This window comes from Dendrobates tinctorius, unplaced genomic scaffold (assembly GCF_039654945.1).
Source record: "Dendrobates tinctorius isolate UK_male_01 unplaced genomic scaffold, ASM3965494v1 ptg000011l, whole genome shotgun sequence".
Taxonomy (NCBI): domain Eukaryota; kingdom Metazoa; phylum Chordata; class Amphibia; order Anura; family Dendrobatidae; genus Dendrobates; species Dendrobates tinctorius.
In genome coordinates this window covers 8,502,286-8,790,643 of record NW_027361679.1, presented here as the reverse complement: position 1 = coordinate 8,790,643, position 288,358 = coordinate 8,502,286, and the positions used below count along the sequence as shown (strand labels likewise).

Sequence of the window (288,358 nt, the reverse complement as noted above, 5' to 3'; positions counted from 1 at the left end):
AGGGCCGGGCAGTCCGGTGCCTAGTGGACACGGGGTCACAAGTGACAACTATGCCTGTAACTTATTTCCGGCAAAATTTTCCCAAAGCAGCGAGACACCAGTGGGGACCCATGATCAGACTGGTAGCCGCCAATCAACTATCGGTCCCTGTTGCCGGGGTGGTGTGGGTACAAGTGACGCTGTGCTGTAAATTCCTCGGCCGCAGAGGAGTGGTTCTGACCCACAGAGAAACTGATAAACAGCACCCAGTCATTCTGGGTATGAACATACTGCGGGAGTTTGGCAACCTACTCCTCAATGATCCCACACATGAGACCTTGAAACAGTGGGGTTCCCGCACGGCCCAAGGACAGGTATTCCAGCAGTTGGTGCGGGAAGCACGAGTCCTCCAGGACTGCCAGGAGGGCGAGGCCCTGGGCAAAGTCATCGCGCCAGCAGCTCCCCTACTTGTACTGCCCCCTGGACAGACAGTGGTGGCCCTGCCCATCTGAGCCCCGATACCATTGGAAGGCATGGAGATGCAGGTGGAGCCATTACCCCCTGGCATACTGGTGGCTCGCTCCCTGACCACAGTGCAGAAGGGGACTGTACTGGTGCGCTGCATCAACCTTGAAGACCAAGACATCGTCCTGAAGCCCCGGACAGAACTGGCCAAGCTAGTAAGGCCTTTTGAAGAAGTGATACCGGCCCCTGCGGTTCAATTGAGAGTGCAGTCCAAGGACCCTTGGGCAGTAACTATCCGGACTCTACAGGCTACCGAAATTTCAACTCAGGAAAAGGGTCGAAACATCCTGGAACAAGTGCGGGCCGAGCTCTCTGGACTAACTGCAGCCCAGCTCTCTCAGATAAAAACACTGCTCGGACAGTCCAAAGAGGTATTTGCTAGTCATGAGGAAGATTTTGGATTTACCACCGCCATCACCCATGGAATTCCCATGGCATGAGCAGCCCCCATCCGTGAACGATACCGACAGATTCCTCCACAACTCTACCAAGAGGTGTAAACTTTGCTGGCCAAAATGCTACGAAAGGGAGTGATTCGAGAAAGCCAAAGCCCCTCGGCAGCTCCCATTATGTTGGTCTGCAAAAAGGATGGTACCTTACGATTCTGCGTTGGCTATCGAAAGCTGAATGCTTGAACCATCAAAGACTCGTATCCACTGCCCCGAATAGAAGAATCCTTGTCCAACTTGGGGAAGGCGACGTACTTTTCTACTGAGGACCAGCCAGTGGGTACTGGCAGGTGCCCATGTCAGAAGAAGACAGGGCTAAGACGGCGTTCATACTTCCCATGGGACTACTTGAGTTCAATCGAATGCCGTTTGGGCTAGCCAACGCCCCGGGGACCTTTCAGCAGTTGATGGAACGGTGTCTGGGAGATCTCAATTTTGAGGCCACGTTGATATACCTGGATGATAGCATCATCTATGCTGCAACGTTTGAGGACCACCTGAAGCGGTTGGGGCAGGTACTCGGCCGGCTGCAAAAGTACGGGTTGAAGGTAAAGCCCCAAAAATGCCACCTATTTTGCAGCCAGATCGAATATCTGGGCCATGTCATGTCGGTGGACTCAGGAAAAGGTTGCTGTCATTCAGGGATGGCCTACCCCGAGACAATAAAAGACGTGCAGGCCTTCCTGGGGTTGGCCGGATACTACCGTCGTTTCATAGAGAATTTTGCATGCCGGGCTCGAGCCCTGCACGACCTGCTGAAGGGGGCTCCCACTGGGCCGAATGGACTAAAAATCCAGTGGCTGCAACCTCAAGAAGAGGCCTTCCAAGACCTTAAGGCTGCGCTCTCGGATGCTCCGGTGTTAGCTTATGCGGATTTCATCCTGCACACTGACGGGAGTCTTCACGGGCTGGGTGCTGTGTTGCCACAAGTTCAAGACGGCCGGGAGAGAGTGATCGCGTGTGGAAGCCGCTCACTCCATGATTCCAAGCGCAACCCTGACAATTACAGCTCCTTTAAGCTCGAGCTCCTCACAGTCGTGTGGGCCATGACGGAGCGGTTCGCAGAGTACCTGGCGGGCTCCGAAGTAGTGGTGCGGACTGACAGTAACCTGCTGGCCCATTTGGAAAGCGCCAAACTGGGAGCTCTGGAACAAAGATGGGTGGCCCGAATGGCCAAATTCAACTATAAAATTATCTATAAAAGAGGGGCCGAGAATGTACACGCTGACGCTCTCTCCAGGATTCGACATACAACCACAGGGAAGTGTTGAGACGACAAACTAGAAGGGGAAGAGATACCGTTCACCCTCACCGCTGCCGTGCTTACAGCTGCCACCCAGGAAGTACCTCCCACGGAGTCCCTAAGGGGCATGCTGGAACAATCCCGGGATAAGTGGATCCAACAACAGCAAGAAGACGAAGAAATTGGGCTTCTCCGGAAATGGGTAACCGCTGGCAAACTGCCCACTGACTCTCAAAGACAGACTTAGACTCAGGACATGTCGCTGATGTTACGACAATGGGAGAGACTGGTTATCCGGAAGGGACTATTATATTGTAAAATGACATCACAAACAACTTCCATGACGATTTGGCAGGTAGTTACGCCCGGAGCCCAACTTAACGAACTGGCTCGAGAAGCCCACGAAAAAGGGGCTCATTTTGGAGCTCAAAAGACCTTGCAATAGTTACAACAGAAAATTTGCCATCCACGCTTGCATGCTGTTGTGGACGAGACTTGCCGGACCTGTCACCTATGCGAATTAGCTAAACCGCCCACACAGCGAGCCTCAGTACAAACAATTGTGACCTCAGCGCCCCTCGAGCTTCTGACGCTTGATTACCTGACCATTGGTCCCGCATTCCAGGGGTATGAACACTGCCTTGTCATGGTAGACCATTTCACGAAGTTCGCTGTGGTCACCCCCACTCGAGACTAGACCGCGGAGTCGGCCGCCTCCGCAATTTGTAGAAACTTTATACAAGTTTACGGCTGCCCTCAGCAGATACATTCTGATCAAGGAGCATTTTTTTGGGGCAAAATAAAGGAGGAACTACATCGGCTCTACGGTATTGACAAATCCCAGACCACACCATACCACCCGCGGGGAAACGGGGCCTGCGAACGATTTAATCGGACATTAATCCAAATGTTGCATACGCTGGAGAGTGACAAGAAGGCCCGTTGGCCTGAATATGTCCCTGAATTAGTATGGGTCTATAACAACATCGACTTACTGGCTATACCCCCTACTCCCTTTTGTTCGGACGCGAGGGCAAAGGGATCACGGAGGTAGAGTTGGACCCAGAGGAATCTCAGTCTTGGACTGGGGTATCATCATGGGTCCGAAATCACCGGCACAGGCTGCAAACTCTTCATCGAATCGTACATGCCAAACTTCAAGACTTAGAACACCCATCGTAATATGCTACGCCCCTGTATGTCTACCGACCCAAAACAACCTGAACCTGCTCCTCAGGTCTCTGAACCATTGCCCGTGTTCTGGGACCCGGACGATGAAGAAGACTTCCCCACAATAACCAGGGGTTCTCTACTCAATGATAAACCAACTGACACAATTAGCCTGCCTGAACCAGCTAGCCCACAACAGACCACCACCCCAGAAGACTCCAACCTAGTCGAACTAAGACACTCTGAGCGGTCAACAGCCAACAAACCCCCCCGAACGATACGAACTGCACCAGTTCATATGGCAACAAAAACTGACACCTCCGCACATCAACTCAAGCATACTGAGGCCCTCTCCCGAGGACTGGTGAGCTTACAGGGTGGGGGAGTGTAGGGAGGAAGACCCCCGCAGAGTGTCCGGGCCGGAACCAAGGGGACCACCATCTGAGTTCCTAAGGAAACAGTACCCGGGGAGCAGAGGAGGAGAGTGGACTGCTGAGAGTGACAGGACAGCAAGGGGAGGGGTGAGTATAAAAGGGGCAGGGAGCGTGCAGGGGAGTCAGTTGGTGATACATCAGACACGGAGCAGGAGGCGGAGGGGGCGTGATCGAACGAGGAGGACACAGTTCAGAGAGGAGACCAGCAGCAGAGGGTAGATATGCAGTGGCCCTCCGGAGAGCGGCGCTGAGCTTACCGACAGGGGACTGCCTCTTCACCCCAATCCTGGATCACGATCTATCCCCGGTTGTCCTCTGCCATTACCGCTGAGCCCGAACCCGCCGCGGCCTGTCCGTTGCCCCTCCCGGCCACTGCCGTCCCACTTCAGCCCGCGGTTGCGGCCTGCCTGCTGCTACCCGCGGACTCTGCCATGTAATTTCAGCCCGTGGTTGCGGCCTGTATATCTCCGCTCACAGCCGTTTACCCCACTGCAGTCGGCAGTTGGGGCCTGCTCCTCGTCAACAGAGACACTCTGCACACAGCCTCAGGCTGTGCGCGTGGCCAGTAAACCGCCACTCTTAAAGACTTTGACACAACCCTGCTTGTTTACAAGAGTCCCATTGAACTCGCTAACAAGCGCAACCCCGCTGTTACTACAGGGGGTTACTTCATCGCAAGACTCCATCAGGGCCTGTTGTGCCCCAACTCCTCCTGGGCGCTGGGGCACCCGAAGACTACTCCGAATCTTCAGCGGCTGGGCCCAGCGGCTGTGTCGCCAAAGCAGCCTCACCAAATACGCCAAAGCAGCCTCACCAAAGATGTCAAAGCAGCTTCATCCACAATGCAGCTCCAACAGAGCTGCCAAGGGACGTCAGGACGGATAATTGACATTATAAAGTATAAGGACCCGTAGACGGCCATACCGTGGCCCCATAGTCACCAGCCTTGGCTGGGTTAGTCGTGTTCTTTTCAAGTAGTGTTTGGTTGTACTGAATGCCTGTGAGGACAACTTTGTTATCCCTTTTTGGTTGCTAAGTATAGTCCTAGCGGCTTCAATTTATAAAAGTTTGCTTTCCAAAGTTCAACCAGTCTCACGTCTCATCAATGCATCCTGCGAACCTGCTGTTACCTACAAGTATCCCATGTCAGGGCCCCACCTTAGCAACTGTACGGTATATACTCTTTGGCGCCATCGCTCCCATTCTTTAAGTTCCCCTTGTTCACATCAGGCAGCTGTCAATTTGCCGCCAACACTTTTCCTTTCACTTTTGCCCCATTATGTAGATAGGGGCAAAATTGTTTGGTGAATTGGAATGCGCAGGGTTAAAATTTTGCCTCACAACATAGCCTATGACGCTCTCAGGGTCCAGACGTGTGACTGTGCAAAATTTTGTGGCTGTAGCTGCGACGGTGCGGATGCCAATCCCGGACATACATACACACCCACATTGAGCTTTATATATTAGATAAACAGTAGTTTTATTGTGGTATATTCAGAAGTCGCGGTGTCTTCTATGTGATGTATTTACATCAGCCAAAGTGTCTCTTATGTGATGTATGCATCATAATATAGTATATAGTATAATGCTGTCTTAATTATTAAATAGAGTTGTGTATATATAGTGTAGAGATGTTTATATAGTATGGTGCTGTGTATATAGTATATAATGTGAAATCCACACTATATACACTGGCACTTCTCTACATTATATAGTATATTCACTACTCCGCTCTATAATCCTTACAACGGTATAAATATGGAGCTGTGTATATAATTGATTAGCTGTGTATACTGTACTTCTGTATACATAGTGTAATTCTCAGTATCTGCTCTTACTATGTGTGTGTATGTATATACATATATATGCAACACTTCGATTAATAAAAAAAAAAGTGGCAGACTCTTTATTAGCCCATGTTGCAAAGTTTCGGATCCATAAGAAAACATTTCTTTTGTTATGCAAATAAAAAGTCCACTGCTTAACATTTAGTGCTGCACAATTATGAGATACAGGTGCTTCTCTCAAAATTAGAATATCATAAAGTTAATTTATTTCCATTCTTCAACTCAAAAAGTGAAACTCGCATATTCTATAGTCATTACAAAGAGAGTGATCTATTTCAAGTGTTTATTTCTGCTAATGTTGATGATTATGGCTTACAGCCAATGAAAACCCAAAAGTCATTATCTCAGTAAATTAGAATAACAAAAAACAAATGCAAAGAATTCCTAACTTCCTAAGCGTTTAAAAAGGTCGCTTAGCCTGTTTCAGTAGGCTCCACAATCATGGGAAAGACTGCTGACTTGACAGATGTCCAGAAGGCAGTCATTGAAACACACCCACAAGGCGGTTAAGCCACAAAAGATCATTGCTAAAGACGCTGGCTGTTCAGAGTGCTGTATCCAAACATATTAATGGAAAGTTGAGTGGAAGGAAAAAGTGTGGTAAAAAAAAGTGCACAAGCAACTGGGATAACCACAGCCTTGAAAGGATTGTTAAAAAAAAGCCATTCAAAAATTTGGGGGAGATTCACAAGGAGTGGACTGCTGCTGGAGTCATTGCTTCAAGAGCCACCACACACACAGATGTATCCAGGATATGGGCTACAAGTGTCACATACCTTGTGTCAAGCCACTCATGACCAATAGACGATGCCAGAAGTGTTTTACCTGGGCCAAGGAGAAAAATGACTGGACTGTTGCTCAGTGGTCCAAGGTGTTGTTTTCAGATGAAAGTAAATTTTGCATTTCATTTGGAAATCAAGGTCCCAGAGTCTGAAGGAAGAGTGGAGAGGCCACAACCCAAGCTGCTTGAGGCCTAGTTTGAAGCTTCCACAATCAGTGATGGTTTGGGGAGCCATGTCTTCTGCTGGTTTAGGTCCACTGTGTTTTATCAAAACAAAAGTCAGTGCAGCCATCTACCAGGAAATTTTAGAACACGTCATGCTTCCCTCTGCCGACAAGCTTTTTGGAGATGGAAATTTCATTCTCCAGCAGGACTTGGTACCTGTCCACACTGGCAAAAGTACCAATACCTGGTTTAAAAACAACAGTATCACTGTGCTTGATTGGCCAGCAAACTCGCCTGACCTTAAGGGTATTGTCAAGAGGAAGATGAGACACCAGACCCAACAATGCAGATGAGCTGAAGGCTGCTATCAAATCAACCTGGGCTTCCATAGCACCTCAGCATTGCCACAGGCTCATTGCCTTCATGCCACACCGCATTGATGCAGTAATTGATGCTAAAGAAGCCCTAAGTATTCAGTGCATTTGACATGGAGTAGAATAAATTGACCATTGGATCAAAAAGTATACTGCACAGTATGTTTTTCACTTACCCAGCTCCATGGAATAGCATAGTCTACCAGGTGCTGTCCTTGTGGAAGTCGCCTGCGGCAGAGCGTTAGCTCTCCACACAGTTTAATAGGTCACGTGTTCATCATAGTTTGGCAGACACAGAAGAGCTTGGCTTTATCCTGCTTTGACTTGTCTTTAGAATTTTACAAATAAACATTTTTATGAATTCTATTTCCCAGCTTCAATTAAAATATTAATCCCGTTTATGCAGAAAGCGTTAGAAGTTGTTTTGTCTTCTCTTTGTATTGTAGCTCTGCTTGTGCCTAGAAGGCATGTACAAATTATATGGATGACAGGCAGAGCACGAACATCTGACGGTGGAAATATACAAACAACTGATTGCAGAAAATCAGCAAAACAATGCAGAGGCTTGTGCAATGGAACTGCATGAGAAAACATGGAGACACACAGGGAAGACTTACCAAATCTATATTTTTGAGACTTGTAACTACACCCGAGGCACCATTCATTTTTGTCTTCTAAAAGAGGTCTCTTATGGCTGTGATTTGTTCCGACACTGACAGAAGTTTTCCAGTTTTGTAAAAATAATACTTACATTTCTCAAATTCTTCGATCAGGAGCGCACCGTTCCTCCTGCTTGCCCTCTTGATGATTGACAGTTCAGTACACCAGGATGGACGTGCCTCTGACCTGTATTGTGCACTCTCTCCTGCAGCAAGGAGAGGCAGCTCTGCCGCAGCAGCATGTGAGGAACACATGGAGACTCCGATGCTTGCAAGCAAGTGCACTCTTCTGCTTAGGAAACCGGCCACCTCCGATAACCTAGGCAACGAGCAGTAAACTATGCAATTAACAATCCTTCCACTCCCGAGAATGGAAATGATTTCTACTAAGAGGTAATTTTTAAAGTTAATTGTTTTTACAAGCACGTTGCAAATTTAATCATTTAACAAACTGACTGAACCCCTTTAATTGCTTTATAAATTAAAACTTATACTTCTTTCTAATAGTTTACTTCAATTCATCATCATTTTCAACACATTTGTTTTCAGTGCATGAGAACACACTTTTTATATTCACAAGCAACAACCCCACCCTACATACATTACCAACTCCGCTTTTTGTTCGTGAAGTGTATGCAATTTTGTGCTGTAATGAAAATGCTCTGTGAGCTAACCAGCCTGATGTGTGCAATTCCTGCTGTTGTGTTTACATATTACAGAACCAAGAACCCTGATCCCAGTGGCGTGTCACTGGGCTGCTGTTGTAGTTTTCATAGGATCAATATTTTATCTGCTGAAACTCTTGCAGACCTCTCAATGATGGGCTGAGTATACTAGCACATACACCATTGACACTGAGTATAGGCCGAAGTCTGACATCAGTAGTGTGGGGTTGGGGATAGCCAAAGCCTATATATCGTAGACTTGTTGGAATATGTTTGGTGCAACAACTCCATTCCTATCTATGAGTGTTTAGTTGCTGGATTTGTATGCTGTTCATAAAGTTAGAACAAACAAAACTCCCAGAGCCTCACACAGGGAGAGCATGTGACTGTATTTCCTGTTTTCCTGTGTCTGTGTATAAGAGAAGAAATAGCCTGCTATTAAGATTATCAGATATTGTTCCTGAATAAAGAAGCTCTGTTGTCACACGCTTGAATAATTCTCTGTCAACAGGTTATGGGCCCAGAGTGACAAAGAACCCCAGAGTAACACAGCAACAGAAGCCCAAAGCAAAAGCAGCACAGAGCAACAGAGATGATGTCCACTAGCAGCAATCCTGTCACGTTCTCAGTGCCAAGCCTCACTAACCAGAACTACCAGTCCTGGAAATTCAAGGTGAAGATGCTGCTCATAAGAGAGGGTACATGGAAATATACTCAGGATCAAGTGCTTCATCCATTACCAGATTGCCTAGAGATGGATCAGAATGCACAAAGCACGATCTCCCTCAGTGTAGATGATAATCAGATATATGCATATATGCAAATGTACAACTGCAAAGGAAATGTGGGATGAGTTACAGAAAGTGCATGAAAGATTAATTCTCAGCAATAAGCTTTATCTCATGAGAAAGCTGTATCAGTCTAAGCTAAGTGATGGACAGAATATGCAGGACTATATAAGAAACGCAGTAGAGATTGTGGAATGTCTCAGGGGTATTGGAGAAGAAATTTAAAATTTTCATGTTGCTGCACTTAATTGGTCTCCCAGAAAGTTATGACACACTTGTGACAGCACTAGATGCACAGCCAGATGATGAGTTGACACTAGAATATGTTAAAGGCAAACTTGTGGATGAATTCAAGAGAAAAACGCAGCATGTAAGAAGCAGTAATGAATCCAGAGCAGAAACAGCATTAGAGACACAGAATTTCCCTAAATATAAGGGCAATCTAAGAGAAACTCGTGAATGTTTTGTCTGTAAAAAGCCTGGTCACCTTAAAGCAGACTGCAGAATTTGGAAAGCAAGAATGGGTCAGCTTAAAAAGCAGAACAGTCATCAAAGGGTTAAAACAGCTGTAAAGGAAGATTCTGCATGTATTGAAGCTGCATTTAATGCCAGTACAGGCCCATCTACAAAGCAAATATGGTGTATAGATTCTGGTGCAAGCAGCCATATGACAAATAAGGATTTCTTCACTGACCTTGATGAAAAGGTCATCTTAGCTAATGGTCACTATATGACTTCAGAAGAAGTAGGAGACTGCTACCTCCACTGTCCAGTTTCCTCAGCACAAAGCAGAAAGATCCCAATAAAGGATGTTCTCTATGTTTCCAGCCTTGAAAGCAATCTTCTGTCAATAAAGAAGCTCACGCAAAAGGGAATGTAGTTACTTTTAAAGATAACAGCTGCATCATCTTAAAGAAGGGTCACACTCTTGCAGGATGAAAAATCCAAGATGAACTTTATCAGCTAAAATGCAAAGAAAGCATGTACAGTGCTAGACAAGATCTACATAAAATCTGTATCCATGTATGCCACAGAGACCCAGAAGCAGTATGGAAGCTAACTCAACTTGCAACTAGTATTGAAATCAACCAGTGTAGTCAAATGACGAAGTGCACTAGTTGTCTTAAAGGGAAATTGTCCAGAAAATCCTTTCCTAAAATAAGTACCACTGGATCTGATACATACAGATGTATGCGGTCCAATGAGTATTCAAACTCCTTGCAAGAAGAGATATTTTCTCACATTTATTGATGAATGCTCCATATGTACAGTTGCCTACCTGCTTCTCAGTAAGGATGAAGTTCCATAGAAACTTGAAGAATATCTTGCTGTGGTGTTTATTAAATTTGGAAGAATGCAGGGTCATATATGGTAAGACTCGGGAGGGCAGAGCGCTAATTTCCAATAACGCTCCGTCCTCCTGAGTTTCGCTGTATGACTAAGCAATTGTTAGGTGTCGGGTTCCTGTCGCTGCACAGCAGGAATCCCGATCTTTGCCTTCGGCGGTCTCCCATTCCTCTCCGGCCACAGTGGAGCCTGCTCAGCAGACTCGTCGATCCCAGTGCTCTGCTCACACCAACATTGTAGGCTTGGTTGCTGCTGCCACCTCTGGTCCAGCTATAGCAACGCATGCTAGCCAGCAGCGAACGACTCCAGGGACGAAGTCCTCCCTTTGGTCCACTGAGCATGCCTGTGGGATGATCTCTCATTGGAGATCGGAGGTCACATGTTCAGGTCCTTCTCCAGCTCAGATTGTACCATCAGGGGGGTCCCGGAAGGATGCGGCTATAAAAGGTTCGCATAGCCGCCCCACCATGCGCTATGATAGACTCTTATGCTATAACGCTTAGTGTGTGTGAGATGACGGATGTATGAGACTGGTGACTGACTCATTAAGATTCCCCCTCCTCTGATACGTATGAGTTAGGGTTCAGGAATCAGAGTAGCACCATAGTTCTAGCACTGCTTAGTGCCACAGTCTAGTCTCTCACCATTCTCTAGCACCTTGGGGCGTCGGCAAATACAGGCCTTACGTACCGCTGCTAACACTGTGTGTGCCAGAGCAGCGCCGTGCTCTGTGCGTGCCCTTACCTGCACAGTTGTTAGACTAGTTGGTGGTTATCACCACAACAGACATGTAGCAGTGGCCTGTGACATTAACAGGTCTCGCTTACACGCCGGCTGGTGTGGACTCCGTGGAGTAGCAAAGTCCGCCTCTGCAAGCACCGGGTCAGGGGTTACCCGCCGGTGTCCAGCTTTCTCATACTTTATATCTCTCCTCATTGCTTAGCTGCAGGTTATCACCTCTGCACGGTGGACATCTGGCTGCGAACACACCCCAAATCCTATTACCATCTTTATTATTGGGTGCGTTCCGCCAGCCCTTAACAGCAATACTGTTTCAGCAGAAACTGTGGGACAAATTTAAGTGCCATTTTTACCAATTTTTTTAGTTTAAAAATGTAAAATCTGGGGCTAAGACAAAATTTTGGCGGTAAAAATGTAATATTTTTTTTCTTCATTGCCAAATGGTATAAAATTCTGTGACTCACCTGTGGTGTCAATATTGATGACCACTGAACCCCTAGGTGAATTAATTTTAGTTTGTAAAATCAGGTCTCTTATGTGGGGTTCTCCTGTTCTAGCACATCAGGAGCTCTGCCAATGTGACATGGTACACTCATACCAGACCAGCAAAATGTGAATTCCAAAATGGCACTTCTTCCCTTCTAAGCTTTGCACTGTGCCTCAAAAGTAGTTTTCGACCACATATGGGGAATCGGCATACTCAGGAGAAATTGCACAACAAATTTGGGGGTCCATTTTCTTCTGATATCCTTGTGAAAATAAAAAAAATGGGGCTAAAATAACATTTTGTGCTCAAAATGTGATTTTTTATTTTTTTATTTTCACAACTCTACATTATAAACTTCTGTGAAGCAGCAGGGGGTTCAAGGTGCTCACCACACATCTAGATACATTCCTTAAGGGGTCTAGCTTCCAAAATGGTGTCACCTGTGAGGGTTTTCCACTCTTCAGGCACATCAGGGGCTCTCGAAAGAAGACATGACACCAGCAGACCATTCCATCAAAGTCTGCATTCCAAAAGTCACTCCTTTTGTGAGCCCCTCCATGAGCCCAAACAGAAGTTTACCCCCACACATGGGGTATCTGCATACTGAGGAGAAATTGCACAACAAATTTTGGGGTCGATTTTTTTTTCCTGCTATCCTTGTGAAAATAAAAAAAAATTCGGGCTAAAATAACATTTATGTGGGAAAAATGTGATTTTCTTTTTAATTTTTACACAACTGTTTAGGCACATCAGGGGCTCTGAAAACGCGACATGGCATTCACTAATTATTTTGCATTCAAAAAGCCAAAAAGGGCTCCTTCCCTTCCAAGCCCTGCTGTGCACCCAAACAGTAGTTTTCCCCTATATAAAAACATTTTTGAGGGAAAAATGTGATTTTTGCTTTATTTTCAGGGTTCAATATTATAAACTTCTGTGAAGCACCTGGGGTTAAATTCAAGGTGCTCACCACACATCTAGATAAGTTCCCTGAGGGGTCTAGTTTCCAAAATGGTGTCACTTGTGTGTTTTTTGTTTTTTGTTTTTTTTTTACTGTTTAGACACATCAGGAGCTCTCCAACTGCAACATAATGTCTGCTAATTATCCAGCAAATTTTATATTCAAAAAGTTAAATGGGGCACCTTCCCTTTCAAGCCCTGCTGTGTACCCAAACAGTGGTTTTCCCACACATATGGGGTATCGGCATGCTCAGGAGAAATAGCAAAAGAGATTTTGTGGTCCACTTGTTTCCTGTTACCCTTGCAAAAAATAAAAAAAAGTAAAATTTTGTGAATAAAAGTTAAATGTTATTTATCAACTATTTTGTGTGTTATAACCCAATAACTGAGTTAAGGGCATACAAATTAACAGTTTGAAAATTGCAAAATTTTCACCAAATTTCCATTTTTCTTCCACAAATGCATATTATATCGAATAAATTTTACCACTAACATAAAGTACAATATGTCACAAAAAAAACAGTCAGTGGGATCCGCTGACGTGTTCCAGAGTTATTACCACATAATGTGATTGTGGTCAGATTTGTAAAATGTGGCCTGGTCATGAAGGTGCAAACAGCCTTTGAGGGTAAAGGGATTCCATAATCTGTACAAGTCCAAATCAATTGAGAAACAAACTGATATCATGTTGAGGAATTATATAAAAATAACAAAACTAGAATAATGTGGTTGCATAAGTGTGAAACCCTCTTTTAATGGGGGATGGGTTGTGTTCATAAATAGGCAATTTCATTTAAGCTCATATTAAACAGTAGTTAAAGCACAGCTGCAATCATTTACAGTTTTTCTGATAACACTTTTGCTGTTCTAGATTTTCCTCACATTTTCTTAGTTGCATATTACGGCGAAAGCAATAACTAGTGATGAGCGAGTATACTCGTTGCTCAGGTTTTCCTGTGCGTGCTCGGGTGCTCTCCGAGTATTTTGGCGTGCTCGGAGATTTAGTTTCTGTAGACGCAGCTGCATGATTTGCGGCTGCTGGACAGGCTGAATACATGTGGAGATGCTCTAACAAACAGAATCTCCAGGATTCTTCATATGTCTAGCCTGTGTGTCATGCTCTCCATGTCTGTCATGTCCGCCATGTCTGTTTTGCCTCATGACCCCTGGAGCGGTGTGCATGCGTATCTCATGTCTGCTATCCTGCATGTTCTCTAGAGCAGTGTGCACCCTCACCTCATGACTGTTGGGCTGCAAGATGCCTGCGTTTCTGCTCTGCCTTCTGTGATCATCTCTGTGTTCCAAGAACCCCTGATCATGTGTCCTTCCTAGGTTCCAGCACTGGCTGGTTCTGCAATCATCTCTGCATGTCTCGAATCCCTGATCATGTGACTGCTCTCTGTGATCCTGGAGGATCTGAACTGCAAGTTCTCCCCTGGTTCTGACCCGGAAGTGGAGGTGCAAATGCCCTATATCAGACTGCCTCTCCCTATGGTCAGGGCCTGATTATTGTGCTGCTTCCCTGCATGGCTGCTTGGTCTGCTCGGTCGCTCCCTGTATTCTGTGCCCCTGCACTCTGCTCTGTAGTGCGTCTCTGCACACGCTCTGTGCTTGTACTCTGTCTCTTGTCTTGTGCCATGTCTTGTGTTGTCTCTCGTGCCATGTTTGTCCTTGCCTTGCTTTGCCTTGTGGTACTTCCGCTGTTCTCTGCCTTAGCCTGTTTTGCTATGTCTCGCCTTAGCTATTCTTTGACTTGTAGTCCTTCCTCTGTTTTCTGCCTTGCCTGTTTTGCCATGTCTGGCCTTTGCTATTCTGAGCCTTGTAGTACTTCCGCCGTTCTCTGCCTTAGCCTGTTTTGCTATGTCTTGCCTCCGTTTTTCGTGCGCTCTTGCACTTCTCGTACTAGGCTTTGCCGTGCTGTCTCGCACGCGTCGCTGTCCTGTACCTTTGCCTAGCCCTGCCTTGTGGCTGTGTGCCTTCTTGCACGCGCCTGGTCGCTCCGTGCCCGCCTGTTGTGCCTCAGCCGTGCCGCCCCTAGTCGTGCCCGCCTGTGTGCTTCAGCCGTGCTCGCCGTCCAGTGCTATTGTGGTTTCCGCCTGTCTGTGCCTCAGCCGTGCCGCCTCTAGTCATGCCCGCCTGCCTGTGCCTCCAGCCGGTACCGCCTGCCGGTGCCCCAGTCGTGGTTTCCGTGCTCCCTTGCACTCATGCTGTTTCTCGCACTGTGCGTTTTCATGCTACTCTTGCACAAGTCTTTCGCTTTCCTTGCTCTGTCCTGAACCTTGTCTCCCTGGCGTGTCCCTCTACATGCTCAGGCCTCCGTCCTTGTACCTGCCCCTGGCGTGTCCTCTGCACACGCAGGCCTCCGTCCCTGTACCTGTCCCTGGCGTGTCCCTCTACACGCGCAGGCCTCCATCCCTGTACCTGTCCCTGGCGTGTCCCTCTACACGCGCAGGCCGCCGCCCCTGTACCTGTCCCTGACGTGTCCTCTGCACGCGCAGGCCTCCGTCCCTGTACCTGGCGTGTCCCTCTACACACGCAGACCTCCGTCCCTGTACCTGTCCCTGGCGTGTCCTTCTACACGCGCAGCCCTCCGTCCCTGTACCTGTCCCTGGTGTGTCCTCTGCACGTGCAGGCCTCTGTCCCTGTACCTGCCCCTGGCATGTCCTCTGCATGTGCAGGCCTCCGTTATTGTACCTGACCCTGGCATGCCTCTCTGCATGCGCAGGACGCTGCCTTGAACCTGACCCTGGCGTGTTTTCCTTAACACGCATCATGTCTCTAACTTGTCTTGTCTTCTTGCATGGAACCTTGGTTTGCTTACCAGATGCCCGGACCCTGCTGATCGCCATCAGAGCTACAGAACCTGATGTCCCGGTTGATCGTAGCTTGCTGTCCGGAGTCTGACCGTGCCTCTGCCTACCATCTTGCACGTACCATGCTTTGGACTTTGGTGTACCCTGCACGCACCTTGTTATGTGTTCCCTGTGTGTTTACGTTTTGCACCTGTTGTTACCCTGAAATGTTCCGTAATGAAGTTATCTTGAACTTATGTCTTGTTTCCCCTTGTCTTGCTTCCGTGAGCCGGTCGTCTGGTTCCAGCTGTCGTGGTGGCTCACCCCCTTGGTCTTGCCCCTGACGCTCCCTGTATAGGGGGTGGTCTCTCACAAGGTCAGCTCGCCCTAGGTGGGTGGGTGCCACGGCCCAGAGGGTCCACTCTCTAAAGAAAAATGACTCAGCGTAAGCTGGGGTTGGGTGGCAAGACAGAAGTAATTTATTGCAAACAAAACATCCAAGCCAGCTTTGTTTCGCCCAAACCTACGTCAAGTCTGACAACTGCTTGTTTGAAAATGTGTTATGATCTAATAAGACCAAGGTTAAACTTTTTGTACATAATTTCAAAAGGAATGTTTGGAGCAAAGCCAACGCTGCGCATCACCAAAATAACTCCTTACCCACATTGAAGCATGGTGGAGGCAGCAATATATTTTGAGCTGTTTTCCCCAGCTGGAACTGGAAATGTCAAAGTGAAGGGAATTACGAATACTTCCAAATATCATTATATTTATAGTGCTTTGAAAAAAGCACTATATTGTAATCAGAACGCTGCTAACTTATTCTTCTTATTATTATTATTATAGTGGTTTGAAAAAACCACTATATTGTAATCCGAACGTTGCTAACTTATTCTTCTTATTATTATTCAGTTGATTTCCGCAATTAATGCGGCCCGAACCGCTACACGCACAGACTCCGTTGAGGTGTCGTTTCGAAGCCAGCGTCCACGAGTGGTGTGCTAAGTAATTTTCGTGTCGATCGGATTTGTAGTTTTTGCGCAATTTGCGTTTGAAATTTTTTTTCCCGTCATTCGAATACATTTCAATGGCAAAATGTTGCCACAGAGAAAACGTGCCCTGAGGCGATTCAAATGGTAGTTAAGCTCATTGATATGCGCAGGCACACCCAGTTACTATGCCAGCACCTACGAACTTCACATGACCCCACAGGACACAGTTTCTGCCAGATAATTTCAGCTCTTAAAGCGAAACTCACAGCACAAATGCAAATCTAGCTTCATCACATGACGCATGCCCCTGAGAGAGAATGTGCGCCAAAGTGGATTTAGAAGCCCAGTGACCCAAACTGGCTCTTGAAGGGCCGACGTGCCAAAGTGATTCTAAAAGGGCCGGTGCACCGAAATGAGTATTAAAGGGCCGGCGCGCCAAATCGAAAGCTGAGTGTCCCCAGGCTCCAAATCGGAGGCTGATTGACCCTGGCCACCAAATCGGACCCTGAGGGGCCCCGCCCACCAAACCAGATCCTGAGGGACCCCGGCAACAAAATCTGACGCTGAGGGGCCCCTGCCACCAAATCGGACCCTGAGGGGCCCCGCCCACCAAATTGGACCTCGAGGTGCCCTGGCCACCAAATCGGACGCTAAGGGGCCCCGCCCACCAAATCGGACCCTTAGGGGCCCCGCCCACCAAATCGGACCCTGAGGGGTCCCGCCCACCAAATCGAACCCTGAGGGACCCTGCCCACCAAATCGGACCCTGAGGGACCCCGCCACCAAATCGGACCCTGAGGGGCCCCGGCCACAAAATCAGACCCTGAGGGGCCCCACCCACAAAATCGGACCCTGAGGGGCCCCGGCCACATAATCGTACCCAGAGTGGCCCCGCCCACCAAATTGGACCCAGAGGGGCTCCACCCACAAAATCAGACCCTAAGGGGGCCCACCCACAAAATCGGACACTGAGGGGCCCTGGCCACAAAATCGTACCCTGAGGGGCCCCAACCACAAAATCAGACCCTGAGGGGACCCTGGCCACAAAATTGGACCCCAAGGGGTCCCACCCACAAAATCGAACCCTGAGGGGCCACTCCCCAAAATCAGACCCAGAGTGGCCCCGCCCACCAAATCGGACCCAGAGTGGCCCAGCCCACAAAATCGGACCCTGAGGGGCCCCGGCCACAAAATCGGACACTGAGGGGCCCCAACCACAAAATCGGACCCTGAGGGGCCCCGCCCACCAAATCGGACCCTGCGGGGCCCCGCCCATCAAATCAGACCGAGAGTGGCCCAGCCCACAAAATTGGACCCTGAAAGGCCCCGCCCACCAAATCAGACCTTGATGCCAAAGTGGCCCCTGAGAGGCACCCACAGTTAAAACGGATCCTGAGTTGAAAGTCTTGCAGGGGCAGCAGGCAAGTCTCTCTTAAAGGGGCAGCCCGGGCACCATTTCAAAGCACTATCTGTACTTCCTTCAGGAAATACACATCTAGTTATTATTATTCAGTTGATTTTCCGCAATTAATGTGGCCCAACCGCTACACGCACAGACTCCGTTGAGGTGTCGTTTCGAATTCAGCGTCCACGAGTAGTGTGTTAAGTAATTTTCGTGTCGATCGGATTTGTAGTTTTTGCGTAATTTGCGTTTGGAAAAACATTTTCCTCAATGTATTTCAATGGGAAAATGTTGCCACAGAGAAAACATGCCCTGAGACGATTCAAATGGCAGTTAAGCTCATTGATATGCGCAGGCACACCCAGTTACTATGCCAACGCCTACGAACTTCACATGACCCCCAGGACACAGTTTCTGGCAGATAATTTCAGCTCTTAAAGCGAAACCCACAGAACAAATGCAAATCTAGCTTCATCACATGACACATGCCCCTGAGAGAGAATGTGCGCCAAAGTGGATTTAGAAGCCCAGTGAGCAAAACTGGCTCTTAAAGGGCCAACGCACCAAAGTGATTCTTAAAGGCCCCGCCCACCAAATCTGACCCAGAGGGGCCCCGCCCACCAAATCTGACCCAGAGGGGCCCCGCCCACCAAATCTGACCCAGAGGGGCCCCGCCCACCAAATCTGACCCAGAGGGGCCCCGCCCACCAAATCTGACCCAGAGGGGCCCCGCCCACCAAATCTGACTCAGAGGGGCCCCGCCCACCAAATCGGACCCTGAGGGGCCCCACCCACAAAATCAGACCCTGAGGGGCCCCACCCACAAAATCAGACCCTAAGGGGCCCCACCCACAAAATCGGACCCTAAGGGGCCCACCCACAAAATCGGACCCTGAGAGGCCCCACCCACAAAATCGGACCCTGAGGGGCCCCGGCCACAAAATCAGATCCTGAGGGGCCCCAACCACAAAATCGGACCCTGAGGGGCCCCGGCCACCTAATCGGACCCTGAGGGGCTCCGCCCATCAAATCGGACCCAGAGTGGCCCAGCCCACAAAATTGGACCCTGAAGGGCCCCCGCCCACCAAATCGGACCCTGAGGGACCCCACCCACCAAATCAGACCTTGATGCCAAAGTGGCCCCTGAGAGGCACCCACAGTTAAAACGGATCCTGAGTTGAAAGTCTTGCAGGGGCAGCAGGCAAGTCTCTCTTACAGGGGCAGCCCGGGCACCATTTCAAAGCACTATCTGTACTTCCTTCAGGAAATACACATCTAGTTATTATTATTCAGTTGATTTTCCGCAATTAATGCGGCCCAACCGCTACACGCACAGACTCCGTTGAGCTGTCGTTTCGAAGCCAGCGTCCACAAGTAGTGTGCTAAGTAATTTTCGTGTCGATCAGATTTGTAGTTTTTGCGCAATTTCAGAAAAGAGCGACCAGAATGGTGACCTGTCTGCAAACCCTATGCAGCAAAAAGCAGCCGACAGCACAGCGGAAAAGTGGATGCAGGTTCAATGGTTCATGGACCCAAATGAACAAATGTCCATATAAAAAAAAGGAACAGCATCCGGTCCAGGTGAAAAATCGTATCAAAGATTTATTCTGCCAGTATAAGTATATACTTGAAAAAGGCCACAATATGGCCGAAACGTATTTTATACTGGCAGAATAAATCTTTGATACGATTTTTCACCTGGACCGGATGCTGTTCCTTTTTCTTATACGGTCTGCAAACCCTGTCTTATGAGGAAAGGTTGCAGGATTTGGGAATGTTTAGCTTGCAGAAGAGAAGACTGAAAGGAGACTTAATAACTGTCTACAAATATCTCAAGGGCTGTCATATTGTAGAAGGATCATCGTTATTCTCATTTGCACAAGGAAAGACTAGACTCAATGGGATGAAACTGAATGGGAGGAGACACAGATTAGATATTCGAAAAAACTTTTTGACAGTTAGCGTGATCAATGAGTGGAACAGGCTGCCATGAGAGGTGGTGAGTTCTCCTTCAATAGAAGTCTTCAAACAGAGGCTGGACAGATATCTGTCTGGGATGATTTAGCGAATCCGGCTTTGAGCAGGGGGTTGGACCAGATGGCCCGGGAGGTCCCTTCTAACTCTACGATTCTATGATTCTATGATTAAATGGCCCACCCTGTACAGTGGGGAAAAAGTATTTTATCAGCCACCAATTTTGCAAGTTCTCCCAGTTAAAAAGATGAGAGAGGTCTGTAATTGACATCATAGGTAGACCACAACTATGAGAGTCAAAATGAAAAAATAAATAAAGAAAATCACCTTGTGTGATGGGGTATACGACAGAGCAAGAAGGGACAACAGGCCAAGGGATGATCCAACAAGATTTATTAAGGCAGGGAGCATACCACATCAAATATCCATAATGTCCTTGGAGTCCATGAGAAGTCCACAATAAGTCCACACAATGGAAACAAATCCGGGCACCTCACGATAGTCCTTGTGCCAGATACGATAACAATAATCCTTGCAATAGTCCACAGGATTCCACACAATCCCACGGACGTCACGAGCTGGCCTCAACTCAGTTCGTGACTCCTTCCACATCCGCACTCAAATCACAACTGATCTTAAAAGAAGAATGTATTGTCAGGGCTCCTGGGATCAGGGGTCACACCTACTATTCAATGGTTTGGTCCATCAGAAGATTCTAGAAATGTAAGGGCTCCACTGAGTCTACAGGATGTGTATTGCAGGTTATCTTCTGCTTAGGAAAACAATAGCCAAAGTTCCACTAGCTGTTGACACAAGCCCAAATTAGATTATGGTCCAGGTACATCACAAGACATTGCAAAGTATTGGGGGAAGGAGACATGGTTAATTTACAGCAAATACAACCAGAGAAAAGTTAAATGACATACTATACAAAATACAGGACAGGGCAAAGCTACAAATCATGACAATCCCTTCCCCTCCCAATTTGTGTACGTACTAGGGACCTCTACAGGTCGCTTGTTAAGCACACACAGGCATGGCTGACCAGACTCAGGGCTCCTCCTGCCTGGACAGTCAATCTGCATTTTGGTGTTGGCTGCCTCTTCTATACTGTATGGTAAAGTTATAGGGCTGTAGAGCCAGGCTCCATCGTAGTAAGCGTTCATTGTCCCCAGAGACTCGGTTCAGCCAGGTGAGGGGATTGTGATCAGTAATGACAGTGAATTCTCGTCCATACAGATACGGCCTTAGTTTCCTAAGGGCTCACACTACAGCCAGACATTCTTTTTCAACAGTTGCATAGGCCACTTCTCGGTCCAGCAGTTTCCTGCTAAGGTAGGCGATGGGGTGTTCGTCCCCAGCTGCATTCACCTGGCTGAGGACAGCTCCCAGTCCATAAGCAGAGGCGTCAGTCTGCACAATGAATCTCCTCTTGTAATCTGGAGCAGCCAGAACAGGGTCGCAGACCAGGGCGTCCTTCAGCCGGTTAAAAGCCTCATCACAGGCTGGAGTCCAGATCACCAGCCGGGGCATCGTTTTCTTGGTCAGGTCGGTAAGAGGCTTGGCCACAGTGCTGAAATGAGAAACAAATTTTCGGTAATAACTGGCAGTGCCCAGAAAAGCCATAACTTGTTTCTTAGTTTAGGGTACAGGCCAGTCTCTAATAGCCTGGATTTTGGCAGGTTCAGGACGGAGCTTCCCTCCTCCTACTCTATGCCCTAGGTACTGGACTTCACCCATCCCCAATTGGCATTTATCGGGTAGAATGGTTAGGCCGGCTGCAAGAATCAGGTCAAGAAAAATGGCTACTTGATTCAGATGTTCATCCCACGTCTGGCTGAAGATGGCAATATCATCCAAGTAGGCACAAGCAAAGTCACCACATCCCCGGAGGATCTGGTCCACCATTCTCTGGAAGGTTGCCGGGGCATTCTTCATTCCAAAAGGCATGCTTAGAAATTCATACAGACCAAAGGGGGTTATAAAAGCGGAATGTTCTCTCCCTCCATGAGAGGGATTTGCCAGTATCCCTTACTGAGATCCAAGGTAGTGACATATCGGGACCCAGCTAGTCAGTCTAGAAGTTCGTCAATACGGGGCATTGGGTAAGGATCGCTGACGGTATGGTCGTTTAGTCGTCGATAGTCCACACAAAATCGTGTACTCCCATCCTTCTTGGGTACTAACACCACAGGAGAGGCCCAAGGGCTATGGGAGGCCTGGATTACCCCAAGCCGTAACATCTCCTCCAGTTCGTGCTGCATGGTGTTTTGAACAGATTCAGGTACCCGGTAAGGAGCCTGTTGTATGGGACGGATACCCTGAGTGTCCACATGATGTTGGGTGACGGTGGTTCGACCTGGTTGGGATGAGAAAGCAGCCCGTCTCTTTTGAAGCACTCCCAGCATCTGGTTTTTCTGCAAGGAATCCAGGGGATCTCCCAGAGGAACCTGTTCCACAGTGGATAGGGCTCTCGCTGCTTCCACGAGATCAGGTAGGGAGTCCTCATCCTCTTGACCGTCTTCTGAAGCTAGCCGACAGCTTGCTATCATTGGAAGGTTCCGCCATGGTACTCCTTAATCATATTCACATGGACAGTATTTTGTCTTAGCCCCTGATCATCTAAAGCAAGAAGATAACTGGTATCATTTAGTTTTCTGAGAACCCGGAAGGGACCCTCCCATGTTGTCTGCAGTTTATTCTGCCGATGGGGAACAATCATTAAGACCTGTTGTCCTTCTACAAACTCCCGATAGCGTGCTTTATGGTCATACCATGTCTTCTGTCTGGTTTGAGCCATACACACATGACTCTGGGCTAAACTAGCGAGTTGAGCCAGGGTTTCTCGCAGCTTTAGGACATAAGGGACAACAGGGGCTCCTGTATCTTCAACTTGTCCCTCTCAATATTCTTTTAGCAGGGTTAAGGGTCCTCGGACCTTTCTTCCATAGAGTAGTTCAAAGGGGAAAACCCGGTGGACTCCTGGGGAACTTCCCGATAGGCAAACAAGAGATGGGGTAGGTACTTCTCCCAGTTTGAATCTCTGTCAGTGAAGGCCCTCAGCATATTCTTCAGAGTGCCATTGAATCGTTCACAAAGTCCATTTGTTTGGGGATGATACGGGGTCATTCGGATCGCTCGTACTCCACAGGTGCGCCACAGAGACTGGACCAGCTCCGACATGAACTGGGAGCCTTGGTCTGACAAGATCTCACTTGGGAATCCTACTCTGGTGAAAATGGTAACCAGGGTCTCGGCCACCTTGGCTGCAGAAATACTTGACAAGGCCACAGCTTCTGGATATCGGGTGGCATAGTCCACAACAGTGAGAATGTACTGCTTTCCCGATTTACTTGGTTTAGCCAGAGGTCCAATGATATCGACAGCTACTCTTTGAAAGGGTTCTTCTATTATAGGGAGAGGTTGCAGGGGTGCCTTTGGGTGATCTCCGGGTCGCCCTCTACGCTGACATATGTCGCAAGTTCTGCAGAAATGCGCTACGGCTTGGGAAATCCCAGGCCAATAGAAAGATTGAGTCAATCGTCTCTCAGTGCGGGTTTTGCCTTGATGGCCAGCAGTAGGAATGTCATGAGCAAGGTGTAATAGGGGAATTCTGTATTTCTGAGGAACAATCAGCTGTTTGCTATAAGTCCAGGGCTTATCTAGGGAGTCAGCATTGTAACCTGATACAGAAGTCCATTTTCTCTGATAATTCTTTCCCCGTTCTCCCCCAACTGCCCTATCTCAGCTCGAGCTCTAAAACTAGCTAGGCTGGGGTCAGTATCTACCTCTTGTCTAAACTGAACTTTATCCCAAGTAACACTCACATTGTCCCCACAAGAAGAATCTCTCACCGGCTGTGACGGCAGTTCTGGTGGCCTCATTTCCATGGATGGGTTGTACACGTCCACATTTGCTGCTCTCTTGGCTTGACTTCTGGTTAACGCACCAACAAAGTGGCAATGAAGATTTCCCACATCATTTCCTAGAAGAACGTCTGCAGGGAGGCCGCTCATCACACCGACCACGCATTGTTTTGCCCCAAAGCCATAATCCAGGGTCACACTCGCTCTTGGAATATATCTCTGGGTACCTCCAGCCAATTCAATGGCAATTCCTGGTCCCTTTTTGAATTGCTTCTGGTTGAATTACTCGGGGATCGGCTATGGTGAGAAAAGCCCCAGTGTCACGGAAGCCAACAACTTTTTGGCCATCCAGCACGACCTCCTGTAGATGTTTGTGCTGAAGATCAGAAGAACAGGTGGCTGGGGCTTGCACCCCATAGACTCCGGGTAGGGGAGCCAGGATATCAGAGTCACTTGGCAAGTCATCAGGGACTGAATCCAGCTCTTCTCCTGGTGAGGGTGTCTGTAGATAATGAAGAGGCAATGGCGGTCTGTAGCTGTCCTGCCTCCGAACACCTGGACATTGGAATTGTAGATGCCCAGGCTGCCCACATCTATAACATCTGCGCTCTGGGATTCTTCCTCCACGTCGTAGTCCCGAAGGTGGAGCAGGAGTAATACGAGGCACAGTCACATGAAGGTCACAATGAGTTGCTGGTCTAGTGGGATGGTAAATATTGGAGGCCGAAGGACCAGGGGCCACCAGCGTTGGGGGGCTGGTAGTTTTATTCTCACTGAGTAGTAGTTTTTTCCACTGAAGCTTGATGGTGAGAGCCTCATCAGCTAGAGCTGCAGCTTCCTCCACAGTGGCTGGTCTCCTTTCACTCACCCATTCCCGGATCTCAGCGGGGCACTTGAAGTAAAACTGCTCTTTTAGGATGACTTGGAGGAAGGTCTCCCAAGTTAAGGCCTCCTCTCCCTCCAGCCAGCGATGACATATTTGTTTGAGTCTGTGAGCATTCATCTTGAAGGACACTTCCTCATCACAGGCTAAAGTACGGAACTGGGTCCTGTAAGTGTCTGGGGTCACAGCATAATGTTCTAGAATAGTCTGTTTAATTTCCGCATACTCACAGTTCCACCGAGGGTCCATAGCTCTATAGGCTGCGGCGGCTCCACCCTCTAAGAGCCCCACCAGATGTCGGACTCACTCCCTTTCCGGGACTTCCATTAATCGACACTGATGCTCAAAGTCCTGGAAGAAGCCCTCAATGTTACCCGAAGCCTCATTAAACGGCTTGAAGTCTTTGCGGGACACTCTGGGGAGTTCCCTCATGGTGGGTGCTGGGGTTACAGTCTGTCTGGAGCTTCTAGCTGCTTCCACAGCGAGCTGCCTCTCCAGCAATGCCCTCTCTTGAGCTCTATGAATGGCCTCCCTCTTATCTTCTATGGTAGCATCTTCTCCCAGCAATGCCAACTCCTCCTCGTACCAGCAAGAAGGGACAACAGGCCGAGGGATGATCCAACAAGATTTATTAAGGCAGGGAGCATACCACATCAAATATCCATAATGTCCTTGGAGTCCATGAGAAGTCCACAATAAGTCCACACAATGGAAACAAATCCGGGCACCTCACCATAGTCCTTGTGCCAGATACGATAACAATAATCCTTGCAATAGTCCACAGAATTCCACACAATCCCACGGACATCACGAGCTGGCCTCAACTCAGTTCGTGACTCCTTCCACATCCGCACTCAAATCACAACTGATCTTAAAAGAATGTATTGTCAGGGCTCCTGGGATCAGCCCATCTGAAGGGGGGTAGGGGTCACACCTACTATTCAATGGTTTGGTCCATCAGAAGATTCTAGAAATGTAAGGGCTCCACTGAGTCTACAGGATGTGTATTGTAGGTTATCTTCTGCTTAGGAAAACAATAGCCAAAGTTCCACTAGCTGTTGACACAAGCCTAAATTAGATTATGGTCCAGGTACATCACAAGACATTGCAAAGTATTGGGGGAAGGAGACATGGTTAATTTACAGCAAATACAACCAGAGAAAAGTTAAATGACATACTATACAAAATACAGGACAGGGCAAAACTACAAATCATGACACCTTGTGTGATTTGACAAGATTTATTTTGTCAAATTATGGTGGAAAATAAGTATTTGTTGATTAACAAAAGTTCATCTCAGTATTTTGTTATATATCCTTTGTTGGCAATGACAGAGGTCAAATGTTTTTTTGTAAGTCTTCACAAGGTTGGCACACACTGTTGGTGGTATGTTGGCCCATTCCTCCATGCAGATCTCCTCTAGAGCAGTGATGTTTTGGGCCTGTCGCTGGGCAGCACGGACTTTCAAATCCCTCCAAAGGTTTTCTATGGGTTGAGATCTGGAGACTGGCTAGCCAATCCAGGACCTTCATATGCTTCTTACAAAGCCACTCCTCCGTAGCCCTGGAGGTGTGCTTGGGATCATTATCATGCTGAAAGACACATCCATGTTTCATCTTCAACGCCCTTGCTGATGGAAGGAGGTTTGCACTCAAAATCTCACAAAACATTCATTTTTTCATGTATGAGGATATGAGGATCAGTCGTCCTGGTCCCTTTGCAGACAAACAGCCCCCCAAAGCATGATGTTGCCACTCCCATGCTTCACAGTAGGCATGATGTTCTTTGGATGCAACTCAGCATTCTGTCCCCTCCAAACATGACAAGTTTTGTTTCTACCAAACAGTTCTACTTTGGTTCATCAGACCATATGACATTCTCCCAATGCACTTCTGGATAATCCAAATGCTCTCTAGCAAACTTCAGACGAGCCCAGACATGTACTGGCTTAAGCAGGGGGACACGTCTGGCACTGCAGGATCTGAGTCCCTGGTGGTGTTGTGTGTTACTGATGGTAGCCTTTGTTACGGTGGTCCCAGCTCTATGCAGGCCATTCACTAGGTTCCCCAATGTGGTTCTAGGATTTTTACTCGCCGTTCTTGTTATCATTTTGAGCCAACTGGGTGAGATCTTGCGTGGAGCCCCAGATCGAAGGAGATTATTAGTAGTCTTGTATGTCTTCCATTTTCTTATTATTGCTCCCACAGGTGATTTCATTACACTAAGCTGCTTGCCTATTGCAGATTCAGTCTTCCCAGCCTGGTGCAGGGCTACAATTTTGTTTCTGGTGTTCTTTGACAACTCTTTGGTCTTCACCATAGTGGAGTTTGGAGTGTGACTGTTTGAGGCTGTGGACAGGTGTCTTTTATACTGATAACAAGTTCAAAGAGGTGCCATTACTACAGGTAATGCATGGAGGACAGAGGAGCCTCTTATAGAAGAAGTTACAGGTCTGTGAGAGCCAGAAATCTTGCATGCTTTTAGGTGATTAAATACTTCTTTTCCACCAATATTTGCAAAATAAATATTGCCAAGTCAGATAAGGCGATTTCCTGGATTTGTTTTTGTATTTTGACTCTCATAGTTGTGGTCTACCTATGATGTCAATTACAGGCCTCTCTCATCTGTTTAAGCTGGAGAACTTGCACGATTGGTGGATGTGTGTGTGTATGTGTATATTTTATATATATATATATATATATATATATATATATATTAGTATTTACACTATAGAATATACTAGTCTCACTACAATATGTCTCACCACATAAAACATATGCGGTGTTCATATTTGCTTTTGAGGCTCTGTCAGATTTACCAAGAAGAATAGTGTACAGTAGTGTTGAGCATTCCGATACCGCAAGTATCGGGTATCGGCCGATATTAGCTGTATCGGAATTCCGATACTTAGTTCCGATACTTTTTTCATATCGAATACCGGAATCGGAAGTTCCCATAATGCTAGGAGCCCGCTCGATTTGATTCAGCAAATGGGGATCCTCAGAAGTGTGGGCACATCCTGTTAGGCATGTAGGCATGTTAACTACTGGCATGGCTGTGATTGGCTGCTGAAATGATGTCATGATGCACTATAAAAACCGCAGCAGCCGCCATTTCTGGTCACTCTGCTGTGACTTCAGTTAGGGACAGGCTGCTGTTGAAGACTGTGAGGGACAGTTAGAAATAGCGATCATCAAACATATCTATTGCTCTACCCAGGCTACATAATCCACCACTGTAGCATTTTTGTAGCCCAGCAGCGCTGTTTTAATAGCTGTCTGCAAGGGCTGTGTGAGTGCAGACCCACGCTGTGTAGTGTGTCCTGCAGGCACGTCTGCTTGTAGGCCGCCCAGCGTGTGTTTCTGCCTCATACACATTTTTCTTTTATTGCTGCTTTTTTTTTTCTCCTGTATAGTGTGCTTCCATACGTATCCATATACGTTGGTTGCAAACACTAAAGGAGTGGACAGCGGAGCCTTTCAGCAGCCTTTCAGTGCTATAGCCCATTTCTCTGCACTGTTTTTGGCTGTCTGATAGGTCTCTCTGTGTGTGAGTGCAGCTCACGTTGCAGTGTGTTCTACAGCCACCGCTAGCTGTAGTCCGCTCAGCGTGCGTCACTGCCTCATACATAGTCCTTTTTTTGCAGCAAATTTAGCCAGATTTTTGCTCCTATATTATTGGGCGTCCATCTGCATCCATTGTCATTGGTTGGTTGCAAACACTATATAGGATTAGATAGAGGAGCCTTTTTGCTGGCTTGTGCCCTTCAGGGCCAGCCAGACTAGTATCACCCTATTTTTTGGAGCCTCATCAATTGCATTGTAGGTTAGCTTCCTGCAATGTAATACTATATCTTTCAAACTTTGGTCACATCCTTTTCTTCCCCCCCCCCAAAAAAAAAGGAAATAAAGTTCACCAAACACTCCACTTTACAGTTGTGAAGGCTACATTAGATCATATTAAAGTGTAGTACACACACTCTTAGCCAAACTAGTGTTTCTTATACTGGTTAGCAGGTGTTCAGGAATAAGAATACTAAGCCACCCCTTTTTTATCCCTTTTTTACTTTTCTGCCTATCTTTATCAGTCTACCAAGATGAAGAAGGCAGGGAGTAAGGCACGTGGTCGTGGCCGTGGAGTTTCAGCAGGGAGAGGACGGGGGGATTCAGCAGGGAGAGGACGTGGGGATTCGGTGTCTGCTGCGGCCACCAGTGACCCGGCATCCCCCACTTTTACCAGGCAACAGTCCTTCATGCGCAGCTTTGTAGGACCTCGCCGTACCCCACTGCTGCGTGACGAACAAATTGAAGCCATTGTCGGATGGATGGCAGCTAACGCATCCACTTCAATGACTTCCGCATCCTCCCAGGGCCAGAGCACTGAAGAGCAACCATCTGTCTCTTCACCACCTGCCAAATTGCCCAGGCAGTCTGAGAGCCCTGGACAGGAGCCATCTCAATTTTTACTTCTGTTCTCAGAATCTGTTGGCTTGGAAAGAGGTGGCCAGCCAAGCAGCAGTCTAGAGCGTGAAGAAGAGGGAGTATGCAGTGATGCGCAACTGCTTTGTCCCTCTGAATCTGAAGAGGCGGGTGGGCCAGTGCCTATTGTCAGCACACCTCAGTGCTCATCTGATGATGATGAGACTCAGTTGCCAATTTCTGGTGCGTACGGTGCTGGCGAGACAACCCAGGACCAGCTGGTGCTTGAAGAGGGGAGTGGAGATGATCAGGTCCTTGACCCATCGTGGCGTCAGCCACAGGAAGGTGGTGGGAGCAGCTCTGAGGAAGAGATTCCCCGAACGGCCAAAAGAGGAGGGAGAGGGCGGGGGCAGACTTGGTTGCCTGTAGCCTCCACTTTGGCACCCGTGAGGAGCAATCCTCTTCCAAAACAGAAAACGGGCGCTCCCAGGACTTGCAGTGCGTGGTCTTTTTTTGACACAGTTGCAGATGACATTTGCTTTGTCAAATGCAAGCTGTGTCATCAGAAAGTGAAACGAGGGAAAAATGTGAGCAACCTCAATACCACAAATATGTGGAAACATGTGCGTATCAAGCACGAGGTGGAGTTACACAGACACACTGAAGATGTAGGCCAACCTTCAGCAGCACCTACCACCTCTTCAGCTCGTGTTGGGGCCTCTTCCTCCAGCTCACACACAGCTGGTTCGGCTTCCTCACTGGAACGCCATGGAAGAACCTCTGCCACTGTTGTCCAGAGACCCAGTGAAATTCCACCCACTGAACCACATTCTCAGTCATCAGCACACTCCCAGGCCACTCACCAGCAATCGGTAGCACAGGCATGGGAGAAAAAGCGGCCATACTCGGCAAACCATCCCCAAGCACTGGCTCTGAATGCCCGCATTGCCAAACTACTGGCCCTTGAGATGCTGTCATTCAGGCTGGTGGAGACTGACACCTTCCGGAACTTGATGTCATTGGCAGTTCCACAATACAATGTGCCCAGCCCCTTTTATTTCAGCAGGCAAGCCGTCCCTAGCCTGCAAAAGCATGTGGAGGGAAAAATTAAGCATGCGCTACTAAACGCCGTCAGTAGCAAGGTCCACCTGACCACCGATGCGTGGACCAGTAGCCATGGACAGGGAGGATACCTTTCCCTCACTGCCCATTGGGTCAATGTTGTGGAGCCGGGTACAGATCTGGAGAGTGGCTCTGTATGTATTCTGCCAACTCCAAGGATTGCAGGAATGCAGTCTGTACATATTGCGTCCTCCTCCTACTCTAGTTCCTCGGAATCAGCACTGCATGAGCCTGTTAGGCCAGATATGAGCACAGGTGTGGCCAAACGTCAACAGGCCGTCCTTAAATTAATTTCTTTGGGGAATCGGAGCCACACAGCACAGGAGCTCTGGAATGCCATCAAGCAGGAGAGCGATGTATGGTTTGTGCCAGCGAATCTCCAGCCAGGTTTGGTAGTGAGTGACAATGGCCGAAATCTAGTGGCAGCTCTGGGCCTAGGCAACCTCACTCACTACCATGTCTGGCACACGTGCTCAATTTGGTCGTGCAGAGCTTTCTGAGGGACTATCCGGATCTTGATGCACTGCTGCACAAGGTTCGCCTAGAGTGTGCTCACTTGCGGCGTTCCAGCATGGCAAGATCGCGCATTGCATCTCTGCAACGCCGATTCCGCCTGCCAGAACATCGCATCATATGTGACCTCCCCACCAGGTGGAATTCAACGTTACATATGTGAGCAGCAGGCAGCAGTAATGGAGTACCAGCTGCATCAGGCGCAAACAAGTCGCACTGTGCGCCGGACACACTTCACCACCACTGAGTGGGTCACTATGAGGGACATCTGCCAAGTTTTGCGTGCCTTCGATGACTCCACGCAGATGGCCAGTGCAGATGATGCACTAGTCAGCATGACTGTCCCCCTTATCTATAAACCTACATAGAAGACGGAGTATGACGCCATGGAGTCAATAACAATAATTGGTTATGATGTCAGAAATTATTCGCTCTTTATTAATACAGGTGCATAAAAAGTGTACATTACAGAATACAATTATATGATCAGATGTCAGATATGACACTACAAAGAGAAGGGGATGGATGCACCGCACATGTATGGTAAATGCAATAGTACAAAAAATAAGTTTTCAAAGCCCCAAGAAAATGCATGAAAACTAGTGCCCACGCAAAAAAGTCTCACACTTAAACATCTAGTGTTGCTATCGGAATAAAGTGCATAGCACAAAGCATGGGGAATTCATACAAATACTTTGCAATAAAGTGCTGTGTGCAAAAAAAGCATGGGGGATTTTGCAGAAAAGTGATCATGCTTACCCATAAAGAAAGTGCATGTGCGTGGCATCCAGCCCCAAAGCTCCTACTCACGTTTCGCGCTAGGCTTCATCGGGGGGCATGTGTGGTACTGCTAGAGGTGCGGGGTATAAATGACTAAAGACCAGGTGTCCAAAATTAGCATCACTGCGGGAGGAAGTGAGCGCATGAGAGGCGGGCCCCGATCGCGGCGCGTCACATCCGGCCGTCATTGCCTGTGGGAGGGACAGGGAGAGATACAACTCTCCTGACGTCATTGTCCCACCCCAGGCAGAGCTGACGCCTTCAGAGACGCCTACTAACCATGGGACCAGCCGCGCATGCGCAACCACGCAGCGGCCATTTTAAGTACTGGCCAGAAGCGAGGGCAGGTGGAAATAAAAGCGCGGAACAAACGCAATATAAAAAAATGAAATCACAAAAATATCTAAGCAAATCTTTTGTATAGATAATGTCTGATAGTGATTATAGCACCCTCTTATTCTTTCAATATAATGTCATCATTAAACTGGGACACAGCCCACTTAAGATTAAACATAATAGCCAGTCTATCATAGATCATAGTATCTAAGGGGTGCAATATATCATGCTATCAAAAATCTCGCTTAGTGTATTATCACACATGCCCCCCGATGAAGCCTAGCGCGAAACGTGCGTAGGGGCTTTGGGGCTGGATGCCACGCACATGCACTTTCTTTATGGCTTCATCCAGCAGCATGGATTACAAGCCATGAAGGACATACAATTATTCCTAAGAAAAGTCTTACTACGCAAACTTCACACGAAATCGGTTGATAGTGCCACCTTATGTTCGTCGGCAGAACAGGAAGCTTTGGGCATATTGGAGGAATTAGAACAGGAGGGATCACTCAACCCTTCAGTGTACAGTCAGTTTGAGCTATTGGATGCTTTATGCGGGGTTACTCTTGACCATATGTCCTCATCAAACTTATCTGGAATGTTGGAGGAAATTGTGGATATTCAATTGCGTGGAACCTCATTTTCTTGCGCAGAAGGATATGTCATTGTTATTTTCCTTGCTCTTTATATAAATTTTGGAATTATACTTCAATATTGTATTTTTTTGATTTTACAAAGTATCTCAGTGTTGTAATCTTCTGTTTAGTTTTATAATACACTAAGCGAGATTTTTGATAGCATGATATATTGCACCCCTTAGATACTATGATCTATGATAGACTGACTATTATGTTTAATCTTAAGTGGGCTGTGTCCCAGTTTAATGATGACATTATATTGAAAGAATAAGAGGGTGCTATAATCACTATCAGACATTATCTATACAAAAGATTTGCTTAGATATTTTTGTGATTTCATTTTTTTATATTGCGTTTGTTCCGCGCTTTTATTTCCACCTGCCCTCGCTTCTGGCCAGTACTTAAAATGGCCGCTGCGTGGTTGCGCATGCGCGGCTGGTCCCATGGTTAGTGGGCATCTCTGAAGGCGTCAGCTCTGCCTGGGGCGGGACAATGACGTCAGGAGAGTTGTATCTCTCCCTGTCCCTCCCACAGGCAATGACGGCCGGATGTGACGCGCCGCGATCGGGGCCCGCCTCTCATGCGCTCACTTCCTCCCGCAGTGATGCTAATTTTGGACACCTGGTCTTTAGTCATTTATACCCCGCACCTCTAGCAGTACCACACATGCCCCCCGATGAAGCCTAGCGCGAAACGTGCGTAGGGGCTTTGGGGCTGGATGCCACGCACATGCACTTTCTTTATGGGTAAGCATGATCACTTTTCTGCAAAATCCCCCATGCTTTTTTTGCACACAGCACTTTATTGCAAAGTATTTGTATGAATTCCCCATGCTTTGTGCTATGCACTTTATTCCGATAGCAACACTAGATGTTTAAGTGTGAGACTTTTTTGCGTGGGCACTAGTTTTCATGCATTTTCTTGGGGCTTTGAAAACTTATTTTTTGTACTATTGCATTTACCATACATGTGCGGTGCATCCATCCCCTTCTCTTTGTAGTGTCATATCCGACATCTGATCATATAATTGTATTCTGTAATGTACACTTTTTATGCACCTGTATTAATAAAGAGCGAATAATTTCTGACATCATAACCAATTATTGTTATTGACTCCATGGCGTCATACTCCGTCTTCTATGTAGGTTTATATATTTCTAAGGGAGTTGCCTTTTTGTTCATTCCATTATGAACGTCCTTTTTTCTAGATAGGAAAAAGTACTATGTTCATTGCTATGTTGGACTATGTTAAACTGTCCCCCTTATCTGTCTGCTTCAAAAAACCTTACAAGCACTAAGTGAGGAGGTTTTTGAAGAGGTCGAGGATGAGGAGTCAGAAATGCCATCTGCTTCTGGTAAGTCTGCGCAACGTGCCTCCACACAAAGGCCCAGGCAGGGGACACTTAGTGAGGAGGATGACGAGGAGTCATTGGAGGAGGAGGAACACATCTCTCCAGAGGAGGGAGGTACACAAGGCTCTAGTAGTCAGTGTGTACAGCGAGGGTGGGGTGATGCTGAGCAGGCTGAGATGCTGCCTCAAGCTGGGGACAGCGTTTCCGGTCCAGTTGGCAGTCTACAGCACATGGTTGATTTCATGCTGCAGTGCTTGTTAAATGACCGCCGCATCGCCAACATTCTCCACACGGCTGATTATTGGGTGTACACCCTCCTAGATCCTCGCTACCGGGACAACTTACAAAGCCTCATACCACAGTTGAACCGGGAGCGAAAAATGCGGGAGTACCAAGAAACACTTGTGCAGGCCATCATGTTCTCCATCCCCCCCGCAAGTGTTGCTGGTAGTGCTTTTCAAAGCAGCCATGTGGGTAGAGGCAGTGGAGGAAACTCTGCACAAAGAGGTAGCAGAGGCAGTGCCGCAGGACAAGGCAAGGCCAGTATGGCCCAAATGTGGAAAAGTTTTGTGGGACCGCCACAAACGGCTACACCATCACAGACGGCTCCAGTCAGCAGGAGGCAAGGTTTCCGTCAGATGGTGACAGACTACTTGTCTTGCCCTGTTAGTGTACTCCCAGACGGCTCTTCCCCGTTCAAGTATTGGGTCTCTAAGCTGGATACATGGCCAGAGCTTAGCCAGTATGCATTGGAGGTGCTGGCTTGCCCTGCTGCCAGTGTATTATCGGAATGTGTCTTTAGTGCTGCAGGTGGTGTGGTAACAGACCGTCGCACACGACTATCCGCCGATAATGTTGACCGGCTTACTTTTCTGAAAATGAACAAGGCCTGGATCTCACCTGAATTTGCCAGTCCTCTTCCAGAATAAATAATTGGCTGGCAACAGGATCCAGGTCTCCTGTTGTGTTCATGTTTCTATGACCTGAACTTTATTTCCTGGGCTACAGCAACGCCCGTTGTTGCTCAGAAGTGCTGTCCACACAGACAAAACACTCGCTCATGTGTAAGTGGGGTTCGGTAACGTCAGCTGATCCCCTTCTGTGTGTATGGCAAAGTGTCCTTCTCCCTCCACAGTCAAACAACCTCAGATTTACACCTGGCTCCAAGTAGGCCTCGGCCTACTACCTGATTTTCCCTGGGCTCCGACACCGCCAGTTGGTGCTCAGAAGTGCTGTCTGCACAGACAAAACGTTCGCTCATGTGTAAGTGGGGTTCGGTAACGTCAGCTGATCCCCTGCTGTGTGTAAGGCAAACTCTCCTGCTGCCTACAACTTCTGACTACCTCTGATTTAATATGTTCTCTGATTTGCCCTCTGTCTCCACTCTGTTTTGAGTATTTCCTCAGGCCTACAACACCGCCTGTTTCTGCTCTCAAGTGCCGTCTGCACAATCCACACTTGTTCCTGTGTTACCTGGGTCCTGTAACATCTGCTCATCTCCAGAGGTGAGTCCGGCAATGTCTCCTGCTTTGTCTACATTCCCACTACTTGTAGTGGAAAAGTGAACAGAGCAGGAGAAATTGCCTGACTCCCCTCTAGGGAGAAGCTGCTGTTACAGAACCCCAGTAACACAGGAACAAGTGTGGGTTGTGCAGACGACATTTCAGAGCAGCAACTGGCGTGGTTGGAAGCCAGAGGAAATACTCGAAACAGAGTGAAGACAGAGGCCTAATTGGGAGTACGTTGACAGTTAGTAGTAGTCTAGAAACAATCGAAAACTGCCACCAAGTAGGCCTCGGCCTACTACCTGATTTTCCCTGGGCTCCGACACTGCCTGTTGGTGCTCAGAAGTGCTGTCCGCACAGACAAAACACTCGCTCATGTGTAACTGGGGTTCGGTAACGTCAGCTGATCCCCTGCTGTGTGTATGGCAAAGTGTCCTGCTCCCTCCACAGTCAAACAACCTCAGATTTACACCTGGCTCCAAGTAGGCCTCGGCCTACTACCTGATTTTCCTTGGGCTCTGACACCGCCAGTTGGTGCTCAGAAGTGCTGTCCGCACAGACAAAACACTCGCTCATGTGTAAGTGGGGTTCGGTAACGTCAGCTGATCCCCTGCTGTGTGTATGGCAAAGTGTCCTGCTCCCTCCACAGTCAAACAACCTCAGATTTACACCTGGCTCCAAGTAGGCCTCGGCCTGCACCCTGATTGTCCCTGGGCTCCAACAACGCCAGTTGGTGCTCGGAAGTGCTGTCCACACAGAAAAAAACACTCGTTCATGTGAAAGTGGGGGTCGGTAACGTCAGCTGATCCCCTGCTGTGTGGAGGGCAAACTGCTGCTGCCTCCAAATTGTAACTACTTCAGATTTAAACATTCTCTGATTTGGCCTCTGTCTCCACTCTGTCTCTAGTAGTTCCCCTGACCTCCAGCACCGCCAGTTCCTGTTCACAGTTGCCGTCCACGCATTCCACACTTGTTCCTGTGTTCCTGGTGTTCTGTTACGTGAGCAGATCCCCCAATGTGTGTCTGCCACTGTCTCCTGCGCTGTCCACCTTCCCACTGCAAGCGGTGGGAAAGTGGACAGAGCAGGAGACAGTGGCAGACACACATCAGGGGCTCTGCTGACATTACAGAACCCCAGTAACACAGAAACACGTGTGGATTGGGCAGACGGCTGCTGTACGCATAAACTGGCGGTGTTGGTGGTCACGTGAAATCCTGGAAGCAGAGTGGAGACAGATGCCTAATTGGAGCACATTGACAGTCTGTTGTAGCCTACAAACAATGTAAAACTGCCACCAAGTAGGCCTCGGCCTGCACCCTGATTGTCCCTGGGCTCCAACAACGCTAGTTGGTGCTCGAAGTGCTGTCCACAGAGAAAAACACACTTGTTCATGTGAAAGTGGGGGTCAGTAACGACAGCTGATCCCCTGCTGTGTGGAGGGCAAAGTGTCCTGCTCCCTCCAAAGTCAAAATACCTCAGCTTTACACCTGGCTCCTAGTAGGCCTCGGCCTGCACCATGATTGTCCCTGGGCTCCAACAACGCTAGTTGGTGCTCGGAAGTGCTGTCCACACAGAAAAACACACTTGTTCATGTGAAAGTGGGGGTCAGTAGCGTCAGCTGATCCCCTGCTGTGTGGAGGGCAAAGTGTCCTGCTCCCTCCAAAGTCAAAATACCTCAGCTTTACACCTGGCTCCTAGTAGGCCTCGGCCTGCACCATGATTGTCCCTGGGCTCCAACAACGCTAGTTGGTGCTCAGAAGTGCTGTCCACACAGAAAAACACACTTGTTCATGTGAAAGTGGGGGTCAGTAACGTCAGCTGATCCCCTGCTGTGAGGAGGGCAAAGTGCTGCTGCCTCCAAATTGTAACTACTTCAGATTTAAACATTCTCTGATTTGGCCTCTGTCTCCACTCTGTCTCTAGTATTTCCCCTGACCTCCAGCACCACCAGTTCCTGCTCACAGTTGCCGTCCGCCATTCCACACGTGTTCCTGTGTTACTGGGGTTCTGTAATGTCAGCAGATCCCACAATGTGTGTCCGCCACTGTCTCCTGCGCTGTCCACCTTCCCACTGCAAGCAGTGGAAATGTGGACAGAGCAGGAGACCGTGGCAGACACACATCAGGGGATCTGCTGACATTACAGAACCCCAGTAACACAGGAACACATGTGGATTGGGCAGACGGCTGCTGTACGCATAAACTGGCGGTGTTGGTGGTCACGTGAAATCCTGGAAACAGAGTGGAGACAGATGCCTAATTGGAGCACGTTGACAGTCTGTTGTAGCCTACAAACAATGTAAAACTGCCACCAAGTAGGCCTCGGCCTGCACCCTGATTGTCCCTGGGCTCCAACAACGCTAGTTGGTGCTCGGAAGTGCTGTCCACACAGAAAAACACACTTGTTCATGTGAAAGTGGGGGTCAGTAATGTCAGCTGATCCCCTGCTGTGTGGAGGGCAAAGTATCCTGCTGCCTCCAAAGTCAAAATACCTCAGCTTTACACCTGGCTCCTAGTAGGCCTCGGCCTGCACCCTGATTGTCCCTGGGCTCCAACAACGCTAGTTGGTGCTCGGAAGTGCTGTCCACACAGAAAAACACACTTGTTCATGTGAAAGTGGGGGTCAGTAACGTCAGCTGATCCCCTGCTGTGTGTACGGCAAACTCTCCTGCTGCCTCCAAATTCAAACAACGTCTTATCTTAAACTGCCTCCAAGTAGGCCTCAGCCTACAAAATGACTATCCCTGGGCTCCAACATCGTCAGTTGTTGTTCGGAAGTGCGTCCACACAGAATAAAACACTTGTTCATGTGAAAGTGGGGGTCGGTAACGTCAGCTGATCCCCTGCTGTGTGGAGGGCAAACTGCTGCTGCCTCCAAATTGTAACTGCTTCAGATTTAAACATTCTCTGATTTGGCCTCTGTCTCCACTCTGTCTCTAGTATTTCCCCTGACCTCCAGCACCGCCAGTTCCTGCTCACAGTTGCCGTCCGCGCATTTCACACGTGTTCCTGTGTTACTGGGGTTCTGTTACGTGAGCTGATCCCCCAATGTGTGTCCGCCACTGTCTCCTGCGCTGTCCACCTTCCCACTGCAAGCGGTGGGAATGTGGACAGAGCAGGAGACATTGGCAGACACACATCAGGGGATCTGCTGACATTACAGAACCCCAGTAACACAGGAACACGTGTGGATTGGGCAGACGGCTACTGTACGCATAAACTGGCAGTGTTGGTGGTCACGTGAAATCCTGGAAACAGAGTGGAGACAGATGCCTAATTGGAGCACGTTGACAGTCTGTTGTAGCCTGCAAACAATCTAAAACTACCACCAAGTAGGCCTCGGCCTTCACCATGATTGTCCCTGGGTTCCAACAATGCCAGTTGGTGCTTGGCAGTGTCTTTGGCACGGGTACTCCCTGCTGCCCAGCCTGGTTCCAGCACGCCAGCTGTTTCCGGGTAGTGTCAAGGTCACTATGCCACCAATCCGTTGTCCTGTCGTTTTGCGGCCGGGTTAGCCGACTCTACGGTGCCTGCAGTTTAGGTGACTCCTATGTGGGCTGCGGGAACTGGCACTGAAGGCTGGATCCATAGTGCCAATGGGACATGGACCCCCTGTAGGACTGTGGGTTTCAGTAACTGCGGCCGGCTTGCGGCCTGGCTACTTTAATTTGGATGGGTACCTTCTGCTACCCACCCGGGTGACAGCACTGTCAGCTGGTTCTCGCCAGAGCCTTTGGCCTAGGTGCCTCCATCTCGGTATCCGAAGGTCCAGCACCATCAGATGGTCCTTGGTAGTGCTTTCTAGCACAGGTACTTCCTGCCTAGTAACCGTGGTCCAGCAACGTCAGCTGTTCCTCGGTAGTGCCATTGGCTCTTGTAGCTTTTGCTACCCATCTGGGTTCCAGCACCGTCAGCTGGTTCTCGGCAGTGTCTTTGGCACGGGTAATCCCTGTTGCCCAGCCTGTTTCCAGCACACCAGCTGTTTCCAGGCACTGTCAGCTGGTTCTCACCAGAGCCTTTGGCCTAGGTGCCTCCATCTCGGTATCCAAGGTGCAGCACCGTCAGCTGGTCCTTGGTAGTGCTTTTTAGCACAGGTACCTTCTGCTTAGTAACCGTGGTCCAGCACCGTCAGTTGGTCCTCGGTAGTGCCATTGGCTCTTGTTCCTTCTGCTACCCATCCGGGTTCCAGCACTGTCTGCTGGTTCTCGCCAGAGCCTTTGGTGTTATGATTGAGTCACCGTAGGAGGCAAAAACAAAAATGCTAGCTAAGTCCAGAAAACCAGAGAGGTTGGCAGCTATCGGATTGCAGACCCCTGATCCTATCAACAACAACTAACAGTAGCCGTGGGGGGTTCCTACGATGCCCTAGACCCCTCGATCACAGCCGGAGAATTAAATAGGCCTAAAGAAAGAAAGGGGAAATCTAAACTGCCCCAGAGCAGACCCCAAAGCAATAGGCAGCCCCCAACATATAATGACGGTGAAGCAAGATGAAAACACTAACACAGACAGAAAGATAGACTGAGCAAAGACGGGGCCCAAGCTAACTAGATAGGAAAGGACAGGAAGGCTGCTGTCTGCAATCCGTGAAAAACCCTATGAAAATAAGAGCCAACAGACTGACAGTGAAAAAGGCCCTGAAGACTCTAGGCTTCAAAAAAGCTATGTCAGTACTCAGGAATATTCTGAAGACAGAGCAACCGACAAAAGGAGATTCAGCTCACCCCAGCAGGGAATGGCAGAATCCAGAAAAGCAAGGAAAACAAAAACAAAACACAAATGCTAACAGGCAAAGCAGAAAACTTAGCGTTAAAGGAGCAGGAATCAGACTGGTGTCCTAGAAGTCCACAGAGAAATCACCCGCAGGGCAGAAGGGCGTCGGCAGCCTTATATCCAGTCCGTGACTCCACTCAGCCAGTCATCCTCATTAGGCTCAGGTGCCTGATGATCAGGCTCATTACCTTCCTTTACCAGAATAGGGAGTTCACCAGACCTCAGTGACGAAGGGGAAAATGAACTCACAACAGTACCTCCCCCTTGAGGAGGGGTCACCGAACCCTCAACCACGCCACCAGGGCGATCAGGGTGAGCCCGATGAAAGGCACGCACCAATCTTTTGGCATGAATATCAGAGGCAGAGACCCAGGAATTATCCTCCTGACCATAACCCTTCCACTTAACCAAATACTTGAGTCTCCGTCTAGCCAGACTGGAATCCAGTATTTTCTCTACCTCATATTCCATGTTACCTTCAACCAATACAGGGTCTGGAGGTGCCACCCCAGGAACAACTGGTTCAACAAACCTCTTCAACAAGGACTTATGGAACACATTATGGATTTTAAATGTGACAGGAAGAGCCAAACGAAAAGTGACCGGATTAATAATCTCCAAAATCTTGTAAGGTCCAATAAATCTAGGCTTAAACTTAGGAGAAGCCACCTTCATAGCAATATTTTTTGATGATAACCACACCATATCACCAATCTTAAACTGGGGACCAATGGTCCTATGTCGATTGGAAAACCGCTGGGCCTTTTCCTGGGAGAGAGATAACTTATCCACCACTTGGTCCCAGATCTGGTGCATTCTCTCCACCACAGTGTCAACACCTGGGCAAGCAGAAGGCTCCACCTGCCCTGAAGAAAATCGAGGATGGAACCCAAAGTTACAAAAAAAAGATGACATCAAAGTGGCAGAACTAGCTCTATTATTTAAAGCAAATTCGGCCAAGGGCAAAAATGAAACCCAATCATCCTGATCAGCGGAAATAAAACATCTCAAATACGACTCCAAGGTCTGGTTTGTTCTCTCTGTCTGCCCATTGGTCTGAGGGTGAAAAGCAGAGGAGAAGGACAACTGAATTCCCAGCTTGGAACAGAAGGTCCTCCAAATTCTAGACACAAACTGAACTCCTCTGTCAGATACAATGTTCTCAGGAATCCCGTGTAAGCGAACCACCTGTTGCAAAAACAGGGGCACCAACTCAGAGGAAGATGGCAACTTAGGGAGTGGTACAAGATGAACCATCTTAGAGAACCTATCACAAATCACCCAAATAACAGTCATTCTTTGAGAGACCGGCATATCAGAGATGAAATCCATTGAAATATGGGTCCATGGCCTCCTGGGGACCGGCAAAGGCATCAACAACCCACTAGAGCGAGAACAAGATTTAGACCGGGAGCAAGTCCCACAGGACTGCACAAAACTCCTGACATCATGAGACAAGGAGGGCCACCAAAAAGAGCGACTCATCAGATCTCTAGTACCAAAAATACCTGGATGACCAGCCAATGCAGAGCAATGAACTTCAGACGTCACTCTCTTCTTCCACTGGTCAGGAACATACAACTTTCCACTGGGACAACGCTCAGGTTTGTCCTCCTCGAACTCTTGCAGAGCAAGTCTCAAATCGGGCGAGATGGCAGAAAGAACTACCCCTTCGCCTAAGACGGTAGCAGGCTTGGTCACCACAGGAGAATCAGCAAAGAAACTCCTAGAGAGGGCGTCTGCCTTGACATTCTTAGTTCCAGGAAGAAAAGAGACCACAAAATCAAAACGTGTAAAAAACAAGGCCCACCTAGCCTGTCTAGGGTTCAAGCGTTTAGCCGACTCTAGGTAAATCAAATTCTTGTGGTCAGTGAGGACCACAACTTGATGTTTAGCTCCCTCCAACCAATGTCTCCACTCCTCAAATGCCCATTTCATGGCCAACAGTTCCCGATTCCCCACATCATAGTTACGTTCAGATGGAGAGAACTTTCGGGAAAAGAAAGCACAGGGATTCATTTTAGATGTTACAGGATCCTTTTGGGACAAAACAGCTCCTGCACCAATCTCAGAAGCATCCACCTCTACCTGGAACGGGAGTGAGACATCAGGTTGCCGCAAAACCGGGGCGGAGGTAAATCTTCGCTTCAGCTCCTGAAAGGAAGCAACAGCTTCTGGAGACCAATTCAACACATCAGCACCCTTCTTAGTCAGATCAGTCAATGGCTTGGCAATACTAGAAAATTTTGCTATAAATTTCCGATAAAAATTAGCAAAACCCAAAAACTTCTGGAGGGCCTTCAAAGAAGTGGGCTGAACCCAATCATAAATGGCCTGTACCTTGACCGGGTCCATTTCAATAGTTGACGGAGACAAAATAAATCCCAAAAATGAAATCCTCTGTACTCCAAAAAGGCATTTCGATCCTTTGACATACAGGGAATTCTCCTTCAAGATCCAGAACACAGTCCGAATATTTTCCACATGAGAATCCCAATCCTTGGAGAAGATCAAAATATCATCCAGATAGATAATCAAAAATTTATCGACAAAGTCTCGGAAAATATCGTTCATGAAGCACTGGAAGACAGAAGGGGCATTAGTGAGCCCAAAAGGCATCACCAGGTACTCAAAATGTCCCTCCGGAGTATTAAACGCCGTCTTCCATTCATCCCCCTGCTAAATGCGGATAAGATTATACGCCCCCCTGAGGTCAAGCTTGGTGAACCAGCGAGCACCTCTAACTCTAGAGAATAGATCCGAAATCAGGGGTAACGGATAGTGATATTTAATAGCAATTTTATTGAGGGTACGATAATCAATACAAGGCCTTAAAGAACCATCCTTTTTGGCCACAAAAAAAAAAACAGCACCTAAGGGTGAAGAGGATGGTCTAATATGACCCTTCTCCAACGCCTCCTTAATATAGGACCGCATAGCCTCGTGCTCGGGTACAGATAAATTGAAGAGCCGACCCTTGGGAAATTTACACCCCGGGCTTAGTTCAATTGCACAGTCATAACTCCTATGAGGAGGCAAGGACGCAGACTCATTCTCACTAAATACATCATAAAAGTCCGCCAAATAGTCAGGAACATCATGCGACTGAGGAGAGGTGGAAAAAAACGGAGCCTCACTAAAGGCACACCGACAACCCCAACTCACCACAGACACAGATTTCCAATCCAAAACTGGATTATGAATTTGCAACCAGGGAAACCCCAGAAGATCGGCATCATGCAGACCATGCAACACCAAAAATCTGCAATTTTCTTGATGGTCTGGGGCAACCCGCATGACCACCTGGGTCCAAAACTGAGGTTTATTTTTAGCCAAAGGAGTAGCATCAATCCCCCTCAAAGGGATAAGCATCTGCAGAGGTGTCATCGGAAATCCACAACGTTTAGCAAAATCCAAGTCCATTAGGTTTAGCGCTGCTCCCGAATCCACAAAAGCCTTGGCGGAAAATGTGGACAGGGAGCAGATCAGAGTAATTGCCAGAAGAAACTTAGGTTGAACACCACCAACAGAAAACGTGTGTGCAAAGCGTTTCTCTCGTTTAGGACAAACAGAAATAATATGCGAGGCATCTCCACAGAAAAAACACAGCTTGTTGCGCCTTAGACAAAACTCTATCACATTGCATAGGTTCAGACGTCTGTTCAACCGGTGGCAACACCTCTCGTGCAATCCTGCGTTCACGTAAACGCCGATCAACCTGAATGGATAATGACATAGAATCGTCCAGACCAGAGGGAACAAGAAATCCCACCATAGAATCTTTTACGGCTTCTGACAAACCCTTCCGAAAGAGAGCAGCCAAGGCATTATCATTCCAGGTAGTAAGGACCGCCCACTTTCGGAACTTTTGACAGTACAACTCTGCAGAATCTCGACCCTGGTTCAATGCCAACAGGGTCTTTTCAGCCTGATCAATAGCATTAGGTTCGTCATACAACAACCCCAAGGCTTGAAAGAATGCGTTCACATTAGTCAGAATAGGATCATCTGGTTTCAAAGAAAACGCCCAATCCTGGGGATCGCCACGCAGCAAAGAGATGACAATTTTAACCTGCTGCGCGGAGCTCCCTGACGAGTTAGGCTTCAAGGCAAAAAATAATTTACAATTATTTTTGAAACTCAAAAATTTAGATCGATCCCCAAAAAATACATCAGGTGTAGGGATCTTTGGTTCAACAGCATTCGAACGAGCAAGGTAGGCGGAAATTCCCCGCACTTCCACAGCGAGCTGCTCCACACGATCAGACAATTGCTTTATCTCCATTGAGAGAGAAAAAAATTCCCCCTACGGCCTCAGAGATATAGAGGAAAGAATATACACACTTTTTTTTTTTTTTTTTTTTTAAACACAATTCTTTCCTGCTATTGAGTACCCTAGGATCTGCGGTATGGCGGGTGATTCTGTTATGATTGAGTCACCGTAGGAGGCAAAAACAAAAATGCTAGCTAAGTCCAGAAAACCAGAGAGGTTGGCAGCTATCGGATTGCAGACCCCTGATCCTATCCACAACAACTAACAGTAGCCGTGGGGGGTTCCTACGATGCCCTAGACCCCTCGATCACAGCCGGAGAATTAAATAGGCCTAAAGAAAGGGGAAATCTAAACTGCCCCAGAGCAGACCCCAAAGCAATAGGCAGCCCCCAACATATAATGACGGTGAAGCAAGATGAAAACACTAACACAGACAGAAAGATAGACTGAACAAAGACGGGGCCCAAGCTAACTAGATAGAAAAGGACAGGAAGGCTGCTGTCTGCAATCCGTGAAAAACCCTATGAAAATAAGAGCCAACAGACTGACAGTGAAAAAGGCCCTGAAGACGCTAGGCTTCAAAAAAGCTATGTCAGTACTCAGGAATATTCTGAAGACAGAGCAACTGGCAAAAGGAGATTCAGCTCACCCCAGCAGGGAATGGCAGAATCCAGAAAAGCAAGGAAAACAAAAACAAAACACAAATGCTAACAGGCAAAGCAGAAAACTTAGCTTTAGAGGAGCAGGAATCAGACTGGTGTCCTAGAAGTCCACAGAGAAATCACCCGCAGGGCAGAAGGGCGTCGGCAGCCTTATATCCAGTCCGTGACTCCACTCAGCCAGTCATCCTCATTAGGCTCAGGTGCCTGATAATCAGGCTCATTACCTTCCTTTACCAGAATAGGGAGTTCACCAGACCTCAGTGACGAAGGGGAAAATGAACTCACAACACTTTGGCCTAGGTGCCTCCATCTCGGTATCCGAGGTCCAGCACCGTCAGCTGGTCCTTGGTAGTGCTTTTTAGCACAGGTACCTTCTGCTTAGTAACCGTGGTCCAGCACCGTCAGTTGGTCCTCGGTAGTGCCATTGGCTCTTGTTCCTTCTGCTACCCATCTGGGTTCCAGCACTGTCTGCTGGTTCTCGCCAGAACCTTTGGCCTAGGTGCCTCCATCTCGGTATCCGAGGTCCAGCACCGTCAGCTGGTCCTTGGTAGTGCTTTTTAGCATAGGTACCTTCTGCTTAGTAACCGTGGTCCAGCACCGTCAGTTGGTTCTCGGTAGTGCCTTTGGCTCTTGTTCCTTCTGCTACCCATCCGGGTTTCAGCATTGTCTGCTGGTTCTCGCCAGAGCCTTTGGCCTAGGTGCCTCCATCTCGGTATCCGAGGTCCAGCAACGTCAGCTGGTCCTTGGTAGTGGTTTCTAGCACAGGTACCTCCTGCATAGTAACCGGGGTCCAGCACCGTCAGCTGTTCCTCAGTAGTGCCATTGGCTATTGTTCCTTCTGCTGCCACTACGGGTTCCAGTACTGTCAGCTGGTTCTCGCCAGTTTCTCAGCCTTCTTGTACCTTCTGCTACATTTCCAAGATCAAGCTTTTTGAAATTGTCTTTGGTAATCCTTATTGATCTCCATGACGACGACCCTGATGACGACAACCCTGAAGACCACACCAAAGAAGACCAGAAATATGACCCTAAATAATAAGACCAAGAGGACAAAGAACATGAAGACAACCACCAAGATACAGAACAAAAGACAGAAGAACAAGAAGCAGAAGAAGCAAAAGCAGAAGAACAGAAAGCAGAAGAACATTAAGCATAAGACTAAAAATCAGCATAGAAGAAATCAAAATTATAAGCAGAAGAAGACTAAGCAGTAAATGGGGGTGAGTCCGTTCCTCCTCATGGTGCCCCTGGAAAATGCCTGCTGCTGCAGGCCAAACTGAACGCGGACAAATCCTGTTGTAAATCTTTTGTGACAGGCAGAACGTAAGGTGTAATCTTATAACTTTTATAGATAAGTACTACAGGAATGCCTGTCACCATAAGAAAATGAAGAAAAAGAAGAATAGGAAGAAGATGAAGAAATAGCATATGAAAATTAATAATAGCTGAATAAGAAGAATATAAAGAATGGAAAAAAAAATTAATGGGAAGAAGGTGAAGAAGAAGAAGATGAATAAGGTGAAGAAAAAGTTGATGAAAAAAATGCTACTGCTGCGGATCATGAAGGAGAAAGTGTGGGAGAAGTACAAAAGAAGGTGAAGAGCATGGAAGTTGTGAAACATACATATCTGACTAAATATAAAAAAGGTTAACATAGTCAATATCTTTTTAACTCCGAACGTCTTGAAAAAAAAAATTGGAATTAATGCTATGCCATGTGATTTGAATAAACCACTATGCCTTTAATGTCTCCTCCACCTCCCACAATACATACTACATGATTCTTATTTGTTTTCAATTATGTAGAATTAGCCAACAAGGAAATAAAGGGCTTTTTTAAATTCCGATACCGGAAGTCCCATTGACTTGAATGGGACTTCCGGTATCGGAATCGGCGATACCCGATATTTTTTTCGTATCGGGCGATACCATCCGATACGATATTTTTGGGTATCGAACAGTATCGCTCAACACTAGTGTACAGTAGAATGCAGATTCTTCCCATGAAAACGATAGAAACCAAAAGATCTGATTACAAACAAATGGGTTGTCCAACACTGAAATATTATTTTTGAAGATATGGATTGTTCTACAACCACAATAGATTGAGGCATATTGACTTTCCTTTCTTATTTCTGCTGCTGAAGCGGTCAGGTGACTGGAAGAGCGTGCCCTCCGATGTTTAGCTAATGACATTTCTAGTCAACTAACCGCTGCAGCTAATCATAGGGGTTACACCAGGACTTCCAAACTGAGCAAACATCACTTCCAGAACTGATGCAGACCTCCATGGCGGTCTGTGTTGGATCTATAGGGCTGCAGGAAGATTAGTATGCCTCCATGGTTTAAAAATTATTTCAAAGTCAGGCAACCACTTTAAGTACATTGCTTCGGGTGGCAATGGTATATGGTACTCTGTTTTGACCCCAAAGCCTCTATCTTCTCAAATTATATACTTTTACCATTTTTTTTATGAAAATACATCAGTCAATGGAAAACAGCACAGGAAATGATTCAGAGGTACGATTATTCAGATCATGGATTACTACTGATATGAAAAAAATGACTGCTTCTATCCTAAACACATGGCAGCCCAGAAAGTGCAGGGATATGCATTAATGTGTGTGTATGTGTCCATATTACAAATCTGCTTTATTGTCTTCGGGACACTAAATAGGTTTTTTACAGCACCTGTCATCAGCAGTGGAGCAGATGCTGTGAAGTTAATGACCCTGCAAGAAAAACACATGGAAGAACTAAGACATTTATCTACATCGTAATGAAGCTTGCAACAAGCGAACAAACAATACAACTCAGGACACACTACATCTGGTCTTTATTGTATAGTTAATTACAACTATTAACAATCCCAGGCTGCACTGATTGCCTGGTCCTTTAAAAACTGTACAGTTGTACTTTCATTGTGTCAAAGTGGTAAAAAACATCCATCGCCCTCAAAGAAGTGAGAACATTCAGAATGACTCACGATAGGATTGAGAAGTGATAAATAACTGTACAGGTTAGATAACTGTATAAAACAGAACAAAAACTCTGGCAGAGCTGAAGCCAAGCACATCCTTCACTCAGCACTAGGTCAGTGGTGCTTGAGTAGCCAGCATTTCTCCAAGGGTATCCTTCACTTCTCATTTTATATGTTCTGTTCATGCACCTTAGTCAAGGGGACTCACGTTATAGTGTAGGATTTTGACATCAAGGCCAAGGAAGGGGAACCTTGTATTTGATTGCCCATGTATCAACTTTGCCACTTCCCCTAGGACCAACAAGGGCTGAGCACCTCTTTCCAAGGGCCCCATAGCAGCTGCACACCTTTCTTCTATGACCTTGTTATAAAATATTAAATATTCTATGCCAACTCTGCTCAGCTTATGAAAACATTCATAAGCATAAGAGACTTTCCACCATTTCCTTCCACTGGCATTTCAGGGTGCCATTAAGTTTTAAGAGAACCTGTCAACGCAAATTTACACTACAAACTAACCAGCTACGTAGGAGATGGAGCAAAAATAAAATTTTCTTTTTTTTAAATTTTACACCTGTTCTTCTATTGCGCCTAAAAACTACTTTATTGTGATATTTAAATGAAGACACTTCATGCACTCTTAGCATGGCTAAATGCCCCAATGCACCACTCCACCCACCTATTTAGATTACTGCCACTCCTATGATGATTGACAGCTGTCTGAAGATAAATCTCCATTATGTGATATTAGTACCTGTACAGGAGAAATCACAAAAATCACTCTCTCCACACAGCTGACATTGTTTTTCTCCTCTGCTATCACTTCAGAGCAGTAGCGAGTGCAGAAATCACTCTCTCCACACAGCTGACGTTGATTTTCTCCTCTACTATCACTTCAGAGCAGGAGCAAGCACAGAAATCACTCTCTTCTCACAACTGACATTGCCTTTCTTCTCTACTATCACTTCAGTGCAGGAATTAGTACAGATATCACTCTCTCCTCACAGCTGACATTGTTTTTGTCTTCTACTATCACTTCAGTGCAGGAGCGAGCGCAGAAATCACTCTCTCCACACAGCTGACATTGCTTTTCTTCTCTACTATCACTTCAGAGCAGGCGTGAGTGCAGAAATCACTCTCTCCACACAGCTGACATTGCTTTTCTTCTCTACTATCACTTCAGAGCAGGCGTGAGTGCAGAAATCACTCTCTCCACACAGCTAACGTTGATTTTCTCCTCTACTATCACTTCAGAGCAGGAGCAAGCACAGAAATCACTCTCTCCTCACAGCTGACATTGCTTTTCTCTTCTATCACTTCAGTGCAGGAGCGAGTGCAGAAATCACTCTCTCCTCACAGCTGACATTGCTTTTCTTCTCTACTATCAATTCAGTGCAGGAATTAGTGCAGAAATCACTCTCTCCACACAGGTGACATTACTTTTCTTCTCTACTATCACTTCAGTGCAGGAATTAGTGCATAAATTACTCTCTACTCGCAGCTGACATTGCTTTTCTCCTCTACAATCACTTCAGAGCAGGCGTGAGTGCAGAAATCACTCTCTCCTCACTGCTGACAATGCTTTTCTCTTCTACTATCACTTCAGTGCAGGAGCGAGTGCAGAAATCACTCTCTCCTCACAGCTGAAATTGCTTTTCTCTTCTACTATCACTTCAGTGCAGGAATTAGTGTAGAAATCACTCTCTCCTCACAGCTGACATTGCTTTTCTTCTCTACTATCACTTCAGTGCAGGAATTAGTGCAGATATCACTCTCTACTCGCAGCTGACATTGCTTTTCTCCTCTACAATCACTTCAGAGCAGGCGTGAGTGCAGAAATCACTCTCTCCTCACTGCTGACATTGCTTTTCTCCTCTACTATCACTTCAGTACAGGAGCAAGCGCAGAAACCACTCTCCTCACTGCTGACATTGCTTCATACCTATTCATTGCTATACCTGAGTGATGTCATCAATGAGAACAGAGAGATTTGAGTGCTCCTTCCAGTACTGAAGTGATATGAGAGGAGACCAGCGATGTCACAAGCAAGGAGGGAGTGATGCTTGTACTTTCTTCTGTACAGGGACAATGAACACATAACAGAGGTTTATCTTCAGGCAGCATTGTCAATAAACTTAAAAGGAGTGACAGTATGGGTAGAGCAGTGCAATGGGGCTTTTCTCGCCATGCCAAGGGTGCAATGAGATCTCTCATTTCACTTCAAACAGTCTTCCTCCTGGTTCTTAGTCGGACATATAACTTTTATGACTTGTGTCAGCCCACAATTAAGCAGACACATATAAGTGGTTATTTTTGGAATTCTCTAAATCAGAATTTAACAACCAATCACAAAGCTGCTTTCATTTCACACTCTGCTCTTAAAATGAATGGTGTGCTGTCACTGGCTCCCATGGGCCATAAAGATAGTTTTTCTGTTAGAAAGTCTCATAACTTTACACCAATGTGTGCATTATTTTAGGCCAAAATAAAGCATCCTCTGTTTGAATTGAGCTAATTGTCAAAATGCAGGGAAATTAAATGGCTTGTCTATAATTAGAAAAACATGGCACCTTTCTTCCAAAAATACCGCATGGACAAGTGTTTTTTGAAAAAAACAAAACCCCCCATGTTTTTCTAATCTTGTACAACATCTATAAATATTGTAGGACAGTGCAAATAGGTCCATTTATCCAGCCCAGGAGGAAATATAAAAAAAAATGTATTTCCCATTGGAACAGGAATACAAAAGAATAATAGGTTATAATAATGTAAAATTAAAAATGTTAACTAAAATATGTTGATGTGTAATGCAGGTTCCGCCCATGCAAAATAAAGGGTTATTCCCATCTCCACATTTCACGGGCAGAAACGGGAATAACGTCTTTTAGGTCCTGGCCATAAGAGGTGGGGTGAAGCAAACAGCAGAACACACTATTTGTGTAACTCCCAGAGAAAAGAAAAGGGGTTTTAGGATCAGCAGGAGCTGCACTGTTGGTGTAACCCTTATACATTTCTATGGGAGTTACACAAACAGCGCAGCACAGGCTCCTTCCATTGTTTTCAGTCCCTCACCTCTGGTGGCCGTTACCTAGAAGCAATTGTTCCTGTCTCCGGAATGAAAGGGACAGATGAGAATAACCCTTTAACGTGGTGCAATCTGCAGCTTTTCTATTCAAAATCTGCCATAGACAGAGTACCGGATTTACGGACTTAAATCTTTCCACATCTCTAAAATACATGCAATCATTTGCGACATCATGTGAACAAGTATTCTGAAAATCCTATTCACTTACATGCGCAATCTTGAGTACAAATTTATTTGAAGGATATAAAATTAAACTCGTGTTTGAAACAAATTGGACCTGGACACTTTTTTTTTGTCTTTGTCACTTTTCTCTTTTGTCTAGTGGCAAATGTTGACGTTTTAAGCACCAAATTTTTCAAAACACAACCACACTGGTGAACAGAAAAATAATGAAAAGAAAAACGAGTAGAAAATAGGCTTCAAAACAGGCGCAACTTGAAAGAAAAATTTGACGCAAGACAAGAATAAGCCTTAAAACAGGAAGACAGAAACAAAAAATAGGTGCAAATGCAAAAATGAATAGAACTCATTGTTTTACTGTATAAAAGGTACGGCTGTATAGTACGATTTGCCAGTGCTGAGAACTCTGTGCTTCTACATTCATATATCCATTGTTATTCCTGGCTAATGTGTCTTCAGAGTTTGATTTCTCAGCGCTGGCACATCAGATTACTACAAAATATACAGTATACCACTAGTATCAGTAGTAAAACCATCTTGACATGTTTCTTTAAAACTCGATGGGTAAAACTGAAGAGGTTTATAGAGTATCCACTATATTTTGTTGAGGTTGCCTAGTTGAGATGAGCAATGTAATTCACGCTGTCCTGGTCCTGCATCCATTGAAGTCGGAGATGGCAGCTGGACCTTACTACTGTGCCCGGCAGCCTGATGCTTCCTAAAGACTAAGCCTTGCATGATGTCATGACATTGTGGGGCCTACTAAATGGCCAGAGGTTTCCAGGATGCTGCGCAAAAGCTGCCGGGTGCAAATGTGAAAACTGGCCGCCACAGGGAGCAGGACTGGACGTCAGACCAGGGCAGCACAAATCGAATTGATCATCTCTGTTGTCTAGCAATAATTAGACATCCAGTATTCATGATATCTGCTGCTTTACTGTGAACACTAGACTGGTCCCAGGAAGCTCTCAACTGCAAAATTGCATCACAAATAGAAGTTTTGTGACATTATCATCTACGGCCTTTGAATAATAAAAGTGAACTTGTCAAGCCCAGAAACGCTATTTACCTGCAGATAAAGGGTTAAATTATGTGCAGCGACTTCTACAAAGTAGATGAATCTGGTCTTTTCCAGTTATCGGGGCTGTACAGGGAGCTGTTAGGGTCACCAGTGAGAGCGGCTGTAATCACTCCCCGAGACATCGATTGACAGCCTGCCCCACACACTTAAGCTATTTACCTGCAGATTGACACTATTTCTGCAGATAATTAGTGATTCTAGTGGCCAGCAGAACTGCAGGAGGATTTAGTGATGCTAAGCAACCTAAAATTAAAAAGTCTTTACGTTTCCTATAAAAATGGTGTTGATCTTTTTCGATTTCGCAACAGAGAACTGGTTCACAGGGCAATACATTTGATATGTCAGATATCAGCATCGAAGGTCTTTGAAGACTGCAGATTACTGCCCGCGTTAATGAGTTCAATGCTTTCCATTTTATTTTCTCTGTCAAACTTTACACCATTGCTCTCAAGTGAGAGAAATACCCCCGAATTAATAACTTATCAAACAGTGATGTGCGTTTTGCCAAAAATTTCTTTCACCCTGTCGATTACAGTTCCAATTCAGTTACTTGTGTGGGTGTGAGTGTGAAGGTCGTAGGACTGGCACAATGATCACAGAAGCCACCGCAGCGTCTTACCACTGGTGAATTGTTACACTGCATAAAACACCATCAAAAGCACAAACAAGTGGTGTGACGGAATCTCTGGCCTAATGGGGTGTATGTTTGCCTCTAGCCGTGATATTACGTGCCTGTATTCTTACTCAGCGAGACTGGGGCCGTAGACTGGAATATGAGAAATAACCTCTGTTGTACTGTAGTATATAGAAGACAGTATCATCATGTAAAACATACCGGGCCGATCACATGTCTGGCCGTTGTGCTATCAATAAAGAAATTATACATCTGCCAGTAGTGTGCGTTCATTGTGTGCTGCATGATGGTGAGGTAATGTTCTTTTCACAAGTATTCTGTAGACCTTATCACATGCAATCAAATAACACGATAAAAATTCCAGGATTGTCCGTGTCCACAATCACTTGTCTGTAAAGGATCTAATGCTTTGTTGCATGGAAAAGATCCGAGCTATTAGCTTGTGCCATTAGTTATGAAGAAAGCCATCAAGGAACCCTCCTACACCGCTCAATAATGGGATGTGAACATTCTTGGCTCTGAACCGCAGTATCGAGCTGCCAGGCTGAGTGTCTACTTCCAGTGTCTTCTACACAGCTTGGTCTCTAGAGGAATAGCTTTACCAACTGGCTCTGACAGCTTCAATGTCGCTTACCAAATTCTGAGCAAGACATATGCCAAATATCTGTGGGGGGAAAGCAGAAATACTTGTATTAAGTGAACATGTGACATATAGTTATTTTATGACATTTATTTATTCACTTATGTATGTAGCACCAACTAACTATAATAGGTTCAGAGGCTGCAGTCGCTCCTGGGCCCTGGAGCCTAGAAGGTCCATCTAGCCAATACGAGAAGACAAATACTATTATAGCTCCATGATAGTTGGGGGCTCTTTTGGACATTCTGCTTTGGGGCCCACAAGTTTTAAGTTACACCACTGAGCGCCAACATATCAACACCAGGAACAATCACTTTGAAGGCACCATTTTTTTGAAAACTGGAAAAATCTTCGAAAGCACATGAAGGGCAGAAAAACTCCATGCAGTGTTGTCCTTGGTTGGATTCACACTCAGAAACCAAATATGCATGGCAACATTGACAACCACTGAGAGCCTGTGCAATATTTATATGAATGATCTCTAAGGTCTGGTTCAAATGTTGTGTTTTAGTCCTCATGCATACATCAACAAGGTACTGGATACGAATATATTACAATGTATTTATCGTTAAGTTTCAGCATGATACTGCCATAATATGTTGTTCACTCTGGGTACTATGATTGTTCTGTGTACTTCTACACAGGAGTAACACTGTAATGGGTAGGACTTGCAGTCCCACTTGGGCCATTGGAGATTTTACATTAGTTCCATCTGCTTAAACTGACCCCACTTCTATAAACTACTTTAGATTAAAACGGTTATTAGCACTATATTGGTACAGTATAGGTTCCCAAAGTATATCTTGCTTCAAAACCTCTCATTCTCAACAGTATTTTAGGTAAATAAAATACTCATACAATTTCAAATACATAATAAGAATGCAAGTACACTGGGCAACCCCACTAATAAGGTATACTGTACTATGGCACTGGATCAAAAACAGGCACCTGTAAACTGTATAGTTAATATATGAAGGCACTGACAACTATAACATGATCACCATACATGAATCCCATCAATATGCCGCACAGAATGCTACAAAAATCACTGACTATAACCTCATGTGCAAAGGTTAGTCTTCAACTCAACTTGTAGGTAACTGCAGCTGCAACTTACCAAGCAATTGACTCAAATTAGCATGAATTGTCTTGCAAGGGGCGTAATGTCCACATCCAGTTCCTAAAAGTGATGACTGTCCCATATTTCATGCATCTCCTCTATTAGTATCCGGTGCATAGAGCACAATCCAGGTAAAGTAAGTCCAGGATAGATCCTGTTGTATGACAGCCGGTGCATGCCTGTCTCCAAGTCTACAAGTGGATTTTACAGAGGTGGAGCCCTGATACAATTGCAGCAGTGGGTATTTAGAGAATGGCAGGAGGGGATTTCAGTCGAGAACAACCGTCCAGGTAATAAAAATTCAATTTCATTGAAGATCCATTATAAGTTAGTTAAAATCAACACCTGACCCGTTTCTGGAGTATATAGCGCCCTTAGTCATAGGATATGACTTTCTCTGTGGGCAACTTTCCGTGTGGTCAATTTTTCTGTGGGCATTTTTCTTTTGAGCATTTTTCTGGTGACAATGGGATACAGGATATTCATCACCGATAGGAACTGGATGTGGACATTAAACCCATTGCAAGACTTCTCATGCTAACTGGATTAGAGAGTGAAGCGGTTGGTAAGCTGCGTCTGCAATTACCTACAAGTGGATTATAACACTAACCTCTGCACATAATAATATGGTTCCATGATTTTTTAGAATTCTGTCTATGTGGCTAATTGATGGGATTTATGTATGGTGTTATTGTGTATGGATTATAATTTCCAATATTTTCAAATCCATTGTTGGGATCAAAAATCCATTTCCAAGAAGAACCCAATGGAATGTGGAATGTTTTATTTTTTCACATGGTGGCATTAAAAATTGTTACAATTGTAACATCTGCAGTGCGTACAGAGACTGCTGCTGCTGGGATTACACAGACATTCACAGCAGCAGAGATTAAGGATTCTCTTGCTGCACTGCCCAGGACTACAACTCCCAGCAGACATTGCTACCTCCTCAGCATCATAGTGGAGGAGCAGCAGAGGAAGGGACTAAATGGCTGAGCAGGTTGGATAAGAAGGGTGGAGATGGAAAGAGAGGGAGACATATGTATGAAATCCTCCATTACAGACACGAGAGTCTGATCCTGGAGAGCAGGGGACATAGGCACAGAGTGAGTGCTAAACGTCCAGCCGCTCAATGTATGAGGGGAGAGGATCATTCTGCAGCTGAACCACATCTGCGGACCAGCCAAGTTCCCTGGCCTAGCTAAGGGAAAAAGTATACAATCCATCCCTTGTGTCTTCAGCATCTGCTTCCTGCAGCCCCAAGTTGGATCCTTGTGTGACCCCAAACCTACAATATCAAGGAGTGATCATCAAATGAGATTGCGGAAGCATATAGCCATAAGATACTACCATTTTATTGAAGTCAATACAAAAAAACACAAACATATATAAGATAAAAGGAGATGAGTATCCAATATAGCACCACAAAGTACGTATGTGTTATGTTAAGATAATACACTCAATGCCAACAACATGTATGGCTATATGCTTCCGCAATCTCATTTGATGATAGCTGTGTTGGAAGAGCCACTTTTCTAGGCCAAAAAATGTTTTTAATTTCTATATCAAGGAGTGAGTAGCTACCGCTGGGACTTGTGATTCCACTGTTGAAAATTTAGTAAGAGAACACTTGTGGGAATTTTGCTCCTATTGTATTACGTGCACCAACAGCTTCAGAAAGCGTGCCAACACCTGTGCCAACTGGGCCCCATCGTTGGACAGTATTAGTGGCATCGCTGTAGCCATTATTTGGTTATTAGCTATGAGTGTGTCTGCCAACACTTAAAGGAGAAGTTTCATTATTAACAATCAGACCTACTGCAAAGCACATTTTGAACCTGTATCATAGATTGTTATTATATGTTTTGCTGTTCCTTGTTATGCCCTCTGAATTTAGCACCATTTATCCCTCTGTAAATAAATTGTTAATAATTCTAATCTCATCTCTTGTGAGTGTGTACGGAGCATGGACAGGCATTTCCTCGAGTCGACCCCTGGCAGAAGAGGAAGACCCTCCTGCATCCCACTACAGCTCCCAGTAAGATTCGGGTGAAGACACTGCACCATATTGAGGCGAGAACTACTGGACACCCTGCCTATAGAATTGGCTTAAACTGGTGTTACAGAATCATACACCAGCTTCCTCAACACAGAGCTATTTCACAATGTATACAGTTTACATTGTAAAATCTGGATATTTGCTTTTATATTGATGGCATATCCTGTCTGCGGCTGGATACCGCCGATCCACCCCCTATTCATTTGAGTAGGGGGTGGATCTGCAGTGCCTGGCTGCGGCCACTATAATTTTGAAGGAGCTGCTGTTTCAGCAGTAATTGAGAACTTCCGTTCGGCACCGTTTACAGCTGGCCTGTCCTAAGGGTATGCCATCAATAACAAAGTAGTAGCAAGCCACTTTAAAGTCCATTTACATTAAATGACTGCAGATCAACTCCTTGTTTGCTGACCAGCAGTCGTTTATTAACCTGTTTACACCGTATGATCATTATTCAGAAGCGCACTGAGCGATCTGCAATAGATTGTTCAGTGAACATAGGCTGCCATTTTTTTCAGCAGCGCAGGTCCTGTTTACTCGGGATGATGTGCTGCCGAGAATGATGGACTTTTGTGCAGCACAAAAGATTCTTTAACATGACGAAAGAGCTTTTTTGTCATTGGTCAGATTCTGGTCAGGACTGCAGGATTATCATGTTTAAGAGCTTTCCTTGGAAGGCTCGTTCATGATAATCTTACAGTGTAAGTGCACCTATAGCCTTTTCCCCCGTGGCATTAAACTATGCCAGGGAGTTGTATCTGCCTCTTTCTACATGCACTCATGGCTTTTCCAATTGTACTTGTTTATGGTGGAGAAATGGCTTTTGGCCAAATGGACAAGCCAAGTGTAGCTCTCAAGTTACGATAGCCTTTCAAGTTAGCCCCTGTTCAGATCGCGAATAAAGATATTTACCTAAAATACTGCCTGTGATCTGCAGGAACTGATATCTAATATTTTGTACCCACCATGAACAGATATTGCCATTTTACCTTTGCACAAGTACCTATCTTATCAATGTGGATTGTGCGCTCATGTGGCATTCCATTGGTAATAAATGATGGATGTCACAGTGTGACTTATTCCAAGCAGAGTAACACGTTGAAGATAAACAGGGGACTGGTGACTAACGCATTTCTTTGCAGCAGTGAGTTTGAAAATCACATACTGCCATGAACAAAGAGAATTTGATGAATAGTATGTGTTATAACACTGGCATTCATCCATGGCCAGCTGCAGCAGACCTGGATCTTCACGTCGCAAAGTTATGTTCCATGGTAAAAGAACATCGGAAAGGCAGTAAACCAAACTGACATTACAAGCGCTGCATAATATCCAGAAGATCTATAAATTCTGATAAATGGTGTGAAGGGCTGAATATGAGACGATGAAGAATGCTAAAAAAGAAGGGCAGCCTATGTACCTGAAAAGCAATGGATAAAATCTGGAAGCACTGGGCGTTAGTGATAAGCGAACGTGCTCGGATAAGGTGTTATTATGCTCGGGTTCTAACCGAGTGTCTTCGGCATGCTCGAAAAATATATTCGAGTCCCTGCAGCTGCATGTCTTGTGGCTGTTAGACAGCCACAACACAAGTGGGGATTGCCTGTTTGTTAGGAAATCCCTGCATGTGTTGCAGCTGTCAAACAGCCCAGAGGCATGCAGCTTCGGGGACTCGAATATATTATTTGAGCATGCTGAAGACACTCGGTTAGGACCTGGGCATGTTCGGATAACGCCTTATCAGATCACGTTCGCACATCATTACTTTGTGCTAATTCATTCTAACTACTATTTACTACATATACTAACGCAGAAATTTAGTGGCTCTTCTGCAGAAAAATTAAAAGCTGAACTTTTAATTTTACAGTATACAGATCAAGGCTAAATTCACATTTTTGTTAGGAATTTCGGATTTTCTGTTGTGTCATAGGAATAGAAAAACAGCAAATAAGGGACCCCATTGACTTCCTACAGTATCAGGGTTACTAATTCCATTTACCTGCAGCAATGCAATGCCTATGAACACACCGGCCACAATGGTTAGATTATCTTGCAACCACTTCTCAAACTGGGGGACACAGCCTTTGGTATGTATGGTTGCTTGCTGGTCAAGTTCCTGCAAGAGACGAAAACTCAATTATAAACTTTTAAGACCCCATTCACATTTTTGGTTTATGAAACTCCCAGCATGGATAGCTCTTAGAATGGATGATCGGGAAGTCCAGAGGGTTAACCCAACAGAGGATCTAGTATATACTAATTTACAGCAAAAAAAATGATTATGGAATAACGTACACTATTCTATTTATTCACGTGATGCTGTAGAAAGCATACGTGTTAAATGGACGCTGTAATAGTCTGCGGTTTACGATGCCACTTTATAGAATGCTGAATACTGGTCTATTGTATTCGACTCCTTGTATCTTTGTGAAATCATTGAAATTAATGTTTGGGTGTCATATATCAATAACTCAGAAGTTAAAACACTATCCAAACTTTTATTTTGTTGTGGCAGCTATTATTGAAAAAGTAACAAGGGGAAGTGCAATAATATATTGACTTCTCAAAGGGGTCGTCCACCTTTGGGGAAAATTTTTTTACTTAGTTATATGCATGCAATTGGGGAAAAAAAATCAATTTTGCAGTTGGGTTTCAATTAAAAATGTTGTACAATTTGCGTCCTATAGCCTCAGCATTACCCTGTCTGTATTATAAGAGCCGTGGAAGCCAGCATATAAGCAGCAGTACTACTTCTCTTGCGACAGTCTACTGTCATGGCCGATAGAATGGGAATGTGAACATTTGATTCAACCCTAATTGTATTCCTTGAGAACATAAAGATTGGCAACTTATTGTCTGGAAAAGAGAACCAGGAGGTCCATTAGATGTCTGGTCACTGTCGCCAGATTCATCTAATATAAACCTGGGCAAAACGCAGTCTATGGGCCACATCTAGTCCTCTCACTGATCCTGTCCGGCTTGTTGTCCTAGATCACCGAAGGGCTAAATACAGTGAACCAGTGGCTGTACCTCCCCCTGCTTGGTGTCCCAATTTCAACGTTATCTGCATCCTCAAGATTCAGATAGCAGTAAATATAAAGTTGGAGAAGAAATCCACCGGCTCCTTGTTCCACCATTCAGCATGTGCGACTGAGGCAGCACAGCCATTGACGTCACTATATCGCATTTGCTTTGTGGAGTGTCAGTGAACACAGCAAGGACTGGATCAGAACGCTGGTGGAATGGGAAGTTGGTGAGTATGTGTTTTTTTTAATGTTTCAATACAGGATATAGGAGCATCATACCATATTGACAACTGTGTGTGGGCTCATACTGTATATAGAGAGCTGTGTGTGGGTTCATACTGTAAAGGAGGGTTGTTGATGGGCTCATACTGCATGTAGTGTGTGTGTGTTCATACTGTAAATAGAGGGACCTGTGAAAACCATCATACTATGTATGAAGACTGTGAAGGCCATTATTATACTGTGTGCGGGGGTCTGTGAGGACTGTCATACCCTGTGTGGGGGCTGTGAGGACCATCATACTGTGTTTGGGGGCTCAGCGGGATCATTATACCATGTGTGGGGGACTGTGAGGACTGTCATACCGTGTCTGGAGGCTTTGAGGACCATCATACTGTTTCTGGGGCTCTATGAGGACCGACATACCATGTGTGAGGCACTATGAGGACCGTCATACCATATGTGAGGGACTGTGAGAACATCATACTATATGAGGGCTGTGGGGAAATTATACTGTGTGGTGGGAGCAGCTGATCAATGTACAAGGGCTGAATAAAAGGAGCTTATGATTTACAAACTTAATAAAAAATAATAAATTATATGGTGTTGCTTAGCTGCTCAAAGATAAGAATATGTTACAATAAGCCCTATCATTAAATGTATTATAAGTAGCAGCGAGTCAATATACATAATTCTGCTCAATAAGAGATATAAATAATTTTAATATAAAACAATAATAATTAGTACTAATATTTATATTGAGCAGAAGTCATTTCAGACGGTTGCTTTGGCCCTCCATAACAGTCACCTTTCATGCGGCCCCTCGGGAAAATTAATTGCCCACCCTTGATCTAATATGTATGTGGCGCTTGACTTCTTTATGTTTTGAGGGAAATTTTATATGGATGTTTATCTTGTGTTTTAATCTGTTACTCTGGTGAAGTGTCTCACTGCTATATCAAATCTCTTTAGATTCCCAAGTGTAAAACATGAAGCCAATTTTCAGAAAAGTAATGACCAATACTTACTGGCTTTTGCCTGACATCATATCCACATTGAGTGTTAATGACATCTTCCTACAAGTGACAAAATTGAACATATCAATATCAGAAATGAAGAAACGCAGAATGTACATTTTCTTTCTTCTGTCCTACTATTGTCAACATTTCTATAATCTGGAAGACCTAGGCATACCCCGATACAATGCTCCGTGTCACATGTCTCAATGCCACAATTTAATTCATGGACATTAAATATTGCTAGGAATGATACCAGTATAATTTATCCCATGTTGACAGATGTATGAAATTATGGTAGAAGCCTTAAGAATATGGGATTAAAAGAAGTAGCGTACAGCAGGGTCTTTCGTGCAGCAGGAGAATGGCACCCCACAGCGCTCCCGACTGGCATTGGCATCAGTGCAGTTGAAGTAAATATTCAGATTCCAATCATCAGCTCCGAATGCCCCACAGCACTGCCACTATGGAGAGAAACAAAGACGACACATCATAGGTCACTATGCTTTTCACCATCGTATCCTCCGTCCCCTAGAACAATGCTGCACCCAACAATTGTTTTCTTTCCATAGCAAAGTACAATCCAATCCAATTAGATTTATTTTAACACCAGCGCCTACATAAAATTAAAGAGGTGCCTAGATATATATTTGTCCTCTTGCACAAGTATTTTATTATTCCATTCAAAGCATTTTGTTACCGCAGAATTGACAGATGTTAGCTGGCAACTATTAATGGGCCACCATTACCCACGAGGAGTGCCACAAAGCTTTACATATACTCCTTCATTCTCGGTAAACTGGGTGGGTGACCAACCATACGGGCAGTGCAATGGCCTCATCACCTAACAACTATTGTTTAGTCACAGCCCCCCGAGGAAGCCCACACAAAACGCGCGTTGGGGCTGTTGCTATCTGCACTCCAAAACACACAGGCTACCATGGGTGAGATATATTTATTCTGACTACTTAATACTATTTGTCTTTTGATTTTCTATGGACTATATTATGCTATTTGTATTCCCACTTATGGGTTATGATAGTCATTTTTCTACATAGATACATTATTCATGACCTTGCCAAGCATTATGTATTTGATATAATTGTCTTATTCCCATGCCTGCTACTTTTATGTGTATGGATGTGCTGGTTTATTGACACCATGTGTCCTTTGCAAAAGCTGGTGTCTAATGTGTAATTTTGCCTTGTACTTTACTCTTAATAAATTTTGTATTTTCATGATACTTTGGTTGATACTCCGAGTCTCTTTTAGGATCTACAACTATTGTTCATGTAGGAAAGCAGAAGAAGAGCTAATAAGAAAGTAGAAGGGCTCATCAGTGACCTACACGTCCATGTATTTTTTAGGGGAGTCTTTATAACCTAATCTGATCAATTTAGTAAGACTTTATAGTAACATTTTTATTGCTGATATCATTAAGACTAAATTCATACCACCTTTTACATTCAGTAGGCAGAATACGCCTGTAACAAAAAAATCCTACCTTGTACAATATCTGTAGACATCTATGGGATAGGATATTAACAGTTGTAAATAAAGGCTCTACTATTTGGCAGGCTGTAGAGTACACCCAACCGAAAAGGTACAGTGAACACTGACTGACGGGGTCGTTATCTCCCCTCTGTAAATATTCTGTTATCCCTTCATTGACGGTCTTCTTTATCAGATCTTGGAAAAAGTGTTTCATCTCCTTTTTGGAAGGTTTCCTTCCTTGTTTTAGAATGTGTAAGTCTGAATGGGATGTGATGCCAACCTTAGGCTAGACTATCAATGTCTTACTGGTGGGGGTCCAAACCCAAGGGTACAGCATTTCAGCCCTCATCAAGTTATATGGGGCTGAGCTGTAGTGCTAGACAGGGCTATACAGACAGGAGAGAAGGTTAGGTATTATGGTGATGGTGTTATGCTGTTCCTATGTTTGGCTCCTTGGGTTGCACCACTAGCAATCACATATTCATGGTCTGTACTAAAAATAGTTGAACAATATTAATGTACCTGAAAATAGATCTATATTTATTACCGTAAGTGAAAAAAAATCCTACATAAACAAACAATATTCAATACTTTACAAAAATTTTAAGGCTGTTTTCCCACGCTGAGAATTTGGTGACTTTTTGATGTTGCAGATTTTCAACTTTATTGACATACTTAGGTGCAGATTCCGCAGCGGAAACGCACTTAAAAAGCATAGGCGTTTTTTACCTGTGGATTTTCTGCATTTAATGCAAGTCTAAGGGGAAAATCTGCATATAAAACTCAGTACATCTGCAAGAGATATTGGCATGTTGTCGATTTAAAATACGCATCTCAGGTCAGATTACACTGAGTAAAAAAAAATAAAACCCATCCACTTTGCTAGAACTGTAAGACGTAGCGTAAAAAAATCACCAAAAAATTAATTGTACTGACCTAAAAGTGTTATCTGGGACTATTTTTTTTTCTTTTATGGGGCTAAAAATTTCCAAGCAGGTAGTTGTTAGCTACCTGCCAGTTGTGCTCAGCGCCGGCTGAGAGCGACCTACAGACTGATTCTGCCCTTTACATTAATAGAGCTGCTCTTCCGGGCTGCTCTATCGACAGGGTGTGACTGGTGATGTCTTGCTGATTGACAGTTATGAAGCGGAGAGCCGCCTGTCAGTTAGCATGCCATCACCAGTCACTCCCGTCACCAGAGCAGAGTGGAAGAGAAGCAGCTTCTCTGTCAATATGAGGTCACCGGAAACTGCAGAATCGCTGGCAGGAGCGACCATGACTGAGCTGGCAGAGATTGGCGCCAGGCAAAAAAAAAATATATATAAAATTGCACCTTTAACCTCAAGGAATTTCATGTTAATAGAGGATTTTTCCATACCAGTGAAAATATTAGAAAAAATATGGTATTTAGATACAAAGCAAAGTGCACAACCAGACGTAGGATGTACAACTCAGCTGATGAGATCAGGAGATGTAATTATGCCCTCAGAAGTAAATCAGGAAGGATGCGTAGCACAGTAATTCACTCGGACCTTTCCTGATAGAACTTTAGCTCAGAGATGTCATGTGCATTAATGACAGGCAGTGATTTACCAGGACAATGCATGAATTAAATAATGTGGATTTCAGCAAAATATTCTATAACTTAGACCCATGGCCAGGATGCACTGACTTAAGCAATATATCTATATGACATTGAAATAAAGTTTATGCCTGGAAAGTTTAAGGAACAGATGGAAATCCAGTTTCCTGACTGATAATGCTCACTGCTTTAGACGATTATGTTACAAGATGATTGATGATCGGAAGTAGCTATCTGAAGCCCCAAATGACTCCTGGCTCTAATTCTCATTCTTAGATAAAACTCTTCTCTTCATCTGTTTCCCTTCTCTGTAGATAGCTGTTGTTACCACAAGATAGGCTCTGCAATTTGGAGGCACCAGTCTTCTCGGGAAGAAATCCAGCAATCAAGAGGAACTCTCCTCTAAACTTTAATCAAAACCAGTGGAGATGCTACAACCATTCAGGACACCCCAGGAATAGAAAAACTGTTCAGACCAAACTTACACTTTTTCTTAAATATGCCTCCTCATAAGTTAACCCCTCCAGGACATGCCCGATTTGGGTCTTCAGAATTAGAAGATTTTTTTCAATTTTAAGATATATTTTTCATTTAACTCTGACACAGTTATATAAATGTAAGGGTTAATCACAGTTAACTGTATTGTTGGAGATCTGTGATGTAATATATGAGCTAGCCAGTAGAGTGCAATGGTGAGAGGCTGGAGTTGGAGTGCGGGGTTTTTTGGTGGTTGGTGGGCAGTTGAAGGAGAATCCAGGTGGAAATGAAGCTGCACTTCCTTGGAGAAAGTCTGGATATGGCAGTGCAACTCTGGATCTGTTGTTGGCGACTCTGGACGCATTGTTCAGCTTGACATGAGTCGACACTGTGAGGACAACCAAGTACAAAGCATCTTGTGCTAGGCCGTGTGAGGCCTTAGCTGTAAGGACTTAGGGAAGCTCTGCGTTGGAGAGATCGGAATTCCCTAAGAGCTTCAAGATGGCGTTTTTATCTCTAAGGACTTAGGGAAGCCCTGCTTTGGAGAAATCAATATTCCCTAAGAGCTTCAAGGCCGTGTTTCTGATTATTCATTACTAGCTCAGCAAGGACCCGTCTACAGGCCCACGGTCTAAAGTTGATGCCCTGAAGATGTACTTTGTTACAGACAGAAATCGAATATCTAGGGCATGTAGTGTTCTCGGGTGGAGTCAGCCCGGCTGGAAGCAAAGTGGAATCTGTAAGGAACTGGCCTCCGCCACGGACTCTTCGAGAGCTGCGAGCCTTCCTGGGACTAACAGGATATTATTGACGTTTCATCTCAATCTTCCCTAAGATAGCTGCGCTTCTTCAAAAGGTAATGAAGGGGACGCCAAAAAACCCAAAGAATCGTTCCCTTGCCTGGGGAGCCTCATAACAACTAGCCCTGGATCAGCTGAAAGCTTTGACCAATGCCCCGGTGTTGGCATGCGCCCAATATGATTGTCCATTCTATATACGGGATGAAAGTTACATGGATTGGAAGCGGTGCTGGCCCAGGAGCAGGGGAATAGTATATTGCAGTCATCATTTGAGAACTCCAAATGAAACCCAGATAACTACAGTTCCTTTAAGCTGGAGTTGTTGGTGATTGTCTGGGCCATGACCGAGAAGTTCGACGAATACCTCACTGGATATTAGTCCGGACTGACAATAATCCATTGGCTCTTCTGCAAAGTGCGAAGCTGCGGGCCCTGGAAAGTAGGTGGGTCGTCTGAATGGGGAAGTTTAATTACTCCAAGTACTGTTATGGCAAAGAGAATGCTAATGCTGATGTATTATCTCAAGTCACCTTTCCTGTTTCCTCCGGAGAGGTGGATGACAAAGAAGAGACTGAGATACCTGACTTAGATTGAATGAAATCCGTGGCCTCCGTAGCCAAGACTAATGAAGTAACAGCAGGCCAGATGGTGTTCCTCAGCAGCAAACTGACCGAATGAGCCCAGACCCAAGATAACAACTCTGATGATCAAGGACTGGCTACTAGAAGGCAAATGGCCTTTAGTTCGGCTCCCGTTCCTCGAATCAAATTGTAGAGACGGTGGCTATGGTCATGTCTAGACACTAGGTTTCTGGATGTCCGAGGGTGATTTACTCTGACCAAGGAGCATGCTTTCAAATAAGTCATTGAAAAGCTCTCAGATATATGGGATTCGGAGGTCATGAAAAACGCCGTATCACCCACAATAAAATGGTGCCTATGAGTGATTTAATCGAACAGCAGATGCTTCAAACCCTGGAGGGAGACAAGAAATTGTGGTAGCCGGATTATTTGCCTGAACTGCTCTGGGCTTACAATAATCGAGTGTATAGCACCGCTGGTTACATTTGATACATGTTACTATTCAGACAGTCAGGAACAGAAGTATCCGAACTTAACTTGAGTACACAAGCTGAAGAAAAACACTGCACTCTTGACTCATGGCTGCAGGAGCACCGAATCAAACTGAAAACTATTCACCAGTTGGTAGGAGACAAGCAACAAAATTAATTACCCTGAGACCGTGGTTCAGTCCAAACTGAACCGATCACACCTAGGGACAGTGCTGGTCCATATAAAGACTGCCATAGGAGAATTGGGTGTTCACTGGGAGTCGGAAACCTACAGTTGATGGGCGGTTGGGAGGAGTTGAAGGAGAGTCCATGTGGAAGTGTGCAGCTGTGGATCCTTGGAGTAAGTATGGGTAGGGCGGTGTGACTCTGAATCTGTTGTTGGTGATTCTAGGTGAGAACAACAAAGTGCACAGCAACTTGGGCTAGGCCATGTGAGGCCTTATTTCTAAGGACTTAGGGAAGCCCCTGCGTTGGAGAGATCGGAATTCTATAAGAGCTTCAAGATGGTATTTCCGATTACTCGGGACTTAGCCCAACAAGGACACTTCTATTTCAGTTTCAGGATGTACTGGTACCAACTTACATGCGCATATATAAATATCCTACTAGCAGTCCAGTTAGTAAAGAGAAAAGGTCTGTAAGGCCTTTTTCACATGTCCATGTCTCCTGTACGTGTGGTGACAGTTTTCACACGCACCGGAGACACGTACACACGTAGACTCGTGTCTATGCAAATGTCAGCGTGTTTTCAAGGACCGTGTGTCTGTGTGCAAAACACGCAGACATGTCCATTTTAACATGGACACATGGCCCGCAACATGTGCTGCACATGTGCAAAAGGAGAACTGTGTAGACTGTCCTCCGTGAGCACGACGGCTGCCGGGGAAGAAGCGGCTACTGTAAGCCGCTGTTCCGCTGCATGTGGTGCTGAACTCGACTGTCATTCTTCCCTTCTCTGCCGGCAACTGCTTGAGCAGGGAAGAATGAATGAAAACAAACCGACGTGGGGTCCCCCTTATTTTTTTCACCAACCCGGCAAAACTATACAGGTGCGGGCTGCGATTCTAAGGCTGGTAATGTGGACCCCCCAGCCTAAAAACAGCAGCTTGCAGCTGCCCAGAAAAGGCGCATCTATTAAATGCACCTATTCTGGAGCTTTGTCAGGTTCTTCCCACTTGCCCTGTAGCGGTGGCAAGTGGGGTAATAAGGGGTTAATGTCAAATTGCTATTGTATGGTGACATTAAGCCTGGCTTAGTAATGGAGAGGTGTCAATAAGACACCTCTCCATTACTAATCCTATAGTAAGTAAAGGGTTAATTAAACACACACACATTAAGAATAAAGTCTTTTAATTAAATAATACAACACACATTTTTCCCATCTTTATTAGACTGCTAATTCCATTTTGAAACCATTGATCACCTGTAAAAAAAATTAAAAAACAAACCAACAATGTAGCATACCTGTACGGCGCTCAGTCAAGTCCCATGGCGTAAATCCATTTCTGGGGGTTAATAAGTTTACAAGCGGAGCAGTGCTAATGCGCCTGCTCGGGCTGTAAACTACTGGGGAATGAATGGGAAGAAGTGCGCACAGGCTCAGTGAGAGCAGTAACATCACTGCAGGGGAACAGCGCTTATTGTAGAGTTACTTCCCCTGTGGCCGTCCGTGTGGTACTGATGTGCCACTCGGATGTGCCACGTGTACACACAGACACGGATATCTCCAGTACCGTTTTTCCTGGTACCGGAAATATCTGGACATGTGAAAGAGGCCTAAGAGAAACTTCCAGAACTGCTTTGAGTAGGCGATTACTAACGTACTGGCATAATACTGTTGCTTTATAGATTTATGCATAGTAAGGGTTAATCGCTTTGTATTTTGCTCACATATAACTTTTAATTCTGTTTAAAGTGAACCTGTCACCAGGTTTTACCGATATGAGATACGGCCACCACCTTTCAAGCCTGATATACAGCATTCTATACATTAATGCTGTATATATGCCCCCAACCTGACCTGCAATTCTGTTCATTCTGTTTAGGTGTACATGCATATACTGTTAGTCGGTGTTATTGAGAGTAAGGCTGGAGTCACACACAACGAATAAAAAATCGGTCCCATTTTAACGGTCCGAAATCGCACAAAGGTATCTTAACCAGTGATGCGTTTTTGATGCGATTTTTCTTCATTGATGCGATTTTAATCGCATGTAAGCATCCTTTTGCAATCCGTCTGGTGAGATTTTCTCGCTGGATAGCAAAATGGACATATAATGGAGCCCAATGACCGGTTTCCCCACACAAACGAATTAATAGATCTAGACACAATATATATATATATATATGTATATATATAAATATATTTTATACATGTCATAGAGACACATTTATACATATATTTGACATTCATACAGTTCATCATAGCAGAATAGCCGCAGAAACATTTGCCGGCTTTTGTATAATTATGCTCCTGCCCGACATGAAATGACACATGGTTTACATATAGTTAACCATTTAATTTCATGTTTTTTTTTATGTATATCACTATTAATTAGAGGAGTGTTTGTGGGTAAAATTATGGAGTTGTAGGGGTTAATTTAAGGGGTTAATTCGTTGTATTAAATTACGGGGACTCCCTGCAGCTTCAGTGACGTCAGCAGGAGTCCCTGCAATTTATTACAACAAATTTTAGCAAAGCCGGCAATTCAGTGCACTATACAGTAAACTCACACTGACAGTTTTAATAAAGAAACGAAAGAATAGATATAGACACATTGAATACATATATATATATATGCATTCTATGTGTCTATAGCTATTCTTTGGTTTCTGTTAGAAACCCTGTCATAGGGCTCCATTATATGTCCATTTTGCAAGCCTGCGAGAAAATCTCACCATACGGATGCCATACGGATTACATACGGATGCTGACATGCGGAAAATACGTGACCACACCTTGATTACGGATGACATACGGAGCACTATTTAGGGGTCATTCATCCGTATTACGCATGTAAAATACTGACCGTGTTTTGCGTTGGTTAGTGTGACCCCGGCCATAGACTCAAACTCGGGATCTGAAGTGTGGAGGACGGAGACCCTAAGGGCTCGCTCACACTGCCGTATATTGTTGCTTGAGAGAATCAGGCCAATTATGCTAATGACATCCGTCTCAAACTCTGTCGGAGTGTGATCCGAGTGTCATCTGAGTGTGTTCCGATTCTCTCGCATGAGAAAATTGCATCACAGGTGCGGAGAAGGAGAATATCGGAGTCACACACTGCATGCTGTGGTTGTTTGCTCATGCCGAATCGGCAAGAGAAAATAATAGCTGATCTACGGTGCCCCCTAACATAACGTTCGTCCAGGTGCTATCCTATAACACATCAGAAAGCCCCGTGTTATACGCTCGTGTCAGGGACCTCTACTGCACTGTTGGGAATGAAAATTCTCTTTGCCTAAAATCTTTAATAACATTTTTCTTTACAAGCATAATGTACTGGATTATATAGGCATACAGTACACTGTATGTCTATGAAGTTACTAGAAAAAAATGAAGTCTAAACTGTGCAGCACCAACATTTCAATAAGCGTCTTATATTACAAACTTGAAACAGCTGTCTCTCCTTTAGGAAAATGCTGTTTTTTTTGCCTTCTTTGGTTGAAAATACAAGAAAATAAATTTCAGCGTAATGCCATTTAAAAACACATGTACTATCTGTATAGGTTAGGCTGGCTTCACTTTAGCGTTTTTGCTCCCCTACGTTTAACCTGGCGGGCACACGTTCATCAGCGTTTTCGTGCGCATGCACTTTTTCCAGGTGTGTGCCCAGACGCGCTAGACGCTACATGCTGCATTTTTTGTTCCGCCCAACCTCGTCAAAAAAATGCATGCGCACGCATACGCACGGAATGCGCCAAAAAAATCACATTACAGTCTATGGGGTCACTGGCATGCCTGTGCTTTTGAGCGCATGCAATTTTTGAGTAAACCATGTCTAGACACTTGTTTAAACCACCCCCTACACAAGAAACATTGTTTAGGGGTTAGTGGAGATAAAAGAAGGTGTTTGCACTGGCAGACCACTATCTACAGAAAGCCTGGAGGAGACAGCAAAGCAGACTGAAATCTTTAGAGAAGCAGCAACTTCAAGAATGTGAGTATTCTAACCGAATGTCTGCCTGTCCTTTTAAAAATGTATTATGTGCTAATGTATTTATTCTTTTATTGCAGCATGTCTTCTGGATCAGAGTATACACCGTCCCGGGGTGAACTGGCCTAAGCAGAGCGTGAAGTGAGCATCTTCCTGCTCTACATTTTGGTAAGTATTGGATGCTGTATCTACACATGAGGCAAATTAATTTTTGTTCTTTCTCAGACATCATCGGACACGGTTTCAGAGGCCGAATTGCAGGAGCAGCCAAGCCAAGTTCCGGTGGGGAGAGGGCATGTAAGTATAGACTGACTGTGAATGTATTTATTTTTTTTGCCCCTGCCTCTTTTTCTGTCCTGTTTTTCATCTTCAATCTTTCTTCTTTTCTGTATCTTTTTCTATCTTTTTCATTTACAAATATTTCCAAGATTATAATGTATTTTTTTTTCTAGGTTCCACAACGGGATGAAGATATCGTTCTGGACGAGGCCTAGCATGGTACACAATTGTGTTATCATGGCCACCAGTGAGTGCATTGACTATTGTATTGCTGTGTGGTGCCGCATTGACTCTTGGGCGTGATGACACAGGTGTGTGTCATGCTAGATATATTCTAGCATGGTACACACTTGTGTTATCATGGCCAACAGTGAGTGCATTGACTATTGTATTGCTGTGTGATGCTGCATTGACTGTTGGCCATGTTCATACAGGTGTGTGTGTGTGTGATGATAGAGATTTTGCCATCAGTGCATTGTCTAATTATTTTTCTTTGTTTTTCCCACAGTGAACAAAGTCAGAACCAGTTGGCGCTCGATGAAGGACCGCTTCAACAGGGATGTTCGTGATGAGGGCCAGGTTCGCAGTGGTTCAGCGGCAAGGACCAGAACAAAATACCGCTATTATCGGGAGTTGGCGTTCCTAAGAACGGTCCTTGCCACCAGAGCGTAAGTATTTTTTTGTATTGTATTGCTTTTTACTCTGTGCTTTTCTATTCCACAGCAGGTGGCGCTTGTAAATGCATGATACTAATGTTTTTCTTTTCTTTTCACAGCACCTGGAGCAGCACCCTGCAACCTGTCCCTGGAGTGGTCCTTCATCGAACGACCTCGGACCCGTCCCAGTCATCCGACAGCAAGGAAGCAGCTTGCAGGTCGGTAACACAGACAACTGGAGACCAGGAAGCTGGTATGTCAGGTCTTCCCCTGTCCCAGGTCTCTGCCACTGGTTTTGCAGGCACTTCCCGCCAGCGGCAGAGGGCCTCGGTCAGGAATGTCATGCCCGAGTTCATGCACTTGAGCACGGCCTTTCAGAACAGCCTCAAGGCGCCGTCCGACAGAGTGAAAGTGGTTTTGCCCTCATGGAACACGGTTTTAACCACATGGACCACCGCTTCCACTCTGTCGACAGTCGCCTTGACCGTCTGGAGGCCGACCTCAACAGAGTTCCCCACCATTTTTTCAGAAAAATTGAACGGGCCATGGCGGAACAACTTAGTCCTGATCAACAGCTGAATGTGATGCAGGCCTGCAACACTGCTTACTTGCAGGCTATGCAGCAGAGTCAGTACGTGCAGCAGTCAGTGGTGTCATTTCCAACTGTGCCACCACTGACTCGCTTCACCACACTACCGACTTCTGCTGCATACCACTGTACGGCCACCTGCATTCCAAGCCAAGCCGGACACCACTACACCACCCCAAGTCCGAGTGCTGCTGGACACTCCCCGGCAACCACCATGGTAAGCACTGTTCCTGTCTGGAGTAAATCAGTCTTGTTGTTTTCGAAGTGTTTCAAGTTTCAACGCTATTTTTCATTTGTTCATTCTTTAGCACAGTAGCCTTATCCAATGTTCTGTATGTGCTTCTTTCACAAATCTGTCGCTTAGGATTTACTTAGGAGTTACCTTAATGTAACTCTTTCCTTGTTCTCTTTTCTGGCTCCAAAAAAAGCTTGTCTTGCTGTAAAGTGCACTTTGGTGCGCACCCTGCTGTGCGATACAACACTCTTCCCAGCTGCACATTTGACAAGCTCAGCGCTCTGCTTTTATGTAATTCCCATGTGCACAGTGTAAAAAGAGAAAAGTCATGTTCAATCTTTCTAAGTTTTTTACTCTGTCTTCCCACTTATCCATTTTTCTCTATCTCACAATAATTCATTGGAAAACATATAATAAAAACTTCATAAATAGAAATGTATTAAATAGGAAAATGAGCACTGAAAAAACCTTCTTTGGAAAATATCTGGCCTTCTGCATTTTATATGGACACAATAAGTCAGACTTATTAGAACAATTTTTATACAGTGTTATCCTGGGCTCCATATACATTTATTATAACCTATAATTACCACATGCCGGAATATTACATACATATTCTTGTGTGAAGTCAATGAGGTTTTGCAGGTCAATATCGTCTCTGTAGGCTTTGATATTGCTGTTGATAAATATATATAGCTGGTCCTTAATCCAGTCTTTAAAGACAAATGCCAGGACTCCAGCTGTGAGCTCCAAGAAAAAAATAATTCCCAAGAAAACAGAGAACTGTAAAGAAAGCAGAAATGGTTATGGCTAACTTTATGGAATACATATAAATATATTGCATCGCATGCAGAATCACAGTGACTTCAAGCGGTCATTGCAAGTTACAAAAACTACAAGGTTTTTAAGCAAAAAGTGTTTCAAGAAATGCTGCTTTTTTGGAGGAATTTTTGGAAGAGCTTTTCTTTTCCCAAGTTGTTTCCTGAAGCAGTTCTGAAAAGTTTTTAAGGTATGCCCATACATTGTTTTTTTTCCAGGTGGTTTTGGAGCAGGTCTGCTCTGATATCCGCTGGAAATAGCAATAAAAAGTGCTCAAAAGAATAGAAATATTTATTTCTATGTAAAAAAAGACTTGATGTGCATATATTCAGGCTTTTAAGTGTCTTAACTGCATCAGGTTTCCACAGACGCCAAGCAGTTAAAAGACGTAATCTGGTGTCTTCCGCTCTGGACACTCCCTATACGTTATAAACACACGCAGCAGCTCCGTTCACGGTGTTTAGATCTGCGCAACAAACAGCTGATTGGTGGGGACGGCGGGTGTTGGACCCCCACTGATCTACTATTGATAACATATTATAGATCGTGAATACGATGTACCTGGACAACCCCTTGAAGTTCAACCCCTAAGTATAGCTCATACAACTCTTTAGAGCGAACCTGTCAGCAGGATTTTGCCAAGTAAACTACAGACACTGTCAAGTTGCAGCTGTTATACTGATTAAAATTTTACCTGGGGTGAAGAAATCCATCTTGTGATTCTTGTGTAATTAGTGATAGAAGCTTTCAGTTAATGAGATGCCCATGCTCCGGAGCGGGACTGTCGACAGAGTCTAATCTTTCTGCTCTAGGCTAGACAAACCAAGGAAAGACCTTCCCACAGGCTGCCCCGAAGCACAAACTTGTTCCTCATCATAAAGACAGAAAGAGGCACAGACTGCTTGTGCTTCAGGGCGGCCTGTAGGCAGGTCTTTTCCTTGGTTTCTCTGACCTAGAGCAGGAAGATAAGATTCTGCCTACAGTCCCACCCAGGCATCTCATTAACTGAAAACTTCTGATTACACAAAAACCACAAAACGGATTTCTTCACCACAGGTATCATTTTAATAAGTGTAACGATTCCAACCTGACAATGCCTGTAGTTTACTTAGAAAAATACCGCTGACAGGTTTGCATTCATGTTCCTATCAAATTAAATTTTTGGTTATCAACTAGGTTTCTGACAAAGAGCCTTTAGGCTTGGCAGATATATCATTGGTGTAACCTGTACAGCTGCACAGGGGCCCAAGAGAAAAGGGGGACAATTTACACCTCTATAGCAGTTGGAATGGTGCATTATGATGAGCTAGTGGACTGCAGAAGGCCCAGAAATAATTTTGGTAAGGGCCCCTCTTCTGTCTGTGTCCATTCCTGTCTTCAGGTGTAGGTAAACTCTCCTAGGAGATGATGACAATGACATTATCACCTCATCAGATAATGTCATTTGGATGTTTTGGGTTGACATTATGATTTAAAAAGAGAAAACACAGTATGACAATAAATGGCTTCACCCAACCACTAACCATGAGTGGAGAAAAAGTTTTGGTGTTCTTATTCATATTCTCTGAAAAAAGGTTGAGAAAGCAAAAATTCTGCCGGGGTATGTAAACTTTTGAGCACAGCTGTACAACTATTAGAGTTTGATATACAGCATCCATGTTTACAATTGTATACTATACTGCTTTGTGCAAAAAAAGAAGTTGTATTGAAAAAGCCACATTAAAATGGCCCCTAGATTTCTCGATATGACTAGTAAAGCTAACAGTTAAGGGGAAAGGCATATTTCATTTTCTGCTTCTAGGGATATATTACCTAACAGCTAATTTCTTAGATATTGTCTGTCTAGAAACCACAATCACCAACTACACAAGTCATTTACTAAGAACCAAACATGCCAAATGGCACACAAAAAGCTGGTGAGTTCGAACAATGTCCCAATGTAGATCATATTTAATTTAAAAAATCATTTTGATGAAAATCCTCATTATGGCTTCTTTCACACTTGCATATCTCGATCTGTATTTGCTTGTTGCCCATTGTGTCTCCTCGCGGCTCCCTACAAAGTTAAAATTCATTCTACTGAAGTGACTTCGCTCCTTGTTGAACAGCTTCCACCCAATGCCATCACTTAGGTCACCGGACTCTTCCTCACAAGTGTCCTGTACTGCAGTCGGTAAAGCCCTGTGGTGTGCACTGACCGATGCAATGACGACAGCGAAGCAGCGCATGCGCCACATCACTGCACAAGGAGAGAAACCACTATATACCCCCTACACAAAGATTGCTGGTCTTGACAGGAAAAAGAAGAATGATCAATCTGTGCTAGCCAGGAAAAAGCTTACACCTGACCGGTTAACTTTCTATACATACTGCCCAAGGGACCGTATGTTTTTCTGATAAATCAATGGACCTTATTGATTTATAAAAAAAAATAATCCCCTCTTTACATTGTGAGAATGCTAAAATAAAAATATGAATGTAAAATATGCAAGTGAGAAATTGCCACAATTAGCATGAAAAGTTACTGACCTAAAAGACATACAGTATATCAAATATGTTCAGCCATTTCCTATTCTGCTGGATGACGATCTGAAGAATAGACATTTTGCAATGTCATGGCAGCTGTCTGATAGACCGGCTGTCTGATACTGGCAGAGATATGTTCTACAGCACAGTGCATGGGGTAATACCGCCATGCAGTTTGCAGCAGTGAGTTCTCCAGTTTCCTTGGTGACCCATACTCTCGTACATTACCATATCATGTCACTACTGATGACCCGGGTTTACAGCTGTAGAGGGCCGACTGTGAGCCTTCTTCTAGGATGAAAGTAATGTCACTTAGGCTACATGACGACACGTGCCGCATGACAGCAACTCGGAAAAAATATCTCTGCACCTTGTCTGTAACTCGCTGTCACATAACTGTTTTGGAGATGAGATTTTGCTGCAAAAAAAGGGCCAAATCACAGATAAGTCTCATGCAAGTCACTGTCGCGTTTGTATGACCATAGGCAAGTCACAAGTCTATGGTTAATGAGACGTGTGAGATTTGCGACCAGAAAATCCAACATATTTGGAAACTGTGGCAACTCTGTGATGCAGTAGTAGCAGTAGGTTGCAGTGTGACACCATAGGAAATCAATAGATCCCATGCTGCCATTTTAGTGCCACTGGACACATGTCGCTGTGTGGCCCCAGCCAAAAGCTGACATTATTGGTGCAAAATATCACAAAGAGACCTAAACCTTAGTGTCACAGTCTACTTAATACCATTTAAATAATATACCGTATGTATCGGGAATTTTTTTTATTTTTAAGTACATTTTGTTGATAAGTGAATGTAGCCCAATTCTCCTTAGGACTTGTTCACACCTTGCATTTTTGCCTTTTTTTTTCTCAACATTTTGGCTGTAGAAAAAACAGCATTTTACAATACCAGGATAATGAACAAGATGTATGAAATCTCATGCACAGGCTGCTTATTTTTTTCGTTTTAAAATCATTTTTATTTCACTTCAAATCTGCAGCCTTAAAATTCTCAGACTCTTTTTTCACTCATTCGAAGGAATGGGGGAAAAACACGAGTAAAAACGCATAAAAAAGGCTGCAAAATGGCAGCAGTTTTCCTGCCAACACTGGTTTTTGCAGTAGAAAAATCTGCTGCAATTACTCGTTGTTTGCACATGCCCTTAGACATAAAAAGTACATCAAAATATCATGTATAGACTGTAGATAATTACAGAACACAGCAATATTCCACTATATACATATATTAGGCAGCAATCCAAAGCTGTTTGTAACCACTGGTTCATGTGGTTCTGTGAAAAGAAGGTCCTTGCATCTCAGTATATTTTTACAGTCCTTCCCTGGCTAAACTAGTGCTTAAAGAAGTGGTCCAAAACTAATATTCATGTTATGCCTAAATGTTAATCTATTTATTGTAATAATCTCTTTTATAATATACTTAAATTAAAACTTCCCTATTATTCTCTCACTATGCTATCTAACTGCATTATGTCTTTTTCCCCTGCTTTGTTTGAGAACTCCCAGTGCATGCTGGGACACGGAAAGGAGACGTCATCTGCAGTCACTGACACAGCCCATGTCCCCACTCTGAAACAAAGTGTAATCAGTTACATTGATTTTATGGGATGGCCTTGTGCCTGCTCTACTTAGCATATGCTCAGTAGGAGCGGCCTTCTCACCATCACACAGTACTAAAGTGATAGTACTTTCACTTTTAATGCACAGTGACAGTGCGCTCCCTTGTCGGCTCTGAAGTGACAAGCAAGCAAGAGAGCGCACTGTCAGTGCGCATTGTAAAACTCTGTCAGCATAGACCAGCCCTATTCTCATTGCACACTGGCAGTCAAATCAATAGTACACATGAAAATAAGAAATTTTGTTATATATCTTATCAGAGAAATCGGCTTCTTTCTCTCCTAGGACTGATCATTCACTCTCAAAATTCTCAATTCACAGGAAAAAACTGCCTTCAGTCAACACAGATTTTAACATGAATGAGATAGTTCAAGGAGGACTTGCATGTCTATGTGTGTCCATAGCTCCGCCCTACATAGAATTTTAAAAGCACCAACGGTCATTTCCTATCTCAGTAATGGTAAAATATGACCGGTAAGAAACTGACAGGTAAGGAACTTTCACTATACTTTTGTGCAACTGAAGAAAAGTTTTGTTCCTCTGAGATTATTTTTAGCTGAAATCACACCCCATGAACCCAAAAATGTACCCACTCAAGTACCACTCAAGTTCTTGAAAAACATACTTACAAATTTTAGAAGGAAAGTGTTTTCCCGTAGAGCTCCAATACAACCAGCAAAACCCAGAATGAACATCACTCCTCCTACCACCAGGAAGAGCCAGACAGGATCAAACCCGCCAAGGTCAGTGATGGAGGAGATGTTGGAGAGCACACCCTGCAGAGCAAAAGACAAAGAGAAGACCCTTTAATGATATACCAGAATCTTAGAAAAAGTCAAGCATAGGTTTTCAAAATGTAAAATTCTCTGATAGCATAGGTAAAATTTAAAGGTACTGTATATTACCTAACTATACTGCTATGCCATATTGGTGGGACCCCACCAGTCTGTAGAATGAAGGGACTGATGCACCAGTGCCCCGTCCACCTGCTGCATACTCACAGCTGTGTACACTAGAGATAACCTGCGATCATTTCTAATCTCTGAAATAAAAACATACTAATAGACTATGGATACCTGTTGGGACATTTTTTTTCTTTAGGTATGTCAATCTCCCAGATTAAAGTAAAAAAAGCATGTTCTGACTTTCTATAGGGGTGTTTTTTTCTATTGAATGATTCTGGCTTCTTTTGATTGGGCATTGTCATACAGGAGAAAAAGTAAACGCCCCAAGAGAAGAGTCTTTGTTAACACCCCTTTGGTTTAAGGGCAAATAAGCACATTAGTCACCCTAAATTTTAGGAACTAATATGTCTGCAACAGAGACAAGAAATAAAAAAAGAAAATTAGGGTTTATTCAGCTTTGATAGAGAAGAGATGGGTTTGGTAAAGTTGGCATGATTAGAAAAGTGACGGACACAGCTATATGTTTCAAACATAAGTGTGTAGTGGGTGAAATCTGCTGATAGATGCCATGTTCCCCACACATTTTCAGAACATCTGAGAACATCACAGAAGAAAATGTGTTTATGGCATGTGCCAGAAAGTTTTGTGTGTAGTGGCTCTGTTCATCCAGGGTGCTTTTGAAAGTCTTACTTGACTTTAAAGCCTTTTTCTAAAAAAAAATTTGAAGGAATGAAAACACTACTTATAATCCAGTTTCTGCACAGACAATTGTTCCAACAGTCATTTTGAATATCAATGAATGGTGGCTAGTGAATGCTGAGTGTGTAAGCTGTTAAGATCCATGTCTTTCACTCACACCTCATTACGTCTGTGCAGTCTAAATTCAGAAAAGTGCAGTCAGCCAAAACTTTATTCACTATTTAATGTTTTAAAAAAAGAGAAGTCTGCAGTTCTGACAGTTCCATAAAAACTTAAACACATGAAGGAGAAAGTGAGGAGGAAAGTATTTTTAGCTTAGAATCGAATTAGTTTACATGAGAGCCTTGCGAAGAGAAGCAAAGCTCAAAGCCTATGCAGAATGAAAAACGAAAAACAAGAGAAAAAAACAAATGTCTAAAAATCCAAAAGTGTAAGATGTAGTCAGTATAACGTAAATGCCAACCATATCTGAACTTTCCAGAGTACAAGACTAGTGAACTAACCAAATTTTATGTACAAGTAATAAATCATTGTTCAGCACAGTTTGTCTTTTTTTAATTACATTTATTTTTAATCAACATTAAATAGATCCTGTCACTTTCTAAAAAAATGATTTAAACACTTTGTAAAAATCTCTGAGCTCTGCTGATTTGCAGTTGTTTTTGGTTTTACACTGCATCACTTCTTTGCAAAGATATTCACATTTGTTGCTTTTGGAGTGCAGTATGTGAAATCTCTGCATGTAATGCAACTCAGCATTTCCTTACAGTTTCTCTGGAGGCAAGTGCTTTCACCCCACTCTTCCTGTTGCTGCCAATAATTGCTAGGAAGCAATCTGGGATGCTATACTGTTAGATCAACTGCAGAGCTGTGATTGGTAGCATCTGGCAGGGAGGAGTGAAAGCACATGCCCCAGGGGAAGATTGGGAAGGATTGCCCAGTTGGAATGCAAAGCAGAGATTTCACATACTATGCTCCGGAAGAAACAAATGTGAATTTCTATGCAATAGAGTGATGATGTGCAAAACAGAAAAGAGTGGCAAAGGAGAAAAAGTAGGAACAGGGAAATAGGCACCGTGGCTCAGTGGTTAGCACTGCAGCCTTGCAGTGCTGGAGTCCTGGGTTCAAATCCCACCAAGGACAGCATCTGCAAGGAGTTTGTATGTTCTCCCCGTGTTTGCGTGGGTTTCTTCCGGGCTCTCCGGTTTACTCCCACATTCCAAAGACGTACTGATAGGGAATTTAGATTGTGAGCCCCATCAGGGATAGTAATGCGTGCAAACTGTAAAGCGCTGCGGAATATCTTAGCACTATATAAAAATAAAGATTATTATTTATTTATTATAGGCACAGGTAGAAAATGAAAGAGATGAGAGGAGAACTATGATGACCAGTAGATTTGACTAAATTGTGAGAAATTCAACAGATGCTGTAAAGACTAAGGCTATCTGCACACGTTGCGGAATTGCCGAGGGAATTCTGCAACTCCCTGCCGCAGGAAATACGCTAGAATTCCACATGTGTAATTCCCGCATTTTAACTAGTGTTTTGCAAGCGTAATTAGCTTGCAGAATACTAGCGTTTTCCAAGCTATCTGTAGCATCACTTGGAAAACTGATTGACAGGTTGGTCACACTCGTCAAACATAATGTTTGACAAGTGTGACCAACTTTTTACTATTGAGGCTGCCTATGCAGCATCAGTAGTAAAAAGATATAAAGTTAAAAATAATTAAAAAAAATAAAAAATGGTGTTTTTCTCACCTTCCGGCGTCCTGCGCAGCGTCCCCCATCCTCGCGATGCTCCCGGCAAGTCCCGTTCCCAGCGATGCCTTGCGAGAATGACCGTTGGTGACGTAGCGGTCTCGCGAGACTGCTACGGTATCGCAAGACCGCGATTTCATCAAAGGTCATTGTCGCAAGGCATTGCTGGAAACGGGAGTTGGCGGGAGCATCGCTGAGGCCTGGGGACGCTGTGCAGGACGCCGGAAGGTGAGAATAACACGATTTTTTATTTTAATTCTCTTTTTAACAGGGATATGGTACCCAGGGCCTGGAGGACAGTCTCCTCTTCTCCAGACCCTGGGTACCATCCGTACATTTTCCACTTACTTTGCGCATGGTGGGCATAGCCACATGCGGAAAGTAAGTGGAACAATGCATTCCTATGTGTGAGGAATTCCCGCGATTCCGCACAAAGAATGAGCATGCTGCGTATTTTTCCGCGATGCGATTCCGCCACAGTTTGTAAGGGAAAAAAATGTCTCCATTTTCTGAAGCCCGTAGCATCTCCATTTTTCAGGCTCTGGGGCTGGGTATGGGCTTAATTTTTGCACACCGAACTGACGTTTTTATCAATAAAATTTTGAGGTAGATATGATGTTTTAATCGTCTGTTACTGCAATGTTGCTACAGCAAAAAAAATTCTGGAGTTTCAATTTTTCCTCATTAAGTAATTTACTTATCAGATTAATTTACTTTCTGACATTTCTGAACGTAGCAATATCGAATATGTGTATTTGTTTTTTAATTTTGAATGGGGCAAAAGGGGGGTGATTTGAACTTTTGTGTTTATTTTTTTAATTAATTTTAAAAACTTATTTTTACTTGTTTCAATAGTCTCCTTAGGAGACTCCAAGCTGCGATCTTCCGATTACCTGTGTTACACATAGCAGGGCTTCATTGGAGGCTCAAAATGACAGGCACAGGGGTCTTCTGCAGACTCCCGGCTGTCATGACAACCCATCTGTGCCCCATGATCACATGACAGGGGCGCTGATGGGGGTGTCTTGTGGCAGATTGATAGCGGCATTTAACATGTTAATAAACGCAATTCTACTCGATGCTGTTAGATGCACATGACAGCTGATTAAATTAGCTATCATGTGCCAGGAAAGATGCGGGTCCAAGGCCAGAACCCGCATCAAAGGCAGGGATACGACTGATAATGTATTGAGACGTCACCGGTCGCGAAGGGGTTAAAGGAATTGACAAGTCCATAATATAATTTATACTAATTCACCAGCTGCTGTCCAGCATAAGGTATAACTTTAAGCTCTTTGGCTCCCAAAGCTTTTTAAAATCTATAATCTAACATGTTTCAGTTACAAACTGTTTATTATGTAGCAGTAGACCTTTGGGGCCCCCTTTGACATCGGACACATTTAAAACTGTAACCCTTGAGTTTCCAGTATCTACCTCTTGGTGGCTATCTGTTCGCAATTCAAAACATACTAAAAAGTGTAACGACATCCTAATATTTTGACCTAACATGTTTTCTTGTGATATGGAAATGAGTCAACATCTGTACATGAATGCTTAATATGTTTCACAGTTTCATGGTTGAAAACAGCACAAGACAACTGAGTTCAACCTACAACCTAACATGTTGATCTAGAGAAATTCACAAACTCCATGAGACAGTTGCTCAATACCCTATCCAAGGATACAAATTTCTTCACAACTCTACATATGGCAGTCACACTAGTTCTCTGTATCTACATATACAGGGTGGGCCACTTATATGGATACACCTAAATAAAATGGGAATGGTTGGTGATATCAACTTTCTGTTTGTGGCACATTAGTATATGGGAGAGGGGAAAGATGGGTGGTGACCATGGCGGCCATTTTGAAGTCAGCCATTTTGGATCCAACTTAATTTTTTCCAATCGGAAGAGGGTCATGTGACACATCAAACTTATTAAGAATTTCACAAGAAAAACAATGGTGTGCTTGGTTTTAAAGTAACTTTATTCTTTCATGAGTTATTTACAAATTTATCACCACTTATAAAATGTGTTCACAGTCCTGCCCATTGTGTTGGATTGTCAATATAACCATCTTCTTCCACTCTTGACACACTGATAAAAACAGAATTTTTGCTTTCTTGGGCTTTTTTCAGAGAATGTGAATGATAACAAAAAACCTTTTTCTCTACTCATGGTTAGTGGTTTGGTGAAGCCTTTTATTGTCAAACTACTGTGTTTTGTCTTTTTAACCCCTTCACCCCCAAGGGTGGTTTGCACGTTCATGACTGGGCCAATTTTTACAATTCTGACCACTGTACCTTTATGAGGTCATAACTCTGGAACGCTTCCATGGATCCCGGTGATTCTGACATTGTTTTCTCGAGACATATTGTACTTCATGTTAGTGGTAAAATTTCATTCAAATAACTTGCGTTTATTTGTGAGAAAAACGGAAATTTGGCAAAAATTTTGAAAATTTCGCAATTTTCCAACTTTGAATTTTTATGCCCTTAAATCACAGAGATACGGCACACAAAAAACTTGATAACTAACATTTCCCACATGTTTACTTTACATCAGCACAATTTTGGAACCAAAATTTTTTTTTGTTAGGAAGTTATAAGGGTTAAAAGTTGACCAGCGATTTCTCATTTTTACAACACCATTTTATTTTTAGGACCACATCACATTTGAAGCCACTTTGAGGGGTCTATATGATAGAAAATACCCAAAAGTGACACCATTCTAAAAACTGCACCCCTTAAGGTGCTCAAAACCACATTCAAGAAGTTTATTAACCCTTTAGGTGCGTCACAGGAATTTTTTTGAATATTTAAAAAAAATGAACATCTAACTTTTTTTCACAAAAACAATACTTCAGGTTCAATTTTTTTTATTTTACCAAGGGTAACAGGAGAAATTGGACTGCAAAAGTTATTGTGCAATTTGTCCTGAGTACGCTGATACCTGATCTGTGGGGGGGAACGACTGTTTCGGCGCATGGCAGAGCTCAGAATGGAAGGAGCGCCGTTTGACTTTTTCAATGCAAAATTGGCTGGAATTCAGATCGGACGCCATGTCACGTTTGGAGAGTCCCTGATGTACCTAAACAGTGGAAACCCCCTACAAGTGACCCCACTTTGGAAACTAGACCCCCCAAGGAACTTATCTAGATATGTGGTGAGAACTTTGAACCAACAAGGGCTTTACAGAAGTTTATAACATACAGCCGTACAATTAAAAAATCATATTTTTTCCACAAAAATGATCTTTTCACCCTCAATTCTTATTTTTCCAAGGGTAACAGGACACTAAAAGTTATTGTACAATTTGTCTTGAGTACGCTGATACCCCACATGTGGGGGTAAACCACTATTTGGGCGCATGGCAGAGCTCGGAAGGGAAGCAGCGCCATTTGACGTTTTTGGCTGGAATTGAGATCGGACACCATGTCGCGATTGGAAAACCCCTGATGTACCTAAACAGTGGAAACCCCCCACAAATGACACCATTTTGGAAACTAGACCCCCTAACCAACTTATCTAGATGTGTGGTGAGAACTTTGAACCCCCAAGGGCTTCACAGAAGTTTATAACATAAAGCCGTACAATTAAAAAATCATATTTTTTCCACAAAAATGATCTTTTCACCCTCAATTCTTATTTTTCCAAGGGTAACAGCACCCTAAAAGTTATTGTGCAATTTGTTCTGAGTACGCTGATACCCCACATGTGGGGGTAAACCACTATTTGGGCGCATGGCAGAGCTCGGAATGGAAGCAGCGCCATTTGACGTTTTTGGCTGGAATTGAGATCGGACACCATGTCGCGATTGGAAAACCCCTGATGTACCTAAACAGTGGAAACCCCCCACAAATGACACCATTTTGTAAACTAGACCCCCCAAGGAACTTATCTAGATGTGTGGTGAGCACTTTGAACCCCCCAGTGCCTCACAGAAGTTTATAACGCCCGGGCGTGAAAATAAAAAATTTGTATTTTTCCACAAACATGATCTTTTAGTCACCATTTTTTTATTTTCCCAAGGGTAACAGGAGAAATTGGACCCCAAAAATTGTTGTCCAATTTGTCCTGAGTATGCTGATACCCCATATGTGGGAGAAAACTACTGTATGGGCACACGTCGGGGCTCGGAAGGGAAGTAGTGACGTTTTGGAATGCCGGCATTGATGGAATGGTCTGCGGGTGTCATGTTGCCTTTGGAGAGCCCCTAATGTACCTAAACAGTGGAAACTCCCCACAAATGACCCCATTTTGAAAACTAGACCCCCTAAGGAACTTATCTAGATGTGAGGTGAGCACTTTGAACCCCCAAGGGCTTCACAGAAGTTTATAATGCCCGGGCATGAAAATAAAAAAGTCGTATTTTTCCACAAACATGATCAATTAGTCCCCAATTTTTTTATTTTCCCAAGGGTAACAGGAGAAATTGAACCCCAAAAGTTGTTGTCCAATTTGTCCTGAGTACGCTGACACCCCTTATGTGGGAGAAAAGTACTGTATGGACACACGTCAGGGCTCGGAAGGGAAGTAGTGACGCTTTGGAATGCAGACTTTGATGGAATGGTCTGCGGGTGTCATGTTGCCTTTGGAGAGCCCCTAATGTACCTAAACAGTGGAAACACCCACAAATGACCCCATTTTGGAAACGAGAACCCCTAAGGAACTTATCTAGATGTGAGGTGAGCACTTTGAACCCCCAAGGGCTTCACAGAAGTTTATAATGCCCGGGCATGAAAATAAAAAAATTGTATTTTTTCCACAAACATGATCAATTAGTCCCCAATTTTTTTATTTTCCCAAAGGGTAACAGGAGAAATTGAACCCCAAAAGTTGTTGTCCAATTTGTCCTGAGTACGCTGACGCCCCATATGTGGGAGAAAACTACTGTATGGACACACGTCGGGGCTCGGAAGGGAAGCAGTGACGTTTTGGAATGCAGACTTTGATGGAATGGTCTGCGGGTGTCATGTGCATTTGGAGAGCCCCTGTTGTACCTAAACTATTGAAACTCCCCACAAGTGACCCTATTTTGGACACTAGACCCCCCACAGAACTTATCTAGATGTGTGGTGACCACTTTGAACCCCCAAGTGCTTCACAGAAGTTTATAACGCTCGGACGTGAAAATAAAAAAATCATTTTTTTCCACAAAAATGATATTTTTGCCCCCAATTTTTTATTTTCCTAAGGGTAACAGGAGAAATTGGACCCCAAAAATTGTTTTGCAATTTGTCCTGAGTAGGCTGATACCCTACATGTGGGGGTAAAACACTGTTTGGGCGCATGGCAGAGCTTGGAAGGGAAGGAGCACCATTTGACTTTTTCAACTCAGAATTGGCTGGAATTGAGATAAGACGCCATGTTGCATTTGGAGAGCCCCTGATGTGCCCAAACAGTGGAAACCCCCAATTCTAACTCCAACCCGAACCCCAACACACCCCTAACCCTAATCTCAGCCCTAACCCTAACCCTAGCCCTAACCCTAACCCTAACCCTAGCCCTAACCCTACCCTAACCCTAACCCTAGCCCTAACCCTAGCCCTAAACCTAACCCTAATGGAAAAATGGAAATAAATAGATTTTTTTTATTTTATTATTTTTCCCTAACTAAGGGGGTGAGAACGGGGGGTTTGATTTACTATTTATGGCGGTTTTTATGTTTGGCAGCTGTCGCACGCTAAAAGACGCTTTTTATTGTAAAAATAGTTTTTGCATCACCACATATTGAGAGCTATAATTTTTCCGTATTTTGACCCACCGAGTCAAGTGAGGTCTTATTTTTTGCGGGACGAGTTGACATTTTTATTGGTACCATTTTCGGGAACGTGACATTTTTTGATCGCTTTTTATTCCGATTTTTGGGACGCAGAATGAACAAAAACCAGTGTTTCATGAATTTCTTTTGGGGGAGTGCATTTACACCGTTCCGCATGCGGTAAAATTGATAAAGCAGTTTTATTCTTCGGGTCAGTACGGTTACAGCGATACCTCATTTAGGTCGTTTTTTTATGTTTTGTCGGTTTTATGCATTGAAAACTATTTTATATAAAAAATAATTATTTTTGCATCGCTTTATTCTGCGAGCTATAACTTTTTTATTTTTTCACTGATGATGCTGTGTGGTGGCTCGTTTTTTGCGGGACAAGATGACGTTTTCAGCGGTACCATGGATATTTATATGCATCTTTTTGATCGCACGTTATTACACTTTTTGTTTGGCAGTATGATAATAAATCATTATTTTTTGCTTCGTTTTTTATTTTCATTTTTTAAGGGGCTCGCTAAAGGGGTTAACTAATGGGACAGTTTTATAGGGCGGGTCGTTACGGACGCGGCGATACCTAATATGTGTACTTTTATTGTTTTTTTTTTATTTCCAAAAAATTGATTTATTTGGGGGAATATTTTTTTTTTCTAATTTATTTGGCGATTTTTAAAAAAATTATTTTAAAACTATTTTTATTTTTTTTTTTAACTTTATTAAATAGTCCCAGGTGGGACATCACTGTCCTGTGACAGATTGCTGATCTGTCACATCACAGATCACTGTGACAGATCAGCGATCTGTCACAGGCAGTGCCGAAGGCTTCCTCATGCCTGCGCTTTGCAGGCACTGAGGAAGCCAGCTTCCTGCAGGCCCCCGAAGGCCCCCGTCGCCATCTTGGATTCAGGGGCCTGCAGGAATGGAGCCCCCCTGCAGCAGCGCTGCACATTGCGCTGCCGTGGGGGTCTCAGGGAAGCACGGAGGGAGCCCCTCCCTGCCGATGCTTCCCTTTAACCCCCGGTACACCGCGATCGTGTTTGATCGCGGTATGCAAGGGGTTAACATGTCGGGGGCGGTCCGTGACCACCCCTGACACATTGTGCCGGGTGTCAGCTGTGATAATCAGCTGACACCCGGCCGCGATCAGCGGCGCTCACCACGTGGGCGCCGCTGATCGCGGTAGACGTACTATCCCGTCCATGGGCATAGGGGCCCGGGTCCCATGGACGGGATAGTACATCTGATGTCAGGAAGGGGTTAAATTATGACAACCCAAACCATCCAAATGATCCTGATCAAAAGTTCACATACCTTGGTGATTTTGGCCTGATAACATGCACAGAAGTTGACACAAATGGGTTTGAATGGCTACTAAAGGTAACATCCTCACCTGTGACCTGTTTGCTTGTAATCAGTATGTGTGCATAAAAGCTGAGTGAGTTTCTGGGATCCAGACAGACTCTTGCATCTTTCATCCAGCCACTGACATTTCTTGATTGTGAGTCATGGGGAAAGCAAAAGAATTGTCAATGGATCTACGGAAAAGGTAGTTGAACTGTATAAAACAGGAACGAGATACAAAAAAGATATCCAAGGAATTGATAATGGCAGTCAGGAGCATTCAAACTCTGATTAACAAATGGAAAATCAGGTGCTTTTGTAAAAACAAAACCATGGTCAGGTAGACCAACAAAAATTTTGGCCACAACTGCCAGGAAAATTGTTCGGGATGCAAAGAAAAACCCACAAATAACATCAGCTGAAATACTGGACTCTTAGAAAACTGGCAGTGTGGCTGTTTCAAGATGCAAAATAAGGAGGCACTTGAAGAAAAATGGGCTGCATGGTTGAGTTGCCAGAAGAAAGCCATTACTGCGCAAATGCCACAAAGTATCTCACCTACAATACACAAAACAGCACAGAGACAAGGATCAAAACTTCTGGAACAAGGTAATATGGAGTGATGAGTCCAAAATTGAACTTTATGGCCACAACTATAAAAGTTACATTTGGAGAGAGGTCAACAAGGCCTATGATGAAAGGAACACCATTCCTACTGTAAAGCACGGAGGTGGATGGCTGATGTTTTGGGGATGTGTGAGCTATAAAGGCACAGGAAACTTTGTTAAGGTTGAAGGAAAGATGAATTCAGCACGTTATCAGCAAATACTGGAGGCAAATTTGAAATCATCAGCCCAGAAGCTGTGCATGGGACGTACTTGGACGTTCCAACATGACAACGATCCAAAACACAAGGCCAACTCGACCTGTCATTGACTACAGGAGAACAAAGTGAAGGTTCTGGAGTGGCCATCTCAGTCTCCTGACCTCAATATCATTGAGCCACTTTGTGGAGATCTCAAGTGCACAGTTCATGCTAGACAGCCCAGGAATTTACAGGAACTGGAGGCTTTTTGCCAAGAAGAGTGGGCAGCTTTACCATCTAAGAAAATAATGAACCTCATCCACACCTACCACAAAAGACTTCAAGCTGTCTTTGATGTTAGAGGGGGCAATATACGGTATTAAGAAATGGGGTATGTGAACGTTTGATCAGAGTCAATTGGAATTTTTGGGTTGTCATTATGAATTAAAAAGAGAAAACACAGTAATTTGACAATAAATGGCGTCACCCAACCACTAACCATGAGTGTAGGAAAACTTTTGGTGTTATCATTCATATTCTCTGAAAAAATGCCAAGAAAGCAAAAATTTTGCTGCGGTATGTAATCTTTTGAGCACAACTGTATGTAGCATTTGTATATTTAAGTATTTGTGCTTATGTATAAGTTTTAATAATAAAAAGGAAATATTTCGTATTTCCACATTTCATAGAATCATAGAATCATAGAGTTGGAAGGGACCTCCTGGGCCATCTGGTCCAACCCCCTGCTCAAAGCAGGATTCGCTAAATCATCCCAGTCAGATGTCTGTCCAGCCTCTGTTTGAAGACTTCCATTGAAGGAGAACTCACCACTTCTCGTGGCAGCCTGTTCCACTCATTGATCACTCTGTCAAAAAGTTTTTTCTAATATCTAATCTGTGTCTCCTCCCATTCAGTTTCATCCCGTTGCTTCTAGTCTTTCCTTGTGCAAATGAGAATAAAGTTGATCCTTCTACAATGTGACAGCCCTTTAGATATTTGTAGACAGCTATTAAGTCTCCTCTCAGTCTTCTCTTTTGCAAACTAAACATTCCCAAATCCTGCAACCTTTCCTCATAAGACAGGGTTTGCAGACCGGTCACCATTCTGGTCGCTCTTTTCTGAACTTGCTCCAGTTTGTTGATGTCTTTTTTAAAATGTGGTGCCCAAAACTGGACACAATATTCCAGATGAGGTCTGACCAAAGAGGAGTAGAGGGAAATAATGACTTCACGTGATCTAGACTGTATGCTTCTGTTAATACATCCTAGAATTGCATTTGCCTTTTTTGCTGCTGCATCACACTGTTGACTCATATTCAGTCTGTTATCTATTAGTATACCCAAGTCTTTTTCACATGTGCTGTCACTTAGCCCTATTCCTCCCATTCTATATATGCTTTTTTCATTTTTATTGCCCAGATGTAGTACTTTGCATTTCTCCCTGTTAAAAACCATTCTGTTAGTTGCTGCCCACTTCTCCAGTTTATTTAAATCTTTTTGAATCCTCTCTCTCTCTTCTCTAGTATTAGCTATCCCTCCTAGCTTTGTGTCATCAGCAAATTTAATCAGTTTACCCTCAATTCCTTCATCTAAATCGTTGATAAAGATGTTGAACAATACAGGGCCCAGGACAGAGCCCTGTGGTACCCCACTTGAGACATTCTTCCAACTGGATGTGCAGCCATTTACGACCACTCTTTGTGTCCGATCACTAAGCCAGTTATGAATCCACCTAACAGTTGCCTTGTCCATTCCATACTTAGTCATTTTTTCAATAAGGATTGTATGAGAGACTTTGTCAAATGCTTTGCTGAAGTCAAGATATACTATATCTACAGCATTTCCTTGATCCACCCAATCAGTGATACCATCATAGAAGGAAATTAAGTTAGTCTGACATGACTTATTAGTTACAAACCCATGCTGACTCTGTTTAATCACTTCATTCTTATCCAGGTATTGACATACATGTTGTTTAATAATTTGTTCAAAGATCTTTCCTGGTATAGAAGTCAGACTCACCGGCCTATAGTTGCCTGGGTCCACCTTCTTCCCCTTTTTGAAGATAGGAACAACATTTGCTCTTCTCCAGTCTTCTGGCACTTCTCCTGTTCTCCAAGAATTTTCAAAGATTATGGAGGGGGGTTCGAAAATTTCTTCTGCTATCTCCTTCAGTACTCCTACTATAAGACTATGTTACTATTTATCCTGCACCATGAAGGTTGTAATATATATATATATACTGTGTATATATATATATATATATATATTATATATATATGTATATATGTATATACAGTATATATGTATATATATATATATATATTTCTATATAGTATATATATGTGTGTGTATATATATATATATATATATATATATATATATACACACCGTGTGTGTGTGTATATATATATTATATATAATTTGACATAATTGTCACAACTAGCCCTGATTGGAGTCGGCTGACTATGCTTTCTTGTCCTTAGTGCAGCTGCAACTCACTACTCTATTTGCAAAAAATAAAAAAATTGTGACAATTAAAAATGGTTTGCAGATCTCTTCATGCAGCATTTAGTGCCTGATTTATACAGCTGAAAAGAAAGATTTAAATATGGGGTTAAGAATGCAAGTTTTAAGTGCTATTACAGGATTATTCTATCCCATTTAATTTTTAATTACGGTATTTTAATTATTAGTCTTAAATAATAAACTGACTAATACCACATTAATCCCTTGCTCCTCCGATGCCACAGTTTTTGGGTTTCTGGCTTCGGCAAGTCCTGCTTCTGCTCACAGCTTCCGCCATGATATTGCACTTTCCCTGAAGAGGAGAGACCACCTACCCTGCCGCCCAGCAGGTTGTGGACATTGGGGGGATTGTATATTATCTATGCTGCAGGTTTCTTGAGTGTGTGGGGCTGTTGTTCAGAACTCTTATAAGAAAAAATACAATTTGGTGGAATATGATTGCGTTACATCCATAGTCTGACAGTTGTGCTATTTTCTTTTATGGTCACTTCTGGTTGGGTGGTAGGAGCTCAAGGTTGGATACGGTAATGACAAGGCTCCCCACTTATATTAGCGTAGAATGAGTTACACTGTTACTGTATTCATCTATTAATCTATAGCATGAGTTGTTGTACTAGTAAAGGACATCTGTTAATATTTTACATGCCCAGAACAAAAATTCCAGTTTCCAGTTTAAAGCTTGGTTGAAGGAAACAGGACCCATTATTTTCTTTTTTTTTCTATCAATTTAATATTACAGTAATGGATTCATCCAGGCTCTTTTTCTCCACTAAATTACTTCTTCTCTCCGCATCACTGGACTGGAAAATTTGTATTGCCAGCAGGGATAACTGTTTTGCACATTACAAGAAAAGAGTCCGCATCAACCACTGAAAATCTGACACTTAAAGAGCATCATCTACACAGGGTGTGCGTGGGAATAAAGCTGTGCAAATAGGCTGTATATTGTATTAAACGTGCAGACAGCTATATGCCACAGCAGACCGGCATCCATGAATTACTGCCCATAGGGGTTGGTAAGTACCACAAAGCAATAGTATACATACACATTGCAAATGCTTTGCGATGCAGCTGTGCCTGTAAACCATTGTATACTCTTCATCCATGAGAGTAGCAGAAACATCCGATCCAATCAGACCTTGACGCTACAGTTAGGATCAAAATTATTCAACCGTATTGCAAACTAGGTTCTTTAGCAAACTTTACAAACTTTCTGCTGTTTACAGTAATTTTGATTTATTGATTTATTGCATTCTCAGAATCATTTAACTCCTTCATGACAAGCGTCTTTAGTACTTAGTAGAGCACCTTCGGCTATTATAACTTGCTGCAAATATGATGCACATCCAATCCAGACACCAACTTCTGCCATTGTTCCTGAGGAATTGTAGCATATTCCACATGCCTAATGGACTTCACTAATATTCCTGGATTTGTGTACTACACCACTTTGTTAAATCTTTTCTATAGTATTCAAGTCAAGAAACCGTGTAATCTAGAAGATTCATGAACCTCTTCTGAAACCAAACCGGTAGACTTTGAGGAACACTTGGGACCATTGTTGAATTGGAAGGTCCAATGAAACCCAATCTTCGGCTTCCTCACAGAGGGCATGATGTTTTCAAATATCATTTCCTGATACTTAATTCAATTCATCTTGCCCTCCCCATGCTGCAGGTTTCCAGTGCCTGAGGAACCAAAGCAGCTCCAGAGTATCGCCGAGACCTGTTGTGCTTCAATGTAGGCATGGTGTTCTTTTCAGCATATATTTAATTCTATTCTTCTGGATATACCACTCATCCATAAGCCCAAATGTTTCCTCTTTTGTTTAATTGTTACATAGAACAGCCTTTAAAAATTTGTGTGGCTTATTTGCATGGTCTTGAATATATTGTAACTGAATATTCTTGTGCTTTTAGGTCTCTAGAGGTGAACGTCTTAGAGACCTTCGGAGTTCAGTATACTCCATAAAGTGTCAACTGAAAGCACAGTGCCTGCTCTCAACAAATCTTGAAGCAGATATTTTGCCTTCACTCGAGGGATTGTCACCACCTGCCTCCTGTGACTCACCTGTCTCGGCTCCAGCACTGAGCTCTGCTTCCTGCTTCCCACGTGACCGTTTCTATATGCACTTGTGCATCTGGCTCGTACCTCCATTTTCACATGCTAAGACCTTATAGGCCGGCTCAGGCAGCAGTGAGTCGCTTGAAATTTCAGGTAGTTCAGTATCCTTATCACTACCGAGTCTGTGGACTTTGTTCTGATTGTCACGTTGGATGGCTTTAAACTTATTCGCGTGGACAGGACAAGGGAGAGCGGTAAGAGTAAAGGCGGAGGGCTGGCGATATTTGTGAATGATAGATGGTGTGACTCTAGGCACATCGTGGTCAAAGAGCAAACATGCTGTAAGGACATTGAGCTATTAGCTGTGGGCATGAGACCTTTTTATTTACCGAGGGAACTATCGCATGTAATCATGATAGCTGCATATGTCCCCCCCTTCTGCGAAAGCTGATGCCACCACTGAGGTCCTACAATCCACAGTGAGCATGATGCAGTCCCTTCACCCCCAAGCACTCCTTCTGGTTTCGGGAGACTTCAATCATGTGTCTCCAGCATCCATACTACCCAGTTGCACACAGTATGTTACCTGCCTCACTAGAGACAACAAAAAATTGGACTTGTTCTTTGCCAATGTGAGAGGGGCATATGCCTCGTCAGCCCTACCGCCCCTTGGAAGATCGGATCACAACCTAGTGCACCTCCAACCCGTGTACAAGCCACTTGTACAGAGAGAACCTGCTGTCACTCGCACAGTGAGGATATGGACTGAGGAGAGTGATGATGCTCTGAGAGACTGCTTTGAAACAACCACTTGGGAAGTGCTGCAAGATTCCTATGGTGATGACATGGATGGTCTCACACACTGTATAACGGACTACATTAATTTCTGTGTAGACAACACGGTACCCACAAAAGTAGTGAGGTGCTTCTCTAACAACAAACCATGGATCAGCCCCGGAATAAAGGCTCTTCTCAAAGAGAAGAAGTTGGCCTTCAGATCAGGTGACAAGTGCAGGCTGAGAGAGGTTCAGAAGGATCTGAAGTATCTAATCAGGCAGGGAAAGGCTAATTTTAAGAGGATTGAACTGAAATTGTCACAGAAAAGGATCCATGAAGTCTGGGAGGGTCTAAAGTCTATATCTGGGCACAGACAGACTGCCTCCAGGATGGTTATAGATAAAGAGGGGCTTAATGAACTTAATCTATTCTTTAACAGATTTAATCACACACCGGCTGCTCCTGCCCCTGCATACCATTCACACCTCTCTGCTACAATAACCTCACCCCCTGCTGCAACTTGTCAACTGAGCCAGGGTCTGTTCTTCACAAGTACCCAGGTTGCAAAAGAACTGAATAAGATCAAAGTTTTGAAGGCTGCAGGTCCTGACGGCATCAGTGCAAGGCTAATCAAAACCTGCGGGCACCAGCTGAGTGAGATCATTACATATCTGTTCAATATGAGCCTGAGAATGGGTATAGTACCACAACTGTGGAAATTATCGTGTGTGGTACCAGTTCCGAAGAAACCTTATCCGAAAGACCTTAATGGCTATAGACCTGTAGCATTGACATCACACCTGATGAAGGTATTAGAGAGATTGGTTCTCTCACGTCTCCGTCCTCTAATGAGCTCGGATATGGACCCTCTCCAGTTTGCCTACAGGCCGGGCATTGGTGTGGATGATGCCATTATCCACCTTCTAGATAGGACTCTCTCTCACCTGGAGAAACCTGGGAACACTGTGAGAATGATGTTCTTCGATTTCTCTAGTGCTTTTAACACCATACAGCCAGGTCTACTGAGAGACAAGCTGGGCCTTGTTGGTGTGGACCTCCAACTCTCCACCTGGGTCCTTAACTACCTCACGAACCAACCTCAGTTTGTAAAGGTTCGGGACAGTGTGTCAGACACAGTGATCTGCAATACAGGGGCACCTCAAGGTACAGTTCTTGCCCCTTTTCTCTTCACACTGTACACTGCGGATTTTAGGTGCAACTCATCTAGCTGCTACTTGCAGAAGTATTCTGATGACTCTGCAATAGTAGGCCTCATCACAGGAGGAGATGAAAGAGAGTACAGAGATACTAACCAAGCTTTTGTGGAGTGGTGTCAGAGGAACCACCCTAGGATTAATTCCGGGAAGACCAAGGAATTGGTGGTGGACCTTCGCAAGGGCAAAAATCCACCAGTAGTGGTGAACATTCAGGGAAATGACATTGAGATAGTCGACACCTATAAGTACCTTGGTGTGATCCTCAATAATAAGCTTGACTGGGCCCATCACTTGGATGCAGTGTACAGGAAGGGCCAAAGCAGGCTTTATCTGCTCAGAAGGCTGAGAGCCTTCGGAGTTAGAGGGGCACTCCTTGCATCCTTCTTCAACTCTGTTGTGGCATCAGTCATCTTCTTTGGTGTGGCGTGCTGGGGTAGTGGCATATCAACCAGGGACAGGAATAGGCTGGACAAACTGATTAGAAGGGCCAGCTGTCCTGGGATGCCCCCTTGACCCAGTTCAGGAAGTAGGCGACAGGAGGATACTGGCCAAGGTGAGCAACATGGTGCAGAATGATTCCCATCCCATGCATGAGACCGTGACAAAGATGTGCAGTACTGTCAGTGACCGGCTACTTCATCCTAAATGTGAGAGGGAGCGCTATCGAAAGACCTTCCTTCCTGCTGCAGTTAGGCTGTATAACCAGCACTGTCCAAAACGGAGAACGACCCAAACAGAGAACTGATAGATCCAAAGTTGTGACAGTCCGGTTACATTTTTTTTTTTTTTTCTTCGTATATGTACCTACCTACTGTCAATGTAATGCCTTTATGCATCTGTATCTGTACTTGTTCCTGCCTTGCTGCTGTAATGCTCTGAATTTCCCCATAGTGGGACGATTAAAGGATTATCTTATCTTATCGTATTACTGCTGGGCTCAGATTCTTATCTCCTAAAGTGAGTCTTCAGACAAATTCACCCCTGCCAGAAAGCATACTCTGCTCTGCTATTCCAAAGTGTTTGTCATCTTACTGAGCTCAGCTATTCTATGATGATAGTTTGCGTACTTGGCTCTACTGTCTGCATATTCATCTCTTCTACAGTTGTGGCCAAAAGTATTGACACCCCTGCAATTCTGTCAGATAATACTCATTTTCTTCCTGAAAATGATTGCAAACACAAATTCTTTGGTATTATTATCTTCATTTAATTTGTCTTAAATGAAAAAACACAAAAAGAATTGTCCTAAAGCCAAATTGGATATAATTCCACACCAAACATAAATAAGAGGGTGGACAAAAGTATTGGCACTGTTCGAAAAATCATGTGATGCTTCTCTAATTTGTGTAATTAACAGCACCTGTAACTTACCTGTGGCACAGGTGTTGGCAATAACTAAATCACACTTGCAGCCAGTTGACATGGGTTAAAGTTGACTCAACCTCTGTGCTGTGTCCTTGTGTGTACCACATTGAGCATGGAGAAAAGAAAGAAGACTAAAGAACTGTCTGAGGACTTGAGAAACCAAATTGTGAGGAAGCATGAGCAATCTCAAAGCTACAAGTCCATCTCCAAAGACCTGAATGTTCCTGTGTCTACCGTGCGCGGTGTCATCAAGAAGTTTAAAGCCCATGGCACTGTGGCTAACTTCCCTAGATGTGGACGGAAAAGAAAAATTGACAAGAGATTTCAACGCAAGATTGTGTGGATGCTGGATAAAGAACCTCGATTAACATCCAAACAAGTTCAAGCTGCCCTGCAGTCCGAGGGTACACAGTGTCAACCCGGCGTCTGAATGAAAAGGGACTGTATGGTAGGAGACCCAGGAAGACCCCACTTCTTACCCCGAGACATAAAAAAGCCAGGCTGGAGTTTGCCAAAACTTACCTGAAAAAGCCTAAAATGTTTTGGAAGAATGTTCTCTGGTCAGATGAGACAAAAGTAGAGCTTTTTGGGCAAAGGCATCAACATAGAGTTTACAGGAGAAAAAAAGAGGCATTCAAAGAAAAGAACACGTCCCTACAGTCAAACATGGCGGAGGTTCCTTGATGTTTTGGGGTTGCTTTGCTGCCTCTGGCACTGGACTGCTTGACCGTGTGCATGGCATTATGAAGCCTGAAGACTACCACCAAATTTTGCAGCATAATGTAGGGCCCAGTGTGAGAAAGCTGTCTTCCAGCAGGACAATGACCCAAAACACACTTCAAAAAGCACTTGAAAATGGTTTGAGAGAAAGCACTGGAGACTTCTAAGGTGGCCAGCAATGAGTCCAGACCTGAATCCCATAGAACACCTGTGGAGAGATCTAAAAATGGCAGTTTGGAGAAGGCACCCTTCAAATATCAGGGACCTGGAGCAGTTTGCCAAAGAAGAATGGTCTAAAATTCCAGCAGAGCATTGTAAGAAACTCATTTATGGTTACCGGAAGCGGTTGGTCGCAGTTATTTTGGCTAAAGGTTGTGCAACCAAGTATAAGGCTGAAGGTGCCAATACTTTTGTCTGGCCCATTTTTGGAGTTTTGTGTGAAATGATCAATGTTTTGCTTTTTGCTTCATGCTCTTTTGTGTTTTTTCATTTAAGACAAATTAGATGAAGATAATAATACCAAAGAATTTGTGTTTGCAATCATTTTCAGGAAGAAACTGAGTATTATCTGACAGAATTGCAGGGGAGTCAATACTTTTGGCCACAACTGTATATCATCTTGTCACCCTGCATAAACAGTTCTGCTGTTGCATGACCAAGATGCCATCCTTCATATCCAACTCTGCCATTCCATAACCAAGGTGCCAAACAGCATATCTAGGTTTGTTTTTCCATATTGCTGTAGGTGCCGTCCATCATATCCAGCATATACCTTCTATTTTAACTTTTTTAAACTCTCTTGATAACCCAAACACTAACTTGACAGGACAAGGGACTTGGTGACAGAGGCTATTGATTTTATGACCCACCAAGTCTCCATGCCTCCAAAGCATGCCCACAATGATATTGAGCTATATTCTAGCATTACAATCATATATTTGATGCCCCATGCTGTTATTCATATGTCTGCCATAACAAATTTTATTGTTGTTGTTCGGCATATTCAAATTACTAGTCAGCTGGAGGGTCACTTCCACAGAAGAGTTCAGTCTATCAGTCTTTAATCTGGCCCCCTGAAGGCATCATTGAACTTATTCACAATATTCATCTCATCTCTTGGACAACTGAAATCTTGCACCCATGCGATGCCTAAATGAAAAAAAAACCAAGACATTTAAAGTCTTTATCAAAATTAGTCCTCTGCTTTAACAATTAAGCACAGTGTGCTGGTGCTAAATTGCATAGTAATGGTGTCAGCTTGGGGGATGGCGCAAAAAGCACCTCATAGGTTATTTTTAACAGTCATCTCTGCACACATATTGACACAGGAATACTTGTGGGCTAACACACAATCTTGGTGGTAAAAAAGGTCATGGTAAATTATTTTTTCTTCACTGCTCAGTAGCATAAAATTCTGTGACACACCTGTGGTGTCAATATAATCACTGCACCCCTAGATGAATTCTTTGAGAGGTTTAGTTTGTAAAATGGGGTCAATTATGGGGGGTTATACTGTTCTGACACCTCACGGGCTCTACCAATATGACATGGCACCCTCCAACCAGTGACGCAAAATCTGCACTGTAGTATGGCGCTCCTTCTCTTCTAAGCTTAGCACTGTGCCTCAAAAGTAGTTTTTCCTCACATATGGGGTATCAACATGCTCAGGAGAAAATGCTCAACAAATTGTATGGTGCAATTTCTCATGTCACCCTTATGAAAATGCAAAGTTTGGAACTAAAAAAAATTTTTGTGGGAAAAATTTGATTTTGCTTTTTACATTTTCACAGCTCAACGTTATAAACTTCTGTGAAGAACCCAAGGGCTCAAGGTGCTCAATACACATCTAGATAAGTTCCCTGAGGGGTCTAGTTTACAAAATGGTGTCACTTGTGGGGGGTTTCCACGGTTTAGGCATGCTAGGGGCTCTCAAAACGTGACACAGCGTCCGCTAATTATTCCAGGATAGTTTACATTCAAAAAGTCAAATGTCGCTCCTTCCATTCCAAGCCCTTCCATGTGCCCAAACAGTGGTTTTCCTCCACATATGGGGTATCAGCATGCTCAGGAGAAATTGCACAACAAATTGTATGGTCCATTTTCTCCTGTTACCCTTAAGAAAGTAAAAAATAATAGGTCTAAAGGAACATTTTTGTGACAGAAACGTTGACCGGCAATTTAAAATTTTTACAACAAAATTTGCAAAACCATCTGTCTCAGAATCAGTGGAATCCATTGAAGTGTTCCTGAGTTATGACCTCATAAAGTGACAGTGGTCAGAATTGAAAAATTGGCCTGGTGAGGACGGTGAAAACAGGTTTCGGAGTGAAGGGGTTAAATGGGTTTTCTCACCTAGCCTGTAGTATTCTCTTTTTTTTGTTTCCACTTGCTGTGTTTTGCACAAATTAAGTTGAATTTTCCTGAAGAAATTGTTCAGCATATCAGTTGGTTTCTTCTACTATATACTGAATGAATTCATTTGAAAAAAGCATCAAAAAATCTTTTAAAAAATAACCAGCCGCTTCTTCAGTGATTTCTACCATAGCTGTAAATTTGGTAATCTTTGCGCTGTGACTAGCTCGTTGTTGGTTGAAGCAATCTTTGAGAACTGGTAAGTCTTATGTGCTTTCATAAGTGGTACAAAGTTACTTTCCAACTTGTGCAGTTTAATTTAGAAAGTACATTTCCCTGATTTCATTACATTTCGCATTCCACAAAAAAACGTTTTTTGTTTTTATATCTCAAAAATCTACTTATTGTTAATGGCTTGGTTAGGTTGATTATCCAAGCCATAGGTCAGACTGAGCAGCACGGACAGGCAGTTGAAATGAACTTGCCGTACAACATGTGGATCAGTGAGGACCAGATGTATAACTAAGGCTAGTTTCACACTAGCGTATGGAGGAGCTGCGGAGGGATGCGGACTTCCTCTGTGACTCTCCGCCCACGGCCGCACCTCCTCCAGTCAGCTCCACCTCCGTCGGCCGCATACCATATCTTTAGTATTAGGTACGCAGGCCGTGCCTGTTATGGGCTGGCGGAACGCACCAAATAAATAAAGATGAAATAATGTAAGAGGTGCGTTCGCAGCCCAGGCCCAGCGTGCAGAGGTGACCAACTGCTGCTAAACAATGAGGGGAAGGCATGTAGGAGAAAAGCCAGACACCGGTAGGTAACCCCTGACCCGGTGCTAGCAGGCACGAACTCCATTGCTTCACGTAGCACGTGCCAGCCGGCGAACAACCGCAACCTGTTTACGTCATAGGTCACGGTAGTGTGAACCACTGCTTATGACGGGTGCAATATCTGCCCTGACGGACGCCACTAACCAGCCTAACAACAGTTCTGGAAAGCGCACACACAGCGCACAGCGTTACTGTGGCGGACGCTGCGGTAGCAGTGTCGAGGAGGCCAGTACTGGCCGACGCCCTAGGCGCTGAAGGTAGATGAGGATAACACTGCGGCGCTGTGCAGTGTCCGAGCTATTGAATTGACTCCAATTCCTAACCGTAACTCATGCATAATATCCAAGGAGGGGGAATTATAATGCGTCAGTCACCAGTCTCATTCATCCATCATCATGCATACACTAAGTACTATAGCCTCAGAGTCTATCATAGTCTACATTTTGCTGTACTGCTACTGTTGTTTGACTTTTTAAGTCCAGTCTCTCACCCTTATCAGCTTTTATAACCCACATGGGTATTACTGTTTAGATAGTGGGTATTTGTTTCTGGTCTTTAAACTATATATTGCAATGTATACCTGGTTCACTTGATTTTTATCTATTGCTGCTTGGAGCTCACTCTGCCTTGTTCTGCACAATTTTGTTTACTTTTGGTGTAATTTTAATATATTTGGATATTAAACTATTTATATTTTAATCTTTGTCTGATACTTCCCTTTTGTTTGGGTTCATCATCTTCTTTTGGAAGTTGACACATTATATTTATGGCCTTTTTTGGATTTTTAAAGTTCTAGATGGTACGAAGAACTTGCCCGGGGGTACATGGGCTTTTAGACACAGGCTCTCACAGAAGCTACCCCATTTTTGTATGCTTCCCGATTCCCAATCAGTCTGGGGGAAGTGAAGATGCAGCCAGGGTAACCCCAATAATACCTCATCCATACCCTCAGAGATAATTAGAAAGGAGATTATCTCCTGATGCTTCGGAGACATGGTGAGGGTAAGGGGCACAGTCCAATGGAAAATGGGGGTTGGCAAAACGGATCCATTAGCTACCCGAAAAGACATCAGCTTAGGTAGCACAGCTAATGGGATAGCGTGCCGTTGGGCGAATGTAGTGGACATAAAATTGCCTTCAGCCCCGGAGTCCACGCAAGCCTGCGCTGTACGAGTAACCGATCCAAATATCAGAGAAACCCCAAAAGCCAACTTGGGTGACACCTCAACAGGAACTAGTGAACCTCTCCCCAAGGCCACTTGAGGCTGTGACTCTTTCTGACGTTTGGTACATTTACTGGCAAAGTGACCGACTTGCCCGAAGGCAAAATAAGTCAGCTGCGGACGTACAGAGCGGGAGATTGGCTCTGCTCGAGAGACGTCCATGGGCTCTACAGGGCCATCAACCTGAGTTGGAGGACACATGGGATTGTCGAAATTCGGAGCCAACTGAACCTGGGGTTTAGTATGGGCTCTCTCCAAACCACACTCAACATGCCGCAGATTGATGCAGGTGGCCACTGATATTAATTCCTCCAGGGTAGTTGGAATCTCCCTAGTGGTCAAATCATCCCTGACATGATTTGCTAATCCCCTCCAGAATATCGGTATTAGGACCATATCAGGCCATTCCAACTCGGTAGCCAGGGTACAAAACTGAATGGCAAACTGGCTAACCAAGGACGAACCCTGAGCTAAAGGCAGGAGTTGGAGTGTGGTATCATGAGTAACGTGTGGCCCCAAAAAAACCTCTTTCAGAGCACCCAGAAAACAAGAGGCGCTAAAGATCAGGTGATCATCTCGTTCCCATAATGGCGTAGCCCACTCCAACGTCCTGCCTGACAAAAGGGAAATATTAAATCCCACCTTGGTACGCTTTGTTGGAAATCGTGAAGTCAGCAACTCCAGGTGCATTGAGCACGGATTCACAAACCCTCTGCAAGCCTTGCTGTCCGCAGAAAATTTTTCGGGCAGCGAAAAACATGGCACTGAGGAAACAGGAACCGCAGCAGTAATCTTAGTAGCAGCTTCGGCGGCTGTTTGTGCTATCAAGGTGGCAAGATCAACAGCTGTAGACTCCCGCTCGAGAGTGGATAACCTGCTCTCTAGCTGCTGGATGTACCACTGAAGGCGCTGATCGTCCGCCATTGTTAACCAGATCCTGGCGCTAGTATACTGCTAGGGTTGACGGAACACACCAAATAAGAAATTATAATATGATGCGTTCGCAACCGGGGTCCACCGAGCGGTGATGGAGAAACCACAGCTAGCACAATGACAGAGCAAGGCTGCAAGAAAACAATTAAAGCACACTGAGTTAAATGTCACTCAGTGTGCACAGAGCGCAAAGTAACAAGCTCTGTTACACCACAGAGTGGTACTATGAAGCAAAGAAAAAAGGACTATACCCTGTTAGACTGCACAGTCGTATAGAAAAATACTAATTGGGGTCCCTATAACTTAACATCCCAGGGAAGACTAAGCTCTGACACGTGGTGTGCTTTAGCACACACGCATGAGGACTACTGGTGCAGATGCTAAGTTCAAGAGGGAGTTCCCACCCTACACTGCCTGTCTAGATCAACACTCGAGGTGCTAATAGCGGCACACACGCACACAGGGTGTTAAAGTAGCCACCAACACACCAAACACACATGATACAAGTGCAGAGGCGTGCTCCATTGAGAGATTTTATACCTTGCTCAAGTACAGACAGACAGAACCTTGCCTGTGGACCAGTCTGAAGCTGCCACATCACTAGAGCACCAGACATCCGGGCACTAATGGGAAGGTACCATATCATGGACATGCTCAGTAGGGTGAAATCTGGACTTATGCTCCAGAGCACAGCGCTGCACGTGTAAACTAGTAGTCACCATAGGCTTAGCTGGAGAGCCAGCAGTAACTACACATGCAGCATGAACCTGGGGAAGGTTCTGGGACCAAAGTCTGTGCTGAGCAGTCATTCCAGTGGCTGAGCCTGAATGGGAGACCACAGCACCAGACAAGGCTTGAGATCCATCCAGTTCAGCAGGAGAATCCTGGCCCTAGCATTTAGTCCCACTAACTTGAATGGAACAACCAGACACACTATGGGCAAAAAGAACTCTGTTTTGAAATAAAACAGACACCTTTTTTTTCGACCTACATTACCCCTTTAAAATAGTCCTAAATGCTGTTATATTAATAGCTGAAATACCTTGACATGGTACTATCCCATGAAAATTATTTCAAACACTGACCTGAGATCTTTTGGCTTTTCAGTATACGAGCAAAGTAAAAGGTAACAGAAAACAAAGGAAGGGTAGTTTAATAGCAAGGACGATAGGATTAAATCATGAAGAAAATATAGCGCAGAGGTCTCAAACTCATCTGGGTAAATGGAAATGAAGGGCTGCATTTTTTGCAGGAGAAGATTTTGTTTTCAGCAATACCATTATTTTTCTATATGGATTTTTGATGGTCTTTTTTTTTGGGGTTGGGTATGTTTTTTATTCTTTTTAATTGTGTTTATCATATGGGCTATGGTACAGGTCTTCTCTTTTACTTCAATTTTTACATAAAGCAGCATTTTTAGTGGTCAAATATTATTCCATTATTTTTTCATTCATTATTTTCCTTTTTTTTAATGTTTTCCTTTTTTTGAACCCCCAATTGGCCCCATACAGTAATATAGTTTTACAATGAGAATCAGATAGTAATTCTGGCTCCCATCCTATAATAAGGTCTCCAATCCTGTTATAATGTCCACTGTCTCGTAATAATGTCCACTGTCTTGTAATTATGACCTTAATCCTGTAATAATTTCCCCAATCCTGTAATAATGTCCCATTTTTTAATCATGTCCTTCAACCTGTAATAATATCCTGAATTCTGTAATAATGTCCCCAATATTATAATAACATCCTCAAGCCTGTAATAATGTCCCCAATGGCTACAGATCTTGTATTAATGTCCCCAATTGGGTAATATCACCAAGCCTGAAATAATGTTCCCTGCCCTGTGTGAGATGTGTGTCGGCTCACCAGAGTGGTATAATTGTGTATACCTGTACCCAACCAGTATCACCTCTGTATCTGTTGTAAATAGATTTGCTTCTCTACAATAAATGTTATTTGGCCACAAGATATTGTTGTTGCCTAAGCATTGCTGAAAGACTGTGAAATGCTTATAAAATGTCAGTAGGTGGGACTACAATGTGACCGATGTGAGATACAGGAAGAGGAAGTGCGGCCATCTTACGTGCAGTCTGCAGCTAATGAGAACAGGGAGCGGATGTGCTGGAGAGGAATCCGACAATATCTTCTCATGGAAGCACCTCACTGAGACTAGATCAGTGGCAGATTGGCGCTGAACTTGTCCATGACCACAACCTGTGCAGACGTGAGATTTCTGCCAGGAACCCTGCTAAGAGACGGAAAATGCCGGGACCTTGAGAGGAGTTGGGCGATACTGAGGAGTTAAGCCACAAGTATCAATGGTACCGCTCACCTGTTGGAGGGGCCCGGCATCCGTCTGTTTACACCGATTGTATACAGACCCAGGTCAGTAAGAAAACTAAGGCCCACTGTGCCGCCACAGTAAGTAACTGTGCACACTCTACACTACATTATGGCGCCAAAAGACTTAAGGCTGAGATAAACCCTATAGTTAGATAGTTGTTCAGGCCAGAATCAGAACTTTCGGATTTGCTGCCATGTTTGCTGTTTGATCCGCAACTAAGAATCCTATACTGCACCTTGGTGCTGACATGGCATGCTATGGACCTCAGACCAAACTTGAACTTCCTTCTGTTTCAGGAGAGAGAGTTTCTGTGGAACATTATAATACGGGGCAGTTGTTCAACTTCGATAGACTTTGTTCACAGCTAATTCACTGATAAAGGTTAATTTTGGAGTATTTTCAATATAATTGAGTATGGACTATTCCTCTTGAGTTCATTGAGATCACATCAGGACAAGAGAGGGATACTTGGTTGGGGAATAGGAGTAATTGTTTGTAAGATTATAAACTGCTCTGCTGAACCGCAGACGAGGCCATACGTTACACTCATATAATTTAAACCAGTCTCCAGGGTGTAAGCTGGTAACGGGCAGCCGGTTTAGACAGGCACGCCAGTAGGTAGATTTATAGAAATTAAAATGAAAACTGGACTCCGTACACGAGCAACGAGTGACGTCACACACTGACTGCTCCTACACACGGCACGAACCACATCTGGTGAATCACCGACCGGGAATCCCTGCTTTGACATGTGCTGGAACGAACTTTTGAGACTTCTTTCCATCAACTCGTGCGAGTATCTTCCCTATACCAGTGGGAATCTGGATGTAAGGTATTTGCCACAAGGATACCTATTTGTGTTACAAGTTTAACACCGTGCTTCATTATTCGCAAGCATCAATGTAAAGCCGCTGACAGATGACTTTTACAGTTCTTGCTGCATAGAATTGACACAAGATTATATGCTACTTTATTTGTCCTGTGGCTAAGGCAACATGAAGATCAAAACTGTAGACGACTATTGAACGGCGTCTGCCAGCTGTGGATAATAACTATTAAAGAATTGTCCCTATAAAGGGTTTAGCTAAAATCAACAAAAATTATTATATGGACAACTCCATTAACCATTGGTCTTAGTGAATAACAAACTGTGCCTGCCAACCATGGTATTCACTTTATCAACTACGGCTATTGGATAACAAATTTTATTGCATGGTGTATGATAACTATATGTGTTTGTTGTTTTGATTATATCCTTTTTTATTGCAATGTGCTATGCATGACTAACAATCCAATTTATAATGTCTTTGCACATGTATCCCTATGCCTAGATGTCCTGTAGGTGTGAGTAGCGAGTGTAACAATATCTAAAGTCTTGTTTCTAGATTTATAGAAAATACAGTAGGTAAAGATTGTTTGGGTGCCGTGCTGTGCAGCACATGGGTTTCAGCCTTCTGGCTAAATGTCTGTATAATGTATTTTTTATGTGTTCTATTGTCTGGTTAAATTACCTTCATAACTAAGTAAAGTAGTTGCGGAGAGTCGACTGTGTTGGAGTTGTTTTTTCTCGCCCATGACTCCGCTGTATTCTGAAGAACAACCCCTTGACTTACACCTGCAATAATGTCCCTCAGACTGTAATAATGTCTCCTGTCCTGTATTAATGTCTCCATCCTGTTCCCATCTTACAGTAATGTCCCCATCCTTGTCCCATCTTTTAGAAATGTTCCCTTCCTTGTAACAATGTCCCCTATTCTGCTGATCTTTACAAACACATAAAAAAATATTTATTTTACTCATTTATATAGCGTTATTAATTCCACAGCGCTTTACAAACATTATCGGCACTGTCCCCATTGGGGCTCACAATCTAGAATCCCTATCAGTAGGTCTTTGGAATATGGGAGGAAACCCAGGGAGAACATACAAACTCCTTGCAGATGTTGTCCTTGGTGGGATTTGAACCCAGGACCCCAGCGCTGCAGTGCTAACCACAGAGCCACCAAACTGCCCACACCTTCTTCTCACCTGTCCACAGCTGGGACGCTTAGCAATGATGTCATGCGCGGCCCCGCCAGTACACTGATGTCAGCTGCTGGCATCTGATCGGCCTACGGCTGGTATTGGTATTCAAATACAGTGAGCTGGTCTCTGCACCGCAATATATTTCAATTGAATGTGCGTCCGAGAATGTCTCGCTGGACGCGTTTGTCTCAGGGGCCCGAGAGCCGCACAATGGAGCAACCGGGACCACATTGTGGCCCATTGACTGTGTGTCTGAGAGACCTGCTCAAGAGAATTGTTGTCAACCTGTGGCTCTCCATGCTTCTAAAGGGAGAATTCAGATCACAGATTTAGACATTGAAACAAGGTTTCAACATACTGGAGAACATGCAACATATACTGTAGTTAAATTTTAAGATGATGTATTATTTAATTGAATTAGCATACTAGTTATGATTTTTAAAAAATAGGTAAAATTTGATTCTAATGTATGGAACTAAGAATAAATGAAAAGTAAGATTTTAATCAATATCTCAATGAACACAAGAAGAATTTCCAAACTTTTGGCATGACTGAACGCCATAGAACATTTTTTAAACCCATAACATGAAAGTAAGGTTAATGATATGACTTTCATCACAAAATCTTCAGCTTTAAATCAAATTAGTTGATGCAAAAATGATTACACCCCACATCAAAAATTACAACATCTAGTATTTTGTATGACCACCAAGATTTTTAATAGCAGCACCAAGACTTCTAGGCATGGAATGGAAAATTCAGTGACATATTGCAACATCTATTATTTTCCATTCTTTAAGAACAATCTCTTTAAGGGGCTGGATTCTGGATAAAGAGTGATGCTATACTTGTCCTCCACCAGTAGGTGTTCGATTGGGTTCAAATCAGGAGACATACTTGTTCATGAATTACTTTGTCTCTGTTCTTTAGAAATGCAAGAGTAGTGTGTTTTGAATCATTGTCATGTTGGAAAAGTGCATGTCAATCAAGGGCACGTAGTGATGGTCTCTTTCAATACAGAGCTGTACAACTGTGAATTCATGATACCAACAATGAAATGTAGTTCCCCAGCAAAAGCAGCATTCATGCAACCCCACATAAGGACTCCACCACGTTTCACTGTAGGTACCATGCGTTTAGATAAAATGTATGTCTACCAGGTGATGACAGCATCTCCTCTTTCAATATGGATTTTTCAAGATTAATTTTTCTAAACGCATGGTGCTGGTGTCAGGGAACTGACTCCAGGATGGCATCCTTCAAAGTATATCCTAATTTATTAATGCACTGTGCACATGGTTAAAGTGACAAATTTAATATATACATAAACATACTGTACATATATTCAAATTCATAGCACACCATCATTAAAGTTGTGACTCATTTGCTTATCGTATACCTCTACTGAAACTTTTTACACAAGAAGGCAGAGAAGTAATCACATTTTCTGTTAAATATATAGTATTTAGAAACCTCACTAATCTCCAAAATTGCAATGTATTTAGTGTAAAACACTAAAGCCCACCTATGCACACAAACATGGAGAGAGAAAAAAAAAAGGCTTCAAATACAGGCTTAGTCTGGCCTACAGGAGAATAGTTGAATCCCCTGGTGGGCCCCCACCACATAATATGGTGGAGCATTAGTGGGCCCCCCACCTCTTAGGCTATGTGCCCACTTATGCAGAAATTTCCTGAGAAAACCCTGACTTCTTCCCAGGAAATCCGCAATTTTTATTCGCATTTTTTTCGCGCTTTTAGGTCGGTTTCACATTTGCGCTTTATAGCACTGCGACGACATGCGCACGGCCGCCGCTAAGCCCCGCCCCCTGCCGGCTCCCTGCCCACCCCATCCGGTCATCGCCGCCTACTGGCGCACATGGACGCTTGCGATCTGCGCACCCTATCTTTAGCATAGGGTGCGCAGATCGTGCGCTGGCCGTGTGCTAGCAGGATTTTGCCGTGCGCTGCGCACTTTTGAAGGTGCGCCGAGCGCACCGAAATGCAACATGCTGCGTTCAGCGCACACGGGCGCACCTTCAAAAGTGCGCAGCGCACGGCAAAATCCTGCTAGCGCACGGCCAGCGCACGATCTGCGCACCCTATGCTAAAAATAGGGTGCGCAGATCGCAAGCGTCCATGTGCGCTAGTAGGTGGTGATGACCGGATGGAGCGGGCAGGGAGCCGTCAGGGGGCGGGGCTTAGCGGCGGCCATGCGCAGGCCGTCGCAGCGCCATAAAGCGCAAATGTGAAACCGGCCTTATTGCTTTTTTTGCGTTTTTTTCCAGAGCTTCCTGATACAATGAAATCTGCAAATTTTCTGCAAAATTAATTAACATGCTGAGTTTTTTATGCAATGCGCTTTTTTGTGGCAAAAAACGCATCATGGGCACAAAAATTGCGGATTTCATTCACAGGATGCTTAATGTATGCATTTTTTAAGTGTTTTTGTCGTGGAAAAACGCTGCAAAAACGCAAAAAAAAAACGTGAAAAATCCTGAATGTGTGAACACAGCCTTAATATGAGCAGTAGTTGGCACAGTACACTTAATTCACTGTGTAGAGACAAAGGCAATGTTCATTTAACAAACTATGCAGTTTATTATTATATGTAAGCATAGGCACATTTGTCAATGAGGGCAATGTAATATATGAATTTAGCTGAATAGTGGCCCCCAGATTACTCACCACTCCAGTCCATTACTGCATGAATACAAATATGCAGGTGATACTCAACTCTCCTGGTCGCACTACATATAACAGGCACAGCTGCCTTATACAGGATTATGACTTGTTAACCAATAGATTCAGCATGCTTTAATTGCAAAGAAACACAAAAAAGCATGTTATATGCTGTAAAATATAATTATAGTATATACCGTATATATTTACTGTATAATATAAATATAGATACATATACAGTTGTGGCCAAAAGTATTGACACCCCTGCAATTCTGTCAGATAATACTTAGTTTCTTCCTGAAAATGATTGCAAACACAAATTCTTTGGTATTATTATCTTCATTTAATTTGTCTTAAATGAAAAAACAAAAAAAGAATTGTCCTAAAGCCAAATTGGATATAATTCCACACCAAACATAAAAAAGAGGGTGGACAAAAATATTGGCACTGTTCGAAAAATCATGTGATGCTTCTCTAATTTGTGTAATTAACAGCACCTGTAACTTACCTGTGGCCCCTAACAGGTGTTGGCAATAACTAAATCACACTTGCAGCCAGTTGATATGGATTAAAGTTGACTCATCCTCTGTCCTGTGTCCTTGTGTGTACCACATTGAGCATGGAGAAAAGAAAGAAGACCAAAGAACTGTCTGAGGACTTGAGAAACCAAATTGTGAGGAAGCATGAGCAATCTCAGGGCTACAAGTCCATCTCCAAAGACCTGAATGCTCTTGTGTCTACCGTGCGCAGTGTCATCAAGAAGTTTAAAGCCCATGGCACTGTGGCTAACCTCCCTAGATGTGGACGGAAAAGAAAAATTGACAAGAGATTTCAACGCAAGATTGTGCGGATGTGGGATAAAGAACCTCGACTAACATCCAAACAAGTTCAAGCTGCCCTGCAGTCCGAGGGTACAACAGTGTCAACCCGTACTACCCGTCGGCGTCTGAAAGAAAAGGGACTGTATGGTAGGAGACCCAGGAAGACCCCACTTCTTACCATGAGACATAAAAAAGCCAGGCTGGAGTTTGCCAAAACTTACATGAAAAAGCCTAAAACGTTTTGGAAGAATGTTCTCTGGTCAGATGAGACAAAAGTATAGCTTTTTGGGCAAAGGCATCAACATAGAGTTTACAGGAGAAAAAAAGAGGCATTCAAAGAAAAGAACACGGTCCCTACAGTCAAACATGGCGGAGGTTCCCTGATGTTTTGGAGTTGCTTTGCTGCCTCTGGCACTGGACTGCTTGACCATGTGCATGGCATTATGAAGTCTGAAGACTACCAACAAATTTTGCAGCATAATGTAGGGTCCAGTGTGAGAATGCTGGGTCTCCCTCGGAGGTCATGGGTCTTCCAGCAGGACAATGACCCAAAACACACTTCAAAAAGCACTAGAAAATGTTTTGAGAGAAAGCACTGGAGACTTCTAAGGTGGCCAGCAATGAGTCCAGACCTGAGTCCCATAGAACACCTGTGGAGAGATCTAAAAACGGCAGTTTGGAGAAGGCACCCTTCAAATATCAGGGACCTGGAGCAGTTTGCCAAAGAAGAATGGTCTGTTTTGCTTTTTGCTTCATTCTCTTTTGTGTTTTTTCATTTAAGCCAAATTAAATGAAGATAATAATACCAAAGAATTTGTGTTTGCAATCATGTTCAGGAAGAAACTGAGTATTATCTGACAGAATTGCAGGGGTGTCAATACTTTTGGCCACAACTGTATATATATATAATACACACATACACGGTGTATGTATATATATATATATATATATATATATATATATAAATACTGTAAAATATAAAAGGTATAATAGAGTACAACTGCATTGATTCCAACTAGCTCGGGTTTGATAGGAAAATTCTGTCCATACTGCAGATACATTTTATTCTATCCCATTGCTGCAGGCTGCTCCTGTGCTAAATGTGATTCATTGCATATACACAACCTTGTGCCAGGCAGACAGTACAGACAGTATGCATTTCATGAAGGCCTTTAATTTTAACTTACTCCATCTTCTAAGGTTTCCGCTAAATACAAAACATAGATTTTTCTTCCCTTTACATTAGTGGTACCTGATCTGAGTAGACTGGAATGGAAATGTAATTTTGCTCTGGCCCGCTTTGCAAGAAAACCATTTGTAAATTCATTGAATGGAGAAATATTCCTGCAATAGGAGCACGCAGGAAAGCGATGACAAAATGGTTAAGAGGGTTTTGTTTCTTTAAAATGTGTCAAAAATGCAAATATATTTTGATGTTCTTTCAGTCAGATTGTACATTTTTTATTTTCCCGTGAGCTGCTCTACCAAAATAAAAATTTTCAAGATAAATATAAAAATACACTTGGGTTATTAATGATGGGTCATTGACTATGATAAGCAATGCCTTTCCCTAAGTTAGTACAAAAAGAATTTGGTGATTCGGCCCTCCTAAGCCGTATGTGTGTGATATTTTGTTGCTGATTAATCTGCTGTCTAAACTAAAAGATAGTTTCCTATTTGTACCTGTCTGTGAAAGAAAAATAATTCAGATAGGAAAGTTTATTATTTTCGGTACAATATAAAAGATCTAAAAGAGTGCAGGGCGGCACGAATGTGTGCGTTATCGGTCTGAGACCAGGAGTGACAGGAGAGGTGCATACATAGCCTTGTCTTTGTGTATTGTAGGTCTATTCTGTCTTCTAAGGGTCCCGTTACATTTAGCGATGCACCAGCTATCCCGACAACGATACGGCCTGGTCAGGATCGCTGGTGCATCGCTAAATGGTCGCTAGTGAGCTGCCAAACAGGCAGATCTCACCAGCGACGCAGCAGCGATAAGCGATCCGTCGGCGGTCGCTTTTACCTGTCACACCGCAGCGATGATGACAACTTCCGCCTGCGTCCATGAGTCGCTAGTCGGCGCCGAACACAGCGATGCATGCTGGCCAGTGGGAAGCCAACGACGAAAAATGGCCCAGGCCATTCGAGCACGATCAGCGATATCCAGCTTGCGGGGGGGCGGTCACAGGTACGTGTCACACAAAGCGAGATCACTGGCGAGTTCGCTGTTGCGTCACAAAATCGGTGACGCTTTAGCGATCTCGCTATGTGTGAAAGGCCCTTAAGCTTCCAACAGAACAATAGCAGGTCAATAAACCCCACCTCTGTTGGTTCTGACCCAGTCTACACAGCAAAGTGTATTGCTCAACATAATGTTGTGCTCATTTGGTCAGGGTAAACTGACTTTCAGGACAAAGTTTTTGTGATACATTCTGTCAGGATCCTGTCAGCGTCGGCAACTGCCACGGCTGAGCAGGGTGACTTACCCACACTGCGGGAGAGCACGGGGCCCTATACAGCAGTGAAGGTTTAAGCAGACAGGACCTGAGGCACGGAAAATAGTAAGAAGTGCCAGGACCTACGATCATGTGACTCCAGGGGGCGGGGCTTAGCGTCCTACTACTGCAGATGATGTAATGTACCTACTGCAGGAATACTGTAGTAGAGGAGAGGAAAACGCAGGTCAGACAAGCAGAGGTCATACACGAGAGGGCGGTGCGGTACAAAAGGGATGAACAGATAATAATCAAGTCACAAGCAGAGAGTCATACACGAGAGGGCGGTGCGGTACAAGAGGGACAGGCAGAACTCGTAACAGGGACAGAACCGGATCAAAACCAAACAAGCAACAAGTTATCAGGCACAAGGCACACGTACACAAGAGGTCAACTAACTCAGGGCAGGAGTATAACTGACACCGGACCTAGGTCCAGTGAGCATTAAATAGCCACCCTCTGCCAGAGAGAGGCAGAAACAATTAACCCCCTGTCTGACCAGCTGACCAGGACGGGCCAAAGCGAAACCCCGTCCTGGATCATGACACATTCATTTAAAGTGGTGGGTCTTGATTAAGACTGTATATATTACTTTTTGGAACATTACCTCGTGACAAACTCTTTCCATCTATAGCTTTAGAGTTGCTTTTGCTAATAATCTGTTTGAGCTTTGCCTATTACTTTGCGGACATATGATTATTACATGTTTTTGCAAGACGATAATACAAGGAGATGTTAGGTAGACTTTCTTGTTTTATAAGCTAGCAAAAGTTCCCATTTCTGATTAAAACAGAATAAAGATTTGGCCTCTCTCCTGTTCATGTTAGTTGCTGCTTAAAATGACTTAGACATCTTAAACAACAAAATCTTTTAGAATTTCCTCCATTTTGTATTTGATGGGGTCTTGTCATCTCAATAATGCTATTTACATGCAGATCTAGGGGTAATATGCAGGTAAATAGTGTTTAAACCATGTCTGGTTGCCTTACTGAATAAATGGCTACAGAGCGGAAAATGAAGTTATATTCTCCCTGCAGCTGTTCTCTGGTGCAGGTAGCTGTGACAGTCCCTGCTCATTTCAAAGCGAGTTCTTGTTTATAACTCCCTGGTACATTGATTGACAGAGTCTGTAGCTTTTGAGCGCAGAACAGGCTATCAAGTAATGTATAGGGGAGTGATTACAGCATGTCTACTTTATAGTAAGCAGTGACTGTAGCAGTTCCCTGCATCGCGCCAATGACTGAAAGTAAGTGGCTACAGGGCTAGTTGGACACACCTCTGTGTCTCAGAATGGACTCAATGTCCATCAATATCTAGTTTCTCCTGTTGCTATTTTCTTATCAGGCTTCTGTGACATGTGTAGTAGTCCCTACGCCTCAACAAACCCATCGTTCGCAGTAAGCATCAAGAACTGACATTTAGAGACTAATCACTATGCTGCATTCATCTTTGCAAACTCCTGTGATTTTTCACAGACTCTCAGACCTACTGGTCAACCATTTGCAAGCTCTTTGCGGGTTAACCCATTTTTGCTGTGAGCATCATAAACTATAGACTGTTCATATTAAAGGGAATCTCTCACCCTTTTTTGGACTATGGGCTGCCGGCATCGACATCAGGGGCTTATCTACAGCATTCTGTAATGCTGTAGATAAGCCCCCGATGTAACCTGAAAGATAAGAAAAAAGAGTTAGATTATACTCCCCCCGGCGTCCGGTCCGATGTGTGTCGCTGTCCAGTCCGGCGCTTCCCATCTTCATGCGATGCCATCCTCTTCTTCCCTTCCTATCGTGGCTCCAGCGCAGGCGCCCTGTTAAGGGCAGAGCAAAATACTGCAGTGCGCAGGCGCCGGACCTCTCCCGGCGCCTGCGCACTGCAGGACTCTGCTCTGCCCTCAACAGGCCAGAGCAGTGTGCCTGCACAGGAGCCACAACAGGTAGCAAAGAAGAGAACGTCACCGTTAGAAGATGGGAGGCGCCGGACCGGACGGCGACACCCATCGGACCGGACGCCTGGGTGAGTATAATCTAACTCTTTTTTTTTATCTTTCAGGTTACATCGGGGGCTTATCTGCAGCATTGCAGAATCATAGTCCAAAAAAAGGGTGACAGATTCCCTTTAAGTTATTCTGCCATCTACATCTGTATCTGCTTCGGACCTACTATTTTCTACTTCAGCTGTTCTCCTCATTCTGTGGCTTCCATCATTTCTTGCCTTGCCTGTTTTCGTGCCACCCAGCATAAGCAGTTGTCTGGGTCCTACTGTTTCACGTGCCTTCCATCCTGCTGTGCCAAATCCCAAGGTGTCCACCCTGACCTGACTCAAGCTCAGCAGCTGAGGCTAGCATTGCTCCGGGATGGCAGACAGGTCTACAGATTTGTCCTATCATATATCTGCAAGTACCTAACTTGTTTCAGCAGATAACAGGTTCTCTTTAAATGTGTTATTTTCCATAAAAGTACAAACAGAGTTCAAGGGAAAAAAAGTAAACTTTATTATACTGTGGTCCGGGGAAGTAATATATATAACCCAACTTTCATACGGTCACTGTTCATTGATTACATGGACTAAGCCATTCATCACCAGTGCAGTGAATAGTGTTAGTGGAGATGAGTCATTACATTGGCAACTACCATGGGGCCATGTGCCATCTGCTCCTTTTGGCCAAATCCATTAACTGCCTGTGGCTTATAGATAAAAGCTGTTCTTTGCTGTCATTTACAATGTCAATGAGGAACAAATGGAGTATAAAGAATAGTTAGGCGAAAGAAAGCAAGCAACGTTACTGAGTCAAAATTGAAGTAGTATTAGAGTAACCCAGTGGTAGTTAAACTCTTACACAACGCTTTTTTACTAAAAATCAGTTAATATCATACAATAAAAACCAGGTCTGAAAAAATCTAACCTCAAATCAAAAATATATATAAAAAATAAAGACATTAACTCATACAGGTTGCAGAAAAACTATGGTAAAGTTGAAAAACCTTTGAACTGTGATTGGGATAACTGGTACCCTCCTCTGCAGGAGCAAAATGTGGAGGACACAACATGGTACACGGTGCTCTTGACCTATATGGTCAGTATTTGAGTACTGGAGATGGAAAAGCCATAAATTCTATTGCAGCCAGGCAGGAGAATGTCAGATGCTGCTGTGGTTGCATGGTGGTCATCAACTATTAATTTTGATAAATATACTGTATTATAGGACAACTATGTCTCCTGCAAAATGAAATTAAAAGCGCTGGCCGGAAGTCAGGAGATATGTCACAAGAGCTCAACGCAAGTCTATGAAGGCCAAAATGAGGCTGTCATAGAGTAGAGCAGTATAGGAGGGTGACCTCTGCGCAGCTCTAAGAAATGCACTCACTGCCGGCTGGTCACTTTTCACCAGAGACCGACGCGAGCGATCCTGAAAACGTATGAAGGCAGCAGAAGGTGAGTATGAGACAGGATCAGGGGAATTACATTTAAAGCACCACTCCAGGAGTTCTGCTTCAATTAGATACTGATGAAACAATGTAAGATGCTTAAATGTCAAAAATAATCAATAAAAATAAGTGATTTTATCATGTAAGTTATTATATGCCTCAAGATTTATATTTTTATTATCAATGGCTTTGCTTCTCTTTAGCCAAAAGAGAATGTAGGTCTTGTGAAGAAGATTGAGGAGTATTAAACCACTGAAGTATTGGCTAGCTGTCCAGATCCAAGGTTTAGAATGGAGAAATATTCTGGTCTTGGGTGGAAAATAGAATGTCATGAGACACAGAGTGAATAATATTAGTTTATAAAAAAGCATTAGAATACATTGAAAACAATGGTCCTGGGGTAACCAAGGGCATTTTCCGATGGCAATTATATGCAGTGGATTTTCTATCTGGACTATCCAGGTGGCAATCTACAGTGGGAGGAAAAAAAAGTATTTAGTCAGCTACCAATTGTGCAAGTTCTCCCACTTGAAAAGATGAGAGAGGCCTGTAATTGACATCATAGATAGACCACAACTATGAGAGTCAAAAAGAGAAACAAATCCAGAAAATCACCTTGTCTTATGTGGCAAGATTTATTTTGCAAATTATGGTGGAAAATAAGTATTTGGTCACCTAAAAATATGCAAGATTGCTGGCTCTCGTAGACCTGTAAATTCTTCTTTTAGAGGCTCCTCTGTCCTCCACTCATTGCCTGTAGTAATGACACCTGTTTGAACTTGTTATCAGTATAAAATACACCTGTCCACAACTTCAAACAGTCACACAAAAAACTCCACTATGGTGAAGACAAACGAGCTGTTGAAGGACACCAGAAACAAAATCGTAGCCCTGCACCAGGCTGGGAAGGTCTGAATCTGCAATAGGCAAGCAGCGTGGTGTGATCAAATCAACTGTGGGAGCAATAATAAGAAAATGGAAGACATACAAGACCACTGATAATCTCCCTCAATCTGGGGCTCCATGCAAGATCTCACCTCATGGCGTCAAAATGATCACAAGAAAGGTGAGCAAAAATCCCAGAACCTAGTGAATGACCTAGGGGACCTAGTGAATGACCTACATAAAGCTGGGATCACCGTAACAAAGGCTACCATCAGTAACACACTACGCCGCCAGGGACTCATATCCTGCAGTGCCAGACGTGTCCCCCTGCTTAAGCCAGTACATGTCCGAGCCCGTCTGAAGTTTGCTAGAGAGCATTTGGATTATCCAGAAGAGTATAGGGAGAATCTCATATCGTCTAATGAAACCAAAGTAGAACTGTTTGGTAGAAACAAAACTCGTTGTGTTTGGAGGAGAAAGAATGCTGAATTGCATCCAAAAAACACCATACCTACTTTGAAGCATAGGGGTGGCAACATCATGCTTTGGGGCTGTTTCCCTGCAAAGGGACCAGGAAGACTGATCTGTGTACATGAAAGAATGAATGCGGCCATGTATTGTGAGATTTTGAGTGCAAACCTCCTTCCATCAGCAAGGGCACTGAAGATGAAATGTGGATGGGTCTTTCAGCATGATAATGACACCAAGCACACCGCCAGAGCAACGAAGTAGTGGCTTTGTAAGATGCATATGAAGGTTCTGGAGTGACCTAGCCAGTCTCCAGTTCTCAACTCCATAGAAAACCTTAGGAGGGATTTGAAAGTGCATGGTGCCCAAAACATCACTGCTTTAGAGGAGATGCAAAGTACTACATCTGGGCAATAAAAATGAAAAAAGCACATACAGAATGGGAGGAACAGGCCTAAGCAACAGCACACTTAAAAATGACTTTTCTATACTAATAGATCATAAACTGAACATGAGTCAACAGTGTGATGCAGCAGCAAAAAAGGCAAATGCAATTCTGGGATGTATTAACATCTAGATCAAGTGAAGTCATTATTGCCCTATACTCCGCTTTGATCAGACCTCATCTGGAATACTGTGTCCAGTTTTGGGCACCACATTTTAAAAAAAGACATCAACAAACTACAGCAAGTGCAGAGAAGAGCGACCAGAATGGTGACTGGTCGGCAAACTATGTCCTATGAAGAACGGATACAGGATTTGGGAATGTTTAGCTTGCAAAAAAGAAGATGTAGAGGAGACTTAATAGCTGTCTACAAATATCTCAAGGGCTGTCACATTGTAGAAGGATCCTCTTTATTCTCATTTGCACAAGGAAAGACTAGAAGCAATGGGATGAAACTGAATGGGAGGAGACACAGATTGGATATTAGAAAAAACTTTTTAACAGTTAGGGGTGATCAATTAGTGGAACAGGCTGCCATGAGGGGTGGTGAGTTCTCCTTCCATGGAAGTCTTCAAACAGAGGCTGGATAGACATCTGTCTGGGATGATTTAGTGAATCCTGCTTTTAGCATGGGGTTGGACCAGATGACCCAGGAGGTCCATTCCAACTCTGCCATTCTATGATTCTATGAGATCTGCATGGAGGATTGGGCCAACATACCACCAACAGTGTGTGCCAACCTTGTGAAGACTTAGAGAAAACGTTTGACCTCTATCATTGCCAACAAAGGGAATAACAAAGTATTGAGATCAACTTTGGTTCATGACTAAATACTTATTTTCCACCATAATTTGCAAAATAAATCTTGACAAATCAGAAAAGATGATTTTCTGAATTTGGTTTCTCATTTTGACTCTCATAGTTGTGGTCTACCTGTGATGTCAATTACAGGCCTCTCTCATCTTTTTAAGTGGGACAACTTGCATAATTGGTGGCTGACTAAATACTTTTTTTCCCACTGTACATGTTCACTAATAAAACCATAGGAAAGATCTTCAGAGTAAATTTACAGGCATTTGTATACTGTGAATTTCAGCCTTGCAATTCAAAGGGGAAATGTGCAGCAAATACTGTACATTTCCACAAATAAATTCATAGCTTTTTTTCGCCACTACAGATTTTATTGGGGATTTGAACATGCAGAAATCCCACAATGGATACGGTAGAAACCATATTCTTCCATGACTTTGGCGATATGAAAACATAATTGATTGGTGTGCTACGCTGATTCCATCCATTCCTTTCAGAGTTATGGAAACAGCGTAACTCAGATGCTCTTGACTTCTTCCATAACTCCACCATCATTGGACGGAGCCTGGAAAGAGTTATTCCCATCTCAGTGATGAAAATAAAAACACACCTAAGAGAGCTGTTGCTGTTGAATGCTTGTTAGTCCATTCTCTCATTAGGGATAGGGAAGTAAGCCGCCTTTAGAAATCTGGAAATATGGAAAATGGTGTATAACCAATTGTACTTGGAAAGTGGTGGCAGTTTGCCATGTTAGTTCTAAGTGCAGCAGTTTAGTCTTTTTGAGCTGTAATATATTTTATCGTGACTAACTATTCCTAAATCTTTCTCTATTGTAGATTTATTCACTTGTGAGCCAATCGGTATAAATAACAAGCAAGTATAAACGTATATAGTACTTATCTACAATGATATTAGTGAATTGAAACTTGTTTCATATTAGTATGAATAAACGAAGGAAGGTACCGCGCTCCAAGTGGAGCGCGGTACCTTCCTTCATTTATTTATTTAACCCTTTCCTGACAGTAGAAGCATAGTTTCTGTCTAGGTACCAACAGCCCGGATTTTCTATTAGTAGAGCCAGTGTATATTCCTTTGTACATCATATTAGTATGTCAAGGTCTTTTGTCATATACAACAGGGTGCAGGAAACACAATACTATTATTTTCAATTTACCTTTTCACTCCATGCCCATAGACCGACTCCAAGAAATGCTATCCCCAAAAACTGAAAAAGATAAAAAAAAAGGCATAAGATACAACTTGTTACACACTGTATATATAACTACATGGCAGTCAAATTTGCCAATCTTGAGCAAGGTCTAGATCCTATACTTTAGCGCCTTTACCCTCAAGGGTGGTTTGCACATTCATGACCGGGCCAATTTTTACAATCTTACCACTGTCCCTTTATGAGGTAATAACTCCGAAACGCTTCCATGGATCCCACTGATTCTGACATTGTTTTCTTGTGACATATTGTTAGTGGTAAAATTTCATTCAAATAACTTGCGTTTATTTGTGAAAAAAATGGAAATTTGGCGAAAACTTTGAAAAATTCACAATATTCCAACTTTGAATTTTTATGCCCTTAAATCACAGAGATATGGCACACAAAAAACTTAAGTAACATTTCACATATGTTTACTTTACATCAGCACAATTTTGGAAGTTATAAGGGTTAAAAGTTGACCAGCGATTTCTCATTTTTGCAACACCATTTTATTTTTACGGACCACATCACATTTGAAGTCACTTTGAAGGGTCTATATGATAGAAAATACCCAAAAGTGATACCATTCTAAAAACTGCACCCCTCAAAAGGTGCTCAAAACCACATTCAAGAAGTTTATTAACCCTTCAGGTGCTTCACAGGAATTTTTAGAATGTTTTAAAAAAAATGAACATTTAACTTTTTTTCACAAAAAAATTAATTCAGGTCCAATTTTTTTTATTTTACCAAGGGTAACAGGAGAAATTGGACTGCAAAAGTTATTGTACAATTTGTCCTGAGTACGCTGATACCTGATATGTGGGGGGGAACCACTGTTTAGGTGCATGGCAGAGCTCAGAAGGGAAGGAGCGCCGTTTGACTTTTTCAATGCAAAATTGGCTGGAATTCAGATCGGACACCATGTCACGTTTGGAGAGCCCCTGATGTGCCTAAACAGTGGAAACCCCCGACAAGTGACACCATTTTGGAAACTAGACCCCCAAGGAACTTATCTAAACATGTGGAGAGAACTTTGAACCCACAAGGGCTTCACAGAAGTTTATAACGTACAGCCGTACAATTAAAAAAATCATATTTTTTCCACAAAAATTATCTGTTCACCCCCAAATTTTATTTTTCCAAGGGTAACAGGACCCAAAAGTTATTGTGCAATTTGTCCTGACTACGCTGATACCCCATATGTGGGGGTAAACCACTATTTGGGCGCATGGCAGAGATCGGAAGGGAAGCAGCGCCATTTGACTTTTTTGGCTGGAATTAGGATTGGACGCCATGCCGCGTTTGGAAAGCTAATGATGTGCCTAAACAGTGGAAACCCCCCACAAATGACACTATTTTGGAAACTTGACCCCCCCGAAAGAACTTATCTAGATGTGTGGTGAGCACATTGAACCCCCAAGGGCTTCACAGAAGTTTATAATGCCCGGGCGTGAAAATAAAAAAATCATATTTTTTTCACAAACATGATCTTTTAGTCCCCAATTTTTTTACTTTCCCAAGGGTAACAGGAGAAAATAGACCCCAAAAGTTGTTGTCCAATTTGTCCTGAGATGGCTGATACCCCATATGTGGGAGAAAACTACTGTATGGGCACACGTTGGGGCTCGGAAGGGAAGTAGTGACGTTTGTGAATGCAGACTTTGATGGAATGGTCTGCGGGTGTCATGTTGCCTTTGGAGAGCCCCTGATGTACCTAAACAGTGGAAACCCCCCACAAGTGACCCCATTTTGGAAACTAGACCCCCTAAGGAACTTATCTAGATGTGTGGTGAGCACTTTAAACCCCCCAGTGCTTCACAGAAGTTTATAACGCCCGGGCGTGAAAATAAAAAAAATCATATTTTTTCCACAAAACATGATCTTTTAGTCCCCAATTTTTTTATTTTCCTAAGGGTAACTGGAGAAATTGGACCCCAAAAGTTGTTGTCCAATTTGTCCTGAGTACGCTGATACCCTATATGTGGGAGAAAACTACTGTATGGGGACACGTCGGGGCTCGGAAGGGAAGTAGTGACATTTTGGAATGCAGACTTTGATGGAATGGTCTGCGGGTGTCATGTCGCGTTTAGAGAGCCTCTGCTGTACCTAAACTGTTGAAACTCCCTACAAGTGACCCCATTTTGGAAACTAGACCCCCCACGGAACTTATCTAGATGTGTGGTGAGCACTTTGAACCCCAAAGTGCTTCACAGAAGTTTATAACGCCCGGGCGTGAAAATAAAAAAATCATATTTTTTTCCACAAAAATTATATTTTTGCCCCCAATTTTTTATTTTCCTAAGGGTAACAGGAGAAATTGGACCCCAAAAGTTGTTTTGCAATTTGTCCTGAGTAAGCTGATACCCCATATGTGGGGGTAAAACACTGTTTGGGCGCATGGCAGAGCTTGGAAGGGAAGGAGCACCATTTGACTTTTTCAACGCAGAATTGGCTGGAATTGAGATCAGACGCCATGTTGCCTTTGGAGAGCACCTGATGTGCCCAAACAGTGGAAACCCCCCAAATCTAACTCTAACCCTAACCCCAACACACCCCTAACCCTAATCTCAGCCCTAACCCTAATGAGAAAATGGAAATAAATACATTTTTTTAATTTTATTATTTTTCCCCTAACTAAGGGGGTGCTAAAGGGGGGTTTGATTTACTATTTATAGCGGGTTTTTATGTTTGGCAGCTGTCGCACGCTAAAAGACGCTTTTTATTGTAAAAATAGTTTTTACATCACCACATTTTGAGAGCTATAATTTTTCCATATTTTGACCCACCGAGTTATATGAGGTCTTATTTTTTGCGGGACTAGTTGATGTTTTTATTGGTACTTTTTTCGGGCAAGTGACATTTTTTGTTCGCCTTTTATTCCGATTTTTGGGACGCAGAATGAACAAAAACTAGCATTTCAAGAATTTCTTTTGGGGGGTGCGTTTACACCGTTCCGCGTGCGGTAAAATTGATAAGGCGGTTTTATTGCTTGGGTCAGTACTAGAGTTAAGCGACTTTGGTCGGATCGTGAAACCTGACTGAACCAAAATTTGAGTCGGATGAAATTGGTCCGACTAGTGCAAAAAAAGTCGGAGTTTCGTCCGAAACCTGACCCCAAAGCAAGTCAATGGGGAATAAAAGTCGGCATTGAGTGGATGAACTCTAGTCAGCACGATTACAGCGATACCTCATTTATGTCTTTTTTATGCTTTGGCGCTTTTATGCAATGAAAACTATTTTATATAAAAAATAATTATTTTTGCATCGCTTTATTCTGCGAGCTATAACTCTTTTATTTTTTCGCTGATGACGCTGTGTGGCAGCTGTTTTTTTGCAGGACAAGATGACGTTTTCAGCGGTACCATGGTTATTTATATCTGTCTTTTTGATCGCGCGTTATTGCACTTTTTGTTCGGCGGTATGATAATAAAGCATTATTTTTTGCTTTGTTTTTTATTTTTATTTTTTAAGGGGTTCACTAAAGGGGTTAACTAATGGGACACTTTTATAGGGCGGGTCGTTACGGACACGGCAATACTAAATGTGTACTTTTATTGTTTTTTTTATTTCCAAAAAATGAATTTATTAGGAAATATTTTTTTAATTTATTTAGCGATTCTTTTATAAATTATTTTTACACTTTTTTTTACTTTATTATACTGTCCCAGGGGGGACATCACTGTCATGTGTGAGATCGCTTATCTGACACATCACAGATCGCTGTGACAGATCAGCGATCTCACACAGGCACTGCAGAAGGCTTCCTCATGCCTGCGCTTTGCAGGCACTGAGGAAGCCAGCTCCCTGCAGGCCCCCGAAGGTCCCCGCCACCATATTGGATCCAGGGATCTGCAGAGAAGGAGGATGTGCTGCGCTGCTCCAGGGGGCTCAGGGAAGCACGGAGGGAGCCCCCTCCCTGCCGATGCTTCCCTAAACCCCCGGTACACTGCGATCGTGTTTGATCGCAGTGTGCCAGGGGTTATCATGTCGGGGGCGGTCCGTGACCACCCCTGACACCTAGTGCCGGGTGTCAGCTGTGATAATCAGCTGACACCCGGCCGCGATCAGCAGCGCTCACCCCGTGAGCGTCGCTGATCGCTATGACGTACTATCCCATCCATGGGCATAGGGGCCCCGGTCCCATGGACGGGATAGTATGTCAGATGGCAGAAAGGGTTTAACATTTCCATTATCAGTCATGTAGACAATGGAAGTGTTCAATTTTTTTTTTGCCAATATTTTTTTTTTGCCAAAGTAACACAAAAGCAGCCCATACATATTAGATGGCTGTTGACTGAACATGCTTTGGTCGATTATTAGGCCGACAGCATCTCAGTTGACTCTCCCACACTCAGGGGCACTCGTACAGCTCTTGTATTCGCTATGAGAAAGCTGCTGGCTGACATGTTGACCAGCAGCTTATTTCTGGGAGAACAATACAATTGTGTAATATAGACCCCGCTAGAATTTGGCTCTACTTGCTGATTCCAACAGTTGTCATGTGGTTGCAAGTATGCGATTTGTACACTTGGGGTCACGAGCCATCTAGAATAGAACATTGAGTAAAGCAGCCGAGATCCTAGTTGGCCTGTGACCACAAGTACGCAAATCACATATTTGTGATCACAAGATAATTAATTAACTCGGCAAGCAGATCAAAATCATAATGGTGCGAGTATATTAAATACCACTAGGATTTAGCAAGCTGCACTACTACTTGCCGAAAATTTACTCGGGGGTGTACAATCCTTTTAATAATCATTTTGATGGCGTTATTCGGTCACTATGTGGTGGTATTATGTAGCGGTATTTTTTAATCTTATGTAACAGAAATATTGGAAATATTGGCCTTGCAGTAAATCTTTATTTCCTCCAGGCCGGGTAATATTTGTGATAGAGACCCAAGTCTATTGAAGGTGGTTGTGGAGCCTTGGTGCTTACCAAATACCGGGCTGGATTTCATTCCCAGTCGGCCCTGAACCCAACTATACGTCGCAGACATACATGTTGCTCATGGAGGACTGTGGATAATACTATACTGTAGAGTGTATGCAGAAATTATCCATTCTGGGGAAATAACCCATATCATCCACTCTTGGTAATATGAAAGGAAAGAGGATTTTCCACACTAGGCTGAAGAGAATTTTCCGTATATTGCAGTTACATTGTATTACCCAGAGCAGAATATTTCACCAGTACAAGGATTATTAATGATAAGAATATGTCAGGCAATCACCTTTCTGAACATTTTTAGAATTTACAAAGGGCACACCCTGCAGCCCTGGGATTTATTCCTCAAATCCATTTCTTTCTTTCTTTATGACAAATTTCTTGGCTTAATTTCGCTTTTAAAATGCTAACAGATCGGATTCTTACTCCAAATGTCATCATTGCATAACTTAAGAATTCACAGGATTGTAATTTCAACATTTCTTTTTCGCAAGTAACTCAAAACACCACATTTGTACTGAAACTTATTCCCAGATGTGCAGACCAGCAATCTACGCTACAGCCCAATTATATGAAATGTTATGTTCCTAAGTCGGATGAGAGGAGAAGAAATTTCATTAGCAAAAGAAATGGTAAATGTGTTTCTTTTTAATCTGGTATATGGAATTCAATATCTACAGAGCAGAAAAGCTTAAAGCTGCAAAAAAGGCAAAAATGCAAAAACTACCAAAAAGCAAAAGCATCAGTTGATTAAATTTATTAAAATAATGCATGTACTCCATGTTCATAATATGTGTAGCTCATTGGACATGCCAAACATATCCACAGAGCTAAAGTAACCCAACTGAGGCCAAAATAGTTTCTTTTTTAGCTTTCAACGGATTGGTGAATACGGTATATTATGCTTTTTTCAGTATAAAATATTGTAATAGACTCAATTATTTCATGTAAAAGTATATAATAAATATGTATACCATGTGACCATGTGTTATACGCTTTTTACAATAGGTGAAATGGCTGACATATTATATACAGTATGCCTATACAGTAGGATATGTCGCAACCTTCCCATGTGAGTTATACTGTACAGCAGGAGGTGGTCTCGATATATATATAAACCCTTGAATGGAGTCTTATTTCAAGAGTAATTACACTTTAGTTTATTTTTCATATATAAACAGTACAAGCAATGACAACAAAAACAACAACTTTGCATTATATTTTTATTAGAAAAAAAAGTTTCTTCTCCCATCTATCAGACACTGATCATTCAACTCTCAGAAAGACAGATTTGTAGACAGATTTGAACAGTTTGGCCGGGGTCACACTCGCAAGTACGATACGAGAAACTCACACGAGTCTCTCGCATCAATACCCGGCACTGCTGCTGGCACTCGGGTCCCAAGCACCGGCGGCAGTGCCGGGTATTGATGCGAGAGACTCGTGCGAGTTTCTCGTATCGTACTCACAAGGTGTGACCCCGGCCAAACTGTTCAAATCTGTCTACAAATCTATCTTAAGGAAGGGAACAAATTAAACCTTAAGCCCATGGAGAGGAGACGGAGGAGAAACAGGGAGACAAGACTAGAGAGAGATATAAAGAATCTGCTGAAGCTTTTACCAGCTATAGTGGCCAACATTTTAGAGGTAAAAATAGAATTTTTCATTCCTGTTATACCATTTTGCATTAATTGCTGAAGAGTTAAACTACCTGACAGCAATTTTGCTATTTTTAAAATGGTATCACTTTTGAGGGGTCTCCAATATATGGGCCCTTCGAAGACACCTCAAAACTGAATAGGTTTGTAAAAAATAAACTTTTGGAAATTTCTTTAATAAAAAAATGCTGCTAATTTTTTAAACCTTCAAACATCCTAATACAATAAAACGACATTTGACAAATGGTGTTGGGTAGAGTTGAGCGAAACGGGTCGAAAAAATTCAAAAGTCGCCGACTTTTGGCAAAGTCGGGTTTCATGAAACGAAACCCGACCCTAGGATGAGGTCGGCCACAAGGTCGGCGACTTACGCGCCAAAGTCGCGTTTCAAAAGTTTGTTTTGCGCTCTTTTTCAGCCAATCAGGATCCACGGACACTGTGGGCAACGTGATGACATAGGCACGGGTCACCACCATCTTTCAGAAGGGCATGCAAGTGATTGGCTTGCTTTGGTGGGCGTCACAGGGGGTATAAAAGGGCGTGCACGCCGACCGCCATCTTACTTCTGCCGATCTTAGCATAGGGAGAGGTTGCTGCTGATTCTGTAGGGAGAGCGTTAGGCAGGGAAGAAGACAAAAAAACTGCTTCTGCTGCTAGTGATATGGCCTGCACAACACACCAGTCACTGTGTGTGCAGTGCAAGGGGAGGCTATATAGTGGTGTATCAGTGGTGTTGGTTGTTGGGCTGCCTTCTAAGGCCTCTTTCACACATCAGTTTTTTGCCTTCAGGCGCGATCCGGCTTTTTTTGGAAAAAACGGATCTGGCAAAATGCAATGCCGGATCCGGTTTTTCCCCATTGACTTGCATTAGCGCCGGATCGTGCCGGATGGCATTGCGTTTCATCCGTTTTTTGCCGGATCCGGCAACTTGTCTCATTCCGGCGTCTTGAAAAAACGTCTACTGTAACGTTTTTTTGTCTCCGGCGAAAAAGCCGGAAGCGCCGGATCCAGCGCTTCCAGCTTTTTGCTACAATGAAAGTCTATGGGCGCCGGAATGCGCCGAATCCAGAAAAAGACGGATCCAGCCACCGGATCCGGTTTTTTTAAGTCTGCGCATGCTCAGATCCAATTGGCCAGCCTCCAGGAACAGAGACGGATCCAGCAAAAAAACGGATCCATTTCTACAGTTCTCCAAAATTTATGCCGGATCCGTTTTTTCTAAAAAAAGCCGGATCATGCCTGACGGCAAAAAACTGATGTGTGAAAGTAGCCTAAGGCTTCCTGACAGGCTGGCATTGCTGTTTACCCACTGCTCCGCAAACTGCTTTTTTAAAAGCAATCCAATCTCCCTTATCCTCTAGTCACTTTGGTCACAGCTGCGCCATCGAGCCTGTCACATAGCACTCAGATATTCATTGGGCCTCAAACTGCTTAAGCAATCCCAATTTTTTTTTTTTGTCCTGCTGAGAAGAAAAAAAAACTGCTTCTGCTGCTGATAGCAATTTGGCCTGCACAACACACCAGTCACTGTGTGTGCAGTGCAAGGGGAGGCTATATAGTGGTGTATCAGTGGTGTTGGTTGTTGGGCTGCCTTTTAAGGCTTCCTGACAGGCTGGCATTGCTGTTTACCCACTGCTCCGCAAACTGCTTTTTTAAAAGCAATCCAATCTCCCTTATCCTCTAGTAACTTTGGTCACAGCTGTGCCATCGAGCCTGTCACATAGCGGTCAGATATTCATTGGGCCTCACACAATCCAAAAGTGTCCAGTGTCCAAAAGTGTGTGCAGATATTCAAAATCTCCCTTATCCTCTAGTCACTTTTGTCACAGCAGTGCCATCGAGCCTGTCACATAGCGCTGAGATATCAGTGGGCCTCACACAATCCAAAAGTGTCCAGTGTCCAAAAGTGTGTGCAGATATTCAAAATCTCCCTTATCCTCTAGTCACTTTTGTCACAGCAGTGCCATCGAGCCTGTCACATAGCGCTGAGATAACAGTGGGCCTCACACAATCCAAAAGTGTCCAGTGTCCAAAAGTGTGTGCAGATATTCAAAATCTCCCTTATCCTCTAGTCACTTTTGTCACAGCAGTGCCATCGAGCCTGTCACATAGCGCTGAGATATCAGTGGGCCTCACACAATCCAAAAGTGTCCAGTGTCCAAAAGTGTGTGCAGATATTCAAAATCTCCCTTATCCTCTAGTCACTTTTGTCACAGCAGTGCCATCGAGCCTGTCACATAGCGCTGAGATATCAGTGGGCCTCACACAGTCCAAAAGTGTCCAGTGTCCAAAAGTGTGTGCAGATATTCAAAATCTCCCTTATCCTCTAGTCACTTTTGTCACAGCAGTGCCATCGAGCCTGTCACATAGCGCTGAGATATCAGTGGGCCTCACACAATCCAAAAGTGTCCAGTGACCAAAAGTGTGTGCAGATATTCAAAATCTCCCTTATCCTCTAGTCACTTTTGTCACAGCAGTGCCATCGAGCCTGTCACATAGCGCTCAGATATCAGTGGGCCTCACACAATCCAAAAGTGTCCAGTGTCCAAAAGTGTGTGCAGATATTCAAAATCTCCCTTATCCTCTAGTCACTTTTGTCACAGCAGTGCCATCGAGCCTGTCACATAGTGCTGAGATATCAGTGGGCCTCACAGAATCCAAAAGTGTCCAGTGTCCAAAAGTGTGTGCAGATATTCAAAATCTCCCTTATCCTCTAGTCACTTTTGTCACAGCAGTGCCATCGAGCCTGTCACATAGCGCTGAGATATCAGTGGGCCTCACACAATCCAAAAGTGTCCAGTGTCCAAAAGTGTGTGCAGATATTCAAAATCTCCCTTATCCTCTAGTCACTTAGGTCACAGCAGTGCCATCGAGCCTGTCACATAGCGCTGAGATAACAGTGGGCCTCACACAATCCAAAAGTGTCCACTGTCCAAAAGTGTGTGCAGATATTCAAAATCTCCCTTATCCTCTAGTCACTTTTGTCACAGCAGTGCCATCGAGCCTGTCACATAGCGCTGAGATATCAGTGGGCCTCACACAATCAAAAAGTGTCCAGTGTCCAAAAGTGTGTGCAGATATTCAAAATCTCCCTTATCCTCTAGTCACTTTTGTCACAGCAGTGCCATCGAGCCTGTCACATAGCGCTGAGATATCAGTGGGCCTCACACAATCCAAAAGTGTCCAGTGTCCAAAAGTGTGTGCAGATATTCAAAATCTCCCTTATCCTCTAGTCACTTAGGTCACAGCAGTGCCATCGAGCCTGTCACATAGCGCTGAGATAACAGTGGGCCTCACACAATCCAAAAGTGTCCAGTGTCCAAAAGTGTGTGCAGATATTCAAAATCTCCCTTATCCTCTAGTCACTTTTGTCACAGCAGTGCCATCGAGCCTGTCACATAGCGCTGAGATATCAGTGGGCCTCACACAATCCAAAAGTGTCCAGTGTCCAAAAGTGTGTGCAGATATTCAAAATCTCCCTTATCCTCTAGTCACTTTTGTCACAGCAGTGCCATCGAGCCTGTCACATAGCGCTGAGATATCAGTGGGCCTCACACAATCCAAAAGTGTCCAGTGTCCAAAAGTGTGTGCAGATATTCAAAATCTCCCTTATCCTCTAGTCACTTTTGTCACAGCAGTGCCATCGAGCCTGTCACATAGCGCTGAGATATCAGTGGGCCTCACACAATCCAAAAGTGTCCAGTGTCCAAAAGTGTGTGCAGATATTCAAAATCTCCCTTATCCTCTAGTCACTTTTGTCACAGCAGTGCCATCGAGCCTGTCACATAGCGCTGAGATATCAGTGGGCCTCACACAATCCAAAAGTGTCCAGTGTCCAAAAGTGTGTGCAGATATTCAAAATCTCCCCTGTCCTATAGACACCTTGTACCTTGTTTTACATTACTATATAGTTTGTTGGATTTTGTCTACATTTCTACCAAAAATGAGGAAGGCTGGTGGAAGAGGCCGTGGAATTGGGCGGGGGTTGGCAGCTGGTAATGATGGTGTTGGTGGTGGATCTGATGGTAGTGGCAAGAGCAAAATAGGACCGAATGCAGGAGGTGCTGACCCTGCGTCATCGTTTGGCTACATAAGGCCTCGAACGCTTAGTTTTCTAGGAGTTGGCAAACCGCTTTTAAAGCCAGAGCATCAGGAAAAAGTTTTGTCTTACATTGCTGACTCAGCCTCCAGCTCTATTGCCTCCTCTTCTTCAGTTGTAAAAAGTAAAAGCACTGAGTCGTCATTGGAGGCTCATGTTCATGAACCACACCTTTCCTTGTGTCCTTCACCCCAACCAAGATTGAAGGATGACGCAGGCCATACTACTGATTACTCCATGGAGCTGTTTTCACATACCATGCCTGGATTATCAAGTGAAATGGTGAATTACCCAGGCCAAGATGAATCTGACATGGAGTGCACTGATGCACAGCCGCTGATGGATGATTCTGCTGGTACATTCACTCAGAGCACTACATTGTCCTCGCAGTGTACAGAGCCAGATTCTGACCCTGATGAGACTCAGGTGCCCCTTCCCGCACACTATACCACCATACACGGTGACACAGAGGAAGGTGCACATGACATAGAAGAGGAGGTGATGGATGACCCAGTTGTTGACCCAGATTGGCATCCATTGGGGGAAGAGGGTGCTGCTTCCAATAGCTCAGATGAGGAGCATCCACAGCAGACATCGACATCGCAACAGCTGTTATCTGGCAGGCCCGGAGCACTCCAAAGACAGGTTCCAAACATCAAAAGAGTTGCTGGACAGCTTGTCCAGAGGGTCAAAAGATCACAGCGTGCTAGGCCGCAAAATGTCTGCCAAAGTAGGAAGAGTGCAGTGTGGCACTTTTTTGAACAAAATCCTCATGATCAGGCCAAGGTTATCTGTAAGAAGTGCGCAAAGACCTTTAGCCGAGGGAAAAATCTGAAAAATTTGAATACCAGTTGCATGCTTAGACATTTAACCAGCATGCACTTGCAAGCGTGGACACAACACCAAACCTCAAGTGCCACATGTGCAACTGATCACAACGAAGGTAGTCAGCAACGCTACATTGTTTCCCCCACTGTAAGCCCACCGGTTAGCACAGCAGCAAATGTTGAGGTGTCGTTGCAAGACCACAGCAGTCAGGGAATCCCACTGTTATATCAACGAAAGACTGATTCTAGGCCATCAGAAAGAACACCAACTCCATCACCATCATCAACCCTCTCTCAGTCCGCCCTGTCCACCGCTACTTCCACCATATGCAGCTCTCAAGTCCAGCTCACCCTCCCAGACACTATGAGTAGGTCAAGAAAGTACTCAGTCTCTCATCCGCGTACACTGGGTTTGAACGCCCACATTGCCAAACTAATCTCGTTTGAGATGATGCCCTTTCGGTTGGTGGAAAGCACAGCTTTCCGCGAACTCATGGCCTATGCAGTACCACGCTATGACCTACCCAGTCGCCACTTCTTCTCTCGCAAAGCCATCCCAGCCCTCCACCATCATGTGAAAGACCGCATTGTCCATGCACTCAAGCAGTCAGTGAGCGGAAAGGTGCACCTCACAACTGATGCATGGTCCAGTCGGCATGGCCAGGGCCGTTACGTGTCCATCACTGCGCACTGGGTTAATGTGGTGGATGCAGGGTCCACAGGGGACAGCGGTGGTGGGACAGTGCTGCCTAGCCCACGGTATAGGAAACAGTTGGCTGTAGGCGTTCGACCCTCCTCCTCCTCCTCCTCCAGAAGCGAAAGCTCGTCCACAGAGCGCAGTCGTACGAGCACTCCATCTGCAGCTGCCACTGTTGCACACGATGTGTCCCCCTATCGAGCAGCTAGTGGAAAGCGTCAGCAGGCTGTGTTGCAGATGATGTGTTTGGGCGACAGACACACCGCCGAGGTGCTGGCCGAGTACTTGAAGCGACAAACTGAGTCATGGCTGGGCAGTGTACATCTTGAGGCAGGCAAGGTAGTTAGTGATAACGGCCGTAATTTTGTGGCAGCCATAGCCCTTTCAAAACTCAGCCACATACCTTGCTTGGCTCACACCTTGAACCTGGTGGTGCAGTGCTTCCTCAAAAATTATCCGGAGTTAACAGCCCTGCTCCATAAGGTGCGAAGACTGTGCGCGCACATCCGCCGGTCGCCTGTACACTCCGTATGCAGAAGCTGCAGCGATTGCTCCACCTTCCCAACCACCGCCTCATTATCGACATTGCAACAAGGTGGAACTCCACCCTGCACATGGTGGAGCGGCTGTGCGAGCAGAGGCAGGCCATAATGCATTTGTGGGAGGATACACGGCCAGGCACTTTGAGAGCAGACATGGAGTTGACAGGTGTGCAGTGGTCGAAGCTGAAAGACCTTTGTAAAGTCCTTCAGTGTTTTGAGGAATGCACACGGCTGGTAAGCGCAGACGACGCCATCCTAAGCATGAGCATCCCACTTATGCGTCTGCTCATGCAAACTTTGACGCACCTTAAGGAGCAGGCGTCTGCAGCCAATGTTGATGAGGAGGAAGAGGAGGAGGGAATCCTTGATGACATTCAGCCATTGTCTGCTCAGGGACCTCTCCTGGACGAGGTGGAGGAAGAAGAGGAGGAGGAAGATGATGATGGGGATGATTACTTAGGGGAGGAGGATGCATCTCGTGGGGCAAGTGAAAATGTTGGCGTGGCAAGGTCTGGTACAGGGTTTGTGCGTGACTGGAGGGATGTGGATTTGCCAGAAAGTGCTCCTCCACCCAGCACTCGCAGTGCATCATTGACACCGGGAACATTGGCCCACATGTCAGATTATGCCTTGCGGATCCTGAAAAGGGACCCCCGCATTGCCAAAATGATGAACGATGACGACTACTGGTTGGCCAGCATCCTGGATCCACGCTATAAAGGCAAATTACAAAACATCATGCCACAGGAGAACCTTGACCTAATATTGGCTAATAAACAAGCAACTCTGGTAAATCGGTTGCTTGAGGCATTCCCAGCACACAGCAGCGGTGATGGTTCTCACACGAGCCGTACGGGCCGGGGGCAGCTTGGCAGAGGTGTTCGTGGTGCACACAGCAGAAGTGGCGTTGGAGACAGGGGTTTCATGACAATGTTGTGGACTGATTTTTCAAATACCGCTCACACAACTGGTAATACTGCATCGATGGAAAGTGACAGGAGACAGCAGTTGTCAACTATGGTTACAAACTACTTTTCCTCCCATATCGATGTTCTCCCACACAGGTCATTCCCCTTTGACTATTGGGCCGCTAAACTGGACACCTGGCCTGAATTGGCCCAATATGCCTTACAGGAGCTCGCTTGCCCAGCTGCAAGTGTGCTATCGGAAAGAGTCTTCAGTGCAGCTGGATCAATCCTGACAGAAAAAAGGACCCGTCTGTCAACCCAAAATGTGGATGATCTAACCTTCATTAAAATGAACCACGCATGGGTTTCCAAGGATTTTGTCCCACCTTCCCCTGATGACACATAGGGTGACAGAAAAATGGCTTGCTTTGGTCCACCTCTTCCTGGTACTTCACCTATTTCGCCTTTTGCATCAGCTGAATGTCCAACATCAACATATGCCACTTTCTAAAACTCCCTAACTGTGCTGCCTCCCCCCCCATGGCCGGGGTCACCACCTAGCGCACGACACCGTGCGAGTGCCGTTGCCCTGGACAGGTGGGTAGGCCGACTCTTGGGCGCGGGCACTGGCACAGGGTCCCTCATAGTGCAATCAAGTGTCTCTGACGGTGGTGGTGCACACCCGCCGTCAGACACACCGCTGTACTATGAGGGGCCCAGTGCCAGTACCGACGCCCACGAGTGGGCCCCCCTTGCTTGGGCAGGGCCCCAGCATTTGCAATCTTTACCTCTCCCTGCTCCTCCGCTGTGTAATCTGGGCCGTCAAATCCATACTGTGCCTGACACCGTCTGAGCCTGCCTCCTGATGTATAGACATATATTTTGAATGTGTACGCTATCCATACATGTTATCCGGGGATACGGTACCCTTTCTAACCTTTGTGCAATCACGTGCAATCCATACTGGGCCTAACACCGTCTGAGCCTGCCTCATGCTGTATAGACATATATTTTGAATGTGTACGCTATCCATACATGTTATCCGGTGATACGGTACCCTTTCTAACCTTTGTGCAATCACGTGCAATCCATACTGGGCCTAACACCGTCTGAGCCTGCCTCCTGAGACATATATTTTGAATGTGTACGTTATCCATACATGTTATCCAGGGATACGGTACCCTTTCTAACCTTTGTGCAATCACGTGCAATCCATACTGGGCCTAACACCGTCTGAGCCTGCCTCCTGAGACATATATTTTGAATGTGTACGCTATCCATACATGTTATCCAGGGATACGGTACCCTTTCTAACCTTTGTGCAATCACGTGCAATCCATACTGGGCCTAACACCGTCTGAGCCTGCCTCATGCTGTATAGACATATATTTTGAATGTGTACGCTATCCATACATGTTATCCGGTGATACGGTACCCTTTCTAACCTTTGTGCAATCACGTGCAATCCATACTGGGCCTAACACCGTCTGAGCCTGTCTCATGCTGTATAGACATATATTTTGAATGTGTACGCTATCCATACATGTTATCCGGTGATACGGTACCCTTTCTAACCTTTGTGCAATCACGTGCAGTCCATACTGGGCCTAACACCGTCTGAGCCTGCCTCCTGAGACATATATTTTGAATGTGTACGCTATCCATACATGTTATCTGGGGATACGGTACCCTTTCTAACCTTTGTGCAATCACGTGCAATCCATACTGGGCCTAACACCGTCTGAGCCTGCCTCATGCTGTATAGACATATATTTTGAATGTGTACGCTATCCATACATGTTATCCGGGGATACGGTACCCTTTCTAACCTTTGTGCAATCACGTGCAATCCATACTGGGCCTAACACCGTCTGAGCCTGCCTCCTGAGACATATATTTTGAATGTGTACGCTATCCATACATGTTATCTGGGGATACGGTACCCTTTCTAACCTTTGTGCAATCACGTGCAATCCATACTGGGCCTAACACCGTCTGAGCCTGCCTCATGCTGTATAGACATATATTTTGAATGTGTACGCTATCCATACATGTTATCCGGGGATACGGTACCCTTTCTAACCTTTGTGCAATCACGTGCAATCCATACTGGGCCTAACACCGTCTGAGCCTGCCTCCTGAGACATATATTTTGAATGTGTACGCTATCCATACATGTTATCTGGGGATACGGTACCCTTTCTAACCTTTGTGCAATCACGTGCAATCCATACTGGGCCTAACTCCGTCTGAGCCTGCCTCATGCTGTATAGACATATATTTTGAATGTGTACGCTATCCATACATGTTATCCGGTGAAACGGTACCCTTTCTAACCTTTGTGCAATCACGTGCAATCCATACTGGGCCTAACACCGTCTGAGCCTGCCTCCTGAGACATATATTTTGAATGTGTACGCTATCCATACATGTTATCTGGGGATACGGTACCCTTTCTCACCTTTGTGCAATCACGTGTAATCCATACTGGGCGTGAGAACGGCTGGCGAGCTGTTAAGCAAGCTACAGCACCTGTCCAGACAAGTACAGGGATTCCCTAGCGAGGAGACTTATTTGATTGTTTTCAATGTTGGGACAGCAATTTTTGGGGAGCACTATACTCTGGAGAATGATAGATGGGGCCCACCATACACTGGAACATTCCAAAGGTGGACATCAGACACTGGAGCAGCATTTACAGGGCCCATTATACACTAGAGCATTAGAAATGGGGCCCATTATGTTTGGAGCATTATTTGGGCCCATAAGACAGTGGAGCTTCATCCATGGGGACCAACATATACTGTAGCATTATGTGGAGCTCATCATATACTGTTTCAAACATTATATGGGACCAATGATTCTGTATGGAGAAATAGATGGGCCTCGTCATGAGATGTAAAAAGTGAGGTATTTTTCATTGGACTATACCGCTATTTCTCTGCCGTATCGGAGCATGATGAGTTGTGGTATGTGTTAAAGGGGCGCTCTTTCGCCCAGGGCACATGAAAACCTGGAGCCAGCCCTCCCCCCCACAGTTTGTAGCCAAATAACCCCCATTTTTCAGTGCGTAACTTGTATTATGAAGTTAATTAAGGTTGACAAGCTTAAGAAAGAAGAATTGATGCTTTTGGCATTCAAATGGGCACTGTAGGTGTGTTTCCTGTCCTCCTCTCACTGCCGACTTTTATTCCCCATTGACTTACATTGGGTTTCGTGTTTCGGGACGACCCCGACTTTTCCCTATAATCGGACGATCTTGCTCGACCCGACTTTTGGAAAAGTCGGGTTTCACGAAACGAAACGCGACCCTAAAAAAACAAAAGTTGCTCAACTCTAGTGTTGGGTAAGGTAGACATAAGAAAAATGCTATTAATAAATTATTTTGTGCGGTCTGACAATCTGGATTAACCCCTTAACAACCAGAGGCGTTTTTGGTTTTGCATTTTCATTTTTTGCTCCCCTTTTTCTCAGAGCCATAACTTTTTTATTTTTCGGTCAATATGGCCATGTGAGGGACAAGTTGTAAATTTGAACGACACCATTTATTTTACCATGCTGTGTAACAGAAAATGGGAAAGAAAATCCAAGTGCGGTGAAATTGTAAAAAAAAAAAAAGTGCAATCCACACTTGTTTTTTGTTTTGTTTTTTTACCATGTTCACTAAATGCTAAAACTGACCTGCCACTATGATTCTCCAGGTCATTACAATTTCATAGACACCAAACATGTCTGGGTTCTTTTTTATCTAAGTGGTGAAAAAAAATTCCTAGCTAAGTTAAGAAAAAATTGTGCCATTTTCTTATACCCGTAGCTTCTCCATTTTTCATGATCTCGGGTTGGGTGAGGGCTTATTTTTTGCGCGCCGAGCTGACATTTTTAATAATACCATTTTGGTGCAGATATGATCTTTTGATCGCCCATTATTGCATTATAATGCAAAGTTGCAGTGACCAAAAAAAAGGTAATTCTGACGTTTTGAATTTTATTCTCAATACGCCATTTAGCGATCAGGTTGATCCTTTTCTTTAATTGATAGATTGGGCGATTCTGAATGCGGCGATACCTAATATGTGTATGTTTGATTTTTTTTTTTTTGAATGGGGCGAAAGGGGGGTGATTTGAATTTTTAACTTTTTAAATTTTTTTATATTTTTAAAAACTTTTTTTTTCACTTTTGAAAAGTCCATAGGAGACTAGAAGCTGCCATAACCCGATCAGCTCTGCTACATACAGGCGATGATCAGATCATCTGTATGAAGCAGAATTGCTGACTTGCTCTGAGCACCGATCACCAGACAGCGATCATGGAAATCCGGCACTGACATCCACAGAGATCTCCAGGAGACCTCTGGTTGTCATGCCAACCCATTGGTGACCCGCGATCATGTGACGGGGGTCGCTGGTGGGCGAATTTCCGGCACAATTGCCGGAAGCGCATGTTAAATTCCGCTGTCAAGAGGTTAAAGGTAGAATCATTCAAAGTTTGAAAGTTGCAATTTTTTACATTTTTTTTAACAAATTTCTGATAACTTTATAAATAATTACAATACATATTGACTTAAATTTACCATTAACATAAAGTTTAATGTGTCACAAAAAAGTTTTAAAATTACTGGGTTATATTGAAACTTTTCAGAGTTATTGCCATGTAAGGTGACATGTCAGATGTGAAAAATTTGCTGAATGTGTCAGGAAAGATGTGGGCTCACCGCCGGAGCCCACAATAAAGGGAGGGAGTCCGACATCAGCATACTATTACGCCCGATGACGGAAAGGGGTTAAAGGTAGAAACAGTCAAAGTTTGAAAGTTGCAATTTTTAAAATAAATTTCTGATAACTTTATAAATAATTACAATACATATCGACTTAAATTTACCATTAACATAAAGTATAATGTGTCACAAAAAGGTTTTAAAATTACTGGGTTATATTGAACTTTTCAGAGTTATTGCCATGTAAGGTGACATGTCTGATGTGAAAACTTTGCCTTGGTCATTAAGGGTTCACATTTCCTTAGCTTCTTTTCTTTTCATCTCTTCACTTTCCACAGTCATTTATATCTTATCAAGCTGTGCCGTATTACTTAGAAGTTGACTACAAAGCATTTTTTTATCATATCCATTTTTCAGCTTGAAACAAGAACAATGATGCAGATACCTTTAAATTTTTATTAGCCAAACATATATCAGAGGAGTGTTCTTTTTGGCATACATTTATTTGGTTTATATTTTCAATCATTCTTAGCGCTTCTAACACACTGAATCCCGGTTCATTAATGCTGACAGCATTGACAAGACAAAGGAGAAAATTGTCTGGAGACTTGAAGAAGATAAGGGTTCATGGAGATTGGTAATTCACTGTTATTAAGTTGGAATGAAGAAGCAAAAGTACTCCAGAAATTCAGTACCAGATGGTTTTGTGACACACTGCCTGGAATGTTCGCTTTTGCCATAAGCTTTCACCTTGTAAATTTTGCTGAGAAAAGTGTAGGATAATTGCCAACACAAGTCCTCAGTGCTGGCAACACCTATGGCATGCCAAGTTGGTTTGACTGTTTTCAGTGGAATGCATAGTTGTCATCCACATAGGGAGCTGCCCCCAAAGCCAGAACACAAAGTTTCATATTGATACTCCTTTTGAGAATCTGTAATCTGGTTTGATGACATATTTTTGTTTATGTCGTTCGCAAACCAAAGATAAGAAGGGCATGAGTCCACCAGTAATGCATGGTCGTGGTAAACTTCTTTGGTGAAGTAATAGCTCTAACTGTTTTAGGGAATATATCAATAACATCATCAATTCCAAAATCTACTGTAAAATTTTGAAAAAGATGGTGCTTTCTCTATACTGAAGCAAGGGCACCCAATTATGGCTGCAATATTCCCTATTAGACCATGGACTATGAGCAAACCCTTTCATGTGTGGGAAGTGTAGCATGCTCTGCCTTCATGTTACCAATGAAACATTTCTTATACCAAGGTCCAGATCTCAGGATATATGATTTATAACTTTGCTATAGAATTGAGAAAACGTACACAGTATGCTGAATTTTAAGATCTTTTCCTAATCATACCGCACCCGCAGATACTAATGATCTCAATGGTATCACTGTCTAGTGATAACTAGATGCCTCTGAATTTGGAATGTGGAACTTTTTATCATTCCTACAATGCTCCATATGATACTTGGCTTTTAGAAAATCTTAAACACGTAAGGTAAACCAAATTTTGCGCTACAAATCTTAAGCCTCTTTCTGTCACTCATCAGTTTTTTGCCATCAGTCACAATCTGTCATTTTGTGAAAAAAACGGATCCTGTGTAGATTGCAAAAAACTGATGCACTGGATCCGTTTTTTTTTATGGATCCGTTGCATCAGCCTGCGGCAGGAATTAAGGAATAGAATTCTGGAGAGAGAGAGAGAGAGAGATTTTTTGATGTGCAAGAATGGAAAATGTAGCTGTGGGGGTTAATTTAAAGGAATAACTTAAAAAAACGGAATCCATCTTTTGATGGACAGCGACAGATCCTGCGCCCATAGGCTTACATTATAGGCAACGACGGACGGCTGTTGTGAATTTCCTTGCTTGGACTTCTGGGCTGGAGCTCCCTCTGGTGGTTACTGGGAGTAGTGTAGCTGGCCAGTCTGATGATGATGATTGGGAATCTGGGATTGCTGGCTGGGAGCACAAAAGTGAGCAGGCTTCCCTTAGTGGTTGCTGGTGATTTCCTCCTTGTGCATTTTGAGCTCTTCAGTCTCCTGCCTGATCTGCATGGTTCAGTTAAGTGATTCTTTTGCTAATCCTTTGCATCTAATTTGGCTGTGAATTTTTTTTGCTTTCTGCTTTGTTGCGAGGGTTCAGCGTACTCCCTGCTGGGGGCAGCGCTGGGCTCCGCACCATATGTTACAGCTTGTGCTAGTTTGTTCAGTCCCCTATTATATTAGTATCTTTTGCTTTGCTTCCAGTTCACACCAGAGTGCTGATCTAGCGGGGGTGAGGTCGTGTGGCCTCAGATTTTTTGCAAATCAGATGTGTTGGATTTTTTTAAGGTTTTTGCATGATTGCAGACACTATCTTTTCTGTCCTGTCCTATCTAGACAGTTTGGGCCCCATCATTTGCTCAGTCTATTTTCTGCCTGTGTTTGTGTTTCATCTTGTCTCATGGACAATATATGTTTGGGGGCTGTCTATTCCTTGGGGGCAGTTTAGATTTCACCTTTCTGGCTTTAAGCTTATTTAGTTCTCTGGCTGTGCCGAGGCGTCTAGGGCATCGTAGGAATGCTCCACGGCTACTGCTAGTTGTGTTGTTAGGATCAGGGGTCTGCAATCCGCTGAGTTACCAACCTCTCTGGTTTCCTGGTGGCTTAGCCTGTTCCTGCCATCCTCCTCGTGACCCATTCATAACAGACGGCGCTGGATCCATCGCGGTCTGACTTTTTGACATTCACAAAAAACATTCCTTTTCCGTCGCCCGACGGACAAAAATTTTCCGACGGATCCTTTGGAAACATGCGGCCATCCGTCGCAATCCGTCGCTAATACAAGTCTATGAGAAAAAAACAGATCCAGCGCTGGATCCGTTTTTTTCAAAAAACGACGGGTTGTCACTGTTGGCAAAAAACTGATGTGTGAAGGAGGCCTTACCCGGGAGGGAGGCAGGGCCGTTTGGACAGTAGGAGGGAGGAGGGGTGACAGGTAGGTGTACCAAAAAATGAATATGAAATGTTACTAGCAGTGAACACCACACAGAGGGATGATAGTGTAATAAGGTTAGTGTCTATTTGTCACAACCAGCAGAGCATCCAGTGGAGAAGGTGGAGAGAAACCATATGCAGGTATGAGTGGTGAGAGGCTGTAGTAGGTCTGTTGGTAACCCCACTGGAAAAATGTCAATATGCAGGTAAAAAAGGCACACGGGTGCTTTAAACTGAGGCTGGAGGAGCTTTTAGCCACACTGATATGGTTGAAAAAATTGTTAACCTTTTCTTTCGTCAGAGTGAAGGCTGCATTCCGATGTGAGGGGCGGGAAGGAGATGACGCTTACTGATATTCCTGTGGAGTAGATGAGGAAGGCAGAGTAGCGGAGCGCAAGAATTCTGGCTCTCACAGAACTGTTACTTGTTCGTTATGAAGCCCTTCTACTCTGGACTAATGAGTCTGTATTAATTGCACCTGCTTGAACTAGATTCCTGTATAAAAGACTCTTGTCCACACACTCAATCAGTCACACTGCAACCTCTCCACCATGGCCAAGACCAAAGAGCTGTCGAAGGACACCAGGGGCAAAATTGTAGACCTGCCCAAGACTGGGATGGGCGACAGGACAATAGGCAATCAGCTTGGTGAGAAGGCAGCAACTCTTGGCACAATTAACGTAAATTAATTATGTAAAAATCATACAAAGTGATTTTCTGCTTTTTTAATTTTAGATTCTGTCTCTCACAGTTGAAGTGCACCTACGATAAAAATTACAGATTTTTCCATTCTTTGTAAGTGGGAATAACTTGCTAAATCGGCAGTGAATCAAATAGTAATTTTCTCCATTGCAAGATAAGCACAATGGCGAGAAAACGCACACAATTCCAGACAATGTGTTTTTGACCTGCATAGTCCTTATTCTGGCTCATTTTTTCATTTATTCGGGCTTAACATAATTTTTGCTATGTGATTTCAATAAATATATTGCACTGTTTGGCTTTTACAGGCTGATTGTTCCCCTGCACATTAAACTTTGATGTGGCATGAGGCCATAAATCTTTTGTGAGCTGTTCTGAAAAAAGCGGATAAAAGAGTCACAAATTCTCCCAATGGATCATCCAAATGAACTCACAGATTCTCTATTACCTCAATTTGCAGCTGGCAATAGGCAGTGCAAAATGGAGGCTATTGAAGGCAAGTGGTGGGTACCATCTAATCTGAGAACAGCAAAATATAGAGACAGGGACCCTGATTCCAACAATGAATCATTTAATGGGCTGCTTAATCATCTTTATTTTTGTATAGCGCTAGCATATTCCGCAGCGCTTTACAGTTTGCACACATTTTCATCACTGTCCCCGATGGCGCTCACAATCTAAATTCCCTATCAGTATGTCTTTGGAGTGTGGGAGGAAACCGGAGTGCCCGGAGGAAACCCACGGAGAACATACAAACTCCTTGCAGATGTTGTACTTGGTGGGATTCGAACCCAGGACTCCAGTGCTGCAAGACTGCAGCGCTAACCACTGAGCCTGCCCAGGATAGTTTTGCTAAAATCACATAATTATGAGCTCTGTGTAACCCCGCCACCACCACTGATTGGCAGCATTCTGTGCACACTCTGCATAGGAAGAAAGCTGCCAATCAGTGGTGTAGTCAGGTTCCACAGTGCTCAGCTTTCAGATAATTGGTAGATCTTCAGCAGATAAAACATGGATTTTATCAAAATGTCAGAAAGCAGCCTAGTAAGTGATATATCGCTGAGATCAGGGTCTCTGCCACTACATCATGCGTGTAGTACCAGAGTTAAAACTGTTGCAGCAGAGAGCAGGGATGTGTCAAGTAAAATATGTAACAGGACCCCAAAATATTTTGTAGCTTAACGGTATGTTGTAAATTAATGATTTCACAATGAGCATGGCCCAGCCTTTCTTGGAAGCAGCGCTCTGTTAGGTGATAAAATTCACCATACCAATTTGGAATCTGTAACAAATGTCTGCAAAAAAAGAGACATTAATAAACATATCACTCAAACCCATTTCCTAAAACATAGGATGGGTAACACTACACATGATCAATCAACATACTGATCCCATAGTTATTAGACTGCAAGCACGATCAAATAGTGTGAGACAAAAAAAAATACTATAAATAGATTTTCATTGCAAAATGACACACAATTCATACAAGAATAGAATTGTACAAGAACAAAAAACATGAAAGTGCATAATGCCAAAGTGCAATAATAACAAAATCATATAAAAAACACCAAAAATTAGTGCACAATTATTAATGGTGTTTGAGGTTAATGTAATTTTACCTTTCTTTATGCATACTATATCACATGTGTATGTTTTGTGATTGTTTTTGGACATATTATAAAACTGTCATATTTTGTTTACACTATTGTGCACTAATTTTTGGTGTTTTTTTATATGATTTTGTTATTATTAGCACTTTGGCACTATGCACTTTCATGTTTTTTGCTTTTCAGAAAACAATTAGTGATGACTACGCTGATGTCAATGTATATGCTGGGTAATGGCCATGAATGGTTTGTCTCTTTCCTGCAGGGGAGGCGACCATCTAGCCTATCCCAGAAAATATACATGTTTATGGCAATGCGGTGTTCTCTGGCCATTTATTTTTGAGAGCTTTTCTATATTATTGAAACTGCTTCTGTTAGGCCATTTTTTGTCGGGCTTTTGCCCATATAATTATTTTTCATTTTTTGTATTAATCTCATTATATATTTATATAGTTTTGTGTTTCATAGATTCATGAAACTGCATACGTGCATATGTGCCAGTCCATTGATGTAATAATTTTTTCAAAAAAAGATGTATCGAGAGGTTATATTTTATTTTTGTGGTCTGGTTTTTCAAGCTGTGGTTAGATTATTACAATGACTTGGGTTTAGTCCTGAGATTTAATTGTGTAGTGTAATTTTGATAAGCTCCCTTTGGCATGGCGGTATTTGCTTTGGTGTGGCCATCTGTGTGAGTGTGAAGTGCATCTGACTCGGTTCGCATGTGCAGTGTGAAACTGATGCATTTCTTTTGCTATATTTGGTGACTTATATATCTTAGTGTGTTATTTGGCTCTTCGCCTTATTAGGGTCAGGTCTGGGGATGCGCAATGCAACGCAATCTATTGGTTGACGCTATGTGGAATTGCCTGCATGTGTAGTTAGAAATTGCTGAGTTCTCTCCATCAACACATGACCATGTGATTGATATTGGATGTGGCTGTATTGAGCTGTACGCATGCGCTGTAGTGATTTGTGCAGTTTCTTTTATCGGCACAGGATGATGTGACCCGTGCTGACAAGTGCTGTATGGGGTTGCCCGCATGCGCTGGATTAAATAGCGTCGCGTGTAGATTTGAATATTAAGCATGTGTCACCTGTGCTCTGACTCAGTTGTCTATGTGAGTGAGAGTCAGATGTTGTGATTGGATTGGGCTGCTCTAACTCCTCCCCCATGCTCTGATTCAGTGGCCCATTGGAATGTGATACAGATGCCGTGATTGGATATGGCTGCTGTAACTCCTCCCTTTTGATATTTGATTGGATAGTCAACGGTATAAGTCCCATGACGCCCGCTCTTAGACACGCTCCCAGGAAGAAGCACCTGTGGTGCGAAACGCGCGTCGGGGTTTGGAGGATCAGCTTGTCACTCGACATTATATTGTACGGGGATTGCCATCTCAGGTATAAGGATTTGAATCGGGCATTTCACTTTGTCCTGGCTACTGAGCTGTACTGAGCACCTTTATTGGCTTTCATTTGGGGCTAGAGACTCATGGCATGCTTCAGATAATCCACTCTGGACATGTGGATGTTATTAGTGCACCTTGAATTATGTATTTGCACTTTGCTACTTATTATTAATATAGCATTTGAATGATAGCATATTGTGTGCAATATATTTAAGATTTTAGTGTACCATGTGTATAAAATGATAAGCCCTGCCTTCTGAGTATTTTGGCTATCAGTATTTGTCCTCCTTTATCTGACTCCTTCATTTTTGTCTGGTTTGAGGCACCAACGAACAATTTTTTTCTTGTATGAATTGTGTGTCATTTTGCAATAAAAAATCTATTTATAGTATTTTTTTATTTCTGACACTATTTGTTCGTGCTTGTAGTCTAATAACTATGGGATCAGTTTGTTTATTAAAAAAAGAGACAGTAGAAAAGCCAACACCTGCTTTGCTTTGCCCTTTACCTACAGTAGGTAGACTAATAAATGTGGGTGTGTGACGTGTGTGTAATGTGTGTGTATACGTGTGTGTGGTAGTATGTGGTGTGATGTGTCTGATGCAATTATTTGTATGCAGTACATAATAAATACACCTAAAGAAGTTGGAAGTTTAGTACTATTCGTTTTTATTATTAGGCCGGAGTCACACTAGAGAGAAATACGGATGAGTGAGGCGTTAAAAAGACACATTGCACACGGACCAATGATTCTCTATGGGGCAGCTCCCATCAGCCATATATTTCTCGCGTATTTATTACGGGCTGAGCCAATCGCAGCATGATGCGATTGTCAGCGTACTACGACCGTAGTACACCAATGCAAGTCTATGGGTGCGCAAAAAAAACGCATTACACAAGGACCAGATGTGTGACTTGCGAGAAATACGCACCCGGTGTCCTTTAGAAAAGCCGGCAATTCAGTGCACGATACAGTAAACTCACACTGACAGGTTTAATAAAGAAACGAAAGAATAGCTACAGTTGTGGCCAAAAGTATTGACACCCCTGGAATTCTGTCAGATAATACTTAGTTTCTTCCTGAAAATGATTGCAAACAGAAATTCTTTGGTATTATTATCTTCATTTAATTTGTCTTAAATGAAAAAACACAAAAGAGAATGACGCAAAAAGCAAAACATTGATCATTACACAGAAAACTCCAAAAATGGGCCAGACAAAAGTATTAGCACCCTCAGCCTAATACTTGGTTGCACAACCTTTAACCAAAATAACTGCGGCCAACCGCTTCCGGTAACCATCAATGAGTTTCTTACAATGCTCTGCTGGAATTTTAGACCATTCTTCTTTGGCAAACTGCTCCAGGTCCCTGATATTTGAAGGGTGCCTTCTCCAAACTGCCATTTTTAGATCTCTCCACAGGTGTTCTATGGGATTCAGGTCTGGACTCATTGCTGGCCACCTTAGAAGTCTCCAGTGCTTTCTCTCAAACCATTTTCTAGTGCTTTTTGAAGTGTGTTTTGGGTCATTGTCCTGCTGGAAGACCCATGACCTCTGAGGGAGACCCAGCTTTCTCACACTGGGCCCTACATTATGCTGCAAAATTTGTTGGTAGTCTTCTGACTTCATAATGCCATGCACAAGGTCAAGCAGTCCAGTGCCAGAGGCAACAACGCAACCCCAAAACATCAGGGAACCTCCGCCATGTTTGACTGTAGGGGCTGTGTTCTTTTCTTTGAATGCCTCTTTTTTTCTCCTGTAAACTCTATGGGTAAGAAGTGGGGTCTTCCTGGGTATCCTACCATACAGTCCCTTTTCATTCAGACGCCGACGGATAGTACGGGTTGACACTGTTGTACCCTCGGACTGCAGGGCAGCTTGAACTTGTTTGGATGTTAGTCGAGGTTCTTTATCCAACATCCGCACAATCTTGCGTTGAAATCTCTTGTCAATTTTTCTTTTCCATCCACATCTAGGGAGGTTAGCCACAGTGCCATGGGCTTTAAACTTCTTGATGACACTGCGCACGGTAGACACAGGAACATTCAGGTCTTTGGAGATGGACTTGTAGCCTTGAGATTGCTCATGCTTCCTCACAATTTGGTTTCTCAAGTCCTCAGACAGTTCTTTGGTCTTCTTTCTTTTCTCCATGCTCAAAGTGGTACACACAAGGACACAGAACAGAGGTCGAGTCAACTTTAATCCATGTCAACTGGCTGCAAGTGTGATTTAGTTATTGCCAACACCTGTTAGGGGCCACAGGTAAGCTACAGGTGCTGTTAATTACACAAACTAGAGAAGCATCACATCACAATACTTTTGTCCACCCTCTTTTTTATGTTTTTTTGGAATTATATCCAATTTGGCTTTAGGATAATTCTTTTTGTGTTTTTTCATTTAAGACAAATTAAATGAAGATAATAATACCAAAGAATTCGTGTTTGCAATCATTTTCAGGAAGAAACTGAGTATTATCTGACAGAATTGCAGTGGTGTCAATACTTTTGGCCACAACTGTATATACACATAGAATGCATATATATATATATGTATTCTATGTGTCTTTATCTATTCTTTTGTTTGTGTTTGAAAACCTGTCATTAATTTTGCAAGCCTGCGAGATATTCTCGGCATACGGATTACATACGGATGCTTACATGGGAAAAATACGCGGTCACACCCTGACAACGGATGACATACGGATCACTATTCAGGGACCATTTATGCGTATTACGGCCGAACAATATGGTCCGTATTTTTCTACGTTGTGTGTGACGCCGGCCTTAAAGGGTATATCCGGGACTTTATGAAAAACAAAGAATATGCCTAAGCACTAACAGGCAGGTAGTTGCTACCTACTTACCTGCCTGATGTGCACAGCGCCGTTCTTCTCCGGCACAGAAAGGTCATAGACCGCTCCTGCCGGGGATTCAGCTGCCTCTGCTGATGAAATGGGGTGTGACTTCAGGCGTCATTCTGATTGACAGCTGACTCAGCCAGCAGGAATCTGGCTATAAATCAAAAGGGCGTCATAGGTCCTGCCCTGTCAACAGAGTAGAGCGGGAAAAAAGCCTCCACACTGTCGACTTGTTGTCAGCAAAGGCTGCAGATTTCCTGGCAGAAGAGTGACCACTATGTGCTGGGGAAAAATGGCGCTGTGCAGAACAGGCAGGTAGGATTTGCCATTCACAATAGGCGAGATCACAGCTCCACCTCCTCCTGCCTCAACAATGACCTTTCCACACACTCATTGTAGGGGTTGTCTGGGACTTTTATACTGATGGCCTATTCTTAGGATAGATCATCAATATCTGATCCGTGGGGGTGTGACACCTGGCATCCCGGCCAATCAGCTGTTCCCAATGCCAGTTGTGGCATAGGGGCCAAAGCCAGCTACTGCCTATTCGCCCCCTACTGATTTGAGAGAAAAGTGAGCTGTCAAAGATGGGAGGTCAGCATTGGGCGGAAAAATGGAGAGATGAAAGGAGAGCCGGAAATGCAGTGTTCGCAACCAACCTGCATTTATGATTAAAACTTCAAACAGGATTTCTCAAAAATACCCCAATGAAACACTACAAGCAAGATATGAATGTAATAAGCATTAAAGGGGCTTTACACTCCTGCCTTTAGTTAGGGTTCGAACACTCTGCTGACAGGTCCTTTTTAGATCTGTGTATTTTATTTACTAAGTGGAAGCGGTGAAAAAAAAACATGAAACCTAGTTGACCCCTTAACGACCGCTGACGTACTATTGCATCAGCGGTCAGGAGCCCCCGCTTTGAGGTTGGCTCCGGCGGTGAGCCCACCTCAAAGCCACGACATGTCAGCTGTTTTCAACAGCTGACATGTGCCTGCAATAGGCGCAGGTGGAATCGCGATCCGCTGGCGCCTATTAACAAGTTAAATCCCGCTGTCAAGCGCTGACAGCGGGCTTTAACTAGAGCTTCCGGCCGCGCGGCCGGAAATGAGCGCATCACCGACCCCCGTCATGTGATCGGGGGTCAGCGATGCATTGCCATAACAACCTGAGGTCTCATACAGACCTCTATGGTTGTTGATGAGGCATTGCTATGAGCGCCACCCAGTGGTCGGTGCACATAACAATGCTGTAATTCTGCTATATAAAGGTGATCTGCTCATCGCCTATATGTAGCAGAGCCGATCGAGTTGTGGATGCTTCTAGCGTCCCACGGAGGCTATTGAAGTACGCCAAAAAATGTAAAAAAATAAGAAAAAAAGAAAAAAAATATAAAAGTTTAAATCACCCCCTTTCGCTCCATTCAAAATAAAACAATTAAAAAAAAAATCACACATACACATATTAGGCATTGCCGTGTTCAGAATCGCCCAATCTATCAATAAAAAAAGGATTAACCTGATCACTAAACGGCGTAGTGGGAAAAAAATTGAAATGCCAGAATTACGTTCTTTTGGTCGCCACGACATTGCATTAAAGTGCAATAACGGGTGATCAAAAAAACGTACCTGCACATAAATGGTATCCTTAAAAACGTCAGCCCGGCATGCAAAAAATAAGCCCTCACCCAACCTCAGATCACGAAAAATAGAGACGCTACGGGTATCGGAAAATGGCGCAAATTTTTATTTTTTTTGTAGAAAAGTTTGGAATTTTTTTCACCACTTAGATAAAAAAGAACCTAGACATGTTTGGTGTCTATGAACTCGTAATGACCTGGAGAATCATAATGGAAGGTCAGTTTTAGCATTTAGTGAACCTAGCAAAAAAGCCAAACAAAAAACCAGTGTGGAATTGCACTTTTTTTCTATTTCACCGCACTTGGAATAGTTTCACGTTTTCGAGTACATGACATGATAAAACCAATGGTGTCGTTCAAAAGTACAACTTGTCCTGCAAAAAATGAGCCCTCATATTACGATATTGACGGAAAAATAAACGAAAAAACGCAAAAGCGAAAAAAGCTCCGGGGGGGGGGTTAAGGGAGTCCGTCAATAGGTTTTTGCTGCATCATCTGGGAGCAGCATAATATAGGAAAAGAGACCCTGATTCCAACAATGTATCACTTAGTTTACTGGGTGCCGCAGTTGTGACACAATCAGAGTTCTAGATGTAGCAGAGCTCAGGAAGCTGACCTCGCCCACACCACAACGTTCTGTGTACATCGTCAGTTGACAGTGAGGTACTTATCAAAGGAGGAGGCGTGGTTGGATCAGTAGACATGGAGGCTGCTGTCGTCCAGGCAGTGATTATCTCTTGGTGATAAAATCTTCAATGTATGTAAACAACAGCACACAGCGTAATAAGTGACAGATCAATGAAATCTGTGTCTCAGCCCCTACCTCGTGCTTTACCCAGATTACATAGCAAAAACCTGCTGACAGATTCTCTTTAATAGCAGTTACGTCTCAAAAAGCTTTATATACAAGAGAGTGTCCAAGCATAAATGTTCTTATCAATATTCAGAGCCAATATACTGCCGCCCCTCACAACATATATGAGCAGCAGTAAGAAGCATTTACATTATGTCATAGATTATTCAGTGCAGTACTCGAGCATTATTGTCCTTATTATTTTCTTCTGCTTGATGAGGAGTAAAGATCCGATCTGGGACCATACATCCAGCTGATGTTCCTGTGGGAAGTTCTGCTCTGCTTGATTTTTTACACTACATCTGTATCAGCCTTAAGATCACTTTGCAAGAGGTAATATCTATGGTTTGGAGAGGATTTGCATCTGGTTATACACTCTGCACAGCTTGATTTATGCTTTTTCATATTTTATCAAGGTCATATAGAGTCAGTTTTCAGCTTGCAGGGAAAAATCCTTTAAAAGTACTTTAAGCTGGCAGCGGGGGAAATAACATTGAGTACAGAAATGTAAAGGTTTTCTACATTTCTTTTTCTGCTTCCGTACTTGTAAGTGAATGTATCTTGTACAGGTATATTTGTACATTTATAGTTCGGAATATAGCAATACAGAAACACAATGTGGCCTGATTATCGGGTTCAGATATTTCAGCCATAATACAACGTGCATGAAAACAAGCCCATGGCCAATCTTCAAAGACAGCACCAGGTTTTTGCTATGTAATATGAGAGCATCCTAATGTAGACCCTGTTCCAGTGATGTATCTCTTGCTGGGCTACTTGCTGTAGTTTTGAATAAAATCACAGACTTACCTGCTGCAGATCTCTAAATGCTGAGCTCTGCATAACCCCGCCCACACCTCTCATTGGCAGGTTTCTTTGTACACTAGGCAGTCAGAAAGCTGCCCATCAGCATCGGTCTTTACTGAGCTCATGAATATGTAGGACTACCTGGCAGCAAGTTTACTAGTCCTCTAATGATAATATCCTGCTGATAAAGCTATCAGCAGGAAATCAAAACAACAGCAAGCTGCCCAGTGAGTGACACATTGATGGAATCAGGGTCTCAGTCACTACATTATGCTACACCCAGGTTGTGTACCAAAAATATGGTGACAATACCCTTTAAAGGGAACCTGGAATTTAATTCATGTCACCCAAAATACAGAAGTATGCTCCTGACAGCTTTTCTCCTCCCCGCTCCCCTAGAATGACAAGTCTCTAACCTCACATACATTTAGGAAGAGACTGAGACTTGTTAATCTAGGGGAGCAGGGTGGGACCAAGTCACGGGGACCTGTCTCTTAGACTAGTCTTCCTAGTTGCTTGGTCCCTGGCTGGTTTTCTCCGAAATGCTGCAATGTTTTCACAGTAAAACATACAATGCTGCATTAATGGAGCCAGTCAGAGTCATGGTCTTGGTTCACGCAGCATGATAAGCTGACAGGTTCCCTCTAATGAAAAGCTCAGAGACTGTAGGTATGAATTCCACCATTGCCACAACTCAGTTTGTTACTTTTCTGATCTGCGAGGTCTGAACCATAACTATAAGGTTTGTTATCTAGAAGTGACAGCATCTCAACCACAAAGTGAGGGACTGCACAGGCTCACTTGGTGGATACAAAGGGAACACCACCTACTGGAAATCATATTCGGATAATATTATGGTGCCGTCTTTCAGGTCTGGGCTAGCCTCTATATTTTTTTATGTGGGGTAATATTAATTATTCAGCATAAAAAGGCATTTTAAACAATTGTATGCTTCTAATTTAATGGCAAAGATTTGGGGATGGTCCCTTTTCCAATTGTAGCATAACTGTGGTGCAGCGGTGGGACCTGATGGATTGCTCCCTGACATTCAACGGTTAAATGCATTTGATGTTCATTTATGTGATAAATAAATAATACCTACTGGGGCTGCAGATGGCGGAGACAGGGTTAACTGTAGTGACCGGCCCAGGTTGGGAGGGGGAACTGAGAGCTGGCAGCAGGTTCAGGAAGTGACAGGGACAGTTAGTGTGTGAACAGCAGTGAGTGAAGTAGCAGGCCTAGGGCTGCTAGGGACAGTGTGGGCCTAATACTTGGGGCAGAGGATTGACGAAATAATCTTCCATGTGATTCCATCTAAATGGCCTGGGGTAACCTCAATATGGACTTCGGCACCTGGGGCACACTCAGCTTGTGAGCTACAGAGACAGATGAACTCAGACTATATGGGGCGCAAGGTATTGCAATCCGGATATACTGCTAGTGGTGAAGAAGACTCCCTAGGGCTGGGAAAGCCAGTGAGCGGGAAATGCCACCTATACCGAGAGCCAGGGCTGAAGTTGTACCCTGTACCTGTGGGAAAGATGACAGCCCGTTGGGCCTTATCCTCTATATCTGCCTGTAAATACTGCTATTCACCAAGTAAACGTTTGGTGGATTTTATGAACCTCGTGTCTCCTGGATTATTTGCTGCCCTGGTACCAGAAGAGGGATTCCTGGACTCAGAAGAAGAGGCTTGCAGCCCCAAAGTAAGTGTGATGCCCCTCACACATAGCAGCACATCGGGACTGGGACCTGAGGTGTCTACAGGATGCCAAAGTGAGTGGGGACTGAAGCTCACCCATCACTACCTTGCTTGGACATCTTACAACTGTGACCATGTGCATCAAGAGAGATCCATACAGACACTGACAAGTTTGACTCCAGGGTTTTCCCAAAGGATGATCCGATTCTATGTTTTCAGAATTGGATTGTCAGGAGTCCACATACTTTAGGCAGATGTACCTTCCACAGTACGTACGATCAGGGCAGACCAATTTGGAGTACTTTGTTTGCAAGGGACAAAATAAATAACACCTTTAGGTACATTCTATATAATGGTGTTTTTTACTATATATTTAGAAGAAATAAATCTTTTATATGTACGGAATAACTGTCATCACAAACTTCCAAGATGCAGATCCTAAAATGTCATGACCTAACTTCACTGAAGGTAGGATTATTACTTGCATGTCTGACACTGGTAATCTGCATCTGTAAAGGGTGGCTTGGTTTGATGAGTTTAATTTACTGTTTATCTCATTACATTGGCAATGGGGATTCCAGAAATAGAAACTGCAATTTCAGGTGCCTTCAGGCATCAAGCAAGAATGTGTAATTATTTCATCGTGATGCATGCGGATAGATAAAAAGTGGAATTGAATAGTGTGTCACAATTAACAGAGGGCACAAGAGACTTGTCTTACAAGCCCCTTAGGCCTGTTTCACACGTCAGTTTTTGTCCATCAGTCAAGATCCGCCGTTTTGCAAAAAAAACCGGACCCGCCATTTTGCTTAGCAGATCCGTTTTTTTCCCATTGAGTTGCATTATCGGCGGATCTTGGCGGATGGCCATCCGTTGGATCCGTTTTTTTGCGGATCTCTCTCTCTCTACTCCCCGGGCTACGGTTCCTTTAAAATTCTTCATTCATCGGATCCGTCAAAAAAACGGTCCGGTGGCATCCGTTCACATCAGTTTACCAACGAATCCGCTTTCCGTCATTTTGGCGGATTTTAACTGACACAAAAAACTGAAGTGTGAAACAGGCCTTAAGCGTTATTTATGATGAGGGGAAATAAAGTGACGTGGGAATGGAAGTCAAATCCTCTTTAACCCAATATCAGAAGCATAAATGAAACAGATTATTGTGTATCACACTTTACTAGCAGTCAGTGTGGGCGGAGTAGAAAATGTTTGTCTTCATTGCTGAGAATCGTTTCATATTTCTAAGTATAAATACAATTGAATTTAAAGAAATGGAAATAGGTATATACAGTAGCATGTAAAACTTTGGGCACCCCTGGTCAAAATTACTGTTATTGTGAACAGTTAAGAAAGTTGAAGATGAAATGATCTCTAAAAGGCCTAAAGTTAAAGATGACAAATTTCCTTTGTATTTTAGAAAAAAAAAATAGTATTCAGACCCCTTTAAATTTTTCACTCTTTGTTTCATTGCAGCCAATTGGTAAATTCAAAAAAGTTCATTTTTTTTCTCATTAATGTATACTCTGCACCCCATCATGACTGAAAAAAACAAATGTAGAAATTTTTTCAAATTTATTAAAAAAACCTGAAATATCACCTGGTCATAAGTATTCAGACCCTTTGCTCAGTATTGAGTAGAAGCACCCTTTTGAGCTACTACAGCCATGAGTCTTCTTGGGAATGATGCAACAAGTTTTTCACACCTGGATTTGGGGATCCTCTGCCATTCTTCCTTGCAGATCCTCTCCAGTTCCGTCAGGTTGGATAGTGAACATTGGTGGACAGCCATTTTCAGGTATCTCCAGAGATTCTCAGTTGGGTTTAGGTTAGGGCTCTGGCTGAGCCAATCAAGAATGATTACAGAGTTGTTCTGAAGCCACTCCTTTTTTATTTTAGCTGTGTGCTTAGGGTCATTGTCTTGTTGATAGGTGAACCTTCAGCCAAGTCTGAGGTCCAGAGCATTCTGGAAGAGGTTATCATCCAGGATATCTCTGTACTTGGCAGCATTCATGTTTCCTTCAGTGGCAACCAGTCATCCTGTCCCTGCAGCTGAAAAACACCCCATAGCATGATGCTGCCACCACCATGTTTCACTGTTGGGATTGTATTGGGCAGGTGATGAGCAGTGACTGGTTTTCTCCACACATACCGCTTAGAATTATAATCAAAAAGTTAGGGAGTCCTTTATATGTTTTTTAGCCCTCTATGCTGGCTTTCATATGTCATGCACTGAGGAGAGGCTTCCGTCGGGCCTAACAAACAGGAAACCCCCACATGTATGTGCCTGTCTAGCAGCCGCAAATCAAGCAGCTGCGGCAACACAAAATAAATCTCCGAGCACGCCAAAATACGCGGAGACCACCCAAGCATGCTCGGGGAAAGCCAAGTAATGAGTATACTCGCTCAACACTAGTAGTGTGTTCTGTTTGTGTAGAAGAACTACGACGGAGTTCTAAAGGGAAGAAAGTGAGCTTTTTGTTGATGTGCCTATGATCTGAAGCGAACCGCAAAATCATAGTGATGACTGCTACTTTTGTACAGTATGTGGAACGTTGAGGTGTACAAATTTAAAATAACAAGAAAATTATATACCCGGACCTTCCGTCAGCAATTTGCCCTGTGCCTTACGGTCCAGGAACACCTGTCCTTTTACCTCAGGAGAAGCTTGAAGATACACCTGATTCAGAAGATTCAGAATATGAACAGCAGTATTCTGATGAAGACTTTCACACTAATCCCAATGAGTCACAGCTTTTTTCACAGCTCGATTTAGATGATTTAGTCAGGAGGGACTTGGACCTTCCTAAACATTCCTCAGAACTTTTAGGCTCTAGACTAAAGGAAAAGAACCTGTTAGCTCCTGGTACCTGTTTTCATGGTACAAAATTAGAGAAAATGGATTCCTTCCATACTTTTCTCAAAACCGTGTTGTAGTGTATTGCAGTGATGTTCCTGGGCTGATGGCAAAATTTAACATTGAATACAATGTGAACAAGGGGAGTTCTCGTGCCCGCTCTTGCCGCTTACACCTAAAGAACATCTCCAGAATCCGCCCTTTTCTCAACATGGAAACAACAAAAACCCTCACTGTCATATTGATCCACTCCCGCCTGGACTACTGCAACGCTCTATTAATTGGCCTCCCCGTTACTCGACTTTCCCCTCTCCAGTCCATACTTAATGCAGCGGCCAGGGTTATCCATCTGGCTAATCGGTACTCGGACGTGTCCGCTCTTCGCCAATCGTTACACTGGCTGCCCATTCATTATAGGATCCAATTCAAAGTACTTGTTCTCACCCACAAAGCTCTCCACAGTGCGGCACCCCCCTACATCTCCTCCCTCATTTCTGTCTATCGGCCTAACCGACCGCTGCACTCTGCAAACGACTTTCGACTAACCTCTGCACTAATCCTTACCTCCTACTCCCGACTCCAAGATTTCTCCCACGCTGCTCCAATCCTCTGGAATTCTCTACCCCTAGAAATTAGGACTATCCACAATTTGCACAGTTTTAGGCGCTCCCTCAAAATACATTTGTTCAGAGCGGCCTATCACGTTCACTAATCAGTCAGTGTGTAGCCCATTCACTATCTCAATCTATCCCTCACTCCCTCAAGATGGCTGGACCATCAATGTAAATACATCATTGTAAATACACACCTGTACTCTGCATCTCCCCCACCTCATTGTAGATTGTAAGCTCTCACAAACAGGGTCATCTTATTTTGCTTTAATTATTGTATTGTTAACGTTGTTACTTATGACTTGTGTTTTGAAACTGTTAACTGTAAAGCGCTGCAGAATATGTTGGCGCTATATAAATAAAGATTTATTATTATTGATAAAAAAAAGTCTGAAAGCTGTGCCACTGCACAATGGCAGCAATTAAGCTTCAGCGTCTGTGCACTTGAAGGAAATCTATGAGAATTTAGATTTTATTCTCAAAAAACTTAACTACGAGGATCAAGGATGGTCAATACGTGTTGATCTGAAAGTTCTCTCTTTGATCCTTGGGCAGCAAGGAGGATACACAAAGTACCCGTGCTTTCTGTGTGAATGGGACAGTCAGGATAGGACTAATCACTGGAGCCAAAAAAATTGGCCAACAAGAATATCTTTGCAACCTGGACTCAAGAACATAGTTGTGGAAAGTTTATTTAATCCCACTAAAGTTCACCTGCCACCATTCCACCTTAAGTTTGGACTGATGAAGCAGTTTGTGAAAGCTCTACTGAGAGGAGAGACTTTTAAGTACCTGTGTACCAAGTTTAAGGGACTGTCCAAAGCAAAACTGAAGGAAGACATTTTTGTGGGTCTGAATACTCAGAAACTCATGAAGGATGATGTGTTCAAAACAAAAATAAAAGCTATTGAGAAAAGGGCTTTGGATTCTTTAAAAAGAGTTGTGAAGAAATTTCTAGGTAACAGCAAAAATCCAAAATTTAAGTTAATTGTGGAGAACATGCTGAAATGTTTCAAATCCTTGGGTTGTCTGATGAATTTGAAGTTAAACTTTAGCAAACGTCCAAGTTATAAAGTTGTCTGTAGGGATGAGCGAGCATACTCGTGAGGAATCTTCACTCGGCGAGTAATGCGGTACTCACGGTACTCGAATCTTCGCGAGTATTTCACTACTCGCCTCGCAATACTCGCAACAGCCAGCACAGTCCCCCGCACAGCCCTGCACAGTCCCCGCACAGCCCAGCATGGCCCACCACAGTCCCACACAGCCCAGCACAGTCCTGCACAGTACCTGCAAAGCCCTGCACAGTACCGCACAGCATGGCACAGTCTTCACACAGGCCAGCACAGTCTCGCACAGCCCGGCACAGTCTTCGCACAACCCAGCACAGTCCCGCACAGCCCGACACAGTCTTCGCACAGGCCAGCAGTCCCACACAGCCCGGCACAGTCTTCGCACAGGCCAGCAGTCCCGCACAGCCCGGCACAGTCCCCGCACAGGCCAGCACAGTCCCGCATAGCCTGGCACAGTCCCCGCACAGGCCAGCACAGTCCCGCATAGCCTGGCACAGTCCCCGCACAGGCCAGCACAGTCCCGCATAGCCTGGAACAATCGCTGCACAGGCCAGCACAGTCCTGCATAGCCTGGCACAGTCCCCGCACAGGCCAGCGCAGTCCCGCATAGCCTGGCACAATCTTCGCACAGTCCCCGCCCAGTCCATCACAGTCCCCGCACAGCCCAGCATGGCCCACCACAGTCCCACACAGCCCAGCACAGTCCCGCACAGTACCTGCAAAGCCCTGCACAGTCCCGCACAGCATGGCACAGTCTTCACACAGGCCAGCACAGTCCCACACAGCCCGGCACAGTCCCGCACAGTCTTCGCACAGGCCAGCAGTTCCGCACAGGCCAGCACAGTCCCGCATAGCCTGGCACAGTCCCCACACAGGCCAGCACAGTCCTGCATAGCCTGGCACAGTCCCCACACAGGCCAGCACAGTCCTGCATAGCCTGGCACAGTCCCCGCACAGGCCAGCACAGTCCCGCATAGCCTGGGACAGTCCCTGCACAGGCCAGCACAGTCCCGCATAGCCTGGCACAATCCCCGCTCAGGCCAGCACGGTCCCGCATAGCCTGGCACAGTCTTCGCACAGTCCCCGCCCAGTCCATCACAGTCCCGGCCCATTAATTGCATTTCCCATAGACTTACATTGGACTCGATACTCGTTACGAGTACCCGAGTATTAGGAGGTACTCGTAACGAGTACAGCGAGTCCAAATACTACAGTACTCGCTCATCCCTAGTTGTCTGCACAAGCCCTAAAGGGGTGGTTTGATCTAAGAAGAAAAGTCTCCAGTCACTCTAAGTGACTGCAGACTGCCGAATCACACACTGTCATTATTCTGTTATATCTTCCGTGTGGGTGAATGGTCATGTCACTGTATGTATGTGATTTGTCTGCTTAGTGACTGTAGTCTCACGTAGCTTCACTCAATAAAAATGAATTGACAGAAGCCGGGTGAAACTACTGGGCACAATTGTATACATGCAGTCATGTCACTGCTGACTAGCACGGGGTATACAGGGTAATTTGGGGCGGTATGCCATTTGACAGACTGCAGTCACCATTCAGTGTTTGTATACCTTTCAGAACCATAGCCTTGTGTGCTACAAATATATTTTATCATATAGGAATTGAATCTAATAGGTAGAGTTCACCAGTCTACAAATGCAAAACTACATATCCCCTATGATGCTCAGCTCTCCAGATCACTAACCCAGCAGCACCCAGTGTACGCCTAAGGTTCTTAACATCTAAGCTATTTTATTTTTAGGCTTGGAGTAATAATTCCCCCTGTCGTGCTATCAGAGGAGGTGATTTAAAATGCCTTTTTATTAACTTAAATACTGGTGCAATGTGAGAAGTTCTAGTCTGTGTATATTTTTAGGTGCTGATTCTTGCTGTGTTTTAGGTGTACGGTTATGTTTTGTGAAAGTTTAATGGATCCATTACAAAACCTATTCGCATGGATCAACTTAACACATTTGTTTCATTTTTATAAAATGAGGTAAAGGTTTTTGGCTTTTCTATTTTGCAGATGGACTCAAATTTATGCTGTGCATATACTGTATATACAAACTTACGCCATATGTTTGGATCGGTTTCTCACTATGACGTAAACCTGACAGATGAATATGCCAAGAGGACACACGTTTGGTAAAGGAACCTTATGTCAGTAATGTATTGGATGTTTGTGCATATTTTTTGTTAATGGATACCTAATATTGGGATTTTTAGAAAGCCTCGTTTATTTTATGTCATCATTTACAGAATGCTTGCTGACATTTTTTTTTACAGTCCAACACGTAAAGAAGGGCGATCCGTGCACATCTGGCGTTTAATAATAGGGTAAATCCATTCCTGAAAATAATGATGTGATACTTGTCAGAGGATATGTATTTGCAGTTTTATTAACCTCCGAAAAACTGAGTTATGATGAATCCTATCATTGGATTTCCAGTATTTCTAACATTTTAACTTTCTAAATGGGGAAAAAGAAATTAGAAAAAAAAACTTTTTTGAAAAAGGAAAAGTAGGGGGTAAGTCCTTGTTCCTTTCCATTCTTAACTCTGCAAAAAAAAAACTGAAAGCAACAAATATAAGGCTATGTGAACACGGTGCGGATTCTGCTGCAGACCCGCAGCGTTTCAGGCTCTGCGGGTCCGCAGCAGATTTAGGTGCGTTGTACAGTACCATTGTTTTCAATGGTAATCTGAAAAACGCTGTGCATATGCTGCGGATTTCCTGCGGGTTCAAATCCGCAGCCTGTCAATTCTTTGTGCGGATTCTGCTGCGGTTTCACACCTTCTCCATTATAGAGGTGTGAAACCGCAGGGCTAAACCGCAGGCTAATCCGCAGGTAAACTGCAGGTCTTTTGACCTCAGAATTTACCTGCGTATTTTTTCAAATCCGCAGGACCAAAATCTACGTGTGAACATAGCCTAAGACTGAAGTACCAGAACTTTAACCCTTTCCTGTCTGCATAAAAGAATGGAATTAGCAACTAATGGTTTACATCTTTAGCGCAGCTCAAATCAACAAAGGCTTGAGAGTTTATTTGCCGTGGCTAAATTATACTAGCCAAACCAAAGCCACCCACACCTATCTGTAGACCGTGTTGTTTCGGCGTTCTTGATCCTCATCGGTAAAGAGCTAGTATTGGTTGAATGTTCAGTCTTAGATGCAGTTTAGAGGGGGACATGCTCTCTTTTAATGTTTTAAGAGTCCAAGTGGGTGTAAAGGTTCTTATTTTCAGACTGTGCTCCATGACAAAATGATGCAAATTGCCTCCTATCAGCCAAACCATTTGTATACAGCCCTGTTTCTTGCTCCCAGTGGTGGGACCAGAACTTTGGCAACCAAGGCAAAGTCTTTCTAATGACCTACTTCCACCCAAGTATAGCACAATTGGGGACATATTGGGGACACCATGTGCACTACAAACATACCTCTTGCTGTGATCTGGGTGCTCTTCATTCTTCTGCTCTTGTTGACTGAGCAACTTCTCTTGCACCAAGTCCTCATTCACACATGCATGTTTAGTCACGTATGTGAAAAAATGGTACCAGCATTATCAGTGTTGTGCATAAGTGTGTGCCATTTTTACCATCAGTGTGTCATCAGTGTTTTTCATGGATGGATAAAGAAATAAATAAATTATAAAGCTTTTCCTATACTTCACAATGCTAACCCATTCAACCTGAGCCTGTTTGGACCTTCCTGACTAGGCCAAATTTTACAATCTTGACCAGTGTCACTTTATGAGGTAATAACTCTGGAACGCTTCATGGGATCTCACTGATTCCGAGAAAGTTTTTTTTTTTTCTTGATGCATTATACTTTATGCTGGTGGTAAATGTAAGTATTTTTTTTGCATTTATTTGTGAAACTATCGGAATTCTGGCAATAATTTCTCATTTTTCCAACAAAATTTAAAAAAAAACATTTTTTAGGGACCACATCACATTTGAAGTGACTTTGAGTGGCATATGTAACAGTGCTCAAAGCCACATTCAAATATTTTCTATTAACCCTTTTAGTGCTGCACATGAATTAAAGCAATATGGAAGGAAAAAAATGAAAGTTTTACTTTTCCCAACAAAAAATGTTGCTTTAGTCACAAATTTTGCATTTTCTCTAGGGTAGCAGAAACAATAGGTTGTGCAATTTACCTGAGTATGCTGATACCCCATATATGGTGGGAAAATTACTGTTTGGGCACACAGCAGGACTAGAAAGGGGAGGGGAACCATTTGAAAGGAATTTGATGCAAAATTGACTGGAATCGATATTGGCCACCATGTGGTATTTGCAGAGCCCCAATGTGACCAAACAGTGGAAACCCCCCACAAGTGACTCTATTTTGGAAACTACATCCCTCAGTGAATTTAGATAAAGGTGTGGTGAGCACCTTGAAGCCACAAGTGCTTCACAGAATTTTATTAAGTTGAAACGTGAAAATAAAAAAAATCACATATTTCCCATAAAAATGTTGCTTTAGCCTCAAACTGCTCATTTTCAAACGGGAGAAAATTAACCATATAATTTGTTGTGCAATTTCTCCTGATTATGCCATTGTCCCATATGAAGGGGAAAACAACTGTTTGGGCACATGACAGGGCTCGTAAGGGAAGGAGCACTACGAGTATTTTACTTTTCAAGCGCAAATTTGACAGGAATAGACTGCAGGCGCCATGTCACATTTGAAGAGCCGTTGTGGTGCCAAAACAGAAGAAACCACCCCATTTTGGAAAGTACACCTCTTGAAGAATTCGTCTAGGGGTGTTGTGAACATTTCAAACCAACAGACTATTCGCAGTTGTTTTAGCTCTAAAGTTTTTAATTTTTCAAAAGGGCTATTAGGAGGAAATGCACCACACAATTTGTTATTCAATTTCTCCTGAGTTCGCCAATATCCTACAGTCATTGCCAAAAGTATTGACACCCCTGCAATTCTGTCAGATAATACTCAGTTTCTTCCTGAAAATGATTGCAAACACAAATTCTTTGGTATTATTATCTTCATTTAATTTGTCTTAAATGAAAAAACACAACAAGAATTGTCCTAAAGCCAAATTGGATATAATTCCACACCAAACATAACAAAGAGGGTGGACAAAAGTATTGGCACTGTTCGAAAAATCATGTGATGCATCTCTAATTTGTGCAATTAACAGCACCTATAACTTACCTGTGGCACCTAACAGGTGTTGGCAATAACTAAATCACACTTGCAGCCAGTTGACATGGATTAAAGTTGACTCAACCTCTGTCTTGTGTCCTTGTGTGTACCACATTGAGCATGGAGAAAAGAAAGAAGACCAAAGAACTGTCTGAGGACTTGAGAAACCAAATTGTGAGGAAGCATGAGCAATCTCAAGGCTACAAGTCCATCTCCAAAGACCTGAATGTTCCTGTGTCTACCGTGCGCAGTGTCATCAAGAAGTTTAAAGCCCATGGCACTGTGGCTAACATCCCTAGATGTGGCCGGAAAAGAAAAATTGACAAGAGATTTCAACGCAAGATTGTGCGGATGTTGGAAAAAGAACCTCCACTAACATCCAAACAAGTTCAAGCTGCCCTGCAGTCCGAGGGTACAACAGTGTCAACCCGTACTATCCGTCGGCATCTGAATGAAAAGGGACTGTATGGTAGGAGACCCAGGAAGACTCCACTTCTTACCCCGAGACATAAAAAAGCCAGGCTGGAGTTTGCCAAAACTTACCTGAAAAAGCCTAAAACATTTTGGAAGAATGTTCTTTGGTCAGATGAGACAAAAGTAGAGCTTTTAGGGCAAAAGCATCAACATAGAGTTTACTGGAGAAAAAAGAGGCATTCAAAGAAAAGAACACGGTCCCGACAGTCAAACATGGCGGAGGTTCCCTGATGTTTTGGGGTTGCTTTGCTGCCTCTGGCACTGGACTGCTTGACCGTGTGCATGGCATTATGAAGTCTGAAGACTACCAACAAATTTTGCAGCATAATTTAGGGCCCAGTGTGAGAAAGCTGGGTCTACCTCAGAGGTCATGGGTCTTCCAGCAGGACAATAACCCAAAACACACTTCAAAAAGCACTAGAAAATGGTTTGAGAGAAAGCACTGGAGACTTCTAAGGTGGCCAGCAATGAGTCCAGACCTGAATCCCATAGAACACCTGTGGAGAGATCTAAAAATGGCAGTTTGGAGAAGGCACCCTTCAAATATCAGGGACCTGGCGTAGTTTGCCAAAGAAGAATGGTCTAAAATTCCAGCAGAGCATTGTAAGAAACTCATTGATGGTTACCGGAAGCGGTTGGTCGCAGTTATTTTGGCTAAAGGTTGTGCAACCAAGTATTAGGCTGAGGATGCCAATACTTTTGTCCGGCCCATTTTTGGAGTTTTGTGTGAAATGATCAATGTTTTGCTTTTTGCTTCATTCTCTTTTGCGTTTTTTCATTTAAGACAAATTAAATGAACATAATAATACCAAAGAATTTGTGTTTGCAATCATTTTCAGGAAGAAACTGAATATTATATGACAGAATTGCAGGGGTGTCAATACTTTTGGCCATGACTGTATATGTGGTCGGAAACTACTGTTCAGACACAGTGCAAGGCTCAGAAGTAAAGGAGCACCATATTGAAATGCAGATTTTGCTGGAATGGTTTGCAGGCGTCATGTCATATTGGCAGAGCCCCTGAGGTGCCAGAATAACAGAACCCTCTATAAGTGACCCCATTGTACAAACTGAACACCTCAGTGAATACACCTAGTAATGCAGTAAGCATGTTGACACCACAGGTGTGTCACAGAATTGTATACCATTCTGTAGTGAATAACTAATTACATATTTGTCAGGAATTTGGGGGGAGTTGCCCCCCCAGTTGTCAGGGTTTTATATATTATATATATGGTCGGGTGATATATAAATCCTCACAACTTGTTTACCCTTTCAATTCCGGTATGGAACTTGCAGCTCTCTGGCGCCCCCCTTACCCTCAGGTCAGTCAGGGAACTGCACCTAGGTTAAGTAGTCTCCTGAAAGGCTGCCTTGTCACGTCCAGGTTATTGAGCACTCTGCAGTGAGGGCAGCGTGTATATCACCAGTCCCAGGCTGGGAAAACACACACAAACCTCCGATCTGTCACTGCCAGGGTTTCCCAATTGTTTGGGAAGCTTGTCATTCACAAACTAAGGAAAGGTAACACGCAGCCCTGGATGGGTACTTCGGGTATTTAGTAATTACTCATACTTTCCTGACAATATTTATGACTAAAATGTTATTTTAGCCCAAGATTTTTTTTATTTTCAAAAAGGTTAAATGGGTAAAAAAGGCAATTTGTTACAAAAATCTCCTGAACATGGCAATACCCCATATAAGGCTGTACAATACTGCATTTCCACATGGTAGGGTTCGGGAGGGAAGGAGCGCTATTTGACTTTTGCGGTGCAGTTTTCTAGAATAGTATGCAGATTCCATTTTTAGAGCTCAAGATGTGCCTAAAAAGTGGAATCCCCCCTTATTGGAATTTACACATCTCTGGGAATTCATCTTGGGGTGTAGTGATGATTTTTACGCTATGCTAAACATGTGGATGCTAACTGCAGTTTAGGAACATGGGTCTCAGAAGGGAGGGGGGTATTTGGATTTAGGAGCACAGATTTCTTTTGGTGGGAGCCATGTTGCTTTTGCAGAACCTTTTTGCTAACACTAACTTAGATACCTCTTGTATTTCAGTTAAAAGGCGTTTCAGGGTAGGGAACTTTTGGATCAGTTCACATTTATCCTGAAATCTACACTGAGCACTTACATCAGAGTTTCCATCTAGATATCAGGGATCCAAGTGGTAATGTTTCTCCTTTAGAGAGTGACATGTCAAGCCTGGCATGCCAAAGTGGAGAGATTTTTAAGCCTTGCAATGCTCCTCTGGGAAATTAAATATGCAAATTTTCTCCTCTGAGAGGAAGAGGACTAGAACTTTAGTGCCACGTACTGGCAGTAGCAATCCTAAAAGTTAATGTCAACCCTTTAACGAGCCTTGCCACATGACTTAGGATAAAAGCCAAACCAGAATCTCAATTTGCAGAAAATGTGTTTCAGGGTACTGCCCCTCATTGACTTTTAGGATTGCTACTTCCAATAGGTGGCAATAGAGTTCTAGTCCTCTTCCTCTCTGAAAAGACAATTTGCACATCTAAATATTTGAATCACGTGATTCAGATGAAACCCTAATGGATAAATTCACTAATGAAGCAGGCGGAATTACTCCAGACTCTGGCCTTTGTTTAGTGGTATCTGGCTTTTCATAGGTGCACAAAACTGTGGCTGACTGAGCTTTTGTGCACGCCTAAAAAGATGGACACCACCGCATCATAGGCCAGACGGCATCCAAAGTGTCTCTATGTGCGTCATTATAGGAAATCTGTCGGGGGTTCCGTCTGAATGACATACATCAGAGATTAACACAGAAACCCCAGAGTAAGTTCATAGCATAGAGTGCAGGATAAATGTGAGCCGAGCCTTACTGCGATCTTTGGGAGACAGAATGAACATATCAACAGCACATCGAGACTTGCTTTTATTTATTTTTTCACTCCATTGACCGTGCAGTATAAGTGGTTAGACAACTTCACTCTTCAGGTTTGTTCGATTAAAGTGATACCATATTTATATCAGGTTTTTTTGGGCTACTATTACACACTAAAACTTTTTTTTTTTTCTTACTTTTTGGTGAGCCATATTTTGAAAGCTATAATTTTTCTGTATTTCTGCCAGCATGTGAGGGCTACCTTTTCGTGGGATGAGTTTGCATTTTTATTGGTACCATTTTTGGGCACATAACATTTTTTGATCGCTTTATACTTCGATTTTCAGAGACAGAATGAACAAAAACCAGGTGTTACACATGTGGTTTAAAAGTGATAAAGTAGCTTTATTCGTCAGGTAAGTATAATAACAGTAATATTACATTTATATCATTTATTTATTTTGTGCTGGTTTTGCACAATAAAAACTAATTTAGAGAAAAAGGAATTGTTTTGCATTGCTATACTCTGAGAGCGATAGGTTTTTTTTCTCTGCTGACGGAGCTGTATGGCACTTTTTTTTTGTGGGACAAGATGGCGTTTTCAGTTATATCCTATTTGTTTACATTCGTCTTTTTGATCGCATTTTATTCCACTTATTGTTTAGCTGCTTGATGAAAAATCATAGTTTTTTGCCACGTTTTCTATTCTTTTTTATTATGGTGTTCACTTAAGAAGTTAAACACTGGTCAACACAAAAAAAAAAAATCAGCAAAGGTAAAATGTCTGTTTTATGGAGTTTGATGTGCTGAGTCCAAAAATATGCATAAAGTTTCTGAGATAGAAGTACTTTTGCTATTACATTATTTCTGCATTTTCAATGTATGAGGTTTTTCCTATGTTATTCCCATTTCTTTTTTGTCTTACTTAATTGTGAATTTTCTTACAGGGACAACATGAGTAAAGGTTTTAGTGATTTGCATGGGAAGGAGTATTGACAGTGCAGTCAACCAATGACTGCTTCTTGGAAAGTCACATGTTATGGGGAGGAGCTAACTGTTATGAGGCGGAAGATTTGAGTCAGTTAGAAAAGGATGGTGATGGCAGCAAGTACTGGCATGTGAGACTCTGACAGGAGACAGTCCTCTACAGGGATCTGAGCCCTGCCACAGGGAGATAGAAGGGAAGGCAGCAGACAGCGGCCATTGTGAGAGGATTTTCACTGCATTTCTGGGAGGGCAAGTCGCCTCAGAGGGAAGAAAACAGCTCAGCCACTGGGGTGTAACTGAGTGAGGGTCTCCACAGAGAGAAAACGTAAAAGCATCCAATGTCACACTGAGAAACTGCCTGTCTGCAAATGTTCATCTGTAAGGAACAGACTGACCCGTCTACCTCACAACCATATATAGTTATCTACCAGATTACCTACAGTAAAATATGTTCTAAATGCAATCTGCCTCTGTCATCTCTCCGAGGCCTCAGCGCTGCCCACGATCTGTCCATCATGATGCCCCGTGCGTCGCTGCCTCCTCTTGATTTGAATCCCGGCGCCTGCGCTGTAACAAGTGTTCTCGGGCATGCGCAGTGCGCGCTGCCCGAGAACCGACATCAGGCTATTACACCTGTGCATTGTGGAGGCCCCAGATCCCGCCCCGCAGTGTGTTATGATGTATTCACACTGCGGGGCTGGGGCCTCCGCAACACGCAGGCGCAATAGCCTGATGTTGGTTCTCAGGCATCGCGCACAGCGCATGCCCAAGAACACTTGTTACAGCACAGGCGCCGGGATTCAAATCAAGAGGAGGCAGCGATGCACGGGGCATCATGATGGACAGATCATGGGCGGCGCCGAGGCCTCGGACAGGCATGATTGACGGATGGTAGGCGGCTGATACTGGGGGACACAACATACCTGTGGGACACATTACAGGTATGAGGAGCTAATTATAAAAGTCAACATTTTGGCATTACTGGGGGTCAGAAACAGAAGAGCCACCTTCACAGAATGCAGCCTTAGTGCTGCTGAAGGTGGCTCTTTAACTGAAAAACGCCCTGGAGGGGTGACAGGTTCCCTTTATTGTTACCAGTATATTTGCTGTACCTTATAATAAAGATACTGCTCCATGGAGACTATACGTGCTACAGAAAAACTATATACTGTACATTTTTAAAATCAGGAGAAAAAGATGATTCAGAAAAGTACAAAGTCACCTGCGATGATTGCAAAAAATATTTTTTGTAGACCTGTGAATTAATGACAGTTTTAAAGGGAATCTGTTAACCCCTGGGACGTATATGACCTATTAATATAGGCATACAGGTGATAGAAATGTTAAACTGGTCCCACATTTATGCCTCATATTAGCAGTCTTGTTGAGAAATCTCATATTCTTTCATATTCAATTGCTGTGCATGGTAGGGGGGTAGAAGACAGGAGGCAGGAATTTCTTCCAGGCACCGTACACCCCGGAGCCTGGAACAAAACATTAGCATAAGTAAAGATTATTTGATTTCTCAACAACCAGACCGCTAATATGAGGTATACAGGTAAGGCTGGTTTCACATTTAGCGCTGGAAAAAAACGCACATGTGCGCATGCGTTTTTTCCCCTATATTTAACATGGGTGCGCATACCTGCGCGCTTGTAAGCGCATGTATGCGATTTTCATGCGCTGCGTTTTTTTGGGGTGTGCGTTTGTATTTTCCAGACGCAGCATGTTGCATTTTTTGGCCCTGCAAAAAAGCGCATGCGCACATATGCGCACGTTTTGCGCTAAAAATGGCCATTATAGCCTATGGATGCGCATATGTGCGCACTGGCATGCTCATGTATGCGTTTTTTTGCATATGCGTTTTTTTTTTTTAACCATGGAATTTAGGGGTTTGGGTTAGAGTTAGGGTTAGTTAAGGGGGTTTAGGGTTAGGGTTAGGGTCAGGGTCAGGGTTAGGGTTGGGGTTTGGGTCAGGGTTAGGGTTAAGTATGGTTTCGTTAAGGGTTAGGGTCAGGGTTAGGGTCAGGATTAGGGTTATGTATGGTTTTGTTAAGGGTTAGGGTCAGGGTTAGGGTTAGGGTTAGGGTCAGGGTTAGGGTCAGGGTTAGGGTCAGGGTTAGGGTTAAGTATGGTTTTGTTAAGGATTAGGATCAGGGTTAGGGTCAGGATTAGGGTTAAGTATGGTTTGGTTAAGGGTTAGGGTCAGGGTTAGGGTTAGGGTCAGGGTTAGGGTTAGGGTCAGGGTTAGGGTTAAGTATGGTTTTGTTAAGGGTTAGGGTCAGGGTTAGGGTCAGGATTAGGGTTAAGTATGGTTTTGTTAAGGGTTAGGGTCAGGGTTAGGGTTAGGGTCAGGGTTAGGGTCAGGATTAGGGTTAAGTATGGTTTGGTTAAGGGTTAGGGTCAGGGTTAGGGTTAGGGTCAGGGTTAGGGTTAAGTATGGTTTTGTTAAGGGTTAGGGTCAGGGTTAGGGTTAGGGTCAGGGTTAGGGTTAGGGTCAGGGTTAGGGTTAGGGTTAGTTAGGGTTTAGGGTTTGGGTTAGGGTTAAGTATGATTTGGTTAAGGGTTAGGGTCAGGGTTAGGGTTAGGGTCAGGGTTAGGGTTAGGGTTAGGGTCAGGGTTAGTAAAGTCATGGTTTGGGTAGTGTGAGGGGCCACCTAAAAATGTTGGAAAAAAACGCAAACGCGGTAAAAACGCACTAAAAACGCATACAAATGCATAAAAACGCTGCGTTTTTTTCATGCATGCTCATAAAAATGCTTGAAAAAAACGCAGCAGTTGTATGCTTTTGTATGCGTTTTTTCAATGCGTTTTTTTGCGGGAAAAACGCGCTGCAAAAAAAAGCAAGTGTGAAACTAGCCTAAGACTAGTTTAATATTTCAATCACCTGTATGCCCATATTAATAGGTCATATTCATCCCAGGGGGTGACACGACAATATCAGATACAGGTGCTTCTCATAAAATTAGAATATCAAAAAGTTTATTTCAGTTCTTCAATACAAAAAGGGAAACTCCATATTATATAGAGGCATTAGAAACAGAGTGATCAGTTTCAAGTGTTTATTTCTGTTAATGTTGATAGTTATAGCTTACAGCCAATGAAAACCCCAACGTCTCTATCTCAGTAAATTAGGTTTTCAGGATATGAGGGAGGGGTTTAAACACCTTGGTTGAGAATGTGATTTGTATATGTTATAAAATTAATAAAAATGTAATTGATAAAAAAAGTCCCTTAGTCTGTTTCAGTAAGCTCCACAATCATGAGGAAGACGGCTGACTTAACAAATGTCCAGAAGGCAGTCATTGATACACTCCATAAGGAGGGTAAGCCACAAAAGGATATTGCTAAAGAAGCTGGCTGTTCATAGAGTGCAGTATCCAAACATTTACTGGAAAGTTGAGTGGAAGGAAAAAGTGTGGTAGAAAAAGGTGCACAAGCAAACAGGATAACCGCAGCCTTGAAAGGATTGTTAAGGAAAGGCCATTCAAAAATTTGGGGGAGATTCACAAGGATTGGACTGCTGCTGGAGTCATTGCTTCAGCTTCAAGAGCCACCACACACAGACGTATCCAGGACATGAGCTACAAGTATCGCATTCCTTATGTCAAGCCACTCATGACCAATAGACAATGCCAGAAGCGTTCTACCTGGGTCAAGAAGAAAAAGAAGAGATGGAAATTTCATTCTCCACCAGGACTTGGCACCTGTCCACACTGCCAAAAGTACTAATACCTGGTTTAAAAACAACAGTATCACTGTGCTTGATTGGACAGCAAACTCACCTGACCTTAACCCCATATAGAATCTATGGGGTATTGTCAAGAGGAAGATGAGGGACACCAGACCCAGCAATGCAGACGAGCTGAAGGCTGCGATCAAAGCAACCTGGGCTTCTATAACACCTCAGGAGTGCCACAGACTGATCGCCTCCATGCCATGCCACATTGATGCAGTAATTGATGCAAAAGAAGCCCCGACCAAGTATTGAGTGCGTAATGACTCTATATGAGTTTCACGTTTTATATTGAAGAAGTGAAATACATTAACTTTTTGATGATACTCTAATTTTGTGGAAAGCACCAGTATATATCCTTTTTTTTACATAAATATATGTATTTATTGGTATATTGCTATTTTTTCTTTATTTGTGATTTAAAAAAAATATTTGTACAATTTTTTAAAATCTTTTTTTGTTAGTTTTCTACTTAGTCCCTCTATGGGACTTTAACTTTTATTACTCTGATTGCTGGTATAATGCATTGCAATGCACCAGGACTGCAATGCATTATACCTGTCAGTGAGACACTGGCAGAACGCCTTTTAGACCAAGTTCTCAACATGGTCTGACAGGCACGTCATAGCTGGCTGACCCGAAAGTCATCATGTGACCTCCCATAGCAATGCTCGGCAGCCAGCGATGATGTCTCAGGAGTGCTGATTGTGGGCTCTCTCTCCCTCCTAAATGCTGTAATTGCTATTGATTGGAGCATTTAGGGGGTTAAACAGCTTGGGTCCGGGGGTATCACTCCGGGCCATGAGAGGCGGGGCTTAGCTATCACTGAAGCTGAGCTCCCTGGTGATCGATCAGGCACAGCTTCAGTGCCCCGCACAATCGCAATGACGTACCCATATGTCAAAGGTCGGGAACCTTTTTCTGACCATGATGTATGGGTTAGTCAAAGGATGTGAAGGGGTTAATCATGGACAGCATACTGATGCCATCCTTGCGCTGTATGTGTTTTTCATGGATCCACAGACCTGTATTTGCCCTTTTCATCCATGCTGCAGGAAAAAACAAACATGTCTCTGTGTGTTTTGCAAGTACACTTGGCTCCTCAAAATGTGACATGTGAACAGCACCATAGATTATAATGGGTCCGTGAAAGGATAGAAATTGTCCTGAATGAGGACTTAAAGTGATTTCTTTCTAGAATAAAGCAAAATGGCACCCTAGATAACTGCCAACTTTTGCCTACCCCTGCTTGCTCCCTTTTCAGTGCCGAGCAGGGCACATGGCAATGTCAAAGAGAAAAATAAAACTATAGTCTTTGAATTCCCGTTAGGCAAAAACAGAAATGTATGGCTACTAAAGGACCAAGTGAGCCTCACCCGTAAATGAATTGTATAAAAGAAATATGATGTCATTGGAATCACTGAAACTTGGTGGGACAATACACATGATTGGAATACAAGACTAGAAGGATACAACTTATTTGCAAGAAACAGACTTGATAAACGAGGAGGGGGTGTCGCATTGTATGTTAGAAACGCGTATATCTGCACAGAGATTGAAGCTTCAGAGACTGGGAGTTCTGTGGAAACTGTTTGGGTAAGAATACAAGGACAGAACAATGGAAAGGACACCATTGTAGGCATTTACTACAGGCCGCCTGTGCAAGCTGAAGATATGGATGAACTCTTTATGCATCAAATGGCCAAGTTCTCCAAAAAATATGACATAGTTGTCATGGGAGATTTCAACTATCCAGACATTTGTTGGGAATCTCTCTCAGGCAAAACTAACAGGTCAAGGAAATTCTTATCCTCTCTTGCTGACAACTTTATCTTCCAAAAGGTAGGGGAGAAAACAAGGGGAACTGCTACCTTGGATCTAATCCTTATACACAGGGAGGAAATGGTTGAGGAGGTAAAAGTGGCTGGGACCCTAGGAGGTAGCGACCATGCTATTTTAGAATTTTGGATAACTAGAGGCGGAAGACCTGTGAAGACTCAGACGTCAAGGTTAGATTTCAGAAAGGCAGATTTTAAGGGATTCAGAAAGAGAATTGGAGGGATCCAATGGCTGGATATCCTTAAAGACAAAAATGTCCAGGAAGGATGGCAAATCTTGAAAAATGAAATTCTCAAAGCACAGTTGTTAACAATTCCGAAAAGAGGGACGAATAGGAAGCATTTAAGGAAACCAGGATGGATGAACACAGAACTTAAGCACATGCTAAAAAGGAAGAAAAAAATGTTTATAAAATGGAAAGAGGGAGGCATATCTAAAGAAGAATATAATGCTGTCTACAGAACCTGCAGGGCACAAATCAGATTAGCTAAAGCTGAAAATGAATTGAGGCTTGCAAGAGATGTCAAAAGCAATAATAAAGGATTTGGGGATATGTCAAAAGTAAAAGAAAAGTCAAAGATGCTATAGGATTTTTACAGGATGAAAATGATGAAATGGTAAGTCAGGATGTTGAGAAGGCTGAACTTTTAAATTCCTATTTTGCATCTGTTTTCTCTCAGAAAGGAAATGTAACATCAACTGTTATTCACTGTCCTATTAAGGGAATAGAAGAATCCAGGATATCTATAAACAGAAAGATAGTGAGGAAACACTTAGCTAACCTAAATGAATTCAAGTCTCCAGGTTCAGATGAATTACACCCCAGAGTACTGAAGGAGATAGCAGAAGAAATTTTTGAACCCCTCTCCATAATCTTTGAAAATTCTTGGAGAACAGGAGAAGTGCCAGAAGACTGGAGAAGAGCAAATGTTGTTCCTATCTTCAAAAAGGGGAAGAAGGTGGACCCAGGCAACTATAGGCCGGTGAGTCTGACTTCTATACCAGGAAAGATCTTTGAACAAATTATTAAACAACATGTATGTCAATACCTGGATAAGAATGAAGTGATTAAACAGAGTCAGCATGGGTTTGTAACTAATAAGTCATGTCAGACTAATTTAATTTCCTTCTATGACGGTATTACTGATTGGGTGGATCAAGGAAATGCTGTAGATATAGTATATCTTGACTTCAGCAAAGCATTTGACAAAGTCTCTCATACAATCCTTATTGAAAAAATGACTAAGTATGGAATGGACAAGGCAACTGTTAGGTGGATTCATAACTGGCTTAGTGATCGGACCCAAAGAGTGGTCGTAAATGGCTGCACATCCAGTTGGAAGAATGTCTCAAGTGGGGTACCACAGGGCTCTGTCCTGGGCCCTGTATTGTTCAACATCTTTATCAACGATTTAGATGAAGGAATTGAGGGTAAACTGATTAAATTTGCTGATGACACAAAGCTAGGAGGGATAGCTAATACTAGAGAAGAGAGAGAGAGGATTCAAAAAGATTTAAATAAACATGAGAAGTGGGCAGCAACTAACAGAATGGTTTTTAACAGGGAGAAATGCAAAGTACTACATCTGGGCAATAAAAATGAAAAAAGCATATATAGAATGGGAGGAATAGGGCTAAGTGACAGCACATGTGAAAAAGACTTGGGTATACTAATAGATCACAGACTGAATATGAGTCAACAGTGTGATGCAGCAGCAAAAAAGGCAAATGCAATTCTAGGATGTATTAACAGAAGCATACAGTCTAGATCACGTGAAGTCATTATTTCCCTCTACTCCTCTTTGGTCAGACCTCATCTGGAATATTGTGTCCAGTTTTGGGCACCACATTTTAAAAAAGACATCAACAAACTGGAGCAAGTTCAGAAAAGAGCGACCAGAATGGTGACCGGTCTGCAAACCCTGTCTTATGAGGAAAGGTTGCAGGATTTGGGAATGTTTAGTTTGCAAAAGAGAAGACTGAGAGGAGACTTAATAGCTGTCTACAAATATCTAAAGGGCTGTCACATTGTAGAAGGATCAACTTTATTCTCATTTGCACAAGGAAAGACTAGAAGCAATGGGATGAAACTGAATGGGAGGAGACACAGATTAGATATTAGAAAAAACTTTTTGACAGTTAGAGTGATCAATGAGTGGAACAGGCTGCCACGAGAAGTGGTGAGTTCTCCTTCAATGGAAGTCTTCAAACAGAGGCTGGACAGTCATCTGACTGGGATGATTTAGCGAATCCTGCTTTGAGCAGGGGGTTGGACCAGATGGCCCAGGAGGTCCCTTCCAACTCTACGATTCTATGATTCTATGATTCTATTCTATGAATGTAGATGTTTTAATAAATATGTGCAGTAGTATTTGAGATGTGTGGATTGCGAATACTACTTACTGTAGATGGAGGCTTGATCACCCATTGTAGCACCAATAATCCAGATGTGCACTCCACAGCCATTGGAGACCCAGTAGTGCAGTAAACCACTGGTAATTCCTGTTAACCCAATTTTAGGGTCTCGTTATTACTTGTATGGTATACTCTGAAAGCTCATCATAGTGCTGGCAATGACTTTCACGTTACTTGTGATAAAGGAGCAGTTCCATTATAGTTTAAAGTATGTCATCATTTTTTTGAAAAGATGGAGGTCCACCTGCGAGATATCCTAGTGATCAAACTACTTATTCTCATGATCGACAGTCAGAAAATGCCTGAAAACATGGATTGTGCCAACATAAATGTTCATGAACTCACTTTATTATAAGTAGCCTCCAGTTACGCACAGGAAATAGTTATTTAGCCATCCTGAATTATCTGGCACTCATGGTCTGGATCAAAGGTCTTAGAGGCCAATGCGTGGAATATTTTTGTTTTATCTTATGGAAACTTTGCATCCTTTCAGTGCACATTGCTCAGAAAAGGCATGATAGTTATTTCCTTTCCCTACAAAGTCTTTCCATGTGTAAGCTTTTCTACTTTTCCCTTGTTAATTTCATTTTGTCAGCTAAAATAAAATAATCCACATGAAATTCTAGAGAAACAGCTTTGCGGAAAGAAAGTATCCGCATCCACACAATTCTATTCTCTGCTTTCAGGTAGTCATGCATATTACATATATTAGGTCTTTAGATATTGGCCTGTTACAGTATTTTTCTTCTTTATAATATAATCAACTTAGCAAACGTGTAAAAGTTGGACATCTAAGATGATCACTGCCGTGAAGGATGCTTTAGTAAAGGATCACTTTTTACAGCTCTCGGGGTAGGGTGGGGGACCTTTTCTCTATGAGGAGAGTCAACTGGTATATTCGCTAGAATAAATTTGGACAAATTTGCCATTAATGGCAGGATGAGCCTACAGTTTAATGTGTATGAGGACCTCCAGATTTCCGCTCAAAAGATGATGTTGCTGACGACAAAGGTCCACTAACTGTAATTTTAATGCCCAATCCTTTTGTTTGGTAGGGAGATAAGCAACTTATCACAGAAGACAAAGAAGCACTTGGCTGAGCACAGCATTCCTGTGTACGATGGAGTCAGGAGAGGTAGCTTTCGGCCAACAGCTATTTCAGGTAAGGGAGGCTTTATATTGGCTCTCCTACAGAGGTGGCACAAGTGAGACAATTTTGTTCCTTCTCTAAGAGCGCAAAGCTACAACCTATTGTGAAATCAAATGTTACCACCTCTATCAGTTTAAGGTCCCATTTACACTGGCTAATAACGAAAATACTTGTTTTTAATCCACAGGTTTGCAAGGGTAGCATTATTTGAAAAGTAAGAGGTGATTTTTATACACTTTCGATCACTGAACTTGGTAAAAATATTGAAAAAACTCCATCACGTAAAGCTTTTTCCACAAACACTGACTCCATAGGCTTTCTAGCTAGAAATGTTTTTTTCATGGTACAGAAACAGAGAAAAGGAATTCCTTCCATAATTTCCTCAAGACAGCGCTCTAGTGTATTGCAGTGGTGTTCAAGGGCTGATAAAAATGTAACAGTGAGTAGAATGTGAGCAAGTGAAGACTCTAATGATTCATAAAAAAAAGTCTCAAAGCTGTGCTACTGCACAATGGCAGCAAGTATGCTTCAGTACCTGTAGGGCATTCTGTGCACTTGAAGGAAAGCTATGAAAATTTAGACATTATTCTCAAGAAACTTAACTACGAGGATCAAGGATGGTCAATATATGTGGTCATCTGAAAGGTCTCGCTTTGCTCTTTGGGCAGCAAGGAGGATACAAAAAGTACCTATGCTTTTTGTGAGAATGGGACAGCCAGATAGGACTCATCACTGGAGCCAAAAAAGTTGGTCAACGAGAGCACCTTTGCAACCTGGACTCAAGAACAAGGTTACAAAAAGTTTAGTTGTTCCCACTAAAGTACTCCTGACTCCATTTCACATTAAGCTTGGACTGATGAAGGAGTTTGATAAAGCTCTACCGAAAGAAAAAAGACACTTTTAAGTACCTTTGTACTAAGTTTCAGAGACTGTTCGAAGTAACAGTTTCATAACAAAAATGAAAGCTGTTGAGAAAAGGGCTTGGGATTCTTTTAAAGAAGTTGTGAAGACATTTCTAGGTAACAACATAGATCCAAAAATTTAAGTTCATCGTGGAGGACATGCTAAAAGGTTTCAAAGTCTTTTGTTGTCTGATGAATTTACATTTTTTACATTCCAATTTGGACTAATTTGAAAACCGTGTTGTTGTTAGCAAAGAACAAAGAGAAAGATTTCATCAGGATATCAAGAAGATGGAATGACGATACCAAGGTAGATGGAACATGAACATGATTGGGACTACTGCTGGATGCTTCACAGAGAAGATCCGCAGGCCTTGTATAAGAGAAAAGGTATCAAGAGAAGCTTTGAAGAGAAAAGGAAAAGGTGCAAGAATTAATTTCCAGTAAAGTTACAGAACGAATGTTCAATACATTTTTATATATAATATTGTGCACATTTTTTACTACAATAAATATTTTTCTTGTTCATCTCGCTCATACATAATTTCACGCTCGTTTTCTGCAAAATCCATACGTGATGAATAAAAATAGCCTATTTACACTGGCTAGGCATCACCCAACAAATGTGCAACGTGCCTTTTTTGTCGGGTGAGATTTTTTTGCAAGCTTAAAAATCTGTGTTCAAGGCATCGTCCTGTGTACTAACTACCATTCTGTGCACCTGGAAGTGATCATCCTGTCTAAACGGGCTTTTAAACGACTGATAGTCATTATTTAATTACCTTACGAGTTCGTTTATTGGCCGTCATAGCGCAGTGTAAACTAACAGAGGCCGAAGGATAACAGAAATACAGGTCTATTGTGTAATGCCTAAGGGTACCGTTACACCTAGCGATGCACCAGCGATCCCAACTAGCGATATGACGTGGTCAGGATCGCTGGTGCATTGCTAGGTGGTCGCTAGTGAGCTGCCACACAGGCAGATCTCACCAGCGACATCGCTGGGGACGGGGATCGCTACTTGTCAGACGCGGCGATCCTGCGTCCTCCCGCCCGGCTCCACGCGTCACTCGTCGGCGCCACAGGAAGCCCAGCAGGAAGTGACCGACGAGGAATGGTCCAGGAGCTTCTCGCGCGATCAGCGATAACCAGCGGGGAGCCAGTCGGAGGTAAGTATCACATGCAGCGATATCGCTAGCAATATTGCTGCAACGTCACAAAATCGGTGACTTTACAGCGATATTGCTAGCGATATCGCAGTGTGTAACGGGGGCTTTAGATGAGACAGGAAATAATGAGTGTAGTAAACTCACATAGAGAAGACAGCACAGCTTTATTTGGAAAGGGCTGCTTATGTGTTCCAGACCTGTTAACTTACTGTAAAGCATCCCTTTCCTACTGTGAAATGAGGGTGGAGGAATGCCTTCAGAAAAAAAAATCATAATACAAAATTAACATTACAAGAAACTGCATGTTTCCTTTACAAAAATGTATTCTTTACAATAAACTGTAAGACATATTTTGTCATTGATAATGGTAATTAAATACTAAAGATAGGATAGGGAAATTTCTTATTTATAGTGTGAGCTACTTTATCGGTTAATCCACACAGCGATATTCTTTAGTATTTGATTTCTACATGATTTTAGCCCCTGAATATACATACAATGACACGTGCTCTGCCAATGAAAGCACAGAAAAAGAGAGAGTGCTGACCCAGCCTCCGGTGACTCCTCTCAAATGAAAGGTCACAGGTAGTACAGTATACATTTAGGGATTAGCTAGGAAAAGTGTAGGACATTGTATAATAAAGGACATTACAAATGTGGTTAGGATCCAAATATTGGGATTTAGAAGAATATATTTTTGGAGCTGGCCCACTCATTTAATAATGCTCATATTAATCCTAATTGCAAAATGTAAGTTATTAAAAGTTAGGTTTAATTGTCCCTGCCCTCCACGGCTGCGGACTAGTCTGAGACTGCTGTCACTCAAGGCCACTGTGTAGGTGGGAAGCACGCCACCTTTAGCATAACTTTTTATATAATATATTTCTTCATTGAAGTGAAATATCGCAAACAATACAGCTCATGAAGACTTTTCATATGTGGATGCAAATACAAAACAAGCAGTATTACGCAGAAATTTTGAGGTATAACCAACCGAATCAAACCCAATTAGTGCAACAAAACTTAACAGTAAAAACTTTACATTGGTACAGGCTATAAGTAGAATTATAAATGACTGTCAACTATGGTCAATATTCGGAGAAGTAGATTCATTGTGAGGGTTTGTTTGAGGCCTAAATCAGTGAGTGAAGCGTAAGTGAGGGGAGTCTAGATGTCTATATAGCCAAGTTTTGGAATCACTTTGAGGTGGTGAACATTTGGAAAAGAGCGTTTGGGGAAAAAGCAGCTGGGAAGGAAAAGCAGCGTCCGACCAATGGGCCTACCTAGAGGAAGAAAGAGGAAGTCAGGGAACCTTTAGTGGCTAGGATTGGGCATATTTTAGCCTCCATGAGGCCCAAGCCTTAAAAAAAAAAGGGATGTGAGTGAGATTCCCAACTGGAGAGCTCCTCCATTCTGTATATGAGCTTTATTTTTTCAAGCCATTCAGCTAGCGGCGGCGGAGAAGGGCTCTTCCAGTGGGATGAGATTAAATGTTTTGCTGCGCTTAGTAACAGAGCCAAAGGCCCATGTTTCTTTAGTTTACAATCCGAAGAGGGGCAAGATAGCAGTACCTCCTTGGAAGAAAGGCTTCTGGCTATTAACTTTAAGTCTATTAGCGTTTTGTTAAACCCTGGCCAAAAGTCTTTCAGAAGAGGCCAGTTCCAGAAAATATGTGACATATTACCTATTCCCAAGCTGCACCTCCAACATAATTTTGACTCGATTAATCCAAGATGATACAGAAACTCAGGTGTTCTATACCATCTCGTAAGGATTTTGTAAGCATTTTCTTGTAAGAAGGTGCATCTGGAGAACCCTTTTGAGTTAGCCAAAATCTTATGTACTTTTGGGTCAGTTAACGAGATACCTAGTTCTTTTTCCTATGAGAGTAAGCAGACTGGTTTCGACGTGCTAGAAGGGGAGACGATGTTTTTATATAATCTGGAAAGCAGCCCGGGGGTAGGCAAGGGGAGTTTCTTCAACGCTTCGATCCAGGTTGTTTCTGGTCCTGGTGTATTTGGCATTAAATTGTTTTAAGATTTCATAGGCGTCAGCCTCTTGTATAAAGTTCACCGGGTGGGTACTGGCGTCGCTGAGCCAAATGTCCAGTAAAGAAATATTTCCCAAGTCCAGTTGGGAGATTGCCTGGTACGGTAGACGGTGCCACAGGTTAAAAGTGTCCGTATAGTTAGGGTTAAGGAGGCATGGAATAGCACTAGTGGGAGTTAGTGCGGAAGGTTCAACTGAAGTGGATAAAGTTATCTTTTTGACTTTTAGAATAGTCAGAGTGATTGGGTCTAATTTTAAGTGAGAAGGGTACCAGATCGTTCCAGATATAATGATACTCGTTCTTCTCCAGAAGTAACAGCTCTAGATTATTGTGATGCGGGGATTGATGGGCTAGTGCGAGTTTTAACCATCTATTAATGTGCATGGCTTTATGATAAGAAATAAAATCTGGAAAGTTTAAACCCCCTGATAATTTCGGGAGAGTAAGAAACCTGTGGTGAAGTCTCGGTTTTTTGAACTTCCAAACATATTGTGAGATAATTCTTCTAATGGTCTTAAAGAAAAAATTAGGCAGTGGAATCGGTATCATAGACATTGTATACAGTATTTTAGGAGTGATATATGTTTTAATTATGTTTATTCTTCCCATCCAGGAGAGATACGGGTGATCATAAGACTTTAATTGCCCCTCAATGGATTTAATCAGTTTGTCATAGTTTTCTTTATAAAGATCTGGAGGACTTTTGGTAAGAAAAATTCCTAAATATTTAATATTATTTGCAGGCCAATTGAATGGAGTCGTATCCTTCAGAAAGGAGACGTCTTCATCTGAGGCCAATATATTCAGTGCTTCTGACTTGTCCCAGTTAATTTTGAAGTCTGATAATTCACTAAATCTGTGAAAAAGGTCAGTAATATTATGTGATTGGTAAGAAGGATGAGTAGGTCGTCAGCAAAGGCTGCACATTTCTGTTCAGTGTGTTTAATTTTTAGTCCCTTAATGTCTGGGTTTTGTCGTATTGCTTGAATTAATGTTTCTAATACCAGTATATAAAGGGTGGGACAGAGGGGGCAGGCCTGTCGTGTACCATTTTGGATATCAAAGGGGTGGGAGTATATGCCATTGATTTTTATCTTTGCGGACGGGGCTGAATATAAAGAGAAAATAGCTTTAACAAAGTTGCTGGGAAACGCAAATTTTTCCAGTGTTTTTTCCATGAAGTGCCAATTTACGCTATCAAATGCTTTTTTGGCGTCAGTTGATAAGAGGACTAGGGGGTATTTTGTTTTGAGAGCATGGTTAATAGAGTGAAGGATCCTGGTTGTGTTGTCTTTACCCTCTCTCCCCTTTACAAATCCAGTCTGGTCGGGATGGACCAGTCTGGGTATAATACTGCTTACCCTGGTGGCTAAAATTTTTGCCCAAAGCTTTAAGTCTGTGTTTAGCAAGGATATGGGGCGGTAGCTGCCGCACAGCTCCGGATTCTTCCCCTCCTTGGGGATAATGGTTATGAAAGCTTCTAACACTTGATTGGGCAAGGGGCTGCCTTTTAGGAGCTCATTAAGCAGGTTAGACAAGTGTGGAGCTAGAATTCTGGCAAACTTTTTATAGTATATGATCGGGAAACCATCAGGGCCTGGCAATTTCCCCATCGGTATTGATTTTAGAGTCTCTAGAATTTCTCGTGTTGTGATTGGGGCCAATAATATGTCCATGTCTGCGGGGTTAAGTTTTGGCAGGTCAATAGTGGAAAGGAAAGTTAATATTTTATCTTCTGCTACCACAGGGTCAAGCATTGAGGGAGGCCTGGGGAGGTTATAGAGATCTTCATAAAACTGCATGAACGCCTTTGCTATGTCAGCTGTATTTAAGACTGTTTGAGAATTTTTTTTTTGATTTTTCGTATAAATGCTCGATCTGTTTGTTTTTTTAGGAGCGAGGAAGTAAGCTTGCTTCCTTTGTTGCCATGCATGTAGAATTTCTGTTTGCTTCTAAGATAAGTTTTTGTAGAACGTACATTCAAGACGTCTTTTAATTTATTCCGTAAGTTTTTCAAAGAATCTTGCACTTGGGATGCCAAAGATTTTTTACGTACAGTTTCAAGGGTGTTAATTTGATGGATAATGGATGAAATCTCTTGGTCTCTACTTTTTTTTTTATAAAAGAGCCTAGTTCTATGAGTTCCCCTCTAATCACCGCGTTATGGGCATCCCAAACCATAGGGAGGGGGCTGTCAGGATGTATGTTTTCTTTGAAAAACAGATCTAATGTGTTTTTTATTTTTTCAAGATTTTTGTCATTGTCTAGAAGGGGTTCGTTGAGCCTCCACATTCCCATAGGCCTTGGAAGTGAGGCGATTGTGATTTCTAGATATATAGGTGCGTGATCCGATAGTGTAATAGGACCTATGTGGGTTCTTTTCACTAAGGGGAGGGCGTGGTTTTGAATAAAAAGGTAGTCTAGTCTTTGGTATGAATTGTGCGGAGAATAGAAGAAAGTGCAGTCTTTTGTCTCTGGGTTACTCGTTCTCCAGGGGTCTCAGGGAGTTGTGAATCTTCCTAATTGCCTTTTGCGAGGTATTCTTGGGCCTAGCATAACTTTTTATGAAGCCGCCACACTGGGGTCGATAGACCCACGTCCAGTCCATGCTTTGCGGTTCAATCTCCGACCAATTTGCACAGACATTTGAATGAGCTTTTACTTTACTTAACTTAGCGTGAATCACATCTACATTCAATCAATAATATTAACTACCAGCACCGGCTTCATCTATATCAGCTGATCTTCTTTTGTATCTATAGAACTAAACAACTCATTTGTTGGGCCTGTCTTCTCATGATGTCCAGTGACTCTCTTTTACCATTATTTAGAGTCCTAAGTCTTGAGAATTTTTTCCTTTTGTAGATAAGAATTGTTTAGGACTTGTCTTTATTTCTTTGGAAATCCATTGTATCCAGCTTAGGCAATTCTCTATTTTGCAAGAGGTATCATTAAAGTTTGATTAGACAGCATAACCCAAAGGGAATAAGTGGGATTTTCTAAAAGATGAGCTTGCTCTATAAACAGCCAGGATACGTTACTGCTTAATTTTCATATTAAACAAACTAAATAGATCACAACTGTCTAAACCTTCCAATCACTCAGTGTTTTACATGGTATTTGTAAGTCTTTTTTTATTTTTAAATTTCATAAGGGAGTTATTTCAAGAATTGTTAAATCTATAGAGAGTAATCAATGGAACAAATGAAAAAATGCTACATCGAAAGCATGCTTTATGGGTAAAAAATTGGCAAAAAACACAATAAGACACCACTGTGGGGCAACCAGTTTGAATCTCATTTCTTAGCATACAAAAGAGGAATAATTTTGGGTTTTTAGATTTTTTTTCCTCTTTCTTCCGGTAGATTAATTTCTATTGATTTTTTTAACATTTATTTTTATCAAGTATAAAGAAACAAACAAAACATTATAAAATCTTTTACTTGGTTCACAGACTAAGCTAATTTAATTATTTTATAATAATGTGAACAAATCACTAACAAAAAATATTTTGTTTATCTAGAATCCATAGGAACTCGCAGTAAAATGTAAGCATTTGAAATCATTGACCTAAGCCATGTTATTTTCTGCTAATCAAAATCTTTACAAACTGGAACCATTCAGAAACAGTAATTAAAAAGACTTTAATCTTTTCATATTGCAAGATCGCTGATTGCCAAGTATTAAATTAAGAAACCATAACAGTAAGGCTGAGTTCATACGTGGCGGTTTTTTCGCATTTCCGCGGCGGTTTTAACCGCGCGATTTTGCCGTGAAAACGCAAAAAATTAGCACCCCATTCATTCCTATGGGATTCCGCAATGCTGTGATAATGCTGCGGTTTTTACCGCGGCGGAATCGCTTCGCGGTAAAAAACGCAGCATGCTCATTAATTTTGCAGAATCGCGGTGATCCCGCACCCATAGGAATGCATTGTTCTGCTTACTTTCCGCATGTGGCTGTGCACACCATGCAAAAAGTAAGCAGAACATTTGCGGATGGTACCCACGGTCCGGAGGAGAGGAGACTGTCCTCCGGGCTTTGGGTACCATATCCCTGTAAAAAATAGAATTTAAAATAAAAAATATTGTTATTCCCAGCTTCCGACGTCCCGCGCAGCCTTCCCGCCTCTCTCCATGCTCCCGGTCCCAGTAATCCTTTGCGAGCAAAGACATCCGTACTCGCGGGATCGCGAAGTCTCGCGGTCATTCGCGCGACGTCATCGTGAATGACCATGAGACGTCACGATCCCGCGAGAACGGACGTCATCGCGGTAATTGTCGCAACGGATTACTGGGACCGGGAGCGTGGAGAGAGGCGGGAAGGCTGCGCGGGACGCCGGAAGGTAAGAATAACAATATTTTTTTATTATTATTATTTTTTACATTCTATCTTTTACTATTGAGGCCGCATAGGCGGCCTCAATAGTAAAAAGTTGGTCACACTCGTCAAATACTATGTTTGACGAGTGTGACCAACCTGTCAATCAGTTCTCCAAGCGATGCTACAGATCGCTTGGAAAACGCTAGCAATTCTGCAAGCTAATTACGCTTGCAAAATGCTAGTTTTTTCCACGGGAAAATCGCGGGAATTTAAAATGCGATTTTCCCGCAGAATGGAATTCCGGAATTCTCGCTGTAATTTCCGCGAGAGTTCCGCTACGTGTGAACCCAGCCTAAATGCAGAAAATAGAATCTTGGCACGCTTGTTTCCAAACCTATTCTGTATCTACAGTTTAACACTGCAGAGTTCATTTACACTTTGTGCGATGTTTGGCAAATTTAGATAATATACAGAAACTATAAAAGTAAGCAATTATCTTCAAGTCACTAAACAAGCCTGATTTATCAGTAATTCTATAATATCCACAAAATCCTTTCAGCGGCATCATTACAGAAGAAATAAGCGTGTTCTAGTGGAGAAATGTATCTTCCAAAATAATGTTCTTAACCTAAATTTATATTATAAAACCAAGTAGCTCCCATATATGTTTCGAGGCATACCGTATTTATTGTTAATGCCTGAGGGTACGTGCACACGCTGCGGATTGCAGTGGATTTGGCCACGCGGATTTTGTAAAATCCGCAGGTAAATCTGCAGGTCAAAAGACCTGCGGTTTTACCTGCGGATTGCTCTGCGGTTTTGCCCTGCGGTTTTTCATCTCCACAATGGAGGAGATGGCAAACCGCAGCGGACTCCGCAGAAAGAATTGACATGTCAATTCTTTCTGCGGTTTCAAAACCACAGAAGAACCGCACGGAAAAATCTGCACCGTCTGCACTGCGGTTTTTTATTCCCATAGGGAATAATGGTACTGTACACCGCAGCAAAAACTGCTGCGGACCCGCAGCGGCCAAATCCGCTGCGGAACTGCAGCAGAATCCGCAGCATGTGCACACACCCTTATTCTTAGACACTGTTCATGCCGTTTGTTAAATCTGGTACAACTGCCCAAGATTAAAAAGGAAGAAAAATATTATAAGTTTCCCAAAAAGGGATACGTTCAAGACTTATAATAGATAAATAATAATTGTATCAATTAATTTAAAAGAACATGATATTAACTTTAAAAAAAAATCATGTATAACACGAACACAATAGGCAAAATCAGAAAAAATCTAAAAGAGAAAAGGGAATACTGGTTGTCTGCATAGAGAGGGTGTAGTACAAAAGTATAGCATACAGATATATGGCTTGAAAGCAGTAGGACAAATCACAGAACAGTAATGGATTGAAGATAAATCACAAGTGCATGTATTATTGCAAAGAAATCCCTAGTATGCATACAGCCACCTTCTCCCAATGTGCGTTTCGCATTCACTGCTTCATCTGTGGGTCAGAATGTGAATACTGTTCCAATCAGGGCTGTGGGTAAGGGTCCCCTTTTCACATAGCGATGCACCAGCAATCCTGACAACGATACGACCTGGTAGGGATCGCTGGTGCGTCGCTACATGGTCGCTAGTAAGCTGCCAAACAGGCAGATGTCTTCATCGACGCACCAGCGATCCCGACATTGATACAACCTGGTAAGGATCGCTGGTGCGTTGTCACACAGCAGCTATTCTGAATGATTCCAGCCTGCGTCCCTGAGTTCTGCGTCGACAACAAGGTCGCTCGTCGGCGTCAAACACAGCGATGCATGCTGGCCAGTGGGACGCCGAAAAAGGAAAAAATGGCCCAGGACATTCGAGCACGATCAGCGATATCCAGTGGGGGGGGGGCGATCGCCGCTATGTGTCACATGTGGCAAGATCGCTGGCGAGATCGCTGTTGCGTCACAAAATCGGTGACGCATCAGCGATCTCGCTAGCGATCTCGCTATGTGAGACGGGGCCTTTAGCCAAACCTCCGACTCTGAGGGTAGGTGCACACGCTGCGGATTTTACTGCGGATCCGCAGAGGTTTTGGTCCTGCGGGCTGCGGTGTACAGTACCATTATAACCTATGGAAATATTTTATTAAAAAAAAATTTTTTTTCCGATTTTTTTTTTTCCTCAAAATTTGTGGTGCATCTTATAATCTGATGCATTTTATAATCTGCAAAATACGGTAAAACTTTGTCTTCAATGGAAAAAATTATAAAAACAGGCACAATACAGACAACATATAGATCCCAGAGTGTTATGAGTTCATTTTCCCCTTCACCATTGAGGTCTGATGAACTCCCTCTTCTGGTGAAGGAAGGTAGTGAGGCTGATTACCAAGCACCTGAGCTGGGAGAGGATGACTGGGCGACAGGGATCTCTGACTGGATATAAGGCAGCCGACGTCCTTCTGCCTCGCTGGTGATTTCTCTGTGGAATTCAAGGAGACCAGTCTGATTCCTGCTCCTCAAAAGCTAAGTTTTCTGCTTTGCCTTTTTGCATTTGTGTTTTGGTTTTAGTTTGCCTTGCTTTCCTGGATTCTGCCATTCCCTGCTGGGGTGAGCTGAATTCCTTTTTGTCGGTTTGCTCTGGCTTCAGAAAATACCTGAGTACTGACAGTCTTTTTGAAGCCTAGCGTCTTCAGGGCCTTTTTCCTGTGAGACTGTTGGCTCTTATTTTGATAGGGTTTTTCACGGATTGCAGACAGCACCCTTCCTATCCTGTCCTATCTAGTTAGTTTGGGCCCCATCATTTGCTCTTTCTATCTGTGTTAGTGTTTTTTCTTCTTGCTTCACCGTCATTATATGTTGGGGGCTGCCTATTGCTTTGGGGTCTGCTCTGGGGCAGTTTAGATTTCCCTTTCTGTCTTTAGGCTAGGCAGTTCTCCGGCTGTGATCGAGGGGTCTAGGGCATCGAAGGAACCCCCCACGGCTACTGGTAGTTGTTGTTGATAGGTTCAGGGGTCTGCAATCCGATAGCTGCCAACTTCTCTGGTTTTCTGGACTTAGCTAGCATTTCTGTTTTTGCCTCCTACGGTGACTCATTCATAACACCAGAGATCTACCAACAGACGCGTTTCGACACTACTTGTCTGAGTAGTAATATGCCCCTGTTAAAAGGAGAGCAGGCGTTCAGTGGGATGATGCATGGTCCATGTGGTCTCGAAGCAGCCGACTGGAGCACCTGCTGACCCCCGTGTCTCCACATTTCCTATAAAGGGTACTATCACCAGATATCTGCCATCTAATATGAGAGCAGCATAATGTAGAAACAGAGACCTTGATTCCGGCGACATATCACTTACTGGGGTGCTTGCTGCAGTTTTGATAATATCACAGCTTTATCAGCTGGAGATCATCATTAAAGGACAAATAAACCTGCTACCATGTAGTCCTCTATATTCATGAACTCTGTATAACCCTGTCCTCAGCACTGATTGACAGCTTTCTGCTTATTTGCAGTGTACAAAGAAACATGCCAGTGAGTGGTGTGGGCGGAATTATACAGAGCTCAGCGTTCAGAGAACTGCTAGATCTGCAGCAGTTAATATAGTGATTTTATCAAAATTGAAGCAAGCAGTCCAGTTAGTGATGCATCACTGGAATCAGAGCATCTGCCCCTACTTCAGGCTGCTTTAATATGGGGTAGGAAAAGTCTGGTGACAAAGTTGGACATTCAGTTCATGGCAACTCCCTATAGGTGGCATCAGAAAGCCAGCTTCCTTTTTACTGTGGGAGATACAGTATGTCTTGTATAAAGTGTGTATGTAGCCTTTTTCATAATAGATTTTATTTTCTATAAATATCAAAAAGTAAAAAACTACATCTTACTTTAAAAAAAAAAAATTAGTAGAATGTGGACAGTATTGGAGTTTATATTTATTTTTTTTTCTCCACTGTAATATTTCAATAAAAACAGTCAAACTATTATCCTTTCATTCTCAGCTGTCCTCTTTGTGGCAATGTACTTCGTAGAAAGTAGACTAGTGGTATAAATTAGATGTGTATCCCTTTAATTATAAAACTAAAATCTAAAGATTAAAAACAACACGTAGCTGCAGGTAATTAGGGTCCAATCGATGTTCAATTTTTAACTGTTTCCACCCACGATTAGCCACAGGTGGAATAATAACAAGTATGCCTACATAGCACTTGTTCTATAACTTTTCTGTTATGACTCACCAGATCAAACAATTCGGAAGCGGAGATCTCTGGTCAGTCTGAAATACTACGTTAATAATACATACAGTTGTTTATATGATTGAATGACAAAGTTGCTACCACTGTAAGATAAATGTACAGCAGAGACTCAGAATTAAATGCCTGGAGGCCAGCAGTGACTTTATCAGTATATAAATGCAGGGGGCATTTATGCACTTGTAATCGAAGTACATGTATCAAAGTACTGGCAGTTATAACATGGATGAATGTGACACGCATCTCTATTCTCTTCATACAGGTAACCAGCTCCTTCAATCTCTGCTCTGAATCAACTCCTGTGTTTCTCCATTCCATTCAATGTCAGCAAGCAGTTAATCCTGAATGCTATATATGTGTTTTAAACTATGCAAGCTTATATCTGGTAACCAGCTCTTTCAATCTCTGCTCTGAATCAACTCCTGTGTTTCTCCACTCCATACAATGTCAGCAAGCAGTTAATCCTGAATGCTATATATGTGTTTTCAACTATGCAAGCTTATATCTGGTAACCAGCTCTTTCAATCTCTGCTCTGAATCAACTCCTGTGTTTCTCCACTCCATTCAATGTCAGCAAGCAGTTAATCCTGAATGCTATATATGTGTTTAAACTATGCAAGCTTATTTCTGATAACCAGTTCTTTCAATCTCTGCTCTGAATCAACTCCTGTGTTTCTCCACTCCATTCAATGTCAGCAAGCAGTTAATCCTGAATGCTATATATGTGTTTTCAACTATGCAAGCATATATCTGGTATACCCCAAGATCAGACAATAGAGCAGGTGGAGGCGTTGGTCTGCTCCTATCACCAAAATTTACCTTTCAGGTTATCCCTCAACTACACTCACTAGTCTTCCCTTCTTTTGAGGTCCATGCAGTCAGACTCTACATCCCCTTCTCCATGCGAGTGGCGGTGGTGTATCGTCCTCCCGGCCCCTCCCATCAGTTCCTGGATCATTTTGCCACTTGGCTTCCACATTTTCTCTCCTGTGACATCCCTACCCTCATCATGGGAGATTTCAACATCCCCATTGCTCTTCCCCTCTCCCCATCTGCTACTCACCTTTTACCTCTAACCTCCTCGTTTGGCCTTTCGCAGCTTACTAGTTCTCCAATGCATGAAGGCGGAAACTCCCTCGACGTGGTCTTCTCTCGGCTTTGTGCAGTGGATGATTTTGCAAACTCCCCTCTCCCGCTCTCTGACCACAATCTTCTTTCATTCTCTATCAAGAACTGCCAGGCTCCTCAGGTCACCCCCACTGTCCAGACTTAAAGAAACATACAGGCCATTAACACCCAGAAACTTATGAAGAACTTGCAGTCTTCATTGGCCCCTATCTTCTCCCTCTCATGTCCTGATTCTGCACTGAAGCATTACAAATGCTGAATTTGCACCCCCTATAAATAGAACTCCACAACACAGATGGCGACAACCCTGGCACACCCTGCAAACACGTTTCCTGCAACGGTGCTCCAGGTGCGCCGAACGTCTGGGGCGAAAATCCAATCTACACGAAGATTTCATCCATTATAAGTTTATGCTTAGAACATGCAACACTGCCCTTCACCTCTCCAAACAAACCTATTTCAACACCCTCATCACCTCACTGTCCAATAACCCGAAACGTCTCTTTGACACTTTTCATTCTCTACTCAACCTAAGAGTACAGGCCCCAACCACGGAGCTCCGAGCTGACGATCTGGCCAATTACTTCAAAGAAAAAATTGACCAGATTCGACAGGAAATTATCTCCCAATTACCTCATACCATGCACTGTCCTCCCTCCCCCACTGCATCTAACTCACTCTCTGAGTTTGAACCAGTCACAGAAGAAGAAGTAAGCAGGCTCCTTGCATTTTCTCGCCCAACCACTTGCATCAGTGACTCATTTCCGTCACATCTCCTCCAGTCCCTTTCCCCTGCTGTCACCCCTCACCTAATTAAAATATTTAACCTCTCTCTCTCTTCTGGTATCATTCCCTCCTCATTTAAGTATGCCATCATACATCCACTACTTAAAAAACCATCCCTCAACCAAAACTATGCCGCTAAATATAGACCTATCTCTAATCTTCCCTTCATCTCTAAACTCCTGGAACGCCTGGTCCACTCCTGTCTTATCCGCTATCTCTCTGATAACTCTCTTCTCGACCCTCTCCAATCCGGTTTCCGCTCTTTACACTCTACTGAAACTGCCCTCACTAAAGTCTCTAATGATCTACTAACCTAACAGCTAAATCAAATGGTCATTACTCCATGCTAATTCTCTTGGATCTCTCTGCAGCATTCGACACTGTGGATCATCAGCTCCTCCTCACTATGCTCCGTTCCATTGGCCTCAAGGACATCGTTCTCTTCTGGTTCTCCTCCTATCTCTCTGACCGCTCCTTTACTGTATCTTTTGCCGGTTCCTCTTCCTCTCACCTTCCCCTTACTGTTGGGGTTCCTCAAGGATCGGTTCTAGGCCCCCTCCTCTTCTCCTTGTACACTGCCCCTATTGGTCAAACAATCAGTAGATTTGGTTTCCAGTACCATCTCTATGCTGATGACAACCAATTATACGCTTCTTCTCCTGACATCACACCAGCCTTTCTAGAAAACACCGGCGATTGTCTAAACGCTGTGTCTAACATCATGTCCTCACTATATCTGAAACTGAACCTGTCAAAGACTGAACTCCTTGTGTTTCCTGCCTCTACTAATGTACCTATACCCGACATTGCCATTTCTGTGTGTGGTTCCACTATTACTCCCCAGCAACATGCCCGCTGTCTTGGGGTCATACTTGATTCCGAGCTTTCCTTTGCCCCCACATTCGATCACTGGCTCGCTCTTGTCATCTGCACCTCAAAAACATTTCTAGAATTCGACCTTTTCTTACTTTTGACACTGCAAAAACTCTTACTGTTTCTCTTATTCATTCTCATCTCGACTATTGTAACTCTCTTCTAATCGGTCTCCCTCTTACCAAGCTCTCCCCTCTCCAATCTGTCTTGAATGCTGCAGCCAGGATTATATTCCTCACCAATCGTTACACTGATGCCTCTACCTTGTGCCACTCATTACACTGGCTACCCATCCACTCCAGAATTCTGTATAAACTTATTACCCTCACGCACAAAGCCCTCCATGGCTCAGCAACACCCTACATCTCCTCCCTTGTTTCAGTATACCACCCTACCCGCGCCCTCCGTTCTGCTGATGACCTGAGGTTAGCATCCTCAATAATCAGAACCTCCCACTCCCGTCTCCAAGACTTTACACGCTCTGCGCCAATTCTTTGGAATGCACTTCCCAGGTCAATACGATTAGTCCCCATTCCCCACAATTTTAAGCGTGCCCTGAAAACGCATTTATTCAGACTGGCCTATTGCCTCAACACATTAACCTAATCTATCCCTGTGTGGCACAGCCAAAAGTTTTACCATAGCCAGGTTCCCCGCATCATGTTCCCACATGCTTTTGCATCCATTAGCCTTCTGTGTCTGTACTGTTACACACAACATTATGGCTGGTCCATACAATCAGGGCAACTGTTACCATCCACCTTTCGTGTCTACCTCTTTCCTCATAGACTGTAAGTTTGCGAGCAGGGCCCTCATACCTCTTGGTATTTGTTATAATCTATGTGATTATTGTTATGCTGTAATGTCTATTGTCTGTCCAAATCCCCTCTGAAATGTAAAGTGCTGCGGAATATGTCGGCGCTATAGAAATAAAATTTATTATCATTATTATTATTATATATCTACTGCACATATCTATTGTACTGCCCATGACTGTAGATAGGAAAGTGGATGTATTTCTGGAAGTGAAGATGAGCAAATAAATTTGAGTGTAATTGAATTCTACTTTTTTCAAAAATTTGCATTTGCCAAAATGGGGATTTTTTGTAATTAGCTTCAGTGCAGATTGAGCAAAACTTTACTGGACCATAAAGGGTTGATCAAATTTTAAAATGAAACAACATACTTATCTACTGTATATTCACCTTACTGCTCACCTCTTCAGCCCCTCCACTCTTCACTGTTACCAATCCCTGGCGCATCTTCTTATCACTACTACTGAGAGATGAATACCCTGGCCTCTTTATGCTAGGCCAGGACCAGGGGCGTGACTACCGCGGTCGAAGCTGCGACGGGGCCCGGAGTGCTTAAGGGCCTGTGCAGCTCCGTGCTTTGATTGGCTGCCAGGCTGCAATTGGCCTGACACAATGGCTGCTCTGTGTGCACAGGACCTTTGATTAGGTCACAGGAGGGGAGGAGTCAGGGGTCACATGATCATGAGCCTCCATGAATGGAGGACTCTGCTGTGCTGGTTGTCATGATGCTGGATGAGTGTAAGTTTATGTGTGGGGTCAGGAGGGGTTTACAGAGTGGATGTAGCAAAGCCATGTGTGTACAAGGTGTACGGAGCGGAGCCGCGGGTGTATGAAGAGTACGGAGCAGAGCCATATGTGTACAAGGTGTATGGGGCAGAGCCGTGTGTGTACAAAGTGTACGGAGAGAAGCCGCATGTGTACGAAGTGTATGGAGTGGAGTCGCAATTGTAAGAGGTGTACAGAGCGAAGCCGTATGTGTACGAGGTGAACAGAGGGGAGCCGCGTGTGTATGAGGTGGACTGAGTGGAGCCGCGTGTATAAGAGGTGTACGGAGCCGAGCCGCATGTGTACAAGGTGGATGCAGCAGAGCCGCATGTGTACGAGGTGGACGGAGCGGAGCCGCATGTGTAAGAGGTGGACGGAGAGGAGCCGTGTGTCTATGGAGCGGAGCCGCGCGTGTACGAGGTGTACAGAGAGGAGCCGCATGTGCACGAGGTGTACGGAGAGAAGCCGCATGTGTATGATGTGGACGGAGAAGAGCCGCGTGTGTACGAGGTGTACGGAGCAGAGCTGCATGCGTATGAGTGTCCAGAGAGGAGCCGTGTGTGTATGAGGTGTATGGAGAGGAGCCATGTGTGTATGAGGTGGATGGAGCGGAGCCGCGTGTGTACGAAGTGTATGGAGGGGAGCCGCATATATATGAGGTGGACGGAGAGGGCCATGTGTGTACGGAGCGGAGCCGCGCGTGTATGAGGTGTGCGGAGCGGAGCTGCACGTGTATGAGGTGTGCGGAGCGGAGCCACGTGTGTGCAAGGTGTGCGGAGCCATGCGTGTATGAGGAGTATGAAGCGGAGATGTGCGTGTATTTTGGCATGGGGGGGCCCCGTTTAAAAGTTCGCACCAGGGCCCATAACTTTATACGCCACTGGCCAGGACTACCATTTTAGATGAAACCCCATCAAATCCCTATGTGCGCTTGCACAGAACCGTCCCTCGTCAGAGCTGACAGTCCCAGCCTAACAGTTTCTTTTAAACCGGACCGACATCAGAACGCAGTGTACGGACAAGTGCACCTTAGATTGACCGCTGCATAGAAATACATGAAGTAGTCACCCTCGTGTCAGGAGAGGTGCCAGTCAGAGCGTGCACTGCGTTCCGATCTCGGTCCGATTTCTATAGCCATCTGCACCCCTACACTTATTATGAACTGGGGTCGGGAGAGAATATAGTTAGACCAGGTTCAGACCAGGTTCAGATTGCGTTAGGGCAGTCCGTTCAACGTATGCGTTAAATGGACTGCGTTAGTGCAACTGCCTTTTTGGATTGCGTGATGAGATCCCCCTAGCTGCAGATGCGCTGGCAGTGATGGACCTTCGGATGCTGCAGACCGCATCCGAGGGTCCGTCCCAGACTGACAGCACATCGTTAACGCATGCCGATTATGACATGCGCTAGCGATGCGCTCGTCTATAGCAGTCTATGGGTGTGTTAACGCATCCGTTACATATCGTTAATTCCGCTATGTAACGGATGCGTTAAACGCACCCCCCCTAATGCAATATGAACTCAGCCTAAGGAATATTCAATCTGCTAAAAATAACTTCTTTGAGAATCAGATTTCCCTGAAAATCCATGTAATCAGGCAAATGATAATTTTTCCTGATCCATTCATCTCTACTTGGAAGCAAATATGCATGTTTATAAAGGAATCATGAAAATTATCATTATTACGATAGCTATCTAATGTGTATAACAAGCAGGGCGGCACTGACCATCTGGCAATTCTGGTAAATGCCAGATGGGCCCATCCAGCCATGGGTCGCATTGTTTGCATCTCTGTTAACAGTGTCTGCATTTTCAGGATGCCCCTACTGTTAACACCTGTAGCGGAGCATGGAGCCTCCATTCTATTTTGTCATTTCTTTGACATTTGATAATTTTATCTGCACCATTTCTTTGTGTACAACCTGTGGCTGCAGTGCACTGATCAGTTTTCCCTCCCCCCCAGTGGATGCTGGTGTTACTGCATTGTGATTAATTATCTATGCAGGTAGAAACCACTCCCACCTTCCTACTTAAGCCCACCAGGTGCACCAGCTAACCGTTGGTGATATGGTTCCTCTTTGGAGACCAACCAAGCTGGAGTCCAGGAGCCGACAGAGTTCTGTGGTGCGTCAGTTGTAAGCTCTTTACAAGTGTCCATCTCTGCTGTCCTGGAGCATTGCAGCAGAGCAAGCTAAGTCTTGTCTTTTAGTTTATTTAACCCTGAGGTGTCTGTATTACCTTTTCCCTGGTTTTTGGTGGTTTACTTTATTCCCTGTCTCACCTCCTGGGGAGGGGGTTGGGAGTATAGCTCAGGGCTAAAGAGGAGATAGGGACAGGTCGGGGACTTGGGCCTCACTACCTTCAAGTGTACCCCCAAGTTAAGGAAAGTCAGGGCACCCCCTTAGCCTGAGGGGCAGTTTAGGGGCCCAGGTTCCTTGTCCCCTGTTTTCCCACAACTGCCCCATGACACCAACCTGATGTACTCTACGCAACTCACATATGACAACCTGATGTACTCTACGCAACTCACATATGCCAACCTAATGCAATGTACACAACTCACAAACACAATTCATATGTGAATCTGATGGACTCTAAACAAGTTACATATGCCAATCTGATGTAGTCTACACAACTCACATATGCCAACTGATGTTCTCTACACAACTCATCCAAACCTTATGTGCTCTACACAACTCATACGTGAATCAGATGTGCTCTACACAACTTACATATGCCACCACATTATAAACTTCACATACCAGGAAAACACTAGCTCAATTCCAATTTAGGGTCAATTTATGGAGGAGGGTTTCGACTGTTTTGTCACCTCAAGGGCTCTGCAAATGCGACATGACACCCGCATAAAATTCCATCAAAGTATACGCTCCAAAACGTCACTCCTTCCTTTTGTAGCTCAGTAATGTGCCCAAACAGTAGTTTTCCAACACATATTGTGAATCGGCGTACTCAGGAGAAATTACACAACAACTTTTAGGGTCCATTTTCTCCAGTTACCTTAGTGAAAACAAAAAAATTGGGGCTAAAACAACATTTTTGTGGGAAAAAATAGATTTTTTATTTTCACGGCTCAATGTCATAAAATTCTGTGATGCCCCTGGGGGTTCAAGGTGCTCATCAAGCCTTTAGATAAGTTCTTTGAAGGGTGTAGTTTCCAAAATGGGGTCACTTGCAGGGGAATTCCATTATTTAGGCACATCAGAGGCTCTGCAAATGTGACATGCATCAGCTATCTATTCCAGCAAATTTTGTGCTACAAAAGTTAAATTGTGCTCTTTCATTTCCGAGCCCTGCCGGGTTCCTAAGCAGTTGTTTTCCACCAGAAATAGGGTATTGGTGTATACAGGAGAAATTGCACAACATATTGTATGGTCTTTTTTCTCCTGTGAAAATGAAAAATTTGGGGAAAAATGTATTTTTTCATTTTCACAGCTCAATGTTATAAAATTCTGTGATGCACTTGTGGGTTCAAAGTGCACAACATACCTCTAGATAAGTTCTGTTAGAAGTATAGTTTCCAAAATTGAGTCATTTGTTGGGAGTTTCCACTGTTTAGGCACATCAGGAGTTCTGTAAACATGACATGGTGTCCACTATCTATTTCAGCCAATTTTGCGCTCCAAAAGCTGAAGGGTGCTCCTTCCATTCCGAGCCCTGATGTGCGCCCAAACAGTAGCTTTCACCACATAAGGCAAATCTATGTATCCATGAGAAATTACACAAAAAAATTGTACAGTCCATTTTGTCCTGTTACCCTTGTGATAATTAAAAATTTCGGGCTAAAGCAACAATTTTGTGGGGGGAAAATAACATTTTCATCTTTTCCTTCCACATTGCTTTAAATTCCTGTTAATCACCTAAAAGGTTAATAAACATTTTGAATGTGGTTTTGAGCACTTTGATACAAAGAGCATTGCTCCCTCTGGAGGACTGATCTTGTTCAGCATTACAGGGACAACTCATTGATTTGAATAGGCACTGTGTAACGCCTAATTTTCATAGTGGTGTTTCTATAGGAAAATTGAACACTGACAGGTTTCTCAAAGATTACAGCTGGCTACTGTGTTTCACAGTAGGGGGACACTTTTTGATTCATGTATTGTCAAGGAACTTTTCTAACAAGTACAGCTGATCATAGCAGACAACTCCCATATAAATCAAACAAATGATTAAAACAGTACATATGACTGATGGGACTTCACTAATACTTCATACATTTCACACAAAATATATGCACATAAATGTTGAAAAAAGCATGTGATAGTGATATTTAGAAAACTAACTGAGAATGTTCTTTATTAGGATTTACGGAGATGCCCTACAGGCACTGAAGCAAACTTGCTGCCATTGTGCAGTAGCACAACTTTCAGTCTTTTTTTGGATGAATCAATAAAAAGTCTCCACTCACTCACATTGTATTTTTTTCCATCAGCCCATGAACATCATTGTAATACACCAGAACACCGTCTTGAGAAAAGTATGGAAGGAATTCCTTTTCTCTGCTTCTATATCATGAAAAACAGGTACCAGGAGCTAGCAGGTTCTTTTCCTTTAGACTAGAGCCTAAAAGTTCTGCAGAATGTTTCAGAAAGTCCACGTCCCTGACTAAATCATTTAATTTGAGCTGTGAAAAAAGCTGTGACTCTTTGGTACTAGTGTAAAAGTCTTCGTCAGAATCCTGCTCTTCATGTTCTGAATCTTATGAATCAGGTGTATCTTCAAATTTCTCAGGAAGTGAAGGGACAGGAATTCCTGGACTGTGAGGCACAGGGTGAATCATTGATGGGAGGTCCGGGTATAAAACTTTTTTAGTTTTAAGGTTGAAACCCTCCATGTTGCATGTACAAAAGTAGCAGTCATCTCTATGATAATAGGCATGCCAAAACGGAAGCTCTCTTTCCGCCCTTTAGACCACTGTCATAGTTCTTGCATACAACTACACGTGGAGCCTATGACTTGTTCTGATCACCTAGTCTGTAATGTTCCTTAACTACAAAACAACCACAAATGCAACAAAAGTTGCCAGGTGAATCACAACAACCCCTTGTAGTTATTTTGATCATGTTGTTAGAAACAGAAGCTTAACCCACCAAATACTGAAAGGAATTATAGTAAGAACACCACCACACTCTTATGAACGTTGTCTAAAAGAAAATCTGCCTTTGCTCCCCATAGCAACTAATCACAGTGCAACTTTCAGTTTTTATACTGCCGAGGTAAAATGAAATATATACTAAGATTGGATGCTATGAACACCATCACACTCCATGGAAGCTGGGTTAAGAAAATCCTCTAATTTCTAACCAATCCAACGACACCAAAAGTCATGGAAAAAGGCCAAAGTATGGTGCAAGAAAAAGGCTATTGAGTCAATGCTTGTGAAAAATACTGTATTTTGTAAAAATCCTTAAATAAAACCAAACAGGAGGTAGAAACCATGTCTAGATCATCTTTAATTTACAAGCCTCGCAACAATAATATCCCACCAACCATCCAAGAGCAAATACAGCAATTACCCATCATTACCCAATTTCACTCAGGCCACAAATGGTTTAATGATATCATACGCAAATACTGGCCAATATTACAGGGGAATAAATGTATAGGGGATCTGTTGTCTAAACATTCCAGATTCGTCTACACTAAGCCCCAAAATCTAGGTCTTATATTGGCACCAACCACAAAAGCAATCATTCCTGATAAAAAGGTTATTTCGCGACAAATGCTCCTTACGAGCACTGATACACCAACATCTGGTTTTTTATCATGTGGGAGGTGCTCTTGTTGCAATAGAACGTCAACACAAAAGAAAATACACATGTACTTTACAGACATGACAAACAATCATTTTTATATCAAAGATTTTACGTGCTAAACAACAGGAGTTATTTACAGTATATATACTCAAATGTCCATGCAACAAAATTTATGTTGGTAGAACCAAAAGACGCTTGATGGACAGGATCAAGGAGCACCTTGTTAATATCAATAAAGGTTTCAAAGGGCACACACTATCTCGTCACTTTTTAGACAAGCATAATCGGTCCTATAAGGGGTCTTCTACTATGGCATTCAACTGGTCCGCCAAAATCCTAGAAGGGGTGACTACCTGAAAGCCATGTCACGAGTGGAATCAAGCTGGACATACACTCTAGACCAGGGGTCTCAAGCTCAATTTACCCGGGGGCCACTGGAGGTAGAATCTGGGTGAGGCTGGGCTGCATCAGGTTTTCCACAAGAAAAGCTCTTACAAAAACATTCCAATGTTATCAAATGTCTTTATTTTTTTCATTTTATTTTGTGCTAAAAAATAAATTAACAAAACCATAAGAAAAAAATAAATCAATCAGTAATAAATAAATAAAATGAAAATGATAATAATACAGCAGATATAGAAGACTGAAGAAATCACATATAGTTGCTGACTAGAGAAATGTAATTATTATTATTCAGATGTCTGCATTAACAGTTCTTTAACATTTAACTTTCTGAACATGAATGGAACATTGAACATAAACTGTTTTGAACATGGCTTCTTCTGCCTACTTCTTGCTGCTAGAGATCTGGCAGTGCTTACTCTCGCATAGCTGAGCCACATTTGGGTTAAGGGAGGAAGCAGTTGAGACCCTCAGTAGGGCTTGAAGATGCTCATCAGTAAGTCTGGACCTGTACTTGGACTTATTGAAGTTCAAGGTAGAGAAGAGCTTTTCGCACAAGTATGTGCTCCCAAAAAGACACATGGTCCGCTTGAACATTCGGGAAAGCTCAGGGAAGCTGGGGGTCAATTTTCTCAAAAATTGCCCGAGCTTGTCTGCTTTTCCACTCACCTCCCTGAACTTGACTTTGAGTTCAGAGTTTCACTGCAGGTCAATGAGCTCCATTTGAAGCACAGGAGGGGCATCTTGCAAATCAAAGGAGAAGGGGTCGGCAAAAATTTGAAATGTGGCTCTGTGCATCTTGAAGTCTGCAAATCTGTGATCAAATTTCTCCTGTAGCTTCTAAATGACATCCATATACTCCTCACCACTGAATGGTGTGCCTGCTTCCATGAGTGCCTTGCATGATGAGAAATGGCAAAGGTATGTTTGTCTGATAAAGCTGGGCTTTCCATAACATAAGTTTTGTAGAGAATGCTCTCACGTTGTCATAGGCAGCACTGAGAAGTTGCCCCTGGCCTTGTAACTTCTTGTTCAGTACATTAAGCTCATGTGTGATATCAACAAAAAAAGCTAAGTCCATGAGCCATTTTGGATCACTTAGCACAGGAACAGCAGCCCCATCTTTCTCCATGAAGGCTTTCACTTCCGCTCTCAACTCAAAAAATCTCTTCAATATGTTTCCCCTGCTGAGCCAACGTATCTCGGTGAAGTATAGCACATATTCTGACTCTATTTCCTCTAAAAAAGCACAAAACCTTCTGTGGTTTAAGCCCCTGGATCTGATTTGGTTGATGCATTTCACAACGAAAGACATCACATTGTCAAACTTCAGGCATTTGCTGCAAAGGGCCTGCTGATGGATAATGCAGTGCAGAGCAATGACCTCCTCCACACCTTCCTCTCCCAGTTTTTTTTAACAAGTGCCACCAGTCCATTTTTCCTCCCTGTCATTGATGGCGCTCCATCACTTGTTATTCCAACAAACCTCCTCCAAGGTACACCGGCATTCTCAATGGTGTCACACAGCTGGTGAAATATCTCCTGAGCGGTGGTCTGGCCATGCATTGGAATCACTGTGAGCAACTCCTCTATGACTTCAAAATTGTCATCAACACCACAGACATAGATTGCGAGCAGGGCAGTGTCGGTGTTGTCTGTGGACTCATCAAGAGCGGCTGAGTATACACTGAAACATTTTGCTTTCTCACACAGTTGATCATAAATGTCACCTGACAGGTCAGAAATGCGCTCTGCTGCGGTGTTGGCAGAAAGGCTGATGTTGCTAAACTGACCTTTCTTTTCTGGACAGACAATACTTGCAGCCTGTAATATGCACTTTTTTACAAATTCACCTTCTTTGAATGGCTTTCCTGCTTTAGCAATCATCTCACTAACCACGTAGCTAGCTTCGACTGCTGCATCATTCTCTTTGGTTGCTTTCTTAAAGAAATCTTGTTGCCTCAGTAGATATCTTTTAAGATTAGCAACCCGGTTGGCTCTTTCATCTCCCTGGTATTTTGCATTCTCAACAAGTCTAGTTATGTAATGACGTTTCAAATTGTACTCTTTGTGCACTGCAACTTTCTCTATGCAAATAAGACACGTCGGGATGTCCCTGTGCTCAACAAAGAAATATTGCACTTCTCACTTTTCCTGAAATTGTCTGTGCTCATCACCAAACTTTCTCTTCACTGCAGGCTTTGAAAAGACATGTTTGGGGCTGTGTAATAGATAATTCCACTTGGTGTCACTGTTTCAGTGTTAGCCGATGCGTCTTTTCCGTTTTTTTTTCTGTTCCGCTGAGCAGCAATTTCCGCGGCTGCCTCCGCTTCTGAGCCCGGGGTAATGGTGGAAGTTCGCAATAAGAGTGGCTGATGTTCCGCCTCCGAGAGCAATATACCGCACCGCCCATTCTGAATCCGGCGCACCTAAGTCTGTGGCGCGGTCCGGTTCCTGCTCGGCTGCTCCTGCTGCATGTGTTGTGAGTGTGACTCATATGCCTTGCCTGCTGACAGCAGGCTGCTGTGACTGTCTAGCCATCATCATACTCACCTCCTAATGCTGCAGCTCCGATGGTCCAATGCCAACATCTTCTTCCTGTATGGGCGCGCGGTCACACGTCACGTGGTACCGCTCATTAAGCTCATGAATATGGGCGCCACGCCTATGAGAGTGGAGTGGCATCTATATTCATGACCTTAATGAGCGGTACTACGTGTGACTGGGATTTCACATGCGAGACTCAGCCATGTTTCTCATATGTGTGATCCCAGCCGAGGTGAGGGCCGCAAACTATTGTCCCGAGGGCCCATGAGGTGAGGGCCACAAACTATTGTCCCGAGGGCCGCTGTTGGCCCGCGGGCTACGTGTTTGAAACCCCTGCTCTAGACAGTTTAGCCGCAAAAGGCCTCAATCATGAGATTGAACTATATGCATTTTAGCCCCATTGTCTCTCAAATTAGTATTATTCTATTATATTTTATTTTAATAGACACTCTTTTAGGCAGCGCCAAGATATTCGAAATGTTCCACAGAGCACTAACGTAGGGTTAACATTATTATCTATTTAGTGTATATTATATCTTATATATAGTAAAAATCCCATTTCAGATGGCCAGTTATTTTTTTATTTATTTTTTACACACATTTATTACTCTGATTTATTTATATGCATGTCAACAAGCAACCTTTTATTATATACTAGTACCAAGAGCATGTACTGTATGTACATTTTAATAGTTTTTAACTAAGTATTTTTAATTACACTCCCACCATGAGACACACTAGTTTTAACAATTTTATGATTAAAAGTTATATTTTAAAATTCCATATAAAAATACACAGGCAGATACATTTTTACAACAAATGTATTGTTTATCCAATCACAGTCATTCACTCTCCTTTATTGATCAAGGCACTTGCAGCGCTTTAGCCTCAGGCAGAAGCATTAGCAGAGGTGTATCCTAACTGATTATCATCAACAAGGAGCAATTGACTAAATGAAGCCCTTAATGCACTTTCCATGGACTAATTTGGGCTCACTGATTGCCACTAATTAAGGGCACTAATCACCACTATGAGAGCCGGCATTTAAGGACGGAGTGTCAAGCACGCAGCACAGCCCTGATGAAGAGGGGAAACACCCCTCGAAACACGTCGGTTTGTGCCCTCTCGCGCACCCGTCCTCGCTTCCTTTGTGATGTCACAGAAGCTCCGCCACCTGATCACGCCGCATCCTCAGCGCCCCTTCCGGCCAAAGCGCGCGAGTGCTGGCGTCCTCCTGCCTTCCTCTCCACGCGCTGACTGTATACCGGCTCCCTCACTGTTAAGCAGCACTCCTATCCTGCTAAACCGAGAAACACGCTGCACAAGTAAGTGCATAATACCTATTCAATGAGGATTGTCTGTCAATGAGGATTATCTCTAAACAGTGGACACATATATTCAGTGCTCCTTCATAGTGCCGCTATTGATCTATTGGACCGTGACTGCCTCATTCTGTATTCACGCTGCAGACACCTAAGTAAGTGCCAATCAACAGCAGTTTAGTGCTCTAACCATATCCGGGTACTTTATTTAACAACCATTTTGCCATACCTATTAGCAATTTCCCTTAAAAAACATCTGGATACATGTCTCATCGGTACTAATCGCACGCAGTATCTACTTAAATAAGTACCGTATCTTCAATTGAGCACTCTGATAGTGTGGTATACACACACACACTGTATCGTTCTATTACTAATAATATTATTATTCCACCAGCATCACTGGTTAGCTGATGAATATAATCTGCACTTCATTGGTTTCCTGAACATGTTCTACACCAACCATAGCATCAAGTGAGTATCTAGTAATTATTAATACCATCAGCTTGTACTAACTATCATCACATTCTCTCAGTATAGCGCGGTGATTCTTATAATTATAAATCCTAGTCTAGTACATCAACAGGAGTTGGCACAGTGACTGTTATTTCACAAAGCTGCATCTGAGATTTACCCATCCTCCTTTCCTAAGTGGTTAGCGCCAGTGTAACTTTATTGAATTTTAAAAATACTTTAAGTTCAGTGATCAAAAGTATATAAAAATCACCTCTTATTTTTCAAAAATGTTACCTTTGCAGGCTTTTGTTATTGATATATAAAACAAATATCACATGTATGTCAAAAGCAAACATATGGATGGCATACAGATAACAATATGGATGAGCACACTACCACAAAGCTGCTTACAAACATCACAAACAAATCCAAACATTTGCCTTGGGGGCTTTCCAGCTTGCCGAACTGCTTGTCCAGCCTATTTCAGCCAAATTGGAGGATTGCACACTTCACTGCAGGTGAGTCACGTATGCAAACACATTATTGAATTGAATTGCACAATTGCTCTGTTCATACTCCACCCACACAAGCAAATGATTCACCATTTGAAAGGTCAAATTACCTGCAGGTGGCAGCACACTACCCCAAAGCATACTACCACAAAGCTGCATACAGACATCATAGACAAATCCAAACATTTGCCTTGGGGTCTTTCCAGCTTGCCAAAGTGCTTGACCACCCTATTTCAGGCACACTGGAGGATTGCACATTTCACTGCAGGTGAGTCACATATGCAAACACATTTGTATACATGCACTGCTCTTTTGGTGATTACTTCACCCCACACACACAAATCATACACCACTTGAAAGGTAACCTTGCCCCCTTCAGCAAGAAAAGAGCCAAACAAACCATACATCCATGATTTGATCACAAAATACAGTTTAAACATTCATTTTCATAAACTTGCAGAAAGATACAATGACCTGCAGGTGGCACCGCAACCGGAAGACATTTTTTGGCCTCTACTTATCAAACCAATTTACTGTATTACCAATCTGCATAGAAAAATACCTGTCTGTGTTCATCAGCTCATGAAATACATTTACATTTGACCAGCTTGCTTTTTCAGAAATTGCCTGCGCCCCCGACAACCAATGTGCGAACATTTCGCATGGACCAAGTTAGTATGGATGAAAAATCAAATATTTTTTTTCTGGTTGAAAAAGGGGACCGTTTTTCATATGCTCGTGTGAACGTAGTCTAAGGTATATAAAATTTTCAGTAACAATGGTTAATATGTTTTAAGTGGTTTAATGTCCAATAGAGTAGGCAGTGTAATACTAAATAGTTAAATGTCAGTGAACAAGAGCAATAGCAATGATTTTCAGACTTCAGCAGCTTACAACTAAAAGATTTCATTTTTGAACCAGAACTCATCAAGAAAAGGAACTTACTGTAGCTGAGACATTCTAATAAAACCTTTTGAAATATGAAAATGAACCAAGTATGTGAATTCCTCTTTGGGATCCTCCTGTTTGCTAAGGTCCGTTTCCTAGTTGTTACATCATGTTATTACAGCTATTTTCACTATTTCCTCCTATTATCACTTCAGTTCAAGCCCCGCATAAAAAAAGACAAAAACTAATATTTGTTTAGTGATAATATGGGGAAATAATTATGTACAATAAATGTGCTAAGATAAATGGAATTTACTTCTACTGCCATAAAGGTAGAGGCAGTTTCACATTATGGCATGGTACTCTCTGCTGTGCTGTAAATGTGGATGTTTTGCATCTGAATGTATGGGCATCAATGTATTTTCCACTGACCTAGATACGAATCTGAGCATATAAAAAACAGGTTGGATTCACATGATGCCTCTATTTCAGGCTAATTTGTTGGTGATGTCATCGAAGTGATACATGTGAACGTTTCTCCTTGTGGTGCATGTTTTCTTGTCACTGCAGACTCAAGCTACGGTATATGCTGTAAAATGCACTGTAAAGTTCGCTCCCCGCTCCAAAAATGTAGACCAAGGGAGCTGTCATGGAAAATAGGAAGTAGATGTAAGTAACAACGTTTATTGGTAAAGATTCCGGTGTGGACTGCTTGATTTTTTTTTTTTTTTTACATAGGGTTTGGGAATTTCTTTTTCTTTGAAGTTATGCAACATAATCCAGAGTTGTGGAGGACAGCACCAACAAGGAGAGAAGAGGGATAGATAGGAGATGGAGAACCATAAAATTACCCTAGGTTCAAGCTGGCCTGTAGCATCACAGGATGGGAGATTTTAGAAAATGTGGTTTTTAGAAATGTGTGTAAAAGCTCATTGAGACGTCAGCTTTAGTGGTACAAGTTTTATTGTGGTTTTCACGAATAGAGCTACTACCTATGATAGTCTATGGAGTTGTTCACATGTCCATGTACTCTGGCGGACTGAGTGGTCCACACAAATATATTTTCAATCTAAATCCGATTCTTGGATCAAATTAAGCCTAGCAAGTGTATGGGTCCGGGAAAAAAATTGGAGAACAATTGGATACCATCCATTTGACCAGTTCTCATTTCAATGCCAGAACACACCACCCCGGACGTTTTTATTACAAGCAAGAGCTGATATCTAGCAAACCCTGCAAACTGGCCACAAAAGGTAAATTACTTATTGTCAGCATTCTGCAGCCCAGATATGCACTGAGATTATGTGAAAAGCCCGGACAACTCATTTAATGCAGCCAAAGTAAATAAAATGTTTCGGCCACAAGCGGCCTTCATCAGTTTGCTATGGATATAAACAAAACATAATGTAAGAATAATATAAATACATAAGTCCATAGGTACAAAAATGTGCATAACAAAAAGGAAAAGGAATAGAAACAAAGTATATACAAAAGCCATGATATATGAGGCTTGCATATTGTAATATCGCTAAGTTGTGAAATCGAGACATGCACCGCGACCTTATGATGCACAGTGACTTCTGAGGGCCTGGACCTTATGATGCACAGTGACTTCTGAGGGCCTGGACCTTACTATGATGCGCAGTGACTTCTGAGGGCCTGGACCTTATGATGCACAGTGACTTCTGAGGGCCTGGACATCATGACCTATAGTGAAGAGGCTGGAGATGTGATAGGACACTGCAAAAAGAAGAGGACTGGATGGCGGGTACTCATAGAGCATCGGTGCAATTATATAATGAGGGCTTCCAGTCACCAGCACTAGGATCCCTACTGTAAGGTAGTGCTGTCATTCAAGGTAGGGGATACTCCCTAGGCAGCCGATAAATCACGTCCGGCACAGGTTTCTTAACATAACAACAGTCCATTCGGTTTATTATGCAGCATAAACCAAAACAACAGCAACAGAAAGTTCATATAAACAGCATAGCGTCATGACAGAGCTTCACTCTGTTTACCTGTGGTCACACAGGTTGTGCAGTGTCCAGCACTCAGGCTCTTCAGCCTCACAGATATCTCATAGTTGCTTCACCACGCTGCATACGTTCATTTCCTCCAGGGAACTATCAGGCACACGTCGCCATTACTCACAGCCACTTCACACACGTGCTGTCAGGCAGGAAGGCAGACTCATCTTCCTAGCACAGTCGGTCTGGCGAGACCTTCCATACGGATCAACCGGGTCCCAGCATTCACTCATGTGACCTACCCTGACCACCTTATATGGTCCGTAGCCACGCCCACCGGGTCACATGGCTATGACCTCATGACAGGTCCTACAAGTATTCATACATTCTTTAGTATGGCGTTCTAGACACACCCCTGGGTGGATTTGTAGGTAGCTGGTCCCGCACATCTCTACAGCTACCTGAAGACTTCTCCCTGACACATTGGAATGAAAGATCAGCTCTGCTGATCAGCACATAAGCAAGCCTTCATCTCAAGGCCACCCACCTTGAGATACATTACGATCATTCAGCATCCTACTCCTATCAGGACATTGGAAATGCTTATACGCCTGTCCTGGGACACCGCCACAGCGCCCCCTAGCGGACACAGTGGTCACTACACCACACTACGTAAAGAGAGCAATTTTGGTAATACACGTTAGCACATTGCTAATATTAAATATTTCGAGTGGTTACAAGTTGTAATCTAAATTCAATATGATGAAGTTTAAAAATTAACTAAACATGAATGTATTTCAGCCAGGGTAAATGCGGATGATCCTGTAGCTGTTGCAGATCATTTGTAGAGGATCAGAAGTGGATACTATAAGAAAGCTGAAAAACAAATTAAACATAAAACAGGATTATGATTATTTGCTTTCAGTCCTGTATCCTCAGGCAAAATTATGTGATATTCAGTTTTCAAATGTTACAGGCTTTGTCTTCAAGTAGAAGATTAAAAATGTGTTTGCCACTTTCTAAAGAAATTTCTCAAATGACACTGTGGATCATCAGCTCCTCCTCACTATGCTCCGTTCCATTGGCCTCAAGGACACCGTCCTCTCCTGGTTCTCCTCCTATCTCTCTGACGCTCCTTTACTGTATCTTTTGCTGGCTCCTCCTCCTCTCATCTTACCCTTACTATTGGGGTTCCTCAAGGATCAGTCCTAGGCCCCCTCCTCTTCTCTTTGTATACAGCCCCTATTGGTCAATCAGTAGATTTGGTTTCCAGTACCATCTCTATGCTGACGACACCCAATTATACGCTTCTTCTCCTGACATCACGTCAGCCTTTCTAGAAAACACCGGCAATTGTCTAAACACTGTGTCTAACATCATGTCCTCACTATATCTGAAACTGAACCTGTCAAAGACTGAACTCCTTGTGTTTCCTCCCGCTACTAATGTACCTATACCCGACATTGCCATTTCCGTGTGTGGCTCTACTACTACTCCCCAGCAACATGCCCGCTGTCTTGGGGTCATACTTGACTCTGAGCTTTCCTTTGTCCCCCACATCCGATCACTGGCTCGCTCTTGTTATCTGCACCTCAAAAACATTTCTAGAATTCGACCTTTTCTTACTTTTGACTCTGCAAAAACTCTTACTGTTTCTCTTATTCATTCTCGTCTCGACTATTGTAAAATCATAGAATTGTAGAGTTGGAAGGGACCTCCTGGGCCATCTGGTCCAACCCCCTGCTCAAAGCAGGATTCGCTAAATCATTCCAGTCATATGTCTGTCCAGCCTCTGTTTGAAGACTTCCATTGAAGGAGAACGCACCACTTATCGTGGCAGCTTGTTCCACTCATTGATCACTCTGTCAAGAAGTTTTTTCTAATATCTAATCTGTGTCTCCTCCCATTCAGTTTCATCCCATTGCTTCTAGTCTTTCCTTGTGCAAATGAGAATAAAGTTGATCCTTCTACAATGTGACAGCCCTTTAGATATTTGTAGACAGCTATTAAGTCTCCTCTCAGTCTTCTCTTTTGCAAACTAAACAATCCCAAATCCTGCAACCTTTCCTCATAAGACAGGGTTGGCAGACCGGTCACCATTCTGGTCGCCCTTTTCTGAACTTGCTCCAGTTTGTTGATGTCTTTTTTAAAATGTGGTGCCCAAAACTGGACACAATATTCCAGATATTGTTGCAGATCATTTGTAGAGGATCAGAAGTGGATACTATAAGAAAGCTGAAAAACAAATTAAACATAAAACAGGATTATGATTATTTGCTTTCAGTCCTGTATCCTCAGGCAAAACTCCCTTCTAATCGGTCTCCCTCTTACCAAACTCTCCCCCCTCCAATCTATCTTGAATGCAGCTGCCAGGATCATATTCCTCGCCAATCGTTACACCGATGCCTCTACCTTGTGCCAGTCATTACACTGGCTACCCATCCACTCCAGAATCCAGTACAAACTTATTACCCTCACCCACAAAGCCCTCCATGGCTCAGCACCACCCTACATCTCCTCCCTTTTTTCAGTATACCATCCTACCCGCGCCCTCCATTCTGCTGATGACCAGAGGTTAGCATCCTCAATAATCAGAACCTCCCACTCCCATCTTCAAGACTATGCACGTGCTGCGCCAATTCTTTGGAATGCACTTCCCAGGTCAATACAATTAGTCCCCAATCCCCACAATTTTAAGCGTGCCCTGAAAACACATTTATTCAGACTGACCTATCGCCTCAACATATTAACCTAATCTATCTCTGTGTGGCACAGCCAAAAGTTTTTTACCATAACCAGGTTCCCCGCATCATGTTCCCACATGCTTTATGCATACATTAGCCCTCTGCATCCGTACTGTTACACACTTAACATTATGGCGGGTCCATACAATCAGGGCAACTGTTACCACCCACCTTTCTTGTCTCCCCTTTTTTCCTCATAGATTTTAAGATTGCGAGCAGGGACCTCATTCCTCTTGGTATCTGTTATGATCTATGTGATTCTTGTTATGCTGTAATGTATATTGTCTGTACAAGTCCCCTCTGAAATGTAAAGTGCTGCGGAACATGTCAGCGCTATAGAAATAAAATTTATTATTATTATTATTATAAAATGATGTGAACTGGCATAGCAAAGCTCATCGCAACAGCACAGTACAAAGGGCTAGTTAGTCACTGCACCCATAGCTCTTAACACGACGGTAGTCACATGATTCACATACAAGGCCACCTCACAGCTGCACAGATACAGACAGCAGAAATCCGTATACGTGTACATAAGGAATGATTTTAAATTTTGTGCTTCAAACTAAAGAGGTTGTCCTAAGAATAAAGTACCGTACATTTTAACCAACAGATCTTAGAATAAAACTAATTTCCACAATGGGATGTGTTATAAAATGTTCCTGTGCTGAGATAATCTTATAAATGTGTCCCTGTTGTGTTCTGTGTAATGGCTGTGTCTGACAGTGTAGGGACATGGTCTGATTATACAACATCTCCTGAGCAGGGGAGGAAGCAAAAGAGGATACAGACAGAAAAGCTGATTTGTTCTGTGAGGTAAAACATTTTCACTGCTTGTTTTTAAAAATTATTTACCGTACCTCACAGAAAGCAGCATCTGCGATTCCATGCTGTAATGTCTGTATACTTTCTTCTGCTTCCTTCTCTTGTCAGGAGCTGTGGTATGTGTAATGATTGTGTCTGACTGTGCAGAAACAAGGTTTGAACATACCACAGCTCCTGGGCAGTGGAGAAAGCAAAAGACAGGATACAGACATTACTGCATGAGACAGCAGATGCTGCTTTCTGTGAGGTAAATCATTTTTTAAAAACAGTCAGGGAAATATTTTACCTCACAGAAAGAATCACATATCCACATTGTGGATTTCTATTTATTCCAGGGTTTATTGATGAAAATGTACTTTGTTCGTGGGAGAGCCACTTTAATTCACAGACCTGTTCTAATACATACATCTTTTTTATGTTTGGTGTGGAATTATATCCAATTTGGCTTTAGGACAATTCTTTTTGTGTTTTTTCATTTAAGACAAATTAAATGAAGATAATAATACCAAAGAATTTGTGATTGCAATCATTTTCAGGAAGAAACTGAGTATTATCTGACAGAATTGCAGGGGTGTCAATACTTTTGGCCACAACTGTAGCTTATACAGAACATGAAGTGCAAAAGGTAGCATAACCAGGAAGACATTGAGCCATATCTAGCTGCCCCTTTAAATGCATTGTTTTACTAATTCTGTGCTTACTGAGTATTTGAACAAACATTAAAATACAATGAACAAATATTACATTTAGTAGATTTTCTATAGCCCCCATACCCATTAGACTAATGTGTGCTCAAAAACCCTCCTATACAGACGGGTTCAGCCTAATGTGTATGAGAGCCCAGGACAATTTTTCAGGGAAATATCGATCCAGCATGTCTGATATCAGACTGCCGATCGTACTGTTTCCCGGAGATAAGCTGCCGCCAGACATGTCTGGCCATGGCACTGTCTGGCGATGGCACACTCACAGAGAACACAGGCGTACTTGGCTGATGAGTATGGCGGGCATAGCTCTGTACAGTGAGCATTTAGAAAGCACAGAGATAAAACTTCAGCTCAATGTTCAAATTTGGTGCTTTTATCAACCAGAAGCAAGGCTGGAGCAATTTCTGGCCCCGAGAAAAAAAAAAAACACAAAAATGAACAAATATTCTTTGTGAACAAATCTCTTTATTTTCATTAAAAGCAAAACTCCCAAACTAAGTCTAATGTTCTTCAGATGTGTGTTTATATTCAAAATGTATGAAAATAATTTGAATTACGGTACTTTTTTGTATATTATGACAAATCATTAGCTTACCATGCTGCTCTACAACAGTGGTAAAAGCACTGAAAGTCATATATTTATCTTATACCTGTGATTTACTATTTATGTACCGTATACATGGAGAGTGGATGTTCGAAACACACAAATTACTAAGCCGTGCCCTACAGCTGCACTCTCCTCACCCCACACAAGAATGTGAGTAGTGGGTGTAATATTGTGGTAAATCTCACCATGGATCTGCTCGTTAGTGATGCTTTTGTTCATTATTCATCACTACTGTGCATTTTGGGCCTCTTGTACTACCAGATCAACTCTTAAGGCTCGTGCTGTAGATTCAGCGCTGATCTCATCTCTCCTGACTCCTACAACCATCCAGATGTTTCAATGGATAAACTGAACTTTCACTTGTAATATTCAAAGTTTGTAGGATCAAGTAACGCAGCACCACCCACCATTACATGCATAGAATGTGATTTGATGCAGTAGGCTGGCCATAATTATATAATTACCAGATATTTTGTAATGCAAAGTTCAACTATGGGATAAGAAAACTCATGTGCAAAAGCAATGGCATTGCATTCCTATGGCGTATTCATCGGTGACATATTACTGCAGCACATGTTGCTCCAAGACTTTAAACGAGTTTTCTGTGGCATTTACATTGATGGACTACCTTTAGAATAGTTGTATGAGGACTCGGAACTCAATTGTACGCAGTAGAAATGGTGAAAATTTTCATTCTTGCAATCCACAAAACAAAGTACATTAATGTTTTGGCCCTGATTCCAGATCTTCATCAGAATGTGGGAACCATCCAATTAAGGCAATGGTAAAGGTGATTGCCGATGCTAGCTGAGTGGTGCTTAGGACAAGTCATCAATATCTGATTAGTAGTGGAGCAACACTCAGAGCCTCCACCATTTACCTGTTCCTGGCTGTGGCCACTATACCGTTGATGGAGCTGAACTGTGCAGATTGGCAACAGATTACTTCTGGCTGTCGGCGGCACTGGGAGCAGATGATTGCCAAGGTGTCTAGTATCGCGCTCCCACCAATCAGATATTGATGACCTGTCCCACAGATAGGCCATCAATCTAATGGACCCGGACAACCCCTTAAAAATGTGAACTTATGCTGGAAGTGAAGTGCAGAAAATTGAAGTGCAAGGAGGAACACGTAACCTCAGAGTTGTTTTACTGAAGGTTTATTTAGTGAATTATCATGATGCGAAAGAAATCTTCTGCAACATGGAAATGCACCGAAGAGCTTCAGTAGAACAACCCAGGTGGGTAGGTCTTGATTTGTAGACTCAATCACTTTATGCAGCTCCTCTCAAGGCTAAAAACAAAAAGAGGGGATGTAGGTAACTAGATATAGGGCTCAGCGGAGTGTACCACACAGGATAGAATTAGATACGCAATATCTAAGGTATGTAAAATGTGACCCCATGACGTTCACTTCTAAGGCAGCAGCAGTGTAATGTTTACCCCACTCCATCCATGTCTATGGGAACAGCGGTGTAATGTGTGACACCAATCTGTTCACTTCTATGTGTATAGCAGTGTAATTTGTGACACCGCTCCATCCACTTGTAAGGGAGCAGCGGTGCAAAGTTTGACCCCGATCCATCCACTTCTATGGGAGTAGCAGTGTAATGTGTGACATTAATCAATACACTTCTAAGGGAGCAGGGGTGTAATGTGTGACACTGCTCACTCCACTTCTATGGGAGCAGGGGTATAATGTGTGACACTGCTCAATTCAGTTCTATTGGAACAGTGGTGTAATGTGTGACACTGCTCTGTCCACTTCTAGGAGAGCAAGGGTGTATGTAATGTGTTACACCGCACAGTCCACTTCTATGGGAGCAGCAGTGTAATGTGTGACCCTGCTCCGTCCACTTCTTTGGGAGCAGTGGTGTAATGTGTGACATCGCTCAATCCACTTCTAGAACAGTGGTGTAATATGTGGTACCGCTTGGTCCACTTCTATGGGAGCAGGGGTGTAATGTGTGACATCGCTCTGTCTACTTCTAGGGGAGCAGCGGTGTAATGTGTCACACCATTCCGCCCCTTCTATGGGAGCAGCTGTGTGATGTTTGACTCCGCACCGTCCACTTCTATGACAGAAGCTGTGTAATCTGTTACCACGCTCTGTTCACTTCTAGGGGAGCCTTTGTATGTTTGACACCGCTCCATCTACTTCTAGGGGAGCAGTGGTAAAAAAGTGTGACCCCACTCTGTCTAGTTATAGGGAGCAGCGGTGTAATGTGTGACACCGCTCTGTCCACTTCTGTGGGAGCAGCGATGTAATCTCTGACCCCCGCCCCACTCCATCCACTTCTATGGGAGGGGCGGCGTAAAGTGTGACCCTGCTCCGTCCACTTTCATGGTAGCAGCGGTGTAATGTGTGACACCACACAATTCACTGCCAGGGAGCAGGGGTGTAATGTGTGGCACCGTTCTATCCACTTTATGGGAGCAGGGATGTATGTGTGATACTGCTCCGTCAACTTCTGGCAAAGCAGCAGTGTAATGTGTGTTACCGCTCCATCCACTTTAACAGGAGCAGCAATTTGATGGACATTAGATACACTGCACTGGGCATGTCACATTGGATTGGCAATACACTCTATGGGGTGTACCATACATGATGGCATTAGACACACTCTCTAGGGCGTATCACACATTATGGACATTAGATGCTCTTTTCCGCACAGCTTCTCATCATCATCATTACCCCCTTCTCCGCACAGCCCCTCATCATCATTACCCCCTTCTCCGCACAGCCACTCATCATCATTACCCCTTTCTCCGCACAGCCCCTCATCATCATTACCCCATGCTCTGCACAGCCCCTCATTATCATTACCCCCTTCTCCGCAGAGCCACTCATCATCATTACCCCATTCTCTGCACAGCCCCTCATCATCATTACCCCATGCTCTGCACAGCCCCTCATCATCATTACACCATTCTCTGCACAGCCCCTCATCATCATTACCCCATGCTCTGCACAGCCCCTCATTATCATTACCCCCTTCTCCGCACAGCCACTCATCATCATTACCCCTTTCTCCGCACAGCCCCTCATCATCATTACCCCATGCTCTGCACAGCCCCTCATCATCATTACCCCTTTCTCCGCACAGCCCCTCATCATCATTACCCCATTCTCCGCACAGCCCCTCATCATCATTACCCCATTCTCTGCACAGCCCCTCATCATCATTACCCCTTTCTCCACAAAGCCCCTCATTATCACCTCCTTCTCCACACAGTCCCCTCATCATCATTACCCCATGCTCTGCACAGCCCCTCATTATCATTACCCCTTTCTCCGCACAGCCACTCATCATCATTACCCCATTCTCTGCACAGCCCCTCATCATCATTACCCCATGCTCTGCACAGCCCCTCATCATCATTACTCCTTTCTCCGCAGAGCCCCTCATCATCATTACCCCATGCTCTGCACAGCCCCTCATTATCATTACCCCCTTCTCCGCAGAGCCACTCATCATCATTACCCCATTCTCTGCACAGCCCCTCATCATCATTACCCCATGCTCTGCACAGCCCCTCATCATCATTACCCCATTCTCTGCACAGCCCCTCATCATCATTACCCCATGCTCTGCACAGCCACTCATTATCATTACCCCCTTCTCCGCACAGCCCCTCATCATCATTACCCCTTCCTCCGCACAGCCCCTCATCATCATTACCCCATTCTCTGCACAGCCCCTCATCATCATTACCCCATGCTCTGCACAGCCCCTCATCATCATTACACCATTCTCTGCACAGCCCCTCATCATCATTACCCCATGCTCTGCACAGCCCCTCATTATCATTACCCCCTTCTCCGCACAGCCACTCATCATCATTACCCCTTTCTCCGCACAGCCCCTCATCATCATTACCCCATGCTCTGCACAGCCCCTCATCATCATTACCCCATTCTCCGCACAGCCCCTCATCATCATTACCCCATTCTCCGCACAGCCCCTCATCATCATTACCCCATTCTCTGCACAGCCCCTCATCATCATTACCCCTTTCTCCACAAAGCCCCTCATTATCACCTCCTTCTCCACACAGTCCCCTCATCATCATTACCCCATGCTCTGCACAGCCCCTCATTATCATTACCCCTTTCTCCGCACAGCCACTCATCATCATTACCCCATTCTCTGCACAGCCCCTCATCATCATTACCCCATGCTCTGCACAGCCCCTCATCATCATTACTCCTTTCTCCGCAGAGCCCCTCATCATCATTACCCCATGCTCTGCACAGCCCCTCATTATCATTACCCCCTTCTCCGCAGAGCCACTCATCATCATTACCCCATTCTCTGCACAGCCCCTCATCATCATTACCCCATGCTCTGCACAGCCCCTCATCATCATTACCCCATTCTCTGCACAGCCCCTCATCATCATTACCCCATGCTCTGCACAGCCACTCATTATCATTACCCCCTTCTCCGCACAGCCCCTCATCATCATTACCCCTTCCACCGCACAGCCCCTCATCATCATTACCCCATTCTCTGCACAGCCCCTCATCATTACCCCATTCTCTGCACAGCCCCTCATCATCATTACCCCTTTCTCCGCAGAGCCCCTCATCATCATTACCCCATTCTCCGCACAGCCCCTCATCATTACCCCATTCTCTGCACAGCCCCTCATCATCATTACCCCTTTCTCCGCAGAGCCCCTCATCATCATTACCCCATTCTCCGCACAGCCCCTCATCATTACCCCATTCTCTGCACAGCCCCTCATCATCATTACCCCTTTCTCCGCAGAGCCCCTCATCATCATTACCCCATTCTCTGCACAGCCCCTCATCATTACCCCATTCTCTGCACAGCCCCTCATCATCATTACCCCTTTCTCCGCAGAGCCCCTCATCATCATTACCCCATTCTCCGCACAGCCCCTCATCATTACCCCATTCTCTGCACAGCCCCTCATCATCATTACCCCTTTCTCTGCAGAGCCCCTCATCATCATTACCCCATTCTCCGCACAGCCACTCATCATTACCCCATTCTCTGCACAGCCCCTCATCATCATTACCCTTCTCCACAGAGCCCCTCATCATCATTACCCCATTCTCCGCACAGCCCCTCATCATCATTACCCCATTCTCTGCAAAGCCCCTCATCATCATTACCCCTTTCTCCGCAGAGCCCCTCATTATCACCTCCTTCTCCACAGTCCCCTCATCATCATTACCCCATGCTCTGCACAGCCCCTCATTATCATTACCCCCTTCTCTGCACAGCCACTCATCATCATTACCCCATTCTCTGCACAGCCCCTCATCATCATTACCCCATGCTCTGCACAGCCCCTCATCATCATTACTCCTTTCTCCGCAGAGCCCCTCATCATCATTACCCCTTCCTCCGCACAGCCCCTCATCATCATTACCCCATTCTCTGCACAGCCCCTCATCATCATTACCCCATGCTCTGCACAGCCCCTCATCATCATTACACCATTCTCGGCACAGCCCCTCATCATCATTACCCCATGCTCTGCACAGCCCCTCATTATCATTACCCCATTCTCCGCACAGCCACTCATCATCATTACCCCTTTCTCTGCACAGCCCCTCATCATCATTACCCCATGCTCTGCACAGCCCCTCATCATCATTACCCCATTCTCCGCACAGCCCCTCATCATCATTACCCCATTCTCCGCACAGCCCCTCATCATCATTACCCCATTCTCTGCACAGCCCCTCATCATCATTACCCCTTTCTCCACAAAGCCCCTCATTATCACCTCCTTCTCCACACAGTCCCCTCATCATCATTACCCCATGCTCTGCACAGCCCCTCATTATCATTACCCCTTTCTTCGCACAGCCACTCATCATCATTACCCCATTCTCTGCACAGCCCCTCATCATCATTACCCCATGCTCTGCACAGCCCCTCATCATCATTACTCCTTTCTCCGCAGAGCCCCTCATCATCATTACCCCATGCTCTGCACAGCCCCTCATTATCATTACCCCCTTCTCCGCAGAGCCACTCATCATCATTACCCCATTCTCTGCACAGCCCCTCATCATCATTACCCCATGCTCTGCACAGCCCCTCATCATCATTACCCCATTCTCTGCACAGCCCCTCATCATCATTACCCCATGCTCTGCACAGCCACTCATTGTCATTACCCCCTTCTCCGCACAGCCCCTCATCATCATTACCCCTTCCACCGCACAGCCCCTCATCATCATTACCCCATTCTCTGCACAGCCCCTCATCATTACCCCATTCTCTGCACAGCCCCTCATCATCATTACCCCTTTCTCCGCAGAGCCCCTCATCATCATTACCCCATTCTCCGCACAGCCCCTCATCATTACCCCATTCTCTGCACAGCCCCTCATCATCATTACCCCTTTCTCCGCAGAGCCCCTCATCATCATTACCCCATTCTCTGCACAGCCCCTCATCATTACCCCATTCTCTGCACAGCCCCTCATCATCATTACCCCTTTCTCCGCAGAGCCCCTCATCATCATTACCCCATTCTCCGCACAGCCCCTCATCATTACCCCATTCTCTGCACAGCCCCTCATCATCATTACCCCTTTCTCTGCAGAGCCCCTCATCATCATTACCCCATTCTCCGCACAGCCCCTCATCATTACCCCATTCTCTGCACAGCCCCTCATCATCATTACCCTTCTCCACAGAGCCCCTCATCATCATTACCCCATTCTCCGCACAGCCCCTCATCATCATTATCCCATTCTCTGCAAAGCCCCTCATCATCATTACCCCTTTCTCCGCAAAGCCCCTCATTATCACCTCCTTCTCCACAGTCCCCTCATCATCATTACCCCATGCTCTGCACAGCCCCTCATTATCATTACCCCCTTCTCTGCACAGCCACTCATCATCATTACCCCATTCTCTGCACAGCCCCTCATCATCATTACCCCATGCTCTGCACAGCCCCTCATCATCATTACTCCTTTCTCCGCAGAGCCCCTCATCATCATTACCCCTTCCTCCGCACAGCCCCTCATCATCATTACCCCATTCTCTGCACAGCCCCTCATCATCATTACCCCATGCTCTGCACAGCCCCTCATCATCTTTACACCATTCTCTGCACAGCCCCTCATCATCATTACCCCATGCTCTGCACAGCCCCTCATTATCATTACCCCATTCTCCGCACAGCCACTCATCATCATTACCCCTTTCTCCGCACAGCCCCTCATCATCATTACCCCATGCTCTGCACAGCCCCTCATCATCATTACCCCATTCTCCGCACAGCCCCTCATCATCATTACCCCATTCTCCGCACAGCCCCTCATCATCATTACCCCATTCTCTGCACAGCCCCTCATCATCATTACCCCTTTCTCCACAAAGCCCCTCATTATCACCTCCTTCTCCACACAGTCCCCTCATCATCATTACCCCATGCTCTGCACAGCCCCTCATTATCATTACCCCTTTCTCCGCACAGCCACTCATCATCATTACCCCATTCTCTGCACAGCCCCTCATCATCATTACCCCATGCTCTGCACAGCCCCTCATCATCATTACTCCTTTCTCCGCAGAGCCCCTCATCATCATTACCCCATGCTCTGCACAGCCCCTCATTATCATTACCCCCTTCTCCGCAGAGCCACTCATCATCATTACCCCTTTCTCCGCAGAGCCCCTCATTATCACCTCCTTCTCCACAGTCCCCTCATCATCATTACCCCATGCTCTGCACAGCCCCTCATTATCATTACCCCCTTCTCTGCACAGCCACTCATCATCATTACCCCATTCTCTGCACAGCCCCTCATCATCATTACCCCATGCTCTGCACAGCCCCTCATCATCATTACTCCTTTCTCCGCAGAGCCCCTCATCATCATTACCCCTTCCTCCGCACAGCCCCTCATCATCATTACCCCATTCTCTGCACAGCCCCTCATCATCATTACCCCATGCTCTGCACAGCCCCTCATCATCATTACACCATTCTCGGCACAGCCCCTCATCATCATTACCCCATGCTCTGCACAGCCCCTCATTATCATTACCCCATTCTCCGCACAGCCACTCATCATCATTACCCCTTTCTCCGCACAGCCCCTCATCATCATTACCCCATGCTCTGCACAGCCCCTCATCATCATTACCCCATTCTCCGCACAGCCACTCATCATCATTACCCCTTTCTCCGCACAGCCCCTCATCATCATTACCCCATGCTCTGCACAGCCCCTCATTATCATTACCCCCTTCTCTGCAAAGCCCCTCATCATCATTACCCCTTTCTCCGCAGAGCCCCTCATTATCACCTCCTTCTCCACAGTCCCCTCATCATCATTACCCCATGCTCTGCACAGCCCCTCATTATCATTACCCCCTTCTCTGCACAGCCACTCATCATCATTACCCCATTCTCTGCACAGCCCCTCATCATCATTACCCCATGCTCTGCACAGCCCCTCATCATCATTACTCCTTTCTCCGCAGAGCCCCTCATCATCATTACCCCTTCCTCCGCACAGCCCCTCATCATCATTACCCCATTCTCTGCACAGCCCCTCATCATCATTACCCCATGCTCTGCACAGCCCCTCATCATCATTACACCATTCTCGGCACAGCCCCTCATCATCATTACCCCATGCTCTGCACAGCCCCTCATTATCATTACCCCATTCTCCGCACAGCCACTCATCATCATTACCCCTTTCTCCGCACAGCCCCTCATCATCATTACCCCATGCTCTGCACAGCCCCTCATCATCATTACCCCATTCTCCGCACAGCCCCTCATCATCATTACCCCATTCTCCGCACAGCCCCTCATCATCATTACCCTTCTCCGCAGAGCCCCTCATCATCATTACCCCATTCTCCGCACAGCCCCTCATCATCATTACCCCATTCTCTGCAAAGCCCCTCATCATCATTACCCCTTTCTCCGCAGAGCCCCTCATTATCACCTCCTTCTCCACAGTCCCCTCATCATCATTACCCCATGCTCTGCACAGCCCCTCATTATCATTACCCCCTTCTCCGCACAGCCACTCATCATCATTACCCCATTCTCTGCACAGCCCCTCATCATCATTACCCCATGCTCTGCACAGCCCCTCATCATCATTACTCCTTTCTCCGCAGAGCCCCTCATCATCATTACCCCATTCTCCACAGAGCCCCTCATCATCATTACCCCATTCTCCGCACAGCCACTCATCATCATTACCCCATGCTCTGCACAGCCCCTCATCATCATTACCCCATTCTCCCAACAGCCCCTCATCATTACCTCATTCTCTGCACAGCCCCTCATCATCATTACCCCATTCTCCGCACAGCCCCTCATCATCATTACCCCCTTCTCCGCACAGCCACTCATCATCATTACCCCATGCTCTGCACAGCCCCTCATCATCATTACTCCTTTCTCTGCAGAGCCCCTCATCATCATTACCCCATTCTCTGCACAGCCCCTCATCATCATTACCCCATTCTCCGCAGAGCCTCTCATCATCATTACCCCATTCTCCGCACAGCCACTCATCATCATTACCCCATGCTCTGCACAGGCCCTCATCATCATTACCCCATTCTCCCAACAGCCCCTCATCATTACCTCATTCTCTGCACAGCCCCTCATCATCATTACCCCATTCTCCGCACAGCCCCTCATCATCATTACCCCCTTCTCCGCAGAGCCACTCATCATCATTACCCCTTTCTCCGCAGAGCCCCTCATCATCATTACCCCATTCTCCGCACAGCCCCTCATCATCATTACCCCCTTCTCCGCAGAGCCACTCATCATCATTACCCCATTCTCTGCACAGCCCCTCATCATCATTACCCCTTTCTCCGCAGAGCCCCTCATCATCATTACCCCATTCTCCACACAGCCCCTCATCATTACCCCATTCTCTGCACAGCCCCTCATCATCATTACCCCTTTCTCTGCAGAGCCCCTCATCATCATTACCCCATTCTCCGCACAGCCCCTCATCATTACCCCATTCTCTGCACAGCCCCTCATCATCATTACCCTTCTCCACAGAGCCCCTCATCATCATTACCCCATTCTCCGCACAGCCCCTCATCATCATTACCCCATTCTCTGCAAAGCCCCTCATCATCATTACCCCTTTCTCCGCAAAGCCCCTCATTATCACCTCCTTCTCCACAGTCCCCTCATCATCATTACCCCATGCTCTGCACAGCCCCTCATTATCATTACCCCCTTCTCTGCACAGCCACTCATCATCATTACCCCATTCTCTGCACAGCCCCTCATCATCATTACCCCATGCTCTGCACAGCCCCTCATCATCATTACTCCTTTCTCCGCAGAGCCCCTCATCATCATTACCCCTTCCTCCGCACAGCCCCTCATCATCATTACCCCATTCTCTGCACAGCCCCTCATCATCATTACCCCATGCTCTGCACAGCCCCTCATCATCATTACACCATTCTCTGCACAGCCCCTCATCATCATTACCCCATGCTCTGCACAGCCCCTCATTATCATTACCCCATTCTCCGCACAGCCACTCATCATCATTACCCCTTTCTCCGCACAGCCCCTCATCATCATTACCCCATGCTCTGCACAGCCCCTCATCATCATTACCCCATTCTCCGCACAGCCCCTCATCATCATTACCCCATTCTCCGCACAGCCCCTCATCATCATTACCCCATTCTCTGCACAGCCCCTCATCATCATTACCCCTTTCTCCACAAAGCCCCTCATTATCACCTCCTTCTCCACACAGTCCCCTCATCATCATTACCCCATGCTCTGCACAGCCCCTCATTATCATTACCCCTTTCTCCGCACAGCCACTCATCATCATTACCCCATTCTCTGCACAGCCCCTCATCATCATTACCCCATGCTCTGCACAGCCCCTCATCATCATTACTCCTTTCTCCGCAGAGCCCCTCATCATCATTACCCCATGCTCTGCACAGCCCCTCATTATCATTACCCCCTTCTCCGCAGAGCCACTCATCATCATTACCCCATTCTCTGCACAGCCCCTCATCATCATTACCCCATGCTCTGCACAGCCCCTCATCATCATTACCCCATTCTCTGCACAGCCCCTCATCATTACCCCATGCTCTGCACAGCCACTCATTATCATTACCCCCTTCTCCGCACAGCCCCTCATCATCATTACCCCTTCCACCGCACAGCCCCTCATCATCATTACCCCATTCTCTGCACAGCCCCTCATCATTACCCCATTCTCTGCACAGCCCCTCATCATCATTACCCCTTTCTCCGCAGAGCCCCTCATCATCATTACCCCATTCTCCGCACAGCCCCTCATCATTACCCCATTCTCTGCACAGCCCCTTATCATCATTACCCCTTTCTCCGCAGAGCCCCTCATCATCATTACCCCATTCTCCGCACAGCCCCTCATCATTACCCCATTCTCTGCACAGCCCCTCATCATCATTACCCCTTTCTCCGCAGAGCCCCTCATCATCATTACCCCATTCTCTGCACAGCCCCTCATCATTACCCCATTCTCTGCACAGCCCCTCATCATCATTACCCCTTTCTCCGCAGAGCCCCTCATCATCATTACCCCATTCTCAGCACAGCCCCTCATCATTACCCCATTCTCTGCACAGCCCCTCATCATCATTACCCCTTTCTCCGCAGAGCCCCTCATCATCATTACCCCATTCTCCGCACAGCCCCTCATCATTACCCCATTCTCTGCACAGCCCCTCATCATCATTACCCTTCTCCGCAGAGCCCCTCATCATCATTACCCCATTCTCCGCACAGCCCCTCATCATCATTACCCCATTCTCTGCAAAGCCCCTCATCATCATTACCCCTTTCTCCGCAGAGCCCCTCATTATCACCTCCTTCTCCACAGTCCCCTCATCATCATTACCCCATGCTCTGCACAGCCCCTCATTATCATTACCCCCTTCTCCGCACAGCCACTCATCATCATTACCCCATTCTCTGCACAGCCCCTCATCATCATTACCCCATGCTCTGCACAGCCCCTCATCATCATTACTCCTTTCTCCGCAGAGCCCCTCATCATCATTACCCCATTCTCCGCACAGCCCCTCATCATCATTACCCCATTCTCCACAGAGCCCCTCATCATCATTACCCCATTCTCCGCACAGCCACTCATCATCATTACCCCATGCTCTGCACAGCCCCTCATCATCATTACCCCATTCTCCCAACAGCCCCTCATCATTACCTCATTCTCTGCACAGCCCCTCATCATCATTACCCCATTCTCCGCACAGCCCCTCATCATCATTACCCCCTTCTCCGCACAGCCACTCATCATCATTACCCCATGCTCTGCACAGCCCCTCATCATCATTACTCCTTTCTCTGCAGAGCCCCTCATCATCATTACCCCATTCTCCGCACAGCCCCTCATCATCATTACCCCATTCTCCGCAGAGCCTCTCATCATCATTACCCCATTCTCCGCACAGCCACTCATCATCATTACCCCATGCTCTGCACAGGCCCTCATCATCATTACCCCATTCTCCCAACAGCCCCTCATCATTACCTCATTCTCTGCACAGCCCCTCATCATCATTACCCCATTCTCCGCACAGCCCCTCATCATCATTACCCCCTTCTCCGCAGAGCCACTCATCATCATTACCCCTTTCTCCGCAGAGCCCCTCATCATCATTACCCCATTCTCCGCACAGCCCCTCATCATCATTACCCCCTTCTCCGCAGAGCCACTCATCATCATTACCCCTTTCTCCGCAGAGCCCCTCATCATCATTACCCCATTCTCCGCACAGCCCCTCATCATCATTACCCCATTCTCCACACAGCCCCTCATTATCACCTCCTTCTCCACACAGTCCCCTCATCATCACTCCCCTATACAAGTAGCAGCACCTTCCTGTGACTTCATCCCTTCTTACAGGACCATTCTAGATGCTACTCTGGCAGCATAGCTCCGGGCTTCAAAAAAACAGAGTCAATCTCCTCCCACAGCTGTGACCTGGACAGCCCAGGCCCCAGGGGGTATGCGGAGGTCACAGTTGGAGCGCCACAGTGTAGGAGATGCATAGGAGAGTGACCCACAGTCTCCTATGTACAGAGGCTGGCGTATTAGAGGTGTGCTAGTATTGTGCTCTGACACTTACATACCAACAAATGCAAATGGCTGCCCCAGTGTCTGAAGAATAAATAAAAACAGCTAAAGCAGTGCATTTAATTTTGTATGAAAATAATTGATTAGAAAATCAATAAATATTAATACAAAAATTAAAATGGCAGTACATTCCCTTTAAAGTATCATCCAATAACAGACAGAGGGACAGAGAAAGACAGTAAAAAAAAAAATCTTGCATTGTTGTGTCATTTAACATCGTAAGGGGAGAAGTATTGGCAGATAAAGTTGCATGTTTAATGTGGATTTACTTTGGAAACTGTTCTGAGATCTGACTTTACTCAGGGGCCTGGATTGAGGTCTTGATTAAATTTAGGTCCTAAGGTGTGAATTAATTTTTGGATCTACAGTAAATTAAATAGTCGTTAAAGGTCCAGTAAAAGAACCGTAATAGTGGTTGTATAATGGCAGTGTTGGACACCTACGTGCGGCACATCTTTCCAGACCGCAGCATCTCAATTTCTCTTGCTGAGACGCTAGTCTCCACAGCAGAAATTACATCAATAGAAATGTACTGAATGTGGTAAATCCGCATGGTTCAGTGAAGAATCCAAAAAAAACGGAAGTGTGAAACCAAGATGAAAAGATAAAATAATTTTTATTGACTACATAGTAAAAACAAGGTAATAAAATTACATTTGCATAAAAGGGACAAAGACTGAACAGAATGAACTCCAAGCGATCTACGTAGAAATGAATATGAAGTCACAAAGGGTTAAGTAAGTAATATTGGACACTATAGCCACATCACATAGGGATTCCAAAAAGTGGTGCCAGATGTAGGAGTAATCAAAATTATGACTAATAAGTCATGTCAAGAAAAATGAAGGTGTCAAAGATACTGTCAAGTGGCTGTAAGACCAAAGTAAAGCATCAATAATAAATGACAATCAAAATAAAGTGCAGTAGTGCAAAGATGGACAGAAACATAGGCTTATGATTTATATAATGGTGGAAGTGACCAATGTGCTAACAGGTAGCTACAAAACCATTAAGCTGAACATTATAGCTGACCATCACTGAATAGGCATAACTAATGTACAGTGTGGACCAAACAGGGAGAGGGCCCCGACGCGCGTTTGCTTGTCGCTTCTTCCAGGGGGACTTTTCATCTTGGTTTCACACTTCTGTTTTTTTTGGATTCTAGTATAATTTGAAGTGTACCTTCTACAATTTTGGTCTATTTTGGGATATGGTTCAGTGAAGGCAGCGAACATACGGTGCGTCCAAAGCGCTGCTAGATCCGGATCGCGGGAATGTACCCAAATAGATAACAAGCTTTACAATCAACAGAAGGAGTCATCAGTGGTCTGGGCTGGATGTTGGAGCTGGGAATTTTGCCAAGATTAATGGCGTCCTCAATGCTGAGAAATGGTGGGCAGATACACTGGGCAGTAGGTCATCATTCACTACTCAATATAAGTGTATGAGATTGAGAACAAGGCTCACATAGGCCTACACTAAAGAGATGATCCATTACTTTAACATTGATGACCTGTTCTTAGGATATGTCCTTAACGTCTGATCGGAGGATGTGTGACACCCAACACCTGCGAGAATCAGGTGCCAGCTGCGGCCCGAGAGAGGTCAGTTACAGAGCTGCTCTGTCTACTGATAGTGGCAGCTCCCTATTGATTTGAAAGGGGAGGATGTGCTGTACCCAGCCATGACCACTATCAGTAGACAGAGCAACTCTGTAACTGACCACTTCCGGCAGCTGCCGGCACTAAGAACAGCTGATCGGCCATGGTATCAGGTGTCGCATAACCACCGATCAGATACTGATGACCTACTAACACATACTGATACCTATCCTATGGATAGGTAATCAATGTTAAAGTAATGAACAAACATGGATAGTAACCGGTGGCAGTAACTTCCAGGCAGTCAGAACTGTGATCACAAGATAGTGGAGAGGGACCGGAGTGGCGCCAGAAAAAGAAGACAGCCACCAGTGTGTATTTTATCACACTCAGGGAACATACCTGGGGTGAAAAAAAGAGAAAAACCCTGGACTGGTACTTTATGTTCAGACTAGGAAAGCCACTTGTGCTACCAAATTAGAAGATGAAATTCAATGAACCCACCTACTGCTCTTGTACAGAGCCCCCCAGTTGTTGAGTGTCCACCACTAAACTCAACTGTAACAGAACCTTTGACCACCAGAGAGGGTTTTTTTTTGGAAAGTCCTACTTGTAAGACTGCTGTAGAAAAACATGCATCAGTATAACAATACCTTTCACGTGGTTCAGCAACAAATCTACAATTTGTGGACTAGTTTGTATTTATGCCAGTCACTTTGGCATTCAGTGCCCATTTTAAGAATTATTTGGATGTTTTCAGTGTGCCGGATCTGTTAATAATAACAGCGGACACATCTTTACAATGTGTTTCCCATGCGTCATTAGGCACTCGGCAGCCAAAATAATAAATGCAAACAGAAACAAAGTCAATAACTAGTTTTTGTGGCCAAAGAATCAGTATTTTCCCATTATGCAATAACTTAATTTTTAACAAAACAGTTTGTTTGTTTTTTAATCTACTGGCTTTTTTTACTCAAATTCTCCCAAATGTCCCACTGTTTTTCTCTTTTACACTGAATCTGCTTATTTACTTCTACGAGAACCGTTAATGAGATATCGTCATTCCAAACATCATATAAAGAGTTCTACTTTGTCATTAACTACAGAAATCTGGATTCACTGAAGAGAAAGCTGACCTCCAAAAGCAGAAAATTAGGAGCTACCCGTTAGATCATGGACAATTTCAGCCAACACTCTAATATCATGCCAGAATAGGCTGTAAAAAGAGGTCAGACGTGAAGAGTTCACCCAAAAAAGCTTAATTTGAAAACTCACTGGAGAAATTTGCTTTCACATTCATGAAATTCCATTATCATTAGCGGTCGGCACAACACGCAACACTGGAAACAGATTTAGATCTATTAAGATTCCAAAGAGAATGTGCAATGGATTTGTTTTATTGTATGATGCTTTGGGCTACACTGGCCACGCACTTGAGAAATGTATCATCCTTTACTTTTATTATGCAAGGGTTTTTTTTCAAAGGTTAAAGTGGTATTAACTACCAATCACCATTGACCTCCTGTAGGAACAAAGGACTGGGCATATAGAAACCCAACAAGACCAATCTTTTTTTTTTTGCCCAGACAGAAGGCTCATGATATCATATAAAAGTTTAAGGTTTTGTCCAACTTTATACTACCAGTTTAAAGTGGGGTTTTGCCACCACAGCAAGTAATAAAATGTCATAAGGCTATGAAATGCAGTCACTATATGATCAATTGTGGTTTAAGTACCTGGATCACCACTGCAGTGTTAGACAGGGTAGGTATAAAGATGTTTAAACATAATCTTTTGCTCCATTGTAGCAGAAGCATTTAAGAAGCACTTCCATCAAAATTGCTATCCTCTTATTGCAAGTATCATACTACATGGCACTGTGAACTTACAATTGCTCTTTTTGCCTTTCTACCCTGCTAATTCTTCTCTTTTCCATTAGATCTAGGACATCACATGATTAAAAACAGACTAGCTGAATCCTTCTATAGGCTATGTAGAAACAAGAAGTTTATTTTGCTTGCTTGAGTCATCACTGCAAAAGTCCCTGGGGGAAATGGGGGGAAAGAGACTCCCTGTTTCTACATAGAGCAGAGAAAAGTGAATTAACTGGGTAGAAAGGCAAAATGAGCAATTGTAAGTACCCAGTGCTATATACTATGATGATTGCAATATATAAAGAGGATAAATACCGTACTTTGATGAAAGTGCTTCTTTAATATGAAAATAAAGTTTCTTTCCAAGCAATCCACTGCTGCAAGTTTTCTGAACAACAACTGGATGGATGCTATGACTTTCACTCAAGACCAGAGGAAACAGGTAGTAAAATTCTTAATACAGAGAGCCCTGTGTACTTCAATCACTAGTTAACAAGTTTAGGATGACTCAATTTAAGTATATGTCCATACGTGCGCTCGTCTCCTTATAACAGGAGCAGACAAATACTGTAAGATTTTAGAGACAGTTGAGTCCAAGAGTCAGTAAATCGAATAAACCAAGTAGATGACATTCATTGACGTGCCACCAGTACTACAGTTCAAATTATTAGAAGGCTTCTCTTTCCTTATCTATTTTCAAAAGCAAGATGTCACGATTCCACCACTAGCTATGTCGTAGGGACACTATGAGTGAGAGCTCAGCCGCCCTATGGATAGCAGGGGCGTGTCGAGCTGTCAGTACTGTGAGTGACAGCTCAGCCGTCCTATGGATAGCAGGGGCGTGTCGAGCTGTCAGTTGTTATGAATGGGTCACCGAGGAGGAGAGCGCAACAGGCTATGCCACCAGAACACCAGAGAGGTTGGTCGCTCAGCGGATTGCAGACCCCTGATCTTAACAACACAACTAGCAGTAGCTGTGGAGCGTTCCTACGTTGCCCTAGATGCCTCATCACAGCCGGAGGACTAACTAAGCCTAAAGACAGAAAGGTGAAATCTAAACTGCCCCGGAGCAGATCCCCAAAGGAATAGACAGCCCCCAAACATATATTGTCAGTGAGACAAGATGAAGCACAAACACAGACAGAAAATAGACTGAGCAAATGATGGGGCCCACACTGACTAGATAGGACAGGACAGAAAAGGCACTGTCTGCAATCACGCAAAAACCCTAATAATTCCAACACGACTGAAGTACAAAAATACTGAGGTTTGAACAACCTCACCCCCACTATATCAGCACTCAGGTGTGAACTGGCGGCTAGCAACAGGCTAATACAGCAGGGGACTGAGCAAACAAACAAAAGATACAAAAATACAGGGCAGGAGCCAGCAGTCCCAGGGGGAGCAAGCAGACCCCTGACAGCACGGCAAAAACAGATGCAAAGGGTTTAGCAAATGACACTTAGCTGAAAAAATGCAGGATCAGGCAGGAGACAGAAATCCTCAGTCAGCAAAGAAAGGAGTTTCACCGGCAGTCACTAAGAGAAGTCTGCTCGCTTATGTAGTCCCAGTCACTGCCACCACTCCTCCAATTATCTTCTGCAGCTGTTGGGTTAACATCATGTTGATCAGCACCACTACCAGCAGTATCAACCAGACGGAGGCATACCTCAAAAGTCGGATCAAGAGAGCTCACAACAGTCAGTGCTGTGAGTGACAGCTCAGCCGCCCTATGGATAACAGGGGCATGTCGAGCTCTCAGTGCTGTGAGTGATAGCTCAGCCACCCTGTGGATAGCAGGGGAGTATCGGGATGTCAGTTCTGTCAGTGACAGCCCAACTACCCTGTGAATAGCAGGGGCATATTGGGCTGTCAGTGTTGTGTTTTCGCTTCCTCCAGATGTTTTCCTTTCCAGATAATTGCAGGCTATTTAACTGTCTGGTAAAGTCAGATCATTGCCAATTGTAGCTGTAGCTCAGTGATATGTTTACTCCGTGCTCTTGATATTCTGATCTTTCGTTTGCCGGACCTTGGATTTGCCTTTCGACTACCCGTTTTGCCTTTGAGGTGTTCTGACTTTAGTTACCAGAGCCTGGACTTAATTCCTGACTATCCGTTTGTCTTATCCTTCTGTCTTTCATATACTTTCCTGTCTTTTGACCTTGGACCTCCTGACCACTCTGCCTCACGGCTACTCCATGAGTAGTGACTTGCATCACACAAGATACATAAATAATGAAAAAACAATTGGCATCACATACGAAATGACTATGAGCTACCACATCATATCTGAGCCACATATTATCCATTTTGGATAAATTCTACAATTATTTGTGCTTGTTAAATCATTGATGAGTGGAGTTTTGCATGGTCCAGTTTTGACTCTTAATGAAAATCAATCGCTGAGATTGAGAACATATTTCTATCTATGCCATCTGTATTAATGATGCTCACAGGTAAGTGCTTGCTGAAACATTTTACATCTCTTAAATAATCAGGTTTAGAATATTGCTCAAGCCGATATGGCATTTAATATGCAATATTCAGAATTACTTCTACACTTCCCACTATCGAAATTGTAACACCAAGAAGGAAAAGTCGTAGAGTTATTAAAATCAAAGGATTGATAGACATGTTACTGACGTGCAAATAATGAAAAAAATGGAAACAAAATATTAAAAACCATCTCCATTTATTTAGTATGAGTACCAGAAATACTCACACTTACACACCTTGGCATGCGATCAATGGGGTTATTAATGGTTGCCTGAGGAACGTTCTGCCACGCTGAATGCACTTGGGCAGCTGGCAGCTCTTTTTACAAACCAGTGACATTCCAGATGTGTTTGATGGGAGACAAGTTCGGAGATGCTACGAACCAGGGGCATACTGTCCATAGTGGCAGACCAGGGAGTCACTATGAGGCTCGTGAGTTGGGGGCTCACTGCAGAGGAACTCTCAACTCCCCTCACCTGTCATCACAATTTCATCGGTCGTTAGCTCTATGCCGCACCATTCAGCCTGTGATGACGTCATGGATTGCGCCTGTGGTGCAGACGGAGCCTTGAGGAGCATTTACAAGGTTATTGTGAATGAACATTGTTAAAAAACACTAGTTTATCAGGTGGACTGAACGTATGTGCAGGGTAAAAGATCATCGCTCTTGGTGGTTCATATATATATATATATATATATATATATATAGGTCACGCAGTGCGTATCTGCCTGTTTAAACAGGCAGTCAAACAACCGCTATTCGGTGGGATCGTACCTCTGAGCAGTCTGTGTAAACGGACCTTTAGTCGGCACTGTGCACTGAATGGAACAGACATCAGGGAAATGACGGAATGTGAGTAGCCTGTGTTATTTTTTTGTATTGTCAGTCTTGTGTGGTCATCATACTGTGTATGGTTGGGGGGGGGTGTTGGGCTAACAAAGTGTGTGTAGGGGTCTTCATACTGAGTGTAGGATTGCGGGGGGCCGTCATGCTGAGTAGGGGGAATTATTAAAGGCATCATACTCATGATAAGGGAATAGTAGGGGTGAGAATACTTCCGTATTGGCATAATTACTGTACACCAGCTGCCACATGTGACCCTCTCCCTGATTTTAAAAGTTGGGAGGTATGGACCCAACTACTCTGCTTAATATTTATTTGAAGGTTGTTGATGGGGGGTCCGAATAGGATGTTAGCAATTGGGCTCATGATTTCTATTTATGCCCAATGCTATAGACCATGGCAGCACGTTTAGGCCACCGAGGCCGCTTACAGAGGCACAAGCAATATGCCACTGATTGGCATTTCAGGCTATTTTTATATTTCCATAATAAAGAAATAAACTGAATCGCATTCAAAAAGCCGTGTAATGAGAAGCTTCAAGTTGGATCTGCTATCATCCACATCTAGTACTGCTCACACTGCTTGGAAACTATGAGCAGGCTTGTGTTGTTATGTTATTTCTTTATCATGGCTGTATTTTGTGTTTGTATGCTGTGTTGCCTTGTTATGATTTTCAGACCTGAAAACAAAAGGAAATAATACACTAAAGCATCATTCAGACGGCCATAATTAGCCATAAGACGAGCACAAATCCCGGACGAGCTAACACCACCCTAGGATTTACGATGCCGTGGTCGGAGTCATTAGACCCACCACCGGGCTAGGATCTCGCAGCCGCTACATTATGGCCTGTCTGAACGATGCCTCTACTGTTTTTGTAATTTACAACAGAAGTCAGGAAGACGGATCCAAACATTTACAACATTTACGGTAGATTTACATCGACGGAAAGAAAAAGAAAAATAGGAAACGTAACAAATATTGGGTGTAAACATGATAGGAATACACTACAATTACATATCCATTTGGGAAAAAAACCTTTTTTTTTTTATTTCCATGTTTTCAGCATGTTTCCTTAGAAAAGAAGAACAAGCGTACGACTCGGAGGCCGTGGATGACAATGCAACAATGCTCCATGTTCCATAAACAGCGTGACTCACAGCAATCGACGCTACGTAGGTAGTTTTATGAGTCAAAGGCGTATTCCTGGCCTGGAAATGATTCTCTGCAATATGATGCTCAAGTGTAACATAATAATGGCCAAACCAGCTATGTATTGTGAGCCCGTCATCCCGTGCGCCCCATGGACACGCTTCTTTGTGAAGCTGACATATCCGTCTTATTGGAATCAATGTGCAGATTTCCCGACTATACGACTCTTCCTAAAACACATCAAAAGCTTGTTTTCTCATAAAACGCACATATGGAAAACGGTTATTGCTTTACAATGGAGCTGACGAGCAGCACAAAGAACAATAGAAGAGTTTATGGCCTGTACAATATCACAATATGCCATCTTTATTGGATATGGTTTCCAAAAATAACAAAGCCAGTAGTTTCTAAGTTCAATTACAAATCTTTGCTTTCCAAAAGTAGCTGTAGCTCATTTGTGAGTTTTCTGGATACCTGATATATCGCGATAAAGAAAGTCAAGATAATGCAAATTCTACAAGCTTCCTGAAGCTTGATCACTGTTTGTGATAGGCGTTAGCAGAGACAGACATAGGTGGCAGAGGTCTAAAGTGTAAAAACTACTGTGTTATGTTAGTGGGAATCTGTCACCAAATTTTTGCTGTTTAATCTGAGAGCACCATATTGTAGGAGAAGACCTTGATTCCTCTGATTTGTCACTTACTGGACTGGGTGTTGCTATTTTAACACAATCAGTGTTTTATCAAAAGAAGTTTATCACTACAGAACTGCCCTAATGGCAGGTAGTCCATCCTTGCCCCCCCCCCCACCCCCACTGATTAGCAACTCTCTGTTAATATGCATTCTCTACAGAAAGCTGCCAATCAGCGGTGTAGGCAGAGTTACAACATTCTGAGCTCTGCTTAATCTGCAACAGAGAACCTGTGATTCTAACATAACTGCTGCACCCAGTAAACAAAGAGATATATCACTGGAATCAAGGTCTCTGTCCCTACATCATGCTGCTGTCTATTTTCTTAGCAAAACATGCTGACAGATTCCTTTTAAAATGGTTTTCTACAACTTAAAACATTGATCATTTATTGTTTAATATAAACATTCAATATTAGGTAGGTGGGAAACTGACTCGCCGCTAATCAGTCAATTGAAGTATATGTGCCGCTCTATGAAGCACAGCATGATCCGGAAGTGGCAGAGCTTTGGACGCAGTGTATCTTGAGTCCAAAGCGCTGCCGTCTATCACTGAACCGTGCAGAATCACCGTGTCTAATATATTCTATTGATGAAATAGCGTCTCCGCAAGAGAAACTGACATGCCACGGTCTGGAGAGGCGCACCGCATGTCCATCTCCGTGGGTGAGCCGCAGGCATCTGTGCACGCATAGTGGGCATTCACTGTGCTGTAACATCTGGACGCTGCGGATTTGACACTGCATAAGTACGCATGGTCAAACCCGCAGCGATTACTGACTGTCTGCACACACCCTTAAACTCATTGTCAACCAGACATAGCAATAGAGATGTTATCACTTTGGTCCCTGTTACTACAGCTTAGTGCTTTCCAGTCCAATTCAACACAATGGAACTGAGCAGGACTTGATGGTATGACATGATCTCTTCTTTAAAGAGAATCTGTCAGTATGTTTTTGCTATGCAATCTGATCGCAGCGTGAGGTAGAAGCTAATTCACTGAATTCAGTGAAATGACACATACTAGGCTGTGTGCTGTTGCCTCCATACAATGAAGGTTTTATCACTAGGAGATTATCACTGCCTGGACTACAGGACACATAAGCCCTGGTCTGACCACACCCCCTCTTCTGATAATCAGCTCACTGTCAATAGACAAAGTAAACAGAACGCTGTGGTGTGGGCATGGTTAGCTTTTGAGCTCTGCTACATCTAAAAACTCTGATCGTGTAAGTGATGCATCACTGGTATCAGGGTGTCTTTGCCTACATTAGGCTGCTCTCAGATTAGGTAGCAAAAACCTGAAACCTTTTTTGTTTGCTTTCTATTCTCACATAGCCCATAAATGTGGTGTGGAAGAAGTTTAGGTAGAAATAGTATTTAATGGAAAAAAGGATAACAATCCATTTCTCATTTGTTTCTTATCAGTTATTTCTTCATAAACAGGAAATAAAATCTTTGAACAGGAAGCTGAGTCGTGGTTTACTTAAAAAGTGGATAAGAAACAGACTGACATAACGGATATCATAAGGATTAGCAACAAAATTACGTATTTTTTCCTATCTGCCTGGATCAGTAAGTACATTAAATTTCTACCAAACGCAGAAATCCTACTCAAATACTGACCATCTCATTACCGTTATTTTCTCTCCTACATCTATGCCACTGCGGGGTCCTGGAGGCCGAGATGTGGGGGACTTAGGTATCCATTGGCCTACTTCTTCACATTGAGGGAACACTGTCATTTTTTATTCCCTGATTAATTAAACGAGAGGATCAAAACCAGATTTCTGTTAACCTTTTTGTGACAGAGGCAGACGAGGAAACATTAAACCACTCTACAGTTTGACAATATCTCCCTTGTCGGCATCCCGGCCTGCATGGAATAGAGTAGATTCAACTACAGAGAAAAGTCTATGTTCGGGTTCAGATAAACCTATATGTGGTATTATGTTACTTTATAGGTATTATCCCTTATTATATAAGGCCATTATTAATAGGAATGCTTTTCCTCAGGTTATTATCAACACTTAATATACTGCAGTCATCGTATTATATAGCACTATGTACTGTACATACAATTGATCATTTTGCCTTACTACACAGTTCATTGTTCTGTTTTCCATTAGGTCCATTACATCACATTATTAAGAAACTGACTGATTCCTTCTAAGCGCTACGTAGAAACAGGAAGGAAATTTTCCCTGCATGAGTCAGGAGTCACTACAAAAGTCCCTGGCAGTGGGGAGAGGGTTGAAGAGGGGAATGATTATTGCAGGGAAAAGAGACTTCCTGTTTCTACATAGAGCAGAGAAAAGAGAAGAATTAATCGGGCAGAAAAGAAAAAAGAGCAATTGTAAGCACACAGTGCCATAGAACATGATGACTGCAGTACAGTAAGAGGATAATAACTCTGATGGGAGGAGTACTTCTTTAAAGGGAACTTGTCATAAACTTCTACAGCAAGAAACCATTTATACCGTATGTCTGTGTAGCCCTTTAAAAGATAACCAAGGTGATCTCTCTGTGACCACAAAGGAATGTGCTGGCAGCAAGTAATCTTGTTTTGCAGTTCCATATACATGTGTCTGTATTTGAATTGAGGTGTTTTTTGATGTACTTACAGCTCCTCAGCGTTACGCTTTGTTTCCTGCCTAGCATCACTCTCCTCTGGTTACATGACAGGTTGAGGGATCTGATACACTGCAGGGAATACTGCGTGAGGCTGAGGAGCTGTAAGTGCATTGGGATGTGATGATGCACTTACATACATAATAAAGCTTATCGCTGAGGAGCTGTAAGTGCATTATCACATCTCAATGCACTTACAGCTCCTCAGCGTTACACTTTATTCCTTGCCTAGCATCACTCTCCTCTGGTTACATGACAGGTTGAGGGATCTGATACACTGCAGGGAATACAGCGTGAGGCTGAGGAGCTGTAAGTGCATTGGGATGTGATGATGCACTTACATACATAATAAAGCGTATCGCTGAGGAGCTGTAAGTGCATTATCACATCTCAATGCACTTACAGCTCCTTAGCGTTACACTTTATTCATTGCCTGGCATCACTCTCCTCTGGTTACATGACAGATTGTTGGATCTGATACACTGCAGGGAATACAGTGTGAGGCTGAGGAGCTGTAAGTGTATTGGAATGTGATGATGCACTTACAGCTCCTCAGCGTTATGCTTTATTCCTTGCCTAGCGTCACTCTCCTCTGGTACATGACAGGTTGTTGGATCTGATACACTGCAGGGAATACAGCGTGAGGCTGAGGAGCTGTAAGTGCATTGGGATGTGATGATGCACTTACATATATAATAAAGTGTAACGCTGAGGAGCTGTAAGTGCATTATCACATCTCAATGCACTTACAGCTCCTTAGCGTTATGTTTTATTTCTTGCCTAGTGTCACTCTCCTCTGATTACATGACAGGTTATTGGCTCTGATACACTGCAGGGAATACAGCGTGAGCCTGCATAGTCATGCCCCGATGCACTTCTTGACATATATACAGAACTTCAAAACACAATTTTTCGCTGGAGAAACATAGGTTTGGGGTCTTAGAGAGATCAACTTGCTTAACAGTAGAGATGAGTGAATATGTTCGGAAAACGGTCGTTGAATCCAAATGTGCCATATTTGTACCATGTTTGTGCCGATTTTATGTTTGATGATCGTTTCCAAGCATATTCGCTCATCTGTACTCCCATTGACTCCAATGGCGTTTGGCTATGTTCAGCGAATATTACAAATACTGTGATCGTAATCCAAACCGATTATTGAAATATTCACTCATGTCTACTCAATAGACCAATTAATGTGTGTTTCTCTTTCTTAGTGGGGACAAGTACCCTGAGAAGTCAGTGGCCATACCATACACACTAGGCATTACATCGTCACAATACAAGGAGCTGCCGGTGCATGGAAAACAGGTGAATAAGCATAAGTATGGCAAAAACAGCCACTCTGTCATCAATAGTCTTACTATTCTTGTCTCTAGTGCACTGCAGAAACAGTGGGGACAACTTCTTTAAAGTGCACATGTCACCTGTTTTGGCCGCTATAAGATGCAGCCGCTGCCTTTCAGAGCTTATCTACAGCATTCTATAATGCTGTAGACCGATGGGTCTCGCAGGTCCTGGTCTGGCGCCTCCCATCTTCTTGTGACGCCATCCTTCTGCTTGCATCATCGCTCCTGGCATCACACTTCTGCGCAGGCGTATTTCTCTGCCCTCAACAGAGTAAAGTACTGCAGTGCGCAGGCGCTGGGCCTCTCTGACCTTTCCTGGCGCCTGCGCACTGCAGCACTTTGCTCTGCCCTCAACAGGGCAGATAAGTACGCCTACGCAGGAGCGCAATGCTGGGGAGCGATAAAGCAACAGGAGGGCGTCATCACAAGAAGATGGGAGGCGCCAGAACCTGCGACACCCATCGGATCGGACTGCCCCCTGTGGTGAGTATAATAAAACTTATTTTTCTTATCTTGCAGGTCGGACTAGGGGCTTATCTACAGCATTATAGAATGCTGTAGATAAGCCCTGAAAGGCAGTGGCCGTATCTTATAGCTGCCAAAAGAGGTGACAGGTTCCCTTTAAAGGAGTCAGCCCTAATACAACATTTGGATGTCACAGGGAGGTTTCCACTGCTCGGAATCCCTTTATACGTGCCACAATGAGTACACATACCGTAGAATCAGCACCTTCTGTAGTGCATACAGAAATTCCATGCAATAAATGCGCAAATGTATGGCTAATGGCCATATGCAGATTTTCCAGGCAATAACAGCTGATCCGAGGGGTTAAACAAGCTCATCCAAAACACAAGAGTATGTATGTCTCAAACTATAATATGTATGTGTTTTTGTCATTATAAGTTCTACATATATTAAAAAAAAACTACTCTGTGTGCTATGCTCTTAAGAATTTAAGCATAGACAAAAATGTCTAGCTTTAGTGTGCTTTCTCTAATGCAATTCCAAGAAAATACATAGTATAGAAATAATAAAGTACAACATACCCACTAATTGTTCTACACACATTTTATGTGGTTGTGCTGACATTCGGAGCCAGAAATTATGTTTTATAAAGCTGATGGAACTATGAAAAAAATACGACAGCATGGTTTGGCTGTGTAGTAAGCCATAATTACAGAATCTTTGATCAGGATGCCTTTTTGAGCACTTAAAACTATACAGTAAATAAACTTGAGAAAACCACAACTTCTTTAAAACCTCTGCGGCCACATATGGATTTGGCCTTACATAACCTGATACCACCCAAGGAGCCATAGAGTCTATGGCCAAAATGAACATGCAATGTTCTTCTATAATCTATACCCTTTACATTAAGGCCATACAATCCGGAAGTTCTGACCAGGGGGCAGGGACAAAAAAAGCACGCTCCAAAGAGGACCTGTCACTGCTCCCTTGAGTATTTTATTATAGTGGTTTGAAAAAACCACTATATTGTAATCCGAACGCTGCTAACTTATTCTTCTTCTTATTATTATTATTATTATTAAGTTGATTTCCGCAATTAATGCGGCCCGAACCGCTACACGCACAGACTCCGTTGAGGTGTCGTTTCGAAGCCAGCGTCCATGAGAGGTGTGCTAAGTATTTTTCGTGTCGATCGGATTTGTAGTTTTTGCGCAATTTGCGTTTGAAATTTTTTTTTTCTCGTCATTGGAATGCACTGTCTCCAATGCTTTTCAATAGGAAATGGCAAAACGTGCCCTGAGGCGATTGAAATGACAGTTGAGCTCATTGATATGCGCAGGCAGACCCAGTTACTATGCCAACGCCTACGAACTTCACTTGAACCCCAGCACAGAGCCTCTGCCACATAATATCAGCTCTTAAAGCGAAACCCCCAGCACAAATGCAAATCTAGCTTCATCACATGACACATGCCCCTGAGAGAGAATGTGTGCGCCAAAGTGGATTTAAAAGAAGCCCAGTGAGCCAAACTAGCTCTTAAAGGGCCAACGCGCCAAAGTGATTGTTAAAGGGCCAGCGCACCCAAATGAGTCTTAAAGGGCCGACACACCAAATCGGAGACTGAGCCACCCCGGCCTCCAAATCGGAGGCTGAGCCACCCCGGCCTCCAAATCGGACAATGAGGCACCCCGGCCTCCAAATCGGAGGCTGAGCCACCCCGGCCTCCAAATCGGAGGCTGAGCCACCCCGGCCTCCAAATCGGAGGCTGATCCACCCCGGCCTCCAAATCGGAGGCTGATCGACCCCGGCCTCCAAATAGAAGGCAGATCGACCCCGGCCTCCAAATCGGAGGCTGAGCCACCCCGGCCTCCAAATCGGAGGCTGATCCACCCCGGCCTCCAAATCGGAGGCTGAGCCACCCCGGCCTCCAAATCGGAGGCTAAGCCACCCCGGCCTCCAAATCGGAGGCTGAGCCACCCCGGCCTCCAAATCGGAGGCTGAGCCACCCCGGCCTCCAAATCGGAGGCTCATCGACCCCGGCCTCCAAATCGGAAGTTCATCGACCCCGGCCTCCAAATCAGAGGCTCTTTGACCTCTGCCTCCAAATCGGAAGCTCAACGACCCCAGCCTCCAAATTGGAGGCTGAGCGACCCCAGCCTCCAAATCTTACCCAGAGTGGTCCCGCCTACCAAATTGGACCCAGAGTGGTCCCGCCCACCAAATTGGACCCAGAGGGGCTCCGCCCACAAAATCAGACCCAGAGGGGCCCCTGCCACAAAAATCAGACCCTGAGGGGCCGCGGCCACAAAATCGGACCCTGAGAGGCCCCGCCCACCAAATTGGACCCAGAGTGGTCCCGCCCACCAAATTGGACCCAGAGGGGCCCCACCCACAAAATCGGACCCAGAGGGGCCCCTGCCACAAAATCGGACCCAGAGGGGCCCCGGCCACAAAATCGGACCCTGAGGGGCCGCGGCAACAAAATCGGACCCTGAGGGGACCCAACCACAAAATCGGACCCTGAGGGGACCCAACCACAAAATCGGACCCTGAGGGGCCCCACCCACAAAATCAGGCCCTGAGGGGCCCCACCCACAAAGTCAGACCATGAGGCCAAAGTGGCCCCTGAGAGGCACCCACAAAATCGGACCCAGAGGGGCCCCGGCCACAAAATCGGACCCTGAGGGGCCGCGGCAACAAAATCGGACCCTGAGGGGACCCAACCACAAAATCGGACCCTGAGGGGACCCAACCACAAAATCGGACCCTGAGGGGCCCCACCCTCAAAATCGGACCCTGAGGGGCCCCGCCAACCAAATCGGACTCTGAGGGGCCCCACCCTCAAAATCGGACCCTGAGGGGCCCCGCCAACCAAATCGGACTCTGAGGGGCCCCTGCCACAAAATCGGACCCAGAGGGGCCCCGGCCACAAAATCGGACCCTGAGGGGCCGCGGCAACAAAATCGGACCCTGAGGGGACCCAACCACAAAATCGGACCCTGAGGGGACCCAACCACAAAATCGGACCCTGAGGGGACCCACCCACAAAATCGGACCCTGAGGGGCCCCACCCACAAAATTGGACCCTGAGGAATCCCGGCCACTAATTCAAATCCTTATTAGCCCAGGCCACCGAATCGGATCCTGAGGGGCCCTACCCACCAAATCAGACCCTGAGGCCAAAGTGGCCCCTGAGAGGCACCCACATTTAAAACAGATCCTGAGTTGAAAGTCTTGCAGGGGCAGCAGGCAAGTCTCTCTTAAAGGGGCAGCCCGGGCACCATTTCAAACCACTATCTGTACTTCCTTCAGGAAATACACATCTAGTTATAGTGGTTTGAAAAAACCACTATATTGTAATCCGAACGCTGCTAACTTATTCTTCTTCTTCTTATTATTATTATTATTATTAAGTTGATTTCCGCAATTAATACAGCCCGAACCGCTACACGCACAGACTCCATTGAGGTGTCGTTTCGAAGCCAGCGTCCATGAGAGGTGTGCTAAGTATTTTTCGTGTCGATCGGATTTGTAGTTTTTGCGCAATTTGCGTTTGAAAATTTTTTTTCCCGTCATTGGAATGCACTGTCTCAATGCATTTGAATGGGGAAATGTTGCTATAGACAAAACATGCCCTGAGGCGATTGAAATGGCAGTTGAGCTCATTGATATGCGCAGACAGACCCAGTTACTATGCCAACGCCTACGAACGTCACATGACCTCTCCAAGACAGAGCTTCTGCCATATAATATCAGCTCTTAAAGCAAAACCCACAGAACAAATGCAAATCTAGCTTCATCACATGACGTATGCCCCTGAGAGAGAATGTGCGCCAAAGTGTATTTAGAAGCCCAGTGAGTCACCCTGGCTCTTAAAAGGCCGACGCGCCAAAGTGATTCTTAAAGAGCCGGCGCACTAAAATGAGTCTTAAAGGGCCGGCGCGCCAAATCGAAAGCTGAGTGACCCAAGGCTCCAAATCGGAGGCTGATAGACCCTGGCCTACAAAAAGGAGGCTGAGCCACCCTGGCATCCAAATTGGACCCAGGGTGGCCCCGCCCACCAAATCGGACCCAGAGTTGCCAAGCCCACCAAATCAGACCCAGAGTGGCCCCACCCACCAAATTGGACCCTGAGGGGCCGCACCCACAAAATCGGACCCTGAGGGGCCCCGGCCACAAAATCGGACCCTGAGGGGCCCCACCCACAAAATCGGACCCTGAGGGGATCCGGCCACAAAATCAGACCCTGAGGGGCCCCGGCCACAACATCGGACCCTGAGGGGCCCCACTCACAAAATTGGACCCTGAGGGGCCCCACCCACAAAATCGGACCCTGAGGGGCCCCGCCCACCAAATTAGACCCTGAGGGGCCCCACCCTCAAAATCAGACCCTGAGGGGCCACAGCCACAAAATCAGACCCTGAGGGTCCCCAGCCACAAAATCGGACCCTGAGGGGCCCCACCCACAAAATCGGACCCTAAGGGGCCCCACCCACAAATCCAGACCCTGAGGGGCCCCAGCCACAAAATCGGACACTGAGAGACCCCGGCCACAAAATCGGACCCTGAGGGGCCCCAACCACAAAATCGAACCCTGAGGGGCCCCACCCACAAAATCAGACCCTGAGGGACCCCAGCCACAAAATCAGACCCTGAGGGGCCCCAGCCACAAAATCGGACCCTGAGGGGCCCCACCCACAAAATCGGACCCTGAGGGGCCCCGCCCACCAAATTAGACCCTGAGGGGCCCCACCCTCAAAATCGGTCCCTGAGGGGCCCCGGCCACAAAATCGGACCCTGAGGGCCCCGGCCAAAAAATCGGACCCTGAGGGGCCCCAACCACAAAATCGGACCCTGAGGGGCCCCAACCACAAAATCGGACCCTGAGAGACCCCGGCCACAAAATCGAACCCAGAAGGGCCCCACCCACAAAATTGGACCCTGAGGGGCCCCGCCCACAAAATCGGACCCTGAGGGGCCCCGCCCACAAAATCGGACCCTGAGGGGCCCCGCCCTCAAAATCGGACCCTGAGAGGCCCCGCCCACCAAATCGGACCCTGAGGGGCCCCGCCAACCAAATCGGACTTGGAGGGGCCCCACCCACAAAATCCGACCCTGAGGGCCCCCAACCACAAAATCGGACCCTAAGAGGCCCCGGCCACAAAATCGGACCCTGAGAGACCCCGGCCACAAAATCGAACCCAGAGGGGCCCCGCCCACAAAATCGGACCCTGAGGGGCCCCGCCCTCAAAATCGGACCCTGAGGGGCCCCGCCTACCAAATCGGACCCTGAGGGGCCCCGCCAACCAAATCGGACTCTGAGGGGCCCCACCCACAAAATCGGACCCTGAGGGGCCCCACCCTCAAAATCGGACCCTGAGGGGCCCCGCCAACCAAATCGGACTCTGAGGGGCCCCACCCTCAAAATCGGACCCTGAGGGGCCCCGCCAACCAAATCGGACTCTGAGGGGCCCCGGCCACAAAATCGGACCCTGAGGGGCCCCGGCCACAAAATCGGACCCTGAGGGGCCCAGACCACAAAATCGGACCCTGAGGGGTCCCGGCCACAAAATCGGACCCTGAGGGGTGCCACCCAAAAAATCGGACCCTGAGGGGCCCCGGCCATAAAATCAGACCCTGAGGGGCCCCGGCCATAAAATCGGACCCTGAGGGGCCCCACCCACAAAATCGTACCCTGAGGGGCCCCACCCACAAAATCAGCCATGAGGGGCCCCACCCACAAAATCGGACCCTGAGGAGCCCCACCCACAAAATCGGACCCTGAGGGGACCCACCCACAAAATCGGACCCTGAGGGGCCCCACCCACAAAATTGGACCCTGAGGAATCCCGGCCACTAATTCAAATCCTTATTAGCCCAGGCCACCGAATCGGATCCTGAGGGGCCCTACCCACCAAATCAGACCCTGAGGCCAAAGTGGCCCCTGAGAGGCACCCACATTTAAAACAGATCCTGAGTTGAAAGTCTTGCAGGGGCAGCAGGCAAGTCTCTCTTAAAGGGGCAGCCCAGGCACCATTTCAAACCACTATCTGTACTTCCTTCAGGAAATACACATCTAGTATTATTCTTACTATTCAGTTGATTTCCGCAATTAATGCGACCCGAACCGCTGCACACACAGACTCCGTTGAGGTGTCGTTTCGAAGCCAGCGTCCACGAGAGGTGTGCTAAGTATTTTTCGTGTCGATCGGATTTGTAGTTTTTGCGCAATTTGCGTTTGAAAATTTTTTTCCCCGTCATTGGAATGCACTGTCTCAATGCATTTGAATGTTAAACTTAAAACGAGGCGATTGAAATGGCAGTAAAGCTCATTGATATGCGCAGGCACACCAAGTTACTATGCCAACGCCTACGAACGTCACATGACGCCCCAAGGACAGAGCTTCTGCCACATAATATCAGCTATTAAAGCGAAACCCACAGCACAAATGAAAATCTAGCTTCATCACATGACGCATGCCCCTGAGAGACAATGTGCGCCAAAGTGCGCCCTCGCCCACAAAATCGGACCCTGAGGGGCCCTGCCCACCAAATCGGACCCTGAGGGGCCCCGCCCACCAAATCGGACCCTGAGGTGCCCCGCCCACCAAATCGGACCCTGAGGGGCCCCGTCCACTAAATAGGACTCTGAGAGATCCCGCCCACCAAATCGGACCCTGAGGGGCCCTGTTCACCAAATTGAACTTTGAGGGGACCCGCTCAACAAATCGGACACTGAGGGGCCCCGCCCGCCAAATCGGATTCTGAAAGGCCCCAACCACCAAATCGGACCCTGAGGGGCCCTGCCCACCAAATCCAACCCTGAGGGGCCCCGCCCACCAAATAGGACCCTGAGGGGCCCCGCCCACCAAATAGGACCCTGAGGGGCCCCGCCCAGCAAAATCGGACCCTGAGGGGCCCCGGCCACAAAATCGGACCCCGAGGGGCCCCGCCCACCAAATCGGACCCTGAGGGACCCCACCCACAAAATCGGATCCTGAGGGGCACCACCCACAAAATCGGGCCCTGAGGGGCCCCTGCCACAAAATCGGACCCTGAGGGGCCCCGCCCAACAATTGAAGCCCTGAGGATCCCAGGCTGACGAATCGGATCCTGAGGGGCCCCACCCACAAAATCGGACCCTGAGGGGCCCACCAACAAAATCGGACCCTGAGGGTCCCGGCCCACCAAATCGGACCCAGAGGAGCCCCGTCCACCAAATTGGACCCAGAGGGGCTCCGCCCACCAAATTGGGCCCAGAGGGGCCCCACCCACCAAATCAGACCCTGAGGGGCCCCTCCCACCAAATCGGACCCTGAAGGGCCCGGCCACCAAATTAGATCCAGAGTGGCCCCAACCACAAAATTGGACCCTGAGGAGCCCCACCCACCAAATCGGACCCTTAGGGGCCCCGGCCACCAAATCGGATTCTGAAGGGCCCCAACCACAAAATCGGACCCTGAGGGGCCCCGGACACAAAATCGGACCCTGAAGGGCCCCACCCACAAAATCAGACCCTGAGGAGCCCCACCCACCAAATCGGACCCTTAGGGGCCCCGCCCACCAAATCAGACCCAGGGGGCCCCACCCACAAAATCGGACCCTGAGGGGCTCCGGCCACCAAATCGGACCCTGAGGGGCTTCGACCACAAAATTGGACCCTGAGGGGCCCCGGCCACAAAATCGGACCCTGAGGAGCCCCACCCACCAAATCGGACCCTGAGGGGCCCCACCCACAAACTCAGACCTTGAGGGGCCCCAGCCACAAAATCGGACCTTGATGGGCCCCACCCACCAAATCGGACCCTGACGGGCCCCGCCCACCAAATTGGACCCTGAGGGGCCCTGCCCACGAAATCGGACCCCGAGGGTCCCCGCCAACCAAATTGGACCCTGAGGGGCCCCGCCCACCAAATCGGACTCTGAGGGGCCCCACCCACAAAATCGGGCCCTGAGGGCCCCACCCACAAAATCGGACCCTGAGGCCAAAGTGGCCCCTGAGAGGCACCCACAGTTAAAACGGATCCTGAGTTGAAAGTCTTGCCGGTGCAGCAGGCAAGTCTCTCTTAAAGGGGCAGCCCGGGCAGCATTTCAAACCACTATCTGTACTTCCTTCAGGAAATACACATCTAGTTCTTCTTCTTATTATTATTAAGTTGATTTCCGCAATTAATACAGCCCGAACCGCTACACGCACAGACGCCGTTGAGGTGTTGTTTCGAAGCCAGCGTCCACGAGAGGTGTGCTAAGTATTTTTCGTGTCGATCGGATTTGTAGTTTTTGCGCAATTTGCGTTTGAAAATTTTTTTTCCCGTCATTGGAATGCACTGGCTCCAATGCTTTTTAATGGGTAATGGCAAAACGTGCCCTGAGGCGATTGAAATGGCAGTTGAGCTCATTGATATGCGCAGGCAGACCCAGTTACTATGCCAACGCCTACGAACGTCACATGACATCCCAAGGACAGAGATTCTGCCACATAATATCAGCTCTTAAAGTGAAACCCACAGCACAAATGCAAATCTAGCTTCATCACATGACACATGCCCCTGAGATAGAATGTGCGACAAAGTGGATTTAGAAACCCAGTGAGCCACCCTGGCTCTTAAAGGGCCGACGTGCCACAGTGATTCTTAAAGGGCCGGCGCACCGAAATGAGTCTTAAAGGGCCGGCGTGCCAAATCGAAAGCTGAGTGACCCCGGCCTCCAAATCGGAGGCTGAGCCACCCCGGCCTCCAAATCGGAGGCTGAACCACCCCGGCCTCCAAATCGGAGGTTGAGCCACCCTGGCCTCCAAATCGGACCCAGTGTGGCCCCGCTCAAAAAATCAGACCCAGAGTAGCACAGCCCACCAAATCGGATCCTGAGGGGCCCCGCCCACCAAATCAGACTCCGAGTGGCCCCGCCCACCAAATCGGACCCTGAAGGGCCCCGTCCACCAAATCGGACCCTGAGGAGCCCCGCCCACCAAATCAGACCCTGAGAAGCCCCGCCCACCAAATCGGACCCAGAGTGACCCCGCCCACCAAATCGGACCCAGAGTGGCCCCGCCGATCAAATCGGACCCAGAGTGGCCCCGCCCATCAAATCGGACCCAGAGGGGCCCCGCCCATCAAATCGGACCCAGAGGGGCCCCGCCCACCAAATCGGAACCTGAGGGGCCCCGCCCACCAAATCGGAACCTGAGGAGCCCCGCCCACCAAATCGGACCCAGATTGACCCCGCCCACCAAATCGGACCCCGAGGAGCCCCGCCCACCAAATCGGACCCATATTGACCCCGCCCACCAAATCAGACCCTGAATGGCCCCGCCCACCAAATCGGACCCAGAGGTGCCCCGCCCACCAAATCGGACCCTGAAGGGCCCCGCCCACCAAATCGGACCCAGAGGGGCCCCGCCCACCAAATTGGTCCCAGGGGGCCCCGCCCACCAAATCGGACCATGAGGGGCCCCGCCCACCAAATCAGACCATGAGGGGCACCGCCCACTAAATCGGACCATGAGGGGCACCGCCCACCAAAATGGACCCAAGGGGCTCAACCCACAAAATCAGACCCTAAGGGGCCCCACCCACAAAATCGGACCCTGAGTGGGCCCGGCCACAAAATCAGACCCTGAGGGGCCCCAACCACAAAATCGGACCCTGAGAGACCCCGGCCACAAAATCGAACCTAGAGGGGCCCCAGTCACAAAATCAGACCCTAAGGGGCCCCGCCCACCAAATTAGACCCTGAGGGGCCCCACCCTCAAAATCGGTCGCTGAGGGGCCCCACCCACAAAATCGGACCCTGAGAGACCCCGGCCACAAAATCCAACCCAGAGGGGCCTCAGTCACAAAATCAGACCCTAAGGGGCCCCGGCCACAAAATTGGACCCTGAGGGGCCTCACCCACAAAATCAGACCCTGAGGGACCCCAGGCACAAAATCGGACCCTGAGGGGCCACACCCACAAAATCAGACCCTGTGGGGCCCCAGTCACAAAATCGGACCCTGATGGGCCCCAGCCACAAAATCAGATCCTGAGGGGCCCCAGCCACAAAATCGGACCCTGAGGGGCCCCACCCACAAAATCAGACCCTGAGAAGCCCCACCCTTAAAATCAGACCCTGAGGGGCCCCAGCCACAAAATCAGACCCTGAGGGGCCCCAGCCACAAAATCGGACTCTGAGGGGCCCCACCCACAAAATCAGACCCTGAGGGGCCCCACCCACAAATCCAGACCCTGAGGGGACCCGGCCACAAAATCGGACCCTGAGAGACCCCGGCCACAAAATCGGACCCTGAGGGGCCCCAACCACAAAATCAGACCCTGAGGGGCCCCAGTCACAAAATCGGACCCTGAGGGGCCCCACCCACAAAATCAGACCCTGAGGGACCCCAGCCACAAAATCAGAACCTGAGGGGCCCCAACCACAAAATCAGAACCTGAGGGGCCCCAGCCACAAAATCAGACCATTAGGGACCCCACCCACAAAATCGGACCCTGATGGGCCCCAGCCACAAAATCAGATCCTGAGGGGCCCCAGCCACAAAATCGGACCCTGAGGGGCCCCACCCACAAAATCAGACCCTGAGAAGCCCCACCCTTAAAATCAGACCCTGAGGGGCCCCAGCCACAAAATCAGACCCTGAGGGGCCCCAGCCACAAAATCGGACTCTGAGGGGCCCCACCCACAAAATCAGACCCTGAGGGGCCCCACCCACAAATCCAGACCCTGAGGGGACCCGGCCACAAAATCGGACCCTGAGAGACCCCGGCCACAAAATCGGACCCTGAGGGGCCCCAACCACAAAATCAGACCCTGAGGGGCCCCAGTCACAAAATCGGACCCTGAGGGGCCCCACCCACAAAATCAGACCCTGAGGGACCCCAGCCACAAAATCAGAACCTGAGGGGCCCCAACCACAAAATCAGAACCTGAGGGGCCCCAGCCACAAAATCAGACCATTAGGGACCCCACCCACAAAATCGGACCCTGAGGGGCCCCGCCCACCAAATTAGACCCTGAGGGGCCCCACCCTCAAAATCGGTCGCTGAGGGGCCCCACCCACAAAATCGGACCCTGAGAGACCCCGGCCACAAAATCGAACCCAGAGGGGCCTCAGTCACAAAATCAGACCCTAAGGGGCCCCGGCCACAAAATTGGACCCTGAGGGGCCTCACCCACAAAATCAGACCCTGAGGGACCCCAGCCACAAAATCGGACCCTGAGGGGCCACACCCACAAAATCAGACCCTGTGGGGCCCCAGTCACAAAATCGGACCCTGATGGGCCCCAGCCACAAAATCAGACCCTGAGGGGCCCCAGCCACAAAATCGGACCCTGAGGGGCCCCACCCACAAAATCAGACCCTGAGGGGCCCCACCCACAAAATCGGACCCTGAGGGGCCCCGCCCACCAAATTAGACCCTGAGGGGCCCCACCCTCAAAATCAGACCCTGAGGGGCCCCAGCCACAAAATCAAACCCTGAGAGACCCCGGCCACAAAATCGGACCCTGAGGGGCCCCAACCACAAAATCAGACTCTGAGGGGCCCCACCCTCAAAATCGGACCCTGAGGGGCCCCGCCAACCAAATCGGACTCTGAGGGGCCCCTGCCACAAAATCGGACCCAGAGGGGCCCCGGCCACAAAATCGGACCCTGAGGGGCCCTGTCACAAAATTGGATCCTGAGGGGCCCCAAACACAAAATCGAACCCTGAGGGGCCCCAACCACAAAATCGGAACCTGAGGGGCCCCACCCACAAAATTGGACCCTGAGGGGCCCCACCCACAAAATTGGACCCTGAGGGGCCCCGGCCACAAAATCGGACCCTGAGGGGCCCAACCCACAAAATCAGATTCAGTGTCCCCACCCACCAAATTGGACCCTGAAGTGCCCCGCCCACCAAATTGGACCCAGAGTGGCCCCAACCACAAAATCGGACCCTGAGGGGCCCCACCCACAAAATCGGACCCTGAGGGGCCCCGCTGACCAAATTGAACTCTGAGGGGCCCCACTCACCAAATCGGACCCTGAGTGGCCCCACCCACCAAATTGGACCCTGGGTGGCCCCGCCCACCAAATCGGACCCTGAGTGTCCCCGTCCACCAAATCGGACCCTAAGGGGCACCACCCACAAAATCGGACCCTGAGGTGCCCTGGCCACAAAATCGGACCCAGAGGGGCCCCACCCACAAAATCGGGCCCTGAGGGGTCCCACCCACAAAATCGGACCCTGAGGCCAAAGTGGCCCCTGAGAGGCACTCACAGTTAAAACGGATCCTGAGTTGAAAGTCTTGCAGGGGCAGCAGGCAAGTCTCTCTTAAAGGGGCAGCCCGGGCACCATTTCAAACCACTATCTGTACTTCCTTCAGGAAATACACATCTAGTATTATTATTACTATTCAGTTGATTTCCGCAATTAATGCGGCCCGAACTGCTACACGCACAGACTCCATTGAGGCCTCGTTTCGAAGCCAGCGTCCATGAGAGGTGTGCTAAGTATATTTCATGTAGATCGGATTTGGAGTTTTTGTGCAATTTGCATTTGAAAAAACATTTTCCTCAATGCATTTCAATGGGAAAATGTTGCCATAGTGAAAACATGGGACAGTCGTGAGGTGGCAGTTAAGCTCATTGATATCCGCAGGCTCACCCAGTTACTATGCCGACGCCTACGAACTTCACATGACCTCTCTAGGACAGCGTTTCTGGCAGATAATTTCAGCTCTTAAAGCGAAACCAACAGCATAAATGCAAATCTAGCTTCATCACATGACGCATGCCACTGAGAGAGAATGTGCGCATTAGAAGCCCAGTGAGCCAAACTGGCTCTTAAAGGGCCGACGCGCCAAAATGATTCTTAAAGGGCCGGCGCACCAAAATGAGTCTTAAAGGGCCGGCGCGCCAAATCGAAAGCTGAGTGACCCCAGGCTCCAAATCGGAGGCTGAGCTACCCCGACCTCCAAATCGGAGGCTGATCCACCCTGGCCTCCAAATCGGACCCAGCGTGGCCCCGCTAAAAAAATCAGACACCGAGTGGCCCCGCCCACCAAAACGGACCCAGAGTGGCACAGCCCACCAAATCAGACCCTGAGGGGCCCCACCCACCAAATCAGACTCAGTGTCCCCGCCCACCAAATCGGACCCTGAGAGGCCCCGCCCACCAAATCGGACGCTGAGGGGCCCCGCCAACCAAATCGGACTCTGAGGGGCCCCACCCACAAAATCGGACCCTGAGGGCCAACAATCACAAAATCGGACCCTGAGGGGCCCCAACCACAAAATCGGACCCTGAGGGGCCCCGGCCACAAAATCGGACCCTGAGAGACCCCGGCCACAAAATCGAACCCAGAGGGGCCCCACCCACAAAATCGGACCCTGGGGGCCCCGCCCACCAAATCGGACCCTGAGGGGCCCCGCCCTCAAAATTGGACCCCGAGTTGACCCGGCCACAAAATCAGACCCTGAGGGGCCCCAACCACAAAATCGGACCCAGAGGGGCCCCGGCCACAAAATTGGACCCTGAGGGGCCCCACCCTCAAAATCGGATCCTGAGGGGCCCAACCAACAAAAAATCGGACCCTGAGGGGCCCCAGCCACAAAATCGGACCCTGAGGGGCCCCGGCCACAAAATCGGACCCTGAGCGGCCCAACCACAAAATCGGACCCTGAGGGGCCCCAGCCACAAAATCGGACCCTGAGGGGCCGCAACCACAAAATCGGACCCTGAGGGGCCCCGGCCACAAAATCGGACCCTGAGGGGCCCCGGCCACAAAATCGGACCCTGAGGGGCCCCACCCACAAAATTGGACCCTGAGGGGCCCCACCCACAAAATTGGACCCTGAGGGGCCCCACCCACAAAATCGGATCCTGAGGGGCCCCATCCACAATATCGGACCCTGAGGGGCCCCACCCACAAAATCAGACCCTGAGAGCCCCGGTCACAAAATTGGATCGTGAGGGGCCCCAACCACAAAATCGATCCCTGAGGGGCCCCAACCACAAAATTGGACCCTGAGGGGCCCCACCCACAAAACTTGACCCTGAGGGGCCCCACCCACAAAATTGGACCCTGAGGGGCCCCAACCACAAAATCGGACCCTGAGGGGCCCCGGCCACAAAATCGGACCCTGAGGGGCCCCGCCTACAAAATTGAACCCTGAGGAGCCCCAACCACAAAATCAGATCCTGAGGGGCCCCACCCACAAAATCGGATCCTGAGGGGCCCCACCCACAATATCGGACCCTGAGGGGCCCCAACCACAAAATCGATCCCTGAGGGGCCCCAACCACAAAATCGGACCCTGAGGGGCCCCACCCACAAAACTGGACCCTGAGGGGCCCCACCCACAATATTGGACCCTGAGGGGCCCCACCCACAAAATTGGACCCTGAGGGGCCCCGGCCACAAAATCGGACCCTGAGGGACCCCGGCCACAAAATCGGACCCTGAGGGGCCCCTCCCACAAAATCAGACCCTGAGGGGATCCGGCCACAAAATCAGACCCTGAGGGGCCCCGGCCACAACATCGGACCCTGAGGGGCCCCACTCACAAAATCGGACCCTGAGGGGCCCCAACCACAAAATCGGACCCTGAGGGGCCCCAACCACAAAATCGGACCCTGAGGGGCCCCGGCCACAAAATCGGACCCTGAAGGGCCCCACCCACAAAATCAGACCCTCACGGGCCCCGGCCACAAAATCGGACCCTGAGGGGCCCCGGCCACAAAATCGGACCCTGAGGGGCCCCGCCTACAAAATTGAACCCTGAGGGGCCCCAACCACAAAATCGGATCCTGAGGGGCCCCACCCACAAAATCGGATCCTGAGGGGCCCCACCCACAATATCGGACCCTGAGGGGCCCGGTCACAAAATTGGATCCTGAGGGGCTCCAACCACAAAATCGATCCCTGAGGGGCCCGACCCACAAAATTGGACCCTGAGGGGCCCCGGCCAAAAAATTGGACCCTGAGGGGCCCCACCCACAAAATTGGACCCTGAGGGGGCCCCGGCCACAAAATCGGACCCTGAGGGACCCCGGCCACAAAATCAGACCCTGAGGGGCCCCACCCACAAAATCGGACCCTGAGGGGATCCGGCCACAAAATCAGACCCTGAGGGGCCCCGGCCACAACATCGGACCCTGAGGGGCCCCACCCACAAAATCGGACCCTGAGGGGATCCGGCCACAAAATCAGACCCTGAGGGGCCCCGGCCACAAAATCAGATCCTGAGGGGCCCCACCCACAAAATTGGACCCTAAGGGGCCCCGGCCAAAAAATTGGACCCTGAGGGGCCCCACCCACAAAATTGGACCCTGAGGGGCCCCGGCCACAAAATCGGACCCTGAGGGGCCCCAACCACAAAATCAGACCCAGAGGGGCCCCGGTCACAAAATCGGACCCTGAGGGGCCCCACCCACAAAATCAGACCCTGAGGGACCCCAGCCACAAAATCAGACCCTGAGGGGCCCCAGCCACAAAATCGGACCCTGAGGGGCCCCACCCACAAAATCGGACCCTTAGGAGCCCCGCCCACCAAATTAGACCCTGAGGGGCCCCACCGTCAAAATCGGTCCCTGAGGGGCCCCGGCCAAAAATCGGACCCTAAGGGGCCCCACCCGCAAAATCAGACCCTAAGGGGCCCCGGCCACAAAATCGGACCCTGAGGGGCCCCATCCGCAAAATCGGACCCTGAGGGGCCCCACCCGCAAAATCGGACCCTGAGGGGCCCCACCCGCAAAATCGGACCCTGAGGGGATCCACCCGCAAAATCGGACACTGAGGGGCCCCGGCCCCAAAAATCGGACCCTGAGGGGCCCCAACCGCAAAATCGGACCCTGAGAGGCACCGGCTACAAAATCGGACCCTGAGGGGCCCCGGACACAAAATCGGACCCCGAGGGGCCCGGCCACAAAATCGGACCCTGAGGGGCCCAACCCACAAAATCAGACTCAGTGTCCCCGCCCACCAAATTCGACCCTGAAGGGCCCCATCCACCAAATCGGACCCAAAGTGGCACCGCCCACCAAATCAGACCCAGAGTGGCCCCGCCCACCAAATTGGACCCTGAGGGGCCCCGCCCACCAAATTGGACCCTGAGGGGCCCCGCCCACCAAATCGGACCCTGAGGGGCCCCGCCCACTAAATCGGATTCTGAAAGGCCCCAACCACAAAATCGGACCCTGAGGGTCCCCGCTGACCAAATTGAACTCTGAGGGGCCCCGCCCACCAAATCGAACCCCGAGGGATCCCGCCCGCCAAATCGAACCCCGAGGGATCCCGCCCACCAAATCGGACCCCGAGGGTCCCCGCCAACCAAATCGGACCCTGAGGGGCCCCGCCCACCAAATCGGACTCTGATAGATCCCGCCCACCAAATCAGACCCTGAGGGGCCCAGCTCACCAAATCGGACCCAGAGTGGCCCCGCCCACCATATCGGACCCTGAAGGGCCCCACCCACCAAATCGGACCCTGAGGGGCCCCACCCACAAAATTGGACCCTCAGGGGCCCCGGCCACAAAATCGGACCCTGAGGGACCCCGGCCACAAAATCAGATCCTGAGGGGCCCCAACCACAAAATCGGACCCTGAGAGGCTCCGGCTGCAAAATCAGACCCTGAGGGGCCCCATCCACAAAATCGGACCCTGAGAGGCACCGGCCACAAAATCGGACCCTGAGGGGCCCCGGACACAAAATCGGACCCTGAGGGGCCCCGCCCACCAAATTAGACCCTGAGGGGCCCCACCCACAAAATCAGACCCTGAGGGGCCCCAGCCACAAAATCGGACCCTGAGGGGCCCCAGCCACAAAATCAGACCCTGAGGGGCCCCAACCACCAAATCAGACCCTGAGGGGCCCCGTCCACCAAATCGGACCCTGAGGAGCCCCACCCACCAAATCAGACCCTGAGAAGCCACGCCCACCAAATCGGACCCAGAGTGACCCCGCCCACCAAATCAGACCCTGAAGGGCCCCGCCCATCAAATCGGACCCAAAGTGGCCCCGCCCACCAAATCGGAACCTGAGGAGCCCCGCCCACCAAATCGGAACCTGAGGAGCCCCGCCCACCAAATCGGACCCAGATTGACCCCGCCCACCATATCGGACCCTGAAGGGCCCCACCCACCAAATTGGACCCAGAGGGTCCCCGCCCACCAAATCGGACCCTGAAGGGCCCCGCCCACCAAATCGGACCCAGAGGGGCCCCGCCCACAAAATCGGACCCTGAGGGGCCCCAACCACAAAATCGGACCCTGATGGGCCCCGGCCACAAAATCGGACCCTGAGGGGCCCCGGCCACAAAATCGGACCCTGAGGGACCCCACCTACAAAATTGAACCCTGAGGGGCCCCAACCACAAAATCGGATCCTGAGGGGCCCCACCCACAAAATCGGACCCTGAGGGGCCCCACCCACAAAATTGGACCCTCAGGGCCCCGGCCACAAAATCGGACCCTGAGGGACCCCGGCCACAAAATCAGATCCTGAGGGGCCCCACCCACAAAATCGGACTCTGAGGGGACCCACCCACAAAATCGGACCCTGAGGGGCCCCACCCACAAATCCAGACCCTGAGGGGACCCGGCCACAAAATCGGACCCTGAGGGGCCCTGCCCACCAAATCGGACCCTGAGGGGCCCCGCCCACTAAATCGGATTCTGAAATGCCCCAACCACAAAATCGGACCCTGAGGGGCCCCGCTGACCAAATTGAACTCTGAGGGGCCCCGCCCACCAAATCGGACCCAGAGTGGCCCGCCTACCAAATCAGACCTAGAGTGGCCCCGCTCACCAAATAGGACCCGGAGGGGCCCCACCTACCAAATCGGACTCGGAGGGGCCCCACCCACCAAATCAGACCCTGAGGGGCCCCGCTCACTAAATCGGACCCTGAGGGGCCCCGCTCACCAAATCGGACCCTGAGGGTCCCCACCCACCAAATCGGACCCTGAGGGGCCCCGGCCACAAAATTGGACCCTGAGGGGCCCCACCCACAAAATTGGACCTTGAGGGGCCCCGGCCACAAGATTGGACCCTGAGGGGCCCCACCCACCAAATCGGACACTGAGGGGCCCCACCCACAAAATCGGGCCCCGAGGGCCCCACCCACAAAATCGGACCCTGAGGCCAAAGTGGCCCCTGAGAGGCACCCACAGTTAAAACGGATCCTGAGTTGAAAGTCTTGCAGGTGCAGCAGGCAAGTCTCTCTTAAAGGGGCAGCCTGGGCAGCATTTCAAACCACTATCTGTACTTCCTTCAGGAAATACACATCTAGTTTTATTTTTATAAATCAACCATTCCAAGGGTCACCATGATAGACCATGACTATTGTGCATCGCCAACCAATAACTTAATTCTGCTCATTATTATTAGCATTATTACTATGATTATTATTTTATTATTAATTGTATTGCTTAACCCCTTCATGACCCAGCCTATTTTGACCTTAATGACCTGGCCATTTTTTGCAATTCTGACCAGTGTCCCTTTATGAGGTAATAACTCTGGAACGCTTCAACGCATCCTAGCAATTCTGAGATTGTTTTTTCGTGACATATTGGGCTTCATGTTAGTGGTAAATTTAGGTCGATAATTTTTGCGTTTATTTGTGAAAAAATCAGAAATTTGGCGAAAATTTTGAAAATTTCGCAATTTTCAAATTTTGAATTTTTATTCTGTTAAACTAGAGAGTTATGTGACACAAAATAGTTAATAAATAACATTTCCCACATGTCTACTTTACATCAGCACAATTTTGGAAGCAAAATATTTTTTTGTTAGGAAGTTATAAGGGTTAAAAGTTGACCAGCGATTTCTCATTTTTACAACAAAATTTACAAAACCATTTTTTTTAGGGACCACATTTGAAGTCACTTTGAGGGGTCTATATGGCAGAAAATACCCAAAAGTGACACCATTCTAAAAACTGCACCCCTCAAGCTACTCAAAACCACATTCAAGAAGATTAATAACCCTTCAGGTGTTTCACAACAGCTAAGGCAGTGTGGAAGGAAAAAATGGACATTTTAATTTTTCCAACACAAATTTCCATTCAGCATCAATTTTTTCATTTTCATATGGGCAACAGGATAAAATGGATCCTAAAATTTGTTGGGCAATTTCCCCTGAGTACACCGATACCTCATATGTGGTCATAAACCACTGTTTGGGCGTACGGCAGGGCTCAGAAGGGAAGGAGCACCATTTGACTTTTTGAATGGAAAATATGCTGGAATATTTAGCGGTTGCCATGTCGCGTTTGGAGAGTCACTGTGTGCCTAAACACTGGAGTTCCCCACAAGTGACCCCATTTTGGAAACTAGACCCCCCAAGGAACTTATCTAGATGCATAGTGATCACTTTGAACCCCCAGGTGCTTCTCAAATTGATCTGTAAAAAAAAAAAAGTACTTTTTTTTCACAAAAATTATCTTTTAGCCTCAGTTTTTTCATTTTCACATGGGCAACAGGATAAAATGGATCCAAAAATTTGTTGGGCAATTTCTCCTGAGCACACCAATACCTCATATGTGGTCATAAACCACTGATTGGGTGCAGGGCAGGGCCCGGAAGGGAAGGAGCGCCATTTGACTTTTTGAATGGAAAATTAGCTCCAATCGTTATCGGACACCATGTCGCGTTTGGAGAGCCCCTGTGTGCCTAAACATTGGAGCTCCCCCACAAGTGACACCATTTTGGTAACTAGACCCCTTAAGGAACTTATCTAAATGTGTAGTGAGCACTTTGAACCCCCAAGTGCCTCACAAAAGTTTATAACATAGAGCAGTGAAAATAAAAAATCATTTTTTTTTTCTCAAAAATGATTTTATAGCACGCTATTTTTTATTTTCACAAGGGTAACAGGAGAAACTGGACCACAAAAGTTGTTGTCCAGATTGTCCTGAGTACGCTGGTACCCAATATGTGGGGGGGGCACTGTTTGGGTGCACGGCAGGGCGCAGAAGGGAATGAGCGCCATTTGACTTTTTGAAATGAAAATTGGCTCCAATCGTTAGCGGACACCATGTCGTGTTTGGAGATCCCCTGTGTGCCTAAACTTTGGAGCTCCCCCACAAATGACCCCATTTTGGAAACTAGACCCCCTAAGGAACTTATCTAGATGCATAGTGAGCACTTTGAACCCCCAGGTGATTCACAGAAGTTTATAATGCAGAGCAGTGAAAATAAAAAATCTTTTTTTTTCCCGAAAAAAAAATTTTTTAGTCTGCAATTTTTTATTTTCACAAGGGTACCAGGATAAATTGGACCCCAAAAGTTGTTGTCTAGTTTGTCCTGAGTACACTGGTACCCCATATGTGGGGGGAGACCACTGTTTGGGCACACGTCGGGGCTCGGAAGGGAAGTAGTGACATTTTGAAATGCTGACTTTGATGGAATAGTCTGCGGGCATCATGTTACATTTGCTGAGCCCCTGTGTGCCTAAACAGTAGAAACCCCCCACAAGTGACCCCATTTTGGAAACTAGACCCCATAAGGAACTTGCCTAGATGTGTGGTGAGCACCTTGAACCCCGAGGTGCTTCACAGAAGATTGTAACGCAGAGCCATGAAAATAAAAAATCTTTTTTTTTCCTCAAAAAATGAATTTTTAGCTCGCAATTTTTTATTTTCACAAGGGTCACAGGAGAAATTGGACCCCAAAAGTTGTTGTCCAGTTTGTCCTGAGTACGCTGGTACCCCATATGTGGGGGGGAAACCACTGTTTGGGCACACGTTGGGTCTCAGCAGGGAAGTAGTGACATTTTGAAATGCTGACTTTGATGGAATGGTCTGCGGGCGTCATGTTACATTTGCTGAGCCCCTGTGTGCCTAAACAGTAGAAACCTCCCACAAGTGACCCCATTTTGGAAACTAGACCCCCCAGGGAACTTATCTAGATGTATGGTGAGCACCTCGAACCCCCAAGTGCTTCACAGAAGTTTATAACGCAGAGCCGTGAAAATAAAAAATCATTTTTTTCCCTCAAAAAAAATGATTTTTAGCGCGCAATTTTTTTTTTCACAAGGGTAACAGGATAAATTGGACCCCAAAAGTTGTTGTCCAGTTTGTCCTGAGTACGCTGATACCCCATATGTGTGGGGGAACCATTGTTTGGGCACACGTCAGGGCTCGGAATGGAAGTAGTGACGTTTTGAAATGCAGACTTTGATGGAATAGTCTGCAGTCGTCATTACGTTTGCAGAGCCCCTGATGTGCCTAAACAGTGGAAACCCCCCACAAGTGACCCCATTTTGGAAACTAGACCTTCCAAGGAACTTATGTAGATGTATGGTGAGCACTTTCAACCCCCAAGTGCTTCACAGAAGTTTATAATGCAGAGACATGAAAATGAAAAAAACATTTTTTTTCCACAAAAATAATTTTCTAGCCCCCAATTTTTTATTTTCCCAAGGGTAACAGGAGAAATTAGACCCCAAAAGTTGTTGTGCAATTTTTTCTGAGTACGCTGATACCCCATATGTGGGGGTAAACCACTGTTTGGGCACACGTCGGGGCTTGGAAGGGAGTGAGCACCATTTGACTTTTTGAACGCAAAATTGGCTGGAATCAAAGGTTGCACCATGTCGCGTTTGGAGACCCCCTGATGTGGCTAAACAGTGGAAACCTCTCAATTCTAACTCCAACCCTAACCCCAACACACCCCTAACCACAACCCTAACCCCAACACATCCCTAACCCTAATCCCAACCCTAACCCCAACACACCCCTAACCCCAACACTAACCATAACACTAACCACAAGCCTAACCCTAATTCTAACCCTAACCCTCTTTCCAACCCTAACCCTCTTTCCAACCCTAACCCTAACCCTCTTTCCAACCCTAACCCTCTTTCCAACCCTAACCCTAACCCTAACCCTCTTTCCAACCCTAACCCTAACCCTGCTGGAAAAATAAAAATAAAAATATTTTCTTTATTTTATTAGTTCTGCCTACCTATGGGGGTGATAATCGGGGGGTTCATTTACTTTTTATTTCATTTTGATCACTCTGAGAGTGATCAAAATGAAATAATGGAATCTGCAGCCGGCAGATTCGGGCGGGCGCACTGCGCATGCGCCCGCTATTTTCTAAGATGGTGGCGCCCATGAACCGGACCCGCCGGACACCGGGAGCGACAGGGGGACTTGGAAGGTGCCAGGGGCGGTGAGAGTGGGTGAGGGGGGGATCGGAAGCTGGCGGGGAGCGAAGGGAATGGGAGGGGGGGCAGATGATGACAGCGGCGGCAGATCGCCGCTGTCATTCAGTGGCAGGGGGGGGCGATCGCCGGTGGGGGGGGTCAAATCGCTGTCTCCAGCCATGTCCGATGCTACTGCAGCATCGGCCATGGCTGGATTGTAATATTTCATCAATTTTCATTGATGAAATATTACTATCGCTCTGATTGGCTGTTTCACTTTTAACAGCCAATCAGAGCGATCGTAGCCACGTGGGGGTGAAGCCACGCCCCCTGTGGTGAATTACAAAGCCCCCTGTATCTGCGGGTCAGGTGACCTTTCATTGACCCCAGTCACCCGACCCGCAGGGTGGGCTTTGAATTCATGACACAGGGTATGCGTCATGGGTCGGATTGGCACTGACTTTCATGACGCACACGCTGTGTCACAGGTCGGGAAGGGGTTAATATTGAGAAGAATTAAGTATGTTGATTAGCTGCTCTTCTAAAACATGTTACGATAGGGCAGTATGATGCCCCTACACACACGTGAGCACTATGCTCACAGTGACCCCCACACAGTATGACACCACCACAATTTCCTCACTAGTATGATGCCCCCATAGCTCCGTAACACAGTATGAGGTCTCCAGATCCCCCACACAAAGTATGATGGACTCCACAGCCCCCCATGCACAGTATGATGGACAACCCAGCTTCTCTGCACATTGCATGATGAACCCCACAGCTCCCATCAATGCACAATATAATTGACCCCACCCCATAGTCACGCACACAAAATTATGGACCCCCACAGGTCGCCAGACACACAATATGATGACACCACAGTAGTATAATGGACACTGCTGCCAGACACACAAAATAATTCCCCCATACACTGTATATTGGACCCCACACTTTAGTCCATTAACTAACAATTAAAAACTACTCACTTAGCCGAGTTCCCTCCGATGCTGCTCCGCGCCGCACGTTCTGCATAGATGATTTCAAAAATAAACAAAATAGAAAAAAAAACCGAATACTCAGGGAAGCAGTGGGAAGTTAAAAAAGAGTCCTTAAAACTAAGTCAGATTTCAGATCAGACTCTAAAATTAATTACATTAATTCAGATTAGAATCCAGAAACTTAAAGTAATCTACACCCCAGACCATATGAAAAAAAATTAAGATTCCTGACCTTAAAATTAATTCAGACTTTATTCCTGACCCCGGTTTACACCCTTAATTGAATCTAAACCACATGCCAAATTACTTGAAACCCTAATCCAGGTCATAGACCATATGATATTGTAATTTTAATGGCTTCCTCTATTCTATACTATGAATCCATAGAAATTTCCATATAACTTCACATGGTACACAAGGTGGGTTTCTATGGAAAGGGATGTACAATGTAAGTGACTGATACAATAGGAGTAAGGGTGGTTTCACATTAGCGCTTTTTAAGCGCACGCACGGCCGGGGGTAGCTCCGCCCCCGAGCCGGCTCTCTGCCCGGCGTGCCCGCCCCTTGCTTGTAGCGCCGCCTCCTAGCGCACAGCGGCGCCTGCGATCGGCGCACCCTATCTTTAGCATAGGGCTAGTTGCGCTTTGACCTGCGCTGCGCACTTTTGACGGTGCGCCGTGCGCGCCAAAATCCGAAAAGTTTGATTTTGGCGCGCACGGCGCACCGTCAAAAGTGCGCAGCGCAGGTCAAAGTGCAACTAGCGCACGGCCTGCGCACGATCTGCGCACCCTATGCTAAAGATAGGGTTCGCCGATCGCAGGCGGCGCTGTGCGCTAGGAGGCGGCGCTACAAGCAAGGGGCGGGCACGCCGGGCAGAGAGCCGGCTCGGGGGCGGAGCTACCCCCGGCCGTGCGTGCGCTTAAAAAGCGCTAATGTGAAACCACCCTAAGCCCCTGAATACATCTTTCCTACAATTTGCATGGTGTAGTAAACTGACTTTCTAGCAAGCAAATCTCTAATTCTAAAAACAATTTTTTACAAAGGAATTTTTTTGACTTCTTGGGGCAATGTCCTACAGTGTTTCTATAGAAACGGCATATATGATGTGACGAACGGCATGAAATCAAGAGCAGAGAATTTATGCTGAATATCCCATTTCTGTCCATGTTATAACCTGGGCAAAGTAACGCGCGAAACTGAGGTAATCTCCATAATGTCCTAAGGATTATTTTCCACACACAAACTGCTTCCTTTGAACTAACCTTCCCAGAGGATTTATAGCTAGTTGCTCTATAAAGGAAAGAAGTCATAAAATATATTTTCACTTCATATTATCTTTTTTAGATCACTATGTGATGCCTGGTTTGTCCAGACAACTATTAAAACCTGTTTAGCCAGAAATTCATAGCATCCTTCTACTAAGGAAAGATTTGTAGTTTTTTGTATAATAACTTGTTTAAAGGGGGTTGTCCGGTCTAAAGCTACAAGTCAGCAGTCACTATGTGACTGCAGATGTGTGACCCCTCACATTTCACGCACTACGTGCCGTGAGGATTCTCCGATGCCGTCACCCACTAGATGAGGGCAGTATCGCTCAATGCAAGTGTATCAAGCAAGTCTGGAAACAATGTAGTCGGAATATGGCTGGTAGTATGCTTCTGGCACTGGAGAAGCCTAAAATCATGGAGCTAGATCAAAATGATGATTCACAAGTGTGTAGTCACAAAGTGGCTAATAATAATAATAAACTTTATATAGCGCTAACATATTCCGCAGCGCTTTACAGTTTTCACACATTATCATCACAGTCCCCGATCTAAATTCCCTATCAGTATGTCTTTGGAATGTGGGAGGAAACCGGAGTACCTGGAGGAAACCCACGCAAACACGGGGAAAACATACAAACTCCTTGCAGATGTTGTCCTTGGTGGGATTCGAACCCAGGACTCCAAGGCTGCAGTGCTAACCACTGAGCCACCGTGCTGCCCAGAAGGCTACAGACTTGTAGCTTAAGACCGGAAAACCCCCAAGTGTTCCAGTTTTTACGTTGCCCATTACAACAAATGCAGTAAATATTCAGATTGCTTCCTGCAGCTTATCTGTAAGCTTTACCTTGTAGACTGGGAAAGAATAAACAGAGGAAACTCACTTTTTTGAAAATGCTACTTAAGGCTACATTAACATGGTCTACATAAAGGGGTTGTTAACTACTTTGACAACCCCTTCTCAAGGCCTATACTCTCCCCCCAGTAAACTAATAACACTTACACTCATTTCCGATGCTGGCGCTGTTCCAGCAGTGTTGGCACTGGCTCAATGTGGCCACTAAATGGCCACGTCACTTTCCTTTTCTTCAGAGAAATCAGGCTTCAAAGAAGTGATAGAGCAGCCGCAGCTATAACTTCCTTCGAATATCAATTATATTCAAAGAAGGGGACAGTGAAGCAGTCGCTGATTGGCTGCAGGGATTGCATGACATTGTTATGTCACACGATCCCTGTAGCCAGTCATCCCCAAGAGAGCCGGAGTTGGCGCAGTTACAGAGGTGAGTATAGGTGTTATTTTAATTGTGGAAAATAGGAATTGAGAAGGGGTTATCCAAGTTGTGGATAACCCTTTTAATTGATTGGACCAGTCACGTATGTCATTTGCAGCTGCATGTGCACAACCGCCTAGCAGATGGATACAGGAGCTGCCTGCTACTTACAAGCTTTAGTCCGGTCAGTACATGAAAGAAAAACTAAGAGCATGCTGCTTTTTTTCCCCATAGGTTGGGGAATTAAATAGCATATGTGAACTAGCACATAGGCTAACACTGGGTCCGAGTGCTGTCTATTTTCCACTTGGACTGCATACGGGCAAAAAAAAATACATTCATCTGAACATGCTCTATTGGTGTTTTTTTCGGAATCTAAAATCTAAAACAATATATTTGTACTTAATTGTACTGTTCCACAGCTGTCTCCAATACTGGTCTCGGGCAACCTTTGTCAATTATCTTGTGCGTCTCACATCAGGTTACCATGGCAGCCAACCACGATCATTGCGTTGACTTAGAATTTGCATCTACAGTCACCTGAAAGGTAGCACAACTCCCTGAGGTATCATCTTTTGCAACGTCTTTTAATAATAGTCATATCCTTATCGACAACCAATAATCAGCTTTAGGCTGGGGTCACACTAGCATATAAAAAATCAGTCCGATGTTGATCCAGAAAAGTAGAACGAGTGTTATGCAAGAACAATGTGATTTTTTTCACCTGACGTTTTTAACATCGTCTTTTACATTCTATAATTCCCTATGTAATGTATAACTAGTTTTCAACTAACGTAATTTAGCAATTTTATACACACAGATAGATAGACAGAATATATAGGTAATCTGTAGACATATAATTTCACAAGCCCTACATATAATAAAATGTCATCCTTTGGTGCCTTCCTTTCATTTGGCTCTAAAAGGTGTTAAGGCTTTTTTAATCCAAATCTGTGATACGTCAATTATGGGGTGGCTTCGGGCTTGTATTTTTAGGCTGGGAAGGGCCCAATAACCAGAGACATTCCCAGCCTGATGACATTACGCTGCAACTGTCTGCTGTACCTTGGCTGGTTGCGACAAATAGGGGGGACCCCACATCACTTTTTTATTATTTATTTATTAAATAGTATTGAATAGGCTAAATAAGGCTGAACGCCCTTTAGTGCCAAATGAAAGACACTAAAGGATGCTAGTAGTGATGAGCGAGTATACTCGTTCCTCAGGTTTTCCCGAGCATGTTTGTATGTCCTCCAAGTATTTTAGTGTGCTCGGAGATTTAGTTTTCATTGCCTCAGCTGCATCATTTGCGGCTGCTGGACATCCTGAATACATGTGGGAATTCCCTAACCAACAGGCATTCCTCATGCAGCTGCGTCGACAGAAACTAAATCCCCGAGCACACCAAAACACTCCGAGGACACCCGAGCATGTTCAGGAAAACCCAAGCAACGAGTATACTCGCTCATCACTAGATGCTAGTTTATCATATGTAGGGGCTTTTGCAGTAAATATCTACAGGACATCTAGCTATTCTATCTATTCTACAGTATATATCTATTCTCAGGGTTCTGGCTGTGAATTTACTGCACCTGGCTGATGAAATGTCAGATTTACTTTTAGATGTGTGTGTAAAAAAGCCTGGTCCGTGTGCCATGCAATTTTTTTTTTCTCGCACCCATTAGCAGGATGCTGCGATCTTTTCCTCAATCCGATTAGAGGAAAGAAATTGCAGATGATCAGTGCCTCATGGAATAACATTGGTCAGAGTGAAATGCGATGTTTTCTCGCATTGCACTCGTCCTATTTATATGCTCATGTGAGCGAGCCCTTACAAGGCTATTGAATAGTATATCTGCCCAGTAATGTGGTTTCACACTTCCCCATGACAGGGAATAACTAAGAAGATATACCATCTATGAGCCTTAAGAATCTGGGTGAAAACATGCGTGGCCCTAATTAAATGTCTTAATAAGAATGATCATTAAAGGGATATTCCCATCTTGTAAAGCTAGTGAGGAAGCAAAATACCATCACTTTAGGGTCAGACCTCTGGGACCCTGACAAATTCTGATAATGAAAGAACTTCAGCGCTGATCCCCTGCCTGTACAATGTAAAAAAAACCATGGTATACTACACTTTTTAACCTGCCAACCAAACAGTCTCCAAATGTTAAGATATAATAAAAAGACACTTTTTCGGCACATGTTTGGCCGTAGAAACCTATGGATACATTTGCATAAGTTTTTTAGTAACTAATCATACCCATCTGATGTAGCAAATGTGTTGTGAAAAGGCAACATACTCATGGTCATGAATGGATATAGCTTTATTAGCTAAACCTACAAGTCCATTTTTGTATTTTTTCTATAAATGTTAAAACACATTTTTGTACATTTCGCTTGTCCACAAAATTACCATTTCTCAGAATGTCATCATTATTTTTCAAACTGGAAATTCTCTGGAGATCAAGGGCTGTAAGCAGGCAGAAGTAATTATTAATGTGCACACTGGATTTGCTGGTTGTACATTCAATTGCCTCAGCTTTTGTCACACACACTGTCTATGTTCAGTATTATTACTTGTGCCATTATGACCATAAATAACAGAGCAGGAAACAAAACCGTATTGAGCGAATCTTTTGAAATTCAATTTCGGCAAGTTTCACCAAATTTTGCCCAAAATTTGTTTTGTGGCAAATTGATATTCTGCAATTGAAAAGAATTGTAAAGTCTTCAATTGCCCTGAAAACACGTAACTAGTGCTCTGAGGTCCACTAGGAATGTATCTAACTCCTTTTATAGCTCTGTATCTCAAACACATCCTTAGATTTCCATGAGTTCTCTCTGTGTTTTTCATGAATAGAACAAGTACCCATTTCACGCTGTGGGGCTGTTCACATGTCCATGTTTATTGTGGACAGAACGGGCCGCAAAACAATCACATAGACATGTCCATTTTTAATCTGAGTCATGAATTAAAATTACCCATATAGTACATGTCTATGGGTCCATAAAAACCATGGACAATGGATAGCACATGGATGACGTCAGTAGGCTATCCGCGTGCTGTCCATGATTAATATTGTAATGAATAGGAGAAGCTTTGTAACTTATTTTTTCATCTGTGAAAATCACTGATGATAAAACTGACACACTGACCAAATACTACTGAAGAAACTCAGATCCAAAACACTGATGAATAATGGTCCGTTTTCTTTACGTATGATAAAAATCTCGGACTTCCTATCTCATATCTTCTGGGAATGTAATCTTAGGATATGGTGGGAAGTTGGTAGAGGGTCTCTTCTCCATTCGTCTTCCCCAGGACCTCCTAAATTACTTACTGAATATTCCCTTCCAGGGGACTGGGAAAGACTTGTTTCCCCCCATTTTGTGTAGATCCATATGGACAACTGAAGTCCCTCAACCACACCCTGGACAAATTTGTGGCAATCTAGGGCCTCTGAACTGTCTATGACACCACAACCAACTGCCGAAAAGCCTGATGGATTCATGACCATATTACCGCTTTTCTTGATCCCTTTTTTTTACCCCCTTTTCATCTTTTCTATTCTTATATTGAATTGTACATGTTACTCAGAGATCAGAAAACTGGACATAAACCTGAATTTTGCATTTGAGATTGTATTATTCATGTAAAATTTGAATAAAAATTACTGTTCTAAATATCACGGACAGCTGAATTAGGCCGTTGTAATGTTTAAGTGACTTCAACATATACAGTTAGGTCGATATATATTTGGACAGAGACAACATTTTTCTAATTTTGGTTCTAGACATTACCACAATGAATTTTAAACAAAACAATTCAGATGCAGTTGAAGTTCAGACTTTCAGCTTTCATTTGAGATTATTCACATTAAAATTGGATGAAGGGTTTAGGAGTTTCAACTCCTTAACATGTGCCACCCTGTTTTTAAAGGGACCAAAAGTAATTGGACAATTGAATCCAAGGCTATTTCATGGACAGGTGTGGGCAATCCCTTCGTTATGTCATTCTCAATTAAGCAGATAAAAGGCCTGGAGTTGATTTGAGGTGTGGTGCTTGCATTTGGAAGGTTTTGCTGTGAAGGAAACAAGCGGTCAAAGGAGCTCTCCATGCAGGTGAAACAAGCCATCCTTAAGCTGCAAAAACAGAAAAAACCCATCCGAGAAATTGCTACAACTTTAGGAGTGGCAAAATCTACAGTTTGGTACATCCTGAGAAAGAAAGAAAGCACTGGTGAACTCATCAATGCAAAAAGACCTGGGCGCCCACGGAAGACAACAGTGGTGGATGATCGCAGAATAATCTCCATGGTGAAGAGAAACCCCTTCACAACAGCCAACCAAGTGAACAACACTCTCCAGGAGGTAGGCGTATCAATATCCAAATCTACCATAAAGAGAAGACTGCATGAATGTAAATACAGAGGGTTCACTGCACGGTGCAAGCTACTCATAAGCATCAAGAATCAAAAGGCTAGACTGGACTTTGCTAAAAAACATCTAAAAAAGCCAGCACAGTTCTGGAAGAACATTCTTTGGACAGATGAAACCAAGATCAACCTCTACCAGAATGATGGAAAGAGAAAAGTATGGTGAAGGCGTGGTACAGCTCATTATCCAAAGCATACTACATCATCTGCAAAACATGGCGGAGGCAGTGTGATGGCTTGGGCATGCATGGCTGCCAGTGGCACTGGATCACTAGTGTTTATTGATGATGTGACACAGGACAGAAGCAGCTGAATGAATTCTGAGGTATTCAGAGCCATACTGTGTGCTCAGATCCAGCCAAATGCAGCCAAACTGATTGGTCATCGTTTCATACTACAGATAGACAATGACCCAAAACATAAAGCCAAAGCAACCCAGGAGTTTATTAAAGCAAAGAAGTGGAATATTCTTGAATGGCCAAGTAGGTCACCTGATCTCAACCCAATTGAGCATGCATGTCACTTGTTAAAGAATAAGCTTCAGACAGAAAGGCCCACAAACAAACCCCAACTGAAAACCACCGCAGTGAAGGCCTGGCAGAGCATCAAAAAGGAGGAAACACAGCGTCTGGTGATATTCATGAGTTCAAGACTTCAGGCAGTCATTGCCAACAAAGGGTTTTCAACCAAGTACTAGAAACGAACATATTATTTACAATTATTTAATCTGTCCAATTACTTTTGGTCCCTTTAAAAACAGGGTGGCACATGTTAAGGAGCTGAAACTCCTAAACCCTTCATCCAATTTTAATGTGGATACCCTCAAATGAAAGCTGAAAGTTTGAACTTCAACTGCATCTGAATTGTTTTGTTTAAAATTCATTGTAATAATGTCTAGAACCAAAATTAGAAAAATGTTGTCTCCGTCCAAATATATATGGACCTAACTGTATGGCTGCGGGTAAACAGATAGAGACTGTTGTTAAAAATGTCAAGTGCACACAGTTTTTTTTAGGAGTTTTTGGAGTGGAGACAACCCAAATCCTCCTCAAAAGTCAAAATTCCTCAAATACTTTGGAGTCTTTGCTCATTTTTTTTCTCTGAAAACTCTGCAAAAAGTCTCATACCAAGCAAGTGTTCTTCTTTCATTGGCTACGTGACACAGAGTTTTTTGAGGAGACTTTCGGGCAAACACTGAGAGAGAACTCTCCAAATAGTCAGTAAAAATGCAAAACTCATCAAAAACTTGAATGTTCTGCTCAGTTTGTGCTAAAAAAAAACTGTATGCACATAGCTTTTGAGGAGTTTTTGGTGAAGTTTCTCTTTTCATGAAGTGTTTTTAAAGCGTTTTTGAAGCATTTTTGCTTACTTTTGATTAGACAATGCCGAGTTTGGGGAGTATTTCCTCATGAGCAGCCTCAAATAAGTAAAATGCACCTTCTTTTTTCCCCATCAGGTACTTTTCGAAACCTAAAGTGGAAAAAATGCTTGGAACACTGAAGATATAAACAGCAAATTGTTTTTTCTACATGAAAAGAATAGAAATATTTAAAACATTTTATATTAAATATAAATACGGTATACAGGGTTGGACTGGCCCACCAGAAAACCGGAGAAACCTCCGGTGAGCCCTCACTTCTCCTTCAGAAGATTACATAGTGCAAACCTTGCTGCTGCAGTTGGGCTCTTGAGTGAGGAAGAAAGGTGGGCCTTCAGAATCAAACCCTTGCTGGGCCCAATGTTCTTCAGTCTGACACTGACGGTGTGTATATACACTCACTGGCCACTTTATTAGGTACACCTGTCCAACTGTGTGTTAAGACTTAATTTCTAATCAGCCAATCACATGGCGGCAACTCAGTGCATTTAGGCATGTAGACATGGTCAAGACAATCTCCTGCAGTTCAAACCGAGCATCAGTATGGGGAAGAAAGGTGATTTGAGTGCCTTTGAACGTGGCATGATTGTTGGTGCCAGAAGGGCTGGTCTGAGAATTTCAGAAACTGCTGATCTACTGGGATTTTCACGCACAACCATCTCTAGGGTTTACAGAGAATGGTTCGAAAAAGAAAAAAAATCCAGTGAGCGGCAGTTCTGTGGCCGGAAATGCCATGTTGATGCCAGAGGTCAGAGGAGAATGGGCAGACTGGTTCGAGCTGATAGAAAGGCAACAGTGACTCAAATTGCCACCCGTTACAACCAAGGTAGGCAGAAGAGCATCTCTGAACGCACAGTGCGTCGAACTTTGAGGCAGATGGGCTACAGCAGCAGAAGACCACACTGGGTACCACTCCTCTCAGCTAAGAACAGGAAACTGAGGCTACAATTTGCACAAGCTCATCGAAATTGGACAGTAGAAGATTGGAAAAACGTTGCCTGGTCTGATGAGTCTCGATTTCTGCTGCGACATTCGGATGGTAGGGTCAGAATTTGGCGTAAACAACATGAAAGCATGGATCCATCCTGCCTTGTATCAACGGTTCAGGCTGGTGGTGGTGGTGTCATGGTGTGGGGAATTTTTTCTGGGCACTCTTTGGGCCCCTTGGTACCAATTGAGCATCGTTGCAACGCCACAGCCTACCTGAGTATTGTTGCTGACCATGTCCATCCCTTTATGACCACAATGTACCCAACATCTGATGGCTACTTTCAGCAGGATAATGCGCCATGTCATAAAGCTCGAATCATCTCAGATTGGTTTCTTGAACATGACAATGAGTTTACTGTACTCAAATGGCCTCCTCAGTCACCAGATCTCAATCCAATAGAGCATCTTTGGGATGTGGTGGAACGGGAGATTCGCATCAGGGATGTGCAGCCGACAAATCTGCGCCAACTGTGTGATGCCTTCATGTCAATATGGTCCAAAATCTCTGAGGAATGCTTCCAGCACCTTGTTGAATCTCTGCCACGAAGAATTGAGGCAGTTCTGAAGGCAAAAGGGGGTCCAACCCCTTACCAGCATGGTGTACCTAATAAAGTGGCCAGTGAGTGTATATATATATATATATATATATATATATATATTGTATACGCTTGGAAATTCTTTTAAATTCAGATTTGCCTCAATTTAAAAGACGTCATATACACAAACCCTTGGTGCTTGTTAGTAGTTTTCAGAAAAAAAGTTTACTTCTGCAATGGATTAAATATACAGAAAATAGACGAAAACAACAAAAAAACAGGTAATGATAGTAGATTATAATTGGTAATCCATTATTGTTAGGAAATTAGATTGATTCTCAGGAATCATGCATACCAGATTCCTGTTTACTGATACCTCTATCCTACTTCGAGTGTACCAAGAATACCATATAATACCATTGTACATAGGGCACTGAATGGAATCTGTGGAATCTGAAGGAAAAATCTCTATAAATTCAATGCAATGGAGGTATACTTGTCAGGGTCCTGTCAGCGCCGGCGTGCAGCCTCCGCAGAGCAGGGACTCACCCGTACTGTAGGGGCGCCCGGCGTCAGGTACGGCCGGAAACCTCAGACAAACAGGACCTGGGGACGCTGAAGTTTAGCAAGCAGTAAAGGACCTATGGTCATGTGACTACAAGGGGCATGGCTTAGCGTCCTGCTGCCAGAGATCGGCAGGACACAACTACAGGAATGCTCAAAGTCAGGCAAACGGGGGTCATACACAGAGATAGCAGTAAAGTACCAGGGATGAGACAGAACGGATAGTCAGGGCCAAGCAGAGGTCAAAACCAAACAGACATAGAAGGTACCAAGCAGAAACCAACAAGCAGTATCCAGAGAACAGACCAAGTCAAAACCAAAGTATCAGGCAACCAGAACACAGCACAAACACACTCAGGGGTCAACACACTCTGCCAAGGGCGAAAGTATAACTGACGGGGATAGGAGCTTCCTGAGGCTATAAGAAGCCTTCCCAGAACCAATGAGAGGCCACAATAATAAGCCCCAGGTGTGCAGGTAAGAGTCTGCACTGAGATCATAACATTAACCCCAGGGGTGCAGGTCCACCAGCACTGGTTCCAGACATTAACCCAAAGCGTGCGGGTCCAACCCACACTGAGATCATGACAGTACCCCCCTCTCAACGGGGGGCCTCTGGACCCCCAGGCTTGCCTGGGTACCTAGCATGGAAAGCCCAAACCAGGCGATCCGCATGCATCAACCGGGCCGGCACCCAGGACCTGTCCTCCGGCCCATACCCCTTCCAATGAACCAGGTACTGTACTGACCGTCGTACCAACCTGGAATCTACGATATGACCAATCTCATATTCCACATGTCCCTCAACCGAAACCGGAGGAGCAGCGGACTCGGATTCTCCGCGGACTGATTCAAAAGGTTTCAGTAGAGATCTATGGAAGACGTTAGGGATCTTGAAAGAGGGTGGAAGGCACAGTCTGTATGCCACTGGATTGATTTTTTCCACAATCTTGTACGGGCCAATGAATTTGGGGCCCAACTTGGCTGACGGAATCTTTAACTTAATGTTTCGCGTGGAGAGCCAAACTTTCTCTCCAACCTGAAACGTGGGACCAGGTGTTTGTTTCCTGTCCGTGAAAAACTTATACCTGCCTTGAGACCTAGATATACTCCGCTGGACTTCTGCTCATGTATCTTTTAACCGCTGAACAGAGTCCTCAGCCCCGGGACATCCCGAATCCAGACGAGAAATCTCACCAATATGAGGACTGAACCCATAGTTGACCAAGAAAGGAGACATACCCGTGGATTGACTCACCAGACTATTGAAGGCAAATTCAGCCAACGGCAGTACATCACCCCAGTCATTCTGTCTAGCAGGATCTGTTCCAGAGACTGATAAGTGCGTTCCGTCTAACCATTGCTCTCGGGATGGTATGCAGACGAAAAGGACAGAGACACCCCTAATTTTTTGCAGAAAGCACACCAAATCTTAGCCACAAACTGCACACCACAATCAGACACCACATTCAGGGGTACCCCATGCAACCGGACCACATGCTGCACAAACAATCTGGATAAAGTCTCAGCTGATGGTTGTGCGGACAGGGGTACAAAATGAGCCTGCTTTGAAAATCTGTCCACCACTACCCATACCACCGTATTACCCCTGGATGGAGGAAGATTGGTAACAAAATCCATGGACAGGTGGGTCCATGGTCTCTCGGGAACTGCCAAGGGCATCAGCTCCCCCGCCGGCCGGCTATGAGAGCTTTTAGAATGAGCGCAGACCCCACAACCAGAAACGAACTTTTTTATGTCAGACCCAAGGGTAGGCCACCAAAAGATCCTAGCCACCACCAGACGTGTGGCTGATATACCAGGGTGGGCACTCAGCTTGGATTCATGGAACTCCTGCAAGAGTCTAAGGCGAAGTTGCTCTGGGACAAACAACTTGCCCACTGGCTTGGCCGCAGGAGCCAGCGACTGGGCCCCCTCAATCTCCCGTTCCAATTCAGACGAGATCCCTGCAAACAAAACCTCAGGGTGAAGAATGGAGGACGGTGGCTCAGGGGAAGACACAGGATGAAAACTGCGAGATAAGGCGTGAGCCTTGACATTCTTTGACCCTGGACGAAATGTAATAGTAAACTGAAAACGGGAAAAAAAAAGCGACCAACGGGCCTGTCTGGGCGTTAGTCTTTTAGCAGACTCAATGTATGACAAATTTTTGTGATCGGCGATCACAGTAACCGGGTGACTGCCCCCCTCCAAAAAGTGCCTCCACTCCTCTAACGCCAACTTGACCGCAAGAAGCTCTCTATTGCCTACATCATAATTTCTTTCAGCAGCAGAGAACTTCCTGGAAAAGAAAGCACATGGCCTGAGGTTGGTAAGAGTGGCAGGCCCTTGGGACAACACTGCCGCCACCCCACCTCGGAGGCGTCCACCTCCACCACAAATGATTTGGACAGATCTGGCTGTACCAACACAGGAGCAGACTTAAGGCTAAGTGCACACGTACCGGAACTCTCGCGGAAATTACCGCGAGAATTCCGGAATTCCAGTCCGCGGGAAAATCGCATTTTAAATTCCCGCGATTTTCCCGCGGAAAAACTAGCATTTTGCAAGCGTAATTAGCTTGCAGAATGCTAGCGTTTTCCAAGCGATCTGTAGCATCGCTTGGAGAACTGATTGACAGGTTGGTCACACTCGTCAAACATAGTGTTTGACGAGTGTGACCAACTTTTTACTACTGAGGCTGCCTATGCGGCATCAATAGTAAAAGATAGAATGTAAAAATAAAAAACGGTGTTATTCTCACCCTCCGACGTCCCGCGCATCCGTTCCCAGTAATCCTTTGCGAAAATGCCCGCGATGACGTCAGGTCTCGCGGGATCGCGACGTCTCGCGGTAATTCGCGATGACGTCGCGCGAATGACCGCGAGACTTCGCGATCCCGCGAGAACGGACGTCATCGCGAGCATTTTCGCAAAGGACTACTGGGAACGAGAGCGTGAAGAGAAGCGGGAAGACTGCGCGGGACGTCGGAGGGTGAGAATAACAATATTTTTTATTTTAAATTCTATTTTTTACAGGGATATGGTACCCAAAGCCCGGAGGACAGTCTCCTCTCCTCCGGACCATGGGTACCATCCGCAATTGTTCTGCTTACTTTCCGCATGGTGTGCACAGCCACATGCGGGAAATAAGCGGAACAATGCATTCCTATGGGTGCGGGATCGCCGCGATTCCGCAAATTAATGAGCATGCTGCGGTTTTTACCGCGAAGCGATTCCGCCGCGGTAAAAACCGCAGCATTAGCACAGCATTGCGGAATCCCATAGGAATGCATGGGATGCTTATTTTTCGCGTTTTCGCGGCAAAATCGCGCGGTTAAAACCGCCGCGGAAACGCGAAAAAAACGCCACGTGTGAACTCAGCCTAAAACATGTTTTCAGAGTCGCAAAGGCCTCTTTTGCGAGCGAGGACCAATTTCTCACATCCGCACCTTTGCATGTTAGATCTGTGAGTGGTTTGACCACCTGCGAAAACCCCCAAATAAATTTGCGGTAATAATTGGCGAACCTCAAGAAGCGCTGAAGACCCTTAAGATCTCAGGGTTGCACCCAATCCGCAATGGCCTGCACCGTCTTGGGGTCCATGCGAAAACCTTCACAGGACACAATTAATCCCAAAAAAGACAATTCCTGAACACAAAATACACATTTCTCCAATTTGGCAAACAGATGATTTTCCCTCAGTCTTTAGAGAACAGTTCGTACATGTTCCAGATGAGAATGTCTGTCGGAGGAGTATATCAAAATATCATCTAAGATAACAAAACGGCCAATGAGATCCGAGAATACTACGTTGATGAAATTCTGAAATATGGCAGGGGCATTGGTAAGACCAAACGGCATGACTAAATTTTCAAACAGTCCCTCGGACGTGAGGAACGCAGTTTTCCATTCATCCCCCTCTCGGACCCTTATCAAATTATATGCCCCTCGACGATCCAGTTTAGAGAACCATTTTGCCCCTGATAGTTGGTTACACAAATCGGGAATCAACGGAAGGGGGTACGTATTCAGTACAGTAATCTGATTAAGCTCACGAAAATCGAGACAGGGACGTAAACCGCCATCTTTTTTCTTTACAAAAAAGAAACCTGCCGCCACAGGTGAGACTGAGGGATGAATGTGTCCTTTGCGAAGACATTCAGCAATGTAATCCTTCATAGCTAAGCACTCAGGGCCGGATAAATTAAACAGACGGGCTTTAGGTAATTTAGCCCCTGGACCAGCTCGATAGCGCAGTCAAAGGGTCTATGTGGCGGCAACGTCTCGGCCTCGCTTTCAGAGAATGCATCGTCCAAGTCCTTCAGGTATTCCGGAATACCTTCCAGCTCGACAGATGACACAGACACAGATTTAACAGGTTCAACCAGCAGTGCGGACTTATCACATAACTTAAAATCATTAAACCCCCATTGAAAAATCTCTGTTTCCAGTTAATAACTGGGTTATGGCGTTGTAACCAGGGCATGCCCAACACCAACCCTGCAGGCAGATTATCCAGAACCAAACAACTAAGGTTTTTCACATGAGTAGCGCCCATTCTGAGCGCAAATAAATCAGAAATGGAAAGAACTCCCTCTTTAGTGAGGGGGAGGAGTCAATGGCCACCACCTTGATCGGGACCTTGAGCCTAACTGTCCCTATCTTGCAACGTGTGACCAATTGGGAGTCAATAAGATTAATGGATGATCCACAGTCCACGAAGGCTGTAGAGGGAAAAGAACTACCGTCCACAAACAGTTCCACGTGAAGCAAAACTTTAGAAAACGAGGAAAAGGGTACCTGAGGGTCTGAGTAGTCTCCCCCCTGACTACCCAGACCTAGTCGTTTCCCGCCGACCGGGTCGAAGATGGGCAATCAGAACACTCCCTTTTCCAATGTCCCGTTTTACCGCAGTAGAAGCATAACTGCTTGTCCCTCTGGCGTTTTCACTCCGTATCCTTCAGGGAGAGGGCGCCTACGTCCATGAGCTCAGGGATAGTCTCTTTTCCACTGGAGAACAATGGAGTCTCCACCTGCATCACCCCTCTGGCCCACAACCTGCTGTCCATCCGGAGGGCCTGGGTCATGGCGTCCTCGAGAGAGTTAGGTGGGGGATGTAACGCCTAGGCATCCTGCAGCCGCTCGGACAAGCCTCTGCAAAAGAGTCCTCGAAGCGTGGCGTCATCCCTAGAGACCTCTGCAGCCCAGCGGCGGAATTCAGTACAAAACCACTCAGCTGAGTGTTTCCCCTGACAGACGCTCATCACCATGTTCTCTGCCAATCGCACTCGGTCAGGCTCATCATATATGTGCCAGAGGGCCTCAAAGAATGCATTCACAGACACTCTCTCAGGGGCAGTGGGAGGGAGGGAAAATGCCCAAGCTTGTGGGGACCCTCTTAATAAGGACATAATGACTCCTACCTTCTGGTTTTTGTCCCCAGAGGAACGTGGTCTCAAACTAAAAAAAAGTTTGCAACCCTCCATGAAGATCCTGAACTCCTTTTTGTTCCCAGAAACGAAGTCAGGCAGTTTAACAGGTGGTTCCGGGGACACCAGAACAGCATCACTCACCCCAGCCCCCAGAGACCCAGCAGATAAAGCCCCCCGCACTGTCTCAGAAACCTGCTGCTGAGAACGAGCAAGAGCTTGCTGTTCCAGAGATAAACCCTGAAACATCTGATTCAGATTATTCTTCTGTTCAGCCAGAGACTATATGGAATCCATAATTCTCTGCACAAAAACCCCCCATATCTTAATGGTCAGTTATAATGTCAGGGTCCTGTCAGCGCTGGCGTGCAGCCTCCACAGAGCAGGAACTCACCCGCACTGTAGGGGGGCCCGGGGTCAGGTACGGCCGGGAACCTCAGACAAACAGGACCTGGGGACGCTGAAGTTTAGCAAGCAGTGAAGGACCTACGGTCATGTGACTGCAAGGGGCGGGGCTTAGCGTCCTGCTGCCAGAGATCGGCAGGACACAACTACAGGAATGCTCAAAGTCAGGCAAACGGGGGTCATACACAGAGATAGCAGTAAAGTACCAGGGATGAGACAGAACGGATAGTCAGGGCCAAGCAGAGGTCAAAACCAAACAGACATAGAAGGTACCAAGCAGAATCCAACAAGCAGTATCCAGAGAGTGCTCTGGACCTCAGACTTGGCCGAAGGTTCACCTTCCAACAAGGCAATGACCCTAAGCACACAAAGTAACAAAGGAGTGGCTTCAGAACAACTCTGTGACCATTCTTGATTGACCCAGCCAGAGACCTGACCTAAACCCAATTGAGTATCTCTGGAGAGACATGAAAATGGCTGTCCACCAACTTTCAACATCCAACCTGACGGAAATGGAGAGGATCTGCAAGGAAGAATGGCAGAGGATCCCCAAATCCAGGTGTAAAAAACTTGTTGCATCATTCCTAAGAAGACTCATGGCTGTACTAGCTCAAAAGGGTGTTTCTACTCAATACAGAGCAAAGGGTCTGAATACTTATGACCATGTAATATTTCAGTTGTTTTTTTTAATTTGCAAAAATTTCTACATTACTGCTTTTTTTCAGTTGAGATGGGGTGCAGAGTGTACATCATCTTGGCATATATGTCCCTCAGAAGTATAGTGCACTCCCCATAGTCCTTCATTTAGTACATGTGCATCCTATAGACTTCCATATACACTGCACAGCCCATAGTCATCCATATTGGTATAATACCCAGTTCATATCCTTCATATAATATAGTGCACAACCCATAGTCATCCATGTAGTATAATGCACAGCCCATAGTCATCCATATTAGTTTAATACACAGCCCATATCCTTTATATAACATAATGCACAGCTCATAGTGCTCCATATATTATAATGCACAGCTCACAGGCATCCAAGTGGTATAACACACAGCTCATAGTCCTTCATAAAGTATAATGCACAGCCCATAGTGATCCATAATGTAAAATGCATTGCACCCCATAGTCATTCATTTACTAGTATGGCCACTGATTTAAAATAAATACTCACCTTCCCTTCGTTCCCCACCATACCGCGTCATCTTGTGAAGCCGGCAGCTGAATTCAGCGTGCACTTCAATTGGACGCACATCCAGCTGAAGTTTCTGCAGGCGTCTGCAAGTTCCTGACCCGTGGGCCCTGTGTTACCTGTGACCGCGGTTGTTACGCACATGATTCTCAACCCTTCCCTAGCAGTCAGTGAAAAACTGTTTCCATTTTTTTCACAGCTCCATGGATTAAAATGTGCAATTTTTAATCTGTGACTGAGACACTCAGTTCACAATAAAACATATATGTGAGAAAACTATTCATCAACACTGGTGATTTTCTCTCTAGTCTTGATGAGGGGGCACGGTGGAGTTAGACATTCCTGATACATATGGAGATGTAAGCCTCTTCATGAATCTGGAGGACCTGATGAGCGACATGCACCACCGTGTGCTACGTCAGAAATCTTACTCCAATCAGGGACTAGAGTGAGATTTCTGGTGTCAGGAATGCCACAGCCGTGACGTCACACACCACTGCATGCATTTTTTGCCATAGCTCTGCCCATTTTGGCGGAGCTAGGAAACACTGGCGTGAAAACACCAAAAGTCGAAAAATGTTGGAATAACTCTGAGTTGCATCACATTTTCGCGATTTTTCAAAGCTTTTACATCACTTTTTCAGTGTAAAAGCTTTAATGTATCAGGGCCTTTATGGGTAAACCACGAATGTGAAACACAGGGGTCAGAATGAGGCCTACAATTGTATAGTACTGTCAAAAAGACCAGTACAAATAGCATGAGGGCAAATACAAGACACAAAATTAGTGTAAGGGTATGTTTCCATAGTCAGGAAACGCTGCGGTCAGCTACAAGCTCTGCTATATCTGGATGTCATGCAACCAGATGTAGCAGAGCTGGACTCATCGTGGGACAATCGTTATTAGGACTTCATTGGATCAGGGAGTATACGGTTGGTTTGTTATTTATTTTTCAGGTGATCGAGGGCTTCACTTGGATTTGGGCGTATAATAAAAATATGGAAATCCATGGCCCCTCTGTAAGCTATGAATATCAGTATGCAGCTGTCTGTATAGACTTTCTGGCTATAAAATATAGGGGGACCCCACGTAATTTTTTTTTTGGGGTCCCCCTGTTTTAATAGTCAGTAAAGGCTATACAGACAGCTGCGGGCCGATATTCATAGCCTGGGAAGGAGCCATGGGTATTACCCCCTTCCCAGGCTACAAATATTAGCCCCCGGCCGTCGGCTTTCCCTCTCTGGCTCAGAAAATTGCGCGGGAGCCCACATCATTTTTTTGGGGGGGCTACCCTATTTTAATATTCAGATAGATAGATATGTCTATAGATACATAGATATATCTATAGATAGATAGATAGATATTTCTATAGATATATCTATCTATAGATATATCTATCTATATCTATGTATCTATAGATATATCTATGTATTTATCTATCTATCTATCTATCTATCTATCTATCTATCTATCTATCTATCTATGTGTGTAATGGAGTGTGCTTTAAAGAGGAGGTTGGACCAGAAATGACATCACAAATCTTTTTTTTTTGTTAAATAATATATCTTTATTTAGCTTAGAAAAACGCACACAAATCCGCATCAAAAATGCAGGTGACCTGCCAGTGACCTCAGGTGCAGATTTGGTGCAGATTTTACCTGCGCCAAATCCTAAGCAAATCCTGATGCAATCCTGACCGTGGAAACATACCCTAATAGCATACAATCAATGCTAACATAACAGTATAGAAGCTTACATTACCTTGTGACAAAGAACTATAACTACATTTTCCATTTGTATACTCCCAGCTTGCTTAGCAGACTCCATGCATCGCATTAGGTTATAATTATGCCTAATTTCCACAATACTCATAAATGCATTCAGCACCTTATAAATAAATGATAACAAGTGTCTGTCGCTAAGAATCGCCCCAGTTCGGTGACAGCTGCTACAAGTGGATCCTGGCCTGCAGAAACCACTAGTAGAAATCAAGGCGTAAAATCCCCATCTCACCCAGTAATTCTAGAGCGGGACTCGCTTTATAGGGCAGCAGGGTGCAGGCAGACGGTTTTGGGCACACACCATCAGCGGACATTAGAACCACCATGCCTTTCAAAAGAGACTTTTTTGCTTATGAAATCCACATCGTAGTAACTAAATTCGTGTTTGACTCAAACAAATGTTCATATTAATAGGGGGGAGGATAAAAGGGGAACGCTGTTGGCTCAAACTTCATTCATCTGGTAGAACAGCTGACAATTTTATTAATATACCAGGGTAGCACAATTTCAGCCAAAAATATCCTCCGAGTTCAGATAAAAACTTCTGTCGCATTTTTATGATGTCACCATGCTTCAAAGTTTGACAACGGTATTGGCCATTTTAGTCCTTTTTAGAAGAATTCTCAACTGTACCATCATCTCGAAGCACCACTCCAGCGGGATTTTTTATTGCGGAGCTGGAATGGAGCTTCTAATATTACGCCTCTGCTCCTGGTCTTATTCTTACCCACCTCAATCTACACCGTCTATCGCTGCTGCTCCCGCCTGTCTACCTTACTTGGTGACCTGCCGCATCGCTCCAGTGTGTTATGGAGCGAGCTGGAGGATGCTTTTCAATGCAAGTCTATGAGAGTCTCATTCTGGTCTCATTCTGCCTCTCATAGACTTGCACTGAGAGCTTGTGATGGAACTTCTGACTTCTGGTCAGCCAAAAGTTGCAATCACAAGTTGACGCCATGGGACTGGAGAGGCGCCGAAAAGGTATAAACGGTGGCAGGTAAATAACGGACTAGGGTCAGAGACCATACATTATAACACCACTCCAGAGCTGAAAAAAACCTCACTGGAGTGGTGCTTTAAAGGGATGTTCCAGGGAGTAGCTTTTATTTTCAATGCCTCAAAATGCTCCCATTCTGGTACTCACCTGGTCTCGGATGATCTCTGCTTCTAGGACTCACCATCTTGGACAGTGATGACCCACTTAAGTCAGAGACTGGCTTAGCAGGTGGTACTGTCAATTTCCGGTGGGTAGAGGACAAGGCCAGAAAGCAGAAACCAACCAGGACCAGATGAACACTGGAACAGCTGCTGTAAAGGATTAAAAAAGGTGAGTACTAAAGAGGTCCTCGGCCAAATGTTAATTATCACCTATCTTAAATATCAATCAGCTTCACCCATCCTGAGTATATTCATCAGTTTCAGATGGGTAGTTTTCAGACACCCGGCATCCCTGCGATCAGCTGCTAGCAGCTCTGGCAGTGGCCACATGTAAGCACTGAATGGAGCTGCCATTGAATACTACACATCAGTTCCTATTTGAAAGAATTGGAGCTGATCTGCAGTGCCTGGCAGCGGCTGCTACACATGGATTGTAACTGCACAGTGTAGCTCCATTCAATGTTTACATCCAGCCAAAGTTAATCACAGCTGACTGGTTGACATTCAGGGTGTCAGACCCCACAGATCTGATATTCATGACCTCCACCTTGTACTATTCAAGGGAACCCTGCTCAGCTGCCTGCCCTAATGCGTGGCATGTTCTCTGTGATGCAGGTGGTGTAATCATTCTGCAGGAGCCTGGCCAAAAGAAGCAAGGGGCTATAGTGATGGTGCTGGAGCATCAACAGGTGAGTTATGGTATTTCTAGGTGTGGGTGCATTGTTTTATGCAGGAGTGCTGTGTGGACCATTGTTCGATCATGGGCACAATATGGAGCACTCTTCGATTAGGTGGCATGGTGTCAGGCCTAGTTTCATCAGGAAGTGCGGTGGAAAGACACAGTAGCACAGTTTATGGCACCATTTGATGAAGTGTCACAGTAAGGGGAACAGTTTGATCAGGGGCATAATGTGGTGCACTGTGTAATCATTAGGCATAGTATATTCAGGGGGCACAGTGTATAGGGCACAATGATCCAGGCGCACATTGTGGGAATGTTCTGCAGAAACAGAAGATATATCTGCAGCAAACTGAAGAGAACAATCCTGTCCGGGAGAAGTTGTCATGGTGGTCAGAGTCAGATGGAAAAGAAAAGAGAAGAAAATGACTCCAATGAGAGAAGACATCACCTGTGAGTCACTGAATGCCAATGTGTATTCTGCCACTGACTGATCAGTACTGTAGTCATTTATAAGGTTTATGGTGTGTGGTAGCATTCTTGTTTGGGAAACAACAAAACTCACTATGTTACTATAACCATGTCTAAGTATATAAGGGGGCAATACAAATATCTCTACTAGGATCTGTTTATACCAATGAAGGTGACGGTCACAAGGGGGCATTCTCTGCGTCTGGAGGAGAAAAGGGTTCCCACCAACATAGAAGAGGATTCTTTACAGTTAGGGCAGTGAGAATATGGAATTCCCTGCCTGAGGAGGTGGTGATGGCGAACTCAGTCAAGGGGTTGAAGAGAGGCCTGGATGTCTTCCTGGAGCGTAACAATATTGTATCTTACAGTTATCAGGTTCTTTAGAAGGACATAGATCTGGGGATTTATTCTGATGGAATATAGGCTGAACTGGATTTATAAATGTAAATTTTTTTTTAGCCTTGCTAACTATGTTACTATATCTTTACTACTGTTATGGCCATACTTGGTGGTATAGTTTTACAGAGTGCAAACTTCTATGGCAGTAATCTGATTTAGCATGGGACTTTTGTACCGAGTTTGGTTGTGGCACTGCATATGTTGTGAATTATAGTGCATTAGGCTTCCTTCTTACAGTGGCATGTAAAAGTTTGTGCACCCCTGGTCAAAATCACTGTTATTGTGAATAGTTAAGCAAGTTGAAGATTAAATGATCTCTAAAAGAGCTAAAGTGAAAGATGACACATTTCCTGTGTATTCTCTCTCTCTTTATATTATTATTTTTTTTTTTTTTGGGGGGGGGGTTATTTTAAAAATTTGAAAAAGGAAAATGGAACAATGCAAAAGTTTGGGCACCCTTGGAGATTTGTGTGCTCAGATACCTCTGACCAAGGTGACAGACCCTAATTAGCCTGTTAGGGTTATGGCTTGTTCACCATCATCGTTATGAAAGGTCACAGCTTTATATAAACCCAGCCTCCTCTAACCTTGTGCCAAAAAGCAGCCGCCATGGGTTCTTCTAAGCAGCTGCCTAGCACTCTGAACATGGTAATGGTGGCGGCCCATAAAGCAGGAGAAGGCTATAAGAAGACAGCAAAGTGTTTTCAACCTGCCCTTTCCTCAGTTCACAATATACTGTATTTTGCGGATTATAAAAAAACACACCCCAAATTTGGGGGAGGAAAATAGGAAAACATTTTTTTAATAAAATTATGGTGCCTCGTATAATCTGATTTTATGGTAGCTTAGGGGGCAGCATTGGTGGAGCGAGGTCCCAGATGGCAGGGTTGCTGCTGCAGGAAGCTGATGGCAGCAGAGGCAGGAGATGCTGCGGGCCCCAGGCTGGTAGGAGGTGGTGTTCGGCGTTTCCGCAGAACCAACAACATTTTATGAAAGCCTGGGGCCCCCACACTTTTCATGCTTTTCTGTTTCTGGAAAACATTTTCGAAACAAGTCCTGTGGACCGATCAGGTTAAAATTGAACTTTTTGGCCACAATGATCAAAGATATGTGTGGAGAAAAAAAGGGCACAGAATTTCAGGAAAAGAACATCTCACCAACCATTATGCATGGGAGTGGATCAATCATGCTTTGGAGTTGTGTTACAGCTAATGGCACAGGAAACACGTCACGGGAAAAGGGAAGAATGGATTCAATGAAATTTCAACAAATTCTTGATGCAAACATAACACCATCTGTAAAAAGCTGAAGTTGAAAAGAGGATGACTTCAATAAAGGGATAATGATCCTAAACACACGTCAAAATCCGCAATAGACTACCTCATAAGGTGAAAGCTCAAAGCTTTACAATGGCCCTCACAGCCTATAATCTGAACATCATTGAAAATCTGTTGCTAAACATCAAAATAGCAGTGCATGCAAGACGACCCAGGAATCTCACAGAACTGGAAGAATATTCCAAGGAAGAATGGATGAAAATCCCTCAGACCAAGAATTGAAAGACTCTTGTCTGGCTGCAAAAACCATTTACAAGCTGTGATACTTTCAAAAGGGAGTGCTACTAGCTACTAACCATGCAGAGTGCCCAAACTTTTAGTAATTTTTAAAATGTAAAAGAGGAAAATATATATATATGTATATATATATATATATATATATAATTATATATATATTGCCTAAAATCCAAATGATATGTGTCCTCTTTAACTTTAGGCCTTCTAGAGATCATTTCATCTTCAACTTGCCTAACTGTTCCCAATAACAGTCATTTTGACCAGGGGTGCCCAAACTTTTACATGCCATTGTATAATATAATTGTACTTGCAACTTTTGAATTGGAGGATTGTTGCATAAAGTAGGGAAGTGGAACACAATCCGACTAGCTCATCTACACACATCAAGAGTACAACACCTGCACATACTGTATGCTGCAGATAGGTATTCGTGATGTGGCAACCAGACTGAACCCTGGAAGTTGACGCACACTTTATAGGTGGTGGTTCTTTCTAGGAAACTACTGTTAGAATAATATTTACTAGCATTTGACATTAATATACACTGTATTTGGACTATTGTAATTCTTTTATTACAATAATATATAGTGTATATAGAATATTGCCATTTTTTTCTTTTGGTCATAGAATAAGTTTGCATGGTGCAATATATGGAAGGTTCCATAAACACAGATTTTTTTCATCCAAGTAGGGAACCTGTTGTTAAAACCGTGAATCCCACGTCCGGTGTTAGAGGGAACTGCCTGACTGAGCGCCCGGTAACCCCGAATGACCAGAGAGCACCAACGGCTATGTAGTCATTGCCATATCCCAACCATGGAGAAATCCTATTAATGTTATTATTTAGACGCCGGACAGATTGGACACGGAGACAAGTGTAGAGCAATTATAGATTATTACCGCAAGTGAAGACGTGGAAATAGGACAAGAATGGCACTTACCCAGAAGATGACATTGAAGGCGAAGATGAAATACTTGATGCAGCAGCTCACCTCAGGACCCTTGTAATGCTTCCCGGACATGGTGCATGAAGGCAGATCCCCGAGCTGGCTGCGGGGGAGCTCAGGACTCAGAGCCCGGGAAGGAGCCAGGTGGAAGCCGGAGTGCCAGGCCTATAGCCCAGGGACTGCCAGTCACTGTGCCCCGGGTGTGAGGGGGTGCTTCAGAGGGAGCCTGAATATAGCCGAGTGCTGGGATCAGTGTGTGTACACTGGAGAGAAGGCATCATCCGTGTGTGTGTGTATATATATATATGTATATGCGTGTGTATTCTGCAGTATGGGCAGCAGACCTACAACACTGTGTCACTTCTCCATGCAGAGTGGACGTCAGTCCATGTTATTCCCTGTGTGACAGCTTAATCCTCCGTCCGTACCGCCCTCCGGGTGAGGTAGAGGATCCAGACTGATAGCAGCAGACAGAATAGCCGGCTTCCTCCAGCAGACACTCCTTCCATCCTGTCAGTGTGTGCCCTCCTCCCTTCCCTGTGTTCTATCCCCCTCCCTCGTTACTAGACCTCAGGGGTCCTAATGTCCTGCCCACCACCACACTGCTACACATCCCTCCTCAGGGTGTCAGTATACCGATGGGTATGTGCACACGTTGCATGCAGAATTTTCTGCACAGAATCTGCATCTCCTGGCAGAAAACGCAGGTAAAAATCCGAGGGGATTTGATGCGTTTTTTTCATGTGGATTTGTGTGCGTTTTTGTAAGCTAAATAAAGATCTATTAATAGCAAAAAAAAGGAGTCGTGATGTCATTTCTTTGTCCAACCTCTTATTTTGCATACTCCATTGAAGAATAATGTTTACACACACAGATAGATAGATAGATAGATATAAAGACAGATAGATAATCTATAGATAGATCTATAGATAGAAAGATCGATAGATAGATAAATAGATCTATAGATAGAGCTAGATCTAAAGATAAACAGATCTGTACATAGATAGATCCATAGCTAGAAAGATCGATAATCTATAGATAAATAGATCTATAGATAGATAGATAATCTATAGATAAATAGATAGATCTATAGATAGATACATCTATGCATAGAAAGATCAATAGATAGATAATTCTATAGATAAATAGATAGGTCTATAGATAGATCTATGGATAGATATATCTATGGATACATCTATAGGTAGATATATAGATAGATATGTCTATTTATCTATAGACCTATCTATCTATAGATACAGTTGTGGCCAAAAGTATTGACACCCCTGCAATTTTGTCAGATAATACTCAGTTTCTTCCTGAAAATGATTGCAAACACAAATTCTTTGGTATTATTATCTTCATTTAATTTGTCTTAAATGAAAAAACACAAAAGAGAATGAAGCAAAAAGCAAAACATTGATCATTTCACACAAAACTCCAAAAATGGGCCAGACAAAAGTTTTGGCACCCTCAGCCTAATACTTGGTTGCACAACCTTTAGCCAAAATAACTGCGACCAACCTCTTCCGGTAACCATCAATGAGTTTCTTACAATGCTCTGCTGGAATTTTAGACCATTCTTCTTTGGCAAACTGCTCCAGGTCCCTGATAATTGAAGGGTGCCTTCTCCAAACTGCCATTTTTAGATCTCTCCACAGGTGTTCTATGGGATTCAGGTCTGGACTCATTGCTGGCCACCTTAGAAGTCTCCAGTGCTTTCTCTCAAACCATTTTCTAGTGCTTTTTGAAGTGTATTTTGGGTCATTGTCCTGCTGGAAGACCCATGACCTCTGAGGGAGACCCAGCTTTCTCACACTGGGCCCTACATTATGCTGCAAAACTGGTTGGTAGTCTTCAGACTTCATAATGCCATGCACACGGTCAAGCAGTCCAGTGTCAGAGGCAGCAAAGCAACCCCAAAACATCAGGGAACCTCCGCCATGTTTGACTGTAGGGACCGTGTTTTTTTCTTTGAATGCCTCTTTTTTTCTCCTGTAAACTCTATGTTGATGCCTTTGCCCAAAAAGCTCTACTTTTGTCTCATCTGACCAGAGAACATTCTTCCAAAACGTTTTAGGCTTTTTCAGGTAAGTTTTGGCAAACTCCAGCCTGGCTTATTTATGTCTCGGGGTAAGAAGTGGGGTCTTCCTGGGTCTCCTACCATACAGTCCCTTTTCATTCAGACGCCGACGGATAGTACGGGTTGACACTGTTGTACCCTCGGACTGCAGGGCAGCTTGAACTTTTTCGGATGTTAGTTGAGGTTCTTTATCCAACATCCGCACAATCTTGCGTTGAAATCTCTTGTCAATTTTTCTTTTCCGTCCACATCTAGGGAGGTTAGCCACAGTGCCATGGGCT

General features: G+C 44.7%; 1 protein-coding gene across 1 annotated transcript; it reads right to left on the bottom strand.

Moving 5' to 3' along the window:
* Nucleotides 1-47,711: 47,711 nt before the first annotated feature.
* TSPAN5 (tetraspanin 5) lies at nt 47,712-286,556 on the bottom strand. The gene is made up of 8 exons (XM_073589729.1): nt 285,992-286,556; nt 120,128-120,178; nt 77,880-78,026; nt 72,883-73,053; nt 61,268-61,393; nt 60,942-60,989; nt 58,668-58,784; nt 47,712-53,516 (listed from the first exon to the last, which is right to left on the bottom strand). Exons 1-8 carry the CDS (start codon nt 286,070-286,072, stop codon nt 53,451-53,453), a joined length of 807 nt encoding a protein of 268 aa, XP_073445830.1. The 5' UTR covers nt 286,073-286,556; the 3' UTR covers nt 47,712-53,450.
* Nucleotides 286,557-288,358: the final 1,802 nt, after the last annotated feature.

What these genes read in the sequence shown, in the direction of transcription:
- TSPAN5 (XM_073589729.1), bottom strand. Translation starts at nt 286,072, where the DNA reads ATGTCCGGGAAGCATTACAAGGGTCCTGAGGTGAGCTGCTGCATCAAG. An exon ending in TATGGGCATGGAGTGAAAAG is followed by an intron (nt 78,027 to 120,127) that starts GTAAATTGAAAA and finishes TTTGCTCTGCAG; the next exon opens with GGTGTGCTCTCCAACATCTC. An exon ending in TAGGCATTGCATTGCTGCAG is followed by an intron (nt 53,517 to 58,667) that starts GTAAATGGAATT and finishes TTCCCCCCACAG; the next exon opens with ATATTTGGCATATGTCTTGC.